A 288358-nucleotide genomic window follows, 5' to 3' on the forward strand; every position below is an offset into this window, starting at 1 on the left:
TCACCTCCCTTGAGCTGAGACACAGTTCAAAACAGCAGCTAAATGCACTCATTCAGGTGAATAACATCATAACCTGAAAAGCGACAGGCAATTGGGATAACTCTGAAAATCTAGAGAAGAGTGCTCAGAAGATGAAGGCAAAATGACCCTGGTAATTACTGCTCCTCAAACTGCAAAGTGATGGGAGTGTGCTGAAATGAAGAAAATACTAGCACTGTGTGCAAAAAAAGCATGGGACGTGTTTTGAAGACTTGATATTTTCCAGAATTACACTGAAAAGGTTTGCCATCTGCAGCTCTCTGAAAATCAGGATCTAGATGAATGAAAGAAATGTGAGAATCAGCTCAGGACATATTTTGAATGGTATGTGACTTAATCTTACCCAAAACACTCATCCAAATGTCTTTGCAGTCAAATTGACTAAAAACCACTGAAACTGCAGCATTTTAAAGACATGGCTGATGGGTCACCATTAGAGTTAACCTTGTTTAACACTCATGTTAATGGTGTAAGAAGGCTGAGTAGGCTGCTTGTTAACGGAAGTCTTAGACTATTAAGTTGAAAGGAAATGTGAACAGCAGGCAGGAGAGAGTAATAATGATGAAAGGACACAAAGCTGCTAGCAAGAAAAGAAATGGGGTTTGATTTAAAGGAAAAGAAGGAAATCGATCACTGAAAATGATTTCTGTTTTAGGCAGTGGGTAGAGGAATATTAGAAACTAATGCTGCTGAATGAAATGTAGAGATATAATTGCATCTGTGGGAATGTTGCAAGTAAAGCTGACAGGGTTTGGGTCAGGGAGATGTCCCAGATACTTTCTTCCTTCCTATTCTATTTTATAGGACTCTCTAAGTTTTCAACAAGCTACTGATGAAACTTTTGGTCTGTGTAAACAAACTGAGCAAAGAAAAGGGAGTGTTTAGCTGAGAGGTGTCAGTCCAGAGTGATGAGAACTCAGTGAACAAAATCTGGAGGTATCAAATTAAAAAGAAACCAAAACCCAAAAACCTAAGTGCTAAATTAATCTAGCTGAATAAGGTCTTGCAACCAGAACTGGGAGAAATGCTCTTCCATACAATGACAACAGAGATTGTACCTTTCAAACTGTTTTGTTACCTGAATCGTAACACTGCAGTCTGCAATCCTGTCCAGTCATCAGCTGATACTCAAAAGCAAATCTGCTGATTAGAGACCTCCTAGGCCACTCAAAGATGAATACATGAGGGTCTCTTCCAGGTGCTACTGAGCTCTTTTTCTCTGAACACTTCCAAATCTTATCAGATCTGACTAAAGACCCCTGAGCAGGGCATGAACTAAGGAGTAGCTAGTGAAGGTAAGGACTTCTCCTGGAGCCTACAGCTCTATGCAGAGATGATCTACCCAGTTTCTTCATAGAATCATAGAATGGTAGGGGTTGGAAGGGACCTTTAGAGATCATCTAGTCCAACCCCTGTGCAGAAGCAGGGTCACCTAGATCAGGTGACACAGGAATGTGTCCAGGTGGGTCTTGAAGACCTCCAAGGAAGGAGACTCCACACCGTCCCTGAGCAGCCTGTACCAGGGCTCCCTCACCCTTATGTTTTTCCTTATGTTTAAATGGAACTTTTTGTGTTCCAGCTTCATCCCATTACCCCTTGTCCTGTTGCTAGACACTATAGAAAAAAGCGGTGTCCCAACCTCCTGACACCCACAATTTAGATATTTGTAAATATGAATGAGATCCCCCCTCAGACTCCTCTTCACCAGACTAAACAGCTTCAGTTCCTGCAACCTTTCCTCATAAGGAAGATGCTCAAGATCTGATCATCTGGGTGGCCCTGTGCTGGACTCTCTCCAGCACTTTCCTGTCCCTCTTGAGCTGAGGAGCCCAGAACTGGACACAGGACTCCAGATGAGGCCTCGCCAGGGCAGAGTAGAGTGGGAGTAGAACTTCTCTTGACCTGCTGGCCTTTCTGGAGGTGTCTGGGAGTGAGTAGGTACATAGGCCAGTCAGACAGGCCTGGAGTTAGGGATGCACACAATGTCTTTAAGTATGGTAAGGCCCTTCTTAAAAGCAGTACCCATAAGCAGGATTGACACTTTACTGTACTCTGAAAGTGAGCCTCATCCATCACTCTAAACCTCCTTCTGCTCCTGATTTTATTCCTTGGTTTAATTTATCTATTTGTCACTTCCCTACAAAAATCCCACATTCTACAACAAAGACGAGCACCATACAGGTAGAAATCACTGGAGCTAACTCACTTCATAGCTCTCATACCAAGACCAAGCTTGTGCCAATGCTTTTCTTTTAATCTGAGAATTTTGGTCCTGAGATTATCCTATGCTCTGTTTTATACTCCATGGATAACACATAGGATATAGCTTACAAAAGTGTAAAAGTAACTTGCTCTTGTTGGTGCTTACATGGAGCGATAATAAGTGTTTTCAATGAAAGAAAAAATATTTGCTTCCCTTCTCCCCTGAGTAACATAAACAAGAATGTTCTGAAAGCAGGAGAAAATATTAGTGACTCTTACAGCCATAACATAGTACAACGTGATTCTGCAATTCATAAGATTTTTCCAGATCCTGCTGTCAGGGGTAAAAAAAAAGAGAAATAAAAGAAAAGAAAAAAGAAAGAAGCAAAGCAAAATAAAGGCATGGAAAGGAGATATAATATTTTCCCCAATGAATAAGTGCATTGTTAGTGTTCCCAGACAAAATAATGTGGTGAATTCACAAAGTATGAATAAGCAGGGCTGTCAGTACAGTTTGGCAACCAAGACTCTTCCATGTGTCCCTGAATTGCTGCAGAGCTGAATATGTTGCTCATTACTGAAAATCAACAGGTCAGATGCTAATTGGCATTGCTTCCACCTCTTTTCATTTATGCTGTGTGTTGTGGGTGTTAAATGCAGGGTCAGTGAGTAGAAAATCATGATTTGACATTGAGTTCACCCATTTTACCAAACTCTTTATGAGTATATAAGAAAAAATGGTTGCAGAAAACTAGGACGTGAAGGTGTTGGCTTGTTTTTAGTGCTCAGAGCATGAGATTGGTTAGGTTGTTCCTTAAATTAAATGTGAGGAAAATGATGATTTATGGGCTAGAATTTCTGCAGGTGTTAATGTGTCAGCAGTTGATGCTACAGAGCCATAGCAATTTGCACCAATAAGTGATTTACAACAAATTTGCATTGGCTTAAAAAGATATCCTAATTCCCTTTGCACACCTTCCCCACATTCCAATGCAATAAGTGTTTCTGCTTTTCATGTTTGGACTGTTTGTTAATGAGATATATGACAGGCAGTACAAGAGTTTATTGAAGTGACACTGATTTAAACAAAACAGTAATTACTGTAGCAAATTATGGATAATAACATTTGCCTGGTTCCATCATATCGTGGGTCTCTTACTGTGTGCTACTGTATAGACAGAGCAGGTAAACAGAGCTTTATGTTCAGATGGGGGGAGAGCATCAGTGACTTGCCAGACTATTTTGCAAACTGAATAGCATTCAACACCCGTAGAAAGGCACTCACAGATAGTTATGCTAAGCATTACATGAACAAATGGAGCATTTTCTGGTCTCAGAGAATGCAAACATTATGCAGTGTGGTCAAGGGGGCACAGTACTGGTCTCCAATTCAAAGAATGACATTTTCTTGCCTGCTGCATGACCTTGAATAAATTTATTTGCCTTTCTGTGCCTTAGTTTTCTCATCTGTAGAATGGTGGCTGTGTTTCTAATCTTCATTGGAAAACATTTTGGGATAAACTGCTGAAAAGGACATTCTAGTGATTACTACTTCATTATCTTTAATAGACCCTACCTAGACTGCTTTAAATTTCAGTGCCAAGCTCATAGTAGATGGATTCATTCCATTAAAGTGAATCAACATCTTGAACTGAGGTCTTGTCTCACAACACTTACTGCTTTTTACAATATATTTGCTATTATTTCCTAGAAAACTAACAAGAAAGTTGCTGTTCTACATTGCTCCAACATCATGAATGAATTCCTTGGTGACTAATTTTCTCACTCCATCTGCCATATGTCCTTTTCTAGGATATGTGATCTGTCCCTTTAGATGTTTTTTTTTCTTAAGTAATTCAGTGAATTTACATAAAAAACACTCCCTGTTTCTCTGAATTTTCAGAGAACCATGAATACAAAACATCCATAGTTTTCCTGGATTTTGGAGTTCACATGTATTAAAAACCAGATATAGCACAGTCCAAGAGGAATACCTGTAGTGATACTCTTCTCTACAAATATCAGAGATGGGGAAGTTTGAAAATATGCTCTGGGGTAAATTTGTTATGTTCTGAAATGACAGTGTTTTATATAAAAGCCTAAAGTTTGAATTTACTTCATCAGTGACTGTGAAACATCCTAAGGAATACATTGGCTTCGTGAATAAATCTGCCAGGAGAAGGTGGAGTAATCCCTCTAGGCTGACATTTAACATACACAAGGCATCTTTAAACAACCAGCTTCACCTGATTGTGCATACCATTAAAGAGACATCTGGGGTGTATTTACAGAAGAGGACTTCTTCCAATACTTGTGTTAACGACCACTCCAAAGCTTTTGTGTGGCTTTCTTGACAGGCTAATGACACACCATGCCCAGGAAAAGTGAGGCTTGATACACCTTGCTGAACAGTCATTTGGCCAAGTTTAGGGTAGTATAATGTCAGCCACTTCTAAAAGATGTAAACATCTGCCTGCTTTTTATGAGATTCCAACTTTGTCCTCCTAAAGGAATAAATTTTAACTGGAGAGGAAAAAAAGAGAGAGAAGTAATTCCAAAGTAACACATGTGAAGTGTCTCAGCTGATGTTATTTTCAGTGCCTTAATGAGAGATCGTGTCTCACTGCAAGGCTCTACCTGCAGAGCCCTGAAGTCCCACAGGCTTTTACACCACTATTTTACTGGGATGACATAAAGACCTTCAGACCTCCCAGGTTTATGTCATGTAGTCTGTGGATATTTTCCCTGACAGGCAAGCAAGCTGAATGCAGCCTTGGCTGCAGCTCATCCAGTCATGATTGCATTATCTGCTCTGGGCCACCCTCTATTGGATAATAATATTTGGTTACTCATAAATAAAGATCATGTGGCACCATTATTAAGTGAAAAATTAAAGCTGTTAATAAGCTAGTACTGTGAAAGAGAATCTACTGTGGTTGTAGCATGCAATGTTCAGGTAATTTCTTCAGATTCTCCACCACAGAGTTATACTGTATGATCCTGGTACTACTGGGAGAAGACATCCTTAAATTGCCTGTGATTTTTGTCGTTCCTAAAAACTTAAGCAGTCTTTGCAGCACCTAATTTATTATCATTATGATTGGGGTTTTTTTTAGGATTTTCCAATATTTTGCTATTTTGAATAGTAAGACTGTCTGCATATAATGTCAGAGTGTTATTTTTATTGCCATAATCATACCCATACAAATAGAAAAGTATTATTTCCTTCATAATAAACAAGGAGTTGCATAACCTCCAGAATTCATCAGCTCAAGGAATACCATAGGTAAATAAATGCAATAATGATCTTTCTTCAACTCTTTTAGGGTTAAAGCTGCATTACCCCAAATAATAGAGCTTTTCTTGGAAAATGTGAGATAACAATGTAATTACAGAAGTGAAAGTTGTCTGCAATGTGAGGTGCATACACAGTGCAAGCTCCACTGAGATCCTCAGAAACTTCTCTTGTGATCTGAGTTTCCAGAAAAATATGTGGTTCTCAAAGGTAATGAAGATTTGCAAGACCACTCATCAGCCTCACTGGGAGCTTGTGAGCATTTAGTATCTTTACCATATATTGGCTTTTCATTTCAGCATTTCCATATTTAATGGAATGCAAAATTTATCTGTTAATCCTGTTTGATTTTCTTCTTCAAAATCTGTTGCAAGACTGGTCTCTCAAGAAAAAGATTGTCATCATAGCTATCCAATAACATTTTCTTTGCCTATCCTGGAAGCTATAGCAGTAAAATTGAGAATTGTACCTGAGATACATTAAGTAAACTCCTATGTATATTGTACTTTATACCTGCAAATATATGTATACATTTACATCAAACTTGTGTACTCAGTATGTATAGGTTTATACTGAATATATGTATATTTTCCTCTGACTCATTCAAGGAAAAAAAAATGTTTCTTGGTGGGTTCACCTGGCCTGAATGATGCTTTAGGAGATAGATGTTTTACATTTGAGCTGTTTTACCATACAAAGCCTGTCATTCTAAGAATACCTCCTCTCGTGAAGAACCTGTATGAAATAAAACAAGTTTCTTTCACAGAAATCTGTCTCCAGTCTAGGTGAATTTAGGTCAGGACATATTTTTGGTGAATGAAGCAGTTTCTTTTTGTTCTGAATGGACGTTTTATCTGTTATCCCACAAGAGGGCAGCAAAGGAAAACGGTTGCTAAAACACAAGACAAACATTCAAGGACACTTAAGCACTTAAGTTTCACACTGTGTTTAATAAGATACCGAAAATACCATTGTGTGGGAACTAGGAGAGCTTGCAAAAAGCCACCTGCTGAGAGAAAGAGGGATTTATTTATTTATTTATTTATTTTAAAATGCTCTCCAAGCTTCCTAATCTATTGAGAGCTTAATGAAGTTGTTTGCTATTACCTTCAAATGTGCTCCTCAGTCATGTGGTAACAGCACAGCAGCTAAACAAGGTCTCCTGGGCTTCAGTCTTCTCATGTCTAGTGCTAATTGTTCTATTCTTCCAGAATTTAAGTGCTTTCCCCCAGATCCCTTCCTCCCTTTCTAAACCACACTTTGCCTGAGGAAGCACTGACACAAATGGGGAGAGTTATATGAGGAATAACCTGGTGACAAAACTGACTGTGTTGCTGACAAAACTGTTGACTGTGTTATCCCAAAATCTTACCTAAAGAATTCTGGTTTTCTAGGAGAGTTGTTTTTTAGCAGCTTTACCTACAACTGTTCAAGCAGAAGCCAGGGTGTTATAACTGGTTCAAGTTACTGGGGGAGTGTCTGTGTGCCACTGTGGCTGTGCTGAATGCAAATAGAGATTTAATCAAAGAAGTGGTTTTGCCCTGCATCCCAGATTTTCATTCATTCATTCTGCAGTCCTGCAGGCACCCAGAGCACCAGCATGTTAATTGCCTTTAAAATACACAGGACTCTTTTTCCCTATTTTGAATGTTTCAGCTTCTAAATAAGTGACAAACAGAAGGCAGAGAAGGAAAAAAAACCCACCCAACAAACTAAAAGTAGCATAGGAAAGTGAAGGCATAGTTCCAAGGGCTGTATTAGAGCTCGAATGTGGACCCAAAATCTCAGTCATTTTGTAGATGGTAGTGTTTTCTAATACCATCACTGCCATCTTATACCTAACAGAAAGTGTGCTCTGGGTGATACCTGAACACAGGTAAGAGGGATCACACAGGGATAAGTTTGATTATTCAAAGCAGGATCTGACTCCATATTAATGAATACAGTAGAATGAAATGTGAAATGCAGCAAGCCACAAGTATAACCAAGAGCATTAAAATTTGTCTCAGTCTGAGGACACAAACTATTGCTTTAAATGATGCCCAGGAGCTATTTGGTCTGGTTCCAAGACCCGAGCATCTCTCCTCCAGGTGCCTGATTGCTAGAAGAGAAACCTGAGCATTTGCCCAAGGGGGAAGCACCAACATACTCCAACCTGCTGCTTGGATGACCTATGTCACCACTGTCAGCTGTGGTAGATCCAGCCATGTGGAATCAAAGTCTTAATGGCTACCGAGACAACTTTGGCTTCCTGGAAGGTTGCTGGTTAACCTAAAGAAGGTTATTACCTCTGTGTGCCCCTGTTCCCTCTTTTTTTTTCCTGTAAACCAGCTTATTTCTATTTTCCTAGTGAAGCTCTCCTCCTCAGACTCAAACTAGAAGTGATAACCACTCTGCTACTCACAGACTAACATGGTCCAGCATTCACAGCAGAGCATCACACTCTTTGCACTGCTATGAGCAGTAGACTGTATCCTGTTGGGGACCTACTTACAGCTGTGCAAAAGCTTTCTCAGCAAAAGCTGCCTGGCACCAGGCTGCCATGTTTTTACATGGTCTTTGATTATGCTTCTGCTATGGCTTGCAGGCATAGGGTGCAGAGTTCTGTTTCTTAAATGTTACAAGAATCAACCTTGAATCTATTCAAGAGCATGAAAGCCCCTGGCCAAGCCCAGTTAAGAGCAAAAGAGAAACATGAGATACAACCATGTACTCAGGATAACACTTTTGAGTAAGAGAAAACTAAATCTTTTCCATGTTAGACTGAATGTCTGAAATAGTAAGTACTGCTCAGCTCTCCAGAGCTCTAGCAGATGGATGGACTGAGAGGGTTTTTTTAAGCCAATGTGCTTCTCTCCAAGCAAAATGCCACTCTCCATTATTCTGAGCTGGAAGAATAATGAAAGAATCAATCAAATCCTCTAAGAGTGACAGAAAACAGACAAAAATCTCTGTGAGTCTATTTTGAGGCTCTAAGAGGATTAAACTCCTCAAGCAGGAACTCTTCTACACGGGTTTGTTTATGGGAAGAAAGAAAAGTTTGACAGATGTGTATGGTCAGTTCAATAAAGCAGCTTGTAAAGCCCTCGTATGCTATCTGAAGGGACCAACTTGGTTCTTTAGGTCTGGGTTAGGATCAAGGACCCGAAATGCAATTTTGACTTCAATATGAACAAGCCAAGAAGCATCTCTGGTGCTGGGGGCTTTTAATTTACATCTCTATTCACACTATTTGTCTACTTCAGTAGCAAACTCTTCAAAGCTATGACTACAGACACACTTTCAGAAGTTGTTATTGAAGTAATTAATACAAATTGAGACCCACTCAGCAAGTCTTGTATAGTTCCACCACACTAGATCTGTGTGCAGTGATGGAGATGAAGGGTATCAAGGAAGCCTTCTTCCTCGATGCTTTCTGAGATGTCTGCACCCCACATGAGATTGGAGCAATGCAAGAGCACTGCAGAATACTTCCCCCTCATCCACAATATGACTGCACCTGGACCTGCATCTGATAACATTTCCAGGGATAATGAAGAGATAACTAACTCCTTTCATACCATATGGAGTGGAGCAAAGTGGGATTACAATCTTCTCTAGAGACTGTATTACAGATCAATAAGAGACTGGTGCAACCAGGGAAAAAAAAAAAAGTGTGTAGAATGAATTTTTATTCATGTTCATATAATGTTTTGGACAATATGAATCATAGAATCATGCTGGTTGGAAAAGACCTTCCAGATCACCAAGTCCAACTGAATATACTGCATAGGGTAGAGCTTTCAGGAGTTTCTAGCACAGTAACTTCAGTAGAGCAGGTTTTAAATATGAATGGAGTTTTTTATATTAGAAAGTGCTGGGTTATGTATTACACCACATGAAACCACTCAGCAAGTCTTACTTCTTGCAGGTGATTTGAAATGACTTCCCAATGACTGATGCCATTCATAAACTTGGGCTGGCTCTCAGCTCATCTTCTCCAGATAAGAGACAACAGAGGTCCAGGAATATCATGGGTCACAAGATATCATGAAGGTTGTTTTAAGCAAACAGGCTTTTTGCCTGTTTGCCAGTTGGCTATCAGCAGACAGTCAATAATAACTGATACCTTTGTGGGGAGCAACAATTTGTCCATGCAGCTGCAGCATTGCTGTGTTGACTACTGCAGCTTCTTGAGTTAGACATAAAGAGATATATACACTGGGTAGCTGCAGTTCTATAAAGTTCAGGGCTTGCTGAGGTCCATCAGAGAGAATGGTGATGTCCTGGGCGTTATTATTCACTGTTACTTTCATTTAAGCCTCCATGGAACATCTGGCTGCTGTACAGGAGAAAGATACTAAAACAATCCCTGCCCCAGGCTGAAAGGAAACACGGGAAATGCTGTGGATTGCCAGGAAGAAATCAGGTTAGAAAAGTCCATCTGTTCTTCCCATCCCTCTCCTTATTTCAATTCCTGTCTCATTCAAAGCAGAATGGTTTCACAACAAAACCACACATTTGCCAATTGCTGTGCCAAACCTCTCTAGATTAGTTTGGGCCATACAGCTGACCTGAAAACCACAGAAATGTTATGTGACTTTCTGGGAAACTTATGTGATCTTTGAGCAAAGACAAAAGATTTACGTGCATTTTAATTTGCACTCTAAACTTTTTGCTCTGCTATAAATACAGTAGCCTTATATTTTTGGACACATCTGCCTTCCTTGTTCCAGGCAGAGGGTGTTGAGCATGACAAGAGAATCTGATGGGTTTTTGTTAGAGGCCCACGTGAGTTAAGAACTTCTAAAAAAAGGATGCACTGTAGAGCTCTGAAAGCAGCTGACCTTTCTGCACATTAACATTCTGTTCTGGTAAGAGTGAGTGCTATTTAAGGGTGTCACAGAAAAGCAAGAAAGAGAGAAAGTTGTTTGTAGCTACCTAAACAATGATTACACAGTAAATGGATCTCTGGGAAAATACTGGAAGGGTTTCTAATGCTAGTGGTTTTCCTCTGCAAGCATCATGACAGATTTTCAGATGAATTAGACTGCAATAGTCAGCAGATGTGATTGTTTTGCAGAACCATTTTTAAGAAAACCCTGCTGAAATTCTCTGGTTTGGTTTATTTTGTTTTAAGCTCCCTGTCTGCAAAAGGAATTTGTACTGTCTCTTTTTTCTCCCCTCTGCCCTCTCCCCCATGACATATTAGGTGTTTTGGTCTTTATTGACTTATTGACTTAAAACTGAGATGAAACTTAGATGCATCTTGGTTTTGTAGCAGCTTGTTTCAGATATCCAGGTCTGTTTGCCCATGGGCATGTTCTGCCTGCCATTTTGTATCACTTCTGTTTCTGTACCTGTGACTCTTTAAAGCTTTCATTATTTTGATCATGGGATCAGCTGTCTTACCAAAAGTAATGGAAGAATTTGCACTGAAGTCTAACAAAGATTCAGGTTTCATCTGCTGAAGTAATTTTTAAGAATGTGCATGTTAGTGTTTCATCACCAACCTGGATGTGATGCAGCCAAGAACAGTAACAAAAGTCATGAAAGATGTCTGTTCTGATCTGATTGCTCTGGATAAAAACCTCTTCAACTTTAATAGTCTTTAATGTGTTTTGGCAACCACAGTAATGAACATCATGCTTTTGAGGGTTTGAATCTAGCAAGGGTACAAGATTTAACATGAAGAGTACCCAGACTAGTCCTTAGAGTGGCCTCTCAATAGTGGTAGGATCATGAGGGAAATTTGACAGCAAAGATCAGATTAGGAGGAAAATTCACAGGGATGTCTGAGATACCAGTAGCCATTTTATGCTGTTTGGCTTGAGAAGAAGGGTCTCAGCTGAGCTGGTTGGTGCTCTGGTAAAACTTGAAGCTCACTCACTCCTGTGGCCCTGCAGTCCACCTCTCACTGACTTGTGTCAGTGCAGGCCTGAACTAGTTAAGAAGTCTTCAGACATAACTGAGAGGAGTCCATGAATGCATAAATAAATGTGATATATGTACTGTTGAGGAAAGTATTTGCTGTCCCCGAGGTTGGGATAGAAATGATAGGATTTGGTAGATTGACAGGCTCCAGGTCAGAGATTGCAAACAGCAACAATCAGAAGTAAATGTTCATTTTGTGTTGGCTCACAAAACTTATTTTTACATTATCCAGCCCTCAGTACTTTCGTTACAAGATAATAAAAACCTTGGTCCATGGACACAACTTCCAGAAGGATTGTGTCCACAGGCAATGATCACTGCTCTGTGTATATTATCCCCTTGTCTGTTTATGGTGGCATTGTGAAGAGGGTACCTGCACAAAAGCAGCTTCTGGCTGGTTCATAATCAACAGTCTGCATTATCCTAAGCAAGGATTCTCCCAGCTATGGGAGTCTAAATAAGCTGCATGTGCTTCATTTTTTTGTCTCAGGTCAATCATTTTGTGTTGTCTGCGGGTATAAAAGGATTTTGCTGTGTCATTTATACTTGTTTCAGGTTTTAAATGCTCTCTTCAAACAGTGAAAGCCAGCCTCTGCTGTAGAAGCATAATCTTACATCTTCTAGGTAAATGAGTTTAATAAGACAGAGGAATGATTCCCCTACAAGCTTTCACACCTTGAATATTTTCACCCATTAAAGGCAGAAGACAGGAGAAGTTTAAATAAAAATGTGTCTGCAGAAACAACTTTTTATATAGTTTAAGAGCAACTGTAGAAGGATATTATGAAGGCAAGGTGCTCTCGTCCTCAAACTGGTTAGAAAGTAAGATCATCACAGTTCAGAACACTTCTTTGGACACAAGTACACTACTGCCAGTCCCCTGAGCTCTGCTTACTCATGTTTGCCATGAGTTGCAATGATTCCAAGACACATATAATAGGTATCCAGCAAAGTACTTGCTGGGTGACTTGAACAAGCTGCTCTTCTGCCTCAAAAATGCCACTCAAGGCTGTTAGATGCCTTAGGAAAAGATTAAACATCAGTACTTGTGGGATAAGTTGCATAAAGGCAAGCAGCAGAAGGGAAACTTGGTGCATGACAATTCAAACGCAATTATATGCTTATATAATCACAAATAAAAATGTTTTTTTAACGGATCCTGAAGGATTTAGATGCTGTTAAAAACATTTTCCCAAAATAAATCATGCAAAATCCTCATTTCATGCCCCTAAGCAGGATGATATGTCTTTAAGAAATTTCCCCTACCCTTAAACTATCCCTGGTGTGAAATAGCTGGGTGGACCCAAAGCACTTTTAAAAAGTCTGAACTATGCTGGAAACTGCTTTTTTTTTCTCCTGAGGCACCAGAAAACAGAACAGTGTGATTGGTATGTGCACTGTGGTGATACACTATTAATAATTCAAAGCAGCAGAAGCTTTTATTCTGCCTTGCCATTGTTACTTTCCAGTACAAATCTCTCGCCTCTGTTATTTGGTGGGAACTGCTAATCCAAGTGAGGTATTAAGACTTAACTTGTTCATGTCATGGTGGCAGAATTAGGTAACACATTTTGGGGAGGGACAGAGGAAAAAATCTTCGTCAGCCTTTGTGAAAAGTTTGAGAAATGCATCTTGAATTACAGGTTGCAAATAGGTAATTGGGTGATTTGGAAGATATTTGTTAAGCATTTAACATGCCTCTCTTTCTTTCCTCCACACAGCTTCAGAGTAAGCTTTTATTTCCCTTCTCCTTTTGCTGCATCCTGTGTTTTTTATTCAGTGGAGGCTTTTCTGGCTGTGGAACAAAAGCCTCCAGAAAGAAGCTTTGTCAGGCTGGGTATCTTATGTGTATAATATCATATGCTTATATAAAAATGACAGGGAGACATAATGCTAAAAAAACTACACTTGTAGCAAACTCTTCATCAATTTATCTCAAGGCCACATTTTTAGTTAGAAGGGAAAGTATGAACACCCTTGTTGTATCCAAGGTCACACAATGCAACTACCACAAAGGTTTCCTAAGATCTCTCTTCCTCTTAAGAAACAAATGCTCTTCCTTAGTGGGTCTTAGAGCCCTTCCTTAGAACAAATACAGTGGGGAGTTATTACTCTGAGCATTGGGGTAAGTAAAGAGAAACATCATGGTGAGAGACAGTGGGGTAGGAATAGTGGAATGTAATTGGGACAGTAATTCAATTTCTTTCCTGATGCTCAACTACACAGGATTTTTTTTGCTGAAATCAAGGAAGCAGTTATGTAAGTGATAGGAAAGCTAAATAGCTTGGTAGAGTGTGAGCTGAGCCACTGGTTTACAATGCCTCCAGAGCCTTCCACAAAGTGAGACATAGAACAAATTAAGTTTTTTCTGGGCTCTGAATCTGTGCATGAAATGGAAAAGATTTGCCTTCCTCATCTTCAGTTAGTACCAGCAAGAGCTGTGAAACATACTCAGAAGATTTTGTCTTCTTCTGTTCTGGTTGTGTATCTCAGTGGTGAAGAGATAATGCCAAATTCATGGATTTAGGAAAAATACAAATCTTGAAACAACCAGTCTGCCTGTTGGGACTTCAGAAATTGTAGAAAGCCTCATTATTCCCCTATCACTGGACTCAGGCACTTGTATTAAATAAAGGAAAATTTCCATGAAGGACTCTATAATCTTGTTTTGAACTCTTCAGGAGATAATAAATTCACTGTTTTTCACGGTGGCTTCTTCCAGTGGTTAATCATGTTTACTGTCAAACTGTATGTGCTTTATTTCCAATTTGACCTTGTTTAACTTCCCATCATCGATTTTGTTCTAATTTTCTTCACTAGCTTAAAGAGGACTCAAAAACCTGCTATTTTTGGCCCATGAAAGTATTCATATATTGCAATTAATTCAATTAACTCGAGCAAAGCCTTCATTTCCATAAACCACACTGCTTGACTCAGTTCTACCACTGACAACCAGCAGAAGTTTTATGAACACATTTTTGTCACCTCTGATAGTCTTAGGAGTTAAAAGTTCATTGTATCACAGAATTGTTACAGTTGGAAAAGACCTTTAAGATCATCAAGTCCAATCACTAACCTCACACTGCCAGGCCTTGAAGTACTAAGCCACGTTCCTCAGCACCTCACCTATATGACTTTTAAAGATCTCCAGCGATGGTGACTCCACCATATCCCTGGACAGCCCTTTCCAATGGTTAATAACCTTCTTATTGAAAAAGTTCTTCCTAATGTCCGATCTAATGCTCCCCTGGCACAACTTATGGCTATTTCCTCTTGTCATATAATTCATTACTTGGGTGAAGACACCAACATCCACCTTACTACAACCATCTTTCAAGTAGTTGTAGAGAGTGATCATGTGTCCTCTCAGACTCCTCTTCTCTGGGCTGAACACCTCCAGTTCTCCTAGCTGCTTCTCATCAGACTTGTTCTCTAGACCCTTCACCAGCTTCGTTGTCTGTCTTTGGACTCACTCAGGCACTTCATGTCTTTCTAGGGCCCCAACTGAATACATTATTTGAGAAATGGCCTGGCCAGTGCTGAATACAATTGCTTCCCCTGTGCTGCTGGCCATGGAGTAACTAAGATTATTACAAAACTGTGAAACAGAGATGAAAATGCCTGACATCTAAAATGGACTTACACAGAAGACAGATGCCCAAATCTGAAGTTATGACCTTGAGTAAAGGTGACATTGGCTATTGTCTAGATGTATTGGCTTCCACCTCAAAAGAGGATCTATGGTTGTATATCAGCTTCTGCTCCAAGGACAGATTAAGGATCTTGTTTTGTTGGGGTTTTTTGTTTGTTCACTTTACTGATAATTTCTTAAACACTGGAATATGGAACAAACCCAACATCTTCCTGATTATGTTCATGTTCAGATGCAAAACTTTCTGACATCTACTAGGCATAATTCAACATGGATTTAAAATGAGTGGGGTAAGAGATTGGAGGTGTAAGGATGCTTTTTGGACTCTTAATCAAAGAATGGAAGTTAGGGTATGACTAAATGTCTGAAAGTGAAAGTTTACATTGCAGCTGTTGTCATCAAATTTTTCTTTGTTGTCTGTTTTTCGGGTGGTGCACCATAAGAGCGAATACAAACGCAGAGGTTAATATGCTTTGCCAAGACTGTCTAATGTCAGTATGTTTTGCCTGAGAATACAGATTAAATGTGGAAGCAACAACAAACGTGAACATAAAACCTGTGAAACTGTTCTAGGGGCAATGGATGATACTGGCACTCTTGAGTTCACAGGGAGTTTAAAGCTGAAAATAAGATCTTGACTTTTATCTGCAAAGCTCAGAATAGCTTGGAACTTATTTAATGGAGAACTTTTCTTCTTTCACATCATTCTCAGGCCCACAAAGGACATTCTGCTCTAGTCTTCTATCTCTAAAAGTGATGGGAGCAGAAAGATGGGGTGAATTGGTGTCTGAGGTCTCATTGCAAACATGCTGTATATGAACCTTTCAGAGCTGAGGGTGGACCTCTGAGAGGGAAGTATGGTGGAGATCTTCAAGCTAAAATGGACACATGATCGACCTTCTCTGAGAGGGTAAGAAAAAGTCATGTAGTTGCACAAGTTAATTTTTACACATTGGACATAGGTGTGGATTTTCTTTCTGAATATACTCTTAATGGATAAATAAAATGGAAAACAAAGATTTCTATTTGTTCTGCAGGAATCCATAAAAAACAACAACAACAAAGCTTAAAATCAACAGTAGAAAAGGATTTGTTGCAAATAGTTCCATGAAAACTTGCTTTCTAACATCCATACAATAGTCTCTGAGTGACAATGGGTCCTGCCAAGTGAATTGCCTGGAAAAATAGAATTTAATGGGATAGAAGTTGACTGCACACTGCAGTGTCAGGTGTGGCTGTCCATCCTAGGATCTTCCAACCTTCATTCAGATGGGAAAAGTGTTAGGCTACAGCTCTCAGCCTGCCAAAATCGGCCTTGGCTTTCTCAGGAATAGAGCCACAGGGCACCAGAGCTGGTGCCACTGGAAGCCTTGGTCTTACCCATACAAAGTGTACTGACCCCATGGACTGTGATGTGAGTCCTGCGTCTTGGACAGAGCATCTATCTGGACACATCCAGAGGAGGCAATTGCTCATCTGAAGCAAAACTACTTGGTGATTTATAGAAACCTAGAAAACTGACAGCTTGTCACAATAGTCTCTGTAAGGAAAGATGAGTAGGAAGAGGCTGTTGTATTGTTATTATTTTAAGTAAACGATGAGTTAATTAAAATGATATTTGATAGCCTGTTGCTGTGGAAATATCCCTTGGTATATCACACACCACCGCTGCTAGGAGTGGGTTTTGTAATCAGAAGTCATTTTTCACACATATAATTTGTTTCAGAACCTTAGGTTTTCAGCAAACCAGATGAGATTTCTTCTTCGTTTTCTCCTTGTGACAACCATGGTGGTTTTTTGCTTTTTTTAAAAAAAATACATATTAAAAAGCTGAAGGAGACACTGACTTCAAGAACCTTAAAATATACATGGACCATAGTCCATGAAAACAGAGAGATTTTCAGTGTACCATTATTAACATATTATATTATTAACATACTTATCAGACAGAAAAAACCACCTTGGGCTGAAGGAGATGTGGGTCAGGAGAAGTAGTATGATTGCCATTTTACAGGAGAAGCTGTTTCACCAGCCCTGCACATTGCTGTCTGTTTCACATGAGAGCTGAATGAATCAGCCTGCGGATGTCTTTGTAACTTTGACAGCCATCACCTAAAAACAGCTTAGTGAAAAACAGAACTTTTTTTGTTTTTTAAAATTGAGACTCATCTACTAGAGCATTCTTTAAACACTAACTGAACTGCAGCAATTTTGAAGTACCCAGAGACATAGATGTTGAATTTTTACCCCTTCCCCTCCATCTGCCAACTGGTCTGTTGTCGTATCTCTTTTACCTCCTCCTCAAAACGCAGAGCTGGGGAAACCACAAACTCGTAATGGTGTCACTGCCACTGAGCAACAGAAAAAGATTGATGGGGAGGTTAATAAGTTGACTGTGCAATTATAATGCTTACTGTGTACCGCTGACTATGGTTAATGTGGTTATTTCCTTCTCTGATCATTTCATTGCATGTTCATTGAGTCAGGTCTGGAGCTACGCTCTCTGCTCTCTGCGCTGCAGGTTGACAGTGTGCAGAGAAAGGACATGTGGCTATTAGCCACCTCTGCTGTGCTGTGTATTTGTATAAACTCCTTGACTCCCATTGCACTTGAGAGAGGCAGCTGAAGTTCTGCTTATGAGAAAAGGCTTAGATGAGAGGCTTTTTTTTTTGCTGTGCTTTTCAAAATGTGCAAGCAACTGTGAAGTAATCAAGAATGAATTAAAGCTGACTGAATTAATGCTGAGGATAGTACATGATATTTAGCCCCTGTTCACAAGGGCTATTTTTTTAATTTCTTTTTTTTTCTTGGCCCACACATTCAAATGATACCACACCCATCACACTGTTCTCAATAAAGGTAAACTCTCTTCTATCTTGAGTCTTAATGTGAGCTAAAAACAGATACTTTGACAACTATCAGAGCCTAAGTGGGACTTTCTCGGTAGATGTTACTAAAATTGGTGAATAACATAAATAAATTAACACTAAAACCTTTTCACTATCCTGCAAACAAGCACTCTTGCCACATTTATGGTTTTTGCTAGAATATAGGAATGATGGTTGTAAACATGCACTTGGAGCATTACAGGGTACAGAACTATTGTCCAGAAAATCAATATTCCATCTGTTTCAACGACTAAGAATTAGTACTTCAAAGCTAACATAAGATGCCCTTGGTGTAGTTGATTCTATGTTGCTTTTTAGAGGAGAAAGCTGGGGATTTCAGCTTGTTTGTATATAAACAATCTAAGCTGGCAGAGTTTATGGCATGGAGCTTGTTGGAGGGACAGAGGTACAAATCTCTGAGCAAGTAACTGGCTGCTGTTTGATTCTGTAGTGCACATTTGTAGAATTAAATAAGGTGACATAGTTTCTGTCAAGGCTTCCTCCTCTTCATGGGGAAAATCTAGGAATTTTTTTATATTGGCTAGCTAGCTTGGCCAAAGAGTTATGATATCAAGGCAATTTGCCTTTATTAATACAGTCATCCATGTTTCTAAGGATGTTAACCAGGTGTTTTAGCTTCATAGCTTGCTCCTTCTTGTATGAGCAATTCTATCCTGTATGAACAAGAAACCCTGAAGACAGAGTTGTGAGAGAAAGCTGTGTACTCTAATGACAGCATAAACTCATGGAGTAAAACTAAAAGAGTAAGAGCATAAATAATAGCTTCTGCTCCGCTGAAAACAGATGCTACAATGAGAAATAACATTGCTGAATCTTTAAGGTCATCACAGATGGAAAAAGAACAAGCATTGTAAGTGCTGAGGTGACTAACAGCCATCTAATGTAGACAAATAGTCCTAAGAAGGGTTTTACCTGCTGCTGTCACAGGTGAAATTCCTCACTAAAGAATTATTCATGGCAATGAGCTGATTCAGCAAACTCTTTATCTGGCCCACACAGCTTCAGGCTTCATTAGCACACAATTTTGCTTGGGAATATAGTTATGTTAATGGAAATTTTGAGAAAGCCATCTGTGCCTATGATAAGGAGCAGAAGATTAGGTCCCATGCTAAGGAGCAGTGAGGTTGTCCTCACAGCTCCAGTCTCCAATCCTGTTATCTAGTTAACACCTTCCACTCACTGCTAATTGTCATTACAGAGGTTGGCAGCAGTGGTGAGAATTAGAAAACCAGTTCATCTGGGATATGTATTTAGCAAGAATGAAATGTTTAGAGAATCAGAAGTGAAACTATTCAGCACATAAATAAGCTGTGAAGGAGAGGACAGCTGTTAATGAGTTCTCTAAACCAGCCAAAACTTCTTTCTTTAGGGCCTCAATTACCACTGTAAATGTGAAATTAACTCCTTCAGATGATAGTCCTTTCTTGTCTTCATCTGCTACAGAATCAGCATTGACCTATGTGATTCGAGGGGTTCAGCTTTTCCTATATAGCATAGAAAAAAAAATAGTTGGAATTCAAAGGCATAATCAAACTGGAAGGAGAGCTCAGTTACTGGCAGCACCATCACTGGGTGTAACACTTCAGATTCCTCTGCTATCTGTAGTTATAGCTGTCTTTCAGTGATACAATTTTATCTGGGATATATTCAGTAATTTAATTTTCTACTTCTGAAAGCAGAACTCAGCTGTTTGAATTTTGCCCCACATTCCCATTCATTGGGTTATTGTACAACAAAACCCATTATCTTTGTCTTACTACAGTTAAAAACTTTCATGTTTTGGTACCTCTTTTGTTAGTAAACAACAGTGTATCATAAAATGTAGGAATCAAGATTTCCTAGCCATACTAGCTGTCTTTATAAAAATGTACTTGATCCAGTGTTGATGCTCCCAAGAAATCCTAGTTTTCCTCAAGGACTGGGTAACAGCCGTGATTTATTTTAAAGATAATATTTACTGAGCAAAACCCAGCTCCTTTGAGCATACAGACTTGATGAGAGGTTCATTTGTGGACTTCATAAGTCAGGGTGACTCATGGCACTGACACACATGGAAACCTGTGCTATAGATCTACTGTTTCCAAGGGGAACCTGATTAGTGATTTCCCCACCCAAAGTTATCTTCCTTTTGATGCAGGGTTTGTAGCACCTAGGTGTGTCATTGTAGCATCCCAGTAGGACTGTTTCTGTGCTGGCACAAAACAATTTGTGGTGTCCTGAGTCATGGCCTCTCTCCCTTTTAAGATAACTGAGCAGGAGTTTAGTGTGGAGCTTCATCTCCTACCGTACTTCAGCACACACTCAATTTACAGCATCAGAGAGACCTTGTTTTGTTAAAAAGATAGACTAGTGATGGGGTTAAGAGCTAAGCTCTGGAAAGTGACTCCAGAGAATTTGATTACAATAGACTCAGCTGTAATCTCCAGACATGTCATTCAAAGTGTGAATCAGCCATCCACTCCTAAATGCCGTGTGCTGATCAAGATATCATAGTGCATTTGAGCTCTCCAAATGGGACTAACAGGTATGACATAGTGCTTAAAGAGGCTTGATCCCCTGGCTTGGGTGCAAGGCAGATACTAACATTTATCTGTTTACAGTCACCCACTTGTGAGGACAACTTAGAGTAATTTAAGAGCCTACAGCCAGTGGACTCAATGGAATCAGTGGATTCAGTGCAAGATCCATCTCTTCGACCTCCCAGATCAGATAAGGTAGATAACACACCTTCAGATCCACTAGCTGTATTCTCTAGCTTATACTTGGCTTTTATGGACACCACACAACCATCTTAGATGCATGTAACTCTCCTTGAAGGCCTTTGCACACACCTGAAAAGTGTGGACAGTATTCCCTCCTTTCTACATCATTAACTCCCTGCACAGTATATGTTCTAGATCCCTGCACTCAGGAATTTGTTCTTGCCCCTTTCTACAGGTGGCTGACATATCAGAGTGGTGACCTTCAGCTCTTGCTTCTGGCCAGTCAGAGCTGGATAACATCTGGGGGAAGAGATACTGCCACCATTTGTTAAAATGTGGGAATTTGAATCTCACAGAAATATCACACCAGAAAATAATGACACTTCTTCTAAAAAAAATTAAACCCTTTTTATTTGTATATTTATTTTTATATATAAAAGAAATACAAAAAAAAGAACACAAACAAAATGCTGATTATGGCAATTCAGCTTTGTCAGCCCCCTCTGCCTGGGCTGCTGCCTCAGATCCACCGGGAGTGAGCAAAGTCCTCCGGTTGTAATGTCCTTTTATGATTCCAGAGTTATTGTTCTCATTAAGGATTTGCTTCTGTTTTTGCCTGTTAAGAGACTGTACAAGTCCTAATACAACAGCTGCTAATGAATACTGTCCAGTCAGTTTTCTTGGTTGTAAGATTAAAGGATTTGGTTGAACTCTTCCTAGAAGAAAATATGTTTTGATTTTTCCTTCCTGTTCACTGATACCTTTGACGTAAATCTCTCCTCGGTAGTCGAAGGCAAATCCTCGGTCCTTCAGGATCAGATACGTTTCTTCAGGCACTTGTATGCTGTCACTAACACCTGTGCTGTCCATTCGACTTGCTAAATTAACCGTTTTACCCCAGATATCGTATTGGGGTTTTTTAGCACCGATAACTCCCGCTACGACAGAGCCATGGCTAATCCCTATTAAAAAGGAAAGGACAAAAGAAAAAGGAAAACGAATTGAGAAAAGGCAGTCAGATAAGAATGGCTGAAAACCATATTTGCACTTAAGGACCAGATGAAGTGTGGTTCAGGTACAGTTATCTCTAAGCTTAAGGAAGAGGTGTATATACAAAGAAAGAAAGGAAAAAAAAGTCAGTAAATCTAGAAAACACAAAAAGTGATATCCACAGGGCTATTTTATGAGATATCTGTCTTGGTGGGAACACAGTACTTACATATCATCTATATTCTGCATACTACTGCCAAAGTTCCTGCAAACTGTTTCTCATGTAGCAGGAAAGATCACTCTGGAAGGATTGTTCTGGGCCTATACTTCCTGAAGGCAACTTTGATATTGCTATACAGTCAATAAATTACATCCTTACGTTCCATGAACTGAAGATATTAAAATATTCTATGAAGTTATTGAAAGATTAATAAGATAGTTGCATAAATTCAAGACAAGCAATAATAGAGAAGGGACTTTTTTTTTTTTTTCCTACAGCAGTGATTTATGAATACATTTAATGAAAGCGAAAGACACTCGGGAAAAGGAACTTAGAAAATATATCCATATTTTCAGAAAATAATATTTTTAAGTGGTGATCAAAATTCTTTCTACGGTTGCATTCATGGTCTATTAAATCTTTGCAAGTGATACACACTTGCTGTTAAGAAGTGTAGATCACACACAATGAAGCTATGACTTTCTGTGCTATGACTGATGAACATACTTCAGTTTTATTATGGCAAGGTTGTTTCTAAAACACATATTCCTTCAGGTGGTTTGTGTTTTTAGTCAGTGATCCATTCAATGTGAGAAGCCATCGGAAATATTCCTACGATGTGGTACAGGCCATTTTTCCGTGTCCCATCCTACTAGCCATCCAGGGGATCCTATCCAGGATAATAAGATCCCCATCACAGCAATTCAGAGCTGCTGCCACTGGTCAGGTCTGAATTGGAATTCAATTTTTGTGTAGAAACAAAGTACTACACACAGAGTTTAGAGTACGCTACTATTACCCTTTTACTGAAGAAGAATCTAGGACAGTAAGATTAATTAGAGACTGTATAAACCAGTATCGGATTTGGGGTTAGTCTGGGCTGCCCCAGACTCTTAGATACACTTGCTAAAGATGGTAGCTTTATTTAGCTGCCCATTCAACATTCAACAAAACTTAGAACTCCTGCAGTCCAGAAATCAGGTCCCACATTCTGCAAACAGCATTTCTTATTTCTAGCTTTGTCTGGGATGAAGACAAATTGAAACCAAAGGATACAGTATGTGGAGCCTCTTAAACTGTACATGTTCTTGCAGTACTTCTGGGGATGCCCTTACAGAATTGGATCCTTGAAGACAAAACCCCATTTTAATACTTGTGTTTAAACTATGCTTACCAATACGGAGTTCAAAGTTGTTAAATGAATGCTTGTTGATCTCCTGTATGCTTTCATTCAGAGCTATGGAGAAGTCAGCCAGAGCACACAAATGCCCCCATTTGTCTTCACATTGCTGAGGAGTAAATTATAAACCAGTATGTTAGAAAAGTATTGAATTTGCCCAGCTCTCACCCACTCCTACTAAATGCCAAGTATCTGAATTTGGAATTTGTAAGAACAGTCTCAACATCCTAGATCCATGAGAGGCAGGGTATTATTAATGGTAATGCTTCTCGTTCATATTACAACACTTGTATACCTGGATACAGAGTAGCTTAGCCATCAAGTACCAAAGGAAGTAATTTCCTGTCAATAGTCTGACAGGCTATCATGGGAATTAATAAGGCATGTGTAATCTATCTAAAGCTGAGAAAGAAAGGATAGAGAGGATTGAGACAGTTCAGGTGCAAGGAACTAATGAGAACTAGGGATGACTGATGTAAACGAGAAGTGAAAGACATAATTCTCATTTGCTGAAACTGTCACCCAGTAAAAAGCATGAATTCCAACGCTCTCAGGGATGGAATAGTGACAGGGACAACAGGGTAAGCCAGACAACCTGAGTCTGGTTAAATGGGAGAGAAAAGGCTATTCCATAGCTCATTAATCCCTTCTGCTTAGAACAGTCAAGTCACTTCCTACTCCTTTCCCTCCCTTTGCATTTCTGCAAGTCAGCTAATACACTGATGGGGACCAGGAGTGGGTTTTAGTCTTCCCAGAACACCAACAGAGCAGATAATGAGGCAGGGCCTCTTAAGGGAGGACAGAAAACTCCTTAATCATTTCTCTGAGTAGGAAATGGAAAAAGGAACAGCTATGGTTTTGCCCTGATTAGCGATACGATGTCATCTCATCTATTCTAAAGCCAGGTAATTCTTTCATCAAACATATTTCCAGTCCATAGGAATGAAACATTTCAAGCCTTGCCATGAGTCATGCAGCCCATCCCATTACAATTTCTGTAATCCTCAGTGTTTAATACCAAATATAAGTATCTCCTTGGCCTCACCCTGTTCTATTCACACTGTGCTCAGTCCTTATCCTCAGCCTCATTCAGTTCGCAGTGTGCCAACCTGCCTCAGCAGCCCTCACCTCTTAGATCCTGACAAGGTGACAGACTTGTATGTATGAAGATGAGTATGTTTAAAACACACATAAAGATTCCATTAGGATATTATAGTTCAAGAAAAAGTATAAGTTAATCAGTGTTGGATATGCAGTAAAGATTTTCTCCCTTTGAATTTTTACCCATATCATGTCAAAAGAAGTGGTTGAGTTGTGTTGTTATAATCATCTACCTCCTTGATGTTCAGCCCTTCTTTGTTCATCTCTGCAGAGAAGCATTTTGAGCTGGAACAAACAAAAATCTCATGCATGTCTAGTTCTGTGCATTTCTAGATGTCAGCATTACTTGTTAGTCTATAGGTGGGAGATGCTCAGCTAGTTATGCTCCACGTGTTTTATAATGTATTCTAAACAAACAATGGAAATTTTCTAGTTTATAGAGCTCATGCTAATCTGGCTTCTGCTTTTCCAGCAGTTGCAATCAGCGTGGGCAGATCTGATTCCCACTCTGTGATCGATCTGGGGCAGCAAACCCTTTTTTTGTAGTGCTCTTTCTCGGGGAGAGGTGCCAGTTGCCAAGCAAGACAGTTTTCAGCAACAGCTGACTTCTCTCTGGATGTATTTTACAGCCTCATCTTTGTTCCTGTGGAGACCCCATTGCCAAGCATATTCTTGGGTGCAGTTATGAATGGATTCCTCTCATCTGACTTATCTGAGGTGTATAGCTGTGACTGTGTGTATGTCCTCTGTGGCTGATTTTTCCTTCTGCTTGGTTTGCACCTCTGCAAGTGAGGGCTGCGTGCAGGCTTCTGGCTTTGTGATGTTCTTCAGTTGAACTGGTGTATCTCTTCTCTTTTTGATATACAGTTTATCATGCTGTCTGTAGATATACAACTACATAATCACAAAAATGTATAAATGCAACCTTACACTCACATAAGTATGCTGTCAGCTAATTCTCTCTTGATTATTACAGGTTGTCAGTCAGATTCCAGAGTGAGTTACCTTGGTAACTTTAGAGTATGTCCGAAGATATAGATAGACCTGCTCTAGATTCACATCGGTGTGATTGAAAGGAGACATTTTCTCTCTCTTATAAAACTAAATTTGAGGAAAGAATCCATATGGTTCTTCTTCCGAGTACAAAATGGCATTTCAATTCATCAAGAAGTGCAACTGTTGTGTGCCAAAAGTCCCAAATGTCTATTTTCTTTTAGCAAATAAGGTTCTATGAACATCATAAAGATAACACTAATATTCTCTAATATGAATGGTCAAACACACCAAAAGCTTTGCTTCTTAAAGAAAACTATTCTCTTACCTGTTTTTCGGGTGATAATCCTGACACGGCCATGTATGTGCTGCCGATCGTTTTAATTTTTTCAATGTCTTGAAACCTCTCTTCGCCTAGTAACTAACACATATTTAAAAAAAACCACCACTGTTATTTCTGTAATTCTTAATGTAAAATGTTTCTACAGATATCAAAATGAGTCATTACACTCTTAGTATCTTCCAGTTGGTCACGACGTGCAGTTTATTCTGGGTTCTGGGGTGCACTGAGCTGTGACTCTTTGTAATATCATCTACTGACAGTGCATTCAAGCTAAATTCTTTTGTTATCTGTAAAGCTGTTTGCTAAACCACATCATGGAAAATATATGACATACACATTCCAGCCTAACTTCAATGCAGATGAATCCTGCATTTCCTGAGTTATAATTACTGAAAATTAGTGAAGGCAAACTGTGTATGTATGTGTGAATGTAAGAAGACTTGATAACTTAAAAGTGTTCTTATATCTCTTTGTAGGCATTAAGTTTGTAAATTAAGTGCTGCTTCAGCAAAAATTCAGATGCTGATACCAGTGTTACTTCAGTCCACTTAACCATTTTTACCACTTTACACGGTCAATCAATAGAGGCAGGTGCCTTAAAATAACTTCTAAGAGAGATCAAGTCCTGCTATATATGTTTACTGTAAGACCTAAAACTGGTATGTCTATTGGGTCACTTCTGTTACATATTTTCCCCTTCTACAAAAAAATAAAGAAAACCAGCAGCAAGTGATAAACATCTCTATCTATTTGGGATAGCTATAGGTGCTAAAGTAGGCATAAAGTGCTTGTCAGATTGAGAACCTGCAAGAGGTTAATGAATTTGTGTCCAGGCTCCTCAGCTCAAGAGGAACAGGGAAGTGCTGGAGAGAGTCCAGCGCAGGGCCACCAAGATGATCAGGGGAATGGAACATCTTTCATATGAGGAAAGGCTGTGGGAACTGGGGCTGTTTAGTCTGGAGAAGAGGAGACTGAGGGGAGATCTTATTAACATTTATAAATATCTAAAGGGTGAGTGTCAGGAGGTTGGGACATCCCTTTTTTCTATTGTATCTAGCAACAGGACAAGGGGTAATGGGATGAAGCTGGAACACAAAAAGTTTCCATTAAATATAAGAAAAAACTATTTCACTGTTGAGGTGAGGGAGCCCTGGCACAGGCTGCCCAGGGAGAGTGTGGAGTCTCCTTCCTTGGAGGTCTCCAAGACCCGCCTGGACATGTTCCTATGTGACCTGATCTAGGTGAACCTGCTTCTGCAGGGGGGTTGGACTAGATGATCTCTGGGAGTCCCTTCCAGCCCTACCATTCTATGATAAGAAATACACAGGTAGTTTGCAGAAACAAATTTCTGCAATAACTTTGCAGAAATAGCTACACAGAAAAAGAATTCAAAGTGGGTCTTTCATAGTATCATATAATTTAACTACAGCTCATGCAAAGAAAACATTCCACTTTTCCTCTGTACACATTCTTCCTATTACATTACAGGGAGAAAAGTGAGTATATGACATGTTTCACCTTCTAATCTGTATAATATGGTATCACACCTAACTCTGCCTAACTACAGTCTAACTCAGTTTTAAGGAACTAATTCTCTGATGTTTTCTTTCATTGAAAACTTTGTAATCAAATTGATTTGGCACTATCAAAAGAAAACCCAGCTCTTCTTATAGGAGAATAATAAAAAAAAACCCAAGCAAACTAACCAAAGAAAAAAAATCCAAAACCTAAAATCAAAGGAAAGCAAATTTAGTTTAGTAACTAAAGCACTGACTGGAGAGGGAGTGACAGTTGGTCCCAATTTCAAGTCCTTATTCATAGTTCAACTTAGGACTTTTCACAAAATAAAAGCCAGAGGTTTACATTCCTTGAGAGACTGAAGCAGATTTCAGGTTGTGAACTCTATCAATGACAATAGAGCTTTATGTGAGATGTGAGCACATATCACCTCATCACAGGTTTAAAAATGTGTATTGCTGATGTTAACAGCAAAATACCATGGGAAAAATATTGCTATGGTCAGGCAAAAATTTAATGAAGCTTTTCCCCCTGTTTTTATACAATGCCATGCATTCTTATCCATCTTGTGAGTTTGAGTTTCCTGTCAATTAAAAACTAAAGAGATTATTTAATTCAAAGGCAGAAACATACCAAAGGCATAACAGAAAATATCCCTTGCCATTGAACTAACCACAGTGTATGTCAGCCTGAGCGCCGGGGTCCTGGAAGCTTTGCTGTTCATATACAGATAGCACACCATCTGTCTCTAATGGGAGGCTGCATTGCACTATGCCCAGAGAATACAAAGCCATATGGTTAATGGCTCCTTTCCAAGTCAGGAAAGTCCAAAAACTTGACCTGCTTCTCATATTTCTTCAAACTGCCAGAGAAACCCATTATCTATGTTTCCCTCCTACCAGGGCATCTCTTCCAACTGCTCTCTTAAAGAAAAAGGTCATTTCTTGTAGCCTTGTTTTTGTGAGCAGTCTGAGAGCACCAGGTGTGTGGGCAAGGGAAGAAAATGGCCTTGGTTAAAAAAAGCCTATATTTTAATTTCCAGATGGTTTCTGGAAGCGACAGCAAACAGTACAGTAATTTAAAATGGATGATAAATATCTAAAATGACTCTTTTTAAGAAAGAACCTATTAGGTGCGAGGCAATTTAGAAGAAATAACCTCAAGTTATCTTTATTCTTCTCATTCATTATTGTTTCTGCATCTCTATTTTTTTTCCTGCTTTATCCTGTCTGTTAGATAGCTTTTTTTCCCCTATTCAGATAATGGTTTATTTACCAATTACCTTCTTCAGAGTATGATGAGATGATGGATTTTGATCTTGGGGAAAGATATTCCAACTCAGTCCTAAACCAGCTACTATTTGTTATGACAATTTAAGCAGGCTTAATAATTTACCACGTTAGTCCAGACAACATTTTCAAATGCAAGAATGTGCTTGTTATCTGAAAAGCAACTAATGGCTTGATGCCACAATTCAGGTACAGCCAAGGTTATGCAGAGTTCTGACCCTGACACACACACGTGAAATGAAACATGTGCAAAGTAGTACAAAAAGAGAATGATATGGAACACAACTGCAAAATAATCACTAAGGTCTGAAAGCAGCATTCTGCCAAAATTTATATTTGTGGCAACATAATATATTAAAATCTGTTGTCATAAACACTGTGCAATTCACTGCAGGGTAAAGCAAATGGGAAGAAAAAGAAGCCCATGAACTAGAAAGCTCTTATTAAAGCACAAATCCCAACTGCAACATCAGTAAGATATGTAAATGATAGATTAAAATGGCTAGAAAGAATATTACATTAAGAAAAATTCCTTCATAATCTTCAGGAGAAATGTTCCAATATTATTTTTTTTCTGTGTGCAATGTCTCTAAGAATGGGAGTTCAGCCCTGTATGTGTCCTAAGGCTGCAGTCATATAAAAAAAGGGTAATTATAAAACTAGGTTTGCAATATTTGTATTTGTTTTTTGATGTCTGAACTATTCCTCTCAGCACCTTTGTGCTTGGGTAAAAAATAAGAAATTATATATAACTGTATCTTATAATGATGCTATATGTCAAATTGAGAACAATAGACCTATTCTGCCGGTGTCAATAGGAAGCCTGGAAAATGTGAAAATCAACAAATTTGTGAGCCATCAAAGATAAAAATCCCTTTGTAAAGCTCTGCTTTGAGAACAGTCAATCACCTAGTCCCCAAGATTGACTTTTGGATCAGGTTCTCCCAGCTCCCTAAGAAACATGTCATCACAACCTCACTCCTCTGTGGATTTCTACTCCATGTAGTTGTCGTGTCTGTAACACAGATTTGACACCCAGGGCACTAAATAATATATCCATATTATACGTCTTCTGTTTTTTAGTATCCAGGAACTCCTCTAACAAGAAGAAAGAAACAAGTCTCCTTTGCATGCACCTATCACATCTTCCAAAACAGGTCCATTTGTATTTTTACCACTGCTTTCCCTTTTTGTATCTGCTTGGCCTACTAGCATTCCTACTACTATTATCTACGTAAGGACAGGAGGGGACTCAGTGTAGAATCTGATTTGAGATTAGGAGCTCAATTGAGTAGTCTAAACACAGATGTCTAGGTTCATATGGAACATGCTTCCCTGAAAAATCTCCAATGGCTTGCTCCAGAACAGCATGAATTTTCTGGTGGTGCAGTACGGGACCTGATGATCCTATGCAGGTGTGTCAGATAACCTATCTCAAAATAGCACCAGGTACCAGTGTCTCACACTCCTGTGCTAAGACTTCTGCATTTGGGTACCTCCGCAGAGGTGGTCACATGATGCTGGGGAACAAAGTTTTTCCATGGTTAACAAACCTGCTCTGTTCTCAAGCTGCACATCTGCATTTTGCTTCCAAGGCTGTATTGAGACAGTAGGCAATCTTGATAAGAACCATCATGAAAAACAAGGAACAGTAACATCATGTAGTGCCAGTCAATAGTTACATGGAAACATTACTGGCCTTGAAACATCATACCTGAAGCTCTTTTTTCAGGGGTAGGATTACTCATTTCAGTTGTTTTGTCTAGCATATCACCTTTCAGATCTCTCAGACAGAATAAACTAATGGCATGACCATGCTGGAAGTAGGTTAGCAGTCAGCAGGGGATCATGTAATTTCATTTACTTCTCGTACCAAGAACATATCTATTATTCAACTAAACATGTTTGGGACATAATACAGTCCCTAATTAGGTCCTTTATTAATTACAGAGCAGGTGTTAGGGGCCTAAATGTAATATTGTACTAGGGCTCTTGATGAAAACCTTGCTTCAGTAATTGGCAAAGCAGCAATGGAATTTTGTTGTGAAGATTATATGAATGTGCATAACAAAATATCTTAAATTAATTCATAGCAATAGGCTTTGCATTAAGTTTGAGCTATGATCATTTTAATCAGATCGGGAAAGGAAAACAAAACTATTAATCAAGAAGCATGCTGACAGCTGTGCAAGATCTCAGAGATGAGAGACGAGAATTTATACCTATAAGGAAAGCAGTGCAGGAGCTTAGCAGGTGACAGAGCTCTTTTCATAGATGAGTAGATTTGTTTTCTACCAAAATGCACAGGGATGCAACCCCTGTGAATTCTTCTGTTTCCCAGTGGTAATTTTAATACCTGAACGACTACATGGATAAATTCTCAATTTAATTGTCTCTCAGAGTTTGATAATCTTAACTCTGATGCAGTTTCTATGAACAACTGCTCTATGAATGTTCCCCGTGCAGATGTCCAGGACGAGGAAGGATAAGGTGCTGTTAAGACTCTGTTCTGAGTTCATATTTAGGTTCTAACTTCTGGCTTGGAAACAGGTATCTCAGTTTTCAAAAATATGCAGGAAAGTCAATTTTCTCTTTATGCCTTTGTTTTCCACTTTTGAAATGAAGATAACATAACTTTCATTAGAGGAGCAAACTAAAAAGAAATGATTCAAGCCCTGTGAGAGGTAGTTGCTGCTCAGGATGGAATTAAAAAAATGATTTTTTTTCCCTAATCTCTTTTGCTCAGTTATTTGCATTCCCCTTTCATTCTTTCCTCCAGTATCTTCCTCTTAAGCCCTTGGAGATACTTGCTCTTCAAAGCAAAAAAATCAAACAAACAAAAAACTTTAAACTAGATTCTCAGAGATAGTTGTTTAAATTAAGACTGAGGTAGAAGTAACTAACTAGTTAACTAACTAACTATAAAATACACTGATTCTCACTGGCAATTCATTCAGCTGTATTCTAAATCCTGGAAAGGTCTTAACTAGGCAAATTCTTTAGTTTTCTAGGGGCAGAATCCTGATCCATATACAAAGACTAAAGATATCTTCTCTCTAAAACTCAATCTTTTGCACTCCAATAATGCTTTTTGAGCTGAGAGACAAAGTGGTATAAGATGTTCTTTTTTAAACCACGGCCTAAGTGGAGTTTTTCCCTTCTCTTCTTTAGCCAACTGTTCCATGGTTACATAGCTTATGTGAGACACGAAATTCAGATCCAACTTCTTTTGAGGGAACAAATTCTGTTCTCTTGAACTGTATCTTAATTTTAAGCTAAGACATTCATCATTTTTCTAGTTGATACTCCAAGCCAATACAGAAATTAATTTAAAAATTCCTTGGGATAAACAGAGATTAAACAGATTAATATGAGTTTCTTGGGTAAGATTTCAAATTTTTCTCAGTGATTTCTTGCTATCCATGTGCCCTCTCACCTGCTGTCCAGTTTAGTACCGACAAGAGGATGTCTTGTTCCACTTTCTATTTGAAATACTTCTCCAAAAACAAAGTCACAGACCAATAATACCAGCATCACCTCCCCCCTTTCCCTCCCCTTTTCTGACTTGACCGTTCCAATGCGACACACAGATCCAAGCTCTGTTATGGAGAGACAGCTCAGATTCTACATCTACTACTCAGGGAGCTCAGGAGGGTTACACGTTCCTGAAAACTGCTTGTAATATATAGGTTAAGATTCCCCATACTAGGTGACTTTGGCCTTATTTCTGCAGTCTTCCTAAAGTTTTTTTTAAAGCTCTTAATTGGTCTATCCTTTATCTGCTTTCTTAATTCCTCTTGGTCTTATTGGAGGTATGATACAACCTATCTAAGCTCCCTTACTAACCAGTTGGCAGAGTTTGCAGTGCAAAATATGTAACTTTATTCTGACTTCCTCTTCACTTTACAGGTTTTCCTTGATTACACCTGGCAATAGGTGTCATCATTATAACACATTGGAAATCTGACTTTTCTTCTCTTGTTTATCTTATCCTCTCCTCAGCTTCCTTTTTGAAATTATCAGCATGGTATACCTAAATAAATTATTTTTCCTTTTTAAATGTTTGGTGGGGGGAGGATGTTTGGGTTTTTTTGGTTTTTTGGTTTTTTTTGTTAATTTCCCTTCACCTCTGACTTCCTCAGTAAAACACACAGCTCTACTTCATTTGCCTCTGTGTAACATACTTGACCAGATAAGTGTCCTCAGTTGACATGTCACCACCATTCATTCTCTACCCAACATTTGCTTCTGGGCTGCGTGCTTCACATTTGACTTGACACTGTTTTACCTTTAACATTCATTGAGTCCATTCAACCAATGTCTTCAAAATAACATCTGTTCGAATTTAGACCATTACTTTCCAGAACTGTTGCAAATATCTTCATCCTTCTTTCTGCTACAGAACTAAGGCATATTCTACTTCTAGATACACTGGAACAGATTGTGCTTTTATTTATGAATGCTTATAACCTAGTAAGTATTGATTTCAGTCTCTATCTTGTTAGGTCATTCAGACTAAAGTTTGGCAAGACTAAATGCAAAGTAGACAATTGTAATTGGAGTAAAAAAAAACCTAGGCAGCTTTTGGAAGCAATAGTTACTAAAATCAATAACTAAGGATGGCATACTTATGGTATTTGGAAACTTGTTGATTAAGAACTGTCAGATTTTCTCTAGTAGCTGGTATTACCTCATCAAAATCTGCAATAATTTCATTCAGCAAGCGCAGACATTCTACTCCTTGGTTATTCATCTCAGTCTGGGAATAGAAGTCAGCAAATCCAGGAATAGAAGCAAACATCACACCAACAGCATCATAGGACTGAGAGTACAATTCCTAAAAGAACAATGATGAAAAATGAGTTGAAATGGTAATATAAGGAAGAGAATACAATTGGCTGCAATTAAAACAGGTTTCTTATCTTTTTAATGGATAATACTTAAATATCTTAGGTTGACATGACTGTATTGTTAGCCAAGTTCAACAGGAAGAGACTGACAGTTCTCACATTTTCATCATGGATGAAAAGGTTGCAAGGTTTCCCCTTTCTTTGAAATCCTGCTGTTTCTCCTTCTGAGGTCAGGGCATTAGACTCGCAAAAAAGAAACACAATTTTTCATTTTGATTTTTATGGGGAACCATTTGAAGAAATGAAGGATTCATTTGCAAATATAAATGCCAGAGAATCAGATACTGTTAGGCAAGTAAAAGGAACCTAATGTTTATTAGTTCTTGTTGTTTGATTCTGTCTTAAACATGTTTACAGTTGACAATATATTTCTAAATTTGTTGATTAACAGGGATCAGATGCGGCCTTTTAAAATGTCTGATAGGAACTCTTTGGAAAGTGTCCTCTCAGTTACACATATTCTGGTGGATAATTTGTACTTCACAGTACTGCAGCTCTTTACAAGTTTGTTTATTCACAGGTTTTCAAAGAGCCCTTCCTCTGTGGTAAATTTGGTTCTCCTAAAGTGTCTATAGAGTTATTTGGTTGCCTGGCTCTGGGAGAAGTTCCTGCTAATAGGTTTTGAAAGGAGAGAGAAACAGAAGTGAGGGTGATAATGGAGTTACTGGGGATAGAGAGTGGCTATCCATAGAAAGATATTAGGATAAAGTATGCCCTTGGATAAGCTTACTCATATAATTCATTTTGGTACTGAATGATAGATTTATTTATGGAAGTTTTTGTCATTATATATGTGAAAATGTGGTCAGTTCTTCTGTGAACCAAAACAAACTTCTAGGAACAAAACTAATTTCACCTTTAAAAATGTCAAAGTTCCTCCACAACTTCTGGTATTCTTTTCTAGTGGCTAATACATCATAAACATACACATTTTCTTCTCTGTAGTACTTTTTCTAGCTTCAACTTCTGTAGTTTGGCCCAATGGCAAATATTTTAATTTGTGTTCTGGGACTTCTCTTCTGATGGTATGACCTGGAGTAACTGCTTCTCAATGTTCTTTTTAGTGTGTTTAGGAAATTTTAATGCTTTGGTCTCATGATAAAAGGACTTGCTGATGTATGCCATGCACCCGCTGTGGACACCTCAGGCTCCTCTTCTTCCTTCATCTTGCTTCTGCCTAGCAAAAAAAATCCTGAACCCCTGTCCTGCACTTTGCTATGCTGCTAATGCTGCTGCTTACCTAGACTCTTAACTCCTGCAGTAAAACTGGGAAAATTCTGATAGTTTCCAAAGACACTGCAAAGCTTTGATTGAGAAAAAGCTTCATTGATTCCCTTCCTGTCCTTACACTTTCTTTCATTGAAGAACACCTGCAGAGCCATGGAAGCCATATTCTACAGACATTTATTTCCTTTCATAGGTATAGCAAAAAAAAGCAATACACATGTTAATTCATGGATGCTTATGGAAGACTAGACAATATCTGCTAGGAGAAGCATATATATGCCAAGATATACTTCTCCTCAGATCATAAAGACAGAGAAGAACTGTGTGGTCCTTCAGATGCTCTGCTTTTCTATTTTTGGTAAGAAGCATCGAGGCAGAAATAATACATCCAGAAGAAAATGCTTACAGTACACATTGGGGAATTCATTTTTTGAGAGCAGAGAAATTAACTTAATGGCCAGATGTGAACTGCAGGATTGATTGTACTGATATCTGGTAGATGTTACAGCCAGCCAGCTTGTGTATAAATCATCCCCAAGTATAGTCACTCTGGAAATTGCCTTACAAAATGCAGGGGTGCTGGAATTGAATTCAGTGGAAAATTATTGAAGCATTAGCAGTGATCCATGGGGCATCTGTTTGCTTCTGAATATTATTATGCATGTGAATATATGTGAATGAATGTGTAAGACAGAACGTGTATTCCCTGAAAATACATAATGCAGATATGCCAGAACATACTCATGGTGGTATTGGGGTCTACTCCATTTGCAATGAAGCATTTTAACCTGCTTGTATCTTCTCATGTGAGAAGTGAGTTTTTAAGGCAGTTTAATACCCACAGAGTGTAAAATTCCTCAAGAGACTGATTTGTAAAGTGCCTTTTCTTGTAACTTCTCACTATGTTGTCCTTCCCCAGGTGATATTTGAAATCACATATTCAGAACACAATGATTCCTCATTGTGCAATCTAATTTGTCTGGCTACATCTATTTCAAATGTGCAATTACAAAAGGGTACCATTGATTCCTTTTTGCTGCACAATGAATAGACATGTCAATATTGGCAAACTGAATCTTGTGATATTTGTTACCTCTTCATTATAAAAGAGAACTTCAACATTTCATGAGAAAATCCCAGATTCATCATATAATAGCCTTTATTCACACATAATATTATAATATGAATTCACCTCACTTCAGATAAGTAAATGTTTTACTCCTTTCAGAAACAAATTCTGTACTTTCCTTTATCCCTTCAGCAAACTCTTTTCAGACTGTCGTGAGAACTGGATGAGTGCCTGTGTTATCTTCTCTAGGTGGTCCTGCTCTGGCAGAGGAGTTAAATGAGATGATCTTTCAAAGTCCCTTCCAACCCTTAAGATTCTGTCATTCTACAAATTCTGTGAATATCCAGAGACTCCATCATCAAACTTTTTTTTTTGTGTAGTGCAAACACTCTCTAGGGATATAGCCACAAGCTGTGTTTCTGAAATAAGTGTTTTGTCAGCTGCCCCAAGGAGGCAGTTCAGGGGTAATACAAAATAGCAAAAATGTTCTCTTGGGTCTGAAGATGTGAGAGGCTCAGGTCTCTTGCAGCCTGTTGCACAAATCCCTCCCATAATAACTCTCAGGTCTGTGATAACACTTCTGGAACACTGGGGTATTTTAAGGTTGCAGAGGAATTCCAGTAAATTCACATATCTTTATTAAGAATATGAGTTTTTCATAGATTCATGGGTTGGAAGGGACTTCTGAAGGTCATTTAAGACAGTTTCCACCCAGAAGGTGGCTAATTAGATCAAGTCTCTCATGACCTTGTTCAGTTGAGGGTTTGATATCTCCAAGACTGGAGATCTCAAAGCCTCTCTGAGTCTCAATGCAACGATCGCTTGCCCAGAAATTTTCTTTTCTCTTCTATGTAAGTGAGTTTTTTCTTTCTGCAACTTGTGTTATTGGCTCTTGTCCTTCCATTTACATATTGGAGAAGACGGTTGACTGTCTTCTCAATAAATACCCAACTAGTTAGATGAGGACAATGATGAGATCCTCTTTTATCCTTTTTCTCTTAAGGTTGAATGAGCCCAGCTCTCTCAGCCTCTCCTTATATATCATGGGTCATCTTGATGGCCTTCTGTTGGACTTGTTCTAATAGATCCTCGTGTCTCCTGTTATTGAGCCTGAACCTGAAACTTCAGATATGGTCCTGAAAGTGCAGAATCTTGTACGTTAAAACAGGAATGTTTTTTCAATATGGATCAGATATTAAATATTGGTAGTATTAATGAAATGAATACTACTGAGAACTAAGTTCTAACAATTTCCTAATAGATTTGCTTTTCTTTTACCAATTAGACAAAACTTTCAGAAATAAAACACACATACTTCATTATCCCGATCCTTCTCCAAGAAGTGCCGGGCAACGTGACTGGGTAAAATATTCCGTAGCATATTTTCGTTGTGCTCCCTTAATTCCTTCATTTCATTGATTTCCTCTTTTGCTTGAACACGCCACAAAAAGTCCAGCCTTGCTGTGTATTCAAGCTGTAGTTCAAAGAAATAAAAATAGCAAAAATAAAAGCTGACAAGACAAGGGATCATATTGTTATCCTGGCAGGCCACCCTTGCCACATAACTACCTTCAGTCCTGCTGAAAATCTTTGTCTGAAAAAATTTTATTTCATTGCCAGAAAAAAAAGAGGTTATTTCTTTGCCTTGTGTATGGTGAGTTACTCAGACAAATCTTGGGCAAAATTTGACATATTACTGCTATAGTCAGTGTCTAGAGAATTATTTTCTTTATTAGTTAAGTAATGGAGTGAGGCAGGAGATAACGTATTAGAAGATATTTTATAGATATTAAATAAATATGTTCTCCTCATATGTGTTTTCAAATGGAATGGGTTTCGGGAGAATATAGCACATGGATCATAAACACTTTGCAGAGACATGTAGTTTACTTCTCGAGGATGAGCATCTTTCAGTAATACTTTATAGAACAGACCAATATACTCTCAAAGAGTATTTTCAAATCTGTGGCACCAAAATGAGGTATTTCTACTGATGGAATATACAATTGTTTGTGATTTAATTATTTCAAAATATAGTGAAAGACATGGTGTTTGGTACTCCCTTGAATACTCTGATTCCAATGGACCCAGGGTCTGCAATCACAATTTAGCACATGCACAGTGTCAATGCCTGATACCCTCAGCTACAAATCAAAGTTAAATGATTTTCAGTGCTGTATGTGCACAGAGCAAAAGGAAGATTCCTGTACAGCACAGCTTATATGGGCACATATATCCATATTGTGTATTTTATATATGTATAAAAATGCATATTCATATATACATCAATGGCAACTGACTGCTAGCTGAAGCAAGGAATATGTCAAAACATCAGGTTCCTTGCCTGAAAGACACGTGTCAGCACATGGACAAGATCAACATTGCCAGAACTTTTGTGTGCATTACACTGAAGGAGAATTTTAAGCAGATTTTAACGCAGGTGATACTGTAGCTTGCACAAGGGATGATGTATTAAACTACAGATTTATTGAAAATTATGGAAATATATTTGTGGCCAGTAAACTGAAAGAGAAAATATATTTGTGATGCTCTAACCAGAGATAGTAATCAAGCAGCCAGCAGAGAAACATATTATACCAGCAAACAGATTAATTTTACAATTGGAAGAGACATTAAATGGTTTGCCAAAAGATACTGGGATTGAGGAAGTGGTTGAGAGGTAATTCATGCACTAAACTAAAATAAAGGGCAAGACTGCAGTGGGTGGCAGTGACTAAGATGGGGTTCAGGCATTGTTTTGTGACTCATCTTGTTCATATTTTTTGCCACTAAGAATGACCAGTGGAAGATTATTCAGAAGAAAATGCCAAGCACTTTTTAAGGGGGCTGGTAGGTTGACTGTACTCCAGGGACCTTCCCTTCTTAAAAGGTAAAAATGACCCTGGCTTGCTGTAAACTTTCAAATCTTGTATGCAGTTTAGTTGCCCTCTGGATGCTGTTGACACCTTTATAAACAATTAACCTGTTTTCTGTTTCTAATGTTTTGAACTTCCATCTTGTGACTATTAAAACCCTAAGTTAACTGCCCCCTCCCCGCCCTAAGACCTGTCAGAAAAAAAGTCTTGAAAAATCACTGTTTTCAACATTTTTTGATTCAATTCCCTTTTCCTTTTGTGCTAGAAGACAGAGCTTATAGAAGACCAGAACTGACTTTTATCTCTACCAGCTGACTGAGAAGGCAATATTGACTAAAGTTTTGCACAAAGTTCTAAAAGTATTGTACAGATAGGCTTGGATTAGGAGCTGCTGGTGCATTCTGAGTTCTTTGATGATTTGGATGCTTAATGCTAATGCAATAAGAGCTTTGCAAAAACCAGTAGCACAGTTTTTCACAGCTGATTTTTTTATACTGCAGTACAGGAAAATTTCACACCTAAACCTAGCTGAGAATAGCAGCAGATAATCTTTACATTTTAGATAATGTCATTCTGGTTATATATAATCACATGGTAACATGAAATATTTTTCTTGCATCATCAATGGACAACTGAGATGACACTGTCAGTTCAGAGATAAAAAGGTGTGCCCCATATGAGGTTTGAAAATACAAAAATAGAAGAAGAAAAGTATTTGCTAAATGTTGATATTTGTTAAAAGTAACAAAATGTTCCCAGGCACAATAGTGCTAATAAAAATGACTGACTTCAACATAAAGTTTGAAATACCCAGGTATAATATTGTGTTATTCATAACACCTATATTCCTGACTTATTGCTTCACTTAAATTAAGATTGAGAAATGCTGCTATTAATCAGAATAATGCTGTTGAAGGGAACATCTTTAGGCAAGTTGCATATGCTGGACAACATTAAAGGCAATCATAGTTACTGCTTCCTTTAATGCAGTGGTCCTATTTGCCTTTATGTGAGCAGAAATTGCCTAGTGTCAGAATATTTGGATTTGTTATATTAAATCTTAATTTTTCAGCTTCACTCTCTATATGCACTCCATATGCATTCTTGAAGTACCCAATTCCTCCTCAAGAATATCTGTCTTAAAGCTCTGAGATCTTTAAATCATCGTTATGATCTAGGTCCACGTGAAAGAATTCTTGCAAGTGGTGTTAGTGTTGATGCTCAACCACAAATTTTCCCCATTTCCTCAAATATGTTGCTTTTCTTCTATGAACATAAAATACCTCATGAGAATTTTATCATTTACTCTTTGTAATTAATTTACTTTTGTCATTTTGGTTTTATGCCTACTCAATTGCACTGAAGCAGTCAGATGCCACTGGAATTGTACATGTACCTAAGATAAATGAAGTCTTGTTTGTTCCTTCAATTTCAATTAGAAAATGCAATATAACTGGCGTATTGCTGACTATAGTATTGCACATGTTCTTCAAGAATGCTAGGCAGTATCAAATATGGGCTTTCTTTAATCAGATATCACATATGCTTTATTAAATTGTTAAAGATTATGTGCTCAAGTGGATAAAAAGACAGTTGACATTTTGAGAGTAATTATTGTCACATCCTGTTATTGCAAGTGATATAGGGAATGGTTAAAGTAAATGTTTGCATTACCTGTTGACCATGATAAAATACAGCTAAAAGGAACATTGCCATCAGTAGTAAAGATGCCTCCTTTGTCCCCAGGAAGTCTGTGCTGGAAAAAAAAAAATCCAAAGTAAAGTTATTGATTTGTCTGTGTTGTAATTGTTCAGAAGTTTCAATTCATGTGTACCCTGGTATTTTTTTGTTGTTCTTTAAAAAATCTTTTTTATTTGAAACTTTAACTTAGCAATAGCAAGTTCAAGAAAAAACAGGAGTGTAATTGGAATGCTTACTATCTGGAGACAAATGTATTCAACAAGTAAATTGTCGGCTACAATAGGTACACAAAAGATGATGACCTTTCCATTTCAAATGTGATATGCAATCTGTACGTCAGTCAGTCTCTTTTCCTGGGAGCTTGGTAAACAGCCATGAACACCACAGCCCCTGAGGAGTACAGGAGGTAGGATCATGTTGGGGGAGGGTTGAGGCTAGAGCTGGGAAAGGGAAACTTCCAGATTGTGAAGGTAAAGCCCAGTGAATGAGCCATATTGTGAGAAAGGTTCAGAGATGACAGGTGAGTTAAGGAAGGTATGGATCAAAGGGTAATTAAAAAAATGGCAAATGGTAATTAGAACTGGGTTTAGTGAGTGACAAAGAGGAGTCAAAAGAAGAAATGTCTGCCTATGACTTAGGAAGTAAAGAAAACTCTTGCAGATATAAGATGAGCCAAGATGATATTGGCTGTATGAAACCTGCTGTAGGAAAATGCCGAGATGTTGTGTGTAAAGCATGAAGAAAGTTTGAGAAAATAAGGTGAAAGGGATCCAGAAAAGTTAAGAGAGGTTTCATATATGAGGAGAAATTACAGTTATACGGAAAGGTGAAAAAAATGAAGAAAGTTAGTATCTCTGTAATATCAGAGACTTGTATAATATCAGAAGCATGTTTCCTGAGGGTAAAGATATAAATTAAGAGATTGGGCAACTGGTAGGACTAATCTTAGAGTAAAAAGAACTAAATTTTGAGCCAAATCAAACATGGAAAGTTGATAATTATTTTATTGAAAGACGATGAAATGTTAAAGTAGTGCTTAAAGCTTGAAGATATGAAAAAAATTAATAAAGGAGTAAATGAGCAGTGGAAGTTAGAAGAGACTTTGGGACACTCTTCTGTCCATCTTGAAATCTAAGAATAAAGCAAAGTCCCGACTCTGAATCCATTTTCAGAGGAGTACTCACATAACAGAGAAATTAGAGTGAGAAAAAGCAGAGGTTGATGGCAACTAAACCATAAGGAAATTTACTTGTGAGAAAGTTAACTGAACTTTGGGGGCCTAATGAAGAATGTTCTGCTATGAGATGAGTCATCAGTGCAGAGTAAAAGACAGGCAGGAAACATCTTTGTCATCTGCATATATTTTGGCATTCAGATGTTTACCATTTTGAAGTTATCTGAAATAGAATCTTCCAAAGATTTCATTCTAGAAGGATCCCTGATAAACTGGCTAAAGGCAACAGACTCAAAGGCCTAAGTTATGAACTCATCTGTTATTGCATCTTGTGGTAATGTAGCTGTAGACACAATATACACCCTAGACAAGTTTTGATGGAAGTTGAAAACCTTTTATTCAGATAGTTTGTGTATCCAAGAAAGCAGATAAGTTTCTAGGCATGCAGTCTCATGCTCCCTGGTGTCTGAGATAAAGTTTAAGCTTGTTTCCCAAGTATGGAGGATCTCAGCTTAGTTCCCTGTGTACTGGGCTGTTGACTAGTCTAGAGGATGCTCCTGGCTCTTTCTTACTCTTCTGTGATAAAAGTCACTAGAGAGTTTTTTTGACACAGAGAGCAGAAACTACTCTGAATTCTCTAGTACTTTAACACAAGGGAGAATCTTCCTTGGCTATGCTTAATTAGTGATAAAAAAATTAAAAATAATGATAATGACTTCCAGTGACATAGCCAAAGTATTGCATACTGCCATTTGTCTTACTTGCTGGCATCTGCCATGAATATACTAAATGTCATACCATTAGTCTGCTGGAGGATAACTACCATTAGGGAAATGGATTAGATCCCAAATCTTTAGTACCCTGCTACGGTAGAACATTGTCAAGGAAAAATATGTGTGCAGTCTCACTGTGTGTAAAGATGTGACTGATTGTACTGCAAATGTATGCTTTTTCTGTCATTCTGAGCATCTTCAGCTGTCACACACAAGCACATATAACTACAACAATCAATTGGTCAAGTATCAAAGATGGTTTTTCTGAATGACTTAAATCACTGGTGCTCTAGATTCAGTTATTGTAACACTTTGTGCACCTCTGTCTCTGTAAATTACTGTGGCTCTTCTAAACTCCTCTTTGATTTCTCTTGCTTGGAAGAAAGCCTGGGAAGAGGAGTCCCACTCTCACAAAATGAAACAATCCCTATATTCCTTATAACTTTCATAATTATATGTTATATTTGGATTTTATTCAATTAAAACCCTGCCCCTAAAATGAAATTTATTCACTCATGTTTTCTTAAATTGAGGTGAGAGTTTCAAATGTTATCTCTGGAGTTTTCAAGAAAAGAAGCATTCAATGTATATGCCCTGCAATGCATATTTTTTGTAACATAGTTATAATATGGGAGACATAAAAGCCAAACCATTCTTGTCATTTAAATGTCCTCATGAAGACTTTAAGAAAAAGGCCTGAGAAAGAATCACACTCTAAATCTTTTTTGATTGCAACCATCCCTCCACACATAACTAAGGTGCTATCAATATATGTATACTCTGGCAAGACTCAAACCATTACCTTATTAAAAAGCAGTTCCTAAAGGGAGCTGTGAACACTTACTCTCCATTGTGGTTAAAGTTGTCATATTGCAGAAAAAGGGAAGCATATATGGTCTCAGTCAGCAGAGAATAGATTGCAATCATGATGAGAAGTACTGCCAGCTTCAGGACAGAGTTGAGACGAAGAAAGACTGCGCAAGTCACCATTGCCAGTACACCAGTGAAGACAAAATACTAAACAAAACAACATTGGTTACTTTGAGTGGTGAGTAACTAACTCTACAATTATCTATGTAAATGCTCAAGAGATCAAACATATAAAAAACATTAACTCTGTATTTCAGTGCTTGATTAAGTCTTCTTGGGGTACAGTGCACTTTGAAAATAATGGTTTTGCTAGAAGAGACTGTGGAATTACAAATTGTTTATTCTGCATGGCCCCTCCATATTAGCAGAAATTCTCCTCTTGCTCTTATGGCATTTTCCTTGTATTAAAAGGGAAAGGGCATTCTATATAGTTAAAAGAAGAAGAGACTCTGCATGTAGTAGTTTGCTAATGACAAGTCAACTGAGAACAAAACAATTAATATTCTTTTGGAATCTGAAGTTCCAAAAGTCCCACATTAAGTGGAATGGAAGGTTAATCCTGCCTTAATCCTTTTCCCATGCTGCTTGAAGTGAGGATAAAGTCACTGGTTTGGGTGGGTTTTTTCTTGATTTTATTTTTAATATTGCAGGTCTAGGTTAGTTACATTACTCTCTTATAATGGGATTCCTGGAAGTTTTATTCATATCTAATTTTCTAATCTCTTCATTGTCTCATTTTTCACAATGATTAGTCATCTGTCAAATGCAGTCTATGCAGCTGATATTGGATATAGGGAGATAATCATGGCCATGAGCTTTTCAGATTTAAAATAGCAATGTCAACACCCACAGTCCAAATGTAGTTTAAATTAACTCCTATCATATAGCCTTAAGAGAGATAACACTCATTTTCCCGAGTACAATTTCTCTTCAATGCAGTTCCTCTGTAGGGCAGACTGCATCCTTGCAGTCTGCAGCACGCTGCCGGCAGTATCATGGCACCACCGTATGACTTTCTAAGCAATATACTTTTATGTACACATGACAAATCCATTGATTTTGTCATCTGCTTACTCATCATAGAGAGGATTTTTTTTTTCCTCCAAATGCAAATTTAAGGTAACTACAGTAGAATGACTGCTGGTTTTGCTGTGTAAGAAGTATTAGACTCCATTAGGTTCACATGAATTAAGTAGTGTGTTTGATTGCATTAGGTTCATTGAATCATCACTGGATGTGTTTCCACCATGAGAGTTCTGTATGAAGTTCAAAGGTTGAAAGTTAGTTGTAATGCCCCATTAGACCATAAGATTAATTCCTTTTGTAATCTGCCTCAGCGTATGGATAGAGGCAAAGGTTCAGTTTCACAGTGTTGTTGAGGCAAATGGCTCTACCACCAGTGCACGGGTCATTTATTCCAGGTAGTGGTTGCCACGTAACCTTCATGGATCCATGCCTCAGATTCAAAAATATCCTAAGAAATACCTCAGGGTAGGAACAGATGTCCGTAAAAGATGCAGATGAATTGAATGTCTGGTTCTTCAGAGTTACTGGTTTGTCAAAATCACACCATAGCTGTGAAGAAAGAAAGGAAAATCAGGGCTAAATTGTGCACTGGTGACTCAGTACTCGTGTGGCTGGATGTCTCTGTTTAAAGATGGAACTGGCTGACCTGCTACTCTCCATTCCAGCTCCCTAACTGGCACCAAGGACTAAATGAACCGTAAGAAGACATACTGTGGAGATGAACTGGAAAGGAGAGAGCTATGCACACTACAGACATTAAGTATCTGAGTAGCCTTCCTCTGTTCTCTTCTTGGCAAAGAGGAAAGATGAGGTCTTCTGGGAGTTTCAGAGGAGTGATGTTGGACACTTTGAAAATTACTCTTTCAAAATGTTTATACTTTGCTCTAAACTAAGGAGAAAATTATCAAATTCAAACCCTAAATTCAGATGGCAAGTATGTCCTTGTTTGCAAGTATTTTTCTGTTATATTGCTATGGACAGTGTTGTCCTCAACATGGGAAAAAATCCCATGGCATCATGCAGAATTGGCTTATGCCAAAACATAATGTGCCCTGGAACTGCAACTGTGATGCCTAGAATGGAAGAGAATGAAAATTCATTAATGATGCAATTGATTTGAGAATGTAATACTGCCTTTTGCTGTTATGACCTGCAGTCATTTTAATGGTATTTCAAACCAAGTGTATTAAGTATAAACAAAATAGCAGTGTTGAGTTGCAATACATCATGGTCCTAGAACACAGGAAAAAAATCATTAATGGTTTCATATTTTGACAGTTAAAGCAGATGGAGTCTCCTGTTACACATATTAATCCAATCTGGATGTTTATACTAAGTCATTTCATCAACCTGGTATTTATAAGCTAGTTCTCCTGTCTTTCTTTTCAACAGAGTTAGAGAGTTTGTTTAATGAGGCCCAATTTCTTATAATTAAATTCTAATGAATTTTGAACTTGGAACTCTCTTGTTTGTTCTTTCAGCAATTCAGTCATCTCTGCAATGCAGCAACATTATGTAGGCTGTTGGTGCAATCCTTTGTGACAACAGACAGTTAAAGGTCCTGATTGATAATAAGCTAAATATGATCCCGCAATGTGCCCTCATGGTCAAGAAGGCCAATGGCATCCTGGGATGCATCAAGAAGAGTGTGGCCAGCAGGTCAAGGGAGCTTCTTCTCCCCCTCTACTCTGCCCTAGTGAGGCCTCATCTGGAGTCCTGTGTCCAGTTCTGGGCTCCTCAGCTCAAGAGGGACAGGGAAGTGCTGGACAGAGTGCAGCGCAGGGCCACCAAGACGATCAGGGGAAAGAAACATCTTTCATATGAGGAAAGGCTGCGGGAACTGGGACTGTTCTGCAGAAGAGGAGATTGAAGGGAAGTCTTATTAACATTTATAAATATTTAAAGAGTGGGTGTCAGGAGGTTGGGACATCCCTCTTTCGTATAGTAGCTAGCAACAGGACAAGGGGTGATGGGATGAAGCAGGAACACAAAAAGTTCCACTTAAACATAAGAAAAAAATCTATTTTACTGTTCAGGTGAGGGAGCCCTGGCACAGGCTGCCCAGAGGGGTTGTGGCGTCTCCTTCCTTGAAGGTCTTCAAGACCCACCTGGACATGTTCCTATGCAACCTGATGTAGGTGGACCTGCTTCTGCAGGGGGATTGGACTAGATGATCTCTAAAGGTCCCTTCCAATCCCTACCATTCTATGATTCTATGAAAGGTACTTTCCGAAAGTTTGTGGGGTAAACAGCACCCCTCTGCAGGGCAGAGTGATATGGGGACCTCTCTGGAAGTCTTTTTAAAAGACTTTCTGGATCAGAAAATTTTTTCGAATTTTATAGCAATAAGAATGCACTTGATGTAAAGAACACAAGGTCCATTTCCCCCCTTTGTGAAACCAAAACCTGATGACTCTGGGTGAATTTCAACTCAGAGGATGCATGTAGCTGTAAGGTTGAGCTGTATTACCTATTCTGAAATGCATGCAGTTCTCTCCTAAGCAAACTATTATGGCAGAATTTTGAAATATCATATAATTAGGTAATAATAGGTTATAAGAATGCTGTGATTCCCTGAAGACGTCAATACTTAATGGCTCAAGCCGTTGCCATTCTAAGTACATGACAATAAACATAACTGTTTACTGCTTTCTAGAAACTCACTGATACGACATTAAAAGGATTTTTTGGACTGCTTTTGAATTAGACATCTCATAAGATTGCAGTAGAAAAAATCTTTAAAAAAAAAATCAGGAGAAAATCTTGGTTCCATATCCATAGCAAATGGGATATGAATAGCCCATTATAGATCATCTTGTACAAAAGGAAGATTAATTCTACCCAAACCTTTTCTGATATTTCATTGAATCACAGAATGGTTTAGATTGGAAGTGACCTTAGAGATCATCTTATTCCAACTCCCTTGCCATGACAAGGGACACCTTCCACTTGATAAGATTGCTTCAAGTCTCATTCAACTTGGCTTTGAACATTTGCAGGGATGGAGCAACCTCTTCTAGTGCCTCACTACCCTCACAGGGAAGTATTTCTTCGTAATATCCAATCTAAATCTACTCTCTTTCTGTTTAAAGTCATTATTCCTTGTCCTATTGCTACCTGTCCTTGTAAAAATACTTGTCAAACATGATTTAAAAACCTCTAAATTCTACAACAGTCCTTAGAGATCTATATTATAATACACCACTGTCTTTATCTTCAGGATGTTTTCAGCCCCATTAAACTTCCTGTCATTTACCTCATTTATATTTTCTGTGTTAATGATAGCAGTCATTGGCTACATTCTTCTTTCTCTGACTGATTCTCCTATCAATTTTGCATGGTATCATTAAAAATCCCAGACAGATGCCGAGTCTTTGCATATTGGTGCCCTGAGTTCAGTCATCAAAGAATGATGGCAATAGAATGTAATAAAGTCTCATATCTACTAGCAAAAGATGAGGCAAACCATTGAAGTATCAGACTTCAGTATATTACTCTCTATATATAATAATAATATTTATTATTAATTATTACTCCTGTTGAATTTTTACAGTTGTTATTATAATTATTGTCACTAAATGCTTTCCTGGTCTTGTCTAGCAGGAAATAGGTATTTTAAAAGCATTTTAAAAGTTCAGATGAAAAAGTACTGCTACATCCATAACCAAAAGGTGCCCTACATGAGGGAAGAATGACCAAAATGTTACTTTTAATCTATCAGTGAGATATTTACTTTCTTCTTAGCTCAGGTACAACATCTGCCAGATTGTCTGACATTAAAATCTGCTTGATAAATGCTAAATTGTCTCATTATTTCTCAAGCCATACAGATAATCAGATTCTATTATATTTGCATATAAGACCCCATGGACATCATATAGATCCAGGCTCACAGTATTTAATTACTAATATTTTTATATAACTACAGCTGCTAAGAAAAGTGTGGTATATGCATTTCCTCACAGATATACAGATAAACAGTGCTATAGATTTGTCACACTTTAGAGTCTTAGTGGAGATGCATAAATTAGGAGCCATATCACACTAAAGTCCCTGTTTAGGAAGCGAAGAGAGAAAAATGTCTTTATTAGTATCAGTATAATCAAAATAAATCTTTGGGAAGGCCTGTTTTTTTCTGCATTGACTATAAAGAAAGCTGAGTGGACTATGTCCATAGTTTTTTTACATTGTTGAAGATGAATCTGGGCTTTGGTTTGTCACACTGTCAAATGAAAAAATGGCCAGGTATGTTTAGAATTCACACTAAAATTCTTTTTAAATGCTGTGGTTACAGTCTCAGCTTGACCTGCTCCATCTTTTCTATGAAGATATTTTCTGGGTTCGTTGACACTTCTCACTTTTTTAGTATTCTAATTGATGGAAGGACTATGTGATGAAGAATGTAATACCTAAAAGCATTACTTGGACTGAAAGTCTCTAAGAAAGTATATCAGCATTATACTGAGGTCTGAAAACTACAAATAATTCTCAAAGGGTAGATACATAGAATAGAAAGTAGCAAATAGGTTTTAAAAACCGATGATACTTGTGAGGGAGAAATAATTACATATTTCAGAAATCCATAGTTTAAGCAACAGATTGAATTTCCTGAAGCAGTGATACTTTGCTTTTTATATTAAAATCATAGCTGGCTTATAAACACATTAGATAGCAAGTCCTACAGCAAGCTTAATAATTCATAAATCATCTTTTCTGTCTAATAGTCCCTGTCTCCCTATAAGCTTACAATATTGATGATGGCTCCAAGAAAATTAATCAGAATGGATGCAAATATAATGACATTCCTGGCCAGGTAGGTCTCATTAATCCAGCAGCATGTTTTCCGAAGCATTAAGGGTAAACATTTGTAATCCTCTGCTGTAGTGATTAGCACAAGAGCGGAGTGCAGCATAATCAGAATAGAAAACTGAATGACCATTGGTATCACCCTGGGAAGAAAACAAAAAAGAGAACCAGTATTAAAACTCAACACGGTACCATTGCTCATAGAAATAAATGTGTAAACAGTTAAGACTAGGAAAAGTCAGTTGTAATAAATCTGAGGCAAATAGTCTAGGAAAAATTTTGTTCATGTTCCATAGGTCTGCCATTACCTCACAAGGTTTCTTTCTGAAAAACTGCTGTTGAAGAAGCAAGCTAGGAAAAGAAATGCCGGAGCTTCTATCTGTCTATATAGAGCCTGAGTGGCAGGAATATCCTTTCTTTTCAGATTTAGTTGTTTCTTAAGTCTTTTTCAGAACAAATTATTCACACTGTAGGATCCTGATGCCTCTTATCATAGAACCACAGAATGGTTTGAGTTAGAAGTGACAACAAAGATCATCTAGTTCCAACCCTCCTGCTATGGGCAGGGACACTTTCCACCAGACCAGGTTGCTCCAAGACTCATCCAATCTAGCCTTAAACACTTATAGCGGTGGAGCACTCACAAACTCTTTGGGAAATCTATTCCAGTGCTTCGTCACTTCTTCCTAATCTCTGATCTAAATCTGCCCTCTTTCAGTTTGAAGCCATTACCCGTTGTGTTATTACTGCATGTCATAAGAAATCCCTTTTAGCTTTCCTTGTAAGCCCCTTTAGGTACTGGAATACTCCTATAAAGTCTCCCTGGAGCCTTCTGTTCTCCAGGCTTAACAACCTCTCTCAACAACCTCTCTCAGCCTGTCTGGAGAGGTTTTTCAACCCACTGTCCATCTTTGTGGCCTGCTCTGGCTTTGCTCTAACAGGTCCATATCTTTCTTACGTTGGTGGCCCCAGAGCTGGATGCAACACTGCAGAGAGAGTGTCATGAGAGCGAAGTAAAAGGTAAGCATTACCTTCCTCAATTTGCTGCCCTCACTGCTTTGGATGTGGTCCAGGATACAATGGATTTTCTGGGCTGCAAGTGCACATTGCAGGCTCAGTCCAGCTTTTCAACTACAGTACCTCCAAGTCTGTCTTTGAAGTGCTGTTCTCAACCTACTCACCATCCAGCCTGTATATCCAGCTGTTCAGTTCAACATTGATATGTTTATCTCTTGTCTAAGACTGCTTGAGATAAAACTAAAACTGAAGTCTGAACACCTGTGACCTCAGATTTTGTTGGCAGGATGCTGTTAGGATTAAGTACAGCAGAAGACATAGCCAAGGTTAGAGAAACAGGACAAACAGCCATAGTACTCTTCTGTTTAAGAACTTCTTCCAGGGCTAGGACACCTGGGTTGGACCCCTTCTTCACTCAAGAACAGATTCAAGAGCAAATGCTTTTCTTTCTAAGCGTTCCCTTACTGCCACGATCAGGTGAAACTTGAAACAAATCTTTTGCCTTCTCTTTTTCAGTCACAAATCAAGAGTTGAGCCAGAAGGAAAACTATGTAACACAGAAGATGCAGATATTTACATGAAAAATAGTTTGAAATCTGCCCTCACAAGAATAAACCAGTGAAAAACTGAAAGATATAAGACTAGTTCAGCAGTCTACTCTAGTAGGATCTGTTGTTCATGTGAGAGTATAGAAAGTTCATTGCAGGAAATTAATCAAACTCCGAGGTGTCTCAGATGGAGAAGATGAATCACTGTAAGGTTGGTAACTTAATGGCTTCATGGAGGATAATTACAGAAGAAATATGGCATTAATTTATGTCACTTAGAGTAATTTCCCCAACTCAACATTTCAAAGAATGAAAACTATTGTAAAGATTTTAAAATTCAGTGATGTGCCTGCCCTGTCAGGGAAAAGTATGAATGGATCAAATATTTGTCCTGCAAGAGACAGATATAAAGCGAGACAAAATTCTGAAACTCTCATACACAGAAGATGTTTTTTTCTATAGTAGCTAGCAACAGGACAAGGGGTAATGGGATGAAGCAGGAATACAGAAAGTTCCACTTAAATATAAGAAAAAACTATTTCACTGTGAGGGTGACAGAGCAGTGGAACAGGCTGCCCAGAGGGGTTGTGGAGTCTCCTTCCTTGGAGGTCTTCAAGACCTGCCTGGACATGTTCCTATGTGACATGATCTAGATGAACCTGCTTCTGCAGGGGATTGGACTAGATGATCTCTAAAGGTCCCTTTGAACCCCTACCATTCCGTGATTCTATACAATAACAGAAAGATGTTTATCTTCTTTAACACACAGGCTAAGGCAACCTATCTGAGAATGTTCCTGAAGATCCTTAGTAAGTTATGTTTTACAAAGATTTAAATAAAGTTTTCTTTCAACAAATTTCCAGAAATCCCCAAAGACTCAGCTCAGAAAAATATTTAGATATGTACTTAAGAAATGCAAAATTCCATGCCTGTTCAACAAAGCTCTTGAAGCATGAACTGAAAGACACTTAAATCTGTTGTTAGGAAATGGACAAATTACCATGAAGACTGGAAATTATTATTTCATTATTTGTTTCACAGAAATAATGTCTATGCTTTTACACCGTAGTACTGTACTTCTCTGATATCTACTAGAGATAAAATAGATGAGAACTATCCAAGACTCTCTGAAACCAAGTCCTGCCTAGCTTTGTGATATCTTGTTCATGTGCTCCTACCTTGAATCATTTTTAGAACTGGAACTTAGGAAATTTGAACTTTCAGAATATTTTATCATTCAGTATGTGTAAGCATATTGAAACTTTCTCACTCAAACCCTCTCATCCTGTTATTTTAGGGTTGCTCATCTGTTGACCTCTGCTCATTTAACAGTCATGCTTTTTTAAGATTGAAACATATTTTTTGAAGAAGACTATCAGAACTTAAAAAGTGAATTTGCCTTCTTAAATCTTGACAGCAATCTTTAGGTCCTCAAAGAACATAAGAACTGCCGTAAAGCACCCACTTGGCTCCAAATCTTCTCTCGCAAAAGAGATAATAGTAAATATCCTTTCCCTAAATATCTTCCCAGGTTCCAGGAATCAACCTCTAATAGCATTCTTGAGGCCAAAGTTCCATGCATTTGTTTAAAAACCTCTGCTGATCATATCTCCTAGGAATTTATCTAATGTTTATTTGAACCTATTTATCTGTACAGCCTTTTTAATGTTCAGAGACAAAAAGGTCCACAAAGGATTTCTAAAGTGCAGGGGAAAATGCAAGATGGGAAAAAAGAAGTGAGACAGCTGGAGGCAATATCTACAGTGACTCTTCCCTTAACTCCAATGGCACTAGACACTCTCCAGAGAATTAATAAAGATAAATCTGTGCAGATAGCAAAAATGTCATAGGTTTTTTTTTTCCTGATATAGCAGTGATTGATATAGCAGTAGAAACCTTTTTAGAAAACAGATTCCATTAACAAGACCCATAAATCTTCTTGTACATACTCAGAAAAAAAACCCCGAAAAACAACAGCTACCAGAAGCGAAGGATTTTGAATGTGTATTGATAGAACAACATTAAACAAGCAATGAAACTTAGTAATATTGGGGCAATATAGCATATAAAGGACCATAGAAAGTCAGGTTTGGATACTTTCCTAACTGAGAAGTACAAAATACATGGGATGTAATTGCTGCAGAGTACAGTTTCCTGCCTGCATCTAGCCACCATTCCAGTACTCTTAGACATAAACATGTTAAACCTGGCCTCCCAGAGATGATCCAAGAAATATTGCCGCATTACTTTAACACAATAAATCCCTTATTTCTTGCACAAATACTTTATTTTCAAGGTTATTCTACAAGCAGCCATAAATTAAGGTTCATCTGAGTGTTAGAAAATGCCTGAGACTTATATTCATGAGCATATTTCCAATTTAGTTCTTGTTCTGTCAAGGACCAAATGGGATCAGGTGCATATTTTAATGGAAGTCGTGTTCTGCTGGCTCTGCTATGATGCCAGGAAACCAACCTCACTCCTTGTACAGACCCTTGTGTCCTCACTGACAAATACTAGACAAAAATGTCAACTGCTGGGTTTGTCTGTGTGAAATATACAGTCACAGAAGTCTCAGCTATATCAAATTTTCATCACCTTGACAGAAAGTTGTTGCAAAAGTAAGAAAAAACCTACCACATCACCTCCTAGCTGCTTCTTAATGGCACAAGATTGCTTTCCCCAGATAGGTAATACATATCACCAGTAACAAAGAAAAGAATATAATTTTCTAATGTAGCATGTAAGAAACAAAACCAAATCAATCACTGATTCCCAAGGTGATTACTAATCAGTTAGCAAAAAGACACTGTTATAAGTCTGGATCGTGTTTTGCTCCAACATGAGAAGCAGCAGGCTGCATGCAGTCATACTTTTGTAACCCAAATTTCCTACCTATCTCAGTGGGGATTCTGCTTAAAAACATAACAACATAACACCAGTACATGTTGCTGTTGCATGTGAAAACAAGCAATTGCAGATAACATGACATAAAAGTAGTTAATATTGGGAAAAAGTGGAAAAAAAATAAATTTGAGGAGTTTTGGGGAAGAAGCAGATTTTATCCATTAATTCCATGTCAGTCCTAGAAGTGTCATCCTGCTGCTTCCCTGAGAGCTCCTTCAGATACATAGAGATCTATTTCTGTATTTACCTGGAAGAAGGAAGTAAGCTTTGGATAGCGGTGATAAATACCAGGACAATAAATGCACACACCAAGTTTGATTTGAATACTTCATCTCTCATTTGAGAATACTAGAATAGGGGAAAAAAAAAAAGTAAGTTAGCTGTTAACTCATGCAGTATCTTCATAAAGACTGATGTATATAGGAGACTTCAAGGGGAACATGAGGAAGAGATGAGAAATCAAAAACCATTAATTTCTTTTAAAAACTAAGAAAGAAATCATTAATGCGACATTAAAAATAGTTTATCTGAGAGAACAAAAATCCCTCTGTAATTGCAATACAAAGTTGTTTTATTTGACTGCCTCTTTTTAAAAATTTTCTTTGCTTTAAAAATGCCCAGGTTGATATTAGGGGCTTGTGCTACTGAGCAGGACACTAAATACCTAATCGCTTAACCAGAGGAATGATGAGTTTCCTCACCTGAAGACAAACACTGAAGTCAGCTGTGACTGTGCATGCATGATGTTACAGAGATGTCTCCTTGCTTGCCAAATTAAGACCACTTTGACTTCTATTTTTCTTTTTAAATAAAACTACATAGTTTGGGACATTCGGTGACTATTAGGGATGTGGGTCTTCATCACTGAATCCTAACTTATCCTAACAGAGGCTGTGCAGAAACTTGGCAACATGGGTATTCTCCAAGTAAAAAATGAAGATATTATTATGTAAAAGACCATTTGCAGTGTATTATTATTATTATTGTGAAAGCCTTTATTCACCAGCATATCAAATCACAGAAAATGATAGCAGGTTCCCCTTCTGTGCCAATTACTAAGAAAGAGAGTAACAGATATATTAGTGAATCAGAGTGGATAGGTTAAAGTGGAAATGTTACCCAAGTCTTCAGCTGGTAACTATCACTGCTAATTCAGTTAAACTCCATCTGTTTACAATAGATAAAAAGATTGATCTTTAATCTATACTGATGTTACTAAATTTTCTTCACCTGATAAAAAAATCCCACAGATGCCTGCCCTCAGTCATTTTTCTTCCTCTGCAAAACAACTCTATTTTAATATCTTACAGTTTTGAAGGAGCTGAGTGTTACATGTTCAGAACAAAAGGAAATCAGAGTCAGAGAGCTATTAGATATTAGAATATTTCTCAGTCAAGTTGTAAATAAGGAAAACTGTAGTTATAAATGCCTGCAGAGCATTGTAATTGGGACAAAATAAAACTGATTAAGAAATATGTCAAGAACATGTACTGTGAGAGTTCAGCTTTGAACTGCATTTTCAAACTAATCTATTCTTGAAGGAAGATCCTATCTAGACTTACACTATATTGACTACATGGACTTTGGTAGGCATTTCATTTTGAACTTCATAAACTATGACTAGGCACTCAGTCATAAACACCCGGTCAAAATAGTTTAAAGCTCCTGAAATCGGAAAAAAGCTCTTCTATACCCTGTGTTTGATGTTGGCAGAAGCAGTATCACTGTGATTTAGTATGATTTTTTATGATACTCCCAGGCAACTCCATTTTGTATAGGAAAGCAGAATTGTATCAGTTCACTTAAAGAATGAACCAGGGCTTCTTTTTTTCTGGTTGAGGCACAAAAAGAACGAAATAGAAAAAGAAAGGTATGTTCCATTATGTCAAAAGGATGAATGCTGTGGTCTAATCAGTAACAATGTTGTGATGAGAAATTCTATCTCTGAGGCAGCACAAACACCAATGATAAACATAGTACTTGTGTAGTAGTCCATCTCTTAATGACTTGCAGGAGTAATTGAAAGATAGATTAAGCCTCAAGGTACTTCCATAATTACCTTCCATAATTACCTGGGGAGGCTTGTAACCAACCAGAGCCATGTAGAGTGGTAGGAAAATTTTGGTGTGACCTACTCTGCAATAAAAACCTTAGCTAAAACTTTGCACAGATCTACCTGCACTGACACGACTTTCCCATGCCATAGGGAAAGCTCACCCTGTTTCCCATGAGGCCTGAGGAATTTGTTTGTGCTGCTGGGGAGACACTTTTTATCTACTGGCAAGCCCAGCAAGTTAGCTGACACTGAGCATGTGTCAGAAAGGACAAGTTTCCCTTGCCAAGCAATGCTGTGTATTCCCCACCTATCTTCTTTTTTTCTCCAGGGCACTTTGAAAGAGGAGTACCAGTAATACAACAGGCTTTAAATGTTCACCTAGAGAAAGCGTGCACTAGGGTAGAAGGTTTTTGCTCTTATCCTCACTGCTGCACTTTTACTCAGATATGATCTTATGGATGACAAGGGAGATGATGTTTTCTTTTCTTCAGGGCAATTGTGTTTGTGCCATTGGAAAAGTTTCTGTGGTAGAGGGGAGAGACAGAAGATGCGTCAGGAAGCTCAAGGCAGAAGAGATGGATGAATTCCTCAGAAGACCAAAGAATACACACAGACCCAGTTGTTGACCCATGACAGAAGAGAAAATGCTGATCATGCCCAGAGTTTACCAAGAGTTTCTTACAGACCTCCTTGCCTTTGGAAGTTTCTTGGTTGAAGGAAAGATGTGAGACCCGTCTGCAAGGATATGGCAAGTGGGAAGGGAAAACTTTTTTCATATTCATTTGATTTTTGTCTATCTCACCTATCAGAAATTGTGAAACAAAGAAACTCGAATATTTAGCCTTAATATTTGATCTAAGAAAACTCATACTGTGAAATTCAAAGCCCTTTTGACACGTTTGGTATGCTTACCAAGCTTCACCTCTAAGCCTGGTCTGATTTATGATCCCAACAGAAACATGGAGGAAAGCTTAGCATATTTTTATCCAAACCTTTACAGACACATTTACATGGGAAACTTTCCTTAACAAAACCCCTACCAGCATGTAAATCTCCCTGCCCTGTTAGTATGCCTCATCCTATTTGAAAGTACATGGTGCTGATATTTCCAAGTCACTGTTATTAAGGTAGAGCATGATGATGATAAACTTTAATTATTGAAAATAATCTAAAGCAATACTGGATTTTCCTTGTGAGATATTACCCAGTTGGAAGCCCTTAGTGTATTTTCATGCTACCATTAGAAGTACTCTCCAGGGATGAGTCTTCTTCTTTATCTGTCTACATTCTATTTGTGAAAATAACCTCTAGCAAAAATGAGAGTGAATTAGTCTTTGTATGAGATATCAAGAGCTAATGAGTGGAACACGGGTTAGTAATGACTATTTATCTTGCGTAAAGAATCTATAAAACATACCAGGAGGGGATCCTGAACAAGTCCTCTGAAAAATGAAGGTTTACCAGCTTCATGTGGAAATATACATATTGCCTCAGGAAGATAACCCATTTGCTAATGAAACTGCTACTGCTTGCTGTGGAATCTATTCTATCACCAAGAAGGACATGGAACAAAGAGATAGGAGGGGAGTAGGAAGATGTACCAATGGCTTAAACTTCTGTGATGTACCAGTCATTGAAACCATTGTAAACCAGGAGCTCTGCTAGCTCCCATGGTAGTTTTGGCCATACTGATTCCAGGCATTTCTATTTCTTTTTTTCACCTTTTAAGCCTTAAATAAAGCAAACCAGTACTTTCATTGCTAATGTAAATCTGTTGTTTGCAATTGTTTTACAATAAATAACCAACCCCAAAACAACCCAGACTGTTTAAACAGAAGTCCAGCATGACATTTCAAGTGCAAGTCATCCCAAAAGATTTATTAACCCGTGTCATGGTCGCCCTTTTAATAAGACAGGAGGAAGAAATAGAGTTTATAGTTCATACGGTTGTTCACTACTCTGTGGATTGAGGTATGGAATATTAACATAGTTTTCATTGAACGAGGTTAATATAACATTTCTCAATCAGCTCTCAGCTATTAGGGACTGGTTGTTCTGCCCACTGAATAACTATAAAGTCTGAGGCAAGAAGTATTTACAGATGAAAACTGGATTTGCCTGAAAGCGTGTTGACTAAATGTGAGGGCACAAGATTTTGCATAGCTGCTATTACTTTATTTCAGAGCTACCTCTGACTTAAAACTGCCACTGCTATGAACACAAGGTGAGTGTAAGAAATGAAAATGTCAGTGTGAGATGGAAGGTCCATAGACATATAGTCTCTACTTGCTCACAACACTGCAGGGAGCAGCTAAAGATTCTGATGTAGAAGGTCATGTAAGCAGCTGCAAAATGTTAATGACTAGAAGAAAGTGTAATTCCAGACTGAAAGATTAGGGGTGGGGAGAACAGAGGGAAAAGGTTTATGAAATAGCTTTATGAGATTAAATAAAACTCAGGTTGTTTTGTTTCCAAAATGAGCAGGAAGAAGAGAGAAAGCGATAGTAATAGAACATGAAGAAAAAACCTACTTCATGTAGAGAAATAGTTCACACATTATTATTATTTTTAATGACTGCTTGTAGACTATGGTTTAACAATAATGCTGCTGGGGTAAACATGTAATTGATACACAGGTAAACAAGGATGCAAACAACATTTCCCACTTTGTCTTGCAAGACTTTGCCCCTGCTTATAATGAAGAGGACACTGTGGTCCACTTTTCCTCAAGTGGTAGTTGCTGACCAGAAACTATCCAGATATTCTAGATGTACGAACCAGAGCAAGTAAAACAGTGTTGACAATTTTTAAAACTTTACTCCTGTGTAATGCTAAGTTCCAGCCCAATTTAGAGGACAGAAAGTAGATTCAGGCCACTTTATAGGTAGGATTTTGCATTTGCATTGCTTGTGCTTACCGACTGGTAGTAGCACCTGAGTAAATATTGAATGAAAGTATTCTATGAATGAATGAATTCTAAGAACTGAAGCACAGATTGGCATTGAAAATGTCATACTGAGAAGAAACGTATCAAAATTGCTCCAAATGTTGACTTTTAAACAAAATTCTTATCGTCCAGATACAATTCAAAATGTTATTAATATTTAAAATCTGATCTATCTATGTGATGGACTAGACCATGGGATTTTTCCTTCCATCTTGCTTAAACTGCATCTAAATGAAAATCTACCCTTTTTGGACAAATTTCCCTTGTGCAGTCTAAAATGACAAGCAAATTTATATTCTGAATATAGGATCTGATTCTGGATAGTTTCCCTTTACTCCAGGCCATGCTCATGGTAATGTAAGATTAAGTGAACCATTGACAAGCTTTCTTCTTCAGAAACTTGTTTGTGACCAGGCTGTTTCCTGTTTTGAACCAAAGAATTCTAATATACCATCCCCCATCTTCTAGGTTAAATGCTATTTTGTCTAGATTTTTTAACTTATCTTTTGACCTTGTGCCTTGAAAAGATTAAAGATTATTCATGACTTTTGAACCTTTAGATGATAATTCTCGGGACAACAGAAATCTTGGATTTAACTTCCTCTGAGTCCTCATCAGCTTTTTACACGGATGGCACTGAAGGAAATATCTTCGTATCTTCTGTTGCCACAGCAGAGGCTAATTTGGCTTTGAGGATACTACCTATTGTCTCGGTATCATAAACATCCTCATGTGGGAATTGAATATATATTTTTAGTGTGTTTTAAATGAGCCTTTCTTTTTCCTTCTGCAGGATTGCTTGTAAAGTAAGGACTTAAATAAACTTCAAGTAGAATTTTTCATTTCTAGTAGTTTTCATTAAGCTTTCACTGCTGATACCACCTGAGGACTGGTGTCCTGTAAGTCAAATAAAAAAGTGGCTTTTGTAGTGGAGATTAAAGTGATGATGGAGAAGCTGGCCTCCATGCTTGCAATTCCCTGTCATTTGTTTTTCTTTTTGATCTAAGTGCATATCCTATTGCAGACCTGCTGTTCCTGCATTGTAATAGCATACAAGTCAAAGAAATAAGTTGAGATCTGTGCAACCCCACTCCATGACATCAGTTTGCAAGGAATATTCTCCCATTATCCTATCTTTTTTCATTTATAACTTACATGTGGATGTAGGCTGAAATAAAAATTAGTGAGATCATAGTGCTGCTGAGAAGCAGTAAAGACATAAATAATATTTATCTCAGAAGCAGATGTTAAAAAAAAGATGTTAAAAACAAAGAGTTGAGAACTTAGTTTTAACTGGAAATAAACATATCAGCCTAGAGGACATTAGATGGGTCCTACTACTAAATGAAAGAAATGCATCTGTATAAATATGTGTTTTAAACAGAACCATTAATTTATTAATATGCTCTGTCACCATTTGTGCCAAAATAACCTATCATCTGACAGAAAATTGCTTGTAGCAGACAGCACACGAAACCCAGCAAATGGCTGTTGTTTTCAAAACCAGTTTGATCAGTGTAGGCATTTTCTGATAACAAAATACAATCATTGCAGCGTTATTAACACCTCTGTCACGACACTCTCTTTTATGACCTCTAGTTCAGTCCCAAGCTCTGAAAACTGAAACGAAATGAAAAACAAAAATAAATCCAGAAAACAACACAAGCTAGAACCTACAGCTTCTCTACTACAGTGGACATTTATTACAATTTGAGTTGCGAATAATGCAGCTACCAAGACCCAGCTACCTTATGCTCCAGGCTGGAGTCTTTAAACATCAGTGAAAAAGGCTTGATATGCTCTCTTCTCAATTTATCGCCACTCCGTAAGTCGATGGTGTGCTCTATTCGCTTGTTAATTTCCTCAGGCCCAGACTGGACATGCAAAGCTTGTGCAAGATGGTTTGGAAGCAGATTTATTGAATTTCTTGTTAGGGCAGCCAGAGTCTAGGGGAAAGCACATGCAAACAGAATAAACCTGCAGGTCCCCTTGGGTTAAAATGCAATGTTTTAGATCATGTTGCATTGCAAACCATTACAGCATTCCATGCAATTCGTTCAATGAAAACTATAGAAATGTAAAATAATAAGTCTGTTCCACTAAACACATACAGCACATTAAAGGGAGTATTTTAACACCCTCTTTCATACAGATGAGGAAGTTTGCTCCTGCACTGAACACTAGAACTATATTCCCCTTCACAGATTCTGCTAAATAAATATTAGATGATGTATGAGGGGAGCACACACCAAAATCCCAACAGGGTATTAACTCAATGGTGTGTTTTAACAACTAAAACCAGAAGTTAAAGGAAACAGAATTCACAAAACAAGAGTAATTACATTTTTCTTGATCTTGAAGTTACTGGATGTGTGTAGTTAAGGAACAGATCAGTTAGGCAGGAGTGAAGAAGGTGACATTTCTCTTTACTTCAGCATAGGTTTTTAGGTAATTTGTTCTTCTTCACTACTGGTATATTTCAGCCAGTCTGGATTACAGTTAGGCTATGTGATTTACTTTAACTGTAATTCACATTATTATTTTATATTATATCAAATGCACCATTCCATTGGTATTCCACTGACTAATCAAAAGAAAAAAAAAAGAAAATACTTTTGCACAGCTTCTTAAAGGAAAGTTAGCAGGGATAGTATGAAGGGAAAGAGGTAGAGTTTGCTTTCATAAAGACAATAACTCGGTCCAGTTTCATGGTATCATCATCATGACACAAACCACAGTGAAGCAACACTTTCCCATTTGAATGGGAAAATAAACTCTACTACCTGTGATATCTCAAGGGTTAAGAAATGTTAATGAATGGAAAGGATATAAACCTTCATACATCACAGCATAAGACATTTCAGAATTATTATGGATAGGAAATACACTTCTTGACTAAAGTTATCCCATAGGTCCTTGCTGGAAAAATCTTCTGCTGTATGTCCAACTGGGCATTGTTGGGAACAGGACTATGGGATGCACTTATCACTAGATTTCTCTGGAAAGCCATTACTTTTGGATCACGGGATTATGTATGAGAAATAATATAGGGAGATTTCCTTCTTCATATTCAAAGGGTAGTCAGCAATTAAATTCTCAGTCTTGGACATCACATAAAACCGCAGGAAAGATGTCAGATACCCACTGTCAAACCGCAATTGGCAACTTTCTTTACAGGCCTAAAATAAAGTCCAAAGCTTCTGTAGTCACAGGAATTTTCTCATACTTCATCATTTGATGAGTAACTTAAGAGCCCAATAAATAGGCAGGAAAAAGTCTTAGGACTGTTTGAGTGAAAAGCAATCTTCCTGGTTGCTTTAGTAGAGAAAGGACTTCAGTAGAGAGAGTTCAGCAAACTGTTCTACTCAAATTTCCTTGTTTTCCTTTCAGAAAATCACTGTCGTCAACACACAGAGAAAAAAAAATCAAAGAAACTTTTCCCATATGAAAGTTTTTCTACTCACACTAAAGTTTCAGATATGCCTGAATCTATATTTTAACATGGAGGTAAGGTGTAAACTCAAAGGTTAGAGACGAATTTCAGGTAAATAATCAATTGAGTCAACTGGATAAATACTGTATTGACATACCTAATAGTATTTCTTTAGTTTACATATATGATCAGTTTAAATACTAACTGAAAAATTACTATAAGTTTGTGGCTGAAATCTTGCAAGAAGATCTGAAGTCACTGTTAAAGGACAAGATCACATCAGATGCTGTTCTGTGGATTAATTCCTTTGAACTAGTTTGTATTGCGATACCTCCACTGGAAGTGAAGGTGGAGAAGGTCCCTAGTGTTTTAGTTGGGCATTGTGTTTTATTTGCAAGAGGAGAATAATCTAAATGAATTCTAGTAGATGACTGAATTTTGCTTCAATTTATATTTTAAATTTTGATTAATATGAAGAACTGTCTTCTTGCTGAATGTATGAAGTGGTTTACAGTTCATGGTAGGTGAACATGAGACAATATCATCAGTATGGCAATGATGCTAGTAGTATTAGTGCAAAAGTTGTGTTTATTTTCAGAGGATAACAAGGTAATTCACGGTTGAGTTTAGTAGTTGCCCTTCCCTCAAATCCATATGTATACATAAAACAACTGTTTTCCTGTAATTAGTAATAACAATATTGAAAAGTATCATACTAATTATTATATCTATAATATGTACTAACCTTCTTTTGTCTCTATGCCTTTATCCTTGCTTTGCATCTTTTAAACCTGTGTTATGCCAACATCAAGAAATGTTGGTTCTCTCTGTTACCTCACCTACAGTTTTGTGAATGAATAGCTATATAGAAAATGCAAATATGAATTTTAAATACAATGGAGTTTTGAACATTCCTGATGCTGACAGTAACCATTCATCATATAGGAATAAAACCATTTGTTAGGAAAAAGCCCAGCCAAACTTGCATCTAAACAAAAAACCAGAATGAATTAAAACAAAAAAAGAATAAAATTAGAGATATTTTACAGAGATTTAAAAAAAGGTGGCAAGGATTAGATTTTACTTCTTGTAAAGTTTTCATGCAACAAGTCTAAGCATCATGACCCAAACATGAAGGAAAATTTTTAATCAGTGCAATTTAGAAAACTCTAGGAAGGCTTTAAACTATTTTTTCATACTACAAACACCAGATCTTGGAGGGAAATAGGAAAATACAATCATACATTTAAAGAGGCAGGATACAGGTAGGATTTGATTCAAGAGGTAGACACTTAAATGAAGGAAACTTAAATATAGGTTCTTGATGTCTAAGCTTCTATTGCTGACAATAGAAGCTCTGGATACTTTCAGCTGGCCAGTCATACATCAGACAACAGACTGGAGCTTGGGGATATGTCACAAGACCTGCAGGAACCCTGTTCACTGCTGGTTGGTGGTGAGGAGCATTTGGAAGATGCTAGGGTATCTCAAGCTGCAACAGACAACCATGGTTAAGCTGAATCAAGCTTTTCCCCAGCATCTTGTAGCAAAAGTGTTTGACACATAGATGTTTGACTGTTTGACACATCAGAGTCTCTTATCTGGCTTGTAACTGGTAGTTTGGATCACTATAGGTATGTTAGAGGACTCTGGATGCCTCAGGCACTCCCCAGAATAACAAGTAGAGCGAGACTCTTTGGTTTAGGAGGTAAGCTGTGTGGGACATCGATGCCCAGTCAGTAGATACATAAATGCAGGTGTTTTGGTTTGGAATTGAATTCCACCCTGTTGTTTGGACTTGTCTGTCATCTTATCAGTCTTCAAGTCTAAATTTTGTGATGAGTCATTGCACACACTGCTAAAATATGCTTATACAAGATGCCTATATTTTAATATGCTATTTTTTCCTAATTCATGTAATTACAGGGCTATCAGGTGCCTCCAGCACCACACACAATGACCATACTATGCTTTCAGGTTCTTCTTTCGTAAGGCTCAAAGAAATCCACCTTCATCAGCTATTAAGTTATTTTAGAGGATAAGGCCTTCACTCTCTTAACATAAAATAACTTCTGTTCAACCTTCTTTCCTTTAATAAAGAAGCCTAGACACCTTTTTCAATAACAGAAAACTCCATCTGTATTGGACATGGTCTGAATTTCAGAGAGGGCACTTACAACCTTGGCTTGCCTCACCATTACAGCTAAGGCACATGGTGCTCAATGTGCTGTAACTCATGTAGCTATTGTTAATATCTGTGACTGTGTACATAGTGAGTGTTATTCTGTTCCTTATTCATATCAACACATCTTTCATTCACTGACTTAAGCTGCCCACAGAAAATGAATTTGAGGTAAAAAATGTGAACTCACAAGAGTCTTTGCCATGTCATAGTCTTCCTAATATAAGGACAGTTAAAAGTAGGGCACGTGATCAGAATTGCTCAAATTTTATTGTAACATATTGTGTGAAAAAGTCACCTAAATGCTATTGACAAAGATTCAAACATAAAGTGTGATTTATTGTGGGTTACTACTACTTGGATTCTCAATGTCTGCTGTTGCCAGTGACCTTTAGGCTGTATAATTGTTATTAAATGCTTATTATGTCCAAGTCTGACACACTTCTGGTAAAAGCTGTTATGTCCTACTATAATTTAAATCTTTCCTCTGAATATTGCTCTGAAATACAATGCCTATTGGCTCAACTTTAAAAGTGTAAATTACATAATAATCGAATCATACATGGAATAACAGATTTTAAAAATTGTGTCTCCACCAAAAAGCTTATTCTATAGCTATGTCATATAAAATTATGATTACTTCCAAGATTAAAAAGTTCTTAAAAAACACTGAGAAACTATTCTATTCTTTGTTTCCATAAGAAAAAAATCTTCTTTCAAACGGCTGTGTCGTTTCACCTATTTCAATGACTTTAATGTGCTTTTTGTTAGTTTATAGAGTGGGATTTGTTCAGTAAGAGAATAAAAACAGTAGTCCTTTATTTTATTCCTTGTCTTAGTATCAAAGACAGGTTTAGCTGAGAAAATGATCAATGAAAAGGTAGCCTTCTCCACAAAGACTCTTTTTTTTACTACAGAAATTGAAAATGTCTTAAAGGGAAAGAAGAAGAAACTGAGAGATCAGAAGATATTCACAGCAGTGGGAACCCATACCACTATTCCCAATGAAATGAGAATATAGAGACAAGTCAACAAAATACAGAGAATACTAAAAGGCAGTGTACATGCAGATATGCAGATGTACAGAACATATATAAAACAGCTGTTTTATGTAACAGTAAACTATGCCATGCTCCAGTTCAGTCTGAGGAGACAAAGACACCTCCATGGAGTGATTGATTGTAAAAAATTTATCATTTCTAAGCAGATTTGTAAGAAGCAAAAGACAAGTTGACAGAGCAAGACCTTGACACAACAACGTCTGAAGTTCTACAGACAGTGGAGACAAGTAAAACTAAGGATGTGAAGCAGAAGAAAGGATATATCATGTCATTACAGATCCCTCAGAAAAATAGAAGAAAACACAATCTGATCTTGTTTTATGAAGACTCATCAGTCTCTCAAATGCAGTGAAAAGAGTGGTGTCTGAAGGCATTATAACTTTTCATCTTTAATCCCTTAAAGTAAGCAGATTTCACAAAACATTTTTTATGACTGTACAAGAACTGCTGGTTCCCAGGGTATTAACAATTAGCCATGCAGTGCTTTTGGAAAAGAAGCAGTTGTTAATACGTCATAATAATTATTGAGCTATTTTCTCATATATCTACTGAGCTAGACATGACCTTAGAGTCTAAATGACCCACCAGTGAACCTTAATTATGTCTTAGAATCTAAACTTTTATTTAAAAAAAAAAAGTGAAGACCAGATAAATTATTTTCATCAGGTGCTTTTTTAAGCTAGATCTTCTTTTTTTCCCTTATATATCAATAACTTATACAATGCACTTTTTGCTTTGGAAGAATGTCCATTCACTCATCCCTTTGATGGTAGTGCAGTAAAGTTATATAATGACACACATACTCTGACTAGAATATCTCAGCTAGTGTAGTAACATCAGCTTTGCCTTTAATTTGCTTCTTTATTGACCGATTCAATTAAAACTAAGCTTTGCAGTATGTAATTTCAGTTGAAAAAAAACCTCAGAAACCTCTGGTCAACTGATATTTCCCCAGTTTGCATATATCATTTATTTCTGCCCTTAAACACTTTGTTTAATCCTCTGCTGTTATGTTAGAATAACATTTGAAGATGAATTTGTCTCCTCTGAGACTTCCATTATTGCAATGCACTCAAGCATGCATTCATACTTGATAACATTAAAGGAAGTTTGACTTACGTTCTGTTTTCCCACTATATTATCAAATGGAAGTTCAGGGCTCCAGGATCCTTCGGTAAACGTTGCTCCACTGTTTCTCCTGTCAGAGGAGCTGACAGCCTCTTTCACAATATCTTCAGGCAAAGTCAATAGACTCTCCTCAGGTTGTTTAATTAAGTAAGTCTCAATGTTATGTTTCCTTAAGAATTCATTACGCTCTTTGCCATGCCCTTCTTCAACTTTATAGTCCCCATTCAGGCAGTCCAGAGTGGCTTTAGAGATGTGAATTCTCCTGCAGAAGTGAAATAAGTAGCAGCAAACACTGATAGTGCTCTGGTATACATAGGTAAGAAGGAGTTAATATAATGATAAATAGAAGGTTTTCTTTCATATGCAATGATTTCTATAAAGAAAATTATTGTATTCAACAAACATGAGCTTCACTTGGGGACAAAATATGTTCACATCAATAGGATCTCATGAACGTGCAATGTGTTGTCATAAGAATATTCACCTGATACCTTTGCTCACAATAATGGTTTAATGGGCGAGCTACTTGAGTAAAACACTATTCCAAGTGAATGAAAACTACCTCAAGTAAATATGTTGAGAGGAAAATATGTGGCATGAACTAGAGCAGTTTATGTGAAGCTCTTCAGATACCTGAGGTAGCTTACAGAGTTGAAATTAGTGGTCTGATTGTATTTGAAGTGAATTAGGGAAATATGGAAACTATACAGAGACAAGTGAGGTGATAATCTCTGGTAAGAGAAATTATGAGTTCATTTAGAGATGACATACAAAAAGCTCAAAGTTTGCAAACATGTGATAGGTTTTGGATGTCTTCCAACCAAACTTGGAGGAGTTTGATATTTGCACATAATTATGACTGCTTGAAAAGGACAGAAAGAAGTCCAAGTAAAAAAAATGCAACCAAATAAAAATAATTTTGAGTCTTTCTGATTTCTATTGTTAAGAAATCTTCAAGTCCCTATATATAGGGTAAATTGTAGACACCTCTAAAACGCATCCACACAGTTAGTCATACTATACTTTCTCATGCAGCATCATATTTGTAAATAAATGAGATGTTCATTAGACATTTATCTAACTCAAGAACATAAATGTAGTGGCTGCATTAAAATTGTCTAATTTTTTCAAACTTTAGTTGCATAGCAGTTTCTGAAAGTCAGATTTCTCAACAGATAAAATTTAGAGTCAGATAAAATTCCTGATCATTTCTTGACACATGCTGAGGTGTTTTCCTCAGGCACCACAAATTGGCTCATCTCCATTGAATGAAATAGTCATGACATACCCCTTGGGAACTTCCTTCTGGAACATAAAGGATACCACTACAGAATTAAATTGCATAAAAGACTAATGAAGCTAAAAGCTATAAGTACATGATGTGCATATATTTCCAGTAAATAAAGTGCTGGTTTCACACTGTCTTTAAGTAGAGTGAAATGCCCAGGAGTATCCAAATTTGGTAAAAATTGGATCTTTATAGAATATGAAAGATCAGTTATCTATTGAAAAGATTAAGAATTTGAATCTATCTTAGCCAATTTTTTAACATGTCTTAGTTTTCATAGGAGGTCAACAGAGGCTTTGTAGAACTTTCACTGTCTGAAGTCATGCCTTTATAATGTTCACAGGGATTATCACTCTTTTGTAGTCAAATGTCAGTAAAACTGACAATGATAAACATTTGAAATGTTTCTCAAATATAAGTGACTTCTATCCTGTATTTGAAAACCAGAACTTATGACGTCTCAGAAAGACCGTGCATTTCCCAGCTCTTAGAAACCCAAATAGGTTTAATTGATTTAAGTAAAATGCTCATTAAAACAAAAAAAAAGAAGGACAAAAAGGAAAGTAGTTGTCAGGATGACTATCTTTGTGCTGACTTTCAACTAATATAATTTGAGAAAACTGCATTACATAGCCGTGAAATACTGATTTCAACTAGAGCATGGAGCTGGCTATTGAAGTATAATTCTTACTAAAAAAACTTGCAAACTGTACAGTGGAGAGATGCCTTTCTAATTTTATACAAATGCAGTAAACCAGGAACCTGTGTATTTAAGAAAGTATAACCTATACTACTGTTGAAAATAGATCAGGCCCAAGGCTTTAGATGATACACGTCATTGATACACCCTGGAAAATGAATTACTAGCTAGCTTTCATGCCATTTCAATACCGTAGATTAACACCTATATACACCAAGTGAAGACTATTAGAAGTTGGGGTCCTGGTATAAGAGTTTCTCTGAAATAATACTGTAAGATCTGACATGATTTCTTTGTCACTTATTGTGGACACATTTATTTCCTCTCAGAACACCTGAAATGGTTGCTTTTTTGCAGTATTTCTGAGTATCTCTGTCCACAGGATCACACAGAATTATTGAAAGGTAGCGGCTGGATGGGACCTATAGAGATCATCCAATCCAACCCCCTGCTAAAGCAGGTTCACCTCAATCAGGTTGCACAGGAACACATCCAGGTGGGTTTTGAAAACCTCCAGAGAAGAAGGCTTCCAAAACAGTTGGGCTGCCTGCACCTGGGAGAAATCTGTCCCTGCATCACCCATGCTTATGAAGTGTCAGGTTGATATGCAACTAGTGGTTGATGGGGATAATTCAAAGGCTGGACTCAATCTTAAAGGTCTTCTCCAGCTGAAACAATTCTATGATTCTATGGTGAGGGGAAGAGCCGAGTCCCTTATCGTCTATCCCAGACTATGAAGCGATCCTCCCCCATCTTCAGCAGGCAATCTGCATCCCTCCACTGCACAATCAGAAAAGGACTGTGGTTAATCTTTACCATTGTTTCACACTATGGGAGCAAGACAATTCATAAAACTAGGGAAATTTTTATGATGAAACAGAGGAAAGTAGGGCAACTCTGGAAACAGGAATGACAAATATGTAAAGGGCAGGTGTCAGGAGGATGGAGCCAGGTTCTTCTCAGTGATGTCCAATGACAGGACAAGGAACAAGCTGGAACATAAGAGGTTCCAAAGAAATACAAGGAAGAATTTCTTCACTATGAGGGTGACAGAGCACTGGAATGGGCTGCCCAGAGGTGTTGTCAAGTCTCCTTCTCTGAGGATATTCAAAACCACCTTGATGAGTTCCTGTGTGGCCTACTCTAGGTGGTCCTGCTCTGGCAGGAGCAGTGGACTAGATGATCTTTCAAGGTCACTTCCATCCCTTGCCATTCTGTGATTCTGTGATCTTGGTATTGTGGCAAGGATGGGGATTTGAAAGCTGGCAGCAGGGAAAAGTAAGGAGAGACTGTAGTGAACCTAACTGCTCTATTAAATCTGCTCTTCACAGTATGAAAAGCTTGATGTAAATCACTGTTTTGAGGGACTTTTAGTGAATTGCTGTCACATACAGGCTTTGTTCTGTTGGCAAAGTGATATACAGGAGTAGAAATCACTCTGCTCCAACAGACTGCAACCTAACTAGGCATTTTATCAGCAAGGTGGTGAGTTCTCTGAGTTATTCATTAATAGCTGTACTACTTGCACACATTAACAGCAATAAACTAGACTTTTTATAGGTGCGGATGGTGAAACTTAGATGATTGATTTGCTTATGTTAACAAAGTAGCATGTGACCTTTCTTAGTCATCTGAGGATACGTGGGACAAGCAGCAGGAAAAGAAATTTTTTCCTGCAGTTTTATACACTCACGGCATATGCAGAGTACAGAAGTTGTTTTCAGAGCATGGAATGTTTCATTTTCTGATGATTCTAAGAATGTATATTGGTGTAAAGGTCTACCATGGGATTGGTGTAATAGGCCTACGTTTGCAAATACAATATAAACCAAATATAACTTCCTGGAAACATGACAGCTCTGACTGATCACGAGTACAGCACATGACTCAGATTTGATGATTTAAAACCTTTCTAACTCAAGATGACAGCATCACTTGGACTTTTTCCACTTAAAGATATCCACTTCTATATTCCATGGCCAAAAATGGAACGGTTTTAGGGAAGTTTTTGTTACATCTTTCATCAATGGAAGGCAGAACAAAAGTGATCATAAGATTCCTACAACCACTACTGTTGCTCCAGATTTAGGATTTGCAGCTTCCTAATTACCATGGGCTATAAGCCATGTCAGGCAGACATAACATTTAATCTTCCATGTGAATTAGCCACCTCAGACAAAGAAAAACTAGGCAACTAAAAAAAACCCCATTTATTTTCACATATAAACAGGCTAATATAAATGTCTCAAATATCTATTAAAGTATCAAATTATTTAAAAGACTTCTAGGGATTCTGCTGTCCATAATGCCTTGTTATTAGCATAATGATGTACGAACACATAATTCTCCCCATATTTTGTGCATTATGAAATAAAATAAATTACCTAGTGCCTCACAAGATTTGAATGCAAAGGACAAGAGAATGAAGCCTGGAAAAACTCGGGAATGGTCAACACCTGACAGGCAAATTTAGGCTACCTCTGAATATTACATGGTTTGAATACAACCACTGACCTTTTTTAAGAAATCTTAGCTGGTAAAGAAAAAGAACATTTTTTGACTTTTCCAATGCCTCTGCAAGCTGATCATTTCTACTTTATTGACTATAGCCTCATAAATCCTTGCTAACCACAACATAGAAAAAAAATCGACCCAGGTCACAGATGATGAAATAACCTAAACCAGTTCATCTGCCGGCAAGGTTTACAGTAGACAGTGTTGGCAACGTTTTCCGACTGTGGGAGATACACGTCATCACCTTACCCAGGAATTCCACCTGACTCAAGCTTGTTTGCGATATCCACGTCCCATGACCAGACATCAAACTGCCACTTTCGTAGGCCCAGCACTCCGCACAGAACCGATCCCGAATGTATCCCTATTCTCATGTCAATGTCATGCTTTGTTCTTGACCTAACGTATCTGTACAACAAAACAAAGGAAGGAAAAAGACCAGGGTAATGAAAGTATATGTCACAGTTTTCCTTATCTTTTAGAAAAAGGACATTATGTAAAACACAATGTCATTTGTTCTAAAGAACCACTTAGTCTGTAAAATAAAGAGGTAACTTTCTAGGTAGCCATGTATAGGTGATGACAAAATTACTCTTAAAGTTCTATTACCTTTAAGTGCTTAATTGCATGCATGGTTCAGTGGCACACCTTACTACTCCCATCAGACAGAAAAGGTATCTGAGTGAAGAGTCTTGACTTATCGGGTTCTTCATCTCAGAATTATAAAAGAGCATTCAACAACATTACAAAAACTATTATCATCACACCTGCATATACATTTATATTCTACTGTAATTTTTAATTACTTTCAATCTCTAACAAAATGTTACTTTTTTAACTGACATTTTCCAGAGTTACTTTTTTCTCCAAAAGGTAATTATTTTGAGTAGTTTTGTCCAGAATACCATTTGCTCTGTTACAATAATTCTGTGATTCTAACGAGTTTAGAGTCATAATAAAGGAGTTTATTTCATTTTGTGTGATGGAAAAGATCATTTCACCTCTTCGAAACTAAACATATGCAGGCGTATTTGTTTGCAGTCTCAAAAAAGGGACTTTTTCCCAGCAATCTTTTGAATTAATATATCTCTTTGTTATAAGAGTAATTTTACTGTGTTAAAATAGTATCTTCCTCTTTTGATACAAGGCAACATATATCACTCATAGCCACAGGCACCTTAGTAGTATCTTAGACCTAGGATTGTTGCTTCCAAATCAGTAGTGAGATACTCTAGCACATCACCACGGTAACCTTCCAATGAAAACTTTAGAACTTTGTCCATTAGGATATCAAAAAGAACTTTTCTGGTTTTGCCTGTGTGACAACAATTATTTGCACCACAAATATTATTAGAGCTAGTATTTATTAATATTTGAATAGCCTGTTCAGAATTTGAAAAGAGTGGTGCTACTGCACTCTTGTCTACAAACAAGGTTGCTGTTTCTCTGTGAAGAGGCCCAGTTCTATGGTCACTCAAGTAAACAGCAACATAGCAAGATCACACAACAGAGCAAGCAAAGAATGAACAGCTCTATTTTACATCTCTGAAGATATATACCAGTGCCTCAGCCATGACCTTGACAGACGCTCTCTAAGGGAGAAAAGTGTAAACTGCTTACTGCATTCAATATTTGGCTTTTTGTTTTTGCAAAGACCATCAATTCAGTTTGTGGATCAAAAGGAAAAAAAAAAAAGTGTTAAAATGGAGAGAAACTAGTTATATAAAAATGTGAGGAACTGTAAACAAGCAATTGATCTTTATTTCCATTTCCTGCATATTCTGATACGTTGGGGAAAAGCATGCATATGGTAAGACCCAGTGCAGTTGGTTGCCTACAAGACCTGTCTATCCTATGAGGAAGCTGACACATTTCAGATACCTAAAAGGAAGAGATTTTAAAAAGTTAATCATAAAATAATTTAAAAGAAGCTTTCAGAAGGGATTTAACTGTGTTTTGATACTCCAAATTTATAATGTTCATTTACAAATTTCTTTATTGGTTTGCAAGTAAGAGGGCTTGAAAGATAAAAATGAAACAATCAGCTGTCTCTGGAAGACAGGAAACGACAATCACTTCTCTGTATTGAAGTAGAGTCTTAAATTTTGTGAGAAGAGTCAAAGAGAAGTGAAAGCACTACAATTTCTAACATGTTTTGAAGAATTTTTTATAGATATGCTGCAAAAAATCTAAACTAACAATTGTAACTGTCAGAAGAATTATCACACAACTTCCCACATGATTGTTTCACCAGTCTGCCTTTGTCTTTTTGTTCAGACTAAGATAATTATTTCTCATTTTATGTCTCATTTTCTTATCTTGAAATACAAAGCTAATTGGATCCAAAGGAATAATTGAGCAAAAACCTTTTCATTGAAAAAGTGCACACCACAGGACCGTAAGTTTAGTAAAATTATCTAATAGTATATCATAGAATCATAGAATAGTAGGGGTTGGAAGGGACTTTTAGAGATCTAGTCCAAGCCCCTGCAGAAGCAGGTCCACCTAGATCAGGTCACATAATATCTATATATGTATATATACATACTCCATTAGACTAATTTAGATTTTAAGTAGTGTAACATAAATAGTAGTGTTTAACATTAGACAAATACTAGCACTAGGCAATCACAAATGTCATGGAATCTAACAAGTCCAAATGCCAGACAGAGTAACACTGGGCATAAGTCTAAGCTGGGAGAGGATCAAGTAGAGACGAACCATCCAGGCTGCAAGTTGAGAGGTGACTCAACAGGAGTCAGCAGTGCTGTGGCAGCTGAGATGGCAAACTGCATCTCAGGGTGCATTAAACACAGAATAACCAGCTGGTCAAAAAAGGTGACTGTCCCACTGTATTCAATATTAGCACAGCCTCACCTTGAGCACTGTGTGCAGTTATGGTCCCATAGTTTAGGAAGGATGTGAAAATCCTTATATGTGTCCAGAGGAGGACAATAAAGCTGGTGAGAGGGCTGGCAGACATGTCCTATGTGGAGCAGCTAAGGACTCTAGGTTTATCTAATTTGGTGAAAAGGAGGCAGAGGGGTCACCTCATTGCTCTTTACAGCTTCCTGAGGAGGGGAAGGGGAGAGGAAGGTGCTGATCCCTTCTCTCTGCTATCCAGTGACAGGACTCATAGTAATGATTCAAACATTCATCAAGGGAGGTTCACACTGTACATGATGAGGCATTTCTTTACCGAGAAGGTGGTCAAACACTGGAACAGGCTTCCTAGAGAGGGAGTAGATGTCCCAAGCTTGCCAGCATTTAAGAAGCATTTGGATAACGCTTTTAACAACATGCTTTAACTTGTTCAGCCTTGAAGTGGTCAGGCAGTTGGACTAGATGATCATTGTAGGTCTCTTCCAACTGAAATAGTGTATTATATTGTACTGTATTCTACTCCATTCCATTCCATTCCATTCCATTCCATTCCATTCCATTCCATTCCATTCCATTCCATTCCACTCATTATAAGTACTATGTATTAAAGTCTTGTATTTGTACCTTATATAGGAACTAACATTCACAGATATTATTGGAGAGACTAGGTACAAATGATGGTACAACTGAGAAATGCACCTCTCCATTTCTGGACTGTTCACTAAGGATTGCTGGATTTTAACCTTTCCTTTGTCACAAAAACATGGTGAGTGCCTGAAAAGGCTTTGGCTTCCTCAATCAGTCACATAGGACTTCTGCATTTGTTCAGATCTTCACACTCCGTCCTGCAGGATGCTGCAGTATCTAATCAAGGTCCTAACCCCCCTTGTAGTCTTTCCTGGCAACTTCTTCCTCTGTGCTGCTCAGATGATACTTGATTGCAGCTCTTCATATGCAGACATTGTGCAGATTTGGCTACCTGCTTGTATCCTTTGACTGAGGGATGTTCTGCTTTTCTGTCTGCTGCTGTGCTGGTGCACCTCCAGGGCCCTATCCTTACATCCTCCTCTTACTTACCCTTCACAGCAAATTGCTCTTGTGTTAACAGGTAAGAAACTCATTGCATGAGGGGACTGAATTGAGCCACAGGAGTTTGTTACATATTTAAACAGACCCTAACCAGAGCATTAATCAGAACACAATAAATGATCCAGTCTTGCTCTCATTGCTTTATTAATTGCAAGAGAAGATTGAAAGCAGAGCTGTTGAGAACCTGTTTATGGAGATATTAGTTTTCCCTGAACTTTCATTGTAAGGTTTTAAATTGAATAAAGAATATATTGATGTAGTTTAAAAGTGAGCTGATGGATCGGTATGTAAAAAGCCATGGAATCATTCAATCATTCTTTTCTTTTAAATTTGGAGTGATATGGAGTAAAATAGACTTCTGAATTAGGAAGGGAAGGAGATTTCATCTTGTTCAAACCAACTTCCTAACAGCCAGACTAGCACATACTTGTTTAGATACGTCTATAGAAAGAAAGCAATAAAAAACCTTAAAACCATGAACCTCATCTGGAGTCTTGTGTATCATTCTGGGCTTCCCAGCTCAAGAGGGACAAGGAACTGCTGGAGAGTGCAGCACAGGGCCACCAAGATGATCAGGGGACTGGAGCATCTTCCTTAGGAGGAAAGGCTGTGGGAACTGGAGCTATTTAGTCTAGAGGAGATTGAGGAAGAATCTCATTAACATATACAAACATCTAAGGGGTGGATGTCAGGAGGTTGGGACATCCCTTTTTTCTATTGTCTCTGGTGACAGAACAAAGGATAATGGAAAGAAGCCTTGGTACAGGCTGCCCAGGGAGAGCGTGGAGTCTCTTTCTCTGGAGGTCCTCAAAACCTGCCTGGACATGTTCCTATGTGACTTGATCTAGGTAGACCTGCAGGGGAGTTGGACTTGATGATCTCTAAATGTCTCTTCCAATCCCTACCATTCTATTTCACGAATCCTGGATCATCTTCATCACTATGAGTAGCTTTCATTTATTCAGAAAAACACTTACAAATAATAGTATGTACTAGATACTGAAGAAAAAAGTGTTCATTTTACATAAGTTCAAGTGTTCAACATCTATTGGTTCTTTTGTCTCTTAAATTTATTCAACTATCAGTGAGGCTTCTAATTAATAATAAAAGTAATGTGTATTTGCTTCTGCTGCTTTACTGGCGCTCTGTGAATACTTTGACAAAGTGCATGCATTACTGATGATCTATAAAGCAGCTCTGTTCATCTCACAAGCTGTCTGATATCTTATCCAGGATGAGGCAGTCCTGATTGATGCTATTCATGTCGTTAATCTCACTTCAATCAAGTCAGTGATAAAAAATTCATTGATTTTAATTAGATCTTGGCATTTCCTTCTGGACAGCATTCTTTGGTGGGTATTTGATTTTTCTTTAGTTAAACAGAGACTTTCCTATTTGCACGTAGAAGGTGAACCACAAATCAGAAATCTGCTTTCAACCTTTCCTATAGCTCCCAAAAAAAACGAATGTCCTGGAATTCACATTTTGTATGTTTAGATAATGATACACTGGCTACATCTGGCTACATTTCCCAGTTTAACTGTGCAAGGTTCTGTCTATAGTTTGAGGTACTTTAAACAGCCATAGAATCTTTTTTCCTGGTCAACTAGCTCTCCCACAACCCATTCTGTAATCCTAAGCTTCAATGGCATTGAGAACTTTTTGGTGAGATGGAACAGATTTATGGAATTTTCCTAAATGAACTCAAATGTTTGTTTTGGTGTTAACATAAGAGGGTAGGAGGGGAACTGAGGTAAGACCTCTGTTTGATGTGGTTCTGGGAACTGTGTTGTGCTTGAAAAGGAGATCAATCTATTATTTTTTTTTTAAAAGCTAGGTAACAAAATTCACCAATCTACTGAACAGTTTGAAGAATACAGCTCAGGTAATATGACTCATAGGATGTAATATGTTGTGGATGGAGTTAACACAGCATTCAATTTACAATTTAAGATAGGTATTATCCCAAGACACCAGTTTAAAGTATCTCCAGAGTGAGTTTACCTTGGAATTAGCGTTGGACTCAAATGTCAATTGAAACTATTATCTGGAGAAGTTCAGTGTCATCGGATCTATTATTAATATCAGATTCATTATTAATATAACTGACTTGCTCTGGTTTCAACAGATGCTGTAGCAACATAGAGTTAAAACACTGCTATACTCCTGGTTTTTATGTCTAGTTGCTCTGAGAGGCTGGAGACTAATATAGCATAAGGGACTACAAACAATATTATCACAAGCTTTTTCATTTGAAAACTGTTACAAAAAAGCTGTATAATTGTATACACCCTGATGTCATCATACCAATACAGCTTTGGCTGTATTTCATGGAATCATAGAACAATTTTGATTGAAAAAGACCTTTAAGATCACCAGGTCTAACCACCAATCTAACACTGCCAGGCCCACCACTAAACCACATCTCTCAGCACCTCATCTACATGGCTTTTAAATATCTCCAGGGATGGGGACTCTACCATCTCCTTGGGTAGCTTGTTCTGATGTTCAAGTGGCACATTCTAAGAGAAGAGGCCTCAGAGGTATGTGAATCTATTAATCACTACCCAATTCAATTTAAACAGTCACTCAACAGCAAAAACAGGGGGAAATATATGGTCCTGAAGCTCTGTTCATTTGCAGTCAGTGACTGAAATGGACATGGGGATGATGTGATCAAGTCCCAGTGTGACACCTTTTCACTCTGTGGCCTATCTGAAAACTGTTGTCTGAACTTGTGAATGTCCTGCAATGTCCCTTTCCACAACCACACAGAAATGAAGGTAAGTAATAGCTTTTGTTTTTGTGAAGCATCATTCTGTCTTCTGTTAATCAGGGCTCGTTCTATAATAGACTGAGCATGATACATTGTAGAAGAAAAAAAATGAAAGTAAATCAGAACTGGATCAATGATTTGATTATATAACTAATCAATTATTTATTAATCATGGCATATGAAAACAATTCCTGATTATTTCACTTTAACAGGCATTGATCACTTAACTATTTTTTTAATATACTCAACAGATGAAGTTAAAAGCAGTTTTTCATGCTAAAGACAGGAAACCTGCCAGGACAGACAATGAGATCATCTGAAATAGTTGTGGGCTTTTTTAGTGTTTGGGTGGATTTATTTTGTTTTGTGTTTTCTTTGTGTTGGATCTTTGTTTATTTGTTTGGTTTTTGTTTTGTTTTCTTTTTTTCTTCTCTCATGAGCTGATGTTAATATTCACAGTTAATTACAGGCTTTTAATGAAGACAAGCTGTTACCTAATTTCTGGAGTTCAGTTTACATTTTATGCTGGGACTATATTTTCTGTCCTAATAATTACTCTTTCAGCTGTATTTTAGTGGGATATAATCCAAGAGAAGAAAACACTCAGAACTTTTTGAATTACCAAACAAATATAACAGCATAAAGGTTTGTTCTAATTTCCACTGTTATGTGGATGTTGTAGGATTTCCATTGCTACAGCAAGTGAGTGAGTCCTTGAGGAGCTGGGCCTCATACAATCTCCTTCTCCTCCCTCTTCCCAGTGACAGAGATTTTAGAAATAAGGACATTTGAGAAGGTGGTGATGAAAGCAGCAGCCTTCAACTTCTGGAGGCATGTTCTGTCACTTATGCTGCCACTGTGTCCCAAGCTAAAGAGCAGAAGAAACAGGACCATTGTCCACTGTGATACTCCATGCCACAGAGATTGGAACATTTTAACTGCTTGTGCTTGTTAACTTATGTCTGATGGAAGTATTTACTCTAGGAGGAAATTCAGTTTTGATTTGAAAAAAGCCATCACTTAGTAATACCATCACTCATTTTGAAATCTAGTGGTTTCTGCCCAAAACATTTTTTATATGCTGCTACCAGATAGCTTATCTTCTTTTGTTTTTGCTCAGCTAAACAGATCAAGCTTCATAATTGTGAAAGCATTTCTGCTTCACAGATTGGTTTTATGACTTTTCTCTGCACTCTTACAACAATGATTAACAAGCTTTTAAAAATGAAGCCACCATACCAAGAGTCACTATTGTCATCTAGGTCTTGACATTGAAAGACTGTGCTTTATAATTTACACTTTTGAAGTACTGTTTCCTATTCTTTAAGATTATTTCCTTCATCTCTCTTCACAGTCCTTCCTCTACTTCTACTTTGTTTCATGCTTCCATTCCTTTCTCCTTTACTCCTGTCATTTTCCTTAGAAAGTTTCCTCACTATGCTCTATGTAGCCATTCCTCTCCACACAACCCAACACATAGAATGGAAAACCTCAATGAATATGCATGTTCATCCTTTTCTGGAGCATAATATGATAGTTAGAATTTCTCTCAGTTCAAAAATATTTTTATGTACTATATCTTTTTTGTATATCTCAGTATATCCTCAGCAAGTTCCCTGATGACACTAAACTGGGAGGACTGGCTGATTCCCTAGAGGCTGTGCTGCCATTCAGCGGGATCTCAACCGGCTTGAGAGTTGGGCAGAGAGGAACCTCATGAGGTTCAACAAGGACAAGTGCAGAGTCCTGCATCTGGGAAAGAACAACCGCATGCACCAGCACAGGCTGCTGGAGAGCAGCTCTGAAGAGAGAGACCTGGGAGTCCTGATTGATAATAAGCTAAATATCAGCCAGCAATGTGCCCTCGTGGCCAAGAAGGCCAATGGCATCCTGGGATGCATCAAGGAGAGTGTGGCCAGCAGGTCAAGAGAGATTCTGCTCCCCCTCTACTCTGCCCTGGTGAGGCCTCATCTGGAGTCCTGTGTCCATTTCTGGGTTCCTCAGCTCAAGAGGGACAGGGAAATGCTGGAGAGAGTCCAGCACAGGGCCACCAAGATGATCAGGGGACAGGATCATCTTTCATATGAGGAAAGGCTGTGGAAACTGCGGCTGTTTAGTCTGGAGAAGAGGAGATTGAGGGGAGATCTTATTAACATTTATAAATATCTAAGGGGTGGATGTCAGGAGGTTGGGACATCCCTTTTTTCTATAGTACCTTCCTTGGAGGTCTTCAAGACCCACCTGCACATGTTCCTGTGCGACCTGATCTAGGTGGACCTGCTTCTGCAGGGAGGTTGGACTAGATAATCTCTAAAGGTCCCTTCCAACCCCTACCATTCTATGTTTCTATGATCTATTTTACGTACATTTTAATATATTTGAGGGAACGATTGTCTCGTCAGATCTAATCTCATTCTATAGTTAGGTCTTCAACTCATATTCCATATTTGACTGTCACCAAATAGCTATCCTTATCTTGAATTTTATCCTATGTCCCATCCATAATCCCATCCATCTGGCACTCCATCACATCTTTGGAATTTTACTAACATGTAGTGAAAACACAGGCGAATTTTCTTCCTATAAATATTTCCTTTCTTATATAGACATAAAGATAAAGATGATGACTCTTTCTTACAGGTAAGAGCAATTGCAAATTATTTTCTCAGACATCCATTTAGCTTGGGTGATAACTGTTAAAATGAAACATTATCATCTGATGATTGATTATTCCACTACTGTCTCTTTTCTATCAGCTGTCAGGCCAGACAAGCATTAATACAATTAAATACAAGAATAATTAAGGTGAATGTGAAAAGATGTGAGAATAAGATGAATAAATTAACTCCTTGTGAAGTGCCTGTTTTTTGTCATTTCAATTCACATTTCCAGCTGCAGCTAAAAAGAGTTTAAGTGAGACTGAGTTTTGCAAGACAGCTGTAATAAGGATCCTTGCATATGCACAAATATGATTGGGCAAAACTTCCTTGCTTTAGAGTAAATATTAAATTGATTAAATATGGAATGTTCCCATACTTGAAAGTTGAATTTCAATTGTGCTCAATGATTAGAAGAGCAAAAGAAGAGAATGGAATAATGGTATATTTTATTTTGTAAAATTTGTACCAATATACATGCAAAAATTCATTACAGAGAAAATCATGATCTTGGATTGTTTTACTGAGTTCTGAACAGTTCCTTACATCTGCAAAGAGAGAAATGGAGCAGTCAGACTCACTCAAGTCTAGTGTATATGAGCTTTTAAGATCAAGTTGTATAGTCTCAATTAACTATAAATTAATGCTACCTATACAGATATGAGTGTTGGAAAACACTCAGATGTCCCCTATGAGTCAACCTTTGTATGTAGATTTATTTTACATGTTTTATAATGAATGGATTTTACATTCTTGTTCAAATTGCCCTGACCATGCAGTCATCCAGAAGACTAGAAGAAAAATTTAATAATGGTACCTTGAGATGGCAGATTTTTGGGCACTGCCTCACCAGAAGTGTTAGTACTGATCCTTGCAACGTTACCAACTACCTATTGTCAATGGTGACAACTGGAATCTTGAAGGATTTGAAGGGAAAAATCTAGCCTTCCTCATTTGAACTTTTCTTTTACATTAATTGCATAAAGAATTTAAAGCATTACAAAAATCAAGAGTTATAGAAATACCTGGGTACGGAGTGTCTAAATCCCAATTACAGGTGGGATGTTGTAATATAAATGCTACTTTCTGTTCTAATGTCTAAGTCTTAAGTTAGGCTAAGTGCTTGAGCTAAAATGTAGCTAAGATTTAAAAGCTAAGATGTAAGTCTGCAAAAGGAAGAAGTACAACTGTTCATGGAGGCTTTATGAGCAGTGAAATTTTTTGAAGTTTCCTGTAAGTATCCTCTGACTTGCAAGAGGACTTTGAGCTCATCTGTATCATTTCCGTGTAACTGTGAAGACTGAATGATGGCTTGTAACATCTTGGATCATCTCCCTGTTATTTTTTTGACCTATAAAATATTTATTCTGTGAAATCTTCAGATGAAGATAGAATATTTTATAATCAGAAAAAACGTGATTTCTTGCAGGCTTTAGATCTGATCAAATTCTGCACTGACCGATAGAGTAGAAACTCAAGTTTTCAAAAGAAAGGTGCTTATTTCAGTGAACTGTAAAAGGTATCTACTAATTTAAATTCTAATTAATACACTGTAGATAACTGCACATTTTCTCAGAAGAGTGGACTGGAGTATTTGTAATATCCCATGGAAGAACAGGTCCTGCCTGTGAACTGTACAAGCACACATTAAGACAAGTAACATAAGGCTCCTATACTATAAACAGAAAAGCCTGGGGAAAAATATCATGCTCATCGAATGGCTAGAAATTTAGATACTGGGATTATCGAATAAATTGGAGGCAATCTGAACTGAATTAGCCTGGGATGACTCAGTTCTAATAGACTTTGGTTTCACAGCACCCACTGAATACAACTGTCATTTAAGATATTAAAAATACAGTACGATTTCTACTGGATTACTGCTTTGACAGCCAGTTCATAAAAGGGCACTGGAGTGTAAGGACATTCAGAGAAATTTACTGTCTTAGAAGAAAAATGGCTTACAATAGGTTTGCTGCAGATGGTATTACCAAGTAAATGCAAATGATTTGATATATATCTCCAAGAATTTTTAACAATGCTGGCAGCTTTTTTTTATGTCTGTGATCTCTAATTCATGTTTCATTTTAACTGTGGGGATTCCGGAAGCAAAGTATTGTTTACTTTGTGCAGCATTTAGTTTGTGATAATTGAATTCAACTTTCTTAGAGATCATTGTTGCATAATCATTGCTCAGTTACATTTTCCGTTAATTAATTTCTGTCAATTTTTTTCTCCATTAAGATCTCAGTAATGTAGCTACAGTAAGCATTAACTGGCTGATGTACCTAGTGAGACATGCTCAGATTAAAGGGGAAAAGCAGTCTGGAAAAGAAACAGACAAAAAGATTGGACAACAAAACATCCATGGAAAGAGGAGAGTGCTTGGGCTGGGCAATGCTCTTTAAGGGAAAGCAGCAATGGAAGAAGGATTTGGAGAAGGGGAACTCAGGAATATAGAAAGAAAAAAAAATAGAGAAATCCTCCCTTGGAGCATTAGAAATGAGTCACTGTCACGGTAAGTCATTGGACTAGATCTATACATGGACTGCTGAAACATTATTATTAATCCTAATTGCATCAAAATACAATAATCTACCAGCAACACAACTATATTTACATGATGGGAACACATCCTTTATTGAAAATATTTCCAGTGCTTGTGGATTTAAGCACCAATCTCATTTGACAAGAATAATTTGCTCATCTGGCAAATCTTAGTGCTTATTGGATCGTCTTCAAGCTAGTTTCCAAATTAAAGTATTGCCACAGCTGTCTATTTAGCGTTTCTATTGCTGCTTTATTTTATTAAAGGGATTATTTGAAGCAATTCAGTTTCCTCTTCAACCTCTTCATAAGATGACAACGGTAAAAGTGACAACTGTTAAGAGCTGTGAAACCTATCACTCACAATGCACACACAGCTATTGTGTTACATGCTCTGAGGCAGCACAGGTTAATAAAATGCATTTAGTATCTGTTCCCACGCATTACACAGATCAAAAAAGTCCTGCCCTTTTCACAGTGGTGAGGTCTCAGAACCATCATAGGAGCTACTCATCTAGCAATAGCATTCTCAGATAAGAAGTTCAGGACACTGGCAGAAAGAATAAAACAAGAAGAATAAAAAGGGGGAAAAAAGCATTACCTGATAGTTTTGATCATGCTGAGTCCCATTTCAACACAGCAGTGTGCATGGTCCTGGCGAGGTTCTGGGAGCCCTGATACACAGTAGTAACAGTCCCCTAGGATCTTTATTCTGAGGCAATGATGTTCCTATACATAAATGTAGCAAAGAGAGAGAAAAGATTTGCAGTGTTTGGCTTTATTTTTTCATCATTTTAAGATGAATGTGAAAGAGACTGGAAAAAGTAGTAAAAAAAAAAAATTAAAACCTTGTTGCTGGAGGTTTCCAGTTTGTGATTAGTATAATTTTGATTTATTGCACATTTGAAATCAAATGCCTTTACTTTTCCGGTAAAAAAGGGATATAGTGACTTCTGTGTTATGCTAGTCAGAGATGAAGCTAGGCCAAGGATTCAGAAACATCAGCTGAGATAATGAATAACCCGTGTTTGACTATATTCCTCCAGGGCATCTTTTCTGCTCCCCTTTTACACTGGAAACAAATGAAAAAGCCCTTTTCTCCTACCAATAATCCCTTGCCACCTAAAGTTTCCACTGTCACATTGAACCATTCCCAACAGTTATAGGAACTGATCTAGTATCTGTATGCCAAGGATATCAAAGAAGGTGTCTTGCATTAAACTTATCCTGTGGAGAAATGACATTTGTTTGGCACGTAGCTAGAGACATTCTTCACCCCAGGAGCAAATAAATACTGAATTAAATTTCTTAAACACATATTAACAGCATCCTTACACACTGAAACAACATAGTACTGTATGATTTGATCATTATTTTAGAAGATCCTTTTCTACAGAGTAGAAGTACCTGGGTTGCCAAAACTTTCATCTTTCCCAGAGAAGCATTAAATGTGAGCCCAAGGTTAGCTGTAAACTTGGTCAATGTATTCTGCTGGCATGGTACTCACATGAGACAATTAATGTACAAGAAGAGAGATCATAATGATCATATTTGAGGATAGACCTGCAAGTGCCTAGAGTCAGACACTATTGCAAGTTGAGTCAGGGACGTGTTTTTGAGATGGAGAATCATTGAAGTAATAAGTGCAGCATGAGTATTCAATCAGTAAAAGCTCCAATGACAGAATGTTAAAATGAAGACAAATCACTAATGGGGAGTATGAAAACGATTTGTAAAACTAGCTCATTAGATGATAGCAAAACTTGGCCTGTGGTATTTATTTTGGCTTTTCTCTTTTTGGCAACCTGTGGTGGAAACAGCACTAATCAAAGGAGTGGGGATACACTAAACCCACTGAGGAAGAGAAAAATTTAAGTAGGACATGGGAGCAAATGTAAATGCTGGCTGTGTCTCAGGAATCAAATTCTGGCCAAATAAATGGGACTCCAGGTTATTATTAAATATTTTTCCTAGGAATAATGAAGCTTTGTAGTCAACCTCAGACAAAATCTTAACAAATCCTACAATGGCACAGAGAATCTGCACACTTGTACTCAAAGCTTTTGCAGAAGTCAGTTGAAGCTTTAAGAATGCAAGTGAGGCTAAAATCTACACAGGCACAGGGCCAAAGTAAGCTGAATCATCCTGAAATCTCCTTAAACCGCCAGGAGGAGCTGACTGTGTTTGAAGCTTTGGCTAAGTCTTCAGCTAATACTGTTGCTGGCTCTCAGAGTGCAATGCCTATCTGCCCATGTCAAAAAGAAATTCAAGACTGAAGTCAGGCTTCCAAAATGTGAAAATTCACATGTAACTCCTCTTTCCTCGTCTCCTTCTTTTCAACCCAAACAAGTGAACCTTTGAGTTGCAACTGAAATTATGCATCCTAAAATCTATCAAAACATTAATTTTTTTACAGGTTTTCTCTTCAATGGAAATATTAGATTGGAATTTACTGCATTTTGCACCTATTTTTTTCTATACAGTGAAATGACAAAATATGAAAGCTAATTAATAAGTAGCAAGGACTAATTGGAATAATTGGCACCCACACAGGACTAATAGATGTGACATAAGACCTATGTCCCTCTGCAGCAGTGCAAGGGCCAGCCAAGATGTCTTTATTGGCACCAGAAGCCACAAATGACTCCTTGTCTTCCTTATTTTTCCTGTTACTCAAAACATTATGACTATTAAACATGAACTGTGTTACAGTCTGAGTGTGTTATCCTTACCCTTTTTGTTCTTCTCTTAATATTCCCATCATACCTATTTCAAAAGTAAACTGTGATTCTTTTCTCACTGGAAAGATTTCATCTAGAAGATAATTCAGCAACTGAGGACAGAAGGCTAATGGTATCTGTCTTTCCCAGAGGACTGTGGTCTCCTGAGATTCCTTCTGGTAACTCTATAGTTTAATCACTTCTACACTTTAGACTAGATCCATTGACAGGCTGCTTGTATTACTACATTAAGGTTAGAGTCATGGCTACTGTGGGTATCCATGCTGTAGTTGTAAATTGGAGGCTGAGTTTTGAAAGGCCTTACCTACTTCATAGAGGTATAAAATGACAATAGTAGCAAGCTCACTTCTTAAAACCCTCTCTCTGCAAAAATAATTGAGAGTTTCAAGGTGATCTGAATGAAAATTAATGAAAAATATAAACATATATGAAAAATCTGTAAAATGGAAAATAGCCATATGGGAACTTTGGTGCATCAGATATTAAGACTTCAGTGTTAGATCCTTACACTGAGGCTATAACATGCTTATTACTATGTGCTGATGTGTTTCTCTTTCCCTTCTCATAAGTAATTCCAGAAGTTGTCCTTGAATATGTAAATTGGCAGCTGATATTATACAGACATTCACATCAGTATCCATCAGTCTCATACCCCTCCCCATACTCTCTCATTAATGCCATTTACTGAAGGTAGCAATTAATTTCTCAGTATGACAAAAATATGAGCGTTTTTTTCCCCCTTATTTGCAGTTTCTCAGTTGCTGTAGGTGAAAGATTAAGAAGCTTGATTCTGCCAAGATCAATCGAAATCTGTAGAAATTTTGCCTGGGGACAATGAACAAACACTCAACTATTAATAATTCTAGATGAATTCAGTAGCAATTGATAAGACTTTTTTTTTCCAAATCACTTTAATCCAGAGCAAAATAAAACATGCAACTTTTTCATTAATAATTGTGCCCTGTGTATGAGTGATTTCTGTTTAAGCTTATTAAGTACACCCTTAATGACTGGAAAAGAATCAAAGCAAATTGGCAGAAAGTGGAGGTGCAGAAATGAGTTGTTCAAAGATACAGTTACTGAAAGACACAGTCAGAAACTTCATTAATATTTCCTGTTTCTTTGAGACAAATTTCTGGCAAGTGGAAAAAAATGTGTTTTAAAAGTTACGCTGCTTTGTCAGTTCTGCCTGTGGTGAATTAAACACTTTACCTACCTTTGAAGGAAATCCTGTAGGCTAGAGAACAGCCCACAGAAAAGTATCCATTCACAATATTTATAATTTCAAGTTAAAAAATTAGAACACCATGGATGTGAAATTACTGAGGCTGAACTGCAGAACAAAGAGATGGTAGACGTAAATCTGCTTATAAAAGGTGGCCAGAGTGGGAGGCAGGGACTTGGCCTTTGTGTACAGTAGCTCAGTTCCTGAAATGTTTGCCAATGGTATAGGAAACCTAGATAAAAGGCCTTTCTCAGCACGAGTGGGGTCTAGGCCAAAGCTCTTAAGCAGTAGGTGGTTTTGAAGTGGGCTGGAGAGAGAGATTCCTCCAATTGCAGCTCTGTTGCTTTGGAAAATAGATCTGGGACCTTGACAGAGGCAGATGGAGGGAAGTTCTTGAATTCATTGATGCAGACAGAAGGGAAGACCAAGTCTGGGCCATTTCTGTTTTTTCTATGCCTAAAGAGAAAAGTCTGGCAATATTTCATCCTCTGCCTGGACAAGGGAATACTTAAATATAGACCTCTATTAAATGATTTTCTCATAGTTCAACAGATAATGTAAGGAATGCTTTGGGGTTTTTTTTAGAATAACCTATAGCAGCACATTTCTCCAGGCTGACAGAATATATGCATTTGGAGTCTCTCATGATGTAGATGGAACTGAGGCATCTTACTCTGTGAGTTTTCTAATTTATCTATACTTCTGTCCCTTACCATACTGTGAATCAAAACCAACTGTGGCTATTGTGTCTGGTGACACATCCTTGGTTTGGTGACCATCCTTGGCATCTACTGTTAGGCTATGCTATTAGTAGGTTTAGGCACAGAAATCCCTCTTAAAAAGATTCAAGGTGTGTTTCTTTCCTGCTAAGGCAGTAACTGTACATGGAAATTCTACTCCTTAGGAATTTCTAGGACACCAGATACGTAAAAGGTGTGAAGCTGAAATTTCATTTGAACCCCAGTTTAGTCCACAGAGTAGTGGTTTTTTTAGGTTTGGATTTACATAACTTAGCTCCTAAATGAGCAAGAAATTTTTAAGTTGAAATTTTGATTAATCTGTCATTTTAATCTGATTTTGTACATAAAATACCTGTACTCTCTCACTTCTAAAAGTGTTTTGTGGTCTGGGCTTTTATTTGACTATTCATTCTTCTGATGATTTACTGGAGCATCTGAAATACCACAACTTTAGGAAGAACATTTGATAATACTGTTGTTTATTCACTAGTATTATACAATTAATTATTGACACTGGTGAGGGAGCCAAACATCCTAGAATTAAGTACTTCAAAAGAGCATTCATACCCTCCCATGACTATAAATTCATATAATAGCCTTCTAATTAACTAAATATCACATAGTACACTACAATCCAGCTAACTCTGCTACTTTATATAGTATCTCAAACATATAATCATGAAAATATTCACATCTCTATTTACTAGACTATATGTTTTAACAGACAGGTGTTTTGGGAGAGTGTCTGGAGTCCTGCAGGTTATGTGCTTGAAGATCACTTCACAAAAGAGTAAAGCAGTGCCAGCTCTGAGGTTAAATGTGGCCAGGAACAGAAAAGCACTGCAATAGGGGAAAAAAAAGTCTCCTATTTATTGAAGAGACAAAAGAGCCTCTAGGGTACTCCACTTTTCCCTGTTTGATGCTAGCTGCTGCAGGTACTGGGGATGTATTATGGTGTATTCTTCTGCAGCTTGCTAGTTAGGCCACTTTCCACCCCTGGAAATACTAGTCACAAATAAGACTGTTGGAAAAATTTTTGCCAGATTACCTCCCTCAGAAAAAAAATACTTGTCAGTTCTTTACTAAAGCAAAAGCAATCTGTGATTCACGTTACACAAATAACTCTCTTACTAACACTGAGCTAGTGACATAAAGAGAAAAAAGGCTCACACTAAAGTGTGAATTTTCTATTCAGCATCTAGAGTTCCCCTGAGTAAAAAGCACTGTTATTCTGGTTTATTGTATGAGAGGTGATAGAGACTGTAAAGAAACCAAGTGTCTTATAGGCCAGTCATTTTATTCTTGTATGGAAATCATGGATTTTAATCTTTCAGGGTAAGATATTTGTTTCAGTCTCAATTTTTCATATTAAGGATGGGTCCAAATACAAATCTACGCCTGTCTATGTGTTCGCCTTTTTTGTATGTGTATGCTATGGCTGGATTTTATCTTTAGGTCTCAGTGATGTTGTACAACATCTCAATTGTTGCTGAGACAAAGCTTAAAGATGTCTATTCCTCTGTTTAGAGCTTTATGCTTTCCTTTTTGTAATATCTGAAACTGCATTTGCACATAGTGTAGATACATTTAGAAATATGACAATTTAAATCATAGGATTGTCTGACTTCTAGCACTGCAGAGAAGGCGGAATAAAAACAAATATAAAAAATAACTGTTATTTCATCAAACCAAGACCTTTTTTTTTAGGCTCAGTATCTCACCAAATGTCATTCTATTTCCCTTCTCTTTTCAAATTTCTGCCTAAGGATAATATTTATATTAATCAAGGTGCTGTTCAAGGCTTTCCATAGGTGGATATATAGGGAAATTTCTGCTTTATGCAAACTTATTTTTCTTCCTTTCTAACTGTCAATTTTCTCTTTAAAAACTGTATTTTTTTCACAAATATCAATGAGTGATTAGAAAGAGGAATGTTTAATTGAGTTATAATTTTTATTCAAAGTGTTCTTTTCCAACGATACAGATTTTATGGAATTAGTTGCAATTAATTATATACATCAACATATGCCATAGTACTTGATGTATCTGACTGAAGATTAAAAAAGCTCTTAGTGGTTCTGCTTTGCACAAGAAAAAGGAATGCAGAGCAAGAGAAAAAAGGAACTAAGCTAAACTACATTCTTTACTAAACTGTGAAACACTGACGTCTTTAATATTATATAATTTATCATAAGATGATAGAGCAGATGAAACAATCCTTTCCATGGGATTATAAAATGCTACTTCTATTTAGAGGTAAATAAGGATTTATAAGGATTTTCCTTGAAAGAAACTGCCTCAAGCTTTCTGCAGCTGACCTCTTTGCTTTGATGATAATCCTTAGCAAAATCCAAGAGTTTGTACAACAGTGTCTATTTTAAAGAGTTATGATAACTCTAGTTAAGCTGATTAAGAACCAGTTAAGTGACAGATCTGAAATCTAGATGTGAATGTGTAATCCTGATCAGTTGAAGATCCTTCTAGGATCTAGGGCTGCTTTCCAAAAGGCCTGTTAAGGATTTATGGCCAAGAATGAAACCGTTGTTAATAACATTTCCAGAAGGAATGACTGATAGAATGATCAATGGCCATACAGGTATAGCGGTCATAACAAGACAGAAAAACCTAAAACCCCAAAATAATATATTTCAGCACAATAGTGTCATGACATATGTTCCAAAACATGATCTTTGGATGATGAACAAGGAAAGAGAGAATAGAGAAGAATGGTGATGATTTGGTTCTATCAAATTAATGGAGGTTAGACCAGAAACACTGCTTTCAGTGCTGATACATGTGCCTTAAAAAATATTCTAAGAAATTGAAGGCAGTGAGGGGATATTCTCTGGATTATACTTTTAATTGTAAAAGCTTTCCTCGTTCTTGCCTCGTTTATTTGATCTAGTCCTTCTACACAAAAACTCTATCGGTTAAATATAACTTATGGAATGATTAGAAAATACAGATAATGATTGAGAGCTGGCTGAATGACAGAGCCCAGAGGGTGGCGATCAATGGCTTAGAATGGAGTTGGAGGCCTGTGGCCAGTGGAGTTCCACAGGGATCAGTTCTGGGGCCAGTCTTGTTTAACATCTTCATAAAAGACCTGGATGAGGGGACAGAGTGTACCTTCAGCAAGTTCGTTGATAACAGCAAACTGGGAGGACTGGCTGATTCCCCAGAGGCTGTGCTGCCATTCAGCGGGATCTTGATGGGCTTGAGAGTTGGGCAGAGAGGGACCTCATGAGATTCAACAAGGACAAGTGCAGAGTCCTGCATCTGGGAAGGAACAACCCCCTGCACCAGTACAGGCTGGGGATTGACCTGCTGAAGAGCAGCTCTGCAGAGAGACACCCAGGAGTGTTGGTTGATAATAAACTAAACATGAGCCAGCAATGTGCCCTCATGGCCAAGAAGGCCAATGGCATCCTGGGATGCATCAAGACGATGTGGCCAGCAGGTCAAGGGAGGTTCTGCTCCCCTTCACCTCTGCCCTGATGAGGCCTCATCTGGAGTCCTGTGTCCAGTTCTGGGCTCCTCAGCTCAAGAGGGACAGGGAAGTGTGGAGAGAGTCCAGTGCAGGGCCACCAAGATGATCAGGGGACTGGAACATCTTTCATACGAGGAAAGGCTGCAGAAAATGGGGCTGTTTAGTCTGGAGGAGAGGAGATTGAGGGGTGATCTTACTAACATTTCTAAATACTTAAAGAGTGTGTGTCAGGAGGTTGGGACATCCCTTTTTTCTATAGTAGCTAGCAGCAGAACAAGGGGTAATGGGATGAAGCTGGAAAACAAAAAGTTCCACTTAAACATAAGAAAAAACTATTTCACTGTTGAGGTGAGGGAGCCCTGGCACAGGCTGCCCAGAGGGGTTGTGGAGGCTCCTTCCTTGGAGGTCTTTAAGACCCACCTGGACATGTTTCTATGCGACCTGATCTAGGTGAACCTGCTTCTGCAGGGAGGATTGGACTAGGTGATCTCTAAAGGTCCCTTCCAACCCCTACCATTCTATGATTCTATGATCATAAAAGAAGAATCTGTTCTACCAAGAATTCCAAGCAAAATTCAAACGTAAAGCAAGGCAATAAATCATATCGTGTACATATTCTTCCTAAAATACATCTATGACATGCATATATTTAATTTGGTTTAAATGATTTTTCTTTGGTTAGGGTAGCTATTTTTGTCAAGCCATAGAGAAGCAGACATTGCTACAATAAGCTTTCTAAAAAAACAGGATTGAAATAACTTCTTTCATCCTGCTTGGCTTTTAATGTAGATCAGAAAATTTTTTGTTAGCAAAACCAATATTGTAGATTGCATTTTCCAGTTTGCCAGGGTCCAGGCAATGGATCATGGCCTCATTTTGTACATGAGAATACACATTGCCTTTTGAGATAAAAATAGCCCATTCAAAAGAGCTTTGAATAATTACAGAAATCCTGCTTAGGTGACTTTAATTTGTAAGCTAAGAGGTGACACCAAGAATCTCACTGATGCCTGTGCAATACATGCACAAATACCCCACATCTTTGAAAAAGAAATATATAAAGATCAGTGAGGAATGTAAACATGTACATCAGAGAAAGTCAATCTGTAAAGCTTCCTTTATAGTAAAAAGAGAATATGGTCAATGATACTTAGAATGGAATTCCTGTTTTCCTATAGTAGATGCCTACATTTGCTTGGATGAATTATATTCTAAACTCCATTAGATGTATTTCATTGCCTACACTAGCAGCCTTATTAACCATCTTGGATGTTAACACATGAAAATAGTCACATTAAATGAAACTCTGACCAAAGAAACATAAAAAAGAAAATGCAAGCTTAGCAAAATTGAGCATGTGTTCTGCTTGTATGCCTGTGCTTTGTGTTTTTTCCTAATTAGTACTAATTAAGTAGCAACTAATTTGCCTGATGTGATAAATTTCTCTAGTACGTTTAGTTAATTTCATTATTTAGATAGAATCTAGCATAAAGATTGTAAAACCTGCCAGTAAGTAACCATTGCAAAGGTAGTGGTGGCTGATTACATGACATTTAAAGGAATTAGCCTTCCTTGGTTCTTAGAAAAAGTGAAAATGGTCTTAAAAACAAAGTATCAGAACCATAAAACTTCTCCTTAGAAGGTGATAGGTGATCTACCTTGATACCATTCTTGATCTAGTATTACAGAAGTATGAAATTCTGCTGACTGCTTTCATTTGCTATTAGAATTCATCACTTTTGATAAACTTATCAGTCTTCCAATCTCAATAACTGTATAAAATCCTAATGGGAAAAATATGGATAAATATTATTCAAAGTGATCAGAAAGTATTTCCCAAAGATCCCAAATACAGAGCTGACATCGTATCCTGTTGCAAATAAATTATGTTAAACTCACATGTGCTAGTCGATCAAATCTGGCAAAGAGTTCATTCAGCATTCGGACCAGCTCCTGGGCTGACAGAGTTGTTGAGAGGTTGGTGAATCCTTTAACATCTGCAAAAAGAATGCTACAAAAGAAAAGACATTAGCATTGCAGTCTATCTTCCTTAATAATGAATGTCATAAGCTACCTTCTAGCAATTTATTAGTGAAGGATGATTTTGAAGTCATGCTACCTTTTGAAGGTCTATACTTTCAGAGATTCTGGAGTAGTGAATATAAACATTGAAGGGACTAAAGAAATACTATCAAGTATGAGTAATAAGTTTTGCCAAAAATGTATGTTACGCAGTTTTTCATTTTCAGATCATTCAAAAAGATATGATTAAGCCTTAGTAAGCACAGTTGTCTCTTCTCATTTATCAATGAGAAGACTGAGGCACAGTGCACCCATAACATGAAGGGCTGTATAAAGAGATAGACTTGGCACCCAACTGTCTGTTATCGTCTGACAGTGTTCTTTGAGGGTGGGTTTATATATAGCTGCTCTTTACAGTGGGTTTGACTTCAGAGATTTCAATTTTTACTGTGATTTTCAGGCTTTACTTATCTATGTGCAATACAAGACTCAAATCTTCAGACGACAGATTCATGACAGTCTTGATGTACGCTAGACTCAGGCTAGCTTTATTGCATCCAATTTTAGGAACTTGACAGAATTACCTCACTTAGAAGGACAGTGCCCTCTATTTAACGTATAAATCTCTATTTGGATGGTTCCCAATGCTTTCCATCAACTTCACAGGGACACTAGTGTGATCATACTTCGAATTTAGCTGCCTCAAATTGTGTGCCTGAAGTTATGATAGGATCTTAGTCACTAAACTAGTTGCAAACAGAGCTTTAACCTATATTTGAGCACCCAATGAATTTCTAGCCATGCAACTTTGGCTGTTCACTATGTCTAAAGTCTGAAATAGCTCAATACTTAGAAGCTGAAGAAAGGAAATTGCTGTCTACTTTAAAAAGTAGTACTGTTCAAAAAGGCATATCATACTGGCATGAACTGGAATTAACCCAAATTAACCTTGCTAGCACTTCAAATTCAACTAATAACTGGTGTTACAATCTGAGTAGTTGAAGAACTTTCATTTGTGTTGAACAAGATCACAATTTGACAGTCTCTGAGGATCACTAATGTAATCAATAACAAATATAGTAATGATGAAATAGACATTAAAATATGCATAATGATAATTCAACTTGTCTTTCAGTGTATGGGCTGGTGAGCATTTTGGTGATGACTAAATAAGAGGCTCACAAGCTGCATAAGATTTTTATCAGTGAGAAAAAACATAATTAAAAGGTAAACTACCAAACTACTCAAAGAGGAATAAATATTACTAATAGCCTAAACTGATTAAAAAAAGGACTTTTAAACAACTAATTTATACAGTTTTTATTATCAAAACAACAAAAAACTCTAACTGGATACTAATCTTAGAGATTCATATAGCATTGGTTTAGGTGGTGTTCAGAGCTCAACATTTAGGAAAAAATAAGTTGAAATTCAGTTTTGAAAAGATCTAGACCCTGGCAGCACACATGAGAATCAAACAGTATCTGCACTCTAAGGCACACAAAAGCTCCATTTTATATCTCTTTTAAGCATAAATTACTTCTCATCTTCCCAACCCTGACTGCAATTCTTTTCTATTCAATCACAAGGGCCATCTTCACCCTGTTTTGATTTTTCTACAGCAACTGTTACTCTGAGAATGAAAAAGAGTAACGGAAGACTTTTAAATTTAGTGCAAGTCAAACCTTTTTTAAGAGTTCTTGATACTTTCCACCAGATTTGATAATGTAATATGTTTGAGGTATTGCAAGGCAACAGAAGAGGCAGATAATCAACTTACTCTTCTGCAGAAGTTCAAATTATGTTTATTGAACTTGTCCAGACAAAGTTATATTTGGGTTTCATCAAAAAGTAAAGTACATAGTCTCCTAGAGAATCATCTCACATCATATCTAAGGATGCTTATTTTTCACTCCCTTCAGTCATGGCTACTCAATTGTTTGCCCTTGTGGTTTGGGACAAACTTATGGAAAATATTATTGGCTTAGCTAAATATTCAGATCATCGCTAATGGAAATAAAACAGGAGATTCTGCAACATTATGGAGTGGAAGCTGATCATTCTGTTGTAAATGTACAATTAGGAGTCAAGGATAAGCCACTCATAGCAGCTTATCTTCTCAAAGAATTAACAAGTTTCTAATTTATGAATGAATAAAACAACAGAAGAGAAACTCTCAAACAAGAGACACTTGCAGGATCTGAAAATTGAAATAATAAGGAATGGCTCCTCCTCCCACCTGACATTCTCATAACGATGAATGTAGATCTTATGAAACTGGTGTTGCAGATGTTCATCTTCTACGTTGGTCATATCATTTATCATTTCCAGAACTACAAACCGTGGTAAGACAGACAGTACTAGCCGTTCCTGGAACAGAGGGGAGACCAAAGTATCAGTTTGAATTAGTACTTTACAGGCAACTGATTGAATTCTGACCTATTTAAACAGCTGAATAACTGGCAATTTGTGAGCCTCTCCTCTAAAAACTATAGATCAGATAATTTGGGGAATGGAGATGGTTTCCAGACTAACTCTTCCCTTTCATACTTTGGAAAGGCAGGTGTTATTAGGAGCTCTTTCTTCACTCCACTCCTCTCCATTCACTCTACTTTAAGAGAGGCTCTTTGCAAGTTAAGGAATTGAGGTCAGTGTTGAACTCAGACATAAGTGGGAGCACAAAGACATCAAGAAATCAGTTTCAGAAAATAAAACGTTCAAACATTTAAAAACCTCTTTACTGAAAAAAAGAATATCATATAAATATTTGAAGAGAAAACACATGAAACCTGGAAACAGTCTTATAAGTTTTAAGACATTCAGAAATTCTAAGAAATTGCAGGTCTTTACGATTAAGTCCTACTCAAGTTTTTAAATTGTAAGGAAATACATGTTTCATGACTATTGTCAAGAAATTCTTAAGTGAAAATGAGCTGCAAAGTTGGACAGAAGCTCAGTTCCAGAAGAGTTGCAGTACAGGATACAGCTCATCTTACATAATCTAATTACTAGTATGAAGCTGTCACAGACACGGTAAATAAATGTATTTTGTTTGTGAACATTCCAAGGCAGGCTTGATCCAAATCTTTATGTTCATTTTGGGGTTTTTTGGCCAGCTAAAACAGTCTGGTCTTCTTCTGTGTCCTGTTCAAGCCAGCCAGGTAAAAAGTTGATTCTTGCCATCACTTATTGGCAATGGCCCTTTTGTTTGATTCCTATTGCCTTAACTTGGGCTCGGGATCCTGACTTTTACATTTGCATTTTCTATGCGTGTATCTTCCTTATTCCTTACATCAGGAGCAGTCTTCTGTTTGTATCTCACCTCTCAGATCTCAGAAGAGTTTTTGTGTCCTAAAGTTCTATTTTGGTCATATTCAGGAGAAACATGAGGATAAGAGGCAATGTTAGCTTGCTTTAGGATTTTATAGCTAATTCTTGCACCAGCAGTAAGGACAGCACCATCATTATTTAATATCATAGAGTAAATACAAGTGAAAATGCACTCCACAAGCAATACCATGCTTCTGGGCATTGAAATCCCAACTCTTACAAAATATAAGGGCTTTGATTCTGAACTTTCAGGTTTTCCTATCACCATAATGGTACCTTGGCATTGAGGTCAGCAATGCTTAGCTTTCTTTCTGGCTGCAGTTGATTTCCTTCATTGTTGCTTTAGCATACTTCAGTGAGAAGATATTTAAGGATGAAAACTGCGTCACTTTAACATATGCTAAATTACATAGTACCCAGGAGTCCTGGGTTCAGTTCCTCTGTGCTATCAGTTTTCTTGTGGTAGATTACATACACTTTCTGTTTTCTGCTAGAGAGGATAATGTTCAAATTGTCATAAGGCAACTTGATATTAAGAAGATATAACATAAACTAGTATTATCCAGGTTGTAGAGTATGTCCCTCTTGAGGGGAAAATTTTTCAGAGAGAACAAGATGAGAGCAAAGAAGGATGATAAGTGGAATAAGAGGGAAAGACAAAACAATAATGAAAATGCTGATTTTGATGCCAGCAGGATTAGATGTTGTGGATGAAGTATAACCATGGATAAGACATCTGAAAAAATGAAGGAACCTTTCCCCAGCATTCATAGGAGGCAATATGGTTTCTAACTTACAGCTTTTACAGAGATCATGGAGAATTCCCACTCTAGGCAATCTAAGTCAGTAGTTTGTAAGCAATCCCCAGCTACGATCAAAACATATTGTGGATAAACACCTTCATTTGTCTATATGGCAGCCCCAGCTAAGGTGCATTGTCAGTTTGCTTAAGAAGGCAAAATACATGATGCTAATAGCTTCTGCTGACCTGGAGATGTGTAATGCTCCATTCTGAGATGGCAGCTTTCTCCTGGACTCCCACCTGCACAACATACTAACATGGAAGCTGAGAGAACAAAAACCCTGCCACCTTTTAATCTTTAATCCACCTTTTCCACAAATATTTACTAAATCAAGGGCCTCCTTCAGGAGAAAGAGAAAAAAAAAATGATGGGAGACAGTGATACATGACATAAAGCAGGCACTGAGCCATCCATCCTGCAGTGAGCTCATCCTTTATTCTGGTAAAATGCCCAGCTCAGACCTTCTGTTTTCCCATAGAGAGTGGGACTAATTTTAGAACATCTGTATTTTCTTGACTTTTTGCCATCCTTCCAACCTGGAAATTCTGCTATCCTTCACTGTTCTTCTAATGTGTAATTATTAGACGTGGTGCTTGTGGCAGCAAGAAGAAAACCAGTCACTCAAGAGGTTCTCATGCAAACTCATATTTTCACAGGAGTCATAGAATCATAGCGTTTGGATGGGACCTTTAGAGATCATCTGGTCCAACCCCCCTGCAGAAGCAGGTCCACCTAGAACAGGTTGTATAAGAACGTGTCCAGGTAGGTCTTGAAGACCTCCAAGGAAGGAGACTCCATAACCCCCCTGGGCAGCCAGTGCCAGGGCTCCCTCACCTGAACAGTGAAATAGGATTTTTTTAATGTCTAAATGGAACTTTTTGTGTTTCAGCTTCATCCCATGACCCCTTGTCCTGTCAGTAGATAATACCAAAAAAAAGGATGTCCCAACCTCCTGATATCCGTCATTTAGATATTTGAAAATATTAATAAGATCGCCTCTCAGTCTCCTCCAGACTAAACAGCCCCAGCCTTTCCTCATATGAAAGATGCTCCAGTCCCCTGATCATCTTGGTGGCCCTGCGCTGGACTCTCTCCAGAAGTTCTCTGTCTCTCTTGAGCTGAGGAGCCCAGAACTGGACATAGGACTCCAGATGAGGCCTCACTAGGGCAGAATAGAGCAAGAGTAGAACCTCCCTTGACCTGCTAAATGGTCTAGAAAGCCTAGACTCAAGTTAGGCAAGCAAATATCACATAGTATCTTAAGTTGACTTATTTGGGAATAGCTGTTGATTGGTATTTCAGGAACCAACAATATTTTTAATGTTTTGTGTCCTTCAGTCTCCCATAACAGATGACATTTAGGCTATATATTCTCTTATTCCTTCAGTGTTAAGACATATTGCTCAATATGACCACATAATAAATCCATCCTTTGAATAAATCAGATCAATACTTCAAGAAGCCACATGATTAAAGTGTTTGATGAGTTCCTGTGGAGATACTTTCTCAATAGCACAAAATCTTTTCACTGAAAAGAGATACATAATTTCCTACTGTATCCTTGTAGGAAGACAAATAAGAATACAAATTCAAAAGAAAAGAATATAAAAGAAAAAAAAAGCAAACATAAATCACAGTTATTATTGAACTGCTTATGAAATCTGTGATAAAAGAACTTAAAAAATGTCATTTCTTCATTGACATATAGCTAAAATGGAGAATGTTCTTTTTTTTCTCAGAAAGGGAAAGCTTATGCTCCTTTTTTGCATTCACTCAAGAAGGTATCAAGTAATAGCTTTAGAGCATTTATTTGAAACAAAACATAGTTCACTTGGCACATGTTCACTAAGCCAAGAAAAATGTGCCTAACACATTTGGTATCTTAACCTTCATGCTACTCATTAAGGTAAGTTAAACGTTCTTGGCTGCAGATAAGATCTGGCAATGACCCATAAAAACAGAGGTTAATTAGCATGTCTCTGGTGTAGTCTTGCTCTATTAATATTGTAGCAAGTGAAGAATTCTTGTCTGCATCACAACTGAAAGTCCATATACAGCTCATGTCAATATTCTATGCTGTTGAAGAACAATACAGGAGAAAATAATGTATAAGTATGTATCTATGTGAATGTGTGTGTATCTACATATACTCCTACAACACACTCCAGTCACTAGTCAATTATCTGTTATTGAAATATTAAAAGGCCAGAAAAGTCTTCCCTCTACAGGTATCAGTTGTCCTTTGCTGTCCAAAGCTGCTCTTACACCCTGCCAGACTGACAGAGTGCTGGCTGTGCTGAACCAAGCCCATTCCAGAAATTAGGCACTGAGAGATGGGCTCTAGTGTAGGTCATGTTCACCCTTTCTTTTCCTGTAGCTGATGTTTCTGTGGGCCAAGTTGTGTTCCTCTTAATAGGTCTTTCATATCACTTTGTTTCTACCCAGCAGTGAAAGGACGATTTTCAGTTTTCCAATAACAAGTTTTAGGTTACTCTCCCCTTCATATATGGATGCTTGCCACATAACTCCCCTTTTAACTAGTTAAATACTATTATTCTCATTTTGCAGATTTAGATACTGTGAAACAGAACAGTACAAATGTGTTGAGGTGATGTGCAAAAGAACAGCAGCAGACCACAGAGAAGGAAATTGCACATTTTTATAGTTTTCTGTACCTTACTATCTGCATGATTAAAGAGTCTTCATATTTCTAATCAGTCTCAGAGAAGGTCTGCAGAGAAAAAGACCAATAAAGAAGTCCCTTCAACTCTAGAGTGAAGGAAACTACATTATACAGCTTTGTTGAAAGCTTGCTAGTTGAGCAACTGGCTAAGTGAAGGCAATACAAAGGTTAACAGCAGCAACAGTAGTAAGTGGTTTGATAAAGATCAGAAATGTGTTTTTTCAAAAGACATAGAAGAAGGAAGATAGTAACAAAGGGATGTTATAAAAGAGCTGGTGATCTGTTCTCCTATTAACCATTCATGACATCAATTATCCCTAGTCTTTAAGATGGAGCAATCAGAGTTTAGAGTAAGTAAATGAAATAAAGGATCTTTAACCCAAAGGATAAAAGTAAAAGAATAAAAAAGCCAGAAGACAACACTAAATGTAACAAAACCATGGTAGAATTCAGGCCTGGACACACACCTGAATGGTAGTGACTACAGTGTAGGTATACCTAAGCTTCTGTTTTATCCAGTGAATCTGGAGAGATACTCAACAGATCAGATGTAAATGTCTATTTTGATGCCACTACAGATCTCTTTGGGCTCCATTACCTATATTAATTAGATCTCAGTTGACTGTAGCAGGAGCTCAAAGGTGTAAAGAGTGTGCAGTCACTTAGTTTAGGAGCTGCCTAAATACAGATCTGACTCCCACCCAATTTATTTTTTCAGGAAAATTTAAGAACAGTGAAATAAGTCCTGTAGTGATAAAGCAAATCAACTTCATGAGTCATCCATCTGTTTAAAGCATCAAGACTGTAACATTGATACTTTCTGTAATAACCACTTCTTGTTTATGCATCTGCAAGTCATTATTGAATAACTTCTTGGTGGCTTGTGTGCAGTGATCCCTTCAGTCTGTTGGACTGAAATCAGGGAGTGTCAACAGTGCCTATAACTGCACAAATGTATCTAGGCACATTCATGGAAAGATGGGACATGTACCTCATGAGTAAATAACAACTTTGGAACAATTTTTGAGAAAAGTCAATTAACCAGTGCACAAGCTCTCTGTCTTGTGCATTAAAAACTGAACTGGAGACCTTTCCACTGGTGCTGATCAAAGAAAACAAAATACTGACAAATACAGAACATTAACAAGCAATCTCGGGCCTGCAGGATGTTGCCAATGGAAAGTCAGACTCCCCAAGGTTTCCCTGCGGGGCATCACCCCTGCAGTATCTGCTGTCTCCATAAACTCCCTTTGACAACTCACTTAAAATGGCACATGGCAAAAGACAAGTTGATTTTGGCTTTTCCCAACTGGAGTTAAGGTACCCTAGAAATGTTGAACTTGACAGAGGCTGAAGAAAAACTGCCTCACACTTTGTTTTGATTTTTAACAATGCTTTTGCTAGACCATCAAGCTTGACTTTATCAACATTTACAACTAATACAATAGAAACTTTATTGTCTTGAGTAGTGAAGTTAGTAGCAAGAGAAAAGAGCTATTCCGAGCAGTGGTCTTAGCCTTTCCAGAGCACATGAGCTTTTGTTACATTTAAGGGAAGTAGACAAAAATGGTATTGGTTTTTAATGAAAATAACATCTATTCTGAACATTGAGAGTTTATCATAAATGCCACTCTAGAAAGTGGGAATGAACATCTCTCATCATGAACAGCTCCAAAGAGAAATTCCTTCATTCTTCATGTACCATGGACAGTCTATTTGCAGCTGTTCCATCTTGTGTGTTATCCAGACAATGGCAAGTAATTTAAAAATATGGAAGAAACTGCAGTATCTTAATATGTTCAGACTTGTATCTCCTGTTAGCTTTTACTGCTTACTGCTGCAATATATGATATTAGCTCTATCAACTTTCTTTTCTTTGAATTCAGGCAGTTACCATTCCCACTCATCCCATCCTTGGCTGCAGGTTCCATTTAGGTATCTGTTGTTCTCAAAAAGAAACAAGGCCAGATCACATAGGAGGTTTTGGAGTATCCTTTTGTTTAGCTATTGCCTGTGAAACATAGCTAGAGTCTCATCCCAAATAGTATCACATTGTTTATGAGAGTCACGACTTATTATAATGGCATCTAATTAGTTGTTGACTGCAAAGTGTTGGAAGGTTTGTGGTAACACAAGAAAGAAAAAGCTTTTTCCACACATTTATTGTAGGAAGAACATTTTGTCCAATTGTTTCCTCAATACTATCCTCCAGAACAGCATGTGAAAATATATGTAGCATATACTGAAAGGAAGGGCTGCAAGATACTGTTGGTCCTTTGCTTTCTTTGGATGATTAATGGTTTGAAGATTCAAGTACCTGAAGCCACATACCAAAATCTTGGCAGGGCTGATGATTAACAGTGTACTGCCAGATGCCAAAGGAGATGCTCTTCTCATCATCCAGTTGGCTATTATATCTCAATCTGAATGCCTGCTTGCTCTGAGCTGTAGAAGGCTGATTTCAGTACTGTCAGTTTGTATTTTTCATGCATTCCCAGTGCCTTTTTGGATTCATAAACATTTAGCTCATCCTGTAGCATGCTGGAAAGTGGTGGAACAATGCTCCCTGTCAATTTTTTTGGCATAGTACTTGTTAATACTGTTGCATGTATCTTTTAAGTGGAAAAAAAAGCATTTCTCGAAAAAAAAACCACACAAAAATATTTATTAAATTATTTTTGAAAGTACCAATTAATCACAAAACTGAGTGCAGTCAGTGCTTACACTGCAAGGCATGTGTGCAATGAATCAGCTCACCATAAAGCCATGTGAGCACCATTAACTTGCACGGCAGTGGGTGGGAGCATGTGTCTGGGGACAAGAGCAACTCTGCATTCCTTGACAGAAGAGACCAGCATTTAGATCTGCTAGACTACATCACAAAACAACTTTTTTGACACTGCTTGGTCATCAGAGCTGTCTTTTAGCTTAGGCAATTACATTTAGCTTAGGCAACAGGAACTATGGGTCTCAAATTTGGTACCCTTGTCTATATTGAATATGAGCAATGGTTAATAATTTCAGGTCCTCTGGATCCAAATACATGATTTCTCCTGAATGAAGAGCAAGTTTGACTTACATTCCATTGTGAAACCAAACCATGTAACAGATAGGTGGTGAAAACCAGGAGTTATAAAAACTATTATCCTGTCTTGTTAACATGAACATTTATGCTTACAAGTGGTACTGTCCATCCCCACAGTAATCCACTAGACATTTCTGATACATGGAAAGACAAATTTTATAGTTTTGTAATTTTGTTTCTTCCAAATCTCATGATATTTTTTCATTTAATCTTTATTAAATGGTTATAGAGAAGAAATATATCCAGAAGAAAAACACTTATATGGGAATAAGACACCTATCTGAATAAAAAGCATTGTCCTGTCTTCTAGTGTATTGGTTTTCATAAGTTTCAGCTGATTTGGACAAGGATGGAGTCATACCTTAAATACAGAAGAAAGATAGACATACCTACTGGAGACTGACTCCATAACATCATAATGTTACATTATTCTTTATTTTAGCAGAATAGAAAATGAGTGTAAAGTAGGTCACACAATTCAATTTTGTCCTAAAATATCAAAATGGCCTCATCTGGCTTGAATGTGCCCCATACACCTTCACTGCTTTGACTCATCTGCTCTTAAAGCTTCATATTCTGTACTGTTTCTGCTTTCTATTAATTTTGATGTTTCCTTTTCCATTTTGCTACTTTTTTTTTGTTTCAGCAATTACTAGGCAACTTCAGCAACATAAACATTTCTAAACAATACTAGTTATTGCAGCTAATGACATGGAAAATTTCAGTAAGGAAGCTCAGGTGAAATTTATTTTCCAGCTTTATATGACTATATCACTGCAGAACAAGAACATAGAAAAGAGCTAGGAGTTCATGTATTCTGGACGAAAGAAGGAATACATCTTGTCAGAGACTTGCAAGACTCTGATACTAAACAGCAGAAGATGGATAAAACTTCACCTGGGAAGTTTCTGTAGGTGAGAGTGATGGTCACTTTCTCAAAATCAAACCCTTTTCAACAGGCTTGTAGGTGGATACTTAAATTCTGGTGGTGTGAAAAACGTTCATCTGATTCATAAACATTAGTCCAAAATCTTTATCTTACCTTAAATCGTCTCAGAAATAGCATCAGTGAATTGACTCTGGCTAGTTCAGAATTGCCTAACTGCCTCTGGCTAGTTTAGCAGATAGGCTGTTTGGAGAAAATGTACACGCTGATCCTTTGATATGTTCTCTGGTACCTACAGAAGCATAATTGCATGTAAATCATAGAATCATAGAATGGTTGGAAGGGACCTTTAGAGATCATCTAGTCCAACACCCCTGCAAAAGTAGGTTTACCTAGATCAGGTCGCATAGGAACATGTCCAGGCAGGTCTTGAAGACCTCCAAAGAAGGAGACTCCACAACCCTCTGGGCAGCCTGTGCCAGGGCTCCCTCACCTGAACAGTGAAAGAGTTTTTTCTTATATTTAAGTGGAACTTTTTGTGTTCCAGCTTCATCCCATTACCCCTTGTCCTGTTGCTAGCTACTATAGAAAAAAAGGATGTCCCAACCTCCTGACATCCACCCTTTAGGTATTTATAAATGTTAATAAGTTCTCCCCTCAGTCTCCTCTTCTCCAGACTAAACAGCCCCAGTTCCTGCAGCCTTTCCTCATAAGGAAGATGTTCCAGTCCCCTGATCATCTTGGTGGCCCTGCACTTGTCTCTCTCCAGAAGTTTTCTGTCCCTCTTGAGCTGAGGAGCCCAGAACTGGACACAGGACTCCAGATGAGGCCTCACCAGGGCAGAGTAGAGGGGGAGAAGAACCTCCCTTGACCTGCTGGCCACACTCTTCATGATGCATCCCAGGATGCCATTGGCCTTCTTGGCCACGAAGGCACATTGCTGGCTCATTAAATATTTATTTAAATATTATTTATTTAATTATTGCTTCCCCACACCTGAATAAGGAGGAAAAGCCTGACAATAGATGTAGGAAACCAGTCACTGACTAAATCATAATATTGATTGTGAAGAATAATCTAAAGCTTGCCCCTTACTTTGCTTGCTGGGTTAACCAGTATGCTGTACTTAGAGTTTGATCCTCCTGTGAGTTTGATGCTGAGACCAAATTTCTATTGGGATTATGGTTCTTTAGAGAGGCACCAAGAGGAAAGAAAGTCTGGATAACTGTGAAACCTTTCTGAGCATTTTGCATTCAACAGAATGTTTCTTATAAAGAAAATATTTAACTGAAATGCCATATCTAACCAGAAGTTTACATAGAATTTTAAATTATAAGGTTATTATTTGCTCTTTAAAAATAAAGCTTCAATGATTGTGATTGTAGATTTTATTTATGAATAATTTGAGACTACTTTTCCAATGAAAAAAGGAAGGTCATGGTCTCTAAAATTCAAATTATTCCTTTAAATCAAACCTGATTTTTATCCTTATACCAGTTTTGAGGGATTTTCATATTCTTAGCACTAATTAAAAAAAAAAAAAAAGAATAGAAACCACAACAAAACTTTATAGAGTTTAAATCTCTTGAAGTGTCCTTTCCAATCCCAGTCCAATCTGCTCTTACTTTGGAGATTGCAAAGTACAGATGGTTGATTAAAATGTAAATCTGTAAGAGATTGATAAAACCTACACTTGTAAGCTTCTTTAAAAAAACCCAAAACCTACAAACAACAGAGTTCATCAATCTGCAGAGAGCTTCTTAGAGCTGTGGGAAATACAGATATTTGCAGAGGAAAGTGTGAAAAAAGGATCTTCTGGAAGTAGAGGTAGAAGAGAAACAAATGGTTGAAGAGAACAGTTTTGTAATGGAAAAAGAGGTTAAGACAGGATTACAGTTTTTCCACAGTTCTAAATATGCCAACAACAGTCTTTTCTGAAGACTAAGGAATGCCTCCTCCTTCCACATACCCATACTGGAAATATAGAATGTGTGTTTATACCCAGAAAACAAAACAATCCTCTTCTCACCCAGACAAACCATTCTTTAAAATGGTTGAGCTCAAATCCTTTGTGGAAAAAGAAATAAATAATATCCAAAATGTTTTAATTTTCAAATTATTTTTATCTTGATTCTACCTTGGATTTTTTTTAATAAAGTCAATTCAATATGTGTTTGGATTTAATATGTCATTCATTTAAAATGTAAGGATTTTGTATGATAAGAGATGGAACCGAAAATGAAATTTAATGTCAATTCCTGCACTTCATTAAGGCAATTTTAAAGCATTTTCACAATGAGGATTGTTTTTGAAAGTTTTGCAGTTCATTAATTAAGTTATACTTTCTATTTTCGAGATATGGTGAAAGTAGAATTACTTGCAGTGTTCATTCAAGAAAATCAAGCTAAAAAGGAAGACGGTGGTTTTGAAGTAGTTGTTAACAAAGTACAGCACTAGGTGTCAATAGCAAGGTACAGAACTGAGAGTCAAACTTTTTGAAATACAATGACATAAAATTGAAACATTGACTTAAAAATTTTAAACAGGCAGTGGAAATTGGACTTAAGAAAGTTGACAACGTCATGGTTATTATTTATTCCTAATTACAGTGTGTTGAACACAAAACTGAAGGCTGCCATTTTTAGTTGGTTGATACAATTACATATTATAGATTATAGAATGGTAGGGCTTGGAAGGGACCTTTAAAGATCATCTAGTCCAACTTTTTGTATTCTAGCTTCATCCCATTACCCCTTGTCCTGTTGTTAGATACAACAGAAAAAAGTGATGCCCCAACCTCCTGACATCCACCATTGAGATATTTGTAAATATTAGTGAGATTCCCCCTCAGTCTCCTCTTCTCCAGACTAAACAGCCCCAGTTCCCACAGCCTTTCCTCACATCTTAAGCACAAGCAGCTAACTACATTTCACTACAAAATATTTAAATTAATTTCTTAATCAGTAACTGCTAAACAAAGACTGGTAAACAGATTAATTTTTTCCATGCTACCTTCTCTAGCTTGGTTCTCTAATATCTTCTATCTTTCTATGATGCAGTTGTTCTGGTACTCAATAACAGAAGCATCTCATTTAACTCAGACAAGCTCTGAACTGTGTTAGATGTTCATTAAAATTATGATTTTGTACAAAAACTGAGAAAGAAGTTGACACAGATGCTTCTTCAGTTTCATAAAGTGCTGGGATTTCCAAATGGTGTCACACATATAATACTGTGCTGTTAAGTGTATAAACATCGTTAGCAATGTCTGCTGGAGTAATTCTCCTTTGTATCCACAGTGCTGTTCACTTCATTAATAGAGCAATTAGAGTTAGAAAATTCATTGTAATTTAAAATGCTAATATGTACTTGTTAACAACCCCAGGTGCTTAAAAACAAATTAAAAACCAATAATAAAATCCCCAGATCCTTGATGAATGAATCACTTTTTAAAAATACGCCTAAACCAACTTTCTGAAATACATCTGAAAATTTCATTCAAAAGTCTTGTTGAAAGTGAATTTGATGGGAGAGGAAAGATGAAAAAAGATACAGGAGCTTAATTGCTTAGATTCAGACAAATGAAACTTTAAGTTAAGTCACTTAACATCTGTGAAAAATTTTGGCCAGGCTCCTTACAATCTTTACTGTCATACAGGTCTGCACTTCACCCTCTTCCTTCCTTTGCAGTAAATCATTGAGTTGTAATTAAAGTAAAAGCTGAACTTGCACCTGAGGATATTTTCTGTGGACAGTGAACCAGAGAAGATAATTCGTATTTAGAGAGAGCATACATGGCACACAGACATTTCTACAGTGCAAAGTGTCCTTGAATGTAAAAACTCATAGTAATACTGAAATAGAGCATGGAGTCCTTAAACCCTGAGAACCTCACAAAAGGAAGATACTATTGGAAAAATAACGGCATCTGGAAAAAAACTATGACATCCAACTGTCCAAATTTCAGCTCAGAGTAGCACAGACAACAATAACAGAATGAGTTATTTGTCCTTAGTGGGATTTTTGGTGGATTCATCTTCTTTTTTCATCATGGTTTACAAGAAAGCACGATGGCAAATGAATGAATAAAACTGCTTTCACTGAATAAATTTCAGCTCATCCATATGAAATTTATCAGGAAATACAGAACTATTTCTTGCTTTTCACCATGAGACAGAAGTTGATAGAGCAGAAACTATATTTGTATGCCAGAAAAACTGCAAATACTCATTAGGAATTTCTTAAAACATCTCTGAAACCCAAATAATAATAATAATCCATCCTTATCAGTATTAGTGCTTACTTGGACAGTTCCCCATGTCTGATCGTACCTCTTGCTTATCTCTAAAACATAGATTATCAAATATTTGTTTCATACTTGAGTGACTTTCCATGACTGGCTCTTTTAGGCATTACACAAGAGTGAATAATGATATCAGCATTTATCGTTATTAGTATGACGGATGATTAGAGACGACAAATCTACGGGACACTGAGAAATTGGAAGGGTCATTTTGAGAATGCAGAAACTTGATTTCTTAGTTTTGACAATGCACTGTAATGAACAGAAGTATTTCTGAAGCACTTATATGACCTTCATAATCATAAAAAATTGGAGTCTTTCTCTGCAATTACTTATGGAAAAGCATACCATTCCTTGTTGCATTTCTTAACTCCTGATGTTTTTTTCCTCAATTTTGCAGGTCTTCTGATTCAAACAAGGTAATAACAAAATCAGACTACATGGGATCTATCTGATAAGTCATTCTATTTTGTATACGATATTGTATGTATGACATGTTGATAGAACTACCCACTTTAATTGTCTTTTACTTTCCTTTTAAGAGTTCAGTTCAATTTAGACAGTTTATGAGATGTGGAGGATACATAAATCAATGTGCAACAGAATTTGGAATTATTGGAATTATTATCTGGAAGAATTAGAGAAAAAAATATTCCTTCAATTTCTCTGCACATTTTTTGCTCCTCAGCCATATTGTTAGAAGTTTTCAGATGCCACATATTGGTCTGCACACACTCTTGCCCTTTTCTCCCTTCTTTTATGAGAGCTATTTTCTGGAAAGTCATAGAATGAATGTATTAAATTTCATTGGGATTTAATCCTTAGTTTCAAAAATGTGATATGGATGAACAGGCAATGCAATTTTCATATTCATTTCGACTACAGATCCTCTGTATCATGAGATATGTCTTCAAGATAGAAAAATGCTATCAGCCACTGAATTACTGCCTGTGGATACTGATCAAAAGAGCATGAACAACCTGCTCAAGAAAAGCAGTCACCCAAAATGTGACATTGCCAGTTTTAAAAGAAGATACATTTAGAAATTGCTTAAATGAGCCACTACTTCAGAAGCAATGGGAAAGAACAGAAGACAGAGGGGAACAGGACCTCATCTGGAGTCCTGTTCTGGGCTCCTCAGCTCAACAGGGACAGGGAAGTGCTGGAGAGAGTCCAGCACAGGGCCACCAAGATGATCAGGGGAATGGAACACCTTTCATATGAGGAAAGGCTGCGGGAACTGGGGCTGTTTAGTCTGGAGAAGAGGAGAATGAGGGGTGATCTTATTAACATTTATAAATATCTAAAGGGTGGGAGTCAGGAGGCTGGGACATCCCTTTTTTCTATAGTAGCTAGCAACAGGACAAGGGGCAATGGGATGAAGCCGGAACACAAAAAGTTCCACTTAAATATAAGAAAAAACTATTTCACTGTTCAGGTGAGGGAGCCCTGGCACAGGCTGCCCAGAGGGGTTGTGGAGTCTCCTTCCTTGGAGGTCTTCAAGACCCGCCTGGACATGTTCCTATGAGACCTGATCTAGGTGAACCTGCTTTTGCAGGGAGGGTTGGACTAGGTGATCTCTAAAGGTCCCTTCCAACCCCTACCATTCTATGATTCTATGATTCCTCAAGGCATTAAAATGCTGAAATATTTTCTCATTGTTGTCCCAAATAGAAATGAAAACCTAAGTATATGATATGTATTTATATAAATATATCTCTTTATAGTTGTGCATAGTAATAGAATTCCAAAATTCCAACAAAATTAGTTGGAAATATTTCAAAATGTTTTGTTCCTAGATTTTCGGTTATCATTAAATTGCATTTTAGAAGACATCTTTCATTTGATGTCCTGATGTCTGTATTTTTCTCTTGTAGGCATTTTCCTTGGCCCAAATACATATTCCCTTCTGTATTTCTAGTTGTATGATGCCTTTGACACACTGCTTTGGTTACAGATGAGTCTCAACTACAGTGAGGGAACTCTTCAAGAAGCTCTACCTTCAGGGGACAGCGTAGCCCTGAAACCTTGCATGGCACTGGGCCAAGACAATATACAAGGTTCAATACAGATTCAACTCCTACTTCCTCCCTCACCAAAAAAAAACCCACAAAACCCCGAAAACAAAACTGTTTTTTCTTTATTTAAACCCAATAAAATGGAAAGAGACTGTGTTCATTTTCCTAATAGGAAATAAAATTTCAGCAAAATTCAGATTCTCAAAAAAAGAGTTTTCCTTATAGAAATTCCATTTTTCATGAGAAAATAAAATCATTCTTATGGAAAATCTTCATAATCATCTGGAACCAACCGAAGGGTAACCTTGTGTTTTTTAAAGAGCTCTACAAAACAATGATCAAAGTAAAGGTTACAAAAAATTACACACAAGAAGAGAAATGACATAAAAACCCCTCAAACTCACAAAGACACAGAAGCCATAAAAATGTGGTTCTATAGTTAAAATGAGAACAGATTATCCTAGATTGTATCCCTCAAAGCCTCTTCAGCCAGCAATGGCTGGAGAGATATTCTGGTACAGATAGCTTGCTTTACTCAGCAGTCATGTATTCATACTGAGTCATAAAACTGTAAAATCTAGACTATGATATCTCAGATCTCTATCTACAAGGCTTTCAACATGTAATTTAAATATGTTTGAGAAGCAAGATATGCATTTGTACAAGACAAAATGAATGGCTAAAGTCATTTGAGAATGAAATAGCAGTGTAACATATTCATATAAGGTAATGTTTTGATCTTAATGTAATTTTTCAAACAGCAGGTGAACCTTCTGATACTTCAGTGGGAATGAAAAACATGTAGAGCTACATCCGATTGCTACTCCCTTGGTACGACATAATAAGCAGCAAGCTTCTTTTTATTCAATGCCTTGTATTCTGGATTAAAAAAGATGATGCATCTAAGAACGACCATACCTGCTCAGATCAGAAGTTCATCTAACTCAATATGCTACTTGTGCACAATGGCCAAAAGAAGTTCAGAGAAAAGCTTAAGAGCAGAGAAAGCATACGGTGATACTTCTCTGCAGTGGCCTTCCAGCTTCAAAAATTCATCTGTTAGCCAGACATAACGTTTTAGTATTTGCCTAACTGGAGTGAAATTCCATGAACTTGCTTAGCTTTTCGTAGAATCACAGAATGGTAGGGGTTGGAAGGGACCTTTAGAGATCATCTAGTCCAACCCCCTGCAGAGATAGCTCCACTTAGATCAGGTCACATAAGAACATATCCAGGTAGGTCTTGAAGACCTCCAAAGAAGGAGCCTCCACATCCTCCCTGGGCAACCTGTGCCAGGGCTCCCTCATCTGAACAGTGAAATAGTTTTTGTCTTATGTTTAAATGGAACTTTTTGTGTTCCAGCTTCATCCCATTATCCCTTGTCCTGTCAGTAGATACAATAGAAAAAGGGATGCCCCAATCTCCTGACATTCATAATTTAGATATTTTTAAATATGAATGAGATTGTAAATATTAATGAGATCACTTGACTGATACAAGTTTTAATATCCAGAACATTCTGAATGATTAGGTTCTGCATCTTAAGCCCTCTTATGTAAAGAACCATTTTTAATCACCTGCCAGCTGCTGTTTCATTTGATGGCCTCTTCTTGTACAGGAAAGGACAGAGAACAGCCATTCTCTATTCATCATGTTTCCCAGAAAAATCTTTTAAGATGACATATCAGATCAATACACAGTAGCAAAACAACAGCATGAATCTCACTTAACCTGCACAAATCAGGTGGCATCACATCGGAGTCAGTAAGGCTAGAAAAACACAGTCTTGTTCAATTATCTATTCCACTTAATAGAAAAATAGGATTGTTTCTCCAATACCTGTCGCTGATTTTCTGTCTCTAGCCTCAGTCTGGCTTCTACACATCTTCTGGTCTCCAGGAAGGCTTGACGTTGTGCTCTGTCTGATAGGTAGCTAATGAAGATTCCTGCAGTGTTCATACACATAAATAACACTGCCTGAGCCACTATCTGCAACAAAACAGAAATAAGACTTGATCATAAAGGAGAAGCAAAAATACCTGTTTAGGAAGGGAAAGAGAGAGAATTACTGCTCTGCAGTCAGATAGGATGCAAAAATAATGGTTAGGAAAGTTTGCATAAAAGAATCTCTTGGATCTTAATTAGAGACATTGACCGTGTAAAATTCTCTCTGCCTTGAAGAAGAAATATACAGTATTTGGGGGCATTAAACTCTAGTTGAACCACAAATTATGTTTCCAAGAACTGACTCACAGAGCTCTAGTCAGGAATGATTACAAACATAATTAAGAATTTGTTTTTACACTGCCTTTTCTGTAAAAGCAACTTTGTGATTTGTTCCATGGCTTAGTTTGAGAACAATGTCATGTTAAGGAAAACAAAGAATGGCAGTTAGCTAAGAATAAATATTAGTGATAATAGTTCTGTTGGTATTGACCAAATTAAATAAATTCATTTTCAGCTGATGCCAAAGCACATGCTTGCACAATCTGAATCCTGAACCATTTATCAGGGGAAGCTGAATGGATAACTAGAGTCTTGCATAGTCCATGTCTGTGTACACAGACCTTTTCTTCTCTAAGGCCTACATAAGGGCTGCACTCTTTTTCCTTGTAGAAAGTGTGTCATAGCTTCTTCCTTTGCAATATTTACTTAAAGGAGACAAACAGGAGTGAATTCTTGGACAGTGTAACTTTCAGTGGCTTATTTGCCTTTCATTGATACCTCTTTATGCTATATATGTTTGTAAGACAGGGCACATCAACAACATTGAAGTGAGGATTGTTTGGGAAATGGAATAAGAAATATTTTATAGAGTCATAGAATTGTTTATGTTGGAAAAGAATTTTCAGATCGAGTTCAATCAGCACTGCCATGTCCACCACTAAACTGTGCCTCTAAGTGCCACGTCTACATGTATTTTAAGTACCTTCAGGGATGGTGACTTTATCACTTCTCTGAGCAGCCTGTTCCAACATTCAACAACTCTTTCAGTGAAGAAGTTTTTACTAATCTCCAATCTAAACCTCCCTTGATGCAACTTGAGGCTACTTCCTCTTGTCCTATCACTTGTTACTTGGGAGAAGAGACAGTTTGCATGCACTAGAGACAGATGTTCAGTTTCAGTAGCTTTATCCAACACCTCACTCCTGTTGTAATTTACGGATTCATGTGAACTCTTCTCCATTTCCACTTAATCTTCCCTTTTTTTGCTTTGTAAGAGTATCAAGAGTAAAAAGACCAGAAGTCACTCATATTCCTCAGATGCAGCATGTAGGGTGAAACCCCTCCGATTGCCACCTTAACTAAATAAATAAGCCATCAGGGTACAGTGAACCAGCTGAAAGTCTGCAAACTGCAGCTCCCCATCTTCCTGCCAAGGTCCTGTCATGGCCATTGTACCAATGAGATCTCATGGAGTGCACCCTGTCTTGTGGTATCACATCTCTCTCACAGTGGTAAGCCACCCATGGAGCAGGGGGAGGGGCTATATTACCCTGTGGCTACATTACCTGCCCAACAAAGCCACCCAGGCTCTGATAGCTACGGACCATAATGCTATGGGTGATACCTACAGGACAGTAACAACATCAGAACAGCCATGTCAGAACAGATCAAGTGTTCATCATTCAGGATCATGTCTCTGATAGCAGATCACAGAGTGACTACAAGGATAAAACAGTGCATACATGTACAAGAATAAAACATATATTCAGTGATGTCAAAACAGTCTTGAACACTCTTTGTGGAACACTGTAGGCTAGCAGTTGCATTTCTGATTATTATCTGATCTTCCTGAAACCAAAGTGTTGCTTGTCCCAACAGAAAAGTGAAAACATTTAGCAAAACTTCGTAATATTACTGTGATGCTGTGCTTCAGATGTGCAGTTCTCATGCACATTCACGAGGGTTTGAAAGTGAATTTGATATCAAAGCAAATATCTGATATCTGTCAGAAACTTCAGCTTTACATATTGCCATATTTCTGAATCTGGAGTATTGTTCTATGAGAGCACAGGGAATCCATTTACAATGATTAAATGATTAAATAAGGACACATATCCTGGCTCCAGCTAAACTTTTGTTTAACTTTTGCCAGTAATATATGTCTAGGTAAAGCTTGTGAGAAATAGGGCATGAGTAGCACAACTCTTGTACCTTCCTGGCTTCCAGGATCTTGTGTTTCACAATATCTCTGAACTGCAGGTGTCATACTCTATCCATCTGCTTATTTTTTTTCTTTTAGCTTTCTGAAGTTAATTTTATCTTTCCCCCCTATGGCATTCAATGACAAAGATTTCTACAATTTCATTAGGCTCTTTGTGATAAAAATGTTTCTTTTCCTTTGCTTTATTTTGCAGCCTTACCATTTCTTTGAGTACTGTATTGTAGTTATGAGAAGCAGTGACTAATCATTCCAAATTCATCTTCCTCTCCCTATTCCTGTTTTTATTGTCTTAGAGCATTATCCTTAATTTTATTTTTAAAAGAGAGAAATTTGAGACTATTCAATCTAACTGTATTTACTATTCCACCTCTCTGCTTACTGCTTTTTCCTTGTTATCTACTTTATCCTATTTTACTGGAGACAGGTTGCTCTGGACTAGCTTGATTCCCCCAGGCACTTTCTGCCTTTGCTCCAAGATAAAAGACAGAAAGCAGTAACTCAGCCCATAGCTGCTTTCTGGTGCCTGCTACTAAGAGGTGTATGATGAGGTGAAGTGGTAAGACCAGTCCAGTATTACTTTGTTCAGCAGGACAACTGAAATAAGCTGTGGGTGGTTCAGGAGTCAACATTTCATACCTTTTTGACTGACTCAAAGATAATCAATGCTCACACACTAGGAAAGTTAGAGTACAGCATGAAAAAAACAGAAAACCATTTCACAATGTTTGAAATGTACATTTCAACAATGAAAACAATGTCTCCTCTGCTTGCGAATTCAATTGCAAATTCCTCATGAGTCCAGTTCAGTCACCCATCTCTGCTAATGCTCAGTACTAGTACCACTCACTTCAGCAGATCTCCTTAGAGCAAATGCAGTAGAATTTGGCCTTCAATTAGATTTCATGAGCACCTAATTTGATTTAGACAAGGGTAATTATGGAAAAGATGTTACAGGTAAAACAGCAGTTTACTTGGAGGCAGAATCTGCTTTTCTTACGTATAGTAGTCTGATTGAAACCAATCTAAAGAGTAAAACACCATGCCTTGCAAGGATACTAATCTGTGCCTCGTTAAAAAAAATATATAGAGAGAGAAAAGTTGACTCTCTCATTTTTCCTACAGCTTTCTGTGGCCAGTTCTAGAAGTCTTGCAAGGTTTTCTACTGCCTCTCAGGGCCACAAGACAGGGTAGACTCTGATTTGATAAGACCTACACAGTTTTTAATCTTTTTGACTGACTTGAAGGGTAATCAATTCTTACACAGATGAGGTATAACATAGCATCATAGAATGGTAGGGGTTGGAAGGGACCTTTAGAGATCATCTAGTCCAAACCCCCTGCAGAAGTAGGCTCACCTAGATCGGGTCACACAGGAATGCGTGCATGTGGGTCTTGAAGACCTCCAAGGAAGGGGACTCCATATCCTCCCTGAGGAGCCTGTGCCAGGGCTCTTTCATCTGAACACTAAAATAGGTTTTCTTTATGTTTAAACGGAACTTTTTGGGGTTCCAGCTTCACCCCATTACCCCTTGTCCAAAAAAGAAAAGCTTTTCACAATATATATAAGCTCTTCGGTCTATTTGTACCTTGCACAGTACTCAAATAGGCAACTGTAGTAGAGACAGCAAGTGATCTTAAAAAGCTGTGAGTGATATATTTTCATGTTAAACACCCTCTAGGGCTTTGCTTTTAGGCTCTGCTTCTTAAACATATTTAAAATGCAGACAAGAAGGTACCCATCACCATGCTGCTTTGTGAATATCTGTGTAACAGGATCAGCACCATCCCTGCTGAACCTGTAGTTGCACATGATCACATAATAAGATGAACAGTGCTGAAGGAAGTTACTTGACAATATCATGCAAGTATTTAGAGGTAGATGTTAAAATTTTTACTCTAAAAACTCTTCTTCTCACATTTCTCAAAGGAGATGTCTAAGAGCTTAGTTCACACAAAAATCAATAAGCACATAAATTTACATTTACAAAGTGTCTTTCATACAGGAACCTCAGAGCCCTTTGCAAAATCAATATGAAAACTACTCAGAAACAAAGACAATGAAAGGAGGGGATGCAGGTCAGACAAGAAAGCGAAGTTTAAATTTTACAGTACACACTGATCCAAATAAATTCATTTTTATCTCATCGCATAAAAAGGGCTTTGCCAAGACAGCTGAAATCAAGATAATATTTTGAGTGGGTTTTAGAACCACCATATCTCACAAGGAAACGAAGGTACAGGGCACAGCTGGTCAGGAAGAAGTATCAATTCAGGAAGGTACAGTATAGTAATCTAAAAGAACAGGAAAAGGAAAATTAATTGAAAAGGCAGTAAAGTAGCTCACAAGTCTGTTGCAAAGTGGTAGGTGAATCAGCCACAGACAGCTTTCAAGCCAGAATTGAATGTAGTCAGGAAACAGGAAATTCAGAAAGCTTCAGGTGAGTTACTGAAAGAAGAGCTGGGCTAAGCATAGCAACAGTTTTAAGGGATTTCTGCTATAAAGAGACCTAATAGAATTTGCCTTGATTTGGGGTTTACATAGAGTCCTGTGAGATAATGAAAATCTGGGAGTGAGTTAAAGAAGGGTTTGCAGATGCCAGAAGTTTCGAAACTTCAAAATCATAACTGAAATGTGGGGTTTTAAAAAATAAATTTGACATGAGCCTACTCTTTGAAAAGGTGAAATTGTCCATCAGGAAATATCAAGATTTAAAGCCAGTGGCAGAGCTGCCGAACTCAGTGCTTTCTAAAACCTGCCATTAATAGACATTTATGGAGTGTATAATGATTGACTGAGTTCAGCACTTCCAAAGAGTCCATAACCTGAGCAAAACTGAATACATTGAGCATTCAGCAAACCCAGGAGACTGGAAATATATTGATTGATAGCTAGCTGTAAAAGGTAGTAGTTGACATAGACAATATTCATGTGATGAATAGCTGAACCAATGGCAGCCTGCATTCGTACGGAAAGCCCAGTGACAGCGGAGAGAAAGCTGAAAAAGTTTAGAAAGCATTCTGAAATCTGAGAGGACACTAAACTTGTGTATTGCTACCTCAGTACAGAAAGAAAAATTAGGATGCTCTGCAGGAACAGATATTCTTTTTATGTCGTATAGAAACAAAGTAGTGCTGGGGAAGATCTCACCAAAACATGTATGAGAAATAAAGAAATGGTTTTCAATGTAATGTCCAGTTGGATGTTTTCAAGGAAGATAGGTCCTAAAGAGCAGGAATTTCTTTAATTCCTGAAATGAGCCTGCAGGAAATTATTTAATTCTTTTCCTATTTTGCTTTCTAGTAGTGGATTGGCTTCAACAATGGATTAGAGCAGATCTTGTCCATTTGGGAAAATTGGGAAAGTAAAGCTTTTGTGTTTCAGTAATGTTTTCAGCATGTGCCACATAGAGGAATGGTTGCTATGACAATTATTATTGGTTAATTAGATTTGGAGAAGCATTTTGATTCATCATTAGTAGTTTAACTAAAAATAGCAGCTCACCACAAGGTTGTTCTTTGTAACTAAAATATCTCAGAAACCCATTTTCCCTCTCTCCCTTCTCCATCATCCCCTTCCATAGATCATTTTAAGGGAAAAATCCTACAAGCTCATAAAAATTGATCACAAGGAATGAACTGAGGGTTGCATGAGAAATGTGGGATTTGAGACCAAATACTCTACTTTGTATAGAATAGGAACACCTGGCAGCACAGACTACCACTTTCTCACTTCTGGGCTGCAAGTAAGCTTCTATCTCCAGCTGAGACCATGATTTTATGAGTTAAAGCTCCTGGCAGCAGAACTATTAAGTACCTGTATTTCTGCACTGCCTCTTACCCTCCTTGATCCCTCAGCACAGCTTCCCCTTTGTTGTGCCAGATCAATTATTTGTGGGACCATACTGTGAACTATATAATGGAACTTGGCCAACTTAAAAAACAAACATTTGGCGTTGGCAGTGATTTTCCTATCTAGAGCAGTCGTCTGATTGAGTTCACAGCACAGGCTCCACTGGGAGAGGAAGCACGTGAACATTCATACTTGGCACTGCTGCCAACTCATTAAACTGAAATCATTGCTGCCTTATTGTTAAATCACCTTGTAAGGAGCTTTTTATTCCCCAGGTTCACTCCTTCTGACTTCTCCTGGGTCTAGTTGCTAAATGCCAATGGCCATGATAGAGGTTGTTCGTTTTTAGATGCTTCTTCATTAACATTTATAGGAAACCAACCTGTCCCACAAAGGCATCTAAACTGCTGTCATGAGTTTCTCGAAAGCTCGTCTGTCCCTGATCCTCTATATTGTCCAATGCATAGATACAAGAGCTGTTTAACTCCTGCTGACAGGTGAAGGGAGTGCTAACTCTCTGATGTGATCTACACACACATAATTTCTGAAAGACAGGAATATACCGTACATCTGAGAAGTCAGGGATGGAGAATGGTACGTTGTTTATTCATGGTAAATTTAGTCAAGCACAGACTATGATGGTTAAGAACAGTGCTTTGAATGACCAACCCCTGATTTGCCAAATGTGGGAAAGGATCCCTTGTATCACCTCCTGATTGTGTGTTTAGAACTGAGTTTTGTGGTTCAGTTGTACACAGCTCCAATTAGCTGATTCTTCAAAAACTTAGATCTTATATACACCTCTAGGACAGCTGAGATCTTTTAAGTCTGTTCTTGCTGCATCCAAAGGAGGTGTTAAACTTCACTATGTACTTAGGGACAGAGTGTGGCCTTTAATGTGCATGAAATCTAGCCTGCAAGACAGGTTTGCCCTATCAAAACACTGGGTATACCCTAAGGAATTATTAGATTACCCTCGCTGAGAGTGACTGCTCTCAGATACAGTTTTCTCCAGCCTCTTGGAGAATATCCTAATGTGCCTATTGCTACTGAGCTGCTCATGATTTAGAAAACAAAGACCATTTTCCCTCTGAACACCACCTCTGTGTAAAATCAATTGTTCTAGTTCAAGACAGAATTCAGAAATAAGTATCTTTAGTATTTAGAACAAGAGTTTAATTTTCTGATAGAAAAATCGCTATTGTCTACTTGCTCTTCCTCTCACTGAATCCATCAGAAATGCAGAAAACTGAATGTCTGATTAAGTTGGTCATAGGTAGCTCAAATCATACAACTTGATGAGTCAGCTATCAACTATGGCAAAATTTTGTAACGTGGTGTGGTACAAGGGATCTTTCAGAAAAAAACCATATTATATGAGAAATATAAGGACTCACATGTTTTGAGAAATGCACAGAGGCAGTCAAGCCAATGCATATCCCTGCAAGTACCATTGAGGAGCCCCAAATGGCAAATAATTTGCAATGTATGTCCTCCAACTCCCCTTGAATTTGCCTAAAATTTAGGATTAGGGTATAATTGTAATTAAAAAAATAAATAAATCTATTCTGGGACTTTGAATGATGGGGGTTTTTTGTGCATTTCTTTTTATAGATGTTACAGTGACTAGAAATGTCTGTAACAATGTCAGTAGTAGGGTCATAGCACTTGCATACAGGCTAATGCATACAGGCTGGAGATTGACCTGCTGGAGAGCAGCTCTGCAGAGAGACACCTGGGAGTCCTGGTTGATAATAAACTGACCATGAGCCAGTAATGCGCCCTCATGGCCAAGAAGGCCAATGGCATCCTGGGATGCATCAGGAGGAGTGTGGCCAGCAGGTCAAGGGAGATTCTCCTTCCCCTCTACTCTGCCCTGGTGAGGCCTCATCTGGAGTCCTGTGTCCAGTTCAGGGCTCCTCAGCTCAAGAAGGACAGGGAAGTGCTGGAGAGAGATGATCAGGGGATTGGAATATCTTTCATACGAGGAAAGGCTGTGGGAACAGGGGTTATTTAGTCTGGAGACTGAGGGGAGATCTTATTAACATTTACAAATATCTAAATGGCAGATGTCAGGAGATTGGGGCATCCCTTTTTTTGATGGCATCCAATGGGAGTAATGGGATGAAGTTGGAATGCAAAAAGTTCCATTTAAATGTAAGAAAAATCCTATTTACTGTTCAGGTGAGGAAGCCCTGACACATGCTGCCCAGGGAGGGTGTGGAGTCTCCTTCCTTGGAGGTCTTCAAGACCTGTCTGGATACGTTCCTGTGTGACCTGATCTAGGTGAACCTGTATTCTGCAGGGGGGATTGGACTAGATGATCTCTAAAGGTCCCTTCCAATACCTATCATTCTATGATTCTATGATAATGGACAAAGATGAGTGAAATGATGTTCAGATTTTAGTAACTGTTTTCCATGGCTACAGGATACTCTGATGGACTCTCTGGACCTCCTCTAGGAACTGATTCTGGACTATGTAATGAAATCTGGTGATCACGTCTCCTGTGTGCTGAGCAGCATAATACTCTTTTGTCATTATTTCCCACACAGGATGCGATTACAGATACTTGAAATGTTCTTATTTAAAAGGAACAATCTTATCCTTTGACGTAAACAACCTTCTCTATTCAGTGTGTGCTGGTAAGGTGCTTTCTCCCTCTAACCTGAAACAGCTGCATTGCAGGGTAATTACAAGCAGAAATGTAAAGCCAAACCTTCCAGATGCCATCTTTTTGTTTTCAAAACCCACCACCTCATTTGTTTTATCTAAATAAATGTAAAAGGCCTAGACAGGAATCTGTTGTCTTCTCCAAATATATGTAACCTTGAAACCACAGTGTATGTACTACAGAATTACTTTAAATTACCTGCGCTGCGTAACCAGGAGTAGACTCTCTAACAATCCACAAAAACCAGCAAAAATCAAGACACATCACAAATGCTTGTGCAACAGAGAACACACTGAAAGCAGCTCCCAGCAGTCAGCATAAGTTAGGAAACTGAGTGACGTTATTTCCCTGATCACTGCTCAGAAGACAGTGTAAAGCAGCTCTGGAGTTTCCTCTTTTTCATATTTCAGACTCACAAAGCTCAGTCTGACACTAAAACTTTCCGTGTATTTTTTTTTTGTGCATAAGTTGATCTCCCTTACAAGCTGCACTTTTACTGTTCAAAACAAATACTAAAGTAATTTTGGTCAATAGAAGCTACATCCCATTTAAAGCCACTGCAGAAATAAATTACTCCTAATAAAAGTTACAGTATCTGAATAAAGATTTATATGAAATAAATCTGAAAGGGGGAAGTACACTCAAAATATCTTAGATACTAGGAATTAAAAATAATTCCTGGGGCTTTTTTTTTTTAAGCAACCCTTACCAATTGTTTGAGGTTTTTTCCTCTTGCATTACACACATAGAAATAAGAATTGTAAATAACTCCCTTCTATTTCAGATGTACCAGTATTTGTGGGCCAGGCATTAGACATCACAGATAACTTCTCAGTGGCAAAAAATTTCATCTGACGTCCAGTCTGGAAATGTCTGAGAGCATCACTGAGTTTTAAGGTGAGTCTGGACACTCTAAAACTGGAACCTCTAAAATGAAAATCTCTTTTGGAAACCAACTACCTCAATAGTTCTGCTCAAGTCAATGCAGAACAGCCAAGAAAGAAGAACTCCTAGTACTTCCCTTACTATACAGCTGATTAGGACCGATGGTAGAAAAAAAAATGTGCATCACAGTAGTTTTGCAGCATTGGAAAGACTTTATCACATTTGAAGGAAAGTATAATTTGTATTTGTAAAGTAATTTGCATTTCTGCTAGCTGAGTTTGAGGTGGTGTTCTGCACAGCTCTTTTTATTGCACTAGATAGTGGCTCTTAATTGAAGTAGGATGTCGAAACTGGGTGAGCAATAGTTATGTTTGTAGGGCTGACAGCAGTTCATCTTTCCTGACAAATTTCATTGCTATTTTCATCTGATCAAATGTATGTGTGGCCCAGTAACTACCTGCAGGACATAGTCCACGTCTCTTCCCTATGGAACTAATAATCATCATGATTTGTGTCCAGGTGATCTTGCTTCGATGCATTCTGCAGGGTTGTAATAATAGACCACACAACAGAAGATTTTCATTCTTCTTCCTGGTTATGTTAGGCCAGGTCATGTGTGTTTTCCCCTGAATCGTCAATCTGTGGCCATAGGTGGAAGAAAGTAGCATGATTTTGCAAATAATTTTTCCCCTTTGGTATTGCAATGGGAAAAGAAAGTGATAGCCAAATGTAATGATTTTAAATTACTCTTAGGCTCTTTAACAAGAAATAATAACATTCTTATGAAAGCCACTCCAGTCTGTGTGAGAGTGAGACTAATACTTATTAAAAAGTAAATTGGTTTAACTGAAAGAGTACTGAAAATACTGGTAACGAAAAATAGATAAGAGAGAACACAGTGTTGAGTGTCATTTTCCAAACAGCCCTTGTCCTTCAAAGCCTTCAGCTACTCTGATGAGAAGCTCTACTGATCAGTTGTTAACCAGTGATACCTGCTGGCAAACAAACACCCCTCACACCTGTTCGGTTTTTAAAGTATTTACTCCCAAAAGACAAAACTGTGCTGGAGAGAAAGGGTCCTTACACTTTATTATCAGCATTTTTAACTAAAGGCCAATGATGACACTAAATTTGTCCCACAGTTGCACCTGTAAAGTGGCTGTCATTTTCCTCGGGTGTCATTAGAGCCCAAGTTTGCCATTTGAATCTCAAGCTGATTGATATGTGAGACAACAAAAACAAAGTTCCCAGATGTGGCTGTCAGTTTGCTCACCCAGAAGTAATAAGGAAAATACCTCCTTTCTCCAAATTTCCCATTATGGCTGCTCTGCCACTTTATTTTTGAAAAGTGACCTGAAAACGTCACTGAAAGCAATTTTATATTCTCTATGTTTATTTTTTCTCTCAGTATCTCCTTTTGTTGTTGACTGTGATGATTCTCTGAAAGCCAATACAAGACAGAACTCAGCCACACCATTTTTAGAATCCTTTGTTAGCAAAATATTAATCCAAGAAATCATCAAAACCCCAAACATCTACTTTCTCAGTTATCCCTGATGCTAATGTTGGGCTGTAAACATGGCTTGCCCTTGCTTTGGAGAAACCTTGGATAGCATAGAAGTAATGGATTGCAGGCTGATGTCTGTATGCACAGAATTTCAGGCATCCTTAACCACACTGAGAACCAGTGGTGACATGACCTTGGCAGACCACAGGAAATAGAGAGGCCATGAAGATATGGATGAACTTGCTAGGAAAATGTTAGGATGGCTGGGAATGGGGTAATAGGGCCGAGGAGCCTCCAGATAGGGTTCTCCAGAGTTGAGGGCAATAGGGTTCTCTGGAGTTGAGCTGAACACACACAGTTTAGGCACAGAGAAGGCATGAATCACTCAAGCTTGAATGGGAATTTTATTGTTAACTATCTAAAGTTACTCAATATTCTCTTTAAGTCTGCTTTATCTCATTTTTTTAAAAACTGTTAGTTGAGAACTATCCTGGAGAGAAAGTAGAGAAGATACATGGCAGCAAGTGGAAATGTACCAGACAAAAGCCACAAGAGGTTACAGCATTCCAGACCAGATGGATTAAAATTTTATCTCAGAGAGTTAGGCGAGGACAAACATTTTCCTTTGTGAAACCTGTGGGTGTTGTTTTGCTATTAGTCACAGTGAATGCTTTAGTGTGGTGAGCTAGAAGAAGTCCAACTGACATCAAAAATACAGAGACTGCTGTGGGAAAAAGTTGATTCAGCCTTTTGTCTGTCAGAATATGCTACAGACAAAAAATGAAAGATTGGGTTTCTTCTGCCACTTTGCTAGCAGAGGAGACATATAGCACAGGATTCATTCTGCACTGACACTGGTGTGACTAGGGATGAATTCCTTTGAAGGCAGTGGCTTATTGTGGTACAAAACAAGGATGGGATTAACATCAAACCCTGGTATTTGCCATGGGCTAAATTCTCCTTGCCTGACAATACAAGCCGCGCCTTCCTTTTGACTGTTTGCATAAGCATGAAAAACAGAAACTGGACTGTTTGTGGAATATTAAATAAATGATACAAGACAAAACAACCACTGTCTCTGATGTTGAATAAAGAATCCTGCTGATACTAGTGAGAACTTCTGGAGACTATTAAATCTTGATAGACATAAACTAACAAGAGAATTCCCCCAGACGGTTTATATTAGGATAGATGTGTATAAGCTCATATAGGGTGTGATCCGATGCTCAGCCATGAATGCTGCACACATTTTTGCTGTTCAGGTTGTTTAAAGGCATCCACTCAGGAGTAAGGTCAGTCTCAACCTACTAGAAGCTCATTGTCACCAAAGGGAAACTTGCTTGGGCAAAGCAGTGTGTGGTCTTACTGAGTATTTAGCTCATATATCTACCATTTAGATCAATTTAGCTGCAGTCCTGATACATAAACATTGCTCTCTTATGAGCACTCAGCAGATGAGTGCTTGATAAGAAATTGTGTGTGGCCTTGGGCATGCTGGGGCAGTATGAATACCAAGGCTGACAATGTTCTGTTTGGTGGCAAAAAAAAAGCCATCCCAGAAATTAAGTCAAGAATTACTGGACAAAATAGATTTCTAACTGAAATTTCAGACAATGCAGAGAACATTACTTCTTAACTTTCAAAAAGAAAACCAAAGACAATCAGTTTAATAATCTCATTGGCCCAATTCCAATGTTTTTGGAAACCAGGCAGCACTAATAGTTAAATCTATGAAAGGGCTCAAGGAGAAAGGACACAGTTAATGACGGGGAGAGACACTTTCTACTGTTTAATGCTTGATTCAAAGCCTGTTCTGTTTGATGGAGATATGCCTACTGGCTCTGATGGCTTTTTAAGGAGTTTCCTCCAACAATCTTGGTTTGTTAGCTATGAGAACATTAGTGAAATGAAGCATTTCATATATCCCAGGGAACTGCTTATTTCTCCTTCTTGATAACATTTTTTTTTTTCCCTAGAAGGCTGAAAACAGCTCTTAGAGCGTAAGTTCTGCTACTCAACCAGTCATTATTGGCCAGATACACCCTTTCTAAAGTGCATATGAATGTTTCAAACTGCAAAACCAAATAGGATTTCTGTTCTTAAAGGAAAACAAGGCCCCAGATAGGTCTCAGTGTTAAGTGCTTTTCTTTTTGTTTAGATAGTGGAGTGCTGAAAAAAATTAAAACCACATCTACAGATAGGATTGCAAACATTCTAGGTATTGATATTAACCTGACATGTGATGGACAACACTGTACAGCAACTACATGTGTAACATGTATTACATTTTGGGTAAAAAGAAGAACAAGCTCAAATTGCACCTTCATGTTGCCCTCCTCATGAACATGCACATCCATTTCTTAAACACAGTTTGATTAATCATTATGTGAGCATAAAACTAACGCATCCTTGCAATAAACACACAATGTAGTTGCTTCAGAAATAACTTTCGTCATGCATTCTGCCCTTCTTTCTTGCCTTCTGACATATTCCTATGTGTTATTTCCTCAGTTTCTAAAAAAGATAAAACTTCTAAATCATGCAAATTATAAGGAGAAAAATATCAGTTAAAGAAGTAGAACCAGTTAAACCAAATACTTTATAGGATGATATTAAAAAATATATAAAAAATTGTGAACAATGTCTGTAGACAGACAAAACAAACCCAAAGAATCATAAAAGTTTTATGAAGGACTATTTTTAAAAAAGTCTTTTAATGAAAACCAAAAAGAGTGTGTGTGTGTGTGTGTGTATGTGTGTGTGTGAACTTTCAGTTCCTGGCAGATTATATAAAACCCCCCAACTCTTCACAGGCGTTTCTCTTTCTCTGATTAGTAGCAAAGACGTGCAACCTCATTTCTGGGCAGCTCAGCCTTACAGTTATTCAAATGCCTTTCTTAGGCTGGTACAACTCTGGTGGCATCCAGAAGGGTGGCAATCTAGAGATATTTAAGATTCAGAAGACATGTATAACATCTGAGCAGAATATGGTAGCTCTAAGCTTCCAGTTTCTTCTGAATTGAACTGGAAACTGAAATTAAAGAGTCATTGCCACTCAGACTTCCAAAAATCCCTCCTCTGGGAGCTCAGTGCTTCTGGTGACCTCAGCATTCAATAAAAATTCTTTGCTGGATCGCAAGAACAGACATTGCTGGTATGCAATACTTGGGAACTGTGAGAGATGATAGCTCAGGAGCCAGTCCAGTACAAGGCTTGCAGGAACACAACAGTATCACTATATTTGTATGGAATCATCCAGACATTCCTGGAAGAATGCATCCTAATTCAGAAACTATGAATATGGGCATCTTCAAAATTCGTATAATGGTAAAAAACAAAACAGAATGACCTACCATCTTACCTTCAGTATGAAAAACAGAGCACCTGTATTTCCCATATATATTTTATATCAGCCTCTACTCTGAAGAGAAAACCCAGCATGAATTTGCAAAGTATTAATCTTTCAAAGAGATTCCTGTAACTGGCAGGAGTAAAAACGATTTCCTAAAAATCTTCTATTAAACGTTTCTGTATAGTTTCTCTGAACTGCTGATAGTTATTTTGTAGTCTGGAAAAAAAGGCATTTTGCTGAAAGACTCAATTGGCCTTCCCAACATGAAAAACATGATTAAAATACGCTGGCAAGGTCAGAGTTTATTGCCCTTGAAGAGAACATTAGCCACCACATTGGCTGAATTTCAATTGTCTGCTGCTAAGGCCTTTTGCTTTATTGGAGAAGGAGGGAAACATTTTGTGTCTGTTCAAAAGTAAAAGCCCAGCTCCCTGCCTTCCAATCAGATGGGATGCTCAAACCTAGGAAAGGTGATATGCTGCCACTCCAGTAACAGAAAGCAGCCTGAGGTCTAATGTACCTCATTGTGGGTGTTACACATAGACAAGTAGCAGGACCTGGACTAGCTGGATTGATTAGTCAAGGACAGTTGCATGAGGTTCAACAAGGCCAAGTACTGGGTCCTGCACTTGGGCTGTAACAGCTCCATGCAACAATACAGGCTTGGGACAGAGTGGCTGGAAAGCTGCCCAAAGGAAAAGGACCTAGAGGTGTTAATCAGCAGCCCAGGGAGTTGGCGAAGTCATCATCCCTGGAGATACTTAAAAGACGCAGAGATGAGGTGCTGAAAGACATGGTTTAGTGATGGGCCTGGCAGTGTGAGATTAGTGATTGAACTCGATGATCTTAAAGGTCTTTCCCAGCAGTACTGATGCAGTGATTCTATGATCCCCTGAAAACTTTGCAAGAGCCAACCTATCCCATGACACTTTCCACTGTGTACGGTCGACATGAATACAAAGGAAGAGACAAGATCTTTCCACTTCCTAACAATGCTCCAGCTACTCAGAAAGCATGAGCTAATCACTGCAATTACTTAAGGCACTGTCTGCCCATATTATTTCCATCATTTTAATTTGCTTTGTACCTAAGAATAGTTCTAAAGTGAGCTGTAGTCCCACAGACTTCAGAGACAATATCCATTTCTTTTAATGTACACAGGTACTTTCATACTTAGAGCATATGGAACAGTCAGGAAAATTCTTAATTCTTTCAGTTAAATGACATATGCACCACAATATATAGAATATCATGAATGGAATCTACAATAAAGATGATGATCTGAACATATCTATATATATTTATATATAATTTAATATATTGATATATTTAAAAATAAAACAAATCAAACCAAGTTTAAAACATAAGAGGAGGAAGATTGAAGGTCAAGTAAAATGAGCTGATGATGGTTTGAAAAATATTATTCACTGGGTGAAAATGGCTCCTCCTTATTCAGCAGATTCACTCTTTGCCATTTCTTTTCCTTCAATAGGATTTAATTGACAATACAGTCCTTTCACCAGTTGTTTGCCTCTGGGAAGAGATGATTAGATTCTGTCATTTTCTTGCACCATCAGCACTATTATTGGCTAATGGTTGATCCAATGTGTCCTTAGCAAACCACAGATGGAAACCCTTGAAGCTGTGGCATTTCAAGTTACATAAATGAAGTTAGTTCAGACTAATCAATCAACCTCAGTGTAGCAATCATCAGGAATACAAAATGGTTTACTTCTTTGGAAGCTGAGGGTTTGGAACACTTTGCATCACAGCCAGAATTAGGAGATAGTATCATTTAATTATAGAAAGTAGTTCATGAGAGAACCTTGACAGATCATTTAACCCTTGCTTCAGGTCTTGGATATTATCTATATCACTCCTTAAAAAATTCCTCTCTAAACTGCTTAATTGTACCTCAGAGTAAAGCCTCCCAAACAAAATGACTTTATCTAATTTATTGCTATTAGATTATTATTACAAGGTTTCTCCTATCCTCTAATGTAAATATTCCTTATAATAACTTAAGCCAATCATCTCTTGATAGCTATAGATGAAAGAAAGAACAATTAATTTCTTCCTCTCTGTAGCAATGCTTTCTGTGTTCGAAGACTGTCATTGTCTCCCTTCAGCTTCCTTTTCTCTAAAGCAATCCTCTTTCTACAGAAACACTGCAAATGAGCAGCATCCATTACAACTGAACACAGTATGTTTAAAGATCATCAGTGCTTTGTTGGGCTAAGGTTATTTTCTAGCTTTTTCAAAGAAGGCCAGTGTTAGTTGCTGACAATGATGAACTGCCTAAGGATAAAACTGCCTCTAGCTTGCTTTGGCAGCTGAGATTGTTGAGAAAGCCATAGTGAGACCACAGCTCACACACAGATTTATTAGACATCTCTTAATGCTTGCATAGCTATCTGACTATCTCAAACGGAATGGTTGGTACACATGGAGAAGCTCTTTCTGTTGGTGGAAAAGACATGCATTATCAATAGTCTTCAAGCTCTCCTACCTGCAATATTGCACCTACCAGAGATCTACTGGGTGGAGACAGAATTGTTTCCCAAAAGAAGCACAGAATGTGCATGTACCTAATGTTTGCAATAAGCTTATGCTCTGTCAGTACCTGATGTCAGATATCATATACTGATGTCATATATCATATATAACATATATTGGGGGTTGGACTGGATGATCTCTGGAGGTCCCTTCCAACCCTACCATTCTATGATCACAGGATGGGGAAGGTAAAAATGCTGTTTTGAGCTTTGGACTGTATGATGATGAACTCTTATGAAGAAGCAATATGCTAGATCAGGTGAGGACATGCATTAGACTTTTTAATGTTAGGTTTATGGTTGGACTCGATGATCTTAAGAGTCTTTTCTATGAGTCTATGATATAGGCCCAGAGTAGGACCTGAGGCTGGAATGGAGTGAAGTGAATGCAGAAGGCACGGCATATATATTAAACTAGGTCTCACATTGCAACCACAGGAGCTCTGCCTTGCATTGGCTATGTGGTTGCTTTAGGCTGGATTCAGAGATGTTAGTTCTTTCTGCCCTACAGATCCTCCCTCAGCAGATCTTCAGATCTGTCTGCTTGAAACAATACCTGTGATAATATCACAAGATCAGAGGATAAAGAAGTTAGGAAGAGTCTTCTAGAGATTGTATAGTCAAATATCCTTCTTCAAAGCAGGATCACTGACAGCAAGTTACCTGGGATCTTGTCCCATCAGATTTTGAGTATTCTTAAGAATGAAGACTCCACAGAATCTCTAGGCAACCCATTACAGTATTCAATCACTCTTATGGTAAAAAAAGGTATTTTTATGTTTAAGTAGGATTTACTGTGTTTCAGCTTGTGCCTATTGACTCTCATTCTGTCACTGGGGACCACTAAGAGGAGTTTGACTCTATCTTCTTTACTACACCCAGTACCATTTCTACATATAAATCAGCTTACTTCCTCCACTCACACTGTGCTGCTCCATCCCCATCCCCAGCACAGCTCCATCACTCCCCAAACCTTCTCATCTCCAATATGCCCAGTCACAACTCTCTCAGCCTTTCCTTGGTTGGTAGATGGCCCTTCACAGTCCTTCTCTGGACTCAAACCAGAATATCCACATCTCTACTGTGTTTCACTAGGGCTGAGCAGAGGTGGAGGATCACCTTCCTCAAGTTGTTGAGAATGTTCTGTCTAGTGCTCAGGGTTCGGTGCTGGGACTGCTACTCTTCAATATATTCATTAATGACCTTGCTGAGGGAACAAAGTGCACTGTCAGCAAGTTTGCTGATGATACTAAACTGGGGAAAGTAGCTGACACACCAGAAGGTTATGCTTCCATCAACAAGACCTGGGCAGGCTGGAGAGTTGGGCAGGGAGAAATCTAATGAAATTCAACAAGGGCAAGTGTAGAGACTTCATCTGGGAAAGAACAACCCTATGTACCAGTACAGGTTGGGGAATGAACTCTTAGAGAGCAGTATAGGGGAAAGGGACGTGGCGGTCTTGGTGGGCAGCAGGATGAGCATGAGCCAGCAATGTGCCCTCATGGCCAAGAAGGCCAATGGCACCCTGGAGTGCATTAGAAGGGCTGTGGGACAGTAGGTTCAGAGAGGTTCTCCTCCCCCTCTACTCTGCTCTCGTGAGACGGCATCTGGAATATTGTGTCCAGTTCTGGGCCTCTCAGTTCAAGAAAGACAGGGAGCTGCTGGAGAGAGTTCAGTGCACGGCCACCAAGATAGGACAAGGGGCAATGGATACAAACTGGAACACAAGAGATTCCAAAGAAACATAAGGAAAAAACTACTTCACTGTGAGGGTGAGGGAGCACTGGAACAAGCTTCCCAGATGGCTTGTGGAGTCTCTTTCTCTGGACACATTCAAAACCCACCTGGATGAGTTCCTGTGTGACCTACTGTAGGTGGTCCTGCTCTGGCAAGGGGGTTGGACTGAGTGCTCATTCGAGGTCCCTTCCAATCCTTACAATTTTGTGATTCTTTAATGAAGCCCAAGGGGCCATTTAGCCTTCACTTCACTGATTTTCATGGTCAATTAATTTAGTTGTCTACCAAGACCCTTGGGTTTCCTCTTCAGAGCTATTTTCTAGGTGGTGAGCAAACAGTCTGTACTGTTATGCAGTTATTTCCCACCAGATGCAGAACTTTGCATTTCCCTTCTGTTGAACTCTACAATGTTCCTCTCAGGCTATTTCTCTAGAACACAAAACCTCTCCAGAACACAAAACCTCTACCTCTTAAGACTAGATAGATCTACATTTTTACAGGAAAGAAAGTGATAAGTCATTGGAGAAATCATTTTGAAGCATGGAATGCTATTAAGATTTTGAGATTATTGGAGCCCCTATCATTCTGTACCATCACATGAAAAATGGGAACACATCATATGTTCTACCATTTCTTGTAGCTTTTCAGGTGGCTAATGAAACATAGCAGACAAAAACAATTTCATTAGCACAAATGAAATACATAAAATACTTTCTTCTTCTCTTCCCATTATCGTCAGCAATCTACCGTTACTCTAGGGATTGGGGACAATAACATCACATCAGTCAGAGTGCCATTTAGCTACATTTTGGAAATGTCAAAAGTATTTTTACAGTCACATGTTTGGCCCAGATTTATGTGAGTTAAGTTCTGCCTAAATCTCAAAGATAATTCTTGGAGGAATCTACTATAAATCTCTCCATCCATTTTTGGAATATATTGCTTTTGAAATGCTTCAGGTAAAGATTACTATATAGAACCATAGAATTATTTAGTTTGGAAAAGATTACCAAGATCACCAAGTCAAACCATTAACTCAGCACTGCCACATCCAGTACTAAACTATGTCCCTAAGCACCTTGTCTACAAGTCTTTTAAATATCTCTAGGGATGGTGACTCTAAGAAGTTCCTGAGCAGTCCGTTCCAATGCCTGACAAACTTTTCAGTGAATAAATTCACTAAGAATTATCCCATCTAAACCTCTCCTGGTATTTCCTCTTGTCTTACCATTTATCACTTGAGAGAAGACACCTAGTCTTACCTTGTTACGACCTCCTTTGAGGTAGTTGTAGAGAGTGATCATGTCCCTCCTCAGCCTTCTTTTCTCCAGGCTAAACAACTCAAGTTCCTTCAGTTGTTCCTCATCAGACTTGTGCTCCAGACCCTTCACTAGCTGCGTTGCTCATCTCTGGACAGTCACCAGCACCTCAAAGTGCTTCTTGTAGTTAGGGTCTCAAAACTAAACACAGTATTTGAAGTGTGGCCTCACCAGTGCTGAGTACAGAGGCAAGATCAGTTCCCTAGTCCTGATGGCTGTATTTGGCCTTCTTGGCCACCTGGGAATGCTGATAGCTCATGTTAGCTGAGTGTTGATTAACTCTCCCAGGTCCTTTTCCACCAGACAGCTTTCCAGCCACATATCACCAAGCCTGTAGCATTACCTGGGGTTGTTGTGGCCAAAGTACGGGATCCAGCTGTTGGCCTTGTTAAACTGCATAGAATTGGCCTCAGCTCATTGCTCCAGCCTGTTCAGGTCCCTCTGATGGGCCTTCCTGCTCTCAAGCAGATCTACACACTCACCTAACTTGATGTCATCTGCAAACTCACTGAGGGTGCACTTGATCTCTTCATCCAGATCATTGATAGCATTGATAGCACCTTGGTGAGGCAAACCAAGCATCCACCTCCCACTCAGCTTCATTTGCAATTCAGAGGAGGACAACCAAATGGGGAGGCTGCATCCCTCTAGTACACTGGACAGCATCAAGGAACCTCTTTGGAATGCAATTGTCTATGCTGCTAAATTGTCAGAACTGTGACAGGCACTGTTCTGGCCTTGCTCAACAAACCCTCCCTCTGCAATCCCCATTTGCAGCTCATCAGTCGTCATAGACCTGCTTCTCCCACCTCACAGGCTGGATGCAGGCACCTTGTTTGAGAGAAGATAATATAGGTACAGCCTTTGGAGAGAGGGATGGACTGAATCCTGAAAAGTGTCCCAACTTTGCTTAACTCTTTGTGCAGCACAGAGCTCAACCCAAGACCTACAATCTTCAGAAAATTTCACTCAGTGCCACAAAGGAAGAAACTTTTTCTTGTTCAAGAGTTTACAACATTTACACAAGGATCAAGACTTGATTTCTGTTTTTTTCCTCAGTTCTAGGTGAGGTGGTTTGAATCTGTGGATCCCAATTCTGTTAAGGCAACAAATTTATCATGGTAGATAACTTTTCCATTCTTCTCATTGAAAATGGTTCACTGTACGGATGTGAAAGCAAGAAGCATGGGGTCACAAGGAGGCCAGATGAGGAGATGTCTGGCTCTGTAGCCCAGTGCTGAAAGCAGAGCCTTTTATAAACTATATGGCATCTACTTTAAAAATCTCTTCAGCACAGATGGTCTAATGTAAAAGAGACTTCAAGTGACTGGTGATCAGGCTGCAGGAAGAGAGGAGAGGAGAGGAGAGGAGAGGAGAGGAGAGGAGAGGAGAGGAGAGGAGAGGAGAGGAGAGGAGAGGAGAGGAGAGGAAGATATTTCAGTTGGGAAGGACCTACAACAATCATGTAGTCCAACTGCCTGACTAAGTCTGTGCTGACTGAAAATTAAAGCAAAATTGAAAGCACTGTTTAAATGCCTCTTAAACACTGACAGTCTTGGGGCATCAACCACTTCTCTAGGAAGCCTGTTCCAGTGTTTAATTATTTTCTTGGTAAAGAAATGCTTCCTAACGTCAAGTCTGAACCTCCTATGACACAGCTCTGAACCATTCCCACATGTCCAGTTGCTGGACACAAGGAAGAAGAAATCAACATTTCTCTCTCTTCTTGCCCTCCTCAAGAAGCTATAACAAGCAATAAGGTGGTCCCTCAGCCTGCTTTTCTCCAAACTAGACAGAGTCCTCAGCTGCTCCTCATAGGACAGGCCTGCCAGCCCTAATGGAATTATGTGAAAACAGGTCTTAAAAGTGTAAAGTTATATGCAAACATTCCCACTACATTCAATGTATTCACTACTTAACAAAAGATTTATGTGGCTGACAGAAGGCAATACAGTATTCCACATTTGATGCATTGTGGAAAGTGATGAGCATGTTTCACACACAAAAAAAATCTCAAAGCGATTGACAGTATTAGTCACCTATTACAGCAACTGGGAAAGGCAAATTTTCAAATCAAGTGAAACACAGAAACATAAAGTGATGTGTGGGGGTCAGCATAGGCCAATGATAAATTTAATATGAAATGGGAATGATCCTCATTCCCAGATCCTAGCTGAAATCTGTGGTGAATAACACTCCTTCCTTTAAAATGCATGTCTGGCACATTAGATTATATTCACACTGAGAATATCTTCATTATAACACTATCTAATATCCTTATAAAGATTATTAATACTAATCAGCATTAGAGATGTTTTCATATATGACAGAGAATCATAGGACAAATGAATGTGTATATCTAAATCTTGTACAGTTATTTGAGTCATTGCCATGAGATCCAAGTAATTTCTTTAGCTAAAATCTCTACTCCAGAGTTATAAAACACCTGGTACACAGTATAATATTATGTAGTTCTTCTGTGTTGATTGATTTTCCTGGTTATTATTATTTCTTATTTGCATTGCAATGACACCCCTGGATGGATGGTTGAGGCTCCTACTGTGGCAGAACTAAAGCAAGCAGCACAGAATAGATAGCTCCGTCCCTGAGTAGCTCCCAGGTAAACAAAGCAGCAGAGTTTGAACAAAGCAAAAATAATAAAGTGCCTGGAGGTCAGATTCCTCCAAAGAAACAAACTGATTTTCCTAATTAGGATTTTGCCACTGTTGAATGCTTCCAGTGATTTCAGTAAAGAGGGATTTGTGTATTTTATTTTTAAGGGACTGTGCTGTTGAAACAAAGGAAAGTAAATATACAGAAAAACTCAAAACTAAGGATTAAATAAAAATTGAAAAAGAAAATTGAGGTAAAAGAATTCAACCATTAAACTCATTCAAAGAATATTTCATTTACACCAGGGGCTATGGTTCTCCAGATTAAAACTAAGAGTATCATATACAGTTATAACATCAACATCCGACTATTTGGAAGAAGTACAATTATTTGTTGGGGCTGTGAAAAAAATTGGCTTGGGTTAGTTTTACCTTTTTTTTTATTATTATTATTTTAACACTGATACACTTCATCTGTTTCTCAGACTGCAGCAGTGGTTAATTAATGAACTCAGCAGCCTTCCTCTCTCCTCTAGGGCTAACTGCACAAAACCTTGCAGCAAAAGAAGCTGGCAAATGAAATGGCAGCACTTCTTAAAATAGTTTCTGATAAACAAAACTTGCATGATGAAATAGTCCTCCATCAGCCAATGGCTGCCTGGCTTTGCAGTTCGCCCTGAGTACATTTCCTGCTATTTTTGGTTCTTCAGATTAGGCAGCACCACACTGGTATCTCTGCCTGCAGACCCGGGTGTTGGGAAAGATAAGAATGGCAGAGCTCACTCCAAGAGATTCCTAGAGGAGCTGGATGCCCACGTCTGTGTCCTGTTTCAGAAGTAACATGGATTCAGAGCAACACTTTTCTTAAAGAGGGTCCGTAGAAGTGATCTCAGTTCACCTAAAAATCCTAATGTTTGTGAGACTCTTTATATTACACTCTGTGGGCATTAAATCAGGTGCCTAAATCAAACCTCTTAGCATCTGTCAGGCCATCATAAGATCCCTTAGGAAGATAGTTCCAAGAAATGCACCTTTTATACATGATCCCTTTTGAGCAGCCAGGGCTGGTACCAAAATGCTCAAGATTCACTGCACCACTAACCCAGTGATTTGCATTCATCTCCTTCCTTGGGCCAGACTGCAAGTCTACAGTCCCTTCTGTGCTGGAGATGGGTACAAGCTGCACTGCACCAAGAACAGAGCAAGTGAAACAGAGTTTGTCTCTGATGGAAAGGTCAGATGAAAAAAAAAAAGGCTCTGAGGGCACAAAGCAAGGTCCTTTTGCAATTCATTGTAAACACATGACTACCAGAATTTAAGCAAGAAGACTACTGAATGGCACCATGTTCTCACAGATGGTTACACAACATGCAAAAAGAATCTAGTGTCTTGGGTTGAATATAAAATAGCCAACCGTGATGAACAAGAGCAGAGCTGTCTAGGAGGGAGGTACAGGGAGTATGTCTTAAATCTCATTTTAATCCACAGTTTAGAAAATCCCTGTGAAGTTTTTCCCTGTATTTTGGGCTTCTCAGCCCCATGCCCCTTTTCCCTCCACCCCTGAGGGTACTGCCTATACCTTTTTGTTTAAATCTCGTACAGGGAATACCCTTGTCTTTTAAAATATCTATATATCTTTATAGCAGCTCAGTTACTGGAGACTCCTCCCTTGTTCAATATCTCCCATCTCTCTAGGAAATGCCCTCCCTGTAGGCTGTATTTGCTTTAGAGAAGATAGAAGGGCAGCACATTAAGGAGGAAGAGAAAATCACTGGAGAAGCTGCACCAGCCTTAGAAAGGTATTCAAGATTTGTCAGGTCAGAGAGAGGCGACCAGACTGTACAGTCTGCTAGCTGAGACATGTGCTTAAGGGAATGATTTAATAACATTACATAAAACACTAAAATGTCCAGCAAGGACACTACCAGAGATGAATTCCTTAATCAGTTGATTTCAGAGTCAGGATTATTCTTTCTTTTTTTTTTTTTGGCTTGATGGATTTTAGCCTTTTACCATCCCAGAACAATTGTGCTAGAAATAGGGGAAGGTTTCCTTTGGAAAATATCTGGTGAGGTAAGAGAGGTGATTTCAACCTCTTCTGGGGAAAAGGGGATTTAAAACTTGTTCTGATGCATCCCAGGAACGTCTTCATTACCACATTTCTTACACAGAGGAAGAGAACAATCCTCTTCTCATCTGGCTTTGACATCAGGCAGGGACTCTGTGTATAGTACAGCTGCAAAATGTGTTCCCATCAGAGCAGTGCTTGGATTCTGGATAGTATCTTTGAGTCATTCCACTTCATGAGATGCTCAGAAACAAAAGTTCACTTATATACAAGCAGATATTTTGGAAATAAGGAAAAGAAAGGAAAGAGTCCTTCCACTCCCCACCTTCTCTGCCCTCTGAAAAAAAAAAAAAAGAGTCCATCAAACAGTTCCAGTTTTGGTCTCTTCTCTTTCCTATTCACATCACACCATAGATAAGGTTGAGAAGTGCAGTAAGAGGATGGGATGGAGATGTTTCTCTCCTTCAATCTTGTGTACAGATTAATAGGGATCATTCATAGAATCACAGAATGGTAGGGGTTGGAAGGGACCTTTAGAGATCATCTAGTACAATCCCCCTGCAGAAGCAGGTCCACCTAGATCAGGTCACATAGTAACGTGTATGATCTGCTGTTAACTGTCAGCTGCAAGTTTATTGCTTCAGTGTATTATTATTATTCATTAGATGCCACCATTTTAGAGTGTATGCCTCTTTGTAGGCCATGAGAAATAACAAAAAAAAGAACAAACAAAGCCTAAGAAACAACCCAGAAGTGTCATGAGAGCAGAAAAAATGTCACCAAATCTAGCAAAGGAACTTTCACTGAGAGCAAGTGGACTAACTGTTGTAGGCTGAAAGTTAGTGATAAAACCAGGTTTTATTGCTGTTTCTGCCTGAGTTCCTCTATTTTGGAGGAACTCTCTGAAGGTAATTAATCATCAAATTGTAAATATAACTAATGCATTTGCCCTACTTAGTACAACAATGATGTAGCTGCTTCAGAGAAAAGTGTATCCAATTCTAATCTCTTTATGCTGTCACCCATTGACACTGGTCAGGTGATATTACAGGATATAAAAGGAAACCAGAATATAATCCAGTCTAAAATCACACACTCAGGTTATAAGTCACCCACAACGGACTATGGCAGAAAGACAAATGATAAGTAATGCTATGAAAGCAACCATAGGGATAAAAGCAGAGTGTTTCAATTCTGATTCCCAAATGGTAGTCAACTTTGAGATATCCTTACACTTTACAGCTTTAACAGATACTCCACAAGTATTTGGCAGAAATTTTGAAGAGATGAGTGTATTTTGTACATACTCATATACCGATATCTATGATCACATTTTGGAAACCATGGAGCTGAAATATGCACATAAAAGCTGTCAGTTGCCATTGTATAATTATACAGATTTATCTCTTTAGATCTCCTTGTGACTTCATGAATTCTGCCTTTTCCTCTATTAATAATCCTAAGAGAAGGTTTGGGGAAAAAAACATGAGAGCAAAAATTGCCAAGTGAATTCATAGAACTGCCTAGACTTGGAAAGACAAATGCTAACAGAGAGAGATAAATTAATTTCCCCAGTCTTGGTATTACCCACTTCAAGGTTATTTCTAAATATATTTTTAAAGCTTTCTTTTTCCTATGTGAAATTTAGAATTTGATCCTTAAAGATATCCCTTACGCAGATGACTTACAAGAGTAGGCTTATTGACTCTGGTGGAATTCACTCACTTGAGTGAAGAATTCACAGGCAGAGGATTCAAATCCAGAGTATGTTTGTATCTTACATAATTCCAAGCCTGTCAAAATTCATGTCTATATTATCATCTGCCTACATTACATAACACTAAGGAGCTCTGAGTTGTTTGTTCTCCCCCATGTGCCTGAAACACATAGATGGCCTTAGAAATTTTGGATTATATACTAGATTATTACCAAGGAAGAAGTAAGAATGAATGCAATACAGACTAAACATTCATTTTGGAGAATGTCAGAGGCAAATACCACCACAGCATGGTATCTGACCAGACACACAAATCAATGCACTTTACTTGTTTACCAGTAAGATCTTGCATTTCTCATTTGTTTCCTGACAGAATCTTCAGTCAAGTCAGTGCCAGTTTTGCCTTTACCTAAATCATGCTATCAGACCTGTTTTCATGGGTCTCCCCGAGTTGAGCAGTAGCATACTGCTCAGCATTTCAGGTTGGGGTCAGCTGGGCTTAAGGGTGCTCGTATCTCCCCAGAAGTGCTGAGCACATGGCAGGACTGAAAGTAGTGAGTCTATGCTTGTTTTGTTTTGCTTTTTTCCTTCTTTTAAAAACAAAACTCTAATTTCAGAGCATTTTTCACCTTCACCTTTATCAGGGCTATCAATTAATTTTGGAGATGCAAAATGAGAAAAATCAGATGACCTCTCAAGTGTTGATGCAAGACAAAATGGTGAACAGGGAGTATTATTTGTATTCACAATAATGCATGCTTTGGTAACTTCAACAAAAAGCTGAATTGGGCACTAGTAGTGCATGCTTGTGTTCGGCATTGCTGATGATTTGAACTGCTTGTGAACATATTTATCAATGAAAGACATGATTAATGAAAGATAAGATTAATGAAGAGATTAAGGGAAAACATCATAGCACTTGATTTTCCTATTTTATAAACTGTTGTAACTTTAAGTTTAGACTTATAATTGATTTAAACTGTGTGACTGAGAATAGGATCAGAACCATTGTGCCCGTGGTTAGTGTTGGGTACAGTAATAAACTGATTACAGGGTAGACAATTATTTCTGTTCAGAACTGAACTCAGTATTTTCTTTGCATGAAATTGTGGCCCCACCAAAATCAGTAGAAAAATCATAAACTGTACCATGGTCAAAGTTTTACCCTCTGCTTTTCTTTCACTGTCTACTTTAATTCCTGGGTTTGGTCCAGTGTCAGCAGTTCTTTGCATCCTGAGGCATAGCAAGATGGCCACAGGTATTTAGTCTTGTAAGGCTTCTCTGAAGAGAAGATGCAGTATTTTACATGAGAAAATAAGCACTGTGATACAAGAGTGCTTTGCCTGCAAGATAAAGATAGCTGTGTTGTCTCAAAGATTTCCTATATAACTCTGAGGACACAGTCATTTAAATTATCAGTGTTCACCTATGAAATAACGGCTCTATACCCTTCATCAGCCCAAAAAACTCCTTATTCACTAACACTAGAAAGCGCCCTGCGACTCTCTGGGGGGAAAAAAAAGTAATTTTAAAACCCCAAAGCAGTGCAATGCTACGACCTCTCCCAGGGGCTCCCAAAGCCCCGGGGGGCTCCTCCAGCGGGGGGAGCGGTGGCGGATGCGGGGGGGCGGCGAGTACGGGAGGCAGGCGGGAGGCGGAGGGGGCAGCCGGGCTCCCGGCGGGGCCGCTGGAGGGAGCCCCCGGGCCGCGCAGCGCGGCGGCTGGTTCAGTACCGCGGCGGCGGACAGCGCCCGGCGGCCACGCTCCGCTCAGCGCGGCGCGGGGCGGCCCCTCCGAGCTGCGCCTGCAGCGCGGTGCCGAGCGGAGCCCGGCGCGGGGATCGGTCCGTCCCCTCCCGGAGAGGGTTAGAGGCAAACAGCCGCAGCGGCTCATCGTCAGGCGACGTTAAGTGGGCTCTGGGAAGGCGGGAGGCGGTGTAAATCAACACCGGCGTGTGGCAAGTTGTGCTGATCCTGTTAAGGAGATTTATATACGTAGTTCATGAAGGCAATCATCTGGCTGGTAATCTCTCATTGTGCACCATTCAAAGGCAGTTCATTCACACAATTGGCAAGGTACCGGGCTGTAAAATGAAGATATTAGTATCTCTCCTGAGAAATATCTTTGTTAGGACTGTCTCTGGGAAGTGTGTGTGTGTGCTTAGACTGGCTAAACAGCTGTGATACCTGTGCATAATGAGATAGCAGTGCATTGCTCATAGCTGCAGGATAGGAGATAGAAGTAAATTAAGAAATCAGCGTAACTCATGTAGCTCTTGACCCAGCATTCATAGCATTGGCAGCACATGGGAGTGGAACACGGCACACAGCTGAGGTTCATTCATCAGCAAGTTACTGAGACCTAAGGAACAACTACACAGTCTAATTGTTTCACGTCCACAGAGCTCAGGCAGGTACAACACACTGGGGCAGTTTTTCCCAAGATGAGCCTGGCTGCTGAGGAGTGAGGTCAAGCAGCCCACAGGTAACAAATGTCTGGAGGAAGGGAATGGATGGGGTGGACAGGACTACCAGGAAGGACACGGTCTGAGGGAGGTAGATGATGTCCCATTATCAAAACTTCCAGTAGAAAAATCAAACACTTCCCAGCTGTGCATCCTGGTGCTGCTTTAAACATGTCACCACCACATTCCTCTGCACTCTCCCTTTGAGGATTATCTGATAGTATCTTCACCCTCTTCTCCCCAACTCCCTGGAGCTAGTCAAATAGAGATGATAATCTGCCATGAAATATTGTTTATACAGAGCTATGATGGTTTGGGAAGTGGAGAGGGAAGGGGGCACAGGGTGAGCAGCAAGAGTCTCTAGGATTAAGTTGCCCTAGAAAGGCACTATTTTCTTGCTTTGCAGGGATGATGGGTGTTCAGTGCATTCTTACTTTTTTTCCTTTTTTTTTTGTGGAAGAAGCCAGGTGAATGTGAAGACAGGTTGGTCCTGCTTAGACCCATATCTTGCCCAGTGTCTCTCAGTGATTTGCACTGCACCACCACATGTAACCAATACTCTGTCCTAGACATCACTATTATGAGTGCAGCACAACAATGTTTGCCCCATGGCCACCAGCAGAAACATCTTTCTGATGCCCTCAAAAACAGCCTAGAATCTCACACCAAACCTCGAAAAGGAGCTTTCCTTGCAAAAAAGCAGCACACTTTGCTTCCATTTTCCCATAACCCACATGTGCTACACATACAAAAGTACCCGTCCTCCCAGCAGATCCAGAGTTAAAAGACATAGAATCACAGAATCAGAGAAATATTTAGGTCAGAAAAGACCTTAAATGTTGAGTTCAACTGTGAAAGCAAGTAAAATAAGAGATGAGCAGTGAGAGAGTTTGGCCAAGACAGAGTCGTCTCATGCCACAGACCACTGCTGGAAGTAAGATAAATGATCCACCCTTCCCACTTGCCCCCAGAAGCTCCCTTCCCCAAAACTAGTTCAAGGAGTAATAGTGAGGTAAATGTACAAATAAAAGGCACAGAGTGGTCAAGAATTGTCCCCATCGCCAGCTCAAGGTGAAGCCTTGGGATAAGCAGTGAGAGGGAGAGAAGACTGCATTTTGCCTGGGTTTCCCTTCCAGGTAACAAATCTCTAGACAACTGATTAAAAGGGAGAGGATCTCCTGAGACACCCCACACCACCTCTCACCCAGAGTGATGGAGAAAGAGGAGGGTTTCCACCCCCTCCTCACCACGGTACCTGGTTGAGGGAAGTCACGGCGAACCTGGGGATAACCAGCTGCATGACGAGCTGCAGGACAGAGGTGACCAGCCCAGCCAGGATGGCCCACGTGAGCGGCAGTGGAAGCATGCTGTAGGTTGCAAAAAGCGTGAAGAGCACATAGCCAATGCCATCCCCAAGGAGGCCACAGCCCAGGCCGGCTGCCAGGATCTGTGTGGCCATGGCCACCCAAGTGACCACTCCGCTGTACTGCAGGTATGTGTACGAGGTTGTGTCCTTCCTGACCACCACTAAGGCACAGATCACCACCTCGATGCCGGTGAAGAAGCCCAAGAGGATGCCCTTAATGGGGTCCATGGGAGTAGAGGCCAGGGTCAGGTGGAGGAAGAGCAGGGTCAGCTTAGTCAGCACGTCCAGGATGTTCATGACCACCTCAGATTTGCGCCGCTGGCCCAAGAAGTAGCGCTGGTAGAGGCGCTCCAAGTCCCGAGACTTGAAGGAGTTGCGGAGGGTGGGGAAGATCACCCCGCGATAGGTATAGCCCCAGTTAAGGAAGAAGTCAGAGTTGCTGGGAGCACAGTCCAGGGGCAGAAAGCCCAGGTCCCCACTGCTGCTCGTGCGCTCCGGGAAGACTTTGGTGCCCCCGTTGTTGTGGCGCTCGCTGCCCAAACTCCGTCCGGCCGATTGTCGCCGGAGGTGGTGGTGGTGGTGCGGCGGGTGAGGGTGGTGGTTAGGGCAGCAGATCTCCTCGGAGCTGAAGCCCTTGCCCCCACCGCTGCTGCTACCGCCGCTGCTGCTGCTGTGCTCCTGGATGAAGCGCTGCTCGGTGATGTGGCGTACGGCCGTCTGCCACAGCAGGCGCTGGGGTCTGCCGCTGCCGGGGGGGGTCCTGTTGATGGTGTAAAGTTCATCGCTGTCGCTCAGGCACCGCACCTCCGAGAGCTCCATGGCGGTGACTGGCGGGGGGCAGAGCGCCGGCGGGGGGCGGGGGGGTGGGGGAACTGTCTTTGGGGAGGGGAGCGGGGGGAGGGATGGAGCCGCGGGAGGGGAGGGAGGGGATGGAGAAGGGCGGGTGGCAGCGGCGGGGGGGATCACATTTATAGGCAGGTCCCCAGGTCCGGCTATTTGGCTGGCGGAGGGGCTGGTTTGCCGCCGGGGTTGGCGCCTCAGCACAGGCGGCCCTGTCCCCACGCCCGCTCCCGCGGACCCCCGCGGAGCCGCATCCCGCGGAGCGCGGCTGCGGCGCGGCCCCGGCGCCCCGCCGGGCTGGGTGCGCGCCCCGCTCGGGGCGGAGAGCAGGCAGGGAGCCGAGCCGCGAGTCCGGAGTGGAGGAGGGAGGAGCGGAGCGGCATCTACGGGCGCAGCCCCGCTGCCCGGCGGGCGATCCTCGGCGCCATCCGGAGGCTGGAGGCGCGGAGGGGTGGGGGGAAGCCGCCTCGTAGAGAGCAGTTCACGGCCGGCAGCTCCTCTCTCAGGGGATCCTGGGGCTCCGCTCCGAGGTCTGGTCCCCGAGACCTGCTGTAATCCTGGCGGCTGCGGTCAGCGGGAGCCCTGCGAGCTCGGGCAGGAGGGGAGAGGCGGCCGGGTCGCGGACATCCTCTGTCACGGCGCCGGAGCCGCCGGCCGGGGGCTGCCCGCCCGCATGTCCCCGGCGCCGGGGCATGCCCCGCCGGGCGCGCCGGCCGGGCTCACCGGGCGCCTCTGCCCGCGGGGGCCGTGGGGCTGCCATCCATCACAGACGCTCGGCTTGCTTAGTAATAAGAAAAAAAAGGGGAGAAAGATAGCTAGAAAAAAAGGGCAAGAGAAAGAAAAAAAAAAGAATCCTACCAAAACCACCAGCCTAATTACAGCGAAAGAGCGGGGAGTGAAAATCCCGCCCCTAAACTCAGAGCTTTGGCAAGAGCGCTGGGAGCATCCCAACTTCTCCGCGGGTCAGGGCAGGGAGAGCTCAGGTTCTGGGGCTTCCCCCGGCAGCAAGGGAGGAGAGGAGGGGGGAAGGGGCGAAGGGCAGGCTAGCAAGGGAGCGCGGTGGCCGCAGGGCTGCGGGGAGGCGGCGGCGGGGGCCGTCCCGGGAGCGCGGGGAGCAGCCCGGCGGAGCAGACAGCCGCCGCCGCCGGAGTGGTGCAGCGGAGCGGCCCGGGAGGAGGCAGAACCCGGCGCGGTCAGCTGATGCCCGCGACGTCGGCGGGGCTGCCTGCACCCCCCCTGCCCGGTTAAAGCAGCCGCAGCTGCGGCGCCGGGAGGGGGCACAGAGGAGGCGAGTCGCTTGGAGACCCGGGAGAGGTTCCCTGGTCCCAGGAGCCTCCTCCATGTGTCACGTAGCTTTCTCCAAAGCCGCACTTACGTGGCTGCCCGGGAATATCACGCAGTGCTTAGCAGATTCGTTCCCCTGTTAGGCTAAGCGAGAGCTGGTGCCAAAGCAGGGTATCTGCTGCCTAAGCACGAGGGAGGGCTACCTCAGGCCTTGCTTGGGTGTTAGTGCTGTTGACCAGGATGGGGAAGCCTTGAGGACCACTTCACCTCTACCTGAGCAAGCTCAGACCCTCTAAGAAAGGTGCTGTCACTGCCAGGACTGTGACTATAACCACCCTGTGTAAAGTGAATGTGTTTCTATGTTTGATGCCTTCTATCCTGTCAGTATTTATGTTAAAGCCACTGGATAAATAACAGAAACTGTCCCGTGCACAGAGGCTGGAGTTAGAGCCATCTCTCACTTCCCCATGTCGGCAAATGAAATTGTTGCCACTCCTCTGCTTGTGGGCTCTGTCTGTGCCAGCAACTGGGATGCAAAGTGGCACAGCCTGGAGAAGAGGGAGATATCCTTTTTTCCTCTTCCATCCCTCCTCTGCCCAAAATAAACCTTGTTCAAGTGGCTGAAACTTACCCTGAGGGAAAGGCAATTTTGGAGCTGAAATCCTGAGCAACTGAATCAGAAGCAGGCTGACTATACATTAGACTACTGCAAATTAGGGGAGAGGTGTTTTCTCTGTGTTTCAAAAGACAACACTGATTGATGAATTCTTTGAGATAAATGCTGCCTTCAGCCAGTAGCAAGGATGATTGTGGACACAGACACTGCCTGTGGAACTGAGATACCCTGCTCTGGCAGGGTAGTTGGGAGTACTTGAACATGGCATGTGATGCCTGACTTTCAATGGGCCTGAGCCTCCGTGAACACCCCATCATTATTTAATTCACCTTTTATTATCATTGTAAGGAAGGCATTTTGGAAAGACTTCACTGATTGTTTCTGTATTTGCATTACAATGTATTTGAGGACTCCAGCCAAGTCTGTGTCCCATGCGTGAGGCAGGTTTTGTACTGATATAAGCAGAGGAAATTCTTGGTCTCCAGAGCACAGATAAGGAATGACTGGTGCTTTTGTGAGCAGGGATGGGTCTTTCCTGTGGTTCAGCATGACCTTGCCCACCTGGGAAGGGTTAATACTACTTTCACAATGGTAAGAGACACACATTCTTACTCTTAGATAAATCCCATGGAAACAGCAGCACTACTTGGAGATGAAATTGTTACTGTAAGTGGGCAAGTCTTATATAAAGATTGTTTTCTTTTATTAAAAATTATAATTATTAGCACTCAACACAAATCATGCTAAATCAAAGGAAAAGGATGCAAGTATGTAATGAGGCTTAAGGAGATACCCATTCAAAAGAGGTAAAATGAAGTCAGGATAGGGAGCAATCAGTTCTCTAATACTGCTCTAATTACTGAATCGTGGTGCTGGAAGAGTCCTTGGGTTGCATGGCAGAGTGAACTCTACCCTTACTACTGTTCCTGCAATGTAGGCTCTGTGGCTCACCAGGAAGTCTTTTTCTATGCTTCTCCATCCTTATCATTTTTATATCTAACCTGATTTTTCCTTGCAACATTCACTAAGCACGTGACTTCTTGTCCTGTCCACCATGGACAGGGAGAACAGATTATCCTGGCTGTAGTCTATACATATTTAATGAATGTATCTTCCATCTGTTCCCTCTTTCCCTTCTCATTTCTTAGGATAAACAACCTAATTTCTGTCATTTTTCCCCCATCAGGTCATATTTTCTAATTCCTGATTGTTCTTTTTGGTTTGTTCTGGATTCTGTATACTTGTTTTCATGATTTTATTTTCTTTTTTCCCCCTCTGTGAGATGCCCACAACTCAATTTTGTTCAGTGGAAAGATGTCTTATGTCTAAGAAGTATGTCTTATGATCTGCATCCCTATTTATATATCCTGTGAGATGTCTGCTTTCTTCCCATCACAGGCTTGCCCTCAACTCGTGACCTACTGAAACTTCTTTGCTGTCCTCAAGGCCTGGGCAGGTGTTGCTTGCTCCATATGTGAATAACATCCTACATTAAGTACCTTGCACTTGTCCTTGTTACAATACATTGTCTTTTTCCCATCTTGTATGCCTAATTTGCTTAGAACATGTTGAATGCTAAACCTGCCCTCCTCCATGCCAGCAGTCCTCCCCAGCTCTGTACCATCTGTGCGTTTGGTGAGCCTACTCTCTCTTCATTGGTGATTGCAAAGTAGTGCAGTGCATTTAGGAGACAATGTGCACATTTCTTGTATATGTTTCTGAATCTCAACCTCAAAGTACTGGACACCTTTGTGCAGAGCTACCAAGAGGGGAAAAGATCTTTCTGAGCACAGCGACCCACTGCAGCAATGCTCTGTGCTCTGCAGAGTAAGGAAGAAGGCTGATGACCTGGGGAGCTGGGGAGGGATGAAACTGCCAAAGGCCTGGTTGCCACTGAGGACTGGATGAGCTGGGGATCCATAAAGGTAATTTCACACACACCTCCTGAACATCCTCATAGGGCTTATTTGGCCCTATATCAATACTGTACATTATTCAGTCTTTGTTGCTATTGGATTTTTAGTTTGGGGTTTTTTTTGTGTAAATATGGCTAAATGACTTGGCAGTGTAATAGAATCACTAAAAGCCATTTAAAAATAATACTGTCACTAGAATGCTTCTGAAGGATGAAATCAGGCAGAATTTGTTCTTTTTCTGTCACCTGAAAGTTTATGTCACACTCCTCTCCTCCTTCCCTCTCTCTACCCACAACAGTAACATTTATGTACAGTTTAATGTTATGATAGTTAATCATGCAAATAGTGATCTCATTCACTTCAGTGGGACTATTTATGTCCTCAGGATTGCAAGCCTGGCACTGTGCTCTGTTAAGCACTCCAAGGTTCTCCAATAAATGTAGCCTCAATATCCAGCACATTATGAAGGAACATTTGTGTAACTATACTTTTTCTTTATTTAAATACAGATGTCACTGAATAATAAAAAGTGCACAATTGACATATAGTCCAACTATCTCTTCTGCAAACATGAAGTGTGGATCATAGAATCATAGAATGGTAGGGGTTAGAAGGGACCTTTAGAGATCATCCAGTCTAACCCCCCTGCAGAATACAGGTTCACCTAGATCAGGTTGCACAGGAACATGTCCAGGCGGGTCTTGAAGACCTCCAAGGAAGGAGACTCCACAACCCCTCTGGGCAGCCTGTGCCAGGGCTCCCTCACCTGAACAGTGAAAAAGTTTTTTCTTATATTTATGTGGAACTTTTTGTGTTCCAGCTTCATCCCATTACCCCTTGTCCTGTTGCTAGATACAATAAAAAAAAGGGATGTCACAGCCTCCTGACACCCACCCTTTAGATATTTGTAAATGTTAATAAGATCTCCCTCAGTCTCCTCTTCTCCAGACTAAACAGCCCCAGTTCCTGCAGCCTTTCCTCATAAGGAAGATGTTCCATTCCCCTGATTATCTTGGTGGCCCTGCACTGGACTCTCTCCAGGAGTTCTCTGACCTGACCCTCTTGAGCTGAGGAGCCCAGAACTGGACACAGGACTCCAGATGAGGCTGCACCAGAGCAGAGGGGGAGAAGAACTTCCCTTGACCTGCTGGCCACACTCTTCTTGATGCATCCCAGGATGCCATTGGCCTTCTTGGCCACGAGGGCACATTGCTGGCTCAGTGAAACTTCAGTAACGAGGGAAATGATGGACCTGCTTTAGCAGGGGAGTTGGACTAAATGATCTCTCAAGGTCCCTTTCAACCCTTAAGATTCTGTGATCTCTAGACGTCCCTTCCAACCCCTACCATTGTATGATTCTATGAAATGACAGAATATGAACAAATTAGCTTTGATTTCCTCCTTATCTGTTTGGTTGTGGTTTTTGGTTTTTATTTTGTTTTTTTTTTCCTGTATCTTCTTCTTTTTTATTTTTTTCCTTTTCTCCTTGGCAACAATTTAGATGTTCTAATTATAATGAAAAAAACCCAACCAAACAAACTCCAAACCACCTTCTGGTTTTGATTGAATCTTCTTTTTTTAAAACCTGTCTATCATTTTTATCAACAGAATGCATATCTCAATATGATGTCTGCATGAAAGCAAGCAAAAGGCAGAAGGGAATGGATTAAAATTGTAACAGTAGCTAATAAAAGCACTCTGGTTAATGAAAGACATGGTAAAATAAAGGCATGGCTTCCCAGACTGAAAGATCAGAGAGAAAGGGGATGAAGGTATGTAGCTTAACAGGTGATAGAAACAATCAACATTTGCGTAGGTTTGCAGATGATTTTTTTTCTCAGTACAGTGAAAATATCAATGAAATATTTTAAAGTTTGCAGGCAATGGAACTAAATTCTGCACACCTTAAGGATCCCATGTCATGGGAGAAAAAAAAAGAAAAAGAAAAGGAAAAGAGAAATGAAAAAAAATAGGTCAGTTGGAGTATAAAGAGATTAAAAGAAAAGTGAAATTAAACATCTGGAGTTTAAAAGAAGATTTTTGCTTCTTCAATCTCTTTTTTTTTACTTCTGTTTTTTCTGTGCATGGTATTTCATATCAATGTTGTGAGGCAACAGTTTCCTCATGAGCAAAGGAATTTCTTCTCTGTCCCTCCCTTCACAGGTACACACAAGGGTTAGAAGACTATGAAGATTTTACGGAGGGACATAAGGGGTTGGAGATGAGTAATTCACCTTTTAACCAATGGATGGAGCTGTGTTTTCCCCATCTCCTTTCCTGGTCTACTCCTTCCTCATCCACCCAGTTGTTCTTCGGTTTTTAAAATGGATAAGTAGCTGTGACTAGTGACCAGTAAGTAGCTGTGAGTAGTCCTTTATTTATGATTTTGTAGGTACTGGAGCTGACCAGGAGTATATTAGCCACATTGTTTTGTACTGAAAAATATTCTACCTGTTCCAAGCAATTGTTGCAGTTTTCCTGAAAATTAACCTTCAGAAAGATATTAACGATGGAAATTTTCAACTCTTAGGAAAAAATAATAAAACAGTGAATGAGAATTTTTTATTTTCATATGGTGCATTCAGTTTTTCATTGTGGATGACAGGGGTTTTATTTTCCAGAACCAGAGGTGAAACGTAACAGAGCATTTAAAGCCAAGACAATTGATTAGAAAAGAAGGCCATTCTTTTTTCGCTGGGAAAGTAAGGCCTTCATCTCAATCCAAAATCAGGTACAGTTTCAATAATTTGGAAAAACACCCTTACCCAAACAGAGCTGTTGTCCTTGAGGATGTGCTCTGGGCCACCCAGAAGTTTCCCTCCACCCTTTCTCCCTTTTGCAACCAGGTTTTAGAAAGCGACTGTTTCTTTGCTCATCTGTCTCCTCCGTGCACATCATCACTCTCCTGTAGTGCTCCTGTAATGCTCCCTGCATCACCTGAATTGCTGAAGGAATAATACTTTTTACAAAGCAGTAGACAGTTCTTGATACTTTGTAAGACTCCTTTGGAGAGGAGATATTTCTTTTAACACAAAAGACCTTTAACTTGCAAGTTATTTGCAAAAGAAGTTAAAAGGAAATGAACTATTAAATTCAACTCTCCAATGCACTACAAGCAAATTCTTTAGCATCTACAGCAAACTATTCACAAGTATTTTAGTCTTGATTTGCTATCTGAAGCAGCAAATAGTGAGAGTGACAGCCTAATGGCTGAACTTACAATGGAAATTAATACTAGAATGGAGACTTGAATTTGAGCCCTTCCAAAGAAACTAAAACCCTATTAAATACTAAGTAAGGCTATTCCGTATAACTTTTTCACTTGGAATAGTAATTCTTAGCATTATATAGAGGTTTTCACAAGCAGATCTCAAAGTGTTTTTCTTGTTACAGGATGGAGATGTTTCCTGTGGATGTATACAATAAATCTAATTAGGCTGCAAACAGGGAGCAGTTATATTGTATGAGATTTTAAATCCATCCAGATCAGTATCCTGCAGTTACTGCAGTACAAGACATATCCTAAGAGGAAATCCCCCTGTCAGCCAGATCAAAGGGGGGAAAATCTGGTAGGGTTGTGTGTACATGTGCTTATGTGCATATATTAAACCTTGGAACAGGAACAAAACCTAGAAATGTTCATGTTTCCAAGGGAAAGGAAATTCCTTTTTGTTTCTTCTCCTTCTACCATCTGGGGAAAATAATTCTATGCAATTTTAAAATAAACCACGAAGCCAACTTTTCAGTGCCTGGCAACTCCTTTCTGTGCATTCCTGTTTCTTGTGTTCACAAACCAGGCAACCTGGAAGACCCGAGACTGGCATGGGCTCCATAGGGGTAGTAAGAGCTACAGGGGTAGTAAGAGCTACAACAATGGTGGGATTCTGGGCATTATATCATTTTAGATGTAGCAGTCCTGAGTGGAGTTCTCAAGCAGCTCTTCATGGAGCTAGCAGGATGCCAGGAAGGTTTTTGAAAGAACCTGGCTTGTGTTTCTGAAACATTACTTCATCAGATACTTTGCATATGCAAATGTGTAGGAGTCTGTGCTTTGCTGGCCTGCCGACAAGCACAAGGTTTTAGTTCCTAGTCAGTTCATTTCCTCAGCAACAAAACCCTTTCCCCCAACTCTTACCTTCTATGTGAAGGCTTCTTGCATAGAAAGTGGAGAATATGTAAGAGAACTCTGTGTTTTACCATATTACAGATAGAGCACTGATGCCTGATGTGCTGATATTAACAATGATTTATTTAAAACTCAGCTCCCATCATAACTGAAGCATGTTAATCTGCTCATTGCGAGTCAAGCTGGAGATGGTAGGTGTTCTTAGACAAAATGTTTGGGAGGAATTGTTGACTCATGGCAATCTTTAGTCATTCTCTGAAATGATACTATTAATGTGTATGGGATCAGCAGAGCACTTGTTTCTCCATTCTATTATCTTGTTTTTACATTCAGTAACATCTTCCTTGTCATAGGGGGAGGATAACAGATTCATATTTGAGCGATCTATTTGATATTGCATTTCTCTAAATCACCAAAACCTGTCATTTTCTAGTGTTGTGGGATTTGCTGCAGCAGATTAAATCTGGTCTCCTTTTGATAGCAGTGGCAGGTTGATGGTGCTCCAGACGAAGATTTAAAACTGGCCTGTAGGTGGTCTACCCTACACATGAGATTAATTTAATCTTCTATTACATGACTAGCAAAGGCAATGTCAGCCTTAAAGGCTGTGTCTACTCTATTTTCAACATTGTGAGGTTACTAAGATCCAAGAGGATTATCCTATTCCCAGGTAACACAAGGATCTACAGAACATCTAAAAGCATTGTCCATAAAATGGGCATGGAGAATGCCTATGACATCTACAGAGCTCTAAGACCGGGTTAAATAGCTTCATATGAGAATCAAACCACAGGCATAGTTATTGTGATTAATGTTATTTATAATAGCCACATCAACAAATTTACACAGAGGATGATTGTGGCTACTCTCAGTTGTATGGGGAGAAAACAAATTTCTTTGTTCTGGAATCATAATTGGAGACAAAATATCTTAAATTCTAGTGCCTTGTAAGGAGTAAGCTCCACATTACTCTCTATTCTGCTGGTTTTTGGTATCTCACTAATCAAGGCATTTCCAGAGGATGTTTTCAGACATTCTGTTTTAGCAATAAAGGAACATTGTGGTACTACTGTGGTACACTGTGGTACTGCCCAGTGTATTTTTGATTGCTCTAAGCTTTTGCATCTATTTTATTTTCTTTGAAGTATGGTCTCAACTTGTGACTACAACATAACTCTCTCTACAAATGTATAACTACATTTCTGGTTCCAAAGGATTTGCAACTCAGAATGGGGCACAGCACATAGATATAGTGAGCTTGATGGAATTACAGATAACAACACAAGTATGTGTGGGAACAGTTGTGACCACTGTGGTAAACAATGGTCTTTACATAACAATTGACCTCTTTTGAGATTTCTGAAGGAATTATGACAGGGAAGTATTTAAATATTTAGAAGGCAAGATGATATCTTTCCACCCTTTTTACAGAAGCTGACAAAGTCTCAGCAAAAAGATGATAGTGTTGAAGTTTTAGTGCCATAAATTCAGGATAAAGAATTGAAGTCTTTCTCCAGAGTTGAACTGACAATTGTCCAGAGACACGCCAGCAGCAAATGGACTCCTGATCTCTCAGCTTGTATATTTTGGCCAGCTAAAATCAGGAACTCTTGGAAAACACCCTGGTGGGCCATTTTGTCTTTGATCATAGATCATTGACATAACTTCTGTAGCATTGCATTACTTAGGCTTAAAAAATCTAGCAGGGGTAAAAGTCTGGATGATAAGTACTGTTCTTACGAAGTATCAGGTCAGAAGAAGCACTGGTAGTTGAAGGGCAGAACTGGATTTAAAAATAATTTTGGCTAATTCAAGGTATAGTATGGAAAACAAAGAACAGAAGATGCAATTCACTAGGGGCAAGTTGAAGGTACTGTATATAAGCAGAAATAATTGGTTACACTAGCACATGATGGGGAACAGCTGCTTAAATAGCAGTTCTGCAAGAAATGATCTGGGGCTTATTGAAACTGAGCCAGTGATGCTATGTTGCAGGAAAAACAAATAATGTGGTACATAAGCAGAAAAGTAGTCTTTTAAAGCTGGTGAAATAATCCTTCTGCTCTATTCAATACTGTTAAGGTCATAGCTGAACCCTGTCCAGTTGTAGGAGTGCATCACCGATTGGGGGCTATTTGGTGGAGTGATAGAGGGGATGCTGTCCTGGTGGAGGTGTGCAGCCCCAACCCAGTTCATCAGGCACCTGTCTGGGGACAGAGATGGGCTGAGGCTGAGACATCAGCCTTTGGACCTGGGTACTGTCATCTTATGACATCACTGTGACAGGGACCGAAGGCCTTGGGATGGGCTGTGATGAAATCCTCAGCCATGGGCAGGGATGGGGAAGGCTCTGTGTGAGGCAGACAAAGGATAGTAAAGAGCTGTTGGTGCATTTAGGAACCAGACAGTAGTTTTGAGAAAGGCACATCAAGAAACACTGGATCTGGCAGAAAAAATTAAGACAAATGTGACCTGAGATATAGCAAATGTAACCATCAGGAAAGTTTGAAAGGAACACTTGTTTGGTTGTGTTCAGGTATTGCCTTCAAATCTTCTCTCAATAAAATTAAAGAATAGTATTATAATAATAATAAAGAAATAGAGTAACACAGAGCAAGTATTAATGTTTTGTAACTGTAGGGGATATTGCTATTTAGGTATTTCCATTTGACAGATACATATTTAACAAAAGAAAGGAGGCATTCAAACTGCATTAGTAATTTTCTGAAGAGTGCGGTGGATGTGATGACACTTGTCATCACCATATGTAAACTTTATGCATAATGCATTTTTGACTCATATTCACCTTTTCATTTCAAAACTTCATTTTCTCTGTGTTAATTTAAACTGCACATACATCACTACAGGAAGGGGACAAGTTAAGAATTTCCTTTTAAAGAAACGTTATCTTCTAGCAGCTCAATGTGAACAATTTCTGCATCGAAGAGAGGAATTCTTTTTTTATCCTTGAAGGGCTATTAACTGTTGAAATGTAGCTATTCATCTTTCATTATTTCAACATCTCAGTCATAGACACTTGTACATTTACTCTCACAATGTTTTGTATTTTTGCAGACCTGGGTGTTTTGCATGAACAGAACATAGAAAGCCACGTTCTTGTTCTATTGAGGCTCTCTTGACTCAACAGAGAGATGCTGGCAGAAGTCCAACTCCTTTCTCTGTGTTTAGCATAGGGCCAGACCCAACATAGTCACCCATCCTTCAAAGGCTAATCCCCCAAAAGCAGGATTCACGCTTAGAGGTGTATCATGTGTCTATATGTATTTATTTCGTATGGCATCTTAAAGCAGCAGGGTAGCAGAATGATTGACCATTCAGCTGAAGCTCCCTTTACTACTTCTCATTTGCTGTAAGGATTCCTCAGAAACAGCAGAACAAAGGCTACTGAATGGCAATCTGAAGCCATTAGATGTTCCAAACCCCATTTGCTCCCAAGACATCTCCATTGACAAGTGTTCTGGTCTTCTCAGTACAGAAATAGTTACTTTGCTGCATTCTCCTGGGGAGCAATACTTTCATTCAAAGTATCTGCTCCACCTTGCCCACTTGTCTCCCAACTTATTTTTATACAGCCATAGGATATCAGTGCTATGCTGAACTCCAGGTGCCCGAAGCTACGAAATTCTGATATTGTTGATTGATTGATGCCATTACTGACACTCTGTGCTCTGAAACTCATTTACTTGGACACTGGGGAGTGGGACTTCCTACCTGTGACCAAACAAGGGGACACTTTGAAGACAGGTCATTGCATAACTCTTGCTGCCTCTTTGCAAAGTAGGAAGTAGAATCAAATTTCCCACATATTCTTAAGTGTGACATCAGGGAATACCTATGACTTCTGCATCTGTTTTCAGCCTGACTCCTCACTATGCACCAGCTGAGGACCCTCAGGAAATGACCCACTGGGGTAAATATTAGTCTAGGATAGAACTTCAGTTTTGTCTTCTCCTTTTAATTTCCCACGGAGGAAGTGCACTACCAATATACATTTCCTAGTTCACCCCAGAATCATGTGGTGGATGTTACTTTTCTTTGTCATGGTTTTTTAGAAGATGATGCTGTGATGAGACCAAAGCACACCAGGAAATTTGTACTTCAATGGTCTCCTGAGTCATACAATGGCTTTAGCGTGAGCTCAAAGGCTGAGAGAAATAGAATAGCTGTGGTAGGATCTGGAAAGACAGAGGCACTGCCAACTTGGGAAGATCTTTGTTTCTTGGGAGGGGCCACTGTTAAGAGATTCATGAGAGAAGGAGATTAGGAGAGGACGTCAGCAGTATGAACTTGTGCCATGCTATATGAAGTGAAGAGCTCAAAGGAAAAACTTCAGATGCTACTGTCCTTTTTCTAGGAGAAGAAATTGAGGAAGGCATCATTCAAAGCACTGAAAGGAGAAGAAAATCTTCTTAAGACAGGAAATATCAGAAAAGTATACAAGTATGGCTCAAGGCAGGACCCTGAGATAGCATCAGGGTGCTGGATTTTTACTTAGTGTTGGTCACAGTATAGTCAGGCATGTTGGATTTTTTTTTTTTGCCCCACAAAACCAAGAAAAGATTTGTTGGCATTTCTTGTCAAAAGAGAAAGGCTTTCAAAGATGTTCCTAGCAGAGGTTTAGTGGCTCAGCCAGTCATCTGAAATAAGGGAAATTAAACTTCCAACTCCTATTCAGTCTGATGCAGAGCAGGATTTGAAGCTACATCTTCACATGACTTGTGGCCCCTCATCACACAGGGTCTGGGACAATCTTTGACACACTGAGTGTGAAACCATTTATACAAAGTAGAACCCAGTGCATACAGTTTTTACCAACTACCTGTATCTGTGCTTCAGACTGAAGTAGTACCAGGTGTTGCAAGGGGATACTGCAATGTCATTCACTCTGCCCCTTGGCATGCAGGCTTTGCTTACATAAGTACTTGATTCATATTGGAGTCTCCTTCCTTGGAGGTCTTCAAGACCTGACTGGACATGTTCCTATGTGATCTAGGTGACCCTGCTTCTGCAGGGGGGTTGGACTAGATGATCTCTAAAGGTCCCTTCCAACACCTACCATTCTATGATTCTATATTGTTACCAAGATGATTTTTATTATATCTTGTTTGAAACTGTTTCACTCTCCAAGACTTTGGATGTACGAAAACCTACTGGACTGTCTCACAATTTTTCCATGTAAGTTAGAGTAGCTGCCTCAGAAAAACAGAATGACCTTTATGAGTTTTTTTCCCCTAAAAATACAGTGCAGCCAGAGGAATGTTGGATGGGCTGGAGATAGTACAATTTGTATAGTTTGTGCCATTAAACTTGGTGAAAACAACAGGGATGATATATAACTGCAATGTCTTCCCTAAAATAAATGCTTTGACATCAGAGGTGTTTGCTACCCCCACAGCAAATTGGAAGACTGGAGCTGTATTGTACTAGGCCTTTGATTTTTTTTCCATGAAGAGAGTGGATGCCAATGAATATTTCTAATGCAGAATAATATTTGCTGTAGTTGGATGAGCAGTAAATGAGCAAAATGATCTAGGCTGAAAACAAGTGGTTTCAGCAGAGCTATGGGGTCCTAAAAACATCAGTCAGAGTTTCAAGTCAGCAGATTAGGAAAAGATTATGTATGTATGTCACAGTTAAATTCTCCCATTTATTTGAGGAGGACTCCGTGACTAGGATCTCAACTGCCAAAGCAAAAGACACACTCAAGAGACCCTTTGGCTAAATGAGATCGGAACTTCTATAGCTCCTCCACAGCTTTTTGATGAATTGTATTGAAAACTACACTTATAAGGTTTAATTGAGTGTTAGGAGAGAGTCAAGTGAGTTTCTTGCATTTTTGCTTCACACTTTTAAGGAAAAATAGAGTAATGTTTCTCCACTAGAGAAATGAGACTATCAATAGAGTAAAAGGCCTATCTGTGTTAATATGAGCAATTAGAGGAGGAAGCTTTCCTGCCCTTATAAAGGCCTGGGAGGACAGAAAAAGAGTGGGGAATATCTGGATGAAGTGCTGCTTGCACAAAGAAGACAGGAGCAATGGGATACCCTGGTTGAATGCTCTGTGACATGTAGCTAGGAGAAATTTGTTCTATGAAATGCTTTCTCACTACTCTCTCTCCTGAGTTCTCTCAAGGCTGCTTGGAGCTGTGTCTATGAATGGGCTCTTCGGTCTAGAACATTCTTTGCTTTGCTTGGCTCTACCTCTTTGCTTGGCTCTACCTCTTTCTGAGTGTCTTATTGATGGCAGTTTATGTGATTCTGGCATGCCATCCACCATGGCAGAAACACTACAAGGGCTTCCCTTAGCATAGCTTCCACCTCCCTCTGCAAAGCTTGAGCAATCTCTCTCATCTACCCCAATCAGCCTATCTAGTGGACGGGGAAAGATAAACACAAACAAAACAAGAAATTCATCAGTCACAAGGTTCATTACTATAAAATATGGTGATTTAACCCTGGCTGGGTGCCAGATGCCTACCAAGTCATTCTATCGCTGCCTCACCCCCTAAACTGGACAGAGGAGAGAGAAATATAATGAGAGGTCTCTGTGTCAAGATAAGGACAGAGAGATCACTCAGCAATTAGTGTCACAGGCAAAACAGACTCCACTTGGGAAGAACTATCAGAACAGAACAGGGGAAGTGATAAATGAAACTGAATCTTAAAAAAACACCTCCCTCTACCCCTCCCTCTTCCCAGGACTCTCCTTCCTTCCCCCCCAGCAATGCAGGGAATGGGGGATGAGGGTTATGGTCAGTTCATTACAGATGGACTTTGCTGCTGCTTCTTCTCAGGGGGAGGCCTCCTCACACTTCCCACTGCTACACTGTGGGGTCCCTCCCACGGGAGACAGTCCCTCATGAACTACTGCAGCATGGGGCCTCCCACGAGGGCAGCTCCTCACACCCTGCCCCAACATGGGTCATCCATAGGAAGAACAGTCCTTCAGGTACCAACTGCTCCAGCCTGAGTCCCTCACAGGATCACAAGTCCTGACAGCAAACCTGCTCTGGCATGGGCTCTCTCCCCACGAGCTCCCAGGTCCTGCCAGGAATTTGCTCCAACATGGGCTTCTCACAGAGTCACAGCCTCCTTCAGGCATCCACCCGCTCTGGCATGGACTCCTCCACAGGCTGTGAGTGGGTTGCTGCTCCCTGGTGGCCTCCATGGACTGCAGGGGCACAGCTGCCTCACCATGGTTGCACCACAGGGCACAGGAGAATCTCTCTTCCAGGGCTTGGACCTCCTCCCTCTGCTTCTCAAATAACCTTGGTGTCTGCAGAGATGTTGTTCTCACATTCTCACTCCCTTCTGCTGCTGTTGCAGTTTAGCATCTGTGTAGCAACTTCTTCTCCATCTCAAATTCACTAATCACAGTGGTGTTACCTCCATCACTAATTGGCCAGGCCTTGGTCAGCTGTGGATCCATCTTAGAATTGACTGACCTTAGCCCTATCAGCCACAGGGGAAGCTTCTGGCAGCTCTTTGTTTAAAGAAGCCACCCCTGTAGCCCCCCTGCTACTAAAACCCGGCCCAGGCAAAAAACACTACAAAAGGATTAACAGTACCATGATGATTGAATCTGAAGTGGCAGAAACAGTAGCTCAGCCCAAACTATCCAAACATTTCACTGCAGCTTGTTGATAAATATTTTCTTCTTTCTCAGTACTGATGTGAAGCCTGAGCTCACAGGGATAAATCCTAAAGTCCTGTGACCAGCCTCCATGACTAAACTGGGAAACAGTCCTACAAGTATATCTAAGTAAGCTTGGACTGGCAGAGAGATGGGCTGAATATGTCTCCAGGCTTTTACCAACTTTGGCAGCAGCTCTTGCAGTGCCCTTAACAGGTCTGTTTTGACTGAGATCTAGAGACTTTGCTGACTCAGCTGCAATTAGAAATCATCCACGCTCTTTATTTCCTCTCTTTGAATAAACGTTTCTGTTTCCAGTTGCTGAATGCATAATCAGTCCCACATGCATCCTCTTAAAGACAATGAATCTTAGCATGTATTGTTCTACGTCTTCATTCCTGGCTGCCTGTCATATTTTCAAGTCAGAGATAAGATTGAAGGGAAAGATTTGTTATTCAGCAACCTTCTCTGTTTCTCTACTTATACAAAGTTGACTTCTTGTTCTGTTTTTCCCACTTTTCAATGACTAAAATGAAGCATTGCCTATCAGAGGCATGTTTCTCTCTGGCTAACAGACATGACCATTACTCTATTTCTTAGAGGTCAATCTACAGGTATTTTTGCTCTGTGTCATTCTATACCTTTTATTTCTCTTTCTTCACCATAAAATAACTTTTGTTCTTCTATCTCCAGGACAAAATAACATATTTTATTCTTCTATGTGTATACCTATCTTTGATCCAGTAATACACAACCTCTTCAGTTTTGTTTTTTGGTTAGTTTATATAGTACAAACCCTAGTCTTTTTGTTTCTTTTAGTTGCATCATATTTCCAGGCTTTGAGCTCCATGCATTCTTAAAGATCTTAAAACCATCTTAAAAAGCAAATCTCTTGAGTATTAGAATACACAGAATAGATTTAATTATTTCCCTGTGAGGGCTACTAAAAAGACCCTCTTATTTAGAGATGTTCTCTCTTTCCAACAGTCTCCTCAGGATGCAGTGGAGCTGGTGGAAGGAGTTTCAAGGCTGGGAAAAAAGCAGCTGGTGTGTACACAACATTCTAGTTATAATTCTCTTTCCTCCAAAACAGGCTTTTCTTGGGATAACTATACCTTTAATATAACTGACAAGCATAAATATGAAAGCTGAATACATTTGATTAGAATCTATAATATTTTGAACTGCAGGTTGTCTCAGACACATTGGCAGCATCTAGAAAGAGAAGTCAATAGTTAAGGATGTATTTAATCAAAGATGTATTTTATCTTAGTCCCATTATTGTGGCTCTGTTTCTTTGTGTTTCTGATTAGAGTCACAGTAGGTCCAGAAGTAACAAACCAGAACAGGCCACCTCTTCAGGACAACTCCATGAATTCCTCCTGTAGCTGAGGCAATGTGCATTTCCAAACTGTCAAATTTTGCTAGTTCATGGGAGTGTTCAGGTTCAGATGTCTTGTATGTAATTTAAAACTCCTACTTCACTGAAGATGACAGGATTCCTGTGCTAACAACCAGTGCCATACTTCAGTACTCTTTCCGGCTTCTGCCATGTGTGGAGGTTGTTGTGCCAAATTTTTCATACAGATGCTCTGTTATTTTCCAATTTAGGATTCAAAAAATGCTAGAACAAAGCATGTTGTTTATTTTCCTTCCCAGTGGGCAATGGTTTCTTGACATTGGAAATTTTTTTCTCATGTATGTCAGAAAAATTGCTGATGACTCCCAGAGTTTTGTTGTATGCTAATAACAGCTCAGCTTTCCATGTCTCCTCCTGTCAAGTGGTCTTCTAAAGACTTTTCTTCTTCTTCTCATATTGGAATACTTAAACTAACCTTGATGTGCTATCATGTTATGAAAAAATGTTTCTTTTCTCATGTTATGTGCACAGCAGAATAGCATATGTTGGCACTGACTAGTTGTAAGGATACACGGTCCCATAGGTGCTAAATCATTTTCTTCCTTCATATATGTTACTCCTGGCTTTCTGTAGTCTCAGCTTAAATATTTTATGCCTAGTGTTTTGAAAGTTTTTGGTGCAACCTTTAAGGATGCAGAATTTTGGAAATCACTTATAAAGCTTCTCATACACTATTTACACCTTCTTTATGTTACCTTATGGGAGGAAGTTATCTTCACTGCTGTGTGTGATTCCACTGTGTACTCCATCCTATAAATATTTAGCCAGATTATGGATCTGCCATAGTTCCATCGGATCAATAGCACCTACACCACTAATCAAATGTGGTTCACTGTTGGGATGGGGTGAGAGCTGGCTGTTTGATAAGAACCTGAGGATGATCCTTGTGGAGGCAGTGCCATCACTAGTAGTGCAGGGTCTTAATATGGTGGATAGAGATGGGTGCTGCTAACAAGGGCCATTGGCAGTCCCAGACATGGAAAATTGTGGACCAGAGCCAGGGTCCATGCAGCGTTTTCAGTTATGAGTAAAAGATGATGGAGCAAGAGACAGAACTGGAGATTGGGCTACAAGAAGACTCCTGAGTCCATTGAGTAGAAAACACTAAAGATGGGGCTAGGAACAAGTTCAGCATACATCTGAGGGCTTGAGTCCCTCCAGAAGGGAAATATCTACAGTTGTAGGTTGAAAGTCCACTCAGGAGTCAGGCCCAGAGACTGGTTAGAGACTGATACTCCTATGACAGAGCAAGGATTGATCTGAAATGGAAATCCTGAGCCCATGAGCAGAGAATGCAGGCAGAGACCCTGACATTTATGCTAATAGTTTTTTCAGGGTGCTGACACTCATCTGTTCACGGTGGCAACTGATTGAAGGTTAAGGTACCTAAACCTTATCCATGCACATGTGTGGTAACTGTCCAAGCTGCATTAGAACTGATACACACCAAGGGCTTTATAAACCTGCTGAAACATACACTGTAGGTTAGTTGCCACACACAAGCATATCTGAAATGTCTATACGGAGCTGACTGGAGATCATGTGCACATCTCTGAAGTGCTGGAGGCCAGGTGAGAATCCCTAGGGCAACTCAGTTGACCCCAGGCATCCCTGTCACTGGATGTCAATGGCTGTTGAAGACATACTAAGTTGAACAGCTCATAGCATTCAATTGAGATGCCTATAGCCCCTAAGGTCATTCTAGACATCATGGATGAACTGTGTGACAAACTCAAGATGGAAATGAGAGCTGTCCAGGCTAATATGACAGTCTTATCTTTTTGTGTGTGTGTGTTATTCTCAGCTCTGGAAGTCCCTGTCTCATAATGATTTTGGCAGATGATTTGTGTTCTTTCTCTTCCCTCTAACCACATGGACAAATCATCCATTGAACTCAGATTAGGGCAGGGATTTTATAGGAACATGAACAGGGTGTGGGGAAGAAGATCATGTTTGTCCTGGAAGTTCTTTGATTCTCCTTTCCTCCTCAGTTATATGTAGTCCAGCACCATGCTTGCTTGTATCCCTAATCCTCATCTTCAAAACCAGGTTGTTACATTGGCAAAATGTCCTTGACTATGGAAACTGGGAGATCATTAAACTATAATCATTATGAATCACTACAGCAGCTTTTTAGAACCAAGGAAAGTATTTTAACTTTTGCTCCATTTTCAGTAAAAAGCTAGAATGTTCTGCAGAAATATACACTATATATATATATACATACACTATGTATATAGTGTATATATATACACTATGTGTGTGTGTATATATATATATATATACACACTATAAAACATATTCATTTGCTTGGTAGTCCAGATTTTCTTCTGCTAGGTAGTTTTGATGTAATTTTTTCAGCTAGCACTTAGAATAATCTTAAGACACGGTTCTTTCAAAATTTTAACATCAGGTAAATGTAAAGATGGGATTAAAAAAGCCAATGTAATCAGTAGTAACAAAATTATGTCAAAGCTAAACAGTTAAAAAAAATCCACTGAAAGATTTAATTTGTTCTTCACTTAACAAAAGTTTTTGTAGAGCATGGCTGGTTTTGGTCTCTGTTAAAGCTTGTTTGAGGCACAGGGGAAAAGAACAAAGTCTGGTTACAAACTATAAAGTGTGCCATAAGAAGAGGCTCTGTTGAAGAGACAAATATGTTAGCAAAGCTCAGAATTTTAGAATCTCTGCCTGATAAACCTGGAAAGATGAGCTTATATGGGGAAAAAAAAAAAGTTGCCAGCAATAATGAATTGGAAGCATATAATATAACTTGTTGGCTTTTGTGGAGCAAAGCTGGAGAATGTCAAGTAGCAGTTATGAACAGCTTACAGTACTGGAGAAGGGATAAAAGCTGATCACAGATTGTGAGGTTTGTTTTTGATGAAACTTTACTCCCAGCTCATCGTATCTGATGCCGCTTGCTCAATGTACATATATTGGCATCTAGGTACATTGGCATAGCCTAGACGTTTTCACCCAAATATCTGCCGAAGGCCAGGGAAACCTCTTTGTAGTTTCTGCCATTACACATTTAATAAGATATAGAAGCAGCTATAATCTAGATTTTAGGTCATTTTTAGTAGTCTTTTCAGTTAAGATCCTGTGGAATAAAAATAAATCTATAAGAATCTCAAAAATTTACCTAAGAAATGCAGGGAACAACAGAGTCATTGCACTGAAACAGCTACTTTGATGCAAGCTCCTTCTTGTCATGGATCAGTCCCTAACATTCATAGCCATCCCTCAGAACTACTGCACCAGAGCTTGCTGGTCAACATCTGTAGCAAAGCACAAAGCACTGAAATTAGCTAATCTGGGAGTGGGGGCTTTTTCATTATTTCTCCAGCATTCACTCTTACACATCTATGGCAACACTGAAAGTCTTTATTTGCCTCCTTCTTGAAAATGGACATTAAAGCTTATTAGTGTTGCTCATGTCAACTACTCTATTTTTGGGATATCTCTTCTTAACCTCTCCAGTAGTAGAATGAAAAAATTGCCAGACTCTACTCACCTTTTACTAGTCAGAGGTATATGTCAGGTTGTGTTATGTCATTAGTGTCTTAAAGCAGTCTGCAAGTTGGAAACATCACAATGAGTTGTGACTTTTCTCTCAGAGGAGCTTAAAGTGAGTGTTAATGTATTTAAACTTGATTTTAGTTTGTAGCAGTTGAACTGCTACCTGAGGCCCCAAATATCAATGACGAGATAAGTAAAGCTTTTTCCTGAAAAACTTTCCTCCTGCCTCCACAGGGAGAATGGACCAGTCTCTTTATGGTCTTGCAGATGACTTCTAGCTATTTGGAAGATAAAAACTCTTCCATATGCCAATCTAATTGCACAAGAAAAGTTATTTAATTGGAAATAATTACTTTGTTTTCAAAGTACCATTTTTATATCAGTCCAGAGCTGGCTTTTGGGACAGTATCTTGTAAAAGAGTTCATAGATGATGGAGATATCTGCTTCATTTTAAACATCCTTCAATTTATCTACTTGGTATTGTTTATATTGTTACAAGGAACTAAAAACAAAGGGCTATTGGTAAGAGCAGTCAGAAATGAAAAAAGGGCAGAGATAAAACATCTTCAAAGAAAATACCAGAAGGTCTTAAAACAGAGGAGGCTTAGGGGAAGTGCCTATTTATCTGTCTGCAGCCAAGTACACAGGCATGGCGCTTTTTTTCCAATGCTGAGATCTAAGATCAAAAACCAAGCAAAACTCTTATAAACTATCTTTATAAACAGTTTAGGAGGAAGCAGGACCTAGGATAGGGGAGTAATCGAGGCAGAAAAAAAGCTTTTTGAGGAAGACGTTGCAGAAGTGAGACCAAGAGAAGCAGAGGAGGATCAGGTGGCTCTGGGCAATGAGTCTGGCTGTTCAAATTAAACAGTAGCATCCTAAATTTGTCAGGAGATTGTGAACTTTAGTTAAACCTGATGAAGCTTTGCTCTTGGGCTAATCCTCTCCTCTGGCAGCTGTTTGAGTAAACAATCAATTCTTCATTTTGATAAAGCTCTTTTACATCACTTTTCTCAGCAACTGCTCAAAAGCTCCCCAAAGGAGTTTCTTGAAGGTGTGTCTAAGAGCGCAAGACCAAGTTCCCAAGCAGTTGTACCTTGACAGAAGTGAAAGAGTGCTAATTGCCTGACAGCAGTGTTTAAAGGAACTAAAGGAATGTGATGAAGAGTTTGGGTTGTATCACAATGGAGATAAGCTTTTAGGATAAGCTTAGTGCAAGAGTTATTCCAAAATCACCTCTGGAAAAACAGCTTATATCTTTTAAATCCAGTCCTAAGATATTCTAAAGTAAGCAATTCTGCTGCTGAAATATGTACTCACTCAGCCTCTGGGACTACTGTAATGATCCAGGTATGACACCACATCAGCAGCTGTACCAATACAGCTTTCACCTGTAGCTCAGTTTATGGTGATGTGTTTGCATTTCTACTGTCACTCAGTACATCCAAGCTATGCTTTTATATCACTTCAGAGGCATGATCTCATGCACTCAATTATCCCAGTGCAGTGTGAATTCTTAAGGTCATTCTGTTGTTAATTAATTGGTCATGCCAGATTAAAACAATCTCCCTGAAGTCCTCTGCATTACAGATTAATGTGAGCTTCTCCACAGACCTAGCAGTTTGAAATGTCTCAGCAGCAATCTAAATGACACTGACATGCTGGATTGATGGTTATTCTCCACATTGCAAGAGAGAAAGTTTTCAATAACATTTCAGCTGTATTTGGATATCTTTTGGAAATACCATCTCTGAAATACCAAATAAAATCCACATGCTATAAAGAAGAAAAGTAGAAAAGATCTTTTGGCTATATGTGAAGAGCTCCTATAAGCCAACAGTGTTAGCAGCCCAATGATTAGAAGCAAGAAAATTATTGTTTTTTAAAAACATGGCTAGGAGTCTGGGAAGCCATCTGAAGGGAACCTCTAAATGCTTGGCTCCACTAAGCAACTGACCATATTGTTTTATAATAATTTCTCAATGTAAACTTGGGGAAGTTTATTCATAAACATCTCTGTAATTTCCATGGGCAACTAATCATTGCTATTATACTCAGGCCCAGCTGCAGCTAGTTGCAGCTAAGAATGGAATGCTGAATATTTTTTTTCCCCTTGTAGTTTGTTTTGTTAATTAGCATTCTGATAATTGGAGCACCATTGTGAGAATGAGAAGCATGAAAGCTTTGTAAAGCTCACCTTGTGATGAAGCTTTTAATCTGAAAAGCTTGGCTCAGGTCCTACTGATAGTCAGGATTATTCCCTGAGTCCTACATTGCTTCCATTCTCCTGACAGTCTTTTCAGTTTCCTAGAGTGCTGATACACACAATGGCTTTGTTTGGCAAGCAGCACTTGAAGCCTTCTCATTGCACTCCACTTGGTTTCTCTAATCAGCCTTTCCTTGTGAATCCCACTTGTTTTTCTGATCACTGTGAATACTTTGTCCTTCAGTTAAAACACAGGCAAAGTGAGAATATAAATTAAAAATAGTGACCCCAAGAGTAGTTAAGCAATGGGAGAAGGGTCCACAGAAGTGGTGGAAGCTCCATCCTTGGGGATGTTCAGACCTTGACTAAACCAAAAATCAGGCTCTGAGCAACCTCACCCAAATTTGAAGCTAATCTTGCTTTGAGCAAGGGAGTAAGACTAGACATGTCCTTTCTAACCTAAGGTTTTCTATGATTGTTTTCTTGTCTTGGGCTGTTTTCCATTTAGTACTGAAATGTAGAAAAGATCATTCTATCATCTAATATAAACCCTTGAAGAGTTTTGGCTATGGAAGTCAGTAAGTGCTGAACTGAGTACAAGAAGAAATACAGGACTCAAACACCTTTTTGTACATTTAGAGGTTATCTTTTGAGGCCTACAATCATGTACATATATACAAAGTTTTTATAAAGTTGGTGGAAAATACTGCGAGACCAGATAGGGGCAAGTCTTAAATCTGTATCACCAAGAAATGTGTGCAGTTCTTTGGCATGAACTGAGCTGGTGTTGCCTCAACACAGCATAAATTCAACTGCATGTCACTGGGAAAAGGAAACAGCTTTTCCGTTCCTCAGGAGCCAACAAAGACCATTACTGTGTTAAGTTTTGTATATGTGCCCTTGCAACAACAGTGAGTCAGTCAGTTGAATCAGACAAAACTAATTGATAAAAGGTAAATAGAGAGACTTTTCAGTCTAAAAGTGGGGGTGTTCAGGTGTAGAAGCTGTTGTGTTTCTTAGTATAGATAGTAAAAATGTGATGGAATGAAGGTTGTGAAGTCCATAAGTTAATGTATGAAAACCCATAGGTTCCTAAACTCTATGGACATCTTTGTAATTATTAAGTGCCTCAACCCAGCTGGGACTCTCAGAAAAGGATATTGGGTTTTGTTCCATCGTGTCCATCATGGTCCTCTTTGGTTCCCTTTATGTAGAGATTGAATTATTAGAGGATTTGGCACAGAACCAGGGATATTCAGTTTGTACTTTCACTCCTTAAAGGTTTGGAAGTTACTAGCCAGTTAACCTTCCTAACAGCATTCTCCCTACCCTTCCAAAAAGAGGCCTCTGGGCCTTAGAAAGACCAAACAAATGAGGTAAAAATTTTGGTATTATGGTTCCAGCTCACAGCTAGGAAGGGGTTAAAACTTAGTTTTGACCCTAATTCCCAAAAACTAATTATGTAATTTATAATTTATGTTTCTGTAGTAACAATCATTGGGCAAAATACAGGAAAGGGTACTAGAGTAGTAAGAATATTATGCAATTCAGAATGCAAGTAAAACACATGATTATGCTTAGTCGGTAGGCTGCTTGAAAGGCATAAATTAAAAGCTATGTGAAGTTTAGAGATGAAGCATTAAGATTCTGCTTCACTTCTTCCCAAGATATTTATTAAAAAGTCATTTGAAATAAATGAAGATCAGACAAATTAATTTACATATGAAATAAGGTCTGCTTGAAACTATTATTTGAACTGATGATGGGACAGATCATTACAAAAACAACAAAAAAGCAAGGTGTACACTAAAAAAAGAATAACATTTTGTTATTTCAACTGATACTCTTGGAAAAACTAAACAAGTCTTAAGGTAAATGAAACCTGAAGAAGTATAGGCAGTTTTGGATACAAGAACATTGCTCATAATAAAAGAGTAACCAAGTTTTAATTGTAATTGTCTGAAAATTGTCTGTAATTGTCTGTAATTGTAAGAGTCTGAAAAGGTCAGTTGACTTTTTTTTTTTTAATAAATGAAATAGTTACAAAACTGGATGAATGTCTCAATATCCAAAAAGTCATTACAACATATTTTTTCCTTTAAAATGACAGAGAAACTTGTTCTGTTTCAGAAACTAGGAGAATTTCAATGTTTTGGGTTTTTAAAGAGATTACTGCAGTGGATATTACTGAATAATCTTGACATTAAGCACAAAGAAATCCAGCAACCTAAATATGAGATCGCAATGGGGGGAAATAGATAAAATCCAGATATATGAGTAAAAGAGCAGGAAGTTGGCAACTTTCATCCTTATTATATGTGGGACTATTAGACAAAATAAAGTAATTCTGTTAAAAAACAATCTGCAAATTTGATGCATAAATTTGAAGTGATTCTTAACTTAAGATGCAATTTTCAGAGTTAGAGGTCTACCTGACATGAGTGCTTGAATAGTCTTGGAATTTGATCTGTGTGTCTAAACCATAGATCACAGACACCGTGGCATCAGAAATATTAAAAAAACCCAATGGTTTTCAAGGTTTAACCTATGACCTTTCTTAATAATCTTAAGTCTAGAATGCTCAGGGCCATACTCACACTGAACTCATTGGCAGTACTCATTTTGACTTACATTTACACATTGATTTGTATGTGTCACAGAGGCAGGGTATTTTTGTGTTTGTATTTTCATAGTATTTGTGAAAATAAGATTGCTTTCTCTAAATATGTTCCTTGTGTACTAAAAGAACATATAAATACCAAAAAAAAAAAAGGGGGAAAAAAGGGAAAAGAGAAAAAAGAGATACATTTGATTCTGTTCATAGAATCATAGAATGGTAGGGGTTGGAATGGACCTTTGGAGATCATCTAGTACATTTTCCCTTCTATGATAGTGTTGGAAGCACTTGGGACACATGTTGTTTCTTTGATGATGATGGATTGATGATACTGCTTCCTGAAGAACAGCCCAGGGCATTCCTTATTATTTTCCTTTCTATTTCAGATATTTTATTAAGCATCAAGCTCTGTTTTCCAGTTCAGGGTTCTATTTGATTAAAAGCAAATGATTCTCTACGTCAGGTTTGTCTGGTTGAGAGCCATTTCCGATGGCCACGCAAGCAGGTCTGTCAAACTGTGACCCTTCCTCATCCTTGACATATTCATGTTGGCAAGGTCACAAAGCAGCACATAAATTATTTGGTTTTAACAGAAACAATCAGAACATTTAAATCACAAGCAGAGCATAACCCAGTGACATGTCAATGGAAATATCTCAAAGTGCTGCCCACGGTTTTCAAATGAGATGCTGTTAGAGTATTGATTTGTAGGCAGTGATATTTTAACAAAAGAGAAGCTTGAAAATATCTGCATCTGGCACTGGTTAGGGGATGTTTGGAAGCAGCTGGGACTAATTTGAGCTCCAGCTACATCTGCCCTAATAAACTATCTGTGTCCAAAATCACCCTTAGGTACTCTGACTGACTGGCACGGAACACCCCATGTCCACTCTGTTAACTTTTCTTACTCTCTAAAGGGTGACTGTGTACAGACAAGTTACTGAGAGTAGCTTCTGCCCTCTGCTAGGTCCTAGAGAAAAACCTGGGAAAATGTCCCAGACCAAAATTATGTTGGTCTGAAGAATACAGCAATATACACAGTCTAGTCTGGTAACTATTGATGTTCCCTCATTCTGTTTAATTTATTAGGAAAGTAGGTATAGCCTTTGAGTGTTTTTTGCTGTGTCCAGCAGACTCCACTTTCCTCAGTCCACATTCACTACAGCTAGTAGACACTTAACTCAGTAAACTAAGGCAGGAGTTGAAATGGCCCCATTTTCCCTCAAGGAGACAGATGGAGTCTATCATACTGTGAAGGGTCTAGAAGGTGGGGAAGGGCTTGGGGAACAAGTGTGATGGTGAGTGGCTGAGGGAACTGGGGTTGTTTAGGCTGGAGAAAAGGAGGCAGAGGGAAGACCTTGTTGCTCTCCCTGAAAGGAGATTGTAGTGAGGTGGGTGTTGGTCTCTTCTCCCAAGTAACGTGCGATAGGCCAAGAGGAAAGAGCTTCACATTACACCGGGGGATATCTGTTTCTCTTTCTGGAATACATGGGAGATTTATATTGATGGCTCCCTGTTGTGGGTACCTCTGGCTGGTGCCTGCAGTTAGCCAGAATCAATCAGGGGCTTTGAGTTTCTATACCATAGGAGTTGGGAAATGTACTAACGCAGTAAAGATTGATACTCAGGAAGTCATGGTCCAGTATATTTTAAATGCTCAAAAATAGTTCAAGCAGGTCTACTCAGTGGAAGTATTCATCATTTCTACTATCGGAGTGAATTTTAAAGCATATATTTTTAATCTAAAAACAAAATATAAACCCAGACACCATCAGCAAGATCAATCTAGACTCAGACAGGCAAAGAAAACTGAGTGTTTATCCAAACTGGTGATTTATTAACTGGAGTTTACTGTGAACGTTGCACAACATACATAGGAAGAGCTAAAGCAAGAGTTACATTTCCATTACTCTTGCTATTGACATGCAATTTCTAGTAATTCTCCAGATGGGTATTAAAGACTACCTCCAGATGACCCACTTTAAGGTGGATAACTCAGTGGTTTACTGCAATTAGAAGCACCTAGCTATGCTTTTCATGTCACATCAACAGAAAATAGTATACCTTCACCTCATTAGCCCATAAAGTTCAGGAATATGTTAATGTCAAGGTTCACACTTGAGCAAATAAGTTTTGTCCTGTACTTTGAATGAACAAAAGGGAGCATGATTGTAACAGCAGAAAGATGAATTGAAGATAACAATAAGCTTTTGACTTTTGGTTTACTTTTCCTTGTTTTAGTAATCATTTTAGTTCTTCTAGTTCAAGTGGTCCATGGGGTTTAGGATTAAAAAGAGATGGAGGGAAGAGATATCTGTCTGATCATCTGACATAAAAATACCAATAATAATAACAATACCAATACAATCACTGCTTATACTGGAGTTCACTGCTTTCATCTTCTAAGTAGATAAAGAGACACAGGGCAAGGCTAAGTGCCTTTTCCAATGAGAAAAGTATTTTGACTATTAGAGCTGCAGGGAGGAAGAAGATTAAATCTCTTCAACCCTGTGCTCCCAAAGTGGCTTTGTATTAGAGAAGAGAGCAGACAGGAGTGGAACTAAGTGATGTCTGATTCTTTACTTTGGAGAAGTGGAGAATAGGAGTAGGGCAAGCACTGGAGTAACCTCCTACTATTTTAGTGCACTGTAGACACCCTGCATGATGGCTCTTCCCTTTGTCATCCTTCTACCTGGCATCCAGGAGTCAGGAGACAGACAGTAGGAAAATACAAGACTGCTTTAAGCAGCAAGGTATTTTGAAATCCATGAAAAAATAATAGTATTGAGACTCTAATTCACTTTCTGATCTTATAAATATCCAACACACTTCTGTGTTCAGAGATTCCTTTTATTATGAAAAAACACAGAAAAAAAATTCTAGGAACTAGGGCTTCAGGAAATACAAGATTTTGAGACTTGAACCTAATCACTGCAGTTGTTAACCTCATGCCTACAGTACAGGTTTTTACCTATCCTGTATGAGGTAAGAAACCCGGAGTTCAGCCACATCCAGTAAGGCAGATACAAAGCCCATGAACTTGTATGTCTTTCTGATTTGTGGAGGCTAAGACCCCAACTCTTCTGCAGTGAAATCTGGCAATGGAGTCTCTGGTACCCATTAATCCTTCCATTGAATTTAAAGTCTTCTTGGATTTCAGGCCTCGGATTTCTTCAGTGAGCAATCAAACAGAATATCCCTTTGTAAAGCCCTTATGACATGTCTCTGAGTCTTTTGAGATCTCCAAACTGAGATTCTCATTTTTCTGCATTCTTTTGCAATTTTCTGTTGGGGTTTTGGCAAGTCTCTTCCTCTAATAATACGTCAAGATGAAAATGCCAAGTGCTGAGTCTAGTTGTTGTGAAATTATTGGTAGAATCTGAAGGTTTATTCTGTTACTATTGCCACTAGCTCGAGGAGAAATTATGATATGAGAGAATAAAACACTACCTGTACTTTCCAAACAAATTGCACATAAAGTTCATTTCAATATCAAATCCAGTGTTACCCCTGTTTGGAAAACAATGTTTTCTTTTTCTCACAGCCTTTTTTATTCTATCTTCCACCTGGGACATTCTCTGTGCCAGAATTTTTCTCATGCTTGAAACAAACTCTCCATTCCTCTGGCTGACATATTGCATTAAACCTTCCTAACACTTTCAGCAGACAATTTACTACCAGAAGGACTAAGGTTCTGGGCCATCCACTAATATAACAAAAGAAAACATGATGAATCTATACTCACAATTTACAAATAGCAAAACTTTTATTTCAGCTTCATTCTGTGTCCCATTCACTGTGGCCAGTGGAGTTCCACAGGGATCGGTTCTGGGGCCAATCTTGTTCAATATCTTCATCAATGACCTGGATGAGGGGACAGAGTGTACCCTCAGCAAGTTCCCTGATGACACCAAACTGGGAGCACTGGCTGATTCCCCAGAAGGCTGTGCTGCCATTCAGTGCAATCTCGACCGGCTTGAGAGTTGGGCAGAGAGGAACCTCATGAGGTTCAACAAGGACAAGTGCAGGGTCCTGCACCTGAGGAGGAACAACCCCATATACGACTAGAGGCTGGGGATTGACCTGCTGAAGAGCAGCTCTGCAGAGAGAGACCTGGGAGTGCTGATTGATAATAAACTGATCATGAGCCAGCAATGTGCCCTCATGGACAAGAAGGCCAATGGCATCCTCAGATGCATCACAAATGTGTCGAGCAGGTTGAGTGATGTTCTCCTCTACCCTAGTGAGGCCTCATCTGGAGTCCTGTGTCCAATTTTGGGCTCCCCAGATCAAGAGGGACAGGGAACTTCTACCAGCACAGGGCTACCAAGATGATCAGGAGACTGGAGCTTCTGTCTCATGAGGAAATGCTGCAGGATCTGGGACTCATCATCCTGGAGAAGAGGAGACTGAGGGAGGATGTCATTAATATTTAAGTAATATTCATAATAGAACAGGTAAATAAATAAAAATTTAAATATTTAAAAGGCATTTGTCGGTAGATTGGGGCAGCACTTTTTTCTGTAGTGTCCAGTGACAGGACATTGGGTAATGGAAAAAAACTGAACACAACAAGTTTCTCTTAAACATGAAGAACAACCATTTCACTCTGGGGGCGCTGGCACAGGCTGCCCAGGGAGGATGTGAAGTTTCCTTTTCTGGAAGTTTTGAAAAACTGCCTGGATGAGTTCCTTTGCTACCTGATATAGACAGAGCTGCTTGAACAGGGGAGTTAGACTAGATCTTTAGAGGTCCCTTCCAGCCCCTACCATTTAGTGTGATTCTATATGTGTCTGTGTGTCTCTTGTCAAGAGCTGATGAAACCTTTTATTCCTAGGGTTCCCACTTCTCCTGGGCCTGATTCTTTACTTTGGATTGCTGTGAAATAAGGATCAGATTGTTTGGTGGTTACCTAAATACCCACAGAGATCTTGGAGTCACAAAGGGCATACATTATCCTAAAAAATACAAATAGAGAGGAGAAGAATTAAAATAATAAGAATATGCAAGCCAGTCCATCTTTGATTCGCTGATCAAGTCAACGTAATAGTAATCATTAAAAAGATTACCCAGGTAGCTCTTCTGTTTGCTCTCATTTTCCCAGATAGAGGTAGGTGCACTGTGTTTTGAAATGCCACTGCCCAATGTCAAATACTAAATGCTGTCTATGAAAAATAAAAAAATGAAACAGTTCCTCTTTTTTTTTTCATGTTTCCCCAGTTTATATTAGTTGGCAGAATTTACTTTAAGTTTGCAAATCGTTTCCTTCAAAACAGAGCTGGTACTGCCTCTTTTTTTTCCCCCAAATAATATACCCAGCTAAGCCCTTTTGCTTGTCTCAGAGAAGGAGGAAAATGACTTCTTATCCATCATATAGTCAAGGGGTCGATGAATAGGCTGACATGCCACAACCCAGGAACACTAAAAGTTGTATGTTATCTACCTCTCTGCTGTGAGGAGAATGACCTCTGCATCTGGGCAAGGTTGCTCCAGATCCTTTGTGGTAGAAAGAAGTTGAACCCTGTACTTCTTTCCTTGCCCAAAGACGTTTGTATTTTCTTATAGGTTCCTGCCCCAGATTCCTCTTCCTTGAAGAAGTTACCACAGTGCAGATTGCAAGCCAGTTCAATAAAAGGGAAGTAGTGGCACAGGCTGTCCAGGGAGGGTGTGGAGTCTCTTTCTCTGGAGGTCTTCAAAACCTGCCTGAATGCATTCCTGTGTGACCTGATCTAGGTGGACCTGCTTTAGCAGGGGGTTGGACTAGATGATATCTAAAGATCTTTTCCAACCCCTACCATTCTGTGATTCTTTGAGCCTGTCCTGTCCCTGCACTGAAAGAGCACATCCCAGTAGACCCTTGACAGCTTGTAGACATTTTCTATTTTTGGCTATGTGTTCCAGCTGTTCACCTTCCAGCTCCATTGCATCTTTAACCTAGTACTGAGCTAAAGAATAGGAAAGGATTAGCAGGGTCTGCTGACTATGAAGGCAGCACTTTGATACCTGCAGTTGCCTTTAAAAAGATATATGCAAGTGCTCAGTGACACTGCTTGTCCTTCTTTTTATAACAGTAATATTTTTAGTTCTTGTTACTCCACAGTTTAAATTGCTTGGGTTTCATTTTTTCCCTTTGGTCTTTCTCCTTTGTGTGCCAGCACTGAGTTCACAGCTTCTGTTTGTGTCGCCACAGTCTCTTATTATAGGAAAGCAAGACGTGTAGGTAGGCATTTGTTCACATATAAGTGTATCTGACCATTGATTTATGAAATTCACCCACATTTGTTCTTTTTAAATGGCAAAAAATACCTAATTAATTTTTAAATCCTGAGGTGTTAGCTTCCTAGCATCCAGTTACTGATCATGGCTCAAATTCCTCAGATCCAGAGCCATGAGTTTCATTTGTTTGCACAGTTATTCATTTACTCATGAATAAAAGAACAGAGCAGATCAGTACAATACCCTGCTGCCAGTTGTCAGAGAGAAGTTCAGTGCAGCTGAAATCAGTTCAGTTAATTGATTAAAAAAAAACCCATCCCAGGACCAAGCTGGATGAACCTCCATGAGTGCTCATGGTTCCTTTGGCCCATTTCCAATTTTCTTTCTCAATTTTATATTAAAGCAGCCAAACTTTGGGAGTTGTGAAGAAGTAGAAAGTTAAAAGATATTGATTGCTACCTTGCTTTTCAGAGTGGCTGTGCTTCTGTACTTCAGCTGGGCTTTTCCCTGACTTTGAAATTAATTAGAAACTAGTCAGAGACAGATATTGTGACTGCTTTTACTGTAAATACTTGTATACTCAGGGCTAGAGAGCTCTACTGCTGTCTGGACATGTGGAGAACCAGGTAAGTGGAGAGTATTTTCTGAAGCTGAGGTAAAGCAGTAGTCTTTTGTTCTTGACCTAGGATGCAGGGAGAAGCTGGATGGTTCTTTTCCTTAGAAAAGGAAAGTAGAACTTTTAATGTCAAGACTGATTAGGCAGCTGTGAGTTATTACAGAATCACAGAGTAATTGAAGGAAGTATTATTGTTTAAGATCCTGGGAGAGTAAATATTAATAAAGGAGGGCCATAATGATCCTTAGCTGTAAGGAAGACAGGTTATTCATGTTGGAGCTTCATAACTTCCAGAGAAGTATCAGCTGCTTTTCTCATTACATTCTGATGGGAAGGCTGGGAAGCAATGAAGTGGTTAGTGGGGTCCTGTACAAAAGAATGTCTCTCCTGACTGTAACAGGAAATACCTGCAGAGACACACTCTTTAATCCCATGTGTGGCAACAAATCTAGATCTGCCCACAATTATATGCTAAAGTTGGTCTTTATTAACATTTGTTGTTAGCCTCACAGTTGTACCAATGCCCTGGATAAAGGGACAGTTTCCTTCATTTGTAGTTCACAGCCTACAGTCATATTATGCAAAGTAATGCAAAATGGAGTCATTGCCTTCAAATTCCTTTTGTCTGTATAGATAATCAAGTGTATGTTTGCTTGTGTGTTTGTGTGGATTACAATCAATTTTTTTTTACAATGCCTGATATTCATTAACCTGTTATTACTGGTAGCAGATAGCTATACATTCAACATATTCAGTTATTAATTTACTCAATTCACTTGCACAGAGTTGCCCAGTTGGAGCAATAGCTGGGAAAATAACCTCAGCTGCTCATTCAGAAGTAGAGTTATCTTTAGAGTTATCTTCTTGATAAGTGTTCATAAGCTTCTTTGTTTCACCAGGGATAGATATATATGTATATACTCCCATAGTCTTCATGTGCATATGTTTGGGACCTCCTCTGGGATTTGGCCACAAAACCTGGGGTTGATATTAGTGTGTGCTCATGTCCTTGTATAGATTGAGCAGATTTTTGGTGCTGTGAGTTTGTAAGCTCTTGCAAATTCAACAGAAGCCTTTTAGTGTCCAATGCCCGTCACTCCATCTCAAACTTTCATACAGAAGTCCTCTAAGTACATGATTTTCCTCTTTCTGGCCTGCTGTTAGCTGTTAACTATTTATCCATTCACACCTACAGACAACTTCAAGCATTGTTCTCCAAAACAGAAAGACCCTTTACAGCCACTCTTCACTTGGCCATGAAATATTTATCACTTTAGGTCATTGCATTGAATGTACGTGTCTAATTTCATGTTGTACTTCACCTGATCTGAAGTCAAGTTGCTTCCAGAAGACCAGATATCTCACCTGAATCCTCCTCTGCATCAAATCTAATGTTTGCCTCCAGCGTGACTTTGATCCCTTTTTTGGCCTGAAGAAAAATAAGAAATCAAGACATTAACAACATTTCTTGTAAATCCCTGAGATGGCACAATCAACATACTGAAGGCAAAAAGGACTATGGGTGTTCACACCCGGCATACACAGAGGAAGTCATGCCACAATGTTGGTGACAGAATTAGATCACATTAACTTTAGTGTTATACTTCTCTCCAAAATCTAGGTGACAAATCCTTGATCTTTTACACAGCACTATGTTGATCATCAAATGAATGTAATCATCAATGAATGTGATGTACGAGTACAGGCTGGGGGTCGAATGGCTGAAGAGCAGCTCTGCAGAGACAGACCTGGGAGTCCTGATTGATAATAAGCTAAATATGAGCCAGCGATGTGCCCTCATGGCCAAGAAGGCCAATGGCATCCTGGGATGCATCAAGAAGAGTGTGGCCAGCAGGTCAAGGGAGGTTCTGCTCCCCCTCTCCTCCGTCCTGGTGAGGCCTCATCTGGAGTCCTGTGTCCAGTTCTGGGCTCCTCAGCTCAAGAGGGACAGGGAAGTGCTGGAGAGAGTCCAGTGCAGGGCCACCAAGATAATCAGGGGACTGGAACATCTTTCATATGAGGAAAGGCTGCAGGAACTGGGGCTGTTTAGTCTGGAGAAGACAAGACTAAGGGGAGATCTTATTAACATTTATAAATATCTAAAGGGTGGGTGTCAGGAGGTTGGGACATCCCTTTTTTCTATAGTAGCTAGCAACAGGACAAGGGGTAATGGGATGAAGCTGGAACACAAAAAGTTCCACTTAAACATAAGAAAAAACTGTTTCACTGTGAGGAGATGGAGCAGTGGAACAGGCTGCCCAGGGAGGGTGTGCAGTCTCCTTCCTTGGAGGTCTTCAAGATCCACCTGGACATGTTACTATGCAACCTGATCTAGGTGACCCTGTGTCTGCAGGGGGGTTGGACTAGATGATCTCTGAAGGTCCCTTCCAACCCTTACCATTCTATCAGTCTATGATTCTATGATCAAAACCCTCTGTAAAGTCTTATTTTTATACTTTCTACTATACATTTATAGATTCCCAAAGCTATAGTAATGTGAATGAGCACCTCAAGACGGCGAATTGTGTTAAAAATGTTCAATGCGTGTAGCAAAGCATATACCAAGTTGTTTCACTGTTAGAAAGGTAATAGCGATATGGCCTCACTAACTACTGGAGAAATCAACTTGATTTTTACTTTTGAAGGAGAACACAAACCTATAGAGAAACAAATATAAGACACCAAAGATAAGGATAAAACTCAAAATTCCATAACTGTTGTCTGACAGCTCTCATGAGGTCAAAGAGGCCACAAATGCACAAGTGCTTGTGATTTTAATGATCATTTTAAAGTTAACCACTCAGATGAACCTTTTAAATTTCAAGCTGATGGAAAATCAGAAGGGGGGGGGGGAGAGAAAACATAGAAACAGAGAAAACATAGAAATTAGTTGGTTTTTTTTTTTTCACTACCAAGGCTTTAAGTATAGAATCCTATTGGAGAGATCTTTCAGCAGAAAGATAAATTTTACTGCTTCTGGGCATTTATTCTTACCCTGACTGCCCTTTACTGACACTGTTTTAAATCTGTCTCCAATAGGGACCAATGCAGTAGAGTGTTTCACAGCTCTGGAGTTTCTAAGTACTTTTGTTTTTGGAGACTATGCCACAGTGCTGGAGAGCTCAGATGACCTCAGAGCAGTATAACAGCCTTTAGGAAGACTTATTTCCTAATCTTGATGCAAGGGGGTCAGTCTAAACATCTGCAGGCCAGCTTGGTAGTGTCTGATATCAAGTAGTCATTCATATGAGCAGAGGCAAAGGGCAAGACTCAATTGCTATAATCAAACAATAGAAAAAAGAGATGTACTAGAAAGAGGAGGGACCCACATAAGACTTCTTGCTAGCTCTGTTGAAACTCTTCTGAAGTTCACAGGTCATCTCAGATGTCTGGATCCCAGACACCCTTCTACTGTGCTGTGCTTGGGACATGTATTTATAGTTCAAAGGGACTGGAGTAGCAAGAAGCATAAACTTGACTCATCTGCCTTCTGACTGTCATCCCAATGGAGACATTTAATACCTCCTTTGACATTTTTAGATTCTTTTCTTTGTTTCTCTGTTAAAAGCATTACTTGAGTGCTTTTGGTAGCAACTGTGAGCACTCAGCATTGGAGTAAATTAAACCCTGAGATCTGCTATTTGGCACCCTTCCAGTAAAAGAAGAGCTCAGAGAACAATGACTTCTGAGGTGGTCTTGTCCAGTATCACATGAGATCTACATCAGAGGGAAGGGGGAATATCCAGTTCTTAGTTCAACATGCTGTCTTGTTAAAACTGCCTTTCTATTGCAACAAGCAAAGGAGGTCCTTGAAATAAACCCCCAAAATTCCTCTATTGTATGAGTTTGGCTCAATCCAAGGACAAATAAGCAAAAAAATGTGTGATCAAGTATTTAAATATGGTATTGTTATACACATATCACTGTCCAAAGGTTCATATTGACTGCAATATTTCTTCATTTCTGAGTACTTCACTTTGTACCCTGAAGCATTCATCAGTCTGCATTGGAGTTATTTTTGTACAGACAAGGAATGGAGTAAGTTATCTCAGTTTAATTGTTTCTACCTTGAGAACTGATAAGTATAAACTATAACAAGGGAAAATTTATGTCTGCTGCAGAAAGTCTCTAGGTGATTCAGGGCATGGGCTTCTTGAGCATAGTGTTTCAATGATCCACATCATGTACAAACATTAATGCCCAAGAAAAAAGAATATCAGCTGTGCAGAGGATAACACTGAGATACATAAGAAATCGTTATGTTTTAATTCTTAATTTAGAAATAAGAATTGCTAAACAAACACCTTTGGGCCTGATTTCCAGTTTTATTTTTTCTGTCTGCTTGTCCCACAATCACAAGATTCTGTTAATATGCAATGTTATGTACTTTTGAGAGGATGCTACTATATAAAAATGGATCTATAAAAAACTGTACTTAGGGATGCAACTCAATATAGGAAAGAGTAAAAATAGCACAGCATCACCTTTCTGTGGGGCTACATTTCAGGAAGTTTAAGAGAGGCTGCACTACCTTCTGTAGAAAATGCGAATAAATACTGCAACAACTCTGTGAAAGTGACTCTTCTTCCTGGCTTGAGAATAGCCACAATTAAGTGATGTCTTCCTGATTGCATGGACGCAATGCCCAAGAAGAAGCTGAGTAGTTAATAGAGCCAAGTGTGTACTATATGTCAATAGTAATGGTTAACTTTTCTCAGGTCTAGCCTCTCAGTGCCATGACACACTACAAAATCTCAGGTCAGCGTTAGATTTCCTTTGCCAAAGTTCCTGAACATTGTGAGAGAGGGAGAGTTCAGACACTCACAGCTCTGCTACACTCATAGCCCACATTATGAATGAGAAATTAACAGGTCATCGTAGCTATATTTACCATATTAAACTACATACCTCCTTCATGAGAACAATCTTTGTACAGGGGATTTAGATTTCTTCCTCTCACCTGATCTTTATGCTTTCCCACTTATTTCCTTTTTACTTCATCATTGAGGAAGAAAAATGATGGAAGCATTTTTCTCAGGCAGTCATTTGCTGTGACAGAAATAGAAATGCCATTTACAAGTGATTTAGAATTTCAGTTGGAAGAGACTGTATATTCCTCCTCATATGTTGGATTCTCCAACCTTCTGACTATCTTGATCACCTTCTACTCAACTTTTTGCTCTTTGTCAATATCTGGAAAGCCCAAATTTGCCTTCTGAACTAAAATAGCATGTATAAAATTTCCCTGCTTCAGTTCTTTAAGAAGATACTAAGCAGGATTGTCCCCAGTATCAACACTACTTGTGATCAAAGGTTGGTAGAAACTTTACCAGTTTTAGTGAGGTCATCATCTCCCAGTTACTTCCCATTGTCAAAGCTTTATCTGGCATCACTGACCATCAAAGTTACCTCACAAGGGGAATAAATCACTGTTCCCAAAGTGAAATCTTGAAGGTTCAAATCACTCCCTGGAGGCTTCAGGGAGCTGATATCCAATTCCTTCACACTTTCAATATTACACATTCTTTAATGAAAACCGCAATGAAATCTGTGTAATCTAATAGCCTTGTACAAAAAGGATGACATTTCCAATTTGGCAGAAAGCAGCCTTATTTTAATCCTGCAGCAAATATAAAAAATAGAATTAAATAATAATAAAAAAATAGGGAAATGTGATTATGTATGTACACAACAGACCAAAAAGTTGTGTAATATCTCTAACTCCTTTTTTTTTTATGCTTCTTCACTGAAGGGCACATGAAGCTGACAGTGTTCTTTGTAAACATTTTGACCAAAAATGCATCTATATTTTTTGCCACCAAAATGTCACTTGCAGAGTGCGAATATAAGCAATGACAAACAGAGCAATAAAAACTTGTAAATCTGTGTATATAGTGGCTTATTGCAGATATAATCAGAGAATCACAGAATGGTAGGGATTGGAAGGGACTTTTAGAGATCATTCAGTCCAGCCCTCCTGCAGAAACAGGTCTACCTATATCAGATCACTCAGGAACATGTCCAGGTGGGTCTTGAAGACCTGCAAGGAAGGAGCCTCCACACCCTTCCTGGGCAGCCTGTGCCAGGGCTCCCTCACCTCAACAGTGAAATAATTTTTCCTTATGCTTAAATGGAACTTTTTGTGTTCCAGCTTCATCCTATTATCCCTTGTCCTGTTGCTAGATATAATAGAAAAACGGGATGTCCCAACCTCCTGACACTCACCATTTAGATATCTGTAAATATTAATGAGATCCCTCCTCAGTCTCCTCTTCTCCAGACTAAACAGCCCCAGTTCCCAATGCCTGTCCTCATAAGGAAGAAGCTCCAGTCCCCTGGTCATATTGGTGACCCTGTGCTGGACTCTCTCCAGAAGTTCTCTGTCCCTCTTGAGCTGAGGAGCCCAGAACTGGACACAGGACTCCAGATGAGGCCTCACCAGGGCGGAGGAGAGGGGGAGCAGAACCTCCCTTGACCTGCTGGCCACACTCTTCTTGATGCATCCCAGGATGCCATTGGCCTTCTTGGTCACGAGGGCACATTGCTGGCTCATGGTTAGTTTATTCTCAACCAGCACTCCCAGGTCTCTCTCTGCAGAGCTGCTCTCCAGCAGGTCAATCCCCAGCCTGCTAAGCTCTGTCTTTCAAGATCTAAAGTGAATTCAGCAGTCCATTGACCTGGGACAGTTCTTAAAAAATGAAACCATCAAAGATGGGTTATTTTACTTTATGCAAAACTCATTATTTTATATCAAATGAGATCTTGGACTAAAGTCATGCACATTAATTCTCTCAATTTTCTCACGTCTATATCCTTTACTGACTACTGCAATACTTTAAACTAATTTTTCCAGGAAAGGCAATGGAACATAACCTTCAGACCTTTGTTCCAATGATTTAACAAGGACATGAACAGCAATGGTCAATGGCAGTGTGAGACTTAGCAGATGAGATTTGTAGTGGTTTGGGATTTTTTTTTTATATTTATTTTCTAGTGCAGGTAAGAAAATTACAAGACAGGAAATGTACTTTGGAAAACAATTACTTGCTGTAGGCAAGAAAATGTCAGTGCAATGTGCATGTATTAAAGATTTCATTCCCAATATAAGTTTTGTTTCCATTGATAGTTTCATATTCCTGCAGACCACACATTAAAAATGAGAGAGAAAAATAAAAATTTTTTGAAGTGGTGTATCCACAGAGACAATACCACTAAAATAAAACTTCATACTTATATCATTTGAAGGTCTAATTTAATATTTCATAATACCTAAAAGCAAATAGGTTGATATTTTGGAAACATCTGGATAAAATAACCCAGGACAATTTCAGCTAGTTCTAAAAAATATGAGGTTAAATTGATGGGGAAAAAAAAAAAAGGCAAGAAATTATCTCAACTTTTAAATTTCCATGTCTGGAAGTAGATCCACCATCTAACTGTAGGCATTAGTATATGTGTGCCTAAGTGAGAACATCTTTCATCATATCTAAATACGCTTTAGACTTTATCTCTGCATTATGTGTTGAAATAGAAGACTTTTCTCTATTTGTGTATAGAGACAGAAAGCAGGGGCATTTGCTTCGTAGTGTGGACCATTGAATTGAATGTCTAATGTGACATGACGTGAACATACTTATTGGAATGGGACTCATCTCACTTACTACAAACATCTACACACAGCCTAATCATCTCTACTGCTTGCATAGACAGTGAGAGAAACATGGTACACATGGTACAACACACCTCACCCAAAAAGGAAGAGTCTAAAAGTGGATACAGACTCATAAAATTACAGAATGGTAGGGATTGTAAGAGAGCTTTAGAGATCTTCTAGTCTAACTCCATTGCCCAAGCAGCTCTGCCTAGATCAGGTCACACAGGAACGTGTCCAAGTGGGTTTACATCCAGTTAACATCAGCATGACCCGAGCTTGTATGCCGTAAGATTTATGAGAAATCCTGCTCTCCCTGTTGGATACTGGAAACCAATATCCCCATCCAGATGGGGAACTGTTTCTGGCCCATGAAGGCAACACAGAACCTGGAAATCACGTCCATCTCTGTAGATGCCATGTTGTAAGCAATCAAGTGAGAAAACTTTACCTCAGCTATTGGAGTAATGCACTTAATGCCTTAGTGTAAGACACTTTGGAGCTGTGTGTGGTCTTTTATACTAATGGAGATTGCTGGTAACATTTAATATCTTTACTAAAACATCCAGTCTCTCTGGGATTGCAATTATGCATAAAGAAGCTAGAGAATGAACAAAGACAGCACACGCTGCAGGCAAGTGAGATCAAGGTAAGTTTGTTAGGGGTAATGGAAGAAAAGGCTGCAGGCAGAGCAATATACTGCACTTTGCTCCCAGGAATATCTCACTCACCTGTGCTATCTCTCATCACACTGGGAGGGTCTTGAAATACTTTGCCAAATGGGAAAATTTTATGTGGAAGTAATGCCACTACCATCAGTATACTATAGAGCAATAATTATTTCACAGAACACAATCATATTATGATGTAGTTTAGACTTGAGAATTACAGTGAAAAGACTGCCTTTGTAGTCACGTGTGTGATTACTAGTTGTTAGCTAGTGGCAGGAATTATAAATAAGCATAGAAGATAAAGAGCTGGACCATTGCTAGCCATCCATCAGTATCCACTTTTTATATCACTGGAGCTTTATATCACTTTTCATATCACTTGGTTTATGGCTGATGGGGATTTGCCCAGTGTCTTAAGTTAGTAATCCAATTTACAGACAAAATAGAAGCAAAATCTCCCTCATTTCTGAGGTTACTCCAATATTTCACAATTTCCCCTCAATCTACTTCTCCCATTGTCTGACTTTTTACACCTTCAGGTTTCTCTTTCATTTCTCATCTTTCTGTAGTTCTTTTCATGAAATCATATTTCTGCATAACATAGTCTCAGTGGATCCTCCCTTTTCCTTCATCACTGTTGTGACAAGAGTTTTTTCAGTGTTTTTACCCACATTTCTCTTTTTTATCTTCAGCATAACTCTTCTGTTAGCAGCTTCTTCAACAGTGCTACTCTAGAAAACAGTTACTTAGGAAAGAGACCAATATTAGATGATTATTTCTTTTGTAGGACTGACAGGACTTGCTCAGTCATTCTTATTTGTGTTTGAGAAGAGATTTGCAAAACTGTTACTAGTCTCCCATATTGATAAGCTGCTACTTTTTTTTCTGCAGTGAGTGTTGTTCCATACCAATCTGCATTTTGTCAGACAATATCTGGGTGGCTTGTGCAGATTATGGACCATTCCCAGTCAGCAAGTTGGATGCAAAACCTACTTCAGAGTCAAGAACTTTAGCTGTATGGACGCAAATCAAAGTGTGTCTGACACATGAGCACTGTTAATTTATTAATACAGAAGTAATTCTGCATTCTAGAGTAAAGTCAGGTGAGTATCTCCCTACAAAAGTCCTTCAATACACAGTGGAAGTGAAGAAAGTCTAGTACAAGCTGGGCGTTGCACTCTGAGATGATAAAGCTTTAAGGAAGTCTTCTGTATTCTCCAGCTGTTTCTTCCATATATCTTAGCTGGAGGTATCATGGTTTTGCTGCTAAAGGAGATTGCTGGGTGGATTTCAGGAGCCTTTGAAAGTCTCTGCATAAAAGTCCATTGATGTCTCTGTGCCAGCTGCTCAGAAATATAGTCCAGTTGCAGCCTTTGCTTATAATTCAACTAGGTTCTGTTTTATTTACTTGGGGTTTTTTTCCATTTAATTTTGACAGAAGAAAAGGGACAATATTCAGCAAACCAACCCAAACACTTACGTTTCTCCCCAGCATTTCAGCTGTGTTCTACCCCAGCTGTGTTACTCTGTCAGCTTCAAAAAATTGCAAAACCTAACTGCAGACTATGTGTCAAGGCAGAATAAGAAAGAACAAACTTGACAATCTGACTCCTGGTCGCTAATGATTAACTCACCAAATAATCCAGATAACAAACTCATTCCTGGCCACTGTTTTACACCTCACCATTTGTGTGCTTTTTCAAGCAAATCTCACTCTCATATGCTGTGATCATTTCTGTAGACTTCAAAAGACTTTGAAAAGTCTTTATTTCCTATGACTAAGCCACTTTCAATGTTTAATCTAAGATTAAGCCTATATTTATATTGCTCTTTAGATGAAACATTGTTGAGTATTATGCAAACTGTATAAGATATAGATAAGATATAAAATTTTCAAGAGATAAGCTCACATTTCAGATACTCAATCACTGTCCAATTCTGAGTATATTGGATACTGAAGCTTTTTTGAAGTCGCAGAGTTGGCATTTGCAGTAATCTGCTATTATTTTACCTGATGTGCTATCATAGGTAAATCTTTAAAAATCCCCAAATAAGTTTTTCTTAAACCTATTAAACCTAAATAATTATGTGATATTATGACCTTACCAATATCACTCCTTTGCAAGAAATTTTTCCATTTACACTAATATTTTCTTTGTTTGTCAGCCATTTCTTGATTTCACACAACTCTTGTAATTGGTGCTTCATCTGCTGAACATTACTCAAGTGGATAAGGAAAGGCAGTGGATGTTGTCTACCCAGACTTTAATAAAGCCTTTGACACTGTTTCCCACAGAATCCTCCTGGAGAAATTGGCTGCTCAATGCTTGGAAGAGTGCACTTTTCATTGAATAAAAAACAGTCTGAATAACCAGACCCAAAGAGTAGGGGTGAATGGAGTTAAATCCAGTTGATGGCCAGTCACCAGTGGTGTTCCTCAGGGCTCAGTGTTGAGGATACAGTTCTGTTTAATATCTGTTTAATATTTGTTTAGTATCTGAATATGAGCCACCAGTGTGCCTAGGTGGCCAAGAAGGCCAATGGCATCTAGCTTGTGTCAGAAATAATGTGACAGCAGAACCAGGGATGTGATTCTCCCCGTGTACTTGACGCTGATGAGGCTGCATCTCAAATACTGTGTTCAGGTTTGGGCCCCTCACTACAAGAAAGCCATTGAGCATGTCCAGAGCAATGAAGATGGTGAAGGATCTGTTTAGTCTGGAGAAGAGGAGGCTGGGGGAAGACATGACCACTCTCTACAACTATATGAAAGGAGTTGTAGCAAGGAGGAGATCCATCTCTTCTCACAAGTAATGAGTGATAGGAGAAGAGAAAATGGGCTCAAGTTGTGCCCTGGGAGGTTTAGGATAGATATTAAGGAAAAAATTTCACTGAGTTGCCAAACATTGAAATAGGCTGCCCAGGGAAGTGATTGTGCCACCACTCCTGGATATACTAAAAAAATGTTTAGATATAGTGCTTAAAGACATGATTTAGTGGTGGATGTGGCAGTTCTGGGTTAAAGGCTGAAGCTGATGATCTTAAAGGCCTTTCCTAACCTGAATGATCCTATAATTCTATGAACATACCTGTCATGATTAAAGACAGTTTAGCCTTTACATCAGCAACATTTAGCAAGGTACCTAGGCCCTGCAGGTCACAATATCTATCGGTCACAGCTCTGGGTTTGTTAATTCACAAGGATATTCAGTTTTTCAGGAGAAATACTGAATAAACCCAAAATGCAATGTATTGTGGACACATTTGACTTAATATTCTTACAATAGTCCTAGTGTAGGTATGACATTCACATATTCATGCATGGTCTAGCCTATCCTCAGTGTGTCAGACTCACCCACCATGAACTCTACAGCAGACTTCACCAATCAAAATGAGAGAACCCTGAACAGTCTGACATTAGTCAGTCACAACCGTAGCACTGAGTAGCATCCAACACCATTCTTCCCCTAGGAATCCTAGAGTTTAGACTCTTCCTGCTCTCAAACTATTTATCAAAGCTCCTTCAAAATCCTAGGTGTTAAGTCTTAATATATATGTTGCCATAGTGATATTTCCTTTATCTGCTACACTAATGACATATAGACACGTCCAAGGGAGTAGGGTGATGTAATATTCTTTGCAAAGGTCAGACTGGCTGGTCCCTCTCTTCAGAAACCTTCTAGACATTTGTTATTCTGGCAGCAGTTGTTTACATATGACATTTAGTACCTTCTTCTGCTTTGGAAGAGTGAGTGTTTTGAAGATAGCCTGCATATTTTTGTCCTGTACTTACGCTCCCTTAGAACTCCCAGGTGTGTCATTTGGGTCCGATTAATTTTATCACTCCATAAGTTATCTCTTTTCCTGACATTTCAATATCCAAAAATATTTTCTTTTCCCTGCCAGGAAAGAACAAGTTCAAGGCCAGTATTTACGCTGCAATCTTCTTCATTAAAAGTATACAGAAAAGCTGCTAAGCTTCTCATCAATGTGCTTATATTCCTTCATAGCTCCTTTAGCTACTGATGTGGAATTATTGATCTCTTGCAGACTTCCTGATATTTGTTTATTTTTACATGATTATTTATTCTTTGAAATCCACCTTGTCCTTCTCAATTTTCTTCTTACTTAATAGCTGTTTGCTTAAGTTATCTTTCTGTTTCTTGGCTTTATTAAGGTCAGGTAATAAGGGATTTTTGTTTGATTAATTTTGCTGTTTGGAGTCTCTCATTTAACCATGTCAGGTAACTTCTGGCTTCCCTTTTTTACTAAGTGACTTGATCAGTTCTTTTTATTCTTTAACTCTGGAATACTTTGTCCATTTTTACATACATTTTTCTTTACCTTCCTTGTAAAGTTTTGTGCCATATTACTCCTTTTGTAACTCTTCCTGTGTCCTTGAGTGAAAAGGATCGAGGCTGTGTTGGCAATTAATTTAGAGGGCCGGGGCTCTGACACGTGCTAAGACACTGTCCCCCATAAGTGACTCCCCTCAGCCACATAACTTGCCTTTCTGAGGACCTTCCAAATTTGAAGGAATTGGTAGAATGTCTAAATTTTAGCTACTGTAGTTCATCATCTTAAGTCTCAATAAAAATTCACCTTCTTTGGTGATTTAAACCACAACTTTTGGCTCTGAGACTGTGAACTGGAAGGATTTAGTAAGCATTATCCTTCTATAGAGACAATGCAGGGAGGTAACATCTTAAACAGATTACTGCAGGTGTACATATTCCACATCCTATTCTGTCAGCCCACCTTTCAAGTAGACTCTGTTGTCCCAACAGTTTATAACTGTAATGGGAATATCATAAAAGCTGAGACTGTGCAGACACTGTCTCTGTGTTTCACTGAGCAAGTATGTTTCTCCATTTCAAGCCACACTAGTGTTTTGTAGAAACTAGAAGATGCTGTTTCCCAGGAGAAATTATAAAAATAAGCTCTGACTTCATGGATCACTTCAGCAATACACTGTTCACCATGGACTTGTGGATAGTGTAAATATGATGACATTGTTGTTTCCATCTAATGAGTTCTTATAACTCCACTTCTTTCTTGGGCTTGAAAAAGTTCCAGAAAGAGAAAATATGTTATGATACATTCTCCTAATGGTCATTCAGAATGACATGTTTTCTTACAATAACTTGGATGCACCAAGAGGAGTGTAGCCAGTAGGTCAAGGGAGGTTCTACTCCCCCTCTACTCTGCCCTGGTGAGGCCTCATATGGAGTACTGCATTCAGTTCTGGGCTCCTCAGCTCAAGAGAGACAGAGAACTTCTGGAGTGAGTCTAGTGCAGGGTCACCAAGGTGATCAGGGGACCGGAACATCTTTCTTATGAGGAAAGGCTGCAGGAACAGGGGCTGTTCAATCTAGAAAAGAGGATACTGAGGGGAGATCTTATTAATATTTACCCATATCTAAATAGTGGGTGTCAGGAAGTTGGGACATCCCTTTTTTCTATTATATCTAGCAACAGGACAACAGGTAATGGAATGAAGCTGGAACACAAAAAAATCCATTTAAACATAAAAAAACCCTATTTCCCTGTTGAGGTGAGGGAGCCCTGGCACAGGCTGCCCAGAGGGTTGTGGAGTCTCCTTCCTTGGAGGTCTTCAAGACCTGCCTGGACATGTTCCTGTGCAACCTGATCTAGGTGAACCTGCTTCTGCAGGGGGGTTGGACTAAATGATCTCTAAGGGTCTCTTCCAATTCTACCATTCTATGATTATGCAAAATGGAAGTCCACTTTTCTCCTTGGGAAGTGAAATTATTCCCAGTGCTGGCACATTTCCCTGGACAGTTGAAATAAATGGACTGTTCATGTTTCTTGGAGCCATGCTGTAGGCTACCTGAAAACTTATCTATTATTACTTACAGGTAGTCAATCAATTCTGAACCAGTGTCACACAAGGTGAAGACTTTACAGTGTCGTCCCTGTATATCTGCCTGTGCCCTTAGAAAGATAATGTGAATTGCTGCATGAAGTTAATGAAGCCATTCCTTTCCACTCAGGCATAGAAGCAGCACATAGCCTCACTTCCATCACTGTATTTGCCTTATGCAGTAATTTTCCCGGTGTGTGCAGAACATCAGTTCATTTCACTATTGCAAATTTCCTTCCAGTTTAATTTTATTTTTTAATTTTGCAGCAACTGTCTCCAAAGGTGTGTTTTATTACTATAAGCAGAAAATATTCTTAGTTGATTGTCATATGTAAAACAGAAGACAAAAATTAGTCATGCATGGAACTTTATTATTATAAACTCAACATATATCTACAAAGTTGTTAATTTTCAGTCCTCAGTTTCTTGTTATTTTACACAGACTATGCAGAGACTTTCCAAATGCAGGCGGTAAATGTAATTTGTCAGGTACTGCAAATTGTAAGGTTTTTAAAATGAAGACAACAGTTCTATTTCCTGCAGTTTTATTTGCATACAACCAATATATCATGAACTTAGCAACTTCCTAACTTACTTCAAAATCCTACTATTTTCTGAACAGGAACCATGAAAACATTGACTTGTAAAATGTGTGGATTCAATGTATTTTCAGTGACATGAAAGTTACTATTTTTATATTGCATATCATTGTCATCTTAGTCTTGAATGACAGTTTTTCTGTTGGTCAAAAAAGTCTAACCAGAAACAGTTTTGTTGTGTGCTAATTCTAATAATGAAATATGAATGTGATTACAATTATATGCTTTCCATGAGGAAGCATCAATAGTTCTGACTGAATATATTCAGTATATTAGAAAAGCTATTATAAATTATGCATAGTGTAAGTATAATTAAAACATTACCCAAAGGCTTTTTATCATTACTTTCAGACTCATCTCTTTCCTCCCAGTCTCTGCCCTTCCCATATGATTTTGTATCTACCCACATAACAGGCTATTGATATACTTGGACTTTTGCTAGGATTTCAGTAGTGATTTGGCACTGCCTGCATTCTCAAGACTCTTAAGCCAGTCCCACAGGTGATGTTGCCATTGACAAATGATTCCTAGGAAAGACAGTAGACAAAACAAGGAAGTTCCTAAATACCATCTTAGTTTGCAATCAGCTAAAGTAAGTGTATCTTGTTATTCTGTTTTGTGTTTTTGAATAAGGTGTCAAAGATAGCATGCTTTGAGAGGCATGTGACAGCTCAGTCATCCTGAACAGTGTTCCCAAGGTCACAAGGACTGAAGCCTCCATCCTTGGAGAGGTGAGCACATGACAATGTGCTTTTTGTATCTCCTGTTGGGGCTGACAAAAACCAGTGAGGATCCTCGGAGCAGTAGGGAAAAGTGGATAGGTTTGGTTCACCATGCTTTGCTCATCCAGAAGCTTAAAGCTCAAAGCAGGAAGCCCTGGATGAAAGTTTGTGGCCTGTACTATTAATAAATTCAGTGTAGTTCATTGAATGGCCTTTTAAATGAGCAAGGAAGCAGCTGGTAGAATTTCTGTTCCTTGATACATAGACTGATAAAAGTCACTTGTGCATATGAGTAAGATATGTATCCATCCTCTAAGACTTACTCCCACATCTTATAAATTGTTGCTTGCTGTATTAAAAATTATATTTATCCTTATCTTACTCAGAGGAGCACATAGAAATGGAGATGAGCGATATCTTCCTATCCTACGTGTCTGATCCAATAAGACCTTTTTTTTACCTATGTAGTGCAAAGATTCTGCACTCCTGGTGACCAACACTTATAATTGACAATAGAAAAACACAGATAGATCTTTCAAAATCAGTGTGTATTTCACCAAGGACACCATCACAGGCAGATTCACCATGGTGTGCTAAGTAGGACTGTGGAGGAGGATAGGCAATATTAGGGAGATATGGCTCTGTACACACCTCTATCTATAGCAAGCCAGACTAAAAAAGGGAAATCTGTTGCATCTTTGAAGTGTATCTTTGTCCCCCTAAGAGGAACATAATTAGCATCTGTCATCATGAGGGAAATGTCTTTTACAGAACTGCTTTTAGAATGGACCAAGACCCTGCTTAGTTCTGCCCAGAGCCTCAGATTAGTGATATGAAAGTAATAATACCAAAAAAAAGAAATAAATCTGAAAGTGTGCATTAGACTTTCCTACCTTTGGTTTTCACCCAGTTTAATTTCTATGTGATTTTGAAAAGCACATAAGGAAAGTCTTTATACTCTGAATTGAACTGAAAAAAAAGAAAAAAAAAAGAAATTACTACTTAGGGAAAGGTGTTCTAGTTTTGCCAGTACTCTACTAGTGCCAGGATTTCTGTTAAGTGATGCAATTTGTCAGGCATAGGTTGCAGCAAGAATTAAGTTTTATTTCAAAATGGAAAAAACACAAAAGAAATAAAAAATAAACCTTCCATTTTCAAAGAGACTATTTTTTCATGGTCTAGTTATCTAACCTTTGGGAATGCACATTCTTGATTGAAAATATCTTTTTAAAAGAGAAATAATGCAGATATTGTTCCAACATAAATCAAAATAAGAAAATAGCAAAAGGTTAAATCTTTGTACATATAAGAAGACTGGGACATTTGTAGTTTTTCTTTCCAACCCTTCAGTAATAAGATCAATAACAATGCTTACTTTCCATAAAGGTAATATTTCTCTTATTATTTGACAGAACTGTTTTAGTATAGCCTACAAATTAGCTGTTTACTTCTCCCAGTGTTTTCTTATAACTGCAAATATCCCTGCAGAATTTCTTCTCCATAGTAATTTTTCAACATGTAAGCAAAGAAATGGAGGAGAGTGATCTAAAGCCAAGTGAAGTAAATATGCATCAGCCAATCATTCACTTAGCCAAACCAGCATGTGCTCTCCATGTGTCCCCTACATGAGCAGTCACTTATGCATATCACCAGCTCTCACTGATGTTCTCTTGTAGCTGTCAGAGCTGGTCCACGTGTGCTGAAGTTTAAATATTTGCATCTGCTCCAGATGTGGAAGTGATCACTACTGTCCCATGATTTGAAACACTTGGGTTAATCCAAATGCTTTGATGTAAGTTGTCAGAAAGATTGTAAACCAATGAAGAGAACTGCTGGAGGATTTCTGTATGCCTCTTACACGGATATCCTGCAAAGAGCCACATACAGGAGAGACTTGAATCTGTACCTAGTGCTGCTGGAATGAAAGATAATTTACACATAATCTTCAAGTGTTTTGGAGAACTATGCATAGAAAGGTTTCTTGGATTGCCAGTATTTTCAGTTAACTAGCTCCCGCCCTCCCTCCCTCCCTTCCTTCTTTCCTCCTTTCTTTGCTTCCTTCCCTTCCCCCTCCCTTCCCTCCTTCTAGTCATCATCCATCACTGCATACACTTGAAGAATACCCAGTAAATACCAAGTACCACAAAATTTATGATGAGATTGCTGATATATCAGTAATGAGAACATCTTGTAGTCCAAGAAGAAAAGCGAACTTTGAAGCATGAAATTGTAGCAGGGCTGCAGAGTAACTTAGCTGCTCATAAATCATGTCTCTGAGCACACTAGAGCATAGCAATGGAAGGTGAACTCGGAGTACGACCACTCTAGTCTTTCCCTTCTTATGCCTGCTCTTGGGAATATTGTAAATAGCGAAACTTACTATATTCAATTTAGAGGTTTCTTTACCAAGTTGTTCTGTGATGAAAATTCAGCTAGCCTGAACTTGGGTTAAAGAAGGATGTAGTTTTAGTTGGAAGTCTGCAGAAAATTATTTAAGTCCAATTGAGTTTTGCTTTGATTGTTCTAAAGTCCTTCCAAACCCATACTGAATGTAAGATGCAAAAAGTAACTAACAAAGTTTAAGAATACATACTGAATTCAAAATGCCATTTCCCATTCTTTCATCTTGCTTTGGAAATGTCATAGCTCTATGAAATTTATTGGAAAGCAGTAATTAGGATGGGGAAACCAAGGCACAAGAAGTTACCCAAAGCCACATGGGACTGGGTGAAAGAATAAAGCAAAACAAAGAAATCCAGATCTCATCTGCTCGTCTCCTACTGTAGTCAGTAGAAAATAATCCCACGCCCTAAATTTCCTCTCATATGCCTGCACTCTACAACAAAAGACATTTAAACTTTAGTTCTCCTCCAGCTATTTTCAAAAACTTAAAAAATTTCTACTTTCAAAAAAATACTTCTCAGCCTCTGGGTCTGTTTGAAATTATTTTATGTCATCTGAGAAGATTTATTTGTATAGGAAGATTTGATTGGGGATATGAGGAGGTGGGAAACATTGCGTCAGAAGAGAAAGGGTGCTCAACACATTGGTGTGTTCTTTGCTGTGATTAGTGTGCCAGTACTGTGTAGAAGAGTATTTGTAATGCAGCCTTTCCTATTAGCAACTGATCTTTCTTCCTGATCAGAATTTGTGAGGTTTAGCTTTCGTATGAAGTGGAAAAGTAAAGAGAAGAATCATCCTCAAATGTCTTTTCAAGCAGAGAATTGGGAACTACCAAAGGACTCTGTGATGATGAGGAAAATCTAAAAATACATAAGGGTGAAGAAAGTTGGCATACAGTAGAGTAGATTTTGGGAGAAAATCCAGTGTAGAAAGAGTAGAAAAATGATAGATACACATATACACACACATAAAAAGTTTTAACAAGAAAAAAAAACATTTTGGAAAACAAAATAAAGAAGAAAAAGATTCTTAGTTATGAAAACTGACATGCAGAAGCTTGGGTGTAGAAAGTAGCTGAACTAAATCAAGTTTCTACAATAAAAGACACTTTTTTCTTGGCCAGAAAACTACTCATAATTTGTTGCTAGATTCTCTAATAATTTGTTGCAAATTCTCTACTTTATCATTCATCTCACTTGTGTCTTTGTAAGTATGCCCCTGTAGGAATGGGATGTTGAGATGAAAGATTTGAATGAAATATTCCACCATTTTTTGAGTCAGGAAATCTGCCGTTTAGTCTGGACTGTACTGACACCCAATTAAATCAAGATGCATTAGAATTGAGCATTCTGTCCTTTGAGGGGGAAAAATCCACAGTTCAAGGAGCCTGGCATAGCAGTAGAGGTGTGATATAGCAATACTTTGTATTACAGCCTCTTTGTAGTGATTTGTGTGAATAAAGTCTAATCTAGCAGACTGTCTCAAAACCTGCCAGCTGCCCTGCTTCTGCAACATGAGATTTACCACAATGTCAGAAATAACATTTATCAACTCATTTATCCACTCATGGGCTGGGGCCAGCATCAAATACTTCAGAATGAGATGAAATAACTCTCACAGGAAACAGCTATATGATAATCTGCCTGAGTAATGCTCTTATCCTAAATCTTAATAGTTACTGTTTGTCTTGAGCTTTGTATCATGAGGATTCATCTACCTTTCTTCATCTTAGTTGTTTTCTTTACCTTGGCTGTTCTGTGTCTTCTTATTTCAAAGTATATACACTCCCTCCTTACCTCTGGCTACATTCTTGGTTTTGAACTTTTTCAATGGAAACATGTTGCACATTGAAATGGTGTAATGTGGGAGGAAAAAAAAGGGAAATAACTGTATTAGCTTTTGTCTCCTTTTAAAAGGAGACACTTGGGAGCCTTCTATATCCTTCCAAAATGTCACTTTTCTCACGATATAAAAGATGCTGCTGTGCTTTGCTGTTATGTGGGATATTCTCTGCCCACGTCTGGCCTCTGATAAAGGTGAACAGGAGCATGACACCATAATGTATCTACCCTAAGCAGCTGTTTTTCTTAAAAACCACTGAAATTTAAGGTACAAGCTAAACTTTGTAGCTTAGCAACTCCATTCATGTAAAGACCTGCATCTGAGGCTCCAAGCCAAATCTTAGAATTTGACAAACAGTAGAGTGAGCCCATTTTATTATCTGACTGGTCACGGTGGAAGCAGAGCTGGGGAAAGTAATGAAACAGATAAACATTATGATTTGAGAAAAGTTTGGCAAGACACTTTGTTTGCATCACAGATGACCTTTTATTTTATCATTTGGCTGTCATTTTCAACATTTTAGGGCAGGGTTTTGTTGAAGCAGGAGTAAGGGGACAAGCAAAAATGTGAATGTAGATGTTAAAGGCTGAGTGAAGGAAAAGGGTACGGGGTAAGCAATTTAGCATTACTGTTAAGTGGGAAGAAAGTAAGAAGGCAGACAGAAAGTGATGTCCACAGCAGAGGTGAAGGTGGCATTTGTAAGACACTGGGGTCCTTCACTGTCCTGTTGCTATTGGCCTTTGACCTCTATATTCCCCAGCTTACTCCTCTAGGACAGTAAGATAACATGCTCTTCCTCCAGAATTCTTGGTTGTCTCATCCTGAAAGCAGGTTGGGGTATATATAAAGAGGGGAGGAAATAACCCTGTCTGGATCATGATTCCTCCTTTCTTTCCAGTCTGATTACTCTTCTATGCCAGCTCTACTGTGTATGTGATGCTGCAGGGGTTACTTTTATCAGTGTAAACTTTATACCTTTTCCCCAAGGATCATAATTTTAACATTAATCTCTCTCCAACGTGAACAAAATAGTTGCATGATAAAGGGTTTTTTTAACCTCCTTACTATGGCTTGCTGCCATAAACTCCTCTGACGTGCTCTGCAATGACAGCTGATCTCTGATTCTCTCTCCCAAATGACTGCAGGCTCATAGATGAAAACACTGGCTTTTATTTTCCCCAAGGAAAAGGCAAAGGTTGATCCATGTGTTTAAAGGTATAGAGTTACCAATTGCAAGTCATTTTTTTAATGAAGAAAACAGTCTTAATTCTCTTACAAAACACATCAGTACAATTCCTTAATTTAAACAGTTTAATGCAAGTGTAACAGAGCTGAAAATAAGACCCAGTATATTTAACTTGGTGTAACAGCACACATGGGAATTATTTAAGCATAGGCTGATGATATGACTAATGTTCCATGCTGACAGCCTGCTCTGGTGCCTCCCTCGACTTTGCCTCTAGCCTTAGAGCTTGTGAAGCACAACAGTACGCTTAGCAATGAAGAGTTCCTGAAAATAAACTCAATCTCTAGGGCAGATCCCTTCACCTTTCTGTACCTTTGTTTTCTTTCTGGCCCTTTGCCTGTTACAATGTCAGCAGTTTAATTTTTGTTTGTTTGTTTTGATTGTAAAAATTAAAATATAATAGTATTTGCAGAGCTTTGAAATATTTCTGTTTGGAAACATTTCCAGGGTAGTTGACAGGTATTCTAGCTTTGATATATGAAGATCTCCTTTCTGTATATTATCAGACTATTTTATGCCCTGACTGATGGATCATGTGTTTTTAGCAGAAAAAGAGACAGTGTATTCTGGGTGTTCCCAGCTTCAGTGAATCATGGGAGATGTGGTTTTGGCAGAGAGAGTAGAATGATGCAACTGGATTTTAATTATCGTGAAGTACTCTGGCAAATTTTTGAAATACAGAACTTTAAACTATTGCATCTTTGGGCAATTTTTATACTTCAATGTTGAAGTTGTAATGGAGAATATACACCACTTTCCCTCAAAAATGCTTGTTGAAAATCCAACTTTTGCCAGCCCTCCTGACCAAACAGCTTAAATGAAACCCTTAGAGCCAGCACTCCTGCCTTTTCACAGGGACTGGATCTATAGTCTCAGACACTGCTCTGTAAATAACCACATAGCCCTAATAAGAAAGATTGGCTCATAGAAATTCAATGCAAAATCTGGAGGCAGCCAGGCTTACCACAAATTGTCTCTGGACAGAGGGATCTAGCTGCCTCCTCTGTGTGTGAGCCCTCATCTTGAGACAATGAATTTGCAAACTCCATTGTATTTTAGTCTCTGTGCATGTTTTACATAAGGGGCTGGGATTTTAAATCTCATTTCCATATATCCAAGTTGGTGGATTACTTTTTCAGAAGTCAAGAGGAGTCAGGCAGTTACATTAAACCATTTGAATGCTTATTTTGTACAATTAATCATTTTAGATACAAAAAGAGCCTGTCCATTCAGGTAAACTTCTTTAAAGCCAGGGAACAACTCACAGACACAGATATTTTCAGGACTCTCTCTGATAATGTCTGTCTCCCAGAACTAGTCAGGTCAGGGCACAAATCCAAATTTTCCTCCCACCAGCCTGTTGTACTTGTGTTTCATCCCCAATTCTCAGCAGTTTTTGTCCTTTCTACAAGTCACGCTGTAGTGGTTTTGTCTAGGCCAGGTTTTGGTAGTGGAGATCTACAGGGGTGGTTTCTTTAACCAAAGAGCTGCCAGAAGCTTCCCCTGTCGCTGAGAGGGCTAATGCCAGTCAGTTCTAACATGGACTCCACATCTAACCCAGGCCTGGCCAGTTAGTGATTGTGAATAACATATTTGAGAAGGAGAAGCAAGTTGCTGTGCAGTTTCAGCAGCAACAGGGAGTGAGAATGTGAAAACCTCTCTGCAGACACCAAGGTCAGTGGAGAACGAGAGGGAGGAGGGTGCTTAGGCACTAGAAGATTCTCCTGTCACCTGTGGTGCAGCCCATGGTGAGGCAGCTGTGCCCCTGCAGTCCATGGAGGCCACCAGGGAGCAGAGATCCACTCACAGCCCATGGAGGAGCCCACGCTGGAGCGGGTGGATGCCTGAAGGAGGCTGTGACTCCATGGGAAGCCCACCCTGGAGCAAGTTCCTGGCAGGACCTGGGTGCTCGTGGGGAGAGAGGAGCCCATGCCTGAGTGGGTTTACTGTCAGGACTTGTGATCCCGTGAGGCACTCAGGCTGGAGCAGCTGGTACCTGAAGGACTGATCTCCCAGTGGACGACCCATGTTTGGGCAGGGTGTGAGGAGCTGCCCCGGTCGGAGGCCCCATGCTGGAGCAATTTGTAAGGAACTGCAGCTCATGGGAAGGACCCACGCTGGAGAAGTTCATGAGGGACTGTCTCTTGTGGGAGGGACTCCACAGTGTAGCAGTATAAAGTGTGAGGAGGCCTCTCCCTAAGAAGCAGCAGCAAAGTCCATCTGTAATGAACTGACCACAACACCCATTCCCTGCGCTGCTGGGGGGGAAAGCAGGAGAGTCCTGGGAAGAGCGAGGGGTGAGGGGAGGTGTTTTAGGATTCGATTTTATTTCTCATCTCCCTGTTCTTATAGTTTATTAATAAATCAAACCTTTTTCTCTCCAAGTTCAGTCTGTTGTGCCCATGACGTTGATTGCTGAATCTCCCTGTCCTTATCTTGACATACAAGCCACTCATTATCTTTTTTTTTTCTCTCTTCCCTGTCCAGTTTAGGAGGGTGAGTGATATTACAAGTTGGTGGGCACCTGGCACCCAGCTGGGGCTAAACCACCACACATGCTAATTTACCAAAATAATAAAATCTTCTGACAAGGGACAGGAAGCTTTGCCTGCTCACATGGAGACTGTCTCTGCTGTTCACAGGAGTAGGAGAGTTCAGCACATGTGCCTCTGTGTTCGTCATTCATGAGTCTGCAACCATAAAAAAAAAATCATTCTTTCATCAGTCATTTAAATGCCATGATCCATTGCTTTAATAAGGAAGACACCAAAAGGTTTTATATTTGGAACAGTGTCAACGTGAGAGCTTTCTTCCTCTCTTTGAAATTAAGGCATTTTTCTTATTTTTTTGAAGGAACAGCTACTGTGTTTCTGTGTCATGCTGTCATTTGCATGAATGACTGTGAACTTTGGAAATGAAAATGTCTGTAAGTGAAGGATCAACTGCTATGAGGACAATAATGATTTCACTGATAGTACAAGGTCTGCAAGGTCATTCCTGTGGCTCTGAAACCATGGAAAAGTTTTCAAGAAGATTGACATTACAAGTATAGGGCTGAAGCGATAGATAGTCAGTGTATGTATTGAAGCAAGGGATACTCTGAATAGATGAAGACTATATCTAATTTCAGTGCCCATTACCTACCCCAACACAAGGTATGTGTAGGATAATCCTTTTCAACTCAGCCATAGTGCACTGATTCCAGTAACCCCCATCCGGCAAAAACATTCCTTTCAAAAAGACATCCCAACTTGATTTGAAGATGTCAAAACATGATATTATGGTTGTATCTGTACCACAAATAAGGAATGTATGATGATGAAGAAAGAGAAAGGTAACATCCAAGGACTTTTGTGCTGGTTTACCTGTTATGCGATGTGTTAGATGATTAACACAAAAACACAGCTGAGAATAGAAAGTGGATTGCTTTTATCATTTGGATTCTGGTAACCTCTAACTCACTGTGTTGTGCCTCTGAGATGATAGCTATCTGCAGAATCTCACTAGTTTTAGCCTTTATTTTCTCTGGATGATGAGCACACAGAAGGTCAATACAGGTATTATTTGATGTGGTTGCCCACCATGCAGTTGGCAGGATGCATATTCTCTACCCATACATCCAAGCAGAGGTCCTCAACAGGAAGAACGGCTTCAATCCATTGCACTGCAAGGATCATAGATCACTGAAGAATGGTTTACTGCACCTGAAACCAGCTGGTCGGGCTAAGTTCATGGCAGCAGTGTCTTGCACAGCTGCTTTCAGATCAAACTATGCCAAGGAGCCTGTATGTGCCTGCTACTTTAAGATCAGTGGAGTAGAAAAGCCACCCTGAATACTTGGCAGTTCTTCCTGCCACAGGCCTGTTGTCTTGGCTTGTGATGCTGTGGCTTGTTCAGAGGAAAACTCATGTCTTATTAGTCCCTCTCTAGATACTGCTTCAACATCTGTGGCTTAGAAGTAGACATAGGAGGCATTAATGCCAGAGACAAATCTGACCCCAGCTTCCTCACTGCAGTCTCATTCACGTGCAGGTTTCCACACAATATTCACAAAACAGAAGGGGAGCAGATAGCAAAAGGGTGGCTTGGGCAAAACTCAGGGGAAACACCTGCACTTTCTCACTAGCTGCAGTTCATTTACTTACCCACAGGAACTGTGAGGTTACTAGTGAAGGAATCTTTGGCTATTCTTTTGTGGGAAATCTTCATAGCTGTTGTCTGTAACTTGAAATTGTACATACACAAGACTGAAGAAATAAAGCATAGATGTTCTCTACATAATTCAGTGTTTCCCTCTATAGTTCCTTTGGGCTGGACCTGCAGGTTCTGGCATCCCAGGTCCCTGAAATTCCATCTGCAGAAATCATGACACTTCTACAGGCACCTTTAAAATTTCATGGGCAATTCTACCTCTTGCTGACTTCACAACACTGTCAACCATTTTCTCTCCAGCATTTTATTGTATCAAGAGAAGCTCAGTAAGTATGTACTGTTACAGTTACAGTAAATCTGTGAATTCTTGTACATTAAGGCATTTGAAGGAGCATCTGCATAAAAGCTCAGCATCTGGGGAGATGTCTGATAATGCAGTATTTCTATCTTATACCTTTCAGTTTTGTTAGCCCTGCCACATACTAGTCAAGGATGCCAAAGCATATAAGATCTGGCTGAGTGGTCAGAAATATGTAAGAGCTGACAAGAGGTTTAAAAAACAAACAAACCAAAAAGATAGGTGTTCTCCATTCTAATCATGTTACTGTGGTCCTCACTGGTGACGAGTCATGTAGTCTTTTTTGTCAGCTTTTTCATGGACATTGTCTTGGTTTTGCTTAGCCAGCAAAGAAGCACCACCACAGTCTCTCTCTCAGTGCCTCCATTCACTCCCACCCTTGTTAGAATGCCGGAGGCCCCAGTGAAATGCGAGGAAAAAGATAACCAAGGATGTTGTGGATTGAGACAAGAGCAGGGAGGGCTCGCTGCCAATTACTGTTTTGGGCAAAACAGACTCCAGTACTTGACTTAAACAGGAAAGTAGGAAAGTTTATTCTTCTACCTACAAGAAACAGAACAGAATAAAAGCAAAAACAGGGCAGAATGATCAGAAAAATGCAACCAGCACTTTAAGATCTCCCTCCCCCATCCCTCCTTTCTTCCCGGGCCCAGCTCACTGCTCCCCATATCTCTACCTCCTTCTCCCTCAACGGCTCAGGGGGGCAGGGAATGGGGGATGTGGTCAGTCTCTCACAGATGGGCTCTGCCGCTTCTCTCTTCTCAGATGAGGATGACTCCTGGCATTCTTCGCCTGCTCCAACATGGGGTTCCTCCCCCAGGACACAGTCCTTAATGAACTTCTCTGGTGTAAGTTCTTTCCAGAAGCTGTGGCTTCTGCTGATACAGGATCCCTCATATGGGACACAGTCCTTAGTGAATATCTCTGGTGTGGGTTCTTCGTAACAGCTATGGCTTCTGCAAAGGGTCCTTCACATGGGACATGGCCTCCTCTGGGCATAGTCACTGCTCCTAATGTGGGGTCTTTTATGAAATGTAAGCAAATCTCAGCTTCACCAATCCTCTCCACAGGTTGCAGGGGAGTCTCTGCTCCAGCACACCTCCTCCTCTCTTCGCTTACTGACCTTGGAGACTGCATGGTCATTTCTCTCTCTCTCTTCCAACTCCTTTCACCACCACTAGCCAGAAAAGAAGGAAGAACAGAACAAGAAGGAATAGGAAGAACCCTCCTCTTCTGGCTTCTTCTTAAAAAGTGATCTTGGAGGTGTCTAATTGGCTCAGCCCCAGAAGTGGGTCTGGCTCAGAGCTGGGGAGAGTTTTGAGCAAGTTCTTACAGAAGCCTGTTTACAGCCCCTTCCCCTACCAGAAACAACTCCACACAAAACCATGAGAGAGATCTAGTTAATTTCTTGTAAGAAATGAATATTCAACTTCAATATCTTTTTATTCCATTTAGGATGCACTGACTATAGTGACAGTTCCTGAAGCACCACAGTGCCCATTAACATCCTTGTCTTCCATGCAGACTTGCTTTGCAGCAACAGTTGCAGGTATGGTCTCATTCTAGCCATTTTGGTGGTTAGAACATAGCACAGATGGTTATACATATACTGTCAAATGTGTCCACTCTGAGGAATAAACTCTGAAGTCAAATACTTCAACGTGGTTGCAGCTCACAGTTTGAGACTGTCCCTTCTGCGGTGAACTTGCTATATCTTCATTCCATAATTCTTGGGACACTCCATAGGTCACCACGGTCCCAAGACACAATTTTTTCTTGTATTTTTTTCATTCAAAGTATCAAAACCAATGTAGAATCTGTGCTGTATCCTTTGAGAATGGTGTATTTATTGGATAAAACCAAAGTTAGTCTCTTTTTTTTTTTTGTCCCAGGGAACATGAGAACATGTAGTGATGCTGGAGGATGGAAAACCTGCTGGGATAGAGGTAGAGGATGACATGGTCATTGATGTAAATTGCAGTCTCCACATAATCTGCAAGATGAAGGGCCAAAGTTCAAAAGCTCTTGACTAGTGTTCTTTTTGTAAGAGAAATCTCAAATATGGAGTTCCAAATCTGTATTTTAAACAATGATAATGGCATCTGAGGATAGGGACTGTGAGGGAGAGAGATTAAGAAAGCAGCAGTGTAGATGGACACTAGAATAGATACAAACAAGCAGAACAAGCATGTCTCGGCTCGGTGCTCACACATTGTGGCATGGTTATTGTGAATTTATGATTCTATGATCTGCAACTAGTAGACCTACAGACAGTTTTAGAGTATCATCCAACCATAAATAAAGCATGCAGCAACTCCTTTAGGGGTTGTAAACTATTGACTAATCAACCTCACTTTTAAAAAATGTGTGCCAAATTTCCAATTTCAATTTGTGTGGCTGAGGCTTGTAGTCATTAATTCTTGTTATGCTTTTCTCCACTAGATGAAAGAGCTCTATTTTCTCCTCACTAACATTTTGTAATAAATTCATCTCTCAGTCATCCTTTGATAAACAGAACAGATTCAATTCTTTAGGACTCCCACAGGAAAGCATGTATTCCAGCCTTCTAATTATTTTTGTAGCAACTTTTTGTATCTGTTCCAGTTTTCCCCAGTCCACTGACCACATCTAGAGACAATGTTCCCCTGGTTTTTTCCTGAGAAATATACAAAAGTAACAAATAAGCAAACAAACAAATGAATTAATAAAGAGTCTTTCTGTTCATTCTCCATCACTAGCTGGTTCAAAATCCTACTAATGTATATTATCTGTGGCATTCATTCCCACTGAGTGATTGGCTTCTCCATGACAACACCTAATTACTTGTCAGAATCACTTACTTTTGAGGATATAATTCTACCTTCCTATTCTTTGGCTTTTATTTCTCTTCCTAGGTTGGTGTTTGGTTGTAGTGAGATTTGGTTTCATCTATTTGGATAGGTGCAGGTAAGCCAGCGATATAAATTACTCCATCTGACAGCCTCAGCCTCTTTAGGGCCAACTTTAGGGCACCTGCAAACTATATGGTCATCTTAAAAGAGACAGTTAACAATAGCAAGAAGAATTATGCAGGAAGGGCAAGGAAATGTTTTTCCTCCTTTCTGATTCATTAGAGTATGAACATCTGTGAATGACCAAGAGCTATGAAAAGCTAAAGCACAGTGGTCACTTCTGATTTTTCCATAGTTGTCCCTCATATTATTACTGACTTCTCTTCAGGAAATGTTTTGTCTCTTTCCCCTCTCCAGATTTTTACCTTGCAAAATTCCAGTTACTCATAAGTAAATAAGGCACTGTGTTGGTCACAGTCAATAAATCAATGTGGTTAAAAAGAACAGGGAAAAAAAATCTGTGGATGAAATCAGGATTTTTTTAATATACGGTGAGAATAGAAACACTTTGACAGATTCAGGTCTTGTAATGACAGAAGAAGGTATTCATTAGAAAGGTTATAAGGCACCACTGAGATGCATGTTTCTGAGGAAATGTGAGTTAAAACAATGGCTTTCTTTGATTCTGTGCAAAATCCCAAACTAAGTAAATAAATAAAAAATAAAGGTCATTTATTTCATTTTCATATTCTCAGATTTCAGGAAAAATCATGGATTTTGATACTTTCTTCTCAGGCTGTCACAAATATATTCTAATGGCATTTTAAGTTTTACTGCAGTGCAGCATGAATTCTCCTGCCTATGTGTTGTTCAGCAACAAATACAAACCAGGCCTGATCTACAGTGAAAACACTCTCCCAACAACATTTGAGTCTTGTATTTAAAGCAGAATTTCATTCAAAGCAAGCAAGCTCACAAGACTGACTCTAATTTCCTCACATCACTTGAAGAGCATAATGCTTCAGTGCCCCCATTTAGAGAAAAAAAAGGGAAAGATTTTCTAGAACACAGCATAGATTTAAATGGTACAATTGAATAATGGAATTAAGCTAGTTCCGCTGCAAATGAGTTTGCAATAAAAGTTATACACAGAGGGTAGGCTTACACAAGTGCATTCACAAATACAAACTGCTTTCTAAGTAGACCAAAGTTCGTTTATATAGATTTATAGCAGACCTTAAATGTTTCTCTAGGGCTCTTTGCGTTCAAGAGAGAGGAAAGAAATCAAGAAATGAAATCTCTTTAGCACTCCTGTTTCCTCTCTGCATGCAACTTCAAATCTTTTCTTTCCTTTATAGCAGTAGTTACTTGTGTCACTGACATCAATTACAGCTGGTCCCAGAGTACCAAGAGTAGAATAATTCTACCTGTAAGACCTCCTACCCTTGCCAGATTGAAGCAGGCGGTACAATGCAACTATCAACCTTGGCTATGTAATATCCTCAGGCAGTTTGACTGTGACAACACTGCCATGATGACATGGAACTTACCAACATAATATGAAGAGCTGACACAAAAAAAACCCAGCTGTGGGTTTAACAGTCTGGGGCTTTATTCCCTCATGTATTAGCTGGCATAATAAAAGATACCATGTCTTTCTGCAAACCTCTTCCCTCTTTAGATGGAAAAACAGCATGATCAACAATTACTTTCTAGTGAATTTGCTCCATCACTTGAACATCTCGATTGTTGCCAGGTTTTCATCTATGTTTCATATGAGAGAATTGCTTACAGGGATTCCACAAAACCTATAGGATGTTTTTGAAAGATGTAGCTGGTTGAAGGTGAGGATAACAATAATGTTACAAAAACTTTTTACACGATTTGTTTTACATGGACCAGAGAACTTGGGCAGAATTACATAGATCTGGCTAACCATCTCCTTGAAAGCATATCCAGTTAGGTTAATTGGTGTCTGTTAGGATTCTTTTTAATTGCCCCTAAAGTTTTCTCACAGCAAATATTTTTCTGTTATTACAAAGCAAAAGTTAGATTTTGTTTGTTTGCATACAGAAAGCAGAGAAAGGAAACTACAAGAAGTAGAAGGAATGCTAGTTCCTATTTCTAATTCCTATTTCCTAGCTGTGAAATAACTCCAGCTATTGACTTGTGGTTTTGCAGCAGATTGAGAAGAGAAATGCTTGTTTTCTGACTCAGAGCTTCAAACAGAGCTTTTGCTCCATATTTCCTGTGTGATCTTGAAAAGCTACTGTGGGAAGCAGGACATGAATGGGTAGTGACAGACTTGACTTGCCTCAATATCAGAAGGCTGATCTCCATCTTCCTGGAGACCATTCCACAGGAGAACTCAGCTGAGGTCCTTCACATTTGCAGAGCTTCTTAGGTGAACGATTGTGATGTTGAAAAGAAGCCTTAAAGAAAAACAGTCTGCAGCTAAAGAAAAGCATTCACTTCTCAGATCTGGAGAATAAAATTAGGAATATGTACTTAATTCTATTGGGAGATATTGCTCACTTTCTATGTGAATGAAAAACAGGATGGGTTTTGGTGCTAGATCAGTCAGATCATGTTCAAGGCACAAGCTCTCCAGAAATAACATTACCTTGCAGTAAGTAATAACACTGCAGAATAAATATCCATAGATAAATTTGCATACCTACAACTGTCAGGTGCTGTAAGATTCTTGAAACACTCAGAAGTGGCTAGTCAAATGATGTATCATGAATATTATTTCCTATAGTATTACTAATGATAATGCCAATACTCTCAGTTCTACACTGAGTTCTTACCATACTGGACACTACTCATATCATTAGTGGTTAGTCAGAAATCTCTTGTTGCTCTCAGTTTGCTCATCTGTCTAATTCTTTTCTAAGTCTCGTATCACAATGTTTAAGCACAATATCAGCAGAAGTCTGGAGAGCTGACTGAAGATCCTGACTTTTTACTTATGCCACAACAGCTGTGCCAACATAAGTATCTTCAAATTTAAGAGTGTTGTCCTTGTATTATGGGTTTGGATAGTATCAACAAATGAAATAAAAATAACAGCCATGGAGAGCTATTCACGTCTGAAAGTGTGCAAGAGTTTGTGGATGATCTCTGACATTTCAAAAAAGTGATTGTTTTCTGTTCATGAGAGAATATGTTCTACTGCACAGTAGAGGGTATCATGCCCTTCCTGATCATCATCCAGAAAGCCTATTGAAGTTTAATTCACCCATATCAAAATACTGGTAAGGTTTGAAGGGTATTATTTTGGGGCATTTTGCCATTGTCCATTTTTCCTCATAAACTTTGTGGAATTTGTTCCAAACAAAAAAGCTCCAGCAGCAAGTATTGATTCCCAGGGAGTCTGAAAGAAGAATTAACAGTCAGGCAAAGAAAATCTCAGCAGAAGTCATCTAGCTTGTGTACTTGACTATTTCCTTCCTAGCACTTACCTTCATGGTTAGCCTTCTCACTCAGTAGACATGTAAAAGCATAGAAGAGGATTCCCTTAAGAACAGAACAGGAAAATGTGTTGCCTTCTCTATTTTTTGAGTGTCACTGCCAGCAGTAAGAGATTTGTTATAAAACAGCAATAGCTTCTCTGCAAACTTAAAACCAAAAAAGCAGTAAAAAGCACAGTCAGTCTTAATATTTTGATTAGATTAGACACTTTTCTCTCCAAATGAATAAAGAATCAAAACACAAGCAAGAGGTAGAGAAGTTGGCAAGCCCCTTCATTGACAGCAGCAGCAGCTGCCTTACTAAACTATAGCCAAGTCAATGGAGCACGACTTTCTCTAATGGACTGTGTTTGTGAACGGAAAGTTTCTTCAGAGCTGAACAGAAAGGGAAGAAAGGCCTGAAGTTTACTTGAGTAAGGATAAAAGCAGGGTGAGAGCCAAACTTTAAAATATGCATGAGTCAAGGGAAAAACATAATCTGAGGGAATTCTCTCTTCTGGGGTGAAATACTTCTCCTACTCTCCCACAGACTCTCATCAGGAGCTGGATTGACCAGATTCCTTACTTGCTTTTTTCAGCCTGATCTGGTGTGGAACCCCTGGTCACCCACCAGTAAGTTCCACCTATGGCAATCACAGGTAAATATGTAACAGATGTTTTGTGTAAAACAGCCTGCAAGATTTAATGTGTTCATGCATGAAGCCTACAAGCCACACAGCACTACCCATCCTATCAAAGCAAATGTAACACTTGGAAGGGAAAAAACCTCTCAGATACACTTTAGATTCTGCTACTCTCATTTTCTAATGCAAGCTTCCAAAAGTTGCTGGCTGACTTCAAAACCCAAACCAACTTGTTTTGCAGTGGAATTTTGTATTTATATCATTTAAAGGTTGTAGAGCAGACCATTAGTTGAAAACTTTCATTCCTTCTTCCATCCACATGCACATCAGGGAACAGAAATGCAGCGCTCTTGAAGGCACGTGCATGTTTTGTGTTCATCTCCTGCACTACTTGATTTTGTACTGGCTGTATGTCAGAGGATGCACAGAGCTACCTTAAAGCTTCTCAGCCTGGGACTCCACTGCATTTTCAAATCCTCACAAAGAGGTGAAATTAAAACAGCTCATGGACTATGACCTGGGACAAAGGAGAGACCTGGGAGATCTGAGATTTAACGCTGCCTTGGCCATAGTTAACACTGTCAGGGTTGGGATGAGAAGTGTGTGGTAACTGCCACTATGATTTCACCTACCAGAAACATGGGTGCAAGTTCAACAGCAGAAGCTTTCAGTCTGGCTGTACTGGTGGGAGATGTGGTGCTTGAATAACACAGTTTTTTACATATGTACTGGAGTTGGGGTTGAAAACTGCCTTTCCCAAGGCTATTTTTCTCTCCACAATGTGCTGTCCTCATTTATCTGTTTAATCTGAAGTCAGACTCTGTGTATATTTTATTCTGGAGGAGGGTCATATTGAGAAAGATTCCTCTTTTTGGTACTGATAAACAGCTAAAATATTTAGCTAACAGGCTAAACTAATGTGAGGTGACATGATGGAAGAATGCCTATGGTATTCTTTCTGTCGCAGACAGTGAAGAAAGCAACAGAACAATGGGACAATCAGTTCTCACAACTCTATAGCTGCCTGGTCTGATACAGAGCAGCTTAAAGAAAGACCATGGTATCTGATACACTGTAGTTTGAAGAAAAATTGTTTTATCCAAATTATTTGCTTCTCAAACCCAAGCAAATGACATGCCCAGTTTTGCAAGTAAGGTGACATTTTCACTCAGCATATCCCGATTCCTTGAAGCCATAAAAATGTCGCCTAATTTAGTCTAGTCTCTTACAGTTTAAACCTCTGGAAGGGTTGTTAAAGAATCTTAAAAACAAAAAAAAATGTTAAAAAGAAAGTCAGCAGAACTCAGGCTTTTATCCTGAATCTATGGGACTTCATAGCAAAAACACATTTCTCTTTGCCATGATGAAAGCTGATTTGTTTTTCTACAAACAGAACAGACTTTCTCATTAGATTTACAGGTACTGGTGGATTTTGGGGAACCCTCTCAAAAACCTAGTAATATTTCAAGGTTAGAAGTGAGTGACTGCTGTAAAATCCTGATTATTCAGATAGTTACACATTGAGAAACATTTATCTATGACAAACTGCTATTATATAACTGCTTGCTCAGATGTTAGCTGCAACCAGGGGACATTGCTGGGATAAGACTGCCATCACACCAGACTCCCTGCTGGCAGCAGTGTCATCCATGCCAGAGTAAATAAAAAACAAGTGTAAATAAAGTCATCTCAAAGTGAGGGGTTTCCTCTTAATCTTAGAAAATGTTGCTGGTAGCGATGGTCTCCTAATCCTTCCTAATACTTTCTCCACTTAGAATGGATTGACTTTGTATTTGCCTTCAATTCTTACCCACTGGCTTCATTATTAATTTAGTATCATTTATCTATTATTGATACATATTAATTATTGATAAATATTAATTTATTAATTGTACTTCCTCAGTGAAAAATTACAGTACATCAACATGAAACTTGAACACATGGCAAAGAAGTGAATGTTATAAAGCAACTGTTAAAAAGGCATTTAACATGAAGTCATAAAATGCTTGAATTGTTTATTTGTTACAGGATTCACTCACACAGCAATTTCTTTGATTAAATTTTTACTTTGATTGAGTCCACACAGCAATCTCAATTCTTTTCATGTAGTGATCAAACACAGCTCAAAGGTCCAATACTGCAATGAGCTGCTCATGAACAATTTATTACTTGGTCATTTTGTGAGATTATACACATTATTTTAAGAAAAAAAACCCCACAAAACTAACTTTGTTTCTTAGTTTATTAGTTATAAATTGTCCTCCTGCTTGTTCTAGAGGCTTTAAAACACAAGTCATACTAGTAATTGTATTTTTCCTTTCACATTTTCTTTTGCCTCAGTTATTTACAGCTTTCTATTTCATTCCTTAAATTCTTGAGTCATGCCACTATTATCCTTGTACTAGCCCCAGGCACTGACAGAGTGGTTTTGTGTGAATTTAGTTCTCCCTGAGAAGCTTTTCCCTGACAGCCTGGAAAAACAAACTCCTCTTTATATGTATGGCTAAGTGCAGTATGGAAGTGATGCTGCAAGCTCCCTGAATAGTTAAGCAAGAGATGAGAAGAGATATCCTTCTTTTTTTCTTGTCCTTTCCTGAATATCTTTGATAACCCTTCCAGGAAGTCAAATACTTGATCGGAAAGTATTTTCTGTTACGGTGACTTGGAGGTGAGTCAACATTAGCAGACTGAAATACAGATGAAATAACGGTCCAAAATGGCTAAATGGCAGAATTAGATCCATGGACCTCATTGTGGTTCTTGCACTGGTGGTAAAAGTTGTAGGTAAAGTCGATGAGGTGAGACATACTCAGGGTTTGCTTCTGTGAGAGGTGAATCAATGTAGCACATCTTGGCAAATTATTTTTAAGTATAATGTTTTGTGTGCTTATGTGTTTAGCAGCTGGCAGAAGTGAAGCCCACATCCCATTAATGTTGCTATTTATTCTCTTCTGTGGGCAACCTTTTAGAAAAGATAAAAGGTTCAATTCAACCTCAAGGCATATGCAGAGATACCTTTTCTCCACTTCCCTCTTCCTCCCCAGTGACTTAATTTATTTATTAAACTAGAATAAACTGCAAATCACAGAGAGCTGTCTATCCATTGAAAAGGAGGTGAACAAAGCTAGAAGTCTCCTCAAGCAACCTCGATGGGATATCTGAGCAACATAAAGGACTTGGCTAGATGAGACTTTGATCTTTAAAGTTGTGACCCCACGGCATCCTTATGCCTCCCAACCACCTGTATTTTCTCTTAAATCCTGACATGTACTCTTTTTCCCTCTCTTACGCCTTTCCCTAAAACAAAACCCCACAATTGATTTTTTATAACCACCTCAAGAGCAATCAATAGCTCCTGAAATGTAATGCAGCACTTTGTTAAGGTTGCAAATGGAATAACGATTATGTGGGGCCAAGTGCTGGGCCCTGGGCTGGCTCGGCTCTTGCAGATGTGGACTGAGAAGGTTTCCCTCATGTGCTAATGTGTTGTGCTGCAACAGAAGTCAATTGTTTCAGACTTGATCTTGATTAGTATTTAAAGGCATATTGTTGGAATGTGTTAAGCTGAAGTGTTTTAACCCCACAGAGAAGTGAGGAAACAAAAATATGTATTTACTGGACAGATTCCATTAGAAATGCACTGTGTAATACCTGTAAAAGTATGCAATTCCTGGTTTTAGTGATGCTGTATAATGCATTCCTTAATACAATCTAATATATCATAGAATCATAGAATGGTAGGGGTTGGAATATATGTTGCCTTGTTGCCACTGCCCACCCTAAGCAGACCCCAACTACCCAGAAGGCTGTATGAGGTAGATTGAGGTTTCATCATATCTCCTGCTCTTCAGAAGCCTTGCTTGAAAGGAAGCTCACTGCAAAAGACAGCCTCCCCCCTGCAAGAAGCTACAGGGCCAGCCACAATGATGAGAACACTGAGGCTGTGGGAGATGTGGGCTGACAGGTAGCTGGGCGAGAGAGGTGCTGCCAAGCCTAAAGATGGCACAGAGGTTGTTGCAGAGTCTGAATCAGAAAAGTAAAAGTGGCAGATCTTAAGCAAGCTTGCCTGTGGTTTATACTGAAGATGTCTCTCATCATGAAGCATCCAGCCTCTCTTCACACGCTTGCCATGCTCCTTAATTGCATGCTCTGTTTAGCAATGAAGCCACTGACCTTTTTGTTGTCCTCATGATTTTTCCAAGGATTGAACGTAGGTTATTCTCATTTCCCTGAATGCTGGCAGTCTTCTTCTCCTTAGTAATCATTCTGGGTTTATATCAATTGTATAAGTGCACTTCTGGAGGTAAGGAATCAGTGGAAGAGGATAAAAGGTGTCAGAAGCTGCTATTAGGAGGTTACTGTGAAACAAAATGAACTGAAAACCTAGATTTCTGAACAGAAAAGAGTCATGCAGGAAATGTCCTTCTGAAGGGCAGATGCAGCTTGATCCATGCTGCTGGATAGTTGTTTTCTGTCATCTAATAATTTATTCTCAAAGATTTACACCATTTTGGATTTCCTCCTTGTGTAACACTAACTCCTGGGGACACTATGAACAAGAATAGCTTCAAAAGTTCTGAGATCCTGCTGGGTTTTCCCTGACTTCTAGCTTTTTATTTCTCTGTGCAGAGACATAAAAGGACAGATGTTTCTGCTGTTTTAAAGGAGACATTAAGGGGAAAAAAAAGCAATGATTTAAATATATTACCACCATGAAGAGAGAAATAAACGAAAGGTTACAAGGTAAAAGTTAAAAAGATAAAGAAGAGCTAAAAATGTTTCACAGCTGTTGCGTTTTTATTACGCAAGCTAAAGCTGGAAAAAAACTTAAAAAAGCCAGGATATGTACATCCCCGGCAAACCCCAACATTTTGTTTCATCATCGCTTTTTCACCAGGAGGTGGGGCTGTTAAGCACTGAATTTATGCGGCGGTGCACTGAAAAACTGTAGGTAAAATGAAAACGGTCTTCCTTTTCGCTTTGAAGCTCGCTGTGAAAATGTGAGTGAAAAGCATGAACTTTATAGATATTTTAAGCATTGATTTCATATTCTAATGCAAAAATGGAGATGACTTTAAAATGATTTTGCAATGGTTTAAATGAACTGCCTCTAGGAGTGAATTAAATACCAATAGCTAATTAAAACGTACATTAATTTGGGAGACTGGAAGGCTCGTGAGGTTTGTAATTATTGCTATTCCCAAGTTTCTATTGAATCTATTTCTAGGACAGCTCTGCAATTTAGTTACAAGGATTAAGTCACAAAAAGAAAGCCCAGGACCCTGCAACGTGGCTAATTGTGTAATAAAAAGATAAACACATTTGAGGTCAGTAGATTCTAATTCTGATAAGCTGCCACAAGAGATGAAAGCAGCTTTTCTAAAGAGCCTGAGCTGAGGGGAGTGCTTATTTCTGGTGCTTCCACAGCTCTCGCTTTCACCATGTCTGAGGGAAATGTTACAGACTCCTTTGAATGGGAAGGTGAAGCCAGAGGAAGGAAAAATGCAGCACAGTGAGGAAATAGGCACGGATCTGAGCCTTCACTCTATGCTCTAGCCATTGAGCCAAGATGTCACAGTGGCAGATTCACTTGCTTGTTTTCAGTGCCAGAGTTGTCATGTAGATGTTGAAGATGCACTTCTCCATAAGATGTCTGTGATCGGCATATAATTATTGGGACTGACTTGCATTTCAAATGATTTAAAGGGATTCTGTCGCCATCATGATGTGAAGCAAACTCTCACCTAAGACAGCAGGAAATGTAGTTGTTGCATTGTGCTGATCTGCTTCTGTATCTGCAGAGAAAGCGTTTCTGATAGACATCATCAGAGATTGTTAATCCTTCCCCTGTCCTGACAAAAATCCTGAGCCTACACTCAAGTAGAGTTGAAGAAAAGACCTAAAGTCCATCTATTGGATCTTAACAGACATACACTTAGCCATTCAAAGAGTCCTTGCCTGGTCACAGGGCTTAGGTGGACCCCTAACACCTGCCACAACAGAGATGACCGTAATCCCTTCAAAGTCCAAAATTCCAGTCAGGAGTTAAACAGCTCAGAGAAGACCATGGAGAAATCCCAGTCTATGAGGGACAGTACAGTCACCAGGCAAGAGAAGTCAGTGGTGCTATTGAGTTCAGGAGCAATGACTGATCATTACGTCCTGCGGCAGTCACAGCTCCTGCCAGCTCATCCAAATGCTTCCTCCCACTCACAACACAGCACTTCCCTCTCCTCCAAGATGACTCATGCTGTGTTCACTTCTATCCACAGCCTAGTGCCTGACAAGCAAGAGGAATAAAATACAGACAAAATGTGTCCTTGGGTGTCATGGTGAGTTTTATCTGTAGCATATGGAGGGCAGTTATGTCCCATTTGCTATCTGGACTCCTCTGTGGCTTCATCTAAGAAAGATGGAAACTTATGAAGAGAGGTTTTGTGATAATCAGTTGCCTTGTGCTGTGCCTTACCTGAAAACACCAAAGTTTTCAACTCTGAAAGACTTTGAAGGCCATTTATCACATTCTTGTGATCAATAGTTTGAAAGAGGGAACAGAACCTCCCTTGACCTGCTGGTCACACTCTTCTTGATGCATCCCAAGATGCCATTGGCCTTCTTGGCCATGAGGGCACATTGCTGGCTCATGTTCAGTTCATTATCAACCAGGACTCCCAGATCTCTCTCTGCAGAGCTGCTCTCCAGCAGATCAAGCCCCAGCCTGTCCTGGTGCATGGGATTATTCCTCCCTAGGTGCTGGACTCTGCACTTGTCCTTGTTGAACCTCTTGAGGTTCCTCTCAGCCCAACTCTCAAGCCGGTTGAGATCCCGCTGAATGGCAGCACAGCCTCTGGGGAATCAGCCAGTGCTCCCAGCTTGGTGTCATCAGCGAACTTGCACTCCTAGCATCAAGAATCTGTCCCATGAAATTCTTCCAAGTATGCCTGTGAAGAGGCCAAAGTCAGCTCACCTGAAGTCTAGAGTCACAGCCTGTCTTGATGTCTGCTTCTTCCATACAGGATCTTGAACTCTACCATCTCGTGGTGGCTGCAGCTGAGGTTGCCTCCAATCTTTACATCTCCAACCAAATCTTCTTTATTTGTCAGTACCAGGTCCAGCAGCACACCCCTGCCCTTTGGTTCCTCAATCACTTGTGACAGCAAGTTGTCATCAACAATCTGTAGGAACCTCCTGGACTGCATGTGCTTGGCTGTGTGGCTTTGCCAGCAAATATCAGGGTGGTTGAATCCCCCACGAGGACCAGGGATTGTGATTGTGAGGCAACTCTCAGCTGTTTGTAGAAGGCCTCATCTGCTTCTTCCTCTTGATCAGGTTGCCTATAGCAAACTCCTACAACATTATCACCCACACTACCCTGCCCCTTAATTCTCACTCATAAACATTCAGCCTGCCCCTCATCCCCACCCTGGCAGAGCTCAATGCATTCTAATTGCTCTCTCACATAGAGAACAACTCCACCTCCTTGCCTCCTTGGCCTGTCTTTCCTAAGTACCATGTTAACATTCATGGCTGTACTCCAATACCATGTAGACATTCATGGCTGTACTCCAGACATGGGAACTGTCCTACCATATGTCTATAATGGAAATGAGGTTGTGGCCCTACCCATATATCCAGTTCTATCCTTTGAAGACAAGCTGAGAGCTGGGGTTGTTCATCCTGGAGAAGCGAAGGTTCCCATGAGACCTTATAGCAGCCTTCCAGTATCTAAAGGGGCCTACATTAGATCTGGAGAGGGACTTTGTAAAAAGGCATGTAGTGATAACACCAGGAGTAATGGCTTCAAACCAAAAGAAGGTAGATTTAAATTCAATGTAAGGAAGTTCTTCCCTGTGAGCGTGGTGAGACACTGGGACAGGGTATCCAGAGAGGATATGGATTCTGCATCCCTGGAAGTGTTCAAGGCCAGGTTGGATGGGGCTTTGAGCAACCTGGTTCAGTGGAAGGTGGCCTGGTCCATGGCAGGAGTGTTCAAACTAAGTGATATTTAAGGCCTTTTCCAACTCAAACTATGCTATAATTCTATGAGTTAATTTTTTTATCTCTCTTTCTTCTTCTTTTGGATCATGGCCAAAACACAAAGACACAGTATATCCAGAACCTATTTTAGTTTTCATAATTTTTTTTCCCCTTTGGGGAGCAATAACTTTCTAGTCTTGAAACTTTGCTTTACCTCTGGCTGAAATTTCACACTCATTTAATATTAAAATTTGACATACTGCAAACATTAAAGCTGAATTGTCAAGTAGTTTGAGGCTACAATTTGTTCAACTGTAAAACAGAGTCATTCTAATAGGGAATGTCTTGTGGTAGTTTTACTCTCTGTGCTTAATATACTCCTTTGTTTCTTAAAAGTTACTTATAGCTTAAATAATTAACCACTGTTTATGCTTAGAATTACAATATTTTTCTTCCTTGCACATAGACATGGATGAACTGATTTACTTGGGAGATCCTCTGGGCAAAACTGCTGTTACTACTGTTTTACACATGACTGAGAAAATTACCAGCTAAAAGCCATAATATTAGTGAATCTCATTTAAGCAAGAGAATAGGTATAAGATAAAAACAAATATTTCCACCCTGAGACAGATTTGAACCTTTTTTTTTTTAAATGATGGAAATAAAAGAATGAAAATCCATTACCTTTCATATCTGAATCCATTTGCAAACAATCATAAGCTTTGTTCAACAGAGTTTGGTCCCAACAGTTAGAGGTTATGATATTGCACCTTCTAGCATCTTTGTCTCACTAGTGAAATACAACAGTAGATGTCCATAAATTCCCAACTCTGATGATCAAGTTATATTTCCCGTAAAGCTTTTTAAACACATAGATCATGAAACTGAAGGGGCAAGATTTGATCAGAATTCTATTATCTTCCTTGTGGCAAAACCCACAGTTTTCTTCCAAACAAATTCTGTCCCCCGCTTGAAGTTAACTGTAATGTCAGTGGTTGTGAGAAAGGAAACAAACAGCCCAGCTATGATGAGTTACACTGTGTGAAGAAAGTGTGAATGGAAAGGTGACAACCTTAGCCAAAAGAAAATAAAAAGGACAAAAAGGAGAGGAGATTTATTTTAAACATTCTGACAGGGTACCAGTAATGAAAAACAAAATGATGGACACTAGAAGTAGGAGAAAATGTGCTCTTGACCAGATGTCACTAGTGCCAGAATGCTATTGCAGTACTGTATACTTTCAAGATGTTAATTTCTTATTTCAAAAGTTTTGTAAGTATTCCCAGTCTGAGAAACAGCACAATGTGGCAAAAAATGGCACAAGGGCACACTCAGATCCTTTTCCCAGTTTCTCAAATTTCAAATGAGTTTAGACTTCAGATTTCATTTGGAGCTCCTTTCTGAAGACATCACATCTCTAATAGCATCAATCTATTTCTTTTTTACTCCCTGTAGCGTGAGCTACTTGCAGCAATAGCTTGCTTTAACATCTTAATCTATGCTGCAACACAATTCAGAGGTTCCACTGGGATACATAACAACTACTGGACCCATAATGGTGAAATAAGTCCTGAAAGAAAATGAATGGGAATGCTTCCTTTGGCTTGAATTATTCCATTAATTATTTTGAAAATCAGATAAACATGGGTAGTATCTTTTTAATGTCTAAGTTTTCAGCATCTTTCTAGAACTGTAATTTCTATTGTTTCCTGTGAAATATGGTTGAGAATATCTCTTTAGAGGGTGGCAGGGAGATTTATGTCTTGTTTAACCACAAAAAGTCCATTTCAGAATCTTTCCTGAGCTAAAACATTGAAACACAGTTTGCTTTGTTATGTGGGGAAAATGGCTTTTGTTTTTACAATTGTTGTATGGCTGGTACCTATGTCTATACTGACATCATCACAGGTTATAATCTGGTTCTTACTGTTGAGTTTAGAGAAAGATGGGCATAAAGTTCATGTGTTGTAAATGTTACTAGAACATGACCCAAATATCTGCCCTTAGCTTCCCCAGGGCATAATTTAGGAAGATATCTGTTCACTGTACACCCTTCCAAGTGTATTACTAACTGTAGAAATAAACCCATTTCAGTTCATCTAGTTCATCTATTCTGTCTCATTCATGCTGATGTGACCCAGGAGCCATGCCATTCATTTCTTCAGAGGTTTATTTGATTTGCAACGTAAAAGCAAGAACTTGGCCCTACACACGAGGAGATGCAGAGCTTGCTTATTACTGAAAATATAAATCCACTTTCAGTTAAGTTTTTCTCAGGTAGACACACAGAAATCTTGCCCTCCATTCTTTGAATTTCCATTTACATAAGAAACCTTTTTTCTTCTTTATTGTTTTCTGTTTCAGAGTGACAGAAACCTTCCTTTATATTGAAAGAGCTAGAGACTATTAAACTCTGTTGAAATGAAAAACAAACTCCAACAGAAAAAAATCAAAACCTAGGGAGGTGGAGGAGCCTTGTGCAATATGGACTTGGTATCTTATACATAAAAAGAAAAAAAGAGCCTTTGAAAAAGGCAAACATGAGAAGGACGAAACAGTAGGAATCAGACCTGGCCAGCCTCTACAACAAAACACAGCTTTGTGGGTGTTCAGCTTTTCCTGCACCAAAAATGCAACCTGCAAAATAGGCTCTGGCTCTTGCTCCCTCCACAGCCCTATCACTTCTGTTTCATCCACCCCTGCTCAAGAACAACAAACAGAACTGTTTCATAATAACAGCACATTTCATTGTGGAGACAAGAAGAGATATAAAGCAGAAGAGAATATTCTTGGGGGAAAAAAAATCAAAGGACCATGAAAATTGCTCTACTGAGCTGACTTTTAGTTATTCTAGATTATAAAAGAAACAATACAGATATCAGGAGATGTCTGATAGTTCATGAGACACCTGATCTACCCAAATTCCTCTCCACCCTATTGCTATGTAGATTGGTTTTATACAATTTGACTTGTGGACTTTCATGTTGTCCTTGAACTGGATTATTTTTACAATAGAGCTCCTTTGCTTTTCCTTGTCTCTACAAAGGGAACTTAATATCTTATATTTGCATTGATTTTAAGGACTTCTGCCCCATCAGAGTACTGAAAAAAAAAGATTGATGACTCTGAAAGTATATCTCCATCCACTGTATCTGCTTTACTTAGGTGTGAAGATCTCCAGCATTCCTGTGTTACTGTTCTCCAAAGAATACATAGCTGTAGTGTCCTCAGTGGAAGTGCTCTGGATTTCTAAGAGAGCCTGAAGTCATCTGTCAGTCAAGATGGCTCCTGGGGTATGTTCATACCTACTCAACTACAGTCTGGTTAAGTTGGGATCACAGTATTGAATCACATGGGGTCCACATGTGAAAACGTAAGACTGTGACCTGGCTTTCAATCATTTAGAAAGAGATAATGTGTGATCAGTGGTCTGTAATTTTAGAACATAAAAAACTTTTATTCATAGGCTAGAAAAGAACTTGTGAAGCAGAAGTTGTGAACTTTGTCATAGGTATTGTCTGAGGTACTTGTCATAGGTACTGTCTGAGTGAGGATTTCTCTATTCCTGTTAAGCAATTGTTTGCATTCAATTTGCAGGTGTCCTTCTGTCAGTTAGTGACCATATCCTTGATGAGTTCATTATCTATATATCTGAGCACTACAAAGAAGATAGTGGAGAAAGTTCTCATGCTTTGAACCCGGTTAGTTACTATCTCCACTTGGGGAACAGAGTAGTGAAGGATATTATACTTAGAGATGGCATGAGATGGTAGGAGTTCCTTGCTCATTACTGTTTCTCAGACCACAAGACTATGCTATTCTTGTGCTGCACTTTGATGAGACAGGTTTTTTCTTTCAGCCTTTTTTGTTTCTAGTTTCTTTTGAGTTTTTTTTTGTTCCACATTGTTATGCTGAATTTTAGTAATGTCTGGAACAGAATAAGATGTGCTTTGTACATTTTCAGCAATGTTCCCTTGCTTGTTCCATCCTCAAAATTATTTCTTTAGGGCTTTTTTTCTTTCCTCAGGGGGATGTCCTGTTCTGTATTTTGCTCAACAAGCAGCAGAGAATGATTTTTCTGGTTTTTTTTTCCTTTAAATAAAGTCAAGACATGCAAGAAAATAAAGCAGGTCAGTAAAATGTGTGCTTTTGACAGTAGGGAGATATAGATGGATATAGCACTTTACTGGTAATGGGATAGCAGCCAAGCATCCATAGTACAGATGCAGCTGTACTGGACATTTTCTGTTTGCTATCAGTAAAAGAAAAAAATCCATAAGGAAGGTACAAATCAAGGAAGGAGATATAATTGGTTTTAGATTTGTTGACCTCCTGATACGACTTGGGAAAACTCATAAGTTGAAAAAAATCTCAATAGACATCGGATTTCTGTGAAGACAAGATTAAAATAATTATACTTAACAAAACAATGATGATGTACAACTAAATAAAAATCACACCATGCAGATATGACATGGTAAATGCATGTGATGCTGTGACCTTTAAGAAATGTATATAAAGGAATGGGAACACAAAACGAAAAGAGAAACTCCTGAGAGGGAAATTACCTTAGTGCAGAAATGTCATCTAATTTGACAAAGTCTAATAACTGAGCTTCAAAGAGTATTTGTCTATCTCAGCTGAGAAGCTTTACAGTCCCATTCTTCAAGGACAGAAGAATGTATTTGGGATACCAGAACCTTTATTACTACTTCAATCAATATTGTAAAATATTTTAATCTATACGACTGTAAGTGGATATGATTACACTGTGGTTTTTTTTTTCTATATAAGGCAAATATTATGTTTATATCTGCTTGGCAATTAAGTGGTTTCTTTTAACTTTTTACCTATCTAAGGCCTTGACTCAGCTCTTTCTCATGCATTTGATATTGTCTGATCCTAGAAATTCCCCTTAGCCTAACTATTTGGCCTGTACTGCCTTAGGTGTTACTCATGTATGCTAATCTCATCATCCTACCCACTCTGTCTGCAACTGTTCTGATAGTTTCCCGTACTATTTTACACATACTACTATCATTTAAGCTTAATAATTAGGCCTAAATAACAGATACACATAGGACCTTCCATAGCTCTTTCAGTGAGCAGTCACAGCCTCAGATCCAGAGCAGAACATGTATTTTGGGCAAATTTTTTCCCATACATATCAAAATCTTCTAATTTACCCCCCTCAGTGCTAATTCAGCCCACTTATCTTAGCCACAACTTAATAAACTACAAAAGCCTAATAAATGTATTAAATTTAGCACATTGCCCGAGCTTCAGAAGTGAACTGAAAAATTACTATCTTGCCTGTATAGCTGATGAGTATGCTAAAACTGAATGGACAAGGCTTGATACAGAGAGACTAAGACAAAGCAAGAAGCAAGCAGTTTTAATTTATAGAGCTGCAAGGTAAATACTGGAGCACATTATAACCTACATTTATTCCATCTAAGGTTAAGCCAACCCTGTGAACATCCATCAGTTGAAATCTGTTACAATCAGGCTTGTGATGATATATCATCCATGCATTAAAATGGCAACTGATGGTATAGCTTGCTTAGCTAACGGAGATGCCTTTGAACCAAAGTGCAACATTGCAAACAGAGCCACATACAAACAAGGAGAACTTTGCTGCTATACTATACAGTTCTGCTTGGACCTTTAAACACTTAGAAACTGGATAAATTCATAGTATTTTTCTACTGTTGCATGATTTGTTTGTAGCTTTATTACTCTTAAAAAAGCACAGAGATTACCTCTATTTTAATCTATGATATAGACAACATGGTCTAGTCAAAACTCATTATTATTATTCTATTACTTTTATGTGACTTGAAGCAAAAGAATCTCTTCCCTCTAGTTACATTATTTCAAGCCCCTTCTGTTTTTAAAAGGGTAGGTCTAGGTACAGGAATGATTTCCCAGTTAACATAGGAAAAATGGCATAATATTTGTTATATACTTAGTGTGACACACTCATTAAATAAATATATAGATAAATGGATAAATAAATAGATTGCAGTGGTAAAGAGATCATAGATAGACACATAGATAGATAGGCAGATAGACAGAGTGCAGTAATGATAGATGTTGAAGGAGGCAAATCTACTTTTCCACAGAATCTATAAATACCAGAGAAATCTGTGCACTGATTCCCTGAAAGCAGTTATTTGTTGTGCCATCCTTCTGCATGATGGTGATTGGATGCCAGGAAGGTTTCATGTCTATGACTTACAGAGATTTTGCAAAAAATGAAAACTGTATTTGTCTTTATCTTAATACAATAGGAAGGATATGAAATGGCACTAATGGTTTCCTAATGACATGCAACAAAGTTAAAACATTCTCAAGAATGATAAAGGAGAAGCAGGAGGAGACAAAGGCCATGGTTCCAGTTATGGTTTAGCTACTAATGGATACTGATAACATTAGAATTCTAATATTTTTCTTAAGCATTAGGAACACACAATTCTGTCCCTTCCTGATTGGTGCAACCTATTTCTCAGGTAATAACACAGAAATTAACTGCCTCAGGCAGAATAAAATCCAGATTTGCTGTCATGGACTCGTCCATGGCATCTTTGAAATTTCCTATATCAGTATATGACAGAAGTGCTGTCAGAGCAGTGAAAAAGTTAACTTCACACATTATATACATATTTATATGTATACTCCTTTCTGTCTGAGGCAGAACCACATTTTTTCTATTAATTAAACATGGCCACTCTACAGTGGCTCTACATAAATTACAGGTAAAGTATGTGAGACATCTGTCAGTAATAGAGCAAGAAATGCTCTATTTCTTCCTCTAACCACTAGTCCATGAGCATGCCTATTAGCAGTGAAGGTTTAGGCAGGAAAAAGGAGCTTCATTTACCTCCCCTATACCCTGCTTAGATTTCAGGTATGCACAGCTCTGGCAACAATCATGTCTTTCTATAATACTTATTCCTTTCACACTATGTAACTGAGATTGAAGCTCATTGTGATATGTCTTGTTGATCCATATCCATATTTGACTAATTTTGGTGTCTTGTTATTTATTTAAATGTAAATTGCCTGCAACAAATGGACATCCAGTTCTCTGTTTTCTCCTGTATTCCACAGTTTCCACTGTGGAACTGTTACCTAAGAGAGAGATTTTGGGTACAGCATGAGGACTGGACTGGCAACCCGCAATAAAAATGATACTAGACTGGAAGACTCAGAACGAGGCTGCAAGGAGGGCTGAGAAAGGTGGAATTTTTTTTGCAGTGAAGAATTTAGAAAGCTGAATTTATGTTGTTTAAAAGAAAGCAGCTAGCAGCAGATTTAATCAAAGCTCAGAAGTACCACAGGTGGTAGATGTTTTTGATGCGACACTTTTCCTTAATCTAGGAGAGAAAAGTTAATAAGAATCAATAGTTAGAAGCTAATACCAGACAATATAATTTTCCACAGTGAAAAGCTATTGCTTGTGTTGGACAGGAGCTCAGTTTAGATCAGTGTTTTGTCCTTAAAAATCACAGATCCGTGAAATATGGCTTAGATCCTTTTGTATACAACCAGAGGAAGACAGAAGCCCAGCTCTGGAGACATAGGTCAAATATGGAAGTGGAAAAGGAAAGGAGAGTGATGTACCCTATGTCAAACTGTGGGTGGCAAAATCAAAAATAAAACCAGGCTTCCTGATTCTCAGTGTGTTTCTATATTTACTTGGCCACGCAAGTTACAGTTATAGCAACTAGAGCTTGTCAGAAAAGTGGTTTTCTTTTTTTACAACCATTGATTTTTCAGAAGTAGCATGCAAACACCTGAAGACTATTTCAAAAGCTCTGGATGAAACTCAAAAGCTCTGATACCATGGGATTTGCAGTTTGTATTCACCGTGCTTTTGTTCTCCTGCTCTTATTAAGCTACTTCAATATGTTGAGAGAGTCCCACATCCAGAGGTACCATATGGAAGATGTGTACAGGTCATTCAGCCTGAACATACAAGGAGAATAAAGGAAGACAGCAAATAAACTTTGACATCAGGGAGCAACTTGGCAAGGTTTTAATATAAGTTGAGGCTTCCACCCAGCAGTATTCAGATTTCTTGTCATTTAAAAACAAAACAGAATGCAAAATATTATTTCCATGCAGAGTAGATGTTTAAAAGTGTATGAAAGTGAGACAAAAAAATCCTTTCTTCAGTTGCAACAGAAAAAAATCAGCTGCTCTTGCCAGTAGTCATAAAGGATAGGAATTTCAATGTGTTCTCATCCAAAACCCCAGATGTTTATCTCATAGATGTCTGAATATTTTTGATGGGCATATTTTCATCACACAAATACTCTTAAGAAATCATATTTTCATCTTTGTGCATGACTAGCTGCCTCTTTTATTTCAAAATATTGTTTCCTTCCCTGGCATTTTTACTAGTCATCATATAGTCAAGATCACAATGAACACAAACAGAAATTAAAAGAAATTTTCATTAAAATTTTCAGCATAATTTGGTTTAAGAATGGAGGATACACCTAATTTTATGTAAATTGCTGGAGATATTTCAAATCAAAGTATAACTGTGAGAGAACTCTTTTAATTGCCAAGTCTTTATATTACTGCATAAAATCTTTTAAATGAAACATAAAAAATCTAATACTGTAATTATACATCATAACATGTATTACATTGATGTTATATACTATATTTCTGCATGCTATTAAAGATAAACCATATTTCTTATAATAGCTAATGTTTTAGATATTAGTTATATAATAGTCACATACATTTATTAAATGGTATTCACACAACACATTAGCAGGCCACTGGTGAAGCATACCTTCATAAATTTCTTGATGTTATTGTCAGATGGATAACCTGTAACTTGAAAAATATTACACTCAAGTTCTCCTGTGAAGAAAGTTATTAATGGCCAGATTGACTCAAGTTTCCATGACAACATATTGCTGTGCAGGATCAGGCGGAATTTTACAACAGTAAGTTGTTTTAATACTTGTATTTAGCATGAAATAGAACCAATAGGTAGTGGCTGGAACCTGTGCAGGAATTAATAGGCAAGTTGCAACCCTTCTGCCTTACGAGGTTGTTCACAAGCAGCTCTGCTTACAGGGCACAGACATGGTGCATTGGTTTCTTCTTCTATGTGGTACAAACCTGACTGGGCTCCAGCATTAGTTTGCTTTAGACTATTCTGAGACAAAAGATGTCTGAGTGTAATATGGGGATTGTGCTACTGTAGTTTAAAACTAGAAGTAAAGCTTTCCTGGAGCAGCAAACTGGCAGGTTAAGGAAAACGACCTTCCTCTCTGACATCATTTTACACTAAGTCCCTTTGAAATGCTGTGACTCTAGCATCTTTATTCTGGTAGGAAAAGAAAGATGTTAAACTGTAGAAAAATGCAATCATCCATGGAAGCAATTGAATTTCTTTTAGATCCTTACATGTCCTCTGATAGCTGGATGGTTTGTTAGATTAATTCCATGTCTTTAGCCTTTGTTTTCTTTCTTAAATACTCTCTTTCCTCAAACAATTTTCTCTCATAATAGGTTAAATAGCAGCTTCCCAAGGTGGATGTAGGTATTGAGGAAGGATCAATGATGCTGAAAGCAGTAATTGTTCAGAGAAGAACTGCTTATGATACAGCAGATTTGATGGTCCAAATCTCTTGGCCAAATTTACAATTAGCAATAGACTTTTTATGTGACCAGAAATTCACTTAGGTCACCTTCCTATTTCTATGATACTTCCCTTTTTAATGTTTTTTCTCTCCATCTGCTTTGATGTATATACTTTGGTGGTAGGACTATCAAGGGCTACCAGGGAGACAGCCATATTTGAAAAGGGAAATGAGGGGTCGTCACAGCATTAGCAACACCCTAACAGGATGTTCTTTGAAAAAGGAGAGGAGACCAAAGTATAGATAATCTCCTTACTTCAGTGGATCTCTATCTGACAGATATCATACGTCTGTACTACATCATTCACAAGGAGTCTACTGTCTTGACTAGGGCCTGAGAAAATCTTTCTTCATTATATTAAAGTACAATAATTGTGGTCTTCTGGATTAATTCAGAATTGTACTACAATCACAAAGTAATTTGTGAAAGATTGCTTAAACTGTTATCCAAAGGCTTGAAGGTTCTGAAGTGTTGAAATTAAACTAGTTGCCATGAAACATTTACTTTTAAGGGAAAAAAAACCAGACCTTTCCCTGAAAAAATAGTTTCTTAGCTATGAGTAAGTTATTATTCATCAAATGACCATTTATGTAAGAAAGATGGTTTTATCCAGACACTCTTCTTGTGAGCATTAAGTATATATTACTTGCTCAGACATCTCAGGCCCGTGGAATTCTTTCTTATTTATATGGACCTTAAATAGACATTTAGCCATTATGACAGTTAATTGGCCTGGAAGAGAGAACAAGTTACAGTATCCTCTTTACAGCAGCATATCACTTCAAAAATAACTTTTGGTACCCATCTGGTCTTACTAAAACCACTGGTTTGGGAAATTGGAGGGTGAAGGAAAAGTTTTTACAAACTATGAATCTTTTCTGCTTCTCTGGGTAGGACTCATTTTACCTGAGTTTAATTATCTACCAGTTAGGTGTCTAGTCTCCTGATAGCATCTGTGAAGGAGAGGAACATTCGACAATGACTATGTGGATTTTAGGATGGCAATCAGTAATTTTTTAGGATGTAACTGTTGATCTACAAATAATAGAAGAACCCAAAGCAATAGTTTAAACTATATTCTTACTGTGATCAACCCATGCCAGTTGCTGGCCATTGTACTTCTGGAATTCTTTGAGTTTTTAGAGATGATCTTTGTATCATATAACCTAAAGGTATATATCTATGTTATTTTTCTCTGTGTGTTTTACAGATCCTAGCTAAAACAATCATTTAATTTTAAATAGGAAACAGCTGCTTCTGGCATGAAATGTGGCATCTGCTCAACAGAGCATGGCTCCTTCTATAGCCAAAGATCACAATGCAAGACTGAAAATGTAGATTAATGCCTAAATACCCAAAGGCCAAATCTAACCTAGACAATGTGGCTATGATTACTTAAAAATGTGTCCTGTGCTGCTACGTGGGTGACTTCCAGTAAGTTTCACTTTAATTTCACATCCATTTCTAAAAAAGCAGCCTCCTCAACAAATGTTGCCAAAGATAGAAACTTATTTGATTTCTAAAATTGTAGTTACTGTATTTGAGGGACACGTTTTCTCAAATTTCCACAGTATTAAAGGACCATGGTATTGATACTAACTCCATGTTTTTAAGAGCATCAAACTGAATTAAAAGATAATATCAGATCACTGAGTGCAAAAGTGTTATGTTGGGAAAGTACACATCTTCAAAAGAACAATGTACTTCAGCTGAAAGAAAATAAGTTATTTACCATAATTTGAAAAATGCTACGTTTTTCTCATTTTCTGGTGCTATTTCACAAAACAAGTGCAATACCAACTGAAATTCAACGAATGACTGATTTTATAGCTTGAAAAAGGTTGTGCCTAGTTGTGAAATTACAATATATTTGCTAAGCAGGCCATTTGCTATTATATTGGATGAAGATAATGTTCCAGTAGTCAAATCAAAACGTGTTTGAATGTGCCTTTTTGCATTAGCTTTTTACAGTCCTGAGGTAAATATTATTCACAGGATCCATTGTAATTTTTTCTCTCTGATTAAGAGACAATGGTAAACACTGGGCAGTGAATGACAGGAGAAAGTACTGGTTTATTCTAATTGACATTTAAAGCAGGCCATGAGCTAGAAACAATTCAGAACTACTGAAAAGAAAGCTTCATAGGGATTATGTTAATGGAGATCTTCACTTTAAAATGTGAATTTTCCTCATTGAAGTACTGTAATCACTGTAAAACTGAAGCAATAAACAGAATCTAATGTCTGATCCTATCTTGCATAACTTAATAGTATTTTCATAACAAAAATATTACATGCATTTTCATGTGTAAGAAGACTGTGGTGACTATTATGAAGCAAATTGAATAAACTAGGTATGAGCAATACACTCACAGTGCAAAAGCTCCAGAGAACTGGAAGATGGTCTTACAGATCTTTCAAGGGAGACTCCAGGCACTGTAGAGTACCATATCCAGTAGAACCTCTAATGAAGATCAGAGTTATGGACACATGGATAAATAATTGCTGTGTGCCAATGTAGCCTTTGGAAAAGAATTCATACCTTACATACATACTGAGGTACTTTGACAAATCAATAACTCTGTGAATTTATTAATGTATGTGTCTGGACTTCCAAAAGATGTTCAATAAAAAACCAAAGAAAAGCACTGAGGAAAATCTCTAAAATCAAACTGCTATGGTATAAGATGGAAGTTCCTTACATGGTAGAATAATTTGTTAATTTCTGGGGAAAAGGGGATAGCAATAAGCAACCAGACTTACAGTATAGTTAGGTTAGCAGTGGAGTTCCTCAGTGTTTGTCCTGGGGAAAAAGTGAATAACAAGTCAACAAAATTTGTTCATGATGCTACATAATTTGTGGTGGGAAAGACAGGGCAACTGATGACTTCTGGAAGAAATTAGAACACTGAATAACTAAGCAATAAAATTTCAGATGACATTTAATGACAGATAAAATTAAAGTGATGCTCAAGCAGTAATAGAGTCCAAACTTTACATAGAAAATAATTTGTTTTGAGTGGACTGTTATCACCTAGAAAAAAGATCTATGAAAATATTAACTTAATTATAAACAGTATTAACAGAGCAAACTGAATATTCAGAATTAAAGGAAAAAAGTGAATCTCATTATGCAACAGTACAGGTCTGTAGTGTGTCCACACTTTCCACAAGGTAGGATACTTTCATGCTTCCCCAGTTCTAAAAAAGTAAAAGTAGAGAGTTTAGGAAAAGCAAAAAGAGTGATCAAAAGTCTGGAACAGGTTCTGGACTTTTATGCAGGGCAGGCTTTTCTAACCTGCAAACAGGCAGTCCAGGAGAGTATTGATAACACCTATAAACTTTAGATATCCTAAAGAAGGTAAATGGGAGTCAACTATTTGCTGTCTTTTCCAGTACAAAACCAAACCACCTAATGAAAATCAACCTAAAGGAAACTTGTAAATGGGAAATGGAAAATAAATTAAAAAGACCAGCTTTCATAGAGGATGAGGAATCTGCCCAGGCTACTGTTTACAGGGACAGCTGTCTGTTTCTGGAATTCACTGAGTCATAAACTGCTGGAGGCAAGGAGAGTATTTTTGGGAAGCATTAGTATTTGCTGCCTGATACCACCTCCCAGATATTCACTGTTGGTCACTGTCAGAGATGGAATAATGAAATAACTGTACCTCAGTTCTGACACAGTATGCCTATTTTTAAATGACTGTCAACAGATCCAACCTCCTGCATGCTGTGGTTAAGTGTAAGAGCACAAAGAGGTCATCTTTTCTTTGGAGACAATGCATTAGAGTGATTTTAAAATAGATTAAGTACCCAAGGAGCTTACTAGAAAAGGCTTTAGAATGCAGTGAGAAACTTCAAAAATCATCAATGTTGAATATTTTGAAGGTGCTAAATCATCAAGCTTTTTTGACAGTATTTTCATTCAGGAAAATATCCCCGTTACTTAACAAAGCAGAAGTTTGAAAATAATGAGATTCTCATAGAAGAAACGGGTTTTTCCAATTTTCTGTGAAGTGAATAAGGTTTGTGTGTTAAGTTATTGCATGGCAGTTGTGTTTCTGAAGCTGCTGGTAAGGATACAGTTCAGTCAAGTAAAAATAAGCACTTTAGTGGTATTTGAAATGGCTCGTGACATCTGTGACATTCTCAAGGATCTGGCAGATACAACACAAAAGTTAAGCCAGACTCTCTTGGAGTAGGAGCTTGAAATCAGACAAAGATTGTGGCACAGCAAGTGGCAGTAGACACCAATATTTGTCTGCAAAGTAATTGTCTGTATACCTGCACCTGCACATACCTTGTGAGGTGATGTGCCTTAGTCCAAAATATCAGTCAGTGACATTATTTCCTTTTTTTCCTCGTGAATTAAGAATGTGTGAATGGAAAGTTTCTTATATTGTTTTCTCTTTTTCTTTCAAGCTGCCACATCAATTATATGTCTAAATAAAAAATCCCACAAAATTAAGTCAAGGCTTATTGTCATTACCAACCAACTTTGTCACACCTCCTTTTACATTCTTTTTCTAAATACTATCTGATTCTGTCTCTGTAATGTGACAGAATGTACACAATCCATTTGTTAGACAAAGGGATTATAGCTCTGTATCAGTTCTTTAATGAGGCATGCAGGCACAAATGTTAATTTTTTATTTGCTAATAGAGATATATGTCACTAGAATAACATCTTCAAAGAATCAAACAACAATGAGAACTTGCCTTTGATTAAGTGTTGCATTGAATGGAATAGCAGGGAGAAGAATCTTAGGAAGCCTTAATTAAATTTAACAACACTGAGCATCTGAACTCAATCCAGGAAGCAGCAGCAGATGCAACAGTGTCGCTGACAATATCAAAGGTGTAAAACCAAAACATAGTAATTATTCTTCAGAAGTGAACTAAATTATATGTCTTCTCCAGCCCCACCCCCCCACTACCTCCACCACTAAAGCATTGTTGAAAATCTTGAGAGTAACCAGTTGCCAGATATCTTAGCTTTCTGCCTCACATACACAGTATGCTTCAGTTGATCCAGTGAAGATGTGATGGAAATCTGTCAATTGGATTGCCAATCCAAGGGAGCTTCATGTTCTCTTTCCTAAAATTGTGACTAGTCACTGAATAGGACTGCCAGCTATTTCAGAAGACATACCAGTTTTACTGCCAACACAGCATCTGCAGGTGCAAGGAATCGGTGTCTTCACAATGAGAAATAATGTGAAAATTAAAACTAATATTTACACAGACATCTGCAACCATAGTGACATTTTTCTAACCCCATACTCATACTACATCACTGAGATGACTCTCCTAAGGACTGATCTGAGAGTAAGGATGTGGCTAGAATTGGGAAAAAAAATTCTTGGTTCCTAGGTGTTAGTTTACTTCCCTCTATGAAAGATGAATACCAAAATTCATAAGCCATTTCCTATTGCTGTCAAGGACTGTTGCAAGGACAAAATAATAGCATACATAGTGAGACATTTAAATGTGACTTGAAAAGCATACTTTAGAATAAGTTGAGGTTAGATAAAGTACCCTATTATCCTCCAATAACTTCAATACATGTTAGAGTACAGTGATAGTAATGCATTCATTGTCCTATTTTCTTAATCCTCTTGCTGTGGAGCTGTGGCGTGGGTGGAAATCAAGATTAAAAGATAGGAGTCTAGATAACTGTGCATAGCTAAGCCCTGAAAATACTAAATTTGTCTTTGAACTCTGCTAGTCATGGTGGGTAGTAAATTAATGCAGGATTAGAAATATTATTTTATACAAGTTGTGATACGGGGCCAAATTGAAGAGCTCTACTCCCTGTTAATTAAACCACACAGTTAATATTGTTCAAAAATACTGATTTAAGGCACAGAACTTCAAATTAGAAAATATTTTGGTCTGCTTATGTTTAATTTTAATTAACTGGAGACACACTAATTTGACAAGTGTTTCACAACACAGAACTTGTAAAAAGTTGAAGGTTATGTTTCATCTGTAGTCTATATTCCATGTACAACTGCATTTAAAAAAAATCTTAAATGCATATTCCAACCTTATAGAATAAGACATTTAAGACATATTTCTGTAGGCTTTTTATCAAACAAATGGTTTTGCTTGGCACAAAATTATTAGCCAACAAAATATAATCAAAATTATTGGTTAAATATTTCTGAACTTTACTGCTACGTACTTCAACAAACATAATTGATCATTTTGTTTTGTTTCAGTATGAATTCTAGAAACAAGTAGAATACAGCTGACCTAAAGTCCTCATTCTAGAGGATAAATCCCATGCTAAGATAGATGTTTAATATAAAATATAACTCAGTCTTCAGCAGTAAAAAATCTCACTTTGGTGATGACAGAGGAAGCCTAAGTGGTTAACCTAAGATTTGGGCATATGATTTTTTTCAGTCATAATCTGAAAAATTCAAGTGAATCCCACTTTTTACATTACAGTCATGGTTTAACCCCAGTCAATGTAATGGGAAGGAGAATCAGTAAAAAAGCAAAACATGTGTTGAGATAAGAACATTTTAATAACTGAACTGAACTGAAATAAAATACAACATTAATAAAATATAATAAGTGCAATGAAAAGGAATATAGCAAGAAGAAAGATTAATAAAATCTAAGGAAAAAACCCCAAATAAGTAGTGCCTACTGCAATTGCTCGCCACTGGCTAATCGATGCCTGAGCTGTGATCTGCCCCTCCCTGCCAACTCCCCCAAGTTTATACACTGGGCTTGATATCCTATGGCACTGAATAACCCTTTGGCTTGTTTGAGTCAGCTGTCCTAACCATCCTCCCTCCCAGCTTCTTGTGCTGGCAGAGCACTGGAAACTCACTGGCAGAACTGGAAACTGAGAAGTCCTTCACTTCGATAAGCACTACCTAGCAACAACTAGAACACCTGAGGTGGTTTAGCCCTGAGTGCCAGATGCCCACCAAGTCTTTCTATCACTCCCCATCCTAAACTGGACAGAGGAGAGAGAAATATAACAAGAGATTCACGAGTTGAGATAAGGACAGGGAGATAGGTGCACCTGCTTTAGCAGTGGGGTTGGACTAGATGATCTTTAGAAGTCCCTTCCAACCCTTAGCATTCTGTGATTCTGTGATCCCTGTCACAGGTAAAAGAGACTCAACTTAGGGAGAGATGGTTTGATTTATTAATGAACAATCAAAACAGAGTAGAGAAAATAAGAAACAAAAAACAAATCTAAAAACACCTGCCCCCACCCCTCCCTCTTCCCAGGACTCTCCTTTCTTCCTCCTCAGTGGTGCAGAGGATAGGGGATGGGGGTTACAGTCAGTTCATTACAAATGGACTTTGCTGATGCTCCTTCTCAGGGGGAGGCCTCCTCACATATCTCACTGCTACAGTGTGGGGTCCCTCCCACGGGAGACAGTACTCCACAAACTTCTCTAACGTGGGTCCATCTTACTGGGTACAGACTTTCACAAACTGCCCCAATGTGATTCATCCATGAGGAAAAGACTCGTTCGGGAGCAGACTGCTCTAACATGGGTCTCAGAATCAGTCTCGGAGTCATAGCCCCCTTTGGGCATCCACCCATTCTGATGTGAGTTCCTCAACAGGCTGTGAGTGGATCTCTGCTCCCTCATGGTCCTCCATGGACTGCAGGGACATAGCTGCCTCACCATGGGCTGAACCACAGGTCACAGGGGAATCTCTCCTCCAGTGTCTGAGTAGCTCCCTCACCCTCTCTAGTGACCTCAATATCTGCAGATACGTTCTCAAGTTCTCATTCCATGTTGCTGCTGCAGTGTAGCAACTGCCCAGCAACTTCTTCCCCTTCTCAAATATGTTAATCACAGAAGCATTACCTCCATTGCTAATTGGCTCAGCCTCTGTCTAGCTGCACCTGCTTTAGCAGGGAGTCAGACTAGATGATCTTTAGAAGTACTTTCCAACCCCTACCATTCTGTGATTCTGTAATCTGAAGACAAAGTTTACTATCCACAGAAACTTCCAGATAATTTTGCTCTTTAAGGAATCACTTTCAGTTAAATACAACAGTACAAATGATTCTTTTCACAATGAGCAATGGCTAAAGATTTATCAAGATCTGATAGCTATTATGGGAGGTGAAGTCTTTATACCTTTCTCACAGTCTTTTGAAGTGTAATCTCTTGATCAAGTCAGCCAGTGCAGCTAGGGAGATGGAAAACCCATGTCTCTTGACAATAGACCAGAACTGTGAAAGTGAAAATAGAGTAGGACGTTTGGAAGATGAGAAGAGCTGCAGGGGAACTGTGATAGGAAAAGGTGCAGACTTAGCAGCCCAGCCTCTTTTCAGTACAAGATGCAACTACTCCTCTGCTAGTAAGAACAAAAGAGCTGTGTTGTGGTGCAACATCAGGGATTAAGGAGGAATTGGCATTTCCTGCAGCTTCTGAATCTCAGTTTCCCAGAGCTTTTCAGATAACATTCTAAGCCTTCCAGAGTGTCCCTCAGAAAATATTCCTGTCTTGCTTTTCATGTCTTGAATCAATGGAAACATCTCGTGGTGAGAGCCTTTACAATTGGTGATAGATGGGGAGTATAGAGTTTGTCTGTAGAATCATAGAATTATAGAATGGTAGGGGTTGGAAGGGATCTTTAGAGATCATCTAATCCAACCCCCCCATGCAGAAGCAGGTTTACCTAGTTCAGGTCACACAGGAAGATGTCCAGGCGGGTCTTGAAGTCCTCCAAGGAAGGAGACTTCACACCCTCCCTGGGCAGCCTGCGCCAGGGCTCCGTATGTTGACGGATCTGCAATCCCAAAAAATTTATCTACACGGGAATGCAGATAAGTCAGGCACTTCTTTATTATGCAGTGCTGGGAAAACACGGGGGATAGCTCCTCCATACGTGCTTCTGCTTTGTTGTTAATTACCATTTTCAGGTTTTTTTATACAACTCAAACAAAAGAATCTCATATGCCAACACAAGCATGCATAAAATGTCCTTCTATCAATTTAGCCCTTCACCTTGATTGGTTCCCAACAAACACAAAATTTCCAAAATCCCAGTGATTGGTCAAAAAAGATATCAGTCCCTTTGTTTTAGTAACAACTAAGGTAACAGCCAAGGTAACAGGTCCCCATCAGGTGTGGTATCTAACTCTTGCAGTTTGATCCTCATGTGATTCAAATGAATACTTACTTAATCAATAGATGTTTGAGTTATTTGTAAGTGCTTAGCTAATTGATTGAACTATTACTAGGAAATTAACAAGTGCTTAACAAGTGCTTGACTACTTATTGTGATGATAAGCTGTTAACTAAAATAATTGTGTATCTGCAACAGATACATTTATTTTATTTGGGGAAAAAAAAGAAGCCTATTCTTTACTAAAATAATCTAGATCAACTTTTCTGAGATTGTGCACTTTTTCTGGTATGACCATAACTAAATGTTCAAAATGGTTTGTGCTAGATCAGAATAAGTACAGACTGGCATAACCTAGAATTAATGTGCCACTATGAGTGAATGTTAGTCCAAAAATTAAATGTTCTGTATAAAGAAGCTATGAATTTTTCAAGGGAGTTATGCTTGGATATCTAATCACGGGCCTTAGGAATGTTAGAGCTACATCTACAATAGCAAGATATATCTGTGGTCATGCCCTGTCCATAATTCTTGATTATTTTTAAGATGAGTAGTAGTTGCATGCAAACTGGCCATTGAGGAAAATATTGCCTTGATAGCTCCTTCTTTTTGCTTGGGAATTGCTGAATTGCAGCTAGTTGGTGATAGTCAAAGTGGCGCCAAGGACTCCTCTAATGGTTTAGCAGTGTAGGTGACTGTCTGCCACTGCCCTGGCACTATTTAATACACTGGTATAGACACAGCTTTAGAGAACTCAGGTCCCCAAACTATGTATATAGTGGTTTCTCTGGTGTCCTGCCTTTTTAGAGTATTGAACTGGGCTATGACTAAAGATAATTCCTTAAAGTCACCAGTAGCTGAGAAGACTATGCTCCTGTACAAGACTTCACACTGTTTTGATGGTATGTCTAGTAAGGTGCCCGAGTTAGGGCTAAGATCACAAGGTTCTTTAGATAATTAACAGAGAGAAAAGCACTTCCACGGGCTAATTTGGGCCATGCAAACTAGGCCATGTTGTGTATTGCCCTCTAGAAGAGCCAATCCTATTTTAGAGAATAAAAGCATATTTCTGGAATCACACACTTTTAAGTCTGATCTGCTGCTTTTGGCTAGGCTAGGGTTAATTTCCTTCATAGTACCTAGTCTGGGGCTGTTTTTCATTTGTGCTGGAAACATTGTTGATAATACAGGGATATTTGTTTTACTGTAGAGTAGAGATTACACAAGGACTTTTCTGCACCTCACATTGCCTCATCAGCAGATGGGCTATGAGTGCATAAGAAGTTGGGAGGAGATGCAGCCAGGACAGCTGACCTCAACTGACCAAAGTTTATTTCATGCTCTCAGTAGTCTCAAATATGTGTTAATGCATGCAGAACACAGCATTTCTGGACATTCATTGCAATTATATCCTCAAGTAATGGTGCTTTAAAAGTGCTTTGTCAGAGATATTTTAGAAAAGGAGAAATGGAAAGACTGAACTCGTCCTTCGGGGACTTTTTCACCTTTATTGAATCCTAAATATAGTGTTAGCATGATGAAAAATCAGAAGCCAGGAGTTCAAAGAATGAGAGTTCTCTCAAAACAGAGCAAACAAGCAGATCATTTCCTCCAGAACAGTGAAAACATTAATTATGGCAGCCTACTAAGTTTCTGAAATCAATTGTTTAAAAGTCACACTTTCTTCTGATTGCAATGGTAAAATTACAAGATTTCAACTAATCTAGATAAAGGAATAATAATGATCAGAAACACTGTAATAGAGTAAAGCTGTGTCATGATCAAATGCAGGTAATTTTTTAGAAATTTCCAAAAACATTTGCCAATCCACAAGGCATCACGTCAATCTCAAGTATTAAATCTGAGAGAACTGAAACAGATATAGATATATCACCATATTACAGAGCATCTAGTAGAATAAATGAAAGGTTTTATTACAAATGGTCGGGGAGCCAAGTCATCTTTTCTGAAACCCTTATGTATGCAAAAGCAGGAATAGAGCTCATATTTCAAGTGACTTGTGAAAAAGCACATATTTGCTTGGCCTAAGAGTGAAAACTTGAAGCTAATTCATAGCAGCAGCTTAAATCCACACGAGCATCAGAACGCTGCTGGGGAATAGTGCAGGAAATATTCTACATATGCTAGTCATAAATATTATTTTGCAATTTTCTAATCATAGAATGGTAGGTGTTGGAAGGGACCTTTAGAGATCATCTAGTCCCACCCCCCTGCAGAAGCAGGTTCACTTAGATCAGGTCACACAGGAACACGTCCAGGTGGGTTTTGAAGACTTCCAGAGAAGGAGACTCCACACTCTTCCTGAGCAGCCTGTGCCAGGGCTCCCTCACCTGAACAGTGAAATAGCTTTTCCTTATGTTTAAGTGGAACATTTTGTGTTCCAGCTTCATCCCATTACCCCTTGTCCTATCACTAGATACAACAGAAAAAAGGGATGTCCCAACCTCCCACCCACCATTTAGATATTTGTAAATATGAATCAGATCTCCTCTCAGTCTCCTTTTCTCCAGACTGAACAGCCCCAGTTCCCACAGCCTTTCCTCATAAGGAAGATGCTCCAGTCCCCTGCTCATCTTGGTGGTCCTGTGCTGGACTTTCTCCAGCACTTCCCTGTCCCTCTTGAGCTGAGGAGCCCAGAACTGGACACAGGACTCCAGATGAGGCCTCACCAGGGCAGAGTAGAGGGGGAGAAGAACCTCCCTCAACCTGCTGGCCACATGATTTTTGATTCGTAACCCTAAATATGCTAAAGCCTAACTAAAAAACATATAATACGAAAAAAGTAAACTATAATTTTGAGGAAGGAATTTTAGCTGAATATTAACTATACTTATGCATTACTAAATTACAAAACCAGTCATCCTATTTTATGTAGTTTAGACCAGAAGTAGATACAAACAACAGAAACAGCTCAGTGTTACAAACATCAATTGTATGCCCAGTACAAAGAGTACCTCAGCTCTGTATCAGAGAAAACAGTAATATGGCAATCAAGAAAAGTTACATTAATATTAAGTCATGGCCAATCATAACATTACTTTGGTAATGTAAATTCAGGGTAGAATACCAAAGAAAGGACGAAGGGTAAAATTTATGTTAATTCTTTTAATGTACAAGCAATTTCAACTGAAACTTGTGGATGAATCAGCACTAAACATGACACAGACTATTCATGCAGGAACAGAAAAGTGACAGAAAAAGGAAAAATACTGAGTTCAAACAATACATTATGAAATTTTGCAACAGAGTTGTTAACTGGATACCAGGAATGTTGTACCCATCTTCCAGCCATCCTGTAGGTTACTTTTCCCCCAGTGCAATATCTACTTGGAAGAATGATCCAATTAGCAGAATAAGTCCTTTTACCATCATTAATGGGTTCACAAGCTGGATAAGCACAAGTATATCTAGTGAAGGCCAGGAAAATGGCACATTTGCATAGATATGGCAGATAACATCCATTGTCTTGCCCCTCTACTTGGAGTAACTGGGTAGCAAAGATGAAATTACATCAGAACAATGCTTACTTAGTTATTGTAACACGATATTGAGGATCACCACTTACCTTCTAAGAGCTATACTCTGACACTGGACAAGCAATAGGCAATGAAGCAGAGTCATACCTAACGATAAAAAAAAATTAAAGCTTTCTATCAACATCTTTTTCATCTGCCTACACCGTCTGAGTTTTTTAGGTGATGTCCGGACAAGGAGGAAATGTGGATATTGTTACCCTAACAGGGACCTGGAAAGCAGCAACACCAACTGCCATTGCTTCTGTATCAATGGGGTAGCACTGCCTGGTGATGGAGTGGGGCAAAGTCTAGGGGGCCATGACACATGGCTTTTTTCTCAGGTCTACTCTTCCTGGCAAGAGGAACACATCACCCACATGAAAAGGGATGTGGACAGTCAGGGAGAAGTCCAACTAGAACACTCACATGAGAATCAACTATATCCCAAATACGAATGTTTTCCTAAGATTCTGTGATTCTGTGACTCTCTACTATCACCTGTTCAAACTGCTGAAGTGCAAAAAATACTGGCTGATGGAAGGCTGGAGATGTGTAAAGGTTCTCCCCAAAGCAGTGAGGATGGCAAAGACAAATTTTAGTTCTGTGCAAACTAATGATTCTGTGCAAACAAAATGATTCTATAATTCTATGATTCCATGAAGCTATCTGCTCCACTAGCTTTCACCACTGTCTTCAGCTTTCATAAAAGCTGTAAAAAACAGGGAAAGCAGAAGAAGGAGATAATATCCAGGCACTGTACACCCTGCAGACCACAGAATAAAGCAGAAGCCAATATTTTTACTAACTACTTCTTTCCCTGCTTCAGGGTTGCAAGTTGTTGCTCTGGTTTCTGCAAAATAAGCATTCTGATGGTGTCAGACAGCCATCATGGACAGAGCAGTGGGGCTTTTCCACAAAGCCTTCTATCTCAGTCTGTTTTGTTTCAGAGAATACACTGCAGTTTACTGGCAGATAGTTTGTACAATTTACCCAGTAATGAGAATTCACTCACAGCACATCACCACCTTCCCACTACCTTGTGTCAGGAAGTTGAGGCATCACTTTTTTCTATTGTATCTAGCAACAGGACAAGGGGTAATGGGATGAAGCTGGAACACAAACTGTTCCATTTAAATATAAGAAAAATATATTTCACTGTTCAGGTGAGGGAGCCCTGGCACAGGCTGCCTAGGGAGGGTGTGGAGTCTCCTTCCTTGGAGGTCTTCAGGACCTATGTTCCTATGCAACCTGATCTAGGTAGACCAGCTTCTGCAGGGAGGTTGAACTAGATGATCTCTAAAGGTCCCTTCCTACCCTACCATTCTATGATTCTATGATTCCCACAGCCAGTCAAATGTCAACACTGAATTAGCAGTTGAAACAATTAAGGCTCTATCAAAGAAAGTTGCGAGCGTCAAACAAAATCTATGGAAGGCTATACCTGACTGTAGAAACACTATCACAAAATATATTAATTAACAGCAACTTTGTACAGTATTTGATGTCAAGATGTTGTTATATAGTGGTGTTTGTTATTCCATTCATAACAGAGATGACAATGGAAAATGTTGAGGACAAAGGAAAGAACCATAGAGAGAAGCTCAGGATCTTTCAGATGCAGACTAGTACCTCAGAATAAAATGCAGCATGCAAGAGAATTCTGTAACGAGTCTGTGAATGGATATTTAATTCGCTCAAGTCTTCACTGTACCCTTAGAGGACAGATGTGGAGATGGTAAAATATGCACTCCATTAAACTCCAATAAAAGGACATGAGTAAAGCCATGAGGAGTTGACAATATATTTCAGAAAGCATTACAAATATGTAATTTACCACAGGACAAAGGCAAGTCTCCAGGGAATCAGAAAGGCTCTCCTTCGCACCACTGTCAAACTGCCTTCACTTTACAGAAGTGCTTAGGTACAAAAGAACAGGTTTTCCAGGAACTTCCCTAGTGACCAAGAAACTTAAAAGTGAGATAATAAAAATAAGAGTTGTTGCTAATGACTAGTAATGTACATACACTACAAACTTTATTACCTGAAATGCATATGAAGAGCAATGCACCAGGAGACAGAGTCTGCACAATTGGAACACAAATTGCAGTTACAGGGAAGGATGTGGAGTATTTAGGGTATTATGAGAGTATTTTGAGAGCAAAGGTTGAATGCTGCACTGACTTCACATTCTTGTTTCGACTCTCTCTCAGATAGAATACGAAGCAAGTGCAATATAAAATATTTCAATTAGCTGCAGTTGTCCTTAAAGTGACTACAAATTTTTGGGAAAAATCCAGTGTTTTTACAATGCTTGTGCTTTGAAAGCTAATGGCTTCTTCCATTATTTGAGGTGCATAGACTCTTTTAAAAAATGGGTTTATGTTTGTGGTTTTTAATTTGAGATTAGGAAAAATATGCATCACATCATGCTGGCATATCAGGTTCCTACTGAGACCATTGATATGTTTGTCTCTAGACTTCCTTGATGGGAACGATGTCAAGAAACTTTGGGAAGCAGAGAGATGTAATCAAAAGTGACAACGTAACTGACAGCTTGACAAGTGATTGTAGAATACTCTACATTGTACTTTCCTGGGGGAAAATGACCTAAACCTTACTGTTAATTCTAAATAACCCTCTAGCAGCATGTGCTTTTCCTCAGTGTATTATTATATTGTCAAAATGTTAGCAGAAAATGGAGCTACTTCTAAGGCATGACTGGATTGCTCCTTGTTTCCAACATGTCCAGAGACACAATGGTCACTCTGCAGAGCACAAACTGCAGACGAGTTTCTCCCTTTTGTTGTTTAACTCTTTTCCTCAATACTTTTTCTCTAAAGTCAGGATCTAAAAATTCCTTCTTTTGTATTCTCTATATGAATGATCTCAGACAGAAAAATCACACATCAAGGAGCAATAAAAAGGAGAATCTCACATATGAGAAAGGAGCTTAGAAGTAAAGAAGGACAAATAACAATTCTAACAAAGACTAAAACAGCCATTCTCCTCTTTTTCTCTCTTTTTGGATCTAAAACAAGCTTATGTAAGACTGTGGGGGTGTTTGTTTATGTGTGGAGATGTATTTAACTTCATGCGAAGCTCTTTCCAAAGAAATCGCCTAAATTTGATATCTGGAAACTTTGATTTGATAGTCATCATATCTCTTACAGTCTTTGCACAGGAATGTTTTCATTGTCATAGCTAAGCTTTGATTTAGGCTATTAAAACATATTTTGCTCTCCAACCTATCTACTGACATTTTATTCTTTCTATGGAGGTAAAACCTCTATTATTGTCAAGTGGATCCGAAAGCATTTTCTGCCTCAAGGTTTTTATTTGTTACACAAGGGAAGGAATGAGGAAAAAAAATGAAGACGTTGTTATGGACATAGACATTTGATCTGTTAAAAAGAAAAAGTAACTAAATGCCAGTGCCAAGCACTTCCTTTACTGTATTATCCCTAGCACTAGTTAAACATCCAGCCAATATGGTCCTTCACTCTTTTATATCTAAGGGGAAAAAAGGTCTGCCTGAGGTCTACTTTCAAGATAAGGTTGAAAATCAGTTTAATACTGTAGAAACGTTAGTCTAAAAGGAGGTGCTGTGCTGGAAGGATAAGGACTAGCAGCAAGGTGGCAGGGAGATGAGAGAGATCTGAGGTGTGGAGAGATCAGCTCCCAAGTGATGCAAGTGATTCACCGGCAACACTAGCAATGTCTGTATCAGTATGTTCTGATTTAGGAGCTGTCACAATCAATCATACTGTGTGTTGCAATAATAAAAAATATTAACGTATTCATGTAAAGCATTTTTCAAGGTCTATAATAGATCTTTAGTAATATGTTGGTATGGGTAAAAAAAAAAATCCCACCTTTAGGTGACATAGGTAGAAACAGTTTTTCAAGATTAAAGACTGAAACAAGATTAATACCACTATAGTGAAAGATATCTCACACAAATACTGAGAGACACCAGTGTGTGGGTCACACTGGCTCCAGCAGCCCCACAGCAGGACACAGCCGAACCTTTCAGCCAAGCTGGGGGAGCCAGGGACAAAACAGGGGAGTAAGGGCCAAAAGGGTTCGGGCAGAGAAGGAGGAAGCTGAGGAAGGAGCAGTAGCAGAGGCATCCTGAGGGAAGAGAAGGGCAGGAGGTGGTGCAGGCCCAGAGCAGGGACCCCTGCAGCCATGGAGAGACCCCGTGGGAGCACAGACTCACTCTGCAGCCTGGGGAGGGCCTCAGGCCACGGCAGGGGAGCTTTCCTACAGGAGCTGCAGCCAAGAAGAGCCCCAGAGGGAGCAGGTTGGCCCTGAAGGATGCAGCTCGGGGAAGCAGCAGGGAGAGGGGAAGGAGTAGACATGATGGATCCACCACAACCTCCAGTCCATCCTGCACCCCTTGGGGCAGAGGAGCAGGAGTGAAGGGCCTGGGAGCAAGGGTTGTGGTCAGGGAGGATGTTTTAGTTTTTATCTGCTTCTCAACATAGAGATTTATTTTTAACTGGCCTTAAGTTAAACTACTTTTCTCCAAATCATCACTTTTGCCTGTGATGGTAACTGATAAGTGATCTTCCAGTCTTTATCTTGACCCATGAGCTCTTCCATCTTATTTTCTCCCCCATCCTGCTGAAGAAGGGAGTGAGCATGTGGGTGTCTGGGAGTTTGTTCCTTTTTCAGTGGGTCACCTGGAAAGTTCTTATGAATATCTCCTGAAGAAATCTATGAGATCTCACATTGAAATCCACGCAGTGAATCCTCATTTTTTTTTATAAAAACAGGCCTACTTTTAGCTACATAGGCTTTCCTGTTCTTTTTTTTTTACTGCAGAAATCTATAATTATAAATTAATTGACAGAACAGCCTCTCTTGAAATCACTGCTTAAGATGTGCTTCCCACTATCTTGCTCAGTGTCAGAATAGTCTCTGGTTGTCAGTTTTCCCTGGAAGAAACTCACAAAGCCACCAAATTTGCATTTCTCAAAATAGCTTGTGCAATTTAAGTGTATACCCTCTAGATCTGGAGCAGTGACAGTTGCAGGAGTTGGATACTTCCTAGTCCCTAAACACCATACCTGGAGATACGAAGTGCTCTGATTATAGCCAATTACTGTCACCCTGAAAACCATACTTAATTCATGCCAGAGGAATGTAAATGAAAGATACGGTTACTAAACCCAAACCAGCCACATCTGTAAAGTTTTAAAGAAGTAAAAAGAAAGAAAAAATACATCCATTGGACTTGAGATAACCTCTAACCATTTCTCTCACCCTGTATGCCTTAACTGATGCACTGAGAGGCTTTCTTCCTCTCTGCTGATGAAGATTCATCTCTCACCAGCCACTGAACTCTAAGATCTCCTGCACAAAGCCAGTTCAAGCATTTAGGGTACGTCTTTTTTATAGTTCTGATCCATGTGTTGGGATCATTCCCATGTCCTTAGTACCACGTCTCTGATCCAAGCAGAAAGAAGACTGGCTATTCTTCTCATCACACCTGAAGATGCTCTTATCTGTCTCTTGTAAATAGCTTTACCTGTGTTGCCAGAGGGTTGATAACAATCTTCAGTCTTGTCTAAACTTCCTGACAAGCCTAATGAGTCATGAAGCATGTTACCCTTTCTAGTGAATGGGGAAATTTTACACCTCAAACTGATGACTTCTCAGAGTCAGCTCTAGTATTGCACATACAACATCTAGACAAACAGCTTTCATGGAGAGAGACATATGAGATAAATGCAGATCATTGTTGGTATTTGCCTAAGACCAGATGATAAGATCATGAAGGACTTTGAGTGTTTAAGGTTTTGACTGTTTTGAAATACAACATGACAGGCTGCCAGAGCAAAGGAAAGATGGCAAGAGATTGTGCTGATGACCATTGTAAATAGCATCAGCAGCCCTTTCTGAACTTGTGCTCCTCATAAAGCTGTACTTGGAACCATAGTGATACTGGGGCTAAAATCAGTAATACTAGATTATTTCTAAGACCAATTGGGATTGAACAGATTTTTCTGCCAGGTTGGTGGATAGAGCCCAGCCTGTTGTGTTACCACAATGATCACAACATTTGCCTTCTCTACAGCATCTGTTCAGATTGTATGTACTATTAATATATTATTTAACAAACACTTGAAGGAGTGTAATGGTGTCAGGAACGTTTTGGATAACAACTCTTATTCCTCCCACTCTGCTGTCACTTCATTTGTTTCCTGCAGGATGCTTCTCAACTGAATTTGATCCTTGATATCTATGAAATGAAAGAAAAAGTATATTAAAAATATATATATTTTTCTTGTCTTAATTTAGGGAGAAGTAAACGGATCAAACTCAGAAAATATATCTTTCCCAAACCCTAACAACTTTGTTTTCCCTCTGGAGTAATTCCAGTTTTAGTGAAGCCTCAAGCCAATGATGTTAAAGGGGTTTTTTAATAGCTTCATTAAAAAACAACATAGCTCTATTGACTTTGCACTTTATTCCTATGAGCTTCTGCACTATGCCACATCACTACAACACAAGCAAAATCAGTCTTGCTCAAGAAAACATCTTTAGAGCTACCTCTTTTGGGATGTGGTCAACTGTCTTGAGAAATAGCCCATTTCTCTTTGTTGACTACTGGAGAAGAGAAAGTTAGATACCCAACTTGTATGACTACAGCTGGGAAATTATTCTCATCTATCTAAACTGTCAATGTATAAGTGAAAGCAACTTCATCCTCCCCAGTACATGTAAATTTTAAAATTTTCATAGTGCTTCTTACCTGTCTGCAACATCATCCCTCCTCCTTCCTTTTGGCAGGCAGCATTTCTAAGAGGAGACATAGTCCTCTTCATTGAGAGTTTACACATCCGAATAGCCAATACAGGTTTCTAGTGGAAGAACAGGAAGAAATCACAAGTTTCTTGCTGGGAGGGTACAAATTAAGCAGCTTGTTAGAAAAGAAAGGCTTGAAGACTGCATAAAACACTGGATGGACAAGAAGTATAGGAATGTGAAAGACAGGTGTTTAGGAAGAATTACAAATATCTTATAGGTTTCTAGAGGCAGAAGAGATTGCTTAAAGCCCCAGAAAGATGTGGTAAAAAGCCAGCAGAATAATATAAAAAACTACAGGGAAAGGTGGGGACCAATGGACATAAAATCTTCTGCACTGGAGAGTAGCTCTTTCGCAGGAGAAAAGTAACAGGCTCATAGGTATGTCACCTTTTTCATGCTTCATTTCATTCTAATCCCAGATGAAATGCAACTGACAGCTTATTTACTACACCATTTGAGACCTTGTATGTTCTTTTAAGTTTTCCCATCAGAGATTTTAAAGTTATGGAAGAAGGATACAAAAAATACTTTGGTGTAAAAAATTCCCTGCCCTGTAAAGATTGATTTAAAAGAATATTAAATTCCTTTGCTTTTTCCTTCATCTAGGTTATGTCCTTTCTCTTGTCATTAGTTTCCTGCATCTTGTTTCCTTGTACATGCATCCTTGTTTGGTTGTTTTTTTATTGTGGATAACATCTCAGTGTTATTATCATTTACTTTGCAACTTTTCTGAGCTTTCCTTGGTTTTCCTTATTTCTGATTTACACCAGACCTGGCACCTGTCTTATTTGGACAAGATCTGTCTTATATTGTGCTATTTGCACCAGATTCCCATATGTTTTTTCAGAAGGCTTCTTTAACCTCAAGAAATGTGCTCATTTTTCTGCCTAATGATATGGGCTTCCTTTTTCCTCTTGGTATTCATTGCATCTGGAATTGCTTCATACATACTTTCTACGTCAAATTTGTAGAGTGTAGGGTGTTCCCTTTGTATTACATTCTACAGCATGCTGTTAACCTTTTCTATCAGCATTTAGAGTTTGCCCTTTCACAGTTAGTTGTCACAACATTTGCCTTCCGGAAGATACTTCTAGCTGTAATATCAAATCTAATTTTGTCCTGATGCCCAATGGAACCTCTGTAACCTTTGTAGATCAGTATAATAAATATGATTTTACCAGGATTCAGTGCAGGGGATTAAACTCTATATTTTACAGCCATTGGCATTAATAACAAATGCTCCTTCCAGTCTGTCTCCTTAGTTAAAGTGAGGACTTGTAGGGCTTTGGTCCTCACTGGGAGATGACTTCTAAATTCATACAATACCATGATTTCCTTTGTTTTGAGCAAAGCAGCTCAAATCCAAGTACAAGAACACTGTAGAATGCATGTCCCATATAGACAGAAGTGCAGAGACCAAGAGAAGTATCTAATAGCATGCATTAATATAGATTAAGAGATATCATCTGCACCCACAAGCTCAGAGAGGTTGTGGAGTCTCCTTTTCTGTAGGAAATATAGACTAAGAGATATCATCTGCATCCACAAGCTCAGAGAGGTTGTGGAGTCTCCTTTTCTGTAGGATTTCCAAATTTGTCTGGAAACCTGTCATTCATGTGTAACCTGATTGAGGTGACCCTGCTTTAGCAGGAGAGTGGACTAGATACCTCTAGAGATCCCAACCATTCTGTGATGCTGCAATTCTCTGAAATGTAGACATAGATTTATTTATCAAATAAATCATGTAAACGTAGGAAATATATACAACTTCTCTTCACACTTGTATTTAGATCATACAGAAATTAGAAAGGAAGACGTATTGATATATTGATAAAGCAACATTGATGTATGTCTAATATATATGTTTCAGCCCTACATTAAAAGCACGAACATCTTTTTTGTGTGCATTCTTTCTTCTCCTTAGCCACACAACAGTGTGAAAGAGCCCTGCAGCCTTTTGCACATTTTTTATTGTTTTGTTTTGTCTATAAAAGTCTTGGTATTGAAACTGTTGGGAAATGAAGTCATTAAACCCAACATTGGCTTCAGGGCAGGGGAGGGGAGAGGGGGAGGGGAGTTGACAGGAAAATATGATTACCGAGCTGTTTACAGGAATTGAAATTTGAAGCTCGTATGAGAAATGTGTGCAGTAGTGGTCAAAAGCAGTGTTTTTCTACTGTTATCATTATCCTGAATGAATGCAATTGAAAAATTAAAAACAAGACAGGAGAAATTGCATAAATATTCATCACCTGCTACTTCTTCATCTTTCTAAATGACAAAATTTTTGAGAAGAGGAAAGGTTCCAAATAAGAATTGGTGATGATGTCATAAAGAGAAAAAATATGGTTCATTTGGAGTTTTTTTTCAAGGGTTTTATCTTTTAAATAAAATGAGGGAAGGCAGGGAGATAAAACGAGATGCTAGAAGGCAGTTAAGGACAATAAATATTAGAGGTTATTAGGGATGCTATGCTAAGAACTGGCAATTGCTTTCATGTTTCCTTCCTCTTTACTTCTTAAGTCTTCTGTGGAAATTTTGGGGCTCTGAAATTTTTTTCCCATTTAAACATGAAGCTTGAAGCAGTAAAAATTGAGTTTCTACTTGTTATTTACTCTATTGCATGAATCCCCTGTGACTATTAGTGAAATCATTCACAGTTACCTTTTTTGGTTATTTTCAAATCAATTGTGATAATTTACCGTTGTTACAGTCACCACAGCTACTGAGCCCTAAATGTCTGCTGAAGCCTCTAGACTGCCTGAAATATCTGTAAAGGAGACTGTCACTTAGTTGCATTCCACATCCACTTACGAGCATTTTATTTCACTGTAATACTAAGAACAGTAAAGGTTATTAACATATGCCAGAAAATGTGATTTCAATTACGGTACATTGCAGAATCCTCAGATGTTAAAATAAATTTACAAGTTACAGACAGATATTTAGTCCAAGTAACAATGGTGAACATAATTGCCCTTTTACAATATGAATGACATGGGGAAGAGGAGTAAATTGTTTCTTGTGGCTTTCATGTTCATAATCAGGAGCTCTTGAGCATGAGTGATAAACAGAGCTCACTGAAGCTCATACAGAAGAAATTTTTAATGAGAAAATAAATTCCTACAGATTTTTAGCAATTTTTTGGAACAGTTTTTAAAATTCATTGAATAAAAAGGTAGCCATTTGTGAGGCCAGGGTGTTGCATTTAAAAATACATTATTTCAACTTGCAACTGCTACCAGCTGAAATTACAGGCAAAGGAGACCATAGATTTGTTTCTTGGATTCAAATTAAACACTAGTTTTCACCCACATATATCCTCGGGCAGCATGATGAGAATTTAGTCAACATCAAAGTTTTCCCTAACCTTTCCAGGGCCACATTTTTTTACACAATAGACCATCCAAGCCATGTGGAACAGTAGTGACTGGAAAATTAACATTAGGTTTCTATTGCTGCCATAGTATCAGAGCACTGCTAAAAATTAAGTTCTTGTTTCACTGGCAGAACTTCACAGCTCACAAGTTGTCTTCATTAACTCTGAGGGTCATGCTTATGGCAGTTTTTAAACTGTTGTCTCTCTTCATGCAGGGAGTAAACCCATTAGTCTGTAAGTACATACAGCAAGAGAATATTTCTTCAAATACCACCCACCTCAGCATGCCTTGGAGCCATGTCTAAGAAGACTATCAGGGAAATGTCTGCAGACTCATCTGCTAAGTTTGGACAGCATATAGACAAAATATGTAGACTCAGGCAGTAGCAAAATTAGGAACCTAAATGCTGTTAAAATAAAGCACTTCTGTGTTTTGAACACAGAGATCAGCCCATGTTGAATACAAACTGTGTGAAGACATAGGTCTCTCCCCTCTCTTCCCAATGTATTATGTAGCTCCTCTTCTGCTGCTCTTAAGTACCTGGCAGTAGAGACAAAAATGCAATAGAGTATTTTCTGAAAGGGTAAGAGAAGCACTAGATCTCATATAGTATAGGCAGGAATAGTCAGAGACACCATTATCCCGCAGATGGCAATTCAATTTCAATCACACCAAGCAGCAGACATGATTTCAGCAAACTGGAGATGTAGCTATGTGCACTATAGGCAGTCTCCTCCATAGTGAAACCACTCAGGTCTCTGCTGATATGGCACTATTCCCCTTAATTTGTGGGGAATGTTTATGAGACTGTGTCGGTACCTTCACTGCTGCTGTTGCTAATAACAAAAAGATTACAGGCATCAAGGCCTCTGTACTGAGGTCTGTCAGGCTTGCTGTATCTGGGTTTGTCTAGGCCATGCCTTGAGATTTCATTCAGACTAGAGCAGTTGCCTTGAAAGCAAGTAACTATTACCTAACTTTCTATAACTGTGCAGCATAGAGCCTATTGCTAAAATAACTTGGACATATTATCTGTGACAGGTAGTGTTACTAAATATTTAATCTCTTTAGAATGAGCTATCTGTGACTTTAGAATAATGATGTGGTACAGAGTACAAGCATGAAGAGATAATACAGCCTTTGAAAGTATATGTAACAGATTATAGCAGAGGCTCTACAGTTATAAAATACTCATCAATGTTTGGTTACATACTGCTAAAGGAATGTGACTTCAGGACCTGAGTAAGAGAAGTTTTTAGTGATAATAAAAATAATAAGTATCAAACATCTAATAAAGTATACAACAGAAGTAAATTCAAACTTAATGTGGAACTGTAGATCAGTAAAGGAAGACAGAGTGCAGAGCATGTTAGAAGTGTAAAAATTAGCTTAATTGAACCCGAGGATGAAAATAAATAAAGTCTCAACATCTGCATTGCAGTCCTCTGGCAAAGAACTTTTGGCACTGAGGGTTTGGTGCAACCCTACTTTTCTTTTTCTCAAGAAAAATTGCTGCCATTGACTTTATGACCTAGAAGAATAATGAAAGGTTGAGCAAAACTTCACAGAAAAGTGATATATGTTAGGAAAAAAAATATATAATAATTTTAATGGTGTATATTAAAACTTGTCTGGATTATTTAGATAATTTGGTCTGTGATTGTCAGTATTACTGCACCAATAACAAGTGTTTGCACTATTTTTATTAGATTAATCCAACAATGAATTCTCAGCTTTGTGTATAAAATGTGTTTCTTTTTCTCGTATAACAAGATTTCTAATATAACAGCAGAAGTTTCAACAAACTGTAGTAAACCATCATACAAGCATGTTCCTCATTAAAGACAGAAAACACTTTATCTTCTGTCCTCCAACAGCCATTCAAAAGCCAAATGTCAAACTCATCAAAAGCATAAACCACAAGTAATAGGGTTTTTGGATATGATAGCTGAGAAGTAGATGTATAAAACACACATTGATCAACGTCTCTTCTGGCTAGGAACTATGAGTTCCATAAACCTAGACCTTAGGAGGGAAAAAGCATTATTTTACAAAATAAATTGACATATTTTCTTTAAGCAAAACAAAAACCAGAGTGCTGAGATCAAAAGATCCTTGAAATGATGAGTCCTGGCTTGAAAGTACAAATGTTTCTAGATGTTCTCTTCCACCAATGCTCCCAAATTTCACACCATGTGAGAGAGTAGTTCTACAAATCTCTACAGTCCCTCAAATAAGTCCACAGATGGTCACTAACTAAGTCATGCAGTGTACAAGGAAGTAAAAGTTAACAATGTTGGTTACTCAGGTTTTGGTCATATCTTGGTTCCCTGTCTTGTCTGGAATAATTATTGTTCCCATTATAAAATACACCATTAGGTCAGACAGAAGTTAAGGTGAGCTATGAATTTGACTGTGTAAATGTCATGGTTTAGCAAGGAGTCACTTTTGCTTGGTAACAGGGGGAGGAGGTTGCAGTGAAGACCTGGTAAAGACTTCTTGGACTCTCCACTAGCTCTTGGATTCACACCCACCTCCAGCCTGGCTGGGCCAATCTGGCACCTCTGCTATCACTATTTAAGGAGAGGAGTTTGAAGTGCTTGGGAGGCGATGTAAGAATGGTACAAGATGGAGGTGATAACGCGGACTCTGCAGTCAGAGAAGGAGGAAGGAAGGAGGTGTATCAGACCAGAGACCCCTCTGCAAGCTGTGGTGAGAATGCAGCTGTACCCTTAAAACCCATGGAGGGCCATGGCAGGACTGAGAGCCACCAGCAGCTCTGTGAGAGTGCACTCAGATGGGCAGAGACTGTGTGAGGAGGCGGCCATGGCACAGGCCATGCTGGAGCCTGTGCGCCGCAGAGCAGCCCCACACAAGAGGCAGCTTTTGAGATGAACAGACATTGGAACTGCCCGTGCAGGGCTGTGTGTGTGTGAGGTACCCCACAGACATACAGCAAGGACTGGTGTGGAGCCCATCTGCCTAGAGGAGTGGCGAACAGCAGAAATCATCAGGAATAGACTGTTTGAAACCCCCATTCCCTGCCCTCTTGAACTGTTCGTCAAGGGAGGAGATAAAGACACTGGGATCAGGGCTCTGAGCCAGGGAAGAGGAGAGGAGAGGGGTGAGGATGGTCTTAAAGGGCTGGTTGTGCTCTTCATCATTGTACCACTCTGTGTTGTTTTGTGTTGGTCATGTTTTGGGGTTTTACGGTCATGCTTTAGTTGGTTATGGATTAAATTGTTTTCTATTTTCTTCCCCAAGCCGAGTAGCCTGGTCTGTTTTGTCCTGGACCTTATGGGGCAATTAAGCCCTCCCTGCCCTTTGACAGTTCTCAAGTCTTTGGTACTTGAGGCTAATCGTGGTCTTTTGTTCCCTGATGGGCCTAAACCATGACATTTAGTCTTTCAACTAAATCTGTGAAAGATATTCATTAAAGTACAGATAGCCTAGTAACAGCTGCCAAGCAAATACGTCTTAATACTAATTAATCAAAACCAGAAGGTATGGAAATTAACTCAATCACCAAAAATTTCATCTATCTGGCAAATTAATCTTGAAAACTGTTACTATTTTTATATCCTAGAGCTATGCCACTACATCACAGGTGATTGCAGTCTGTAAGGCCTCAGATTAGAAACTATGCTTAGCAAACTAGAGACAAACTGCTGTCCATCTTCTGTTCCTGTCAGGCAGTCTGTGGACAACTAGAACACTTATTTTTTACAGCTAACCTGCCACACATCTGTAAGAACGTGTATTTGGGTGGGTCTGAGAAATTAAGTTTTATCTTCAAGTTAAAGGGCTTCTGAAATAAGTCTAATTTTGAAGAAAGACAAAATAAGGATGAGGTTACAGTTTGAACACAGCTTTCTAATGAAATGGGTAGTCAGAGAAACAGATAAACATAGTCTATTCATAGAATAAGATTGAGCACTGAAATAAGGGGTTTTTTGGTGAATTCAGTTCAGAGGTAGAAAGTTCTCCCTGTAGGACATGTGGAATGGTCAGCTCAGGAATGGTTAAAATGACGTCATGAAAACAAGAAAATAAACTCTGTATTATGATAGGTAATAGACAACTTGGATACCATGAAAAGCAACACTTGTGTCCAACGGGACCAGGTGAGTGATCTGCTCAGCCTGGTGGCAGAGCTTAAGGAGGAAGTGGAGAAATTAAGGAGTATTAGGGAGCGTGAAATGGAGATAGATTGGTGGAGCCACTCCCTGAGTCAAAAGCAGCGTGTGGAGGCTCCACAAAAAGCAGAGGATCCCCTCCCCTCTTGCCACCAGGCAGAGGGAGGGGATCAAAGAGATTGGGATGAATGGAAACAAGCCCTTGCTCGGGCAGAGGGTGAATCCCTTCCTGTTCTCCCTCACTTTGCCAGCTCCCCTTGCAGAACAGGTATGGGGCCCTGCAAGAGGAACTGACCTATGGAGAGGTGATTAGTTCATCCAGGTCAGAAGTGCCATCAAGACACTTCACCCTAGTCTAAGCATCAAAACTGGCTCCAAAATGAAAACCAGATGCATTTGTTGTTACGACTCCTTCCTGAAGGGGACAGAGGGTCTGATGTGCCATTCAAACGCACTTCATAGAGAAGTCTGCAGTCTCCCTGGGCAATGGGTTAAGGATGTGTTAAGCAAACTTCCCACCCTGGTGAAGCCTTTGGATTATTTTCCACTTTTGGTATTTCAAGTAGGTAGTGACAAAGTGCACAAATCTATAGGACTAGATGGGGTTTAATTGCTTTATCTGGATTTCTCCAGAAAACCTCTCCCAGACCATTCAATTAGTTCTGCCACTAGAAGTCCACAGAATCACAGAATTGGTTCATTCCTGAGTGTGGATATCCCTCTGTTCACTGGAAAAGATACAAATCATCCAGTAGACCAATTTCAGATTGAGATTTATTGATTTTAGCATCCTTAGTGGGAAAAGTAGTGTAGAAAGGTTTTCCACTAATATTATAGAATAAAAAGTAGAAAAGATATGCTTCAGTCTGTCCTGAGTTTATTTTTTAAGATGCCCATGATGTCACTTCAGTAGTTGGTCTACATATAGTGGTGACATTGCAGTGCAACCTTGCAGTGGAAAATTCACTTTATTTCCACTGTTGGTTACCAAGGAGGTACAGAGAAATTATTCTTTTGATGTCTAATGAAAAGCACAAATATTTTAAACAGTTATTTACTGTTTATGCCTCATCAGATCTGTAATGATTTACCTTAAACCTGGTTTCTTCACGTGGTTTTTGCTTGTAGCTACAGAATTCAATACAACCTTTGCCAGTCCAAGCATTTGCCAACACTGAATGTGACTCATAACCAAAAGGATTTTCAAAGGTACAAGTAATTTGTGATCTTTACATTTACTTTCAAGATGTTGAATTTTAAGATAATTATTTGGATCATATTTTCAAGCCTTTTCTATCATCAGGAAGGATGGGCTTTATTTTATTTTTAATGACATTTGAGATTTTTATCAAATTACCAAAAAAATCCCACACCAAATGTTGTAACTATAGCAATAAAATACCAAGAGTTGGCAAAATCATTCTTTTTTCCTTTTCCTCATTATTTGCTAATTGAGAATGTATAATATATAATTCTGCATGCAATCCTGCAATATTAAATCTCTATTTGTTTCCAGTCTGATACTAAGTTTCCCAGGGAAAGATATCAAACAAGACTTCAGAATTCAGCCCCTCATTTCTACCCACAAATAAAACCTCAAACCCTCATTTAAGATATGTGAGAACACAAAAATTATTCATTTATATCCCCTAAAAATGATTCTCCAATGCAACACCAGAGCTGGGCTGTATTATCTTAGTGTTTGTCAGCATCAAAAACCAGGTCTGTCAGGACAATCTATTAATACATTTTGATGTTAACAAATTTGGACTAGGGGGAGTGAATTTCAAACAGAGCCTGCCAATGGACAGCCTCTCAAACACTTAAATGGCCATTCACATATGCTGTTTCTTAATTTTATAGACACAATCTCATGTTGGCTTTCATTATTTTTCTCTATAGAGACATATTCTGATTTCATTTTTAACCTGTAAAATTATGTTGAAGACAGTATGATGGAATAGACTTGAAAAGACCAAAGAGAACATTTCCATTGAAACATAAAATAAGTGCAGACAAACATATCTTTTAGAATCTGGGGATTGTTTTAAGACTATGAGTCTATTTACCTGAAGATTTTTGGTCACTTCTGTTTTGAATAAATAAGTTATTTGAAAAGCTCAAGTGACTGTTACAATCACATTTCAAAATACCCCAAACCTTTTCCCATGGCAGAGAGGTTGTAGTAGATTGTAGAGATTCTTTCCAACCCAAACTGTTCTATCACTCTAAATATAGCAGAGATACATAGTGTAGAAGTGTTAGAGAACTCATAACCTAAGGAAAGAAGACTTTCTGTCAGCATATGATTGTTTCTTGCAGTACTGGCCAGTGCTGAGTCACTGCTCAGTGAGCTGCCAATATACCTTACTTGTGAGTGATTATTTGTATTTCCATAACTGCTGTATTTCCATGCTCTTCTAAAACTTGAACGATAGCTGTAATGCATTAAAGCGAATCATATTTTCAGCTTGGTTTTTGCTTAGTAAGACTCTTAGATTTTACTGAAAAGACATGATCTGGATAATTGTAAGTGAAAAAGTGGAGTGTTGTCAATAAAATTACCATGTTAAAATGCTTTTAACAGTAAATAGATAATACTATGAGACATGAGGCTGATACCTTACCTACTAGGTGACTGAGAAGACGTAACCTTCCTAAAATAATGTTCCAGATTGAGATATCTTCCTGTGGAGATAGATAGAAGAGCAGTTGGAGTGTTTTACTGAAATATTGGTAGTTTTTTATAAACTTCTATAAACGTCTATACTTCTATAAGCTATGTCTGGTGTGGAGCAATGCAATTTTTTTTTCTAATTGTGATACTAAATCAAGAGGAAGCAGTAGCAGGAATAAAATGTCATTAGAGTCATCTAGTCTGGTCTTGACAATGTTCAGACTTCTGTTGCAGAACAACTACGAAAGGATTCAGAGTATCCACTGAGAAGAAGTTGTCGGTAGGATCTGGGAAGACAACTTCAATAAATTCTGCTTACCCTAAGAGAATAGCTAAAAGGAGACAGAAAGTTTTGGGGCACTAAATCCTGGACTTGTCTGAATTTTTTTGTGGATTTGTTGGGATTTTTGAATGTAAAAGTCTAACACATAATGCAGAAACAGTCCTAAGCATATCTCTCACCTCGTAAAGCACAATCTTCTGACTAGACTTATGCTCTTCTACGTTTTCTTCTTCCTTTATCATGTCAGTTACATTCACAACTGCACAGGGTCTTACTCTCATTGAGAGGTCTGTTCTGAACTTTTCACATATTTCTGTAATTTCATCTGATTATTGCTGCACCAGCTGAGCCAAATGCTGGTGTATTGCTGAGGTGTGCATTGCTGGTGAGTCTCTGAGGTAATGCTGAGGTGCGCATAAGAGACTGGGCAGAGATGAAGCTGAAACATCAAAGAGAAGGGATTTTAATGTCCCTGTGAGGAAATGCTGCCTCAGACCCTGAGGGATTTGCCAGTCCCACTGAGGGTAGAAAAGTACAGCTGCCCAAGGAGAGCTTGGCCTCCCAAAACAGAAGCTTCCAGAAGGAAAACAACTTGGATGCTCTATGCTTCCAGAAGAGCCATTCTAGTAGCCAAGAAGCTTCCAAAATGAACTAATCTGGTGCCTGGAATCTTCCAGGCTGATAGTTCAGACAGAAATGGATTGAGTCTCAGGGCTGTCACAGGCTCGGTCTTGCTGCACATCCTGGGGAGCTGCTGTGGAACATAGTCTTGAGAACTGAGTCTCCTCAAAAGGGCCCACAGCACAGACAGCTGAGTACTCAGTGTTACTCTGAGTATGTATGTATGTCCCTGAAGTTTTTTTCTTAAATGCTACTTATTTTACCCCATCCTTTGATCATCTGTTCTCAATAAACCTAAATTGCTTCAAGCTTGTACTTTAATATTTGCCTCATTGGGTAACAGATCAACAGGGTACTGTGAGCAAGTGTATTATCTTCCAGAGTGATGTCTGTAGGCTTTCATACCTAAGCAAAACAACTTAAAATTTCACTTTTAGTCAATGAAGATCTAGTCAAGATGGTTAAGTGGATTTTAGGGAAGGATTAATTTAAGTAGATTACCTCAAGAAGACTTCTATGTTGTTCAGATGAACCACTTTCTCAACTGCTAATTACCACTAGTCAGTAAACTACCCTGTGAGCCCAGGTAATTAGCTGATTTGTGATACCTACACAGCTGGGTTTGATAAAAGGCTCAATGTGGGGGGAAGAGTCCTATCTAAGCCCCTACCCACATCTCCATCTATGGGTAAGAACTCACAAAAAACAGATCTTTCCTGATTTTCCAGCAACACTTTAAAAGCACTGGATTGTAATTATTTCTTTCAAAGCCTGTGAGCAGGAATCTATCTTTGGAAAAGGCTGAAAATGTGTCACTATGGCTCTGTTCATTCAGGTCAAGCTCAAGGCAAGTTCTTGGCTCACTCTGCCAGGACAGGTATGTTGTATTCTTGTCATGGAATTAGTTTCCATTCTAATTACATACAAGGAGACATACATTTTATTTGCAGTCTAGGATTTTGTCTGTTTGGAACTGAACTACCAAGGACTGCCTCAGAGACAAATTGGTGAGTGTTGGCTGGTGGAGGAGGACTAGGTAGAGATGGCATTTATCAATACTTCCTGAGGCAATGTTGCTGATAAAGGATAATGTTTAAGTTGTGATGAAAAGCTCTTTTACTCTTGAAGGGTGGTGTGGATAACTTGATGGCAACAAACAAAAGAGATGTTACATCAGCAAAGACTCATAAGCAGGCATTAGTGAGAGTAATAACAAAAGCAAAGGTGATGCTTCCCAGTCTGGCCCACTCTTTCCTTTATAGGCACTCTGTGGTGAATGTATTTATGTAACTTTACTGTCTTGAGGTTTTGATTCTTGCATTTTTATAAATACATCTACGAAAATTAAGACAAAGTTTGACTTCTATTATTTGGCATGATATGACACACTAACTTAATCATCACATACCTTGCTTTGACAAGATAAAAACCAAATGTTTACTCAAGAAGCCTGGACTAAAAATTGGGGAAGATCAGAAGCAATGTGTCCAGAAAAAAAAAAAGAGCAAGATTCTCCCATGTCTTTACTTTTAAAATAAACTCAGTAACTTTTAAATTCAGGTCTCTCCTAAAAAGAACATTTTCCTCACAGGTTCCAGCTACTCCTCAATTAATATAAATGCAGTGTCACTCTTAAATTTCTTATAATGTTGTTTTTAAAATTGAATCATGTGTTGCCTAGTTTTGCCAAGCTGAAAAGCTGAGGAACACCTAGAGAAAGTTGAAAGTTTAGCTAAAGTCAAAGAACCCCTTGAAAAGCTGTGCCCATCAGGTGCAAGATTCACATGGACAGTTTATTTTTACCTGCAGTAAAAACTGCAGTAAAACTGATAGAGGTAGAGTACAGCTGCCTGGGAAAAAACAGATAGGGAATAACCAGAACTAGTGATTGTCTGATTATAAAAGGGAAAACAGTGGCTCAGAATTTCTTCTGCAAAAAAGTTGGACCCATGATCTGATGACGTCTTCATTCTTTCTACAATATTTATGAGTGCCATGTAATGTCAATCTTAGCATTTTCTTATACGTCCTTGCTGTCTCAATTAATGAGAGAAGACAAAGATTTTTCAGTATAGCTGTTCTCCTATGAATCTGTAGTCTCTGCTACCTACAGTACCTGAACAGAATAGATCTTCCATATATCTGCCTGAAGAAAGCAACATTTATCTTTATACCTAACTCTTAATTCCCATTAACTATATCACAGCGCTCATATCAGTGTGAATTGTGCATTTATATCAGTAATACCTCCAAGTATGTGGAGACTTATGTATGCCATGATGTGTACTCTGTTGATGTACAGTCAGCTAGTAAAACTCCCATGTCACTTGACACTGACATCTCATCATCACTGGTTATCTCTGAGCTAATTCTTTCCTGTGGTCATATCTGACCTGAGCTTCTGCTGAAGGAAGTTTTTGGACACAATGTTCTTGTTTTTTCTGCTTCGGTGTGCTTTCCGTCTGCTGGAAAAAGAAAAGTAAATATAGATAAATCTCCTCTTTTGGAGTATACTTGTCTGAACATGAACATACATATTTGTTTGAAAAATACAATTCCACTTTGAAAAAATAAAATAACAAAAATACTAAGGAGACCCTTTCCCTTTAAGAATTTTGTAAGGAAATACTCTCACTTTACTGATAACTGTAGTTCTCATTGGTATTAGTTTTCTGAAAGTCAGACAGAAACATTGACTCTGGATTTCTACAACTGTGTTCAGGTGCTTTTTTTTTTCACTTCACCATCAAACACCAAAGATTCATAAGGACAAAGGCAATTCATTTATGCCTTCAGTGATTTTCTTCTTAATACGCTTCTGCAGTGGGAATATGCTTCTAATTGGGAAGCAGAAACGTGCTGTTCTTTTCAATACATTGATAATTTCTGTGCTGAATAGCTTTTTGTAAGCAGAATGCTAAAGTGATGCCACAATCTCTTTGAGGTCCAATCAGCTTTTCAAAAAAAGAGACTGTTTCAGATTAAGCTGCTTCTAGATGTGGCAGCTATAATAAGGAGTTTCTCATCAACGAAATAGATATTATTCTGATTTTCTTTTGTCTCTCCACATTACCATTAACTGTTACCTTCTATCCTCTCACTTAATCACAAATCATAATTAAGGTTGAGGAAGCTGTGGACGAACTCATTGAAATTCCAATCCCACATTAGATTTACAGGATGGAGTAAGAATTTGAGCGGACAAAAATCCAACTGGTATTCTAAAATGCACCCTTTTTCACAGCTCAAAACTAAATGGAAGGGTTTTGTTTTGTTTTTTTAAATTATTTTTAATTAGCCAACACCTAAAGGAAGAGCTCTTTTGTTTTTAAGAATTAGCAGAAACTGTGAAACCTGTATCTTTTGGTTTAGGAAAATCGCAGTGAAAACTGCATAAACCAGAAATTTTGTAGTTAAAAATTTTAAAAAAAATGTACACTTCCAAGAGTCTGAAATTCCTCTGCTAATTTCTAATCTGGTGAAATGTTATGAATCTGTCTTTGATGCCTTTATTTTATTTGTATAGAGTGAAATGAAGTGGTTTGCCATATGCTCCCTCTTTTTCTTTTGTGAATGGAGAGGATATCTGTTTTGGAACCAGTACTATGTGATCACACAACTATGTAAAAAGCAGAGTTAAGGTGCACAGCTCACTTTCCAGTCCTAAACTTCTTCTTAAATAAATAGTTTGTGTGGAATATAATTTGGTTTTCAACTGTCATCTTCCAATTCAAATTCACTGGTATTCTTCAGATTAGTCCAGTATCTGCTACAGCCTAAAGCATGACTTGTGACCATGATCACTTCAGCTCTCAGCTTCTTCTGTCTACAATACTTGTTCTTTGGCCTTTTTTTTTCTCTGTACAGGGATATATTCTCACCCACTCAGGTGCCATTTCCAGATTAGTAGTGAAGTTGTCAGTGAAGAAATAGTTCCATCCTCAAACTCCACTACTGGCTATTTTGATATAAAATAACCAGAGTCTCTTTGGACTGTTTTGATTACGTTTACAACTTTGTCATTAGTCCATCATCTATGTTCTCATGCCTGCTCCTTCCCTTACTCAGTTCTATGCACAATTCCCTATGTGGCAAATAAAAATAATTAAGCATGTATATATTGTTCTGGTTTATCAAAGAGCAGCTTTTGGCTTAGTAACAGGGGGAGCGGGTTGCAGGAAACCCGGTAAAGAGTTTGTGGACTCTCCCCCAGCTCCTGGGTTCACACCCACCTCCGGCCCGGCTGGGCCAATCTGGCGCCTCTGCCAGCACTATTTAGGGACGGGAATTTGAAGTGCTGGCAGGAGGTGTGAGAGTGATACAAGATGGAGGTGACCACGCGGACCCTTCAGCCACAGGAGGGAGGAAGGAGAAGCAATAGACCAGAGACCCCTCTGCAAGCCGTGGCGAGAATGTAGGCTGTGCCCCTGCAACCTATGGAGACCCATGGCAGGACTGAGAGTTACCAGCAGCTCCGTGTGAGTGAGCCCGGACGGGCGAGGGACTGTGTGAGGAGACGGCCATGGCCCAGGCCGTGCTGGAGGCTGCGCGCCGCAGAGCAGCCCCACACGAGAGGCAGAGAGGAGCTGCAGCCTTTGGGATAAATGCGCGTCGGAGCAGCCCGTGCAGGGCTGCCAGGCGTGTGAGGTACCCCACGGACTTGCAGGGAGGTCTGGTGCGGAGTCCACCTGTCCTGAGGAGGGACAAACGGCAGAAGCTATCGGGAACAGACTAACTGAAACCCCCACTGCCTGCCCCCCCCCCCCCCCCCCCCGCTCCGAACCGTTCAAGGGGGCACGAGGTAAAAACCCCGGGATCAGGGCTCTGAGCCCGGGAAGAGGGGAGGGGTGGCAAGAAGGTGTTCTTAAAAAGGCTGGTCAGACTCTTCATTGATGTATTACTCTGGGTTGTTTCGTTTTGGTTATGTTTTGGGGGTATGGTTTAGTTGATGTTGCATTAAATTATTTTCTGTTTTCTTCCCCAAGCCGAGTGGCCTGGTCTGTTTTGTCCTGAACCTTAAGCGGCAATTAAGCCCTCCCTGCCCTTGGGCAATTCTCAGCCTCTTCGGTACTCGAGGCTAATCGTGGTCTTTGTTCCCTGATGGGCCTAAACCACGACATGTATTCATTCTTCTCCTTTTGTAACTTCTCTGAAATCCTCCACCATCATGCAGACTTGCCATTTTTGAAAGTACAGTAAACCTTAATATCTCTTTTCCTTCAGCTTGTCACCAGATTTGTTTCTTTATTTTTCCACTCACTTTCATCTCTATTTCTTGAACAAAACTTTCTCTTCTCCTTTCTTGAAGAGCCTAGTATCTTTTGAGATTCATTTCTTAACACAATGACTCTCAGGTTGTGTAGCATGCCTGCTGCTCTGTCAGCCTTTCCTCTTTGTGCACCAGTCTGCTACTTTTCTTTTATTCTTCAAAGCCTTCCTTTAAACTCACTTCTTCCATTAGACTGATGTGTTTTAACTGGTCACAAATAAGTGCGTTAGGAAGGCTCATTAATAAATACTCAAACATCTTCTGGGGATAAGAGGTACAAGTGGCTGGATTGGCATTATATTTCCAATTTATGTGAACTATAGTGTATTCAGACCATCATGGTCTTTTGGAAAGAAGGGAATGTTATTGACCTGAAGAAATGGCTATAATTGAATAGGAGTGGATAAAAATGACACAGGGAGTGTATAGTACCTTGGATATGTCTCTCATGTCTGTCTGGTCTCTCAGAGCAAAAAATAAGTGCCAAGGAAACTAAGCCTCTGTTTGATGAGAGCTGTGAACATATGAATTGTTTACGATATCAGCTTGCTGAAAGTGGTATGCAGTATTTTGAGTCTAGTAGCTTCAGGCAATAATTTTTAGAGGCAAGAAAATTGATGTAAAAGATAGGATAGTGCTAGACCAGGGTTATGAGACATCTCAAAATATTTATAAATGTTTTACATGTTTATCCCTGCAGAGACAAGGTGAAACAAATTAACAAGCAGGTGACAAACTACACCATCATCTGCCTTCAAGACTTCTGAACTGCCCTCCTTAAAACTGTGAGCATCAAGGTTGGATATGCTTTCCTCCAATAACTGATCTCCACAATCAATTCAGAATATGCCTTTCATGGCTGATGAGCCAAGACCATGCTCCAATACATTGCATGCTGCAGGTTTTGCACAGATACTCCCTAGACTGCATACATGGGACCTGCAAGAATTTGCTACTAGTACAGCTAATAAGTGTGTCTTTTACCCCATGCTGTGGCTAGTTATTACAGGCAACAGAGTCAAGTAGTCCTTAAATCGACAGAATGGGTTGCTACAGCTGGCTGACGTGAATGCATCAGCATTGTTCTGCTGCAGTTATGTCTTTCTCAGCATGCACAGGAACCAAAGGTAACAGCATGCATATTTGTTTATGCACAATCACTGAGGGCAGAGCTTTCCTTATTTTTAATGTCATTAAAAAATTAATAGAAAGGGCTGCAGAGCCCAACCTGCTGTGTAAATTTACTGTGAGGACTAGGCTTTCTGATTAGACAATGCAGTCTAGATTGCATGTGTTTCCACTTGAATTGGGACAGGAAGACTTCTATTATGCTGTCAAAGTATTATTTTTATAAAATATTCCCTTCTGGTTTTAATTGTTCTTCTTCACCATGCACATACTATCAATTTATCCTCTTTGTATTCCACTTACTGTTACGTGAAATTATTTCATGGATGGAGTGAATTCCCAATAAAATATGCATGAAATTAACTGCCCTCTTTCACTCATTAACAGTAATAGCACTTATAGAAAATGGTTCCCCATCCAGTAAGATTACTTTAAAAAATACCCAACCTGATTTTATTAGGGAACTCCATTTCCTCTACTATTTTTGTAAAACTGATGTATGAGTATATGAATAAATGATTTGCTGTCTATGTGTTCATTCATATGACTACTCACTCTGTCATACTGATTTAATTTAGTAATTGCAATCATTTCACTGTTTCTTTTACACAGTAAAGTGCCCTTCGGACGAGACTGTCAACTGCATTATTTGTGGTTCTTTCAATAAGGAGTGATAGCACGACAGCCAAAGCTGGACAATCTGCAAGGTGTTTCTCTCTCCACTTTGCTCCAAATTTATGTTAACACATTGGAAACAGTTGAAAAGCTAAAACATTGTCTAAAACTTCTGATTTTTGTGATACTCTAAGCTTTATATTTGGACAAGAATGGTGAGAGGTTGGAGAAATCCAGCTGTTCAGACAATACAAGCTCACTAGTTAGAGCATGCAAAAGTACTCATAGTAGCTCCAGAAGGGGAGTTACTGTAAAAGCCCTACTCCTTTATTAATGTCCATATCCCACACAAAGAGGGCAAAAAAACCCCATTGGAATGGCCTGTGCCAGGTAGGACTTGAACTGTGACTGTTCCCTGACTGTGACTGCATATCAAATGGGCCTTTTGGTAGACAAGCAAATAGCAAGATGCGATGTCCATCTGGTTGGGTCCTGAAGGAGTCCATAGGCATAATTCTGTTCATGGGTCTTCCCTTAATATTAGAAATTGTACCGTCACAAAGCCTAAAAGACTGTGCTCTGAGGTCCCTTGGGCAATACATTGTACACATAAAGATCACAAGTACACCATTCCCAAGAATGCATAACACAAGTAATTAAGACACTAGAGCCATGGGCAGGACAAGGAGAAAAATTCTGATGTGTTTTACCATTTGTCAGTGGCTTGGAACAGAAGTTTTTACAGACATTTAGTCCTGTGGATCAGTAGCTCTATCATAGCATATGGGCTGTAGTTGGCACTGTTGTCATATGACAGTCCTGTCAGGATTTAAATAGGTGACACTGGAAAGATGACAAAATGTTTATTAATTGAACTAGTCAAGTGAAGTTATTTATTTTATGAAATGTTAATTACCATCAAGTTTCAAAATGCAAGTTATCTTAGGGTTTTTAGGGCTAAAAACGTGTCTACAGGTGTGCCATTAATACGGCATAGAGCAACAACTTCAACACCTCAGAGAAATTCATTAATACCAATGTTTCTGGGAAGCTGACACTAAGCTTTCATAAAAATTGTCAGACTTGTTAGTGGGGAAAATGTTATCAGTTTGGTTTTATTTTAATGGGAAAAAGATATCAGTGTGTTTGCGAGAACTTTCCATTCTTTGCTCTGTCATGGTTTAGCAAGGAGCCACTTTTGCTTGGTAAGAGGAGGAGGGGGTTGCAGTGCAGACCCAGTAAAGAGTTCTTGGACTCTCCACTGGCTCTGGGATTCAGACCCACCTCCGGCCCGGCTGGGCCAATCTGGCGCCTCTGCCAGCACTATTTAAGGATGAGAATTTGAAGTGCTTGGCAGCAGGTGTAGGAGTGGTACAAGATGGAAGTGACCACGCAGACCCTGCAGTCCGAGAAGGAGGAAGGAAGGAGGCGCACCAGACCAGAGACCCCTCTGCAAGCTGTGGTGAGAATGCAGGCTGTACCCCTAAAACCCATGGAGGGCAATGGCAGGACTGAGAACCACCAGCAGCTCCATGTGAGTGCACTTGGACGGGCAGGGACTGTGTGAGGAGGCGGCCATGGCACAGGCCATGATGGAGCCTGCGCGCTGCAGAGCAGCCCCACATGAGAGGCAGAGAGGAGCTGCAGCCCTTGGGATAAACGCGCGTCAGAGCAGCCCGTGCAGGGCTGTGTGTGTGTGAGGTGTCCCACGGAGGTGCAGGGAGGATGAGTGTGGAGTCTGCCTGCCCTGAGGAGAGGCGAATGGCAGAAACCATCAGGAATAGACTGACTGAAACCCCCATTCCCTGCCCCCGAGCCATTCAGTGAGGGAGGAGATAAAGACACTGGGATCAGGACTCTGAGCCCAGGAAGAGCAGAGGATAGAAGGTGGTCTTAAACGGCTGGTTGTGCTATTCATCATTGTACCACTTTGTGTTGTTTTGTGTTGGTCATGTTTTGGGGTTTTATGGTCATGCTTTAGTTGGTGCTGGATTAAATTATTTTCTATTTTCTTCCCCAATCCGAGTAGCCTGCTCTGTTTTATCCTGGACCATGAGCAGCAATTAAGCCTTCTATGCCCTTTGGGAATCCTCAGCTCTTTGGTACTTGTTTCCTGCTGGCTTTCTAACCCATTGAGAAGCAGCTACAGTTCCTCATAAGAAAACCTATTCTCAGGGAGTCGAGACCAATAAAATGATCAGGGAAGTCTCAGACCAAATGAATAATACCTCATAATGAAGCAAATTCTGTGTTTGAGAGCTTTTCTCTTGCACTGCATAAAGTACAAGAACAGGAACCATACTGCCAGCGTGCACATTACTAAGCCCAAGTTTTTTCAGGCCCCTCCAGTTAGTCACCCAAACAGCTTTCTGGAGTGTTGAATCCCAGCACCATGCAGGAAAGACCAGCAACTTGACATAACTGGAAATGCTCGTGCTATCAACATCAACAGTACAGGCAGCATAAACACATTCTATGAAACACAATGCTAGGGTGACAAGTTACAAGAATATGCATCAACCTTTTGCTGATAAAAAATATTGGATGACTTGACTGTCTATCTGGACTTCAGATTCTAATTAGTCAGCACGATTAAGTGATAGATCCCTTACACAGATGGAAAAGGCACAACGTGTGTCTCTTGGATAGACCCTGAAGATCACAAAACATATTGGAAACAAGAGCTATGTTTCAAAATACTTCTGGAAGGCAGGAAACCCCAATCTTCACTTAGAAGTAAAAAAACCAACAGGCACACGCCACCCAGCACTTCCTGAAATAACTCCTAATGGATTAGTGTCACTGCTGTACACCAAACATTGTCCTTCTTCATTAACGGGGAGAGGAACACCATACAGAACTGATGATTCATTTTCCTTAGGAAAGGATCCCTACACTGTAAGTTCTTTGCATCTGGGATGGGAAAGTTCCTTCTGCAGTAGAAGCACTTTGCTCCCTCAGACAACTGAAGAGAGTTGTCTGGATTTCAGAGCTTCTGCATCTCATCCACAGTCACAGAAGTGCTTACAGAAGAGAAGGTGTACCCAGGGCAATTGTAACAGAGAACTAGGTGCAAAATACCTATGTGGAAAGAAGTAAAGCTATTCCATACCCAGGATCAGCCAAGTTTTATTAGAGGCAGAGACAAACACCGAAATTGCAAACTTTGGCCTTACTGGCACCTGAAGAGGCCCCGACGCTGGGTTTTGCAGATGACGCGCTGGGCTGTTCCCTGCGCTCACCATCCGCCAGGGATCGGCACGAATGAAATGCCACAGGGTTTGCAGCTCCAAACACACTTTCAAGGACAAACACAAAGATTCCAAACGACAAGGATTTTCTGTTTAAGATTTTATTGTACGTTCTGTGGAATATATCTGTTATACATGTCTTCTTTGTTAGATTTATAGAGAATATTGAAGACCATGCTCAATGTAGAGAGGAAGGCAAAAAAACCCCACAGACATTGGTTAGTCCAGCATAGGGGGAAAAAAAAGCCTTCCTCCTGACAGCTGCAGGGCACAAGAGGTCATCCTTATAGTGCTAAATCAGCAGGCAGGGACCTAGCCACGATGGGCCAGAAGATCCCTGACAAGTGGCCATGCTCAATGCTGCAGAGGAAGGCAAAAAACCCCCGGAGCCCAGGGCCAATGTGCCCCGGGGGAAAATTCCTTCCTGACCCCAGTGCTGGCGATCGGCTACTCCCTGAGCATGTGAGCAAGACCTGCCTGCTGCTCCCATGGGCTGCTCACAGTGCCCTGCAGCTGCCCAAGCCCTGTCCTCCCTCAACTCAAAAGGAGTGAAGCAGAAGGAGCAGGCACCTCCTTTGAATGGCTCCAAGGAGCAGCCCTGTGGCCATGCTCAATGTGTGGAGGAAAGCAGGAACTAACCCACACATACTTACCAGTCCACTTGAGATGTAAAAAAGGCTTTGGCTGCTGCCTGGAGGTTTTCCCTGCCCTTGGTTGCCATGACCCAGGCCAAGATGAAAGGCTTTTCCAGTCTCTCCAGTTCCTCCCTCAGCCCCTGCAAGGAATCCCTCCAGATGCCCAGGGCTTCCTTTGTAAGGTCTGTGGGCTATCCCCCCCTCCTGGGCACAGGAGGCCCGGGGGCTTTCCCAGCCCTTGTTGGCCATGCTCCTTGAAAATATAAAAGGCTTTTGCAGTCTGTGGTCTTAATTCCTCAGCCCCTCCAAGGAATCCCTCAGATGCCCAGGGCTTTCCTCTGAGATGTCTCTGGGCTATCCCCCCCTCCTGGGCACAGGAGGCCTGGGAGCTTTCCCATTTTTTGGTGGCCATGCCCTGGGCAAAGGTAAAATTGTTTTCCAGTGTCCGATCTTCTTCCCTCAGTCCCTCCAAGGACTTCCTCCAGACAAAAGGGCTTGATTCTTAGATGTCTGTGGGCTATCCCCCCCTCCTGGGCACAGGAGGCCTGGGGGCTTTCCCTGCATTTGGTGGCTATGCCTTGGGGCAAGATAAAAGTCTTTTCCGTTTTCCTTCTTCCTCCCTCAGCCCCTCCAAGGATTCCCTCCAGATGCTAGAGACATACTTCTATGGGCTATCCCCCCCTCCTGGGCGCAGGAGGCCTGGGGGCTTTCCCAGTTTTTGATGGTCATGCCTTGGGCCAAGATAAAAGGCTTTTCAATTCTCCAGACTTCCTCTGTCAGCGGTCCAGGGAATCCCTCCAGATGCCCAGGGCTTTTTTCTGAGATGGCTGTGGGCTATCCCCCCCTCCTGGGCACAGGAGGCCTGGGGGCTTACCCTGCATTTGATGGCTATACCCTGGAACAAGATGAAAGTCTTTTCCATTCTCCAATCTTCCTTCCTCAGCCCCTCCAAGGAATCCCTTCAGATGCCAAAGACCTTCTTCTATGGGCTATCCCCCCCTCCTGGGCGCAGGAGGCCTGGGGGCTTTCCCATTTTTTGGTGGTTATGCCCTGGGCCAAGATAAAAGGCTTTTCCAGTCCCTCCCTCAATCCCTCCAAGGACTTCCTCCAGACGCCAAGGGCTTTTTTTCTGAGATGTCTGTGGGCTATCCCCCCCTCCTGGGCACAGGAGGCCTGGGGGCTTACCCTGCATTTGATGGCTATACCCTGGAACAAGATAACAGTCTTTTCCATTCTCCTGTCTTCCTCCCTCAGCCCCTCCAAGGATTCCCTCCAGATGCTAGAGACATTCTTCTATGGGCTATCCCCCCCTCCTGGGCGCAGGAGGCCTGGGGGCTTTCCCAGTTTTTGATGGTCATGCCTTGGGCCAAGATAAAAGGCTTTTCCATTCTCCAGACTTCCTCTGTCAGCGGTCCAGGGAATCCCTCCAGATGCCCAGGGCTTTTTTCTGAGATGTGTCTGGGCTATCCCCCCCTCCTGGGCACAGGAGGCCTGGGGGCTTTCCCTGCCCTTGGTGGCCATCCACTGGGCTGAGATGAAAGGCATTCCTGATGCATTGTCTTTTCAAAGTATAATTAGTAGATATGACAGGTACACTTTGTACCTCCCAAATCTTTCTCCACAGCACTGCTCCTTGGCCAGTGAAGCATGGGAAGGGCTCTTCATCCTTCCCAGCGCTCGTGCTCCTTACTAAGGCATTCCCTTTGTTTTGCCATTGCTATCCAGATGAGGTTGGACATGGTCTTATTTCCTCAGGGCCTTGCATTTCTTTTTACCCAAGGCTGAAGCAGGATTGCCATCCCTTAGATGAGCTTTGAAGGTGGGCTTACTTAGAGCTGGCCTTTTAGCAGAAAAACCTCCATCAGCCTTTTCCAGCCTCCTGTCTTGCTCCCTCAGGAACTCCAAGGTATCCCTCCAGGGGCCTAGGGCTTGATTCTGAGTTGTCTGTGGGCTATCTCCCCCTCCTGGGCACAGGAGGCCTGGGGGCTTTGCCAGCTCTTGGTGCCCAATTCCTGGTTGAAGATGAAAGGAACTTCCAGTGTCCAGATGTCCTACCTCAGTCCCTCCAAGGACTTCCTCCCGATGTCAAGGGCATTCTTCTTAGATATCTGTGGGCTATCCCCCCGTCCTGGGCACAGGAGGCCTGGGGGCTTTCCCATTTTTTGGTGGTCATGCCCTGGGCCAAGATAAAAGGCTTTTCCATTCCATCCTTTTCCAAGGCATTTTCCATCTTCCTCCCTCAGCCTCTCCTAGGAATCCCTCCAGATGCCCAGGGCTTTTTTCTGAGATGTCTGTGGGCTATCCCCCCCTCCTGGGCACAGGAGGCCTGGGAGCTTTCCCATTTCTTGGTGGCCATGCCCTGGGCAAAGGTAAAATTGTTTTCCAGTGTCCGATCTTCTTCCCTCAGTCCCTCCAAGGACTTCCTCCAGACAAAAGGGCTTGATTCTTAGATGTCTGTGGGCTATCCCCCCCTCCTGGGCACAGGAGGCCTGGGGGCTTTCCCTGCATTTGGTGGCTATGCCTTGGGGCAAGATAAAAGTCTTTTCCGTTTTCCTTCTTCCTCCCTCAGCCCCTCCAAGGATTCCCTCCAGATGCTAGAGACATTCTTCTATGGGCTATCCCCCCCTCCTGGGCGCAGGAGGCCTGGGGGCTTTCCCAGTTTTTGATGGTCATGCCTTGGGCCAAGATAAAAGGCTTTTCAATTCTCCAGACTTCCTCTGTCAGCGCACCAGGGAATCCCTCCAGATGCCCAGGGCTTTCCTCTGAGATGGCTGTGGGCTATCCCCCCCTCCTGGGCACAGGAGGCCTGGGGGCTTACCCTGCATTTGATGGCTATACCCTGGAACAAGATGAAAGTCTTTTCCATTCTCCAATCTTCCTTCCTCAGCCCCTCCAAGGATTCCCTTCAGATGCCAAAGACCTTCTTCTATGGGCTATCCCCCCCTCCTGGGCGCAGGAGGCCTGGGGGCTTTCCCATTTTTTGGTGGTTATGCCCTGGGCCAAGATAAAAGGCTTTTCCAGTCTCCAATCTTCCTCCCTCAGTCCCTCCAAGGATTTCCTCCAGACGCCAAGGGCTTTTTTTCTGAGATGTCTGTGGGCTATCCCCCCCTCCTGGGCACAGGAGGCCTGGGGGCTTTCCCTGCATTTGGTGGCTATGCCTTGGGGCAAGATAAAAGTCTTTTCCATTCTCCTGTCTTCCTCCCTCAGCTCCTCCAAGGATTCCCTCCAGATGCCAGAGACATTCTTCTATGGGCTATCCCCGCCTCCTGGGCGCAGGAGGCCTGGGGGCTTTCCCAGCCCTTGAAGGCCATGCCCTGGAACAAGATAACAGTCTTTTCCATTCTCCTGTCTTCCTCTCTCAGCCCCTCCAAGGATTCCCTCCAGATGCTAGAGACATTCTTCTATGGGCTATCCCCCCGTCCTGGGCACAGGAGGCCTGGGGGCTTTCCCAGTTTTTGATGGTCATGCCTTGGGCCAAGATAAAAGGCTTTTCCATTCTCCAGACTTCCTCTGTCAGCGGTCCAGGGAATCCCTCCAGATGCCCAGGGCTTTTTTCTGAGATGTGTCTGGGCTATCCCCCCCTCCTGGGCACAGGAGGCCTGGGGGCTTTCCCTGCATTTGGTGGCTATGCCCTGGGACAAGATAAAAGTCTTTTCCATTCTCCTTCTTCCTTCCTCAGCCCCTCCAAGGATTCCCTGCAGATGACAATGACTTTCTTCTATGGGCTATCCCCCCCTCCTGGGCACAGGAGGCCCGGGGGCTTTCCCAGCCCTTGGTGGCCATGTTCCTTGAAAATATAAAAGGCTTTTGCAGTCTGTGGTCTTAATTCCTCAGCCCCTCCAAGGAATCCCTCCAGATGCCCAGGGCTTTCCTCTGAGATGTCTGTGGGCTATCCCCCCCTCCTGGGCACAGGAGGCCCGGGGGCTTTCCCATTTTTTGGTGGTCATGCCCTGGGCCAATATAAAAGGCTTTTCCAGTCTCCAATCTTCCTCCCTCAGTCCCTCCAAGGACTTCCTCCAGACGCCAAGGGCTTTTTTTCTGAGATGTCTGTGGGCTATCCCCCCCTCCTGGGCACAGGAGGCCTGGGGGCTTTCCCAGCTCTTGGTGCCCAATTCCTGGTTGAAGATGAAAGGAACTTCCAGTGTCCAGATGTCCTACCTCAGTCCCTCCAAGGACTTCCTCCCGATGCCAAGGGCATTCTTCTTAGATATCTGTGGGCTATCCCCCCCTCCTGGGCACAGGAGGCCTGGGGGCTTTCCCATTTTTTGGTGGTCATGCCCTGGGCCAAGATAAAAGGCTTTTCCATTCTCCAATCTTCCTCCCTCAGCCATCCAAGCAATCCCTCCAGATACCCAGGCCTTTCCTCTGAGATTTATGTGGGCTATCCCCACCTCCTGGGCACAAGAGGCACGGGGGCTTTCCCAGTAGCTTTGCCCTGGGCCAAGATGAAAGGCTTTCCTGATGCATTGTCTTTTCAAAGTACAACAAGTAGCTATGACAAACATGACACGCCATGACCTCCCAAATCTATGCCCACAGCTTTGCTCCCTGCCCACTGATGCACGGGAAGGGCTCTCCAACCTGCCCAGCGCTTATGCTGCATGCAGGGAGAGCTGGAAAATGGCAGCTCTGGATGGTCCAGTGAGCCTCGAGCTCTTCAACACACAGGCTGTGTGACACAAGTAAAAATCTCATGGGGAATAGAGCCAAGGGATGAGCAGAGATTGCTCCCACTACAAACATACACTGGGGAAGAGCCGGAGAGAGCAGGGCACACGTATTGCCTTGGAGGAGCAAGATTCACAGGGAAAAGCCAGGCTAAAAGGGCCCAGAGGAGCCCTGGGGCAAAAGGCTCAATACACAGAAGACAAGACACCAATCCAGAGACCTCCCGTGGGGCCCTCCTGAAACTACAGAAAGCTTCATCTCCCCAGGGGCAGGTCACAAGTCCTACCTTCATGGAGCACGAGCAGCAGGCGCCTTACCACAATGGCCCCAAGGAGCAGCCCCGCGACAATGGTGAGTCCTCAGTGGATGGAAGGAGGCAAAAAACTGCCTCAGGTACTTAGCAGTCCACCAAGGATGGGAAAAAAGCCTCCTTCTCCCAGCTGCAGGGCACAGCAGGCCATTCTCTTTGAGCACAAGCAGCAGGCAGTCACTGAGTCACAATGGACCACAGGAGCCTGGGCACATGGGGTCGTTCTCGATGCGGAAGAGGAAGGCAAAAAACTCCTGGTGACCAATGCCATCTCAGCTCTTCTAAGACTGGCCTCATCCTCCTTCAGAGCAAAGCAAGATCCTTCCCATGCCTGGCAGACACCTGAGGTGGCTGCTTCCAAACACCAAGACCCCTGCCAACATCTCTACATCCCATTGCTTACTGTCCCTGCAGGTAATCCCTCCGGCTCTCCAGGGCCTTCCTCTGCCGTGTCTTTAGGCTGGCCCCTGGCCTTCTGGCAGCAGGACAGGGGAGGATGCTCCTTTTATACTGCCCTGGGGCACTGTGACATCATTGTTACCAGGTGTGTCTGTGTCCCAGCGTTGTCGGGTGTCGCTGTTTCTCAGCGTTGCCAGGGGACACGGCACTGATGTCTCCCCCTGCAGAGGCCCATTGGCCAGCCCTCTGCTCAGCAGCTTTCCCAGCAAGACCCCCAGGCCATCCTTGTGACCAGGAGGCCCAGGGGCTGTCCCTGCCCTTGGTGGCCATGCCCTGGGCCCGGCTGCTACGTGTCCCTCATGCCTCCTCTGTCACTCAGCTCCCAAGGACAAAGCTGGTGCTTTTACGCTTCTCTCGGGCTGTGGCAGAAACCAACCCCAGAGCCCAGGGACCGCCCCTATTAGCTGTCCCTTCTCTGTGCCGCAGCTCATCGCCATGAGACATCATGGCAAGGAGAACAAGGGGCTTGACCTAGCTGGACACAAACGCTTTGCCTGGGTACGGCAGGGGATGCTTACAGCAGCCACAGCCCAGAAGAAAGCCAGCAGAAGGAAAAAAGAGCTTGATTCTTTGATGTCTGTGGGCTATCCCCCCCTCCTGGGCACAGGAGGCCCAGAGGCTTTCCCATTTTTTGATGGTCATGCCCTGGGCCAAGATAAAAGGCTTTTGCATTCTCCAATCTTCCTCCCTCAGTCCATCCAAGGACTTCCTCCAGACACCAAGGGCTTTTTTTCTGAGATGTCTGTGGGCTATCCCCCCCTCCTGGGCACAGGAGGCCTGGGGGCTTTCCCAGCCCTTGAAGGCCATGCCCTGGAACAAGATAAAAGTCTTTTCCATTCTCCTGTCTTCCTCCCTCAGCCTCTCCAAGGATTCCCTCCAGATGCTAGAGACATTCTTCTATGGGCTATCCCCCCCTCCTGGGCACAGGAGGCCTGGGGGCTTTCCCTGCATTTGGTGGCTATGCCCTGGGATAAGATAAAAGTCTTTTCCGTTTTGCTGTCTTCCTCCCTCTGACCATCCAAGGATTCCCTCCATATGGCAACGAATTTCTTCTATGGGCTATCCCCCCATCCTGGGCACAGAAGGCCCGGGTGCTTTCCCATTTTTTGGTGGTCATGCGCTGGGTCAAAAGGCTTTCCAGTCTCCAATGTTCCTCCCTCAGTCCATCCAAGGACTTCCTCCGGACACCAAGGGCTTTTTTCTGAGATGTCTGTGGGCTATCCCCCCCTCCTGGGCACAGGAGGCCTGGGGGCTTTCCCAGCTCTTGAAGGCCATGCCCTGGCCAAGATAAAAGGCTTTTCCAGTCTCTGGTCTTCCTCCCTCAGCCTCTCCAAAGAATCCTTCCAGATGCCCAGGGTTTTTTTCTGAGATATCTGTGGGCTATCCCCCCCTCCTGGGCACAGGAGGCCTGGGGGCTTTCCCAGCTATTGGTGGCTATGCCCTGGGACAAGATAAAAGTCTTTTCCATTCTCCTGTCTTCCTCCCTCAGCCATCCAAGCAATCCCTCCAGGGCTTTCCTCTGAGAATTATGTGGGCTATACCCCCCTCCTGGGCACAAGAGGCACGGGGGCTTTCCCAGCCTTTGGTAGCTGTGCCCTGGGCCAAGATGAAAGGCTTTCCTGATGCATTGTCTTTTCAAAGTACAACAAGTAGCTATGACAAACATGACACACCACGACCTCCCAAATCTATGCCCACAGCTTTGCTCCCTGCCCACTGATGCACGGGAAGGGCTCTCCAACCTGCCCAGCGCTTATGCTGCATGCAGGGAGAGCTGGAAAATGGCAGCTCTGGATGGTCCAGTGAGCCTCGAGCTCTTCAACACACAGGCTGTGTGACACAAGTAAAAATCTCATGGGGAATAGAGCCAAGGGATGAGCAGAGATTGCTCCCACTACAAACATACACTGGGGAAGAGCCGGAGAGAGCAGGGCACACGTATTGCCTTGGAGGAGCAAGATTCACAGGGAAAAGCCAGGCTAAAAGGGCCCAGAGGAGCCCTGGGGCAAAAGGCTCAATACACAGAAGACAAGACACCAATCCAGAGACCTCCCGTGGGGCCCTCCTGAAACTACAGAAAGCTTCATCTCCCCAGGGGCAGGTCACAAGTCCTACCTTCATGGAGCACGAGCAGCAGGCGCCTTACCACAATGGCCCCAAGGAGCAGCCCCGCGACAATGGTGAGTCCTCAGTGGATGGAAGGAGGCAAAAAACTGCCTCAGGTACTTAGCAGTCCACCAAGGATGGGAAAAAAGCCTCCTTCTCCCAGCTGCAGGGCACAGCAGGCCATTCTCTTTGAGCACAAGCAGCAGGCAGTCACTGAGTCACAATGGACCACAGGAGCCTGGGCACATGGGGTCGTTCTCGATGCGGAAGAGGAAGGCAAAAAACTCCTGGTGACCAATGCCATCTCAGCTCTTCTAAGACTGGCCTCATCCTCCTTCAGAGCAAAGCAAGATCCTTCCCATGCCTGGCAGACACCTGAGGTGGCTGCTTCCAAACACCAAGACCCCTGCCAACATCTCTACATCCCATTGCTTACTGTCCCTGCAGGTAATCCCTCCGGCTCTCCAGGGCCTTCCTCTGCCGTGTCTTTAGGCTGGCCCCTGGCCTTCTGGCAGCAGGACAGGGGAGGATGCTCCTTTTATACTGCCCTGGGGCACTGTGACATCATTGTTACCAGGTGTGTCTGTGTCCCAGCGTTGTCGGGTGTCGCTGTTTCTCAGCGTTGCCAGGGGACACGGCACTGATGTCTCCCCCTGCAGAGGCCCATTGGCCAGCCCTCTGCTCAGCAGCTTTCCCAGCAAGACCCCCAGGCCATCCTTGTGACCAGGAGGCCCAGGGGCTGTCCCTGCCCTTGGTGGCCATGCCCTGGGCCCGGCTGCTGCGTGTCCCTCATGCCTCCTCTGTCACTCAGCTCCCAAGGACAAAGCTGGTGCTTTTACGCTTCTCTCGGGCTGTGGCAGAAACCAACCCCACAGCCCAGGGACCGCCCCTATTAGCTGTCCCTTCTCTGTGCCGCAGCTCGTGGCCATGAGACATCATGGCAAGGAGAACAAGGGGCTTGACCTAGCTGCACACAAACGCTTTGCCTGGGTACGGCAGGGGATGCTTACAGCAGCCCAGAAGAAAGCCAAAGTGTAAGCAGAGCCATAGGCTGGGATGGACGGTGCCAACAGACTGCCACAGAAATATGGCAGCCTTTGAAAAAACAGTGAGCGGAGCTGACACTGCTGTGGTGGAAAAGCCTTTCAGACCTGGAACATTCAGCTCCTGCCCAAAGTACAGTCTGGCAAACTACAACTCATTCTAACCAAAACACAGCCCCTGGCTGCTCTAGCCCTGTCCCATTGACACCAGTCTGTGCAGCTCCTCTCCTAAACATATCCATCAGCTGTGCTTCTACAGGATAGAAAACATACACCAGCCACGGGGTGAAACTTCCAGAGCTCATTTGTGACTTCAGCCTTTCTGTGAGTTGTTTGCCTTCATACAGGGTTTGCTGACGTAGGGGATGTCTCCTCTGTCAGAACTTGAGCTGGTAGGGAGGAGGAGGCTGTAGAACCACCATATCAGAGATTTTTCTGCTCCATGGGTGCAAGGATTTCAAACTGAAACCTATGCTCTGAGCTACACTTGAGAACAAACTGTTGTCCAGTTCCTTTTCAAGACCGTGCTTCCCTCTCTTCCAAGGGTTACACAAGGCAAAGACATGCCGACATTGCCCATCCTGAAACAATGAGCTTTAGCCATACTCACTGCATTCCCACACTGTGAGATTGGCTGGGCCAATATGGCACCTCTGAGATCACTATTTAAGGATGAGAATTTGAAGTGCTTGGCAGCAGGTGTAGGAGTGGTACAAGATGGAAGTGACCACGCAGACCCTGCAGTCAGAGAAGGAGGAAGGAAGGAAGGAGGGGCAGCAGACCAGTGACCCCTCTGCAATCTGTGGTGAGAATGCAGGCTGTACCCCTAAAACCCATGGAGGGCAATGACAGGACTGAGAGCCACCAGCAGCTCCATGTGAGTGCACTCAGATGGGCAGGGACGGTGTGAGGAGGCGGCCATGGCACAGACCATGCTGGAGCCTGTGCGTTGCAGAGCAGCCCCACACGAGAGGCAGAGAGGAGCTGCAGCCTTTGGGATAAACGCGCATCGGAGCAGCCTGTGCAGGGCTGCCGTGTGTGTGAAGTATCCCATGGAGGTGCAGGGAGGACTGGTGTGGAGTCTGCCTGCCCTGAGGAGAGGCGAATGGCAGAAACCATCTGGAATAGACTGACTGAAACCCCCATTCCCTGCCCCCCTGAGCTGTTCAGTGAGGGAGGAGATAAAGACACTGGGATCAGGACTCTGAGCACAGGAAGAGGGGAGGAATGGGGAGAAGGTGATCTAAAAGGGCTGGTTGTTCTCTTCATCATTGTACCACTCTGTGTTGTTTTGTGTTGGTTATGGTTTGGGGTTTTTCTTCCCCAAGCCGAGTAGTCTGGTGTGTTTTATCCTGGACCATAAGCAGCAATTAAGTCTTCTCTGCCCTTTGGCAATCCTCAGGTCTTTGGTACTTGAGGCTAATCGTGGTCTTTTGTTCCTTATGAGCCTAAACCATGACATGCTCCCAGTACAGCTCAGTGGCCTGCTGCAGCATCAGATATTCATTTTGGGATTTTCATGCATTTTTGGTAGAAGAAAGAATCAGATATGAAATTATCCAGTCCTGTGTAGGCTGAGTGATACTTTACAGAAGCTTTCCACTGTCACATTAGAATAAATGAACACAAGGTGAAAGCAGCAAAGCAGATGTGTTCTGAGGCACAGTCATGAAATCTTGAACCTGAAATGGTTAAGCCAAACTTCCAGCTTTGAGACTAATTCAGCCTCTACACTCTGGTGAACAAATTGCACTGATATGTTGCATCCTACCTATGAGTGACAAGTCTGATGGAATGAAGACCATGAACCAACATTTTAGCTTTGATCCTCTCTATAAAATGTACAAAAAACTCTGTGTTTCAGCAGATGCTGCTGAGTTTATTAACTAGTATGTGTGTTAAAAGTGATGAAGAGAAGCAGAAGTTTTGTGCTTGTTATAAATCTTTTATTATTACAGAGAAATATTTAAAGAAGAAAGTTGTCTATTAAATGGGAATTGAACAGTGTTACAGCAATTAGCAAATGGCATCAGCTCTCAAATTGTTATCGTGCCCTGTGAACCAAAATCCACCCGCTGGAGTGCCTCACAGTTGAACTGAGGTGATTATTTGTAGCTCTCTGGGACTCAGTGCATTCATCTAGTAGCAACATCAGTGCTTGCTTTTCTTTCAGTCTCAGGTTCAAAGTCCTGAAACAGAATTTTCCTCTGGCAACAAGGTGTCTGCATTGTACTGAGGTTTATGGGAAATGCAATGCATTTAAGTGGCATGATGGCTTGATTGGTAGATAAATGTGAAATAGCTGTACATTAAATTACACTGTGAAACTGCCTACTGCATTGGCTTCACCAAGCAGCTAAGTGGTAATCCTAACACTCCAGTCTCAGTGAGGAATATTTTTAATATGAGTATCACAGAATCATAAAATCCTGGAATCACAGAATTGCTTGGTTTGGAAAAGGCCTTGAAGATCACCGAGTCCAATAGTTAACACAGCACTGCCACATCCACCACGTTTGCATTAAAGGTTCAAGGAATTTGGCAGATAATAACTTCCCCTGCACTCCATCTTATCCTCAGATAGAAGAGGGGCTGGGGGCAGCTGGGCTTAGATTCTGGGTGATGCCCAGTTCAGTGGTATCAGTCCAGTCACACTCAGTATATCAAACTATCACTATTATGGATACACAAACAGCACCTTCAATCCAGTCACAGTCATGAACCAGCGTGGCCAGACTTGAGGAGTTTGGTCACATTCCATGAGAACTCTCACAGTTAGATTAATGAATAGTTCAGTTTATTGAAGCAACAGAAGTGTGGATTCTTTTGAATTGCTGATGATACACACACTGTCTGCAAAAGCACATGCAAATGTTAATAATATGAATAATGTGGCTGGAGATAAGTGCATCAACATATGAAATGACTCTGTAGAGATTTCTCAGTTTCCCAGAGAAGCACTTGGTAGAGCTGAGTGTTTGAATCTCACCCAATGGGTGTCCCTATGGGGGAGGGAGAAAAGTTCAGCCCTTTGATCCTGGAAGACAGCGATGAATCCTCCTGACTCCTGTGCGATGGTGACATCCCCTAACATTACCCCTTTCTTCAGTCATACTTATACTACTTGTTCACTTTCAAATAAAGCTTGAGTAATTTCAGTGGTGTAAAATTTCCTGGCTTCACTTTTAAAGGGATAGACTAGAAGAAATTCAAAGCACGTGTTCAGTGAGGGTCAGTTGCACCTTGGAGACACGTAGCCGTTGGGATGGAGGTGTGTTTTGCTATTATAACGACATTATAATGAACAAAGTTTGCCCAAATGGCATGATTTTGATTGCACAATCATTTTCTGGCTAACAAGATATTTATGTCCCAGTCTGTTTTCCTCTTCAAGAGCTGTAAATTCTGATTAGAAATTCCTTAGTTAATCATCTTTGTCATCATCATTTTTTAGGAGCAGACTGACCTGGGACTTGCCTGACTTTTGCATATTTTCAAACTGATAATTGTCAACTGTGAACAGCCTTTAAGTTTCAATACTTGTCTCAGGGTAGCAGCTATGCAGCTCATTGGTTCTTGTGTAATGTCAAGTTCCTATCACTGTGATGATATCCTGAAGCTTGGCACAGCTGTCTTCACTCTGCTCCCCTCTCCAGGCTGCTTCCCTTAGAGTCAGCTCACCTGGAATTGCCACCAATAAGGCTGCAGGTTATATACAGGGCTATCATGGAACAAATGTCATGCATATCCCAGAATCACATAGTAGGAGTTGGAAGGGACCTCTAGTGATTATCTAGTCTAAGCTCCCTGCTAAAGCAGGTTCACCTACATTGAGTCAAACAGGAACGTGTCCAGGCGACTTTGCAAACTTACAGAGCAGGAGACTCCACAACCTCCCTGGGCAGCGTGTTCCAGTGCTCCGTCACCCTCACAGCAAAGATATAAAAAAATACCAGCCACATTTCACCCTGAGAGTTTCCTTAATGCTATATCTTCTCCTAAAATCTGGATAAGGTCCCAATAAGACTTTGCTAAGTCACCTGTAGTAACTATTCCACAACCACTAAACCATGTCCCTAAATATCACATCTCCATGCCTTTTACGTATCTCCAGGGATGGCAAAGAGACACCTGACTTGAAAGAACAGACAATAGCATTGCATTGCTAGTTTTCTGTAAGTAATGGCAAAAATAAGATGTCTGGTAAAGCCTTGAACCTTCAAGATGATGTTGTCCACAGCTGATGTCATCCTGTGTGCTCTTACTGATCTCAGTACTCAGAGTTATTTTGGGTAATTAATGTTAGGCATGAGTGTTACTTTTCTATTACTTATTTTCAACTCCATTGTGTGTAGCCTTATTAAGCTCATGCATGTTTTGGACCTGTCTGTGTTTTGCCTTCTTTATTTTACCATTTTGTCACATCTGTATCTGTGATGTAAAATGACAGTGTAACATTTGTTACTCAGGTGGACCAGTTAATAAAATAAAGATTGTTTAAGAAAAGATTAATTATGGACAACAAAATAAAATAAATTGACTACAGGGAGTGCTCTCTGAAAGAAAATTAGTTTGATCCCTCTGCATTAACTGTTTTTCACAGTCAGTGGATGGCTAAGTGCCCATTTTTCCTTGGATATAAGTGTGAAGAGGTTAGAACACAGCAGTTCTTCTGTGAGTAAGTTTTTGACTAATAAAAAATCCTAATAAAAAAAATCAGAAAATAATAAATTTGAGATGATGATTGGCAATGAGAAGTCATAGGGCACTCTGAAAATGTGTCAGTCAAAAGTTTGTGGAAGATCAATGAAAAGCTCACCCACTTTTGCAGTAAAGTCTGCCTTACACAAAAGAGATCCTAAAATAGGATCTTTTCTATAGGTAATAGATACATGAAAAACGGGACTTTGAAACTTGCCTTACACATGAAAACGAACAGCTTTGTTAAATGGAAATAAAGCTGGAAATGACAAAAAAAAGATGGAAGGATAGCATTGGTGATCTGTGCCTTTCCCTCATTATAGATATGTGGTGTTCTGTGGGATGGGTTTCTATGTATACACACACAAATAGGAAATGTCTACGTAAGAAAGATGCATCAAACAGCTTGCACTGCACCGAAATTCTGGGAGAGAATCTTCTTGTTTTCTTACTGAATTGCTTGACTATTCCCCAGTTCACACCCATGAGCACTCCTGTCACAGACCTTCAATCAACATCTGATGTAATTGGGTTTTATCTCCTGTTTTAGGTCCTGCTATAGGTACTAATATTTCTTTCACTCTTTCCATATTTTATTTCCTTTGTTATGAGATTTTCCAATACAGATAAGATATTTTTCTTACTGTTAAATATTTTTCCAAGAGGAAAATGATATATACAGGCCACTCTCTTTTTATTTCACAAGTAGCTTTTCTAAATGCCTTTGAAATGGCCAGCTGTCTAAAACATCCTGCTTCATTTAAAACCTGTATCTGTAGCTGAATAAGTAGAGATTTGAAGACAAAACATCATCAGAACAGAAGAAAGCAGTGTATCAACTTTGGTAAACAAAAGAAAATACTTAAAAGCTGAATGAGCTTTTAAAAATGATTTAACAGAGTTGTGTTTTTATGATCCAAGGGATATGTTGACAAAAATGAGAGACCTAAATGAATGTCAGGCCAATAAACCACAATCTGTCATTCTGTCTAATTTCAGTAAAACTGTAATGCAGTGACATGGGATCATTCAGGTCCATAAAGAAATTATAGTAGATACTACTTTTTTTGACACATAAGTTACATGTATCAACTCTTACCTTTAATTATTGAATTCTTCAAGGTGAATCATTGGCTTGTATTGTAGAAATTCCTGCAACTTCAGCTGGAAAGTGGCTGTGTAGGATACACCTAGAAAACAAACATGCAAAACATGAAAGAACGGAATTGGCCTTTATATCCTACTTTTGTTCCAAATTACAATTTGGGTGGTAAAAAGTGTGATTTGTCACCTGATTTGCTCAGATAGATAATAAATACAAGGTTATCTCAGGGCTATCTTAAATGTATAAATGGACTGCTTTAATTTTTGTGGAATTTAAAGAAAGAAGAAATCAACATGAGGTGCAATAAGGGAAAATTTGCTTTAATTTAAGGAAATGATCCCTACAACGGTACTTATGTTATCATCATGTTAAAAGTAACACCAAGGGCTATGTTGTCCTAACCATTGTCCATTCATAAGTTGCTTACTATCATGCATATTTCATAGAATCGTAGAATCATAGAATGGTAGGGGTTGGAAGGGACCCAATGGTAGGGGTTGGAAGGTCCAACCCCCCTGCAGAAGCAGGTTCGCCTAGATCAGGTCACATAGGAACATGTCCAGGCAGGTCTTGAAGACCTCCAAGGAAGGAGACTCCACAACCCCGCTGGGCAGCCTTTACTACTGCTCCATCACTCTCATTGTAAAATAGCTTTTTCTTATATTTAAGTGGAACCTTTTGTGTTCCAGCTTCATCCCATTACCCCTTGTCCTGTTGCTGGCTACTATAGAAAAAAGGGATGTCCCAACCTCCTGACACCCACCCTTTAGATATTTATAAATGTTAATAGGATCACCCCTCAATCTCCTCTTCTCCAGACTACACAGCCCCAGTTCCTGCAGCCTTTCCTCATATGAAAGATGTTCTATACCCTTGATCATTGGTGGCTCTCTGCTGGACCCTCTCCAGCAGTTCCCCAGAAGGGTTCCCTCTTGAGCTGAGGAGCCCAGAACTGGACACAGGACTCCAGATCAAACAGGATTTCCCCTTGGTGAAGCCATGTTGACTCCCCCTGATAACCATCTTATCCTTCATATATTCAGTGATAACATTCAGGATGAGTTGTTCCATCTCTTTTCCAGGGACAGAGGTGAGGCTGACCGGCCTGTAGTTTCCTGGGTCATCCTTCCTGCCCTTTTTGCAGACTGGCATGACATTGGCCTTTCTCCAGTCCTCAGGCACCTCACCTGTCCTCCATGATTGTTCAAAAATGATGGGGAGAGACTTAGCAATCACATCAGCCAGCTCTCTCAGCACTCTAGGATGCATCCCATCAGGACCCATTGACTTATGAGCCTTAAGCTTGGCCAACAAGTCTTTAACCTCTTCCTCTTCCACCCAGGGCAAGTCCTCTGCTGTCCTGGCCTTCATGTTATCCTTGCTGCACTGGGCTACCCGAGGGTCAGCCTTGGCCGTAAAAACTGAAGCAGAGAAGACATTCAGTACTTCAGCCTTCTCTGCATCCTCAGACACCAGGACACCCTCAGCATTTAGCAGCGGGCCCACATTACCCCTCACCCTCCTTTTACTGCTGATGTACTTGAAAAATGCCTTATTACTGTCCTTAATCCCTGGCTAACTGTAATTCTAGAAGGGCTCTAGCCTTCCTAGTGGCACCCCTGCATGCCCTGGCAATGTTCCTATACTCTTCCCAAGAAGCCAGGCCCTGTTTCCACCTCTCATAGATGGCTGCTTTCTGCCTGAGTTGTCTCAGCAGATCCTTGCTCATCCATGAAGGCCTCCTACCTCCTTTTCCTCCTTTCTTGCGCATTGGGACACACTGATCCTGGGCTTGGAGGAAGTGGTGCTTGAAGACTGACCAGCTCTCGTTGGCACTTCTACCATCTAGAATTATATCCCATGAGATCTGTCCAAGTAGATCTTTGAAGAGGCCAAAGTCGGCTCACCTGAAATCCAGGGTCACGGTCCTGCTTTGTGTTCTGCCCCTTTCACACAGGATCTTGAACTCTACCATCTCATGGTCACTGCAGCTGAGGTTGCCTCCAACCTTCACATCCCCAACCAGGCCCTCTCTATTGGTCAGTACCAGGCCCAGCAGCACACCCCTCCTTGTTGATTCTTCGATCATCTGCGACTGGAACTTGTCATCAACGATCTGTAGGAACCTCCTGGACTGTGTGTGCTTGGCTGTGTGGCTATCCCAGCAAATATCAGGGTGGTTGAAGTCCCTCATGAGGACCAGGGACTGTGAGGGGACAGCTTGTGTTGTTTTACTTCTCCCCACACCCCCCAAGTCCCGTAGTTTAAAGACCTCTTTGTTAAATTTGCTCGTCTACTCCCAAATAATCCAGTGCCTTCACGGGAGAGATGAATCCCATCCCGTCCTATGAAGCTGTAGTCCCCAAGGAAGGATCCATTGTCAAAGTACCCAAAGCCTTCCCGCCAGCATCAGCCTCTCAGCCAGGAGTTCACTTGGTTGATTTTTATATTACAAACTCCTTCTTTATCACCAGTGAACAGGATAGAGGAGAAAATAACCTGAGCCCCTCTACCTTTTACCTGCTCCTCCAAGGATTTAAAATCCATCTGAATTCTGGAGATGTCATGCCTCATGACATCATTCATACCTACATGGAACACAAGTAGGGGGTAGTAGCCTGCATCCCTGATGAGCTGTGGCACTCTCTTGGCCACATCCCTGATCTTGGCCCCAGGCAGGCAGCACACCTCTCTTGACTCCCTACCTGCTCCACAGATGGGTCTCTCAGTGGCCCTTAGCAGCAAGTCACCCACAACAAGCACCCTTCGCCTCTTCCTGCGATGTCCATTACCTACTGCAGGTGGAGCAGCTGATGGGTTGTTTAGCAGGTTTTGCCCTCTTAGAGCATGCTCCTCGAAGTCCCTTGTCACCAGTGCCTCATTTGTATTTGTAGTGGGCACTCTGGAAGGAGGGCTTTGAAGACGAGCCTTTGCCTTTCTTTTTTTTTTGTAACCAGGGTCCATAAATTATTTGATTCCACTGATTGTGGAAGTCTCCATCTATCTTCACTTCTTCCCCTCAAATACTACAGAGCCTACTCACAGTTTCCTGCAGCTCTTTCACCAGGTGGTGCAGTTCCTGAACTTGAGGGCACCTGTGACACATTTTTGCCTCTCGCTAAGCAGTCTAAACACTCCCTGCATTCCACCTGGCCCGAAGCTTCTCTACTAGCCAGCTCAGTCTGGGTGGATGCATTGACCTTCACCTGGGTTTTGTCCACTTGAGCCCTGGCTTTAGTCCTCAGGCGAGTGCTCACCATTTTGCTAGGTTGAAGCTGAAGCTGAGGCACTTCTCTGACTTCTGCTTCTCTAAAAGGGCCGCGGGGTTGTTCCCTGCCCGTCCTCCCTGCTCCCCCTCCCTGCGCCCCCCGCCTGCGCGAAGTACCGAGCAACCTGCCGCGCCACTCCTGGGTTCCCCGTCACTCCCAGTTTCCCGGCGCCGTTCGCCGCACTCCTGATGGCTCGCGCTCCCTGGGGGACGTTTAAATCCCCCGCGGTTGCTGCGGCTCCGCCTCCCGGAAAGACCGTCCCCCTCACGAGAGCTGCCTGGTCCTGGCGGCTCTCCTGGCTTATCCTCCACCCCCCGTGCTCCAGGAGCGGCCGGATTACCTCAGTCGGCCGCAAAGCCGCCAATAAACGGGCCTTGCCTCCGCTTTGGTTACCGCCCTTTAACAAAGGCGTTTTAGAACGATGTTTTAGAAACTTCAAAGGCTCGACCTTAGGAGTAGCATCTTAGATTAGGAAACTTTCCCAGAACCCGATTGTGGTGTCACTTATGCCGTGTCATTTAATTTTGGATCATTTAGATCAATTTGTTCTTCCATCAGCAATTCCTTTCAGCTGAACTATTCATGTTTTTTTCTGGTGCTTAATCCTGCTCTGACTTGGGCAAGGAAAGATGGATTTTCAGCACGATTAAGTGATAGATCCCTTACACAGATGGAAAAGGCACAACGTGTGTCTCTTGGATAGACCCTGAAGATCACAAAACATATTGGAAACAAGAGCTATGTTTCGAAATACTTCTGGAAGGCAGGAAACCGCAATCTTCACTTAGAAGTAAAAAAACCAACAGGCACACGCCACCCAGCACTTCCTGAAATAACTCCTAATGGATTAGTGTCACTGCTGTACACCAAACATTGTCCTTCTTCATTAACGGGGAGAGGAACACCATACAGAACTGATGATTCATTTTCCTTAGGAAAGGATCCCTACACTGTAAGTTCTTTGCATCTGGGATGGGAAAGTTCCTTCTGCAGTAGAAGCACTTTGCTCCCTCAGACAACTGAAGAGAGTTGTCTGGATTTCAGAGCTTCTGCATCTCATCCACAGTCACAGAAGTGCTTACAGAAGAGAAGGTGTATGCAGGGCAATTGTAACAGAGAACTAGGTGCAAAATACCTATGTGGAAAGAAGTAAAGCTATTCCATACCCAGGATCAGCCAAGTTTTATTAGAGGCAGAGACAAACACTGAACTTGCAAACTTTGGCCTTACTGGCACCTGAAGAGGCCCCGACGCTGGGTTTTGCAGATGACGCGCTGGGCTGTTCCCTGCGCTCACCATCCGCCAGGGATCGGCACGAATGAAATGCCACAGGGTTTGCAGCTCCAAACACACTTTCAAGGACAAACACAAAGATTCCAAATGACAAGGATTTTCTGTTTAAGATTTTATTGTACGTTCTGTGGAATATATCTGTTATATATGTCTTCTTTGTTAGATTTATAGAGAATATTGAAGACCATGCTCAATGTAGAGAGGAAGGCAAAAAAACCCCACAGACATTGGTTAGTCCAGCATAGGGGGAAAAAAAAGCCTTCCTCCTGACAGCTGCAGGGCACAAGAGGTCATCCTTATAGTGCTAAATCAGCAGGCAGGGACCTAGCCACGATGGGCCAGAAGATCCCTGACAAGTGGCCATGCTCAATGCTGCAGAGGAAGGCAAAAAACCCCCGGAGCCCAGGGCCAGTGTGCCCCGGGGGAAAATTCCTTCCTGACCCCAGTGCTGGCGATCAGCTACTCCCTGAGCATGTGAGCAAGACCTGCCTGCTGCTCCCATGGGCTGCTCACAGTGCCCTGCAGCTGCCCAAGCCCTGTCCTCCCTCAACTCAAAAGGAGTGAAGCAGAAGAAGCAGGCACCTCCTTTGAATGGCTCCAAGGAGCAGCCCTGTGGCCATGCTCAATGTGTGGAGGAAAGCAGGAACTAACCCACACATACTTACCAGTCCACTTGAGATGTAAAAAAGGCTTTGGCTGCTGCCTGGAGGTTTTCCCTGCCCTTGGTTGCCATGACCCAGGCCAAGATGAAAGGCTTTTCCAGTCTCTCCAGTTCCTCCCTCAGCCCCTGCAAGGAATCCCTCCAGATGCCCAGGGCTTCCTTTGTAAGGTCTGTGGGCTATCCCCCCCTCCTGGGCACAGGAGGCCCGGGGGCTTTCCCAGCCCTTGAAGGCCATGCTCCTTGAAAATATAAAAGGCTTTTGCAGTCTGTGGTCTTAATTCCTCAGCCCCTCCAAGGAATCCCTCCAGATGCCCAGGGCTTTCCTCTGAGATGTCTGTGGGCTATCCCCCCCTCCTGGGCACAGGAGGCCTGGGAGCTTTCCCATTTCTTGGTGGCCATGCCCTGGGCAAAGGTAAAATTGTTTTCCAGTGTCCGATCTTCTTCCCTCAGTCCCTCCAAGGACTTCCTCCAGACAAAAGGGCTTGATTCTTAGATGTCTGTGGGCTATCCCCCCCTCCTGGGCACAGGAGGCCTGGGGGCTTTCCCTGCATTTGGTGGCTATGCCCTGGGCCAAGATAAAAGTCTTTATCATTTTCCTTCTTCCTCCCTCAGCCCCTCCAAGGATTCCCTCCAGATGCCAGAGACATTCTTCTATGGGCTATCCCCCCCTCCTGGGCGCAGGAGGCCTGGGGGCTTTCCCAGTTTTTGATGGTCATGCCTTGGGCCAAGATAAAAGGCTTTTCAATTCTCCACACTTCCTCTGTCAGCGGTCCAGGGAATCCCTCCAGATGCCCAGGGCTTTTTTCTGAGATGGCTGTGGGCTATCCCCCCCTCCTGGGCACAGGAGGCCTGGGGGCTTACCCTGCATTTGATGGCTATACCCTGGAACAAGATGAAAGTCTTTTCCATTCTCCAATCTTCCTTCCTCAGCCCCTCCAAGGATTCCCTTCAGATGCCAAAGACCTTCTTCTATGGGCTATCCCCCCCTCCTGGGCGCAGGAGGCCTGGAGGCTTTCCCATTTTTTGGTGGTTATGCCCTGGGCCAAGATAAAAGGCTTTTCCAGTCTCCAATCTTCCTCCCTCAGTCCCTCCAAGGACTTCCTCCAGACGCCAAGGGCTTTTTTTCTGAGATGTCTGTGGGCTATCCCCCCCCTCCTGGGCACAGGAGGCCTGGGGGCTTTCCCAGCCCTTGAAGGCCATGCCCTGGAACAAGATAACAGTCTTTTCCATTCTCCTGTCTTCCTCTCTCAGCCCCTCCAAGGATTCCCTCCAGATGCTAGAGACATTCTTCTATGGGCTATCCCCCCCTCCTGGGCGCAGGAGGCCTGGGGGCTTTCCCAGTTTTTGATGGTCATGCCTTGGGCCAAGATAAAAGGCTTTTCAGTTCTCCACACTTCCTCTGTCAGCGGTCCAGGGAATCCCTCCAGATGCCCAGGGCTTTCCTCTGAGATGGCTGTGGGCTATCCCCCCCTCCTGGGCACAGGAGGCCTGGGGGCTTACCCTGCATTTGATGGCTATACCCTGGAACAAGATGAAAGTCTCTTCCATTCTCCAATCTTCCTTCCTCAGCCCCTCCAAGGATTCCCTTCAGATGCCAAAGACCTTCTTCTATGGGCTATCCCCCCCTCCTGGGCACAGGAGGCCTGGGGGCTTTCCCATTTTTTGGTGGTTATGCCCTGGGCCAAGATAAAAGGCTTTTCCAGTCTCCAATCTTCCTCCCTCAGTCCCTCCAAGGACTTCCTCCAGACGCCAAGGGCTTTTTTTCTGAGATGTCTGTGGGCTATCCCCCCCTCCTGGGCACAGGAGGCCTGGGGGCTTTCCCAGCCCTTGAAGGCTATGCCCTGGAACAAGATAACAGTCTTTTCCATTCTCCTGTCTTCCTCTCTCAGCCCCTCCAAGGATTCCCTCCAGATGCTAGAGACATTCTTCTATGGGCTATCGCCCCCTCCTGGGCACAGGAGGCCTGGGGGCTTTCCCAGTTTTTGATGGTCATGCCTTGGGCCAAGATAAAAGGCTTTTCC

At 39.9% G+C, this 288358-nt stretch overlaps 1 protein-coding gene across 2 annotated transcripts; it reads right to left on the minus strand.

Moving 5' to 3' along the window:
• Positions 1–21095: 21095 nt before the first annotated feature.
• Positions 21096–143213, minus strand: ADCY8 (adenylate cyclase 8). Of its 2 annotated transcripts, XM_061995075.1 has the most exons (18): positions 142001–143213; positions 111677–111826; positions 94969–95099; positions 92607–92718; positions 83113–83240; positions 70809–70967; positions 66049–66319; positions 60002–60199; positions 53498–53598; positions 48720–48921; positions 44432–44521; positions 42921–43093; positions 40103–40184; positions 36868–37026; positions 33037–33183; positions 25525–25617; positions 23097–23211; positions 21096–21674 (listed from the first exon to the last, which is right to left on the minus strand). In XM_061995075.1, exons 1-18 carry the CDS (start codon positions 142928–142930, stop codon positions 21187–21189), a joined length of 3729 nt encoding a protein of 1242 aa, XP_061851059.1. In that variant the 5' UTR covers positions 142931–143213; the 3' UTR covers positions 21096–21186. The 2 variants fall into 2 exon arrangements, with proteins under 2 accessions (XP_061851059.1, XP_061851060.1); XM_061995076.1 differs by lacking the exon at positions 60002–60199.
• Positions 143214–288358: the final 145145 nt, after the last annotated feature.

Source organism: Colius striatus, chromosome 4 (genome assembly GCF_028858725.1).
Source record: "Colius striatus isolate bColStr4 chromosome 4, bColStr4.1.hap1, whole genome shotgun sequence".
Classification (NCBI taxonomy): domain Eukaryota; kingdom Metazoa; phylum Chordata; class Aves; order Coliiformes; family Coliidae; genus Colius; species Colius striatus.

Coding starts and splice junctions, on each gene's coding strand:
- ADCY8 (XM_061995075.1), bottom strand. CDS start 142,930: ATGGAGCTCTCGGAGGTGCGGTGCCTGAGCGACAGCGATGAACTTTAC. Junction 83,241..92,606: donor GATTTGATCGACTAGCACAT/GTGAGTTTAACA, acceptor ATTTATGTATAG/GAACATCATTGCCTCAGAAT. Junction 43,094..44,431: donor ACATCTGTTCCTACCCTGAG/GTATTTCTTAGG, acceptor TGTTTTGTTTAG/TATTTTGTCTTCACTGGTGT.